This window comes from Giraffa tippelskirchi, chromosome 4 (assembly GCF_054371585.1).
Source record: "Giraffa tippelskirchi isolate mGirTip1 chromosome 4, T2T-mGirTip1v1.2.pri, whole genome shotgun sequence".
Classification (NCBI taxonomy): Eukaryota; Metazoa; Chordata; class Mammalia; order Artiodactyla; family Giraffidae; genus Giraffa; species Giraffa tippelskirchi.
The window spans coordinates 166844513-167088305 of NC_137278.1; the positions used below are offsets into that span (position 1 = coordinate 166844513).

The 243793-nt window shown below is 42.1% G+C and overlaps 3 protein-coding genes across 41 annotated transcripts; 2 read left to right on the forward strand and 1 right to left on the reverse strand.

Annotated features, from left to right (window-relative positions):
• Positions 1-43169: 43169 nt before the first annotated feature.
• CKAP4 (cytoskeleton associated protein 4) lies at positions 43170-51797 on the reverse strand. Its single transcript, XM_081591255.1, has 2 exons — positions 51198-51797; positions 43170-45622 (listed from the first exon to the last, which is right to left on the reverse strand). The coding sequence occupies exons 1-2, from the start codon at positions 51654-51656 to the stop codon at positions 44306-44308; spliced, it is 1776 nt and encodes a 591-aa protein (XP_081447381.1). The 5' UTR covers positions 51657-51797; the 3' UTR covers positions 43170-44305.
• Positions 51798-83854: 32057 nt separating this feature from the next.
• On the forward strand, positions 83855-122570 carry TCP11L2 (t-complex 11 like 2). 4 transcript variants are annotated; one of them, XM_081591260.1, is made up of 11 exons: positions 84218-84342; positions 93144-93333; positions 96207-96342; positions 100814-100934; positions 102416-102636; positions 104774-104910; positions 111542-111729; positions 111955-112136; positions 114770-114942; positions 116050-116125; positions 120197-122570. In XM_081591260.1, the coding sequence occupies exons 2-10, from the start codon at positions 93177-93179 to the stop codon at positions 116100-116102; spliced, it is 1368 nt and encodes a 455-aa protein (XP_081447386.1). In that variant the 5' UTR covers positions 84218-84342; positions 93144-93176; the 3' UTR covers positions 116103-116125; positions 120197-122570. The 4 variants fall into 4 exon arrangements, with proteins under 4 accessions (XP_081447385.1, XP_081447386.1, XP_081447384.1 ...); XM_081591259.1 differs by lacking the exons at positions 84218-84342; positions 116050-116125 and adding an exon at positions 83855-84026; XM_081591258.1 differs by lacking the exon at positions 116050-116125 and having other exon boundaries at positions 84218-84767.
• A 7629-nt stretch (positions 122571-130199) lies between these two features.
• On the forward strand, positions 130200-241803 carry POLR3B (RNA polymerase III subunit B). 36 transcript variants are annotated; one of them, XR_014082320.1, is made up of 30 exons: positions 130200-130346; positions 135416-135538; positions 136772-136804; positions 139008-139064; positions 139149-139213; positions 139349-139381; positions 142704-142779; positions 144520-144620; positions 145855-145946; positions 147630-147747; positions 149222-149330; positions 156741-156863; positions 164627-164746; positions 167013-167147; positions 176919-177080; positions 179847-180047; positions 182157-182319; positions 183562-183715; positions 186787-186861; positions 187417-187515; positions 194276-194403; positions 202526-202735; positions 205333-205491; positions 206113-206230; positions 207744-207886; positions 228597-228700; positions 229257-229423; positions 234182-234295; positions 235667-235836; positions 241057-241803. XR_014082320.1 is itself a non-coding variant. In XM_081591272.1 (30 exons), the coding sequence occupies exons 8-30, from the start codon at positions 144535-144537 to the stop codon at positions 241184-241186; spliced, it is 3084 nt and encodes a 1027-aa protein (XP_081447398.1). In that variant the 5' UTR covers positions 130200-130346; positions 135416-135538; positions 136772-136804; positions 139008-139064; positions 139149-139213; positions 139349-139381; positions 142704-142779; positions 144520-144534; the 3' UTR covers positions 241187-241803. The 36 variants fall into 36 exon arrangements, 27 of the variants coding, with proteins under 27 accessions (XP_081447398.1, XP_081447390.1, XP_081447396.1 ...); XM_081591272.1 differs by having other exon boundaries at positions 235663-235836; XR_014082318.1 differs by lacking the exon at positions 135416-135538.
• Positions 241804-243793: the final 1990 nt, after the last annotated feature.

A 243793-nucleotide genomic window follows, 5' to 3' on the forward strand; every position in this document is an offset into this window, starting at 1 on the left:
AAAGGTCCAGGGCTCAGCCAAAGGCAACAAAAATAGCCAATTTCTTTCAATTACCCCCATTTTCCTTCCCCTAAACTAGATGAGGACTGTCATCTTATTGGCTTGTCAACCTTCAGGAAACTTGACCCTGCTTTTTATTTATTCAATTATCTCCCCAGCCCTAGCCTTCAGCAGAGAAAAACGGGTGGCCCAGGGAACTCACTCCTGCTCTGGGGCTCCTCTACCCTTCCCTGCCCAAGAAGCTTCTCATTTCTCTATTTGGTCACTTTTTATTTCCTGATATCCCTAAAGTCTGTGCTTATACCACCACTCCAGGCATGCAGACTCTGGAATCAGCCTGAAGCATAGCTGTATAAACTATATAGATTGCCTTGAATATTGGAGCTCTCTGAGTCTGTTTCCCAGTCTATAAAATGGGGATAATAAAATGACACAGGACTTTTGTGAGACATACATAAGATTATGTGTATAAAGTAACCAACACATAGTAAGCCCTCACTCATAAATGCTGGTTTTGTCCCCCATGACACCTGGCATGACACACATATCAACCATCCCTTTAGCTCAGGAGACCTTACTAATTAACACTCAGAGTACCCCAAAAGATTCAAGATACTTTAAGATGTAGAGGGCCCGAAGGGAAAATAGTTATAAAAAATAAATAGATGGAATGCATTTGACTCAGTTCTATGAGGTGGATGAACTTTGAGCCTTTACACAGAGTGAAGTATGTCAGAAGGAGAAATACAAATTTCATGTATTAACACATACATACGGAATTTAGAAAAATGATACTGATGAACCTATTTGCAGGGCAGGAATAGAGATACAGGCATAGAGAACAGACTTTGGACACAGAAGGGGAAGGAGAGAGTGGGACGAATTGAGAGCAGAGCATTGACATATGTACACTGCTGCTGCTGCTGCTAAGTCGCTTTAGTCGTGTCCAACTCTGTGCGACCCCATAGACGGCAGCCCACCAGGCTCCTTTCCCCTGGGATTCTCCAGGCAAGAATATTGCCTTGTGTAAAATAGATAGCTGCTGTATGGGTACCTGGAGCTCTGTGATAACCTAGAGGAGTGGGATAAGTTGGGGGTGGGGAGAGGTTCAGGAGGAAGGGGACATATGGGTACTTATGGCTAATTCACAATGATGTATGGCAGAAGCCAAAACAATATTGTAAGGCAATTATCCTCCAATTAAAACTAAGGAAAAATATTCCACAAAGGTGAACAAAAATAAATAAATTCTTCCTAAAAGTTATTAAAAAATAAATGAATAGGAAAGCCACGTCTCTTTTTTCAAAAATCAGAATTGAGAATCCTAAGAAATAGGACTAGAGACAGAGTTGGAGAAGAATTCCACTAAAGGCATTGAGAAGTTCTATAGAAAGAAATCTGCATATCTTGTATTGTCTAACTTATTTGGCTATAGAAACTTTTGTCAAGTAATACCTCTTAATTCCCAAAAAAAACCCCTGCATTCTCTTAGTACACGTTAGGAACTGTTGGTTAACTATCTTAAGAGTATTAATAGCTATCCCTGGTCAAGGTGACTGTTATGTGTTAGGCATTTCAATGACTTTGTCTGGGCTCGCACAGAGCTGAGAGCTATTGTTGTCCATTGGAAGCAATAGTTTCTAAGGAGTTTCCCGACATTACACAGGCTACCATGTAGGAAACATCTGTACCCAAGTCTGCCCAGCTCTGAAGTCTGTGGCTTTCCCTCTATACCATACGCCCTCCCAATTCTACCTGATTTCTACTCCTTTCTTCCCAACCTGAGCTGCAGCTAGTCCTTCTCCTTAAGGTCCAAGGGTCCAATGAATCAGACAAAACTCCACAACCAGGTGATGGAGAGAGTTTGCCTTTGGTAAGCAAGTATGCACAGTGACTCTCTATGACACCACACAGACTTAACCCATCTCAAGTCGCATCTTTCACAGAGCATCTCATTATACCTGCTTCCAGAAATACGTCATTGGAATCTCTATTTGAAGTCACCAGGGAGGTGGAATTCTGATTGTTTTAGCATAGTTAAGTTCTGATCTTTTTCTAATATGTGTCTAAAGTAGAGTCAGGGGCTGAGTTCTTACTCAGCTCCATCTCCAGTCACAGGTATGACCTTGAGCAAATCCTCAGGATGCCTCCTCTCTAGATTTCTGAGGTCCCAGGTGTACAAGGAATAGGGTATACCTGATGACTAATCTTTGGGTCTCCCAACATGCACATGAGATAATCTGGGTTTATGATTTCATAAAGACTTAGGTTCTGAGTCCAGTTGCTTGTGTTGGAATCCTGGTTCTATCACTTACTGTATGACCTTGAGCAAGTTACTTAACCTCTCTGTTCCTCAATTCTCTCCTCTGTTAAATGGGATTAAATCAGAGAACAAAGGCTTTGAAGGGTGATCAGAACAATGCCCAGTCCACTGCAAGTTCTTGATAAGTGTTAGTTTCATTTGCATTAGCCTTATTGCAAAGCATTGCCTAAGAGGTTGTCATTGTTCAGTCACCAAGTCATGTCCGACTCTTTGAGATCCCATGGACTGCAGCGTGCCAGGCTTCCCTGTCCTTCATTATCTCCTAGAGTTTGCTCAAATTCATGTACATTGAGTCGGTAATGCTATCCAACCATTTCATCTTCTGCTAGGGCTACCCTCTTCTTCTTTGGTCTTCAAACTTTCCCAACATCAGGGTCTTTTCAAAGTCCAAAATGCCCTGGTTTCTGGACCAAGCTGACCTCTTACCCACAAAGCTCATTCCCTTCTCCCCTTCTCTTCTCTCTCCTTCCCTCTCCCTCCAACTCTGCCTTCCACTCCCTTCTCAGCCTCCAAGTCTGAATCCTTCAAAGAGGAGTCTCCAACAAGGCTAAATGGAAAGCACCCTGCCTGAGGGTAGAGAGGCTGACCTCTCACAGCTGGATGGTGCTCACAGTGGCCAATAGAGCCGCACAAGGTTGGGGGCAGCAGCGGGGTCAGCAGAGAGACTGGCTGGGCCGCCAGCGTATTTGCTAACACCTGGCACTCTGCCTGTCCCCACGCTCCAGGGCCTCTGCAGCTATTGTGAGGTGGGCTCAGCCACCTGGACCTCACAGAGGCAGTGGATACCCAGAGCTGGCCTCAGAAACCAGCAGGGGGGGTTTACTGTTGCAGCTGGAGCAGGGAGAAGCTGGTGGGGTCTGGGGGAGGGGAGGAGGGGACAAAGATGGGGGTGTGGAAATGGACAACAGTTAAACATGCTAGGATTTTCAATAAGTGCTGACACTTCTTACATGATGATTAAAGGCAGTGCTGGGGAGGGGACAGGTGAGCTCAAACAAGGCTGCACCACTGTGCCACCCACAAGCCCCCATGTCAGCTCTTCCATGCCCCAGCTACCTGAAAGGACCGAGTGAAATGATACATAGAAAACTCTTAGAAGACATGAAATAAACTCATAAGAAATCTTAACTATTATTATCAGCAGTTATTCACTTATGCCTCACAATCCTCTGCTGCTGCTGCTGCTGCTAAGTTGCTTCAGTCGTGTCCGACTCTGTGCAACCCCATAAACGGCAGCCCACCAGGCTCTGCCATCCCTGGGACTCTCCAGGCAAGAATACTGGAGTGGGTTGCCATTTCCTTTCCAGTGCATGAACGGGAAAAGTGAAAGTGAAGTTACTCAGTCGTGTCCGACTCTTAGCGACCCCATGGACTGTAGCCTACCAGGCTCCTCCGTCCATGGGATTTTCCAGGCAAGAGTACTGAGACAGCAATTATTACCATCTCCATTTTTCTAATGGAAAAAGGAAACTTTCCATTTTCACAGAGCTCACATTTGGAGCCTGGGTTCATGTACAGCTTTGCTTCCATTGTCCACACTGTTACAAAGCTACCTTCTGCCTGGGGTGGGGTTCAGACTGCCCCTCTCTGGCACATTCTTCTTTAGCAGAGACAAAAGCTATAAAGTGTGTCATTCAGGCATTATCTGGAATGTGCCAGGCACTGACTACAGGGTATCCCTGATACAATGGGAAGAAAAAGAAGTCATGTCCGCCCTCATCAAGCTTACGGTCAGTGACTGACACGCACAGATCAGACCAGCATGGGTGAGAGAGTATAATTCCTACATGAGGCAAAAACTCCAAAGCTATGCTGTCCAAGATGGTAGCCGCTTGCCCCAAGTGGTGATTTTTATTCAACTTTCAATTAAAATTAAACATAGTCAATAATTCAGTTCTTCAGTCACACTAGCCAAGTGCCCAGCAACCAATGGGATTAGTGTCTACCCTACTGCTCAGCACAAATACAAATCGTTTCCATCATCATAGAAGCTTCTACTGGAAAGCATTGCTCAAGAGGGAAGGAACCAAAACTATGAGTTCTGGAGGTTCAGACACCAAGTGGCTTCCCATAGGAAGAAGCATTTGAACAGAAGCTGAAGGATGAGGAAAAATCCAGGGGTGAAGAAAGCTGGGTAAGGGCAGGAAAGCATGGTAGGCAGGGTAACAACACCCATGGAAAAAGCCTATGATGGGAGGGACCTATGTGACTGGAATGCAAAGAGAAGGAAGGGAGTGGTTAGGAGTGGAGTCTCCAAGGGGCTGACTGGTTGGTTTGCATCCCAACTGTGATTCTTCCTAGCTGTATGCTTTGGATAAGTTACTTGACTTCTCTGTGCCTCACTTCCTCAACCATAATATGAAGACAATAAAAGTATCTCCTTCCCAGGATTTTCTTGAGACTGTCCAGAGTCCAGAACATGTTTAGCCCTATATGTAAGACTGTTTTGATTATTTCTGGCATAAGATGAGGACAGGGAGGCAGGCAGGAGTCAGTCTATGCAGGCCTTTTGGGCCATAGAAAGAATGTTGGTCTATAACCTGAAAGTAATGGGAAGCCTGAAGAATTTTAAACATAGAAGGCAGAGGGTAACTGTGGGCACCAGTAACAGCAGCTATGACTCAACACCAGCCAAGTGTTAGAACATGAGACAGTGAACTCAGTATTGTCAGGCCTTCCAATTTTCAAAAAAAAGTTGGAAATTCAGTAAAGTAGTTAAATATCCTAATTTTTAAAAGTAGACCTCTTATTTCCCAATTTTTAACATTTAGTGTGACAAGCCAACCACCTTCGAGGACTTCTGGTCTACCTCACAATCTGCAAGTCCCCAAACCTCCATAAACCAAAGTCTATAACAAAAGCCAAATCACCTGGTAAGCCAGGTGGTTCCAGGAAAAACCGGTAGATTGCCTAGAATACAAGTGGCACATGAAAAGAGTCACCAAAAGAAATCTGATCCAAATGGCTGCACGACTGCACTGGAGGCCCTCAGACCTGAGCAAAGGGGCCGAGTGATAAAAGCATGCACAAGCTTCACAGCCCTTTTACTTTTATTCGTTCTCCTTTCAGCGGTAAGAAAGAAAATATCTGAAAATCGGTATTCTCGTCACTCAGTTCAGTTCAGTTGCTCAGTCGTGTCGGGCCCTTTGCGACCCATGAATCGCAGCATGCCAGGCCTCCCTGTCCATCACCAACTCCCAGAGTCTACCCAAACTCATGTCCATCGAGTTGGTGATGCCATCCAGCCATCTCATCCTCTGTCGTCCCCTTCTCCTCCCGCCCCCAATCCTTCCCAGCATCAGGGTCTTTTCCAATGAGTCAACTCTTTGCATGAGGTGGCCAAAGTATTGGAGTTTCAGCTTCAACATCAGTCCTTCCAATAAACACCCAGGACTGATCTCCTTTAGGATGGACTGGGTGGATCTCCTTGCAGTCGAAGAGACTCTCAAGAGTCTTCTCCAACACCACAGTTCAAAAGCATCAATTCTTCGGCACTCAGCTTTCTTCACAGTCCAACTCTCACATCCATACATGACTACTGGAAAAGCCATAGCCTTGACTAGATGGACCTTAGTTGGCAAAGTAATGTCTCTGCTTTTTAATATGTTATCTAGATTGGTCATAACTTTTCTTCCAAGGAGTAAGCATCTTTTAATTTCATGGCTGCAATCACCATCTGCAGTGATTTTGGAGCCCAAAAAAATAAAGTCTGACACTGTTTCCCCATCTATTTCCCATGAAGTGATGGGACCAGATGCCATGATCTTAGTTTTCTGAATGTTGAGCTTTAAGACTAGAGAGCTCTTCAAGAAAATTAGAGATACTAAGGAAAGATTTCATGCAAAGATGGGCTTGATAAAGGACAGAAATGGTATGGACCGAAAAGAAACAGAAGATATTAAGAAGAGGTGGCAAGAATACACAGAAGAACTGTACAAAAAACATCTTCACAACCCAGATAATCACAATGGTGTGATCACTCACCTAGAGCCAGACATCCTGGAATGTGAAGTCAAGTGGGCCTTAGGAAGCATCACTATGAACAAAGCTAGTGGAGATGATGGAATTCCAGTTGAGCTATTTCAAATCATGAAAGATGCTGCTGTGAAAGTGCTACAACTTGATATGCCAGCAAATCTGGAAAACTCAGCAGTGGCCACAGGACTGGAAAAGGTCAGTTTTCATTCCAATCCCAAAGAAAGGCAATGCCAAAGAAAGCTCAAACTACCGCACAATTGCACTCACCTCACACGCTAGTAAAGTAATGCTCAAAATTCTCCAAGCCAGGCTTCAGCAATACGTGAACCGTGAACTTCCAGGTGTTCAAGCTGGTTTTAGAAAAAGCAGAGGAATCAGAGATCAAATTGCCAACATCCGCTGGATCATCGAAAAAGCAAGAGAGCTCCAGAAAAACATCTATTTCTGCTTTATTGACTATGCCAAAGCCTTTGACTGTGTGGATCACAATAAACTGTGGAAAATCCTGAAAGAGATGGGAATACCAGACCACCTGACCCGCCTCTTGAGAAACCTGTATGCAGGTCAGGAAGCAACAGTTAGAACTGGACATGGAACAACAGACTGGTTCCAAATAGGAAAAGGAGTACGTCAAGGCTGTATACTGTCACCCTGCTTATTTAACTTATATTCTCGTCACTAATCAATTGTTAAATGAAGTATTCTCAGCCTCTCCCCAGAATCTGTCAGTCCTTTCACCCCAAAAATATAGGGAGCAAGTGTTCATTTGGGAGGTCTATGTTTCATGTCATTTCCTGGTGCAAGGTTATAAAGTGAAACCACTTAATTGGACATGGTATTAGGTGGGAGAGCAAGAGAGGATAATAGAGAAAGACTGGTTTGATGAAGAAAAGTGTTTGAATGAAAGCCTTAGGACTGATCAAGAATCAGATATTTTAGGTTTTCATTCTTTACACCTTAACCTTCATTGACTATTGCTTTTTCATAGAAGTTTTTCTTCCAAAAATATTGAATGTCTAATGCATACTAGAAACTGGGACACAGAGTGTGGCTTCCATGCTCAAGTAACTTACAGTCAACTAGTCAGTGATTACCATTCCTCCAGACTAAGCAAGAGACCCAATTAAGCACTTGCTCTAGATGGTAAAACATTTGTAACAAAGAGAATAAAGAAAACTCTGACTGGCTTCCTGGAGTAGAAAATGGCAACCCACTCCAGTATTCTTGCCTGGAAAATTCCATGGACAGAGGAGCCTGGAGGGCAACAGTTCATGGGATTGCAAAGAGTCGGACATGACTGAGCCACTAAGCACACACACTGACTGGCTTGAGCATTTTAGTAACTGTCCTCCTTCCCCATCTACTCCCCTGATCAGGGAGGAAAGGTGGTCATTGGTCTCCTTAAGGAAGATTTTACAAATATCAGGAAAGTGTAGAAACTGTCTCTTTAGAAAGAGGCTTCTAGCACTTCTTCCAATACTGGACTTCCAAGGGTCAAGCTCAGTTCAGTTCAGTTCAGTTGCTCAGTCATGTCTGACTCTTTGTGACCCCATGGACTGCAGCACACCAGGCCTCCCCTTCCATCACCAACTCCTGGAGTTTACTCAAACTCATGTCCATTGAGTTGGTGATTCCATCCAACCATCTCATCTTCTGTCTTCCTCTTCTCCTCCCGCCTTCAATCTTTCCCAGCGTCAGGGTCAGCTCAGCAAACAGCAATTTAGAAACACTAGATTTGCTCTCTAAGAAAGGAGGGGATTTTATTGGGTGAAGTATTCCAGTTTGAGCTGGCACTGGGAGCTGGAGACTGAAGCTGAGGCTGAGGGCTGCCAGCAGAGGTTCAACCTCCTTTCCATCTTCCCCCATTGCCTTCACCCCTCCTATAAGTAGATGAAGGGAGGGCAGGTTATTGGCAGGCTGAGGGTTCAGCTTTGAAGGCAGAAGATACATGATACAGAGACATAGACAAAATGCTTCCAGATCTTAAGTCAGGGCCATCTAAATTGGACTAGGGCAGAATTATTAACTTACAGTCTGTAGACTGAATTTAGAGCTCCCTGAACTTGGACATAAAAAAAAAAAAAAAAATGTTATCTTAATTTTCACCAACCTGTAACTGAAATGAAAAAGCCCCTTCTCCTAGGAGTATAGGCAACAAACCACAGTGGCATAGTGGTACCCATGACTTTGGCACAAATTATAATCACAGATACTCTCATATCACATTTCATTTGTGACAGAAACTCTGAAAGAGCATGTATGTGCATCATGACACCAAAACCACGGTAAATACTAGACTTGCTTCTGGATCTTATTATCTAATGCATTAAGAAGCAGCACATAGGTTACTATGTCACAAATTCTTTTTTTTTTCCCCAGTGGGTTCCAAGACATTAAAAGATTAATAGCCCCTGGATTATAAGATTCCAGTGTGGTCTTTTAAAGGCAAGTTGCTTACATTTAAAGAGTGTGAATTAAAGAAGGCAAAGGAAAGGGGCAGGGAAAAGGCATTTGGGGCTAGGGAAGAGCATTTGGGAAATCAGTTGCTTTTCAGGCACCATAGCTGTTTGGTGTAGCTCAGTTGGTAAAGAATCTGCCTGCAATGTAGGAGTCCCAGGTTCAATTCCTGGGTTGGGAAGCTCTCCTGGAGAAGGAAACAGCAACCCACTCCAGTATCGTTGCCTGGAGAATCCCATGGACAGAGGAGCCTGGCAGGCTACAGTCCATGGGATCACAACAGTCAGACACGACTTACCAACTAAAGAGAGAGAGAGAGCTGTTTGGTGACGCTGCTCAGGGCCTCTTAGGCTGGGGAGAGCTGACAGGGTTCAGAGGCTGTGTGTGTAGCTGGAAGCCTATTCACCTTGAAACTCCCCATCACAGAGGGCCCCAGATTCAGGCTTCTCCTCCTAGTCGTCTAGTGAGATTATATCCCCATTGAACTTTTCATGGATGTGTTGAAAGTTTCATGAATGTGTTAAAAAAAAATTTTTTTAAACAATTTTCCTAACTCTATTTTGACATATCTTCGTTTTGCTTCAAGGTACTCTTCCCGGCACCCCAGCCACTCCCCTGAATTTCCACCTTGGTGAGTGAGGAGAGATGTCCATAGTCCTCTGCTGATTTCTGAGAAAGTTAACCTGGCCAAGAGGGGGATTTACTGCAAGTGGGGAGAAAGATGAGGTCAGCAAAGTGAATGAGGCCCCAGATCAAAGAGTTAGGATTTGTCCCCTCCATACATATGTACATATATATACATGTATATGCCTGTGGCTAATTCATGTTGATGTATGGCAGAAACCAACACAATATTGTAAAGCAATTATCCACCAGTAAAAAAAATTAAAAATAAAAAAAATAAAGAGTTGGAATTTGGCTCTGAAAATTATGGGGAGGGGGGCATGGTTTAAGTGTTTTCCTCACTGTCATGCAAGTGACAAAGGGAGGATAATGCTCATTTACTGATTTTTCTTCCAACAGATATTCCCTTTCTCCTGGAAATAGTAGCTCAGTTGCCTTTAGGAGAACCACCCTTCTACAACTCTTGGGTCAATAGCATGTGACCCAAACCCAGTCAATCAGAGCACAAAATCCCCCAAGTCATACAGTGATCGATTTAGAAGTAAGTCTGTCACAGTAACTCTGTCTTTCTGACTTCCCAGGAATTGTTTCAAGAATATTCACCCAAGTTGGTCCAATCAGAGTGACTCTTGGGATTTGTGCTGGCACTATTGGTAAAAGAGTGTCATTTTTAGGCTAGACTGGATTAGCCTAGAGAAGGAGGCTAAAACAGCTATCTTGCCTGAGGATAATGCAAAAATGAGAAAGCAGAAAAGTAGCGCCAAGAGATGGAGAGAAATGGTGTCCTAATGATAATACTGCACCTCTGGGTAAAGTTGGGCCAAATTTATCCTGGAGTTTTCAGTTAAATAAACTATTAAACTCTTCTTTTTTTTTTTTTTTTTTAAATCTTCTGCTTGTTGAGTTGGGTTTTCTGAAACTTGCAACCAAAAGAGCCCTAATGGACACAATCAGATGATCTGGTTTTAAAATGGGCATGCCTTCTGTGTGGAGGAGAATGTCTAAGAGGCTCCTGCTTTGGAGGCAGAAAAACCCAGAATGTCAAAGCTAGAGACCATATGAGCCCACTTTCCCTAAATAAGGCTGCCATCACAGACAGACAGCTGCAAGCTTCCGAGGGCCTACAGCAACCAAGATTCACTTCTCACTTACATTGCCTGTTGGTTGCAGGTGGATTGTGGCTCTGTGGCTCCACTCCAGATGTCTTCTGAGTTCCAGGATCCAGGCTGGGGAGCAGCTCCTCTTAGTCTTATGGCAGAGAGTAAGAGAGCAGCAACTGAACCACACCATAGCTCTTAAAACTTCTGTTCAATGAGTGACCCTGTCACGTCTGCCCGCATTCCATCTGCCAAAGCAACTTATGGCCAAGCTAACATCACTGGAAGCACCGAAATCCATGTGGCAATGGGCATCAATGTCTAATTCACTTATGAGAAAAGCAGTGACTGATTAGAACAGTAACAGGACTCACTGTCAAGACTTTGGAGGCAATTTGATTCAAGTACTTCATTTGACAGAGGGAGAAACTGAGTCCTGGATTAAAGCAGCCTGCTCACAGTCCTGTGGGTCACCAATGGCAGAGTGAGAGTGAGAACCCAGGTCTCCTGGCTCCCAGTCCAGGGCTCTTCCCTGCACCCCAGCCACTCCCCTGAAGTTCCACCTCGGTGAGTGAGGAGAGATGTCCTTAGTCCTCTCCCCTACACAGTGTGCTTCTCTGCACTGGTTGCTGGATAATGGTCAGGACAAAAGGAAATTCTCCAGAATCATGATCTGAGCTGGTTTCTCCCAGGCATTAGTGAGAACAGAGAGCAGGTTTGGGGTGATCAAACGTCTAAGAAAGTATAATTCTGCAACGTTTTAAAAAAACAGATTTAGATTTAGAACTGGGAGTTTGGGGCTTCTTCCTCTTATTATGACTTGATTTTTTTTTTTTTTTTTTACCATCTTTTAATCCTAGAGGAGAAGATAAAGTAATGGCTCCTGAATATCTAGAAGGTGTCAAACACTGATAGATTTGACATATGTGTAACTTTATTACATGCGCTTTCCTGGGTAATTAGGAATTTTTAAAAATATTTCTGGAGTGACACGTTGCTCTGTCTTTCCTACCCCCTTTTTGTAGCAGCCCTGAGGATACACAGAATATAAGAGAAGATGGGTCGTCCTGTGGTACTACTCTCTTAGACTTTCGGACAGCCAAATATTCCATATAACATATTTCAAACACTACCTATATAAAGTGACTATAGACACTGAGAATTTTGGAGAAGTCACAGCCTGAAAAACCCATTTACCTTGGTGCCACCAGGAGTGATCTTCCAGATCTGGGCAGAGCATTTGGGTTTGTGTTCAGCCTCCCATTGTCCTAATTCTACTGGACCCAGTGACTTGCATCCTATTACAGAAATGCTTCCAGCAGAGACTGCCTTAGTGGAATCGGGGGGGCCCTGGGTACCCCGGACTGTACATGGAAGCCTGTTAGGAACCTTCCAGTCTCCCTGCCTGGACATCTAAGTTTCTGATCCAAAAAGAAAGGGTGGACTAGGCAAACAATAATGGTTACCAGCTGAGGGAAATGGCTACATTCTATACTCTTCACTGGCCTTCATCATATCTTTGGCGCTTCCTACCATCTCACCTCCAGCTCTGATGTCTCTATTTTAATTTCCCCCAGAGTCACCATCAGTTCTGAGGGTCTCTCTTGACTGAATTTTTTTATCAACTGATACCCTAGCTCATCCAACCCTCAAGATAAGCTTTGTGTGATGAATACTATTATCTCCATTACACAGATGAGGAAGTGAGGCTCAGGAAGAAAACAGATCAATTTTGGCCACAAAGCTGTGGAGCCAGCTTTCAAAAACACGTCTGGCCGACTCCAAAGCCATAGATGCTGATATTCATTCACTGACAGGATAAAGCCCCTACCGTCTCCTAAATCCTGTGTGAAATTGGAAATAAATGATAGATGAGACCCACTCCTCATGGAATGTACTCCAAATTCCCTCAACAGATAGTGTTGATAGTGAGATCCCACTAAGTGCCTGAGCCACAGCAGTCTCTAAGCTACTAGCAAAAGCAGACAAATTCCCCACCAACTAACAGCTGGATTGGCTAAGTGTTACAATGATGATCTGTCAAAGGGTGATAACAGAGAGGGTGGGTGAGAACTACCTTCTCTACCACTTGCCTTGCACTGGGTTTGACAAACCTTGGAATAGGCCTACCCAACCCCACTCTCTCCAATTCTAATCATCCCCTTCCTTAACAGCTCATCAAAATCAGGGACTTGCAAGGACTTAGGGTATACTGAGTTTGGGCCTCTCCTCTGCAGCTATAGAAAACTGTATGGGAGCGGTGCCTTAGGCCAGAATGAATTTCCATCCAAGAAACCAGGCAGTGTACTTGCAGCTCCATCATGGGAGGGTGCGGGAAGAAAGTCTTAGATGGTTCTGAAGAAACACAGAGATGGTTCTGCACTCAATTACTGATGGTAAGTGAAAAATGAAGTCAGCTCCCTGACAGCAAGGCCCAAGAGAAGCAGTGAAATACCACAGAACCCCCATTCTCTGTGGCCCTAAGGACATGGCATCTAAAAATAGACACACAATACCACTGGATATGCTGTGGATTTCACAACTGCTGGCCCAGCAAAAAATGTTTGGCTTGAGCCAAATCAGGATGCAATGAAAACCAGCCAGGAAGGCGAGCCTGACCAAGATCAACATTCACCAGGACAACAGCAGCCCCTCCGTCCATCAGGACTTGACCATGAATTTGAACATGGAGTTACCCACTGTCCTCCATTCTTGTTCGACTCACTCTGCAACTTACAGAAAACTTGCCTTGCATGCCAGGGACTTTCTAAGACATCACATTTCAGGGACACTGGGGTGGAGGTACTGGTGGAAGCTTGCCCTGAGAACTGGAAAATGAGTGAGCAATGTCCATAATTTCAGTGTGAGAAGAAACACAACTACAAGCGTGGGTTGTGGGTGGACGGGATAAGAAAACATTTTAAAGAGAAAATAATGACAAACATATGAGAGAGAGAAAAGGCATGGCCCAGGCTGGAAATGTGTAAGAAAATAAAAGGAAAGCAAGAAAAGATTTGTCATTATACTTATAGGTTTAAAACCAGTTTTAAAGTTGACAGTTCTACTCTGCTGGCAAAACTCTATTTTTATAGTTCATGAGATATTATTTACTGAGTAGGTCACATGTGCCAGAAGCTGCTCTGAACTATTCCCATGTGTTATTTCATTTAATTCTCATACCAACCTTATGGAGCAAATACTAAGAATATTCCCATTTTTCAGATAAAGAAAGTAATTTAGACCCACGAACAGACTTTAGCAATCATCTCGGCCAGTGGGTTCCTAAGCTGCCTGATACATCAGAATTATCTAGGGACCCTGTTCTAGATACCACCAACCTCAACTGGAAAAGGGACAGGAGTGGGTCCAGGAATCTGTGTTTACAGAGCACCCCCAATTGATTCTCATATACAGCCTTGTTTGGAATCCACTTGCCAATCCAACTAACCTCTTCACTTCCCAGATTAGAAAACTGAAGCTCAGAGAGTTCTAGTATCATGCCCAAGGTAATCAGCCTGCTGGCTGCAGAGCCAGGCCTAGAACCCAGGGCTTGCAATATGACACTCCTGCCATCACATCATACATTCCTTGCTGCATCCTAAATGAGGGATCTTTCTCTCCACTGAATCAATAGATATGCATCACATTCACCCATCTCTAGTCCAAACCCTTCAACTCAACTCAGCACAATTACACAAAATTTTGCTGAACACCTGCAGTGAGCTACACACAATCCTTGCTGCTAGGAATTCCCCAGTGAAGAAGACTAACATGCATTCTTGCCCCCCAAGAGCTGAAAATGCAGCCGAAAAGAACCATCTTTCAAAATATAACCAGCTTTCTGAATGAACTGAAATCAGTCAAAAGCAATTCAATTTTCTCATCACTGCCTCCACAAACCTACTCTGTCTTCCTACTCCTTGGAAATCTTGCTGCTAAGTCGCTTCAGTCGTGTCCGACTCTGTGCGACCCCATAGACGGCAGCCCACTAGGCTCCCCCATCCCTGGGATTCTCCAGGCAAGAACACTGGAGTGGGTTGCCGTTGCCTTCTCCAATGCATGAAAGTGAAAAGTGAAAGTGAAGTCGCTCAGTCGTGTCCGACTCTTAGCGACCCCATGGGCTGCAGCCTACCAGGCTCCTCCGACCATGGGATTTTCCAGGCAAGAGTACTGGAGTGGGGTGCCATTCAATTGCTGCTATATTTATTCTGGCCACTCTTAGGTATTAAAGAATAACTTCACGTTTCAGGTAATTTATAAAGTTCCATTTAGTCTAATGGCAAATTTCCAATCTTTCATCCAGTTAAAAATTCTCCCCCAGCCTCATCTTGGGACTGACTCAGGCTGGGAAGATTCAGCAGGGAAAGGGAATGTCTGAGCTCCTTTGCTGGGTTCTTGGGTTTTCCAGGTAGCACAGTGGTAAAAGAATCCACCTGCCAATGCAGGAGATGCAAGAGACGTGGGTTCAGTACCTGGGTGGGAAAGATCCCCTGGGGGAGGAAATGGCAATCTACTCCAGTATTCTTGCCTGGGAAACCCCATGGACAGAGGAGCTGGTGGGCTACAGTTCATGCGATCACAAAGAGTTAGATATGACTGAGTGACTGAGCATGGATGCGTGCATGCCCTTCTCTCCCACCCACTGCTTTGTCGGCCGGAAGGAGGCGTGAGAGAGGTAAGGAAGATGAGAAGATCTTAAGGAGGCAGGGTCATCTGTCTTGGTCAAATGTCCTCATTAATGCATATGTGCAAACACTTGTTCTTCCTCCCACAAGGACTTCCTCTCCAGTGGTGGAACTGGCCTCCTCTAATTCCCTGATATGGGCCGTGCCTTCCCCAGCTGACCTCTCAATCCCTCACTTCTAGTCACCTGGGTTCTCTATTGGAGTCACAAGGGATCTCTTGGATAGAGACCCTCTCAGCATGACTCAAGTCTGGCTCCTCCTTCTCAGGACCATACCCAGGCTCCTATTGCCATTGGGAGGACTGTTTATACCAGCATGGCCCTTGTACTTCTTTCTCATCAAGGTAACTCCAGTCTGACTTTCTCTTCAGACCTCCCAGGCATAGTTGTGTACCAGTCACTAAGTCCCTTCAATGCCAGGGATTTTTCCAAGTGATTCTCCTCATCTGGTGTGGATGAAGGAGAGAGAAACACTCACCCTCCTTTCCCCCACTCTGACTACTCACTCTCCAGTCTTTCCAGATTCATCCCCGCTACCACCTCATTGTTTGTCCTCCACGTGTCCTAACTCATGTGGGTGATGTACTAAGAAACTTTTTTAATAAAAACTGATTTCACAATCCCTTAGCATGTACTACACAGATGGTCTCAACCTTGGGGACTTTGCCAGAACACTAAAAAGTCAAATTTAACATCCTGTTATATGAGAAATTACAGACTCAGGTTGCCAAGGGAACATACAGCAAGGGCATTTGGGACCAGCCCACTTTAGTTTACTGAGATTTTTCCCTCACAGCCCTCAGCTAAGGTACCAAGTCCCTCTTCTTCTAGGCTTCAATAGAGACAGGCTTTCCAGAGAGCAAACAAGCAGGTGTTTGCTACAGCTCAGGATTCACCCTTCTCACTCCATCAAAATAACCACTGCTTTGCATTATACAGTATATATATAGCTCTATACATGTGTGGACTTCTGTCTGTATCTTTAAAATCATAAATTGTAAATACCTATGAAGGTAGTCTAGGACATCTCTAGAATGATGATGGTCATAAGGATGGTGATAATGACCATGTCAGTTAACAATGATGACAATTAGGAGTGAAGAGGCAAAGAGAAATAATTAGCTCCTACTTCCTATCTTTTCTAACTATTAATATACTGTCCAGCCTTCCAGGTCCAACTCAAAAACCTACCATTTCATCAATGCCATTCCAAAGATGTGAAATACCTTATCAAGTACTTGCTTTGTGTTGAAGAGCACATTGCAATAGCCAGCCTCCAAGATAGTCCCCAGTGACCTTCATCTTCTGCTATTCACACCTTTGTGCAGTTTTCATTCACACTGAATAGGACTCACCTATGTTACCAAAAGAATATTGTGGAAATGGTATGTGACTTGAAGCTAGGTCATTTATTTTTTCAACTGCAATTTCTACCTTGATCTCTCTTTGAACATCTCCTCAGGAGAAAGTCAGCTGCCATGTTGAGAGAATGCTCAACCAGCCTTCTGGAGAGGTCCACCTAGTGAGGAACTGAGGCCTCCTGCCAAGAGCCAGCATTGACTTCTCAACCATGTACACAGCCATCTGAGGACTGGATCCTCCAGCTTCAAGTAAGCCTTCAGACAACTGCAGCCCCAGCTGACACTTTGATTTTTAACCTCACGAGGGACCTTTAGCACCCAAGATGAATAACTCCTGAGTTCCTTACTTACAGAAACTGTGTGAGATCATAAATGTTCACTGTTGTTTTAAGCTGATATGTTTTGGGGTAATTTGTGACGTAGCAGTAGATAACTAATATATTATAATGGCTAAAAGCATGGCTCTGTAATTACAGAGCCTGCTTTCAAATCTTATCTCAATCACTGATTGCTGTGTAATCTTGGACAAGTTATTTAATGTCTCTGAATGTCAGTTTCCTCATCTGAAAAATGAGGAAACAAGAATACTTGCTTCAGAGACTCAGAGAATATTCAACAAAATGAAATGAGCCAGTAAGGCACTTAGCACAGGATCTGGCATAAAGAAGGCACCAAATAAATGTTAGTTATTATTGTTAAGCCTTGCAGAAGTTTTCCTGATGTACCACATGAAATGAGCTCTTCTCTGAATTCTAAGAATATTCGCTATTATTCTGTGAAAACAGAAAGGGAATGGAGGACTTCCCTGGTGGTACAGTGGATAAGAATATGCATGCTCATGCAGGGGACATGAGTTCAATCCCTGGTCCAGGAAGATCCCGCATGCCACAGGGCAACTAAGCCCATGCACTGCAACTACTGAAGCCGTTGCTCTAGGGTTTGTGCTCCACAACAACAGAAACCACTCCAAGGAGAAGCCTGCACACTGCAACAAAGAGTAGCCCCCACTCGCCACAACTAGAGAAAACCCACGAGCAGCAATGAAGACCTAGTGAAACCAAAAATAAAATAATTTTTAAAAACTAGAGCAGGAATGGAAATGGAGCTGATACTATGTGACCATGAGTTACTATACAAAGGACTTGACATGTATTATCACATCCAATCTTTGCACAGTCCTAGGAACATGAGGGAGTTGCAGCCAAAGCATATATGTCATGTTCAACCTACTGTGTTGACATGTGTGGCTTACTCAGCAGATTGATGGGACTAGCCTGCCAGAAATCAATTTGCATGAGGGACCAGGGAGCACCCCAGGAAATAAGCCACTTTAGGGATCAAAGATTTTTAACCTGGTGTGACAGGTGAAAGATGACCATAAATTATTTGACACTTCACCCATCAAGAGGCGGATTCTATTTCACTCCCCCTAAATCTGAGCTGGCCTGTGACTGTTTTGACAAATAGAGTACAGTGAAAGTGACACCATGCCAATCTTTGGTCTAACCATTGAAGAGGATGAGAACTTCTTAGGTTCTTGGAGCCTCCTGATCAGAACAGTCAGCAGGCAAATGCCGTGATTCTAGTTCACACCATGTGGAACAGCAGAATAAAAGTGTTGCTTTAAGCCACTAAGTTTTGAGGTAGCTTATCATGCAGCATAAGATAAATCTGAGACATCTGGGGCCACATGTCACAAAGTGCCTAAATAGAAGTCAAGGAGTACAAAAATTTGGAGAAGAAAAAAACATGCATCTTTATTTTTACTAACCTGGAACTGAAATATATTTTTCATTTAGAGCATAAGTAGCTAACCACAGTAACATTAGCTGCATCTAATACTTTAGCTTTGATACTGAAAGAGGATTTATGGGCTTTTTCCAAACCACCCAAATGGGTTGGGGATGTGTGTGCATGTGAATGTATGCATGCACAGACATATGCACACACAGAGATACACACACGCACAGCTTAAGAATAATGGAAGAAAAAAAAAAAAAAAAAAGAATAATGGAAGACAGTGAAAGCATAGCAGAGAGGGTCCAGGGCAACAGGCCAGTGCTATGCGGGGGTGAAGGTTGATTCTGAGCATGAGGTGCTATCCCCACACTGTCTCTGACTCATGCTTGAGCCCGGAAACAAGGGGGCTATGTGGCGCTAGTGGTAAAGAGCCCACATACCAATGCAGGAGACGTAAGAGATGCAGGTTTGATCTCTGCGTTGGGAAGATCCCTTAGAGGAGGGCGTGGCAACCCACTTCAGTATCCTTGCCTGAAGAATCCCATGGACAGAGGAGACTGGCGGGCTACAGTCCACAGGGTTGCAAAGAGTCGGACACAATTGAAGCAACTTAGCATGTACACATGCTAAGGAGCTGTTTACTGACATAACTGCAAGACTGAAAGTCCACAGTGGGGACTTCCCTGGTGGTCCAGTGGTTAAAAATCTGCCTTGCAATGCAGAAACTGAGGGTTCGATCCCTTGTTGGGGAACTAAGTACAGATGCTGCAAATCCTGAGCCCATGTGACACAACTAGAGTCCAAATGCTACAATAGAGGACCCTGCATGCCGCAGCTAAGACCTGAGGCAGCCAAATAAATAAAATTTTTTTTAAAAAAGAGTCCCCAGTGGCATTTAATACAGCAGCGCAAACAGAAACAGACAACCCATCAAGAGCCAGAAAGAAAAAGAGAATGCAGCCAACATCTCCAGTTGGCTGCAAGGAAGCTGTGAACACAGGCTTGTTCTGGGGGCAGTTATTTGGAAATCATGGAGGAGAACTCTAAACTGGTCTGTAGGTTCACAAAATATAAGGGGGAAAGAATAGACAATGATTCTTTGGGACAATTCACTGACACCATTTTTCTCTCGTGGGCTGTATGACACGGGCAAAAGCATTACCCTTTTGCACGGACCCTAAAAATTTCAATCACTTAACAGAAAGCATCCAGGCAGGAAGTGGCAGAATCAGGATTCGAACTCAGGTGTGCCTGGCTCCAGCATGCACGTTATTTCCACAAAATTGGCCCAGCCTCGCCTCCTATGATTCCAAATCTTAGTCTTCTTAGTCACACCCTGAGTTCCCAAACATCTGTGACTTTGCTCACATTGTTCCCTTTGCTGAGGGTTCTTCCTCTGTCCCTCCTACCCTGACTCCTGCCCCTGAAAATCCCCTTTCACATGAAACTTTCTTGATTCATCAGAATTTATTGTTCTCTATATTTCCACAAGTCTTCCCTGGTGGCTCAGTGGTAAAGAATCCACCTGAAAGGCAGAAGATGCTGGTTCAATCCCTGGGTCAGAAAGATCCCCTGGAAAAGGAAATGGCAACTCACTCCAGTATTCTTGCCTGGAGAATCCTATGGACAGAGAAGACTGGCTGGCTACAATCCATGGGGTCTCAAAAGAGTCAAACATGACTTAGTGACTACACCACCACCAACATGTTTCCATAACCCTTCATTCTAGACTGTATCACATTGTGAGATTTGGCCTATTTGTCTCCCTGGTTAGATTAACAATAGAATTATTATTAATAATAATAGGTAACATTTACTGAACACTTATTGGATACTGTTCCAAAGACCTAACATTTAGGTCATTTAATAACAGCAACCCTATAAGATAGGGACTATTATTATTCCTATTTTACAGACATGGAAACTAAAATACTGAGTTGAATCAATGTGCCCAAGGTCAACTAGCTACAAGGAGGCAGGTCTGGGATTTGAACCCCCCAGCTCATGTTCTTAACCACTAGGTTACAAGGTATAGATTGCATCTTATCAATCTCTGCCTTCCTTGTACCCAGCCCAGGATCTGGCCCTCAGTGTACACTGAGTAAATAATCATTAAATGAATGACGAGAAAAATACATCATCTCTATTTGTGCACTGCTGCACCCAGTTCCAGGTCTGGTGCCTGGACAAATGGAAGATGCCATGTGTTGATTTGATTGGCTAAATAATTTCATTTTTAGCTGTGATGCCCTGTGATGGTGGGGTAGGAACACAGAAATGAAATCCACCTCCCAGATAAGAGCTGCCACAGCTTTTGATTCTGAAGCATCTATTCTTTTCTGCGGGCATCACCTCCAGCACCTTCTTCTTTTGTGGCAATGCTGCACAGTTTGCAGAGCCTTAGTTACTTGACCGGGGATTAAATCTGGGCCCTTATGGCTCAGACAGTAAAGAATCTGCCTGCAATTCAGGAGACCCTGGTTTGATCCCTGGATCGGGAAGATTCCCTGGAGAAGAGAATGGCTACCCACTCCAGAATTCTGGCCTAGAGAATTCCATGGACAGAGAAGCCTGGTGGGCTACAGTCCATGGGGTTGCAAAGAGTCGGACACGACTGAGTGACTAACACACATAGAAGTGAAAGCGCCAAGTCCTAACCACTGAACCAACAGAGAATTCAACAATGATTTTTAAAAGCCTTGCTGTTGTTGTTCAGTCGCTCATTCGTGTCTGACTCTTTGTGACCCCATGGACTGCAGCACGCCAGGTTTCCCTGTCCTTCACCAGCTCCCAGAGCTTGCTCAAACTCATGTCCATTGAGTCAGTGATGCCATACAATCATCTCGTCCTCTGTTGTTCTCTTCTCCTCCTGCCTTCAATCTTCCCCAGCATCAGGGTCTTTTCTATTAACAGAAACCAAGCCCCACCAAGTCCTTGGACTTACCCCTTCATACACTGGGGAGTCTTGTGAGCAGCTCCAGGAAGAACTGAGCACATAGTCTGTGAAGTTCACGCTCAAGTTCCTTTCCAAGCCTGACCCAGAGGCCTGGCCTTGAAGCAAGCCAATGTTCATACAGGACAGACCTCGCATTCTCAAGCCACTACTTCAATAAATCAATAATAATAGTGAGTTGAAAGAATAAGCACTCTAGACCAGTATGTATGAACCTGTGGGTCAGCCAGGCAGCTTCGGCACCAAACCTTCTAGGTGTCATGTGTGACAGGGAAGGATGAGGTGTGAATGCAGACAAAAAAGGCGGCCCATTCAGCCCTCTTGGTGTTGCCTTTTCTGGTTTTGCCAGAGGTGCTGCTCTCAGCCAGACCCATGTAACAGCCCACTTCTCCTAAGCTGGTTTTAATCAACCACAGGGGCCCCAGGAACACCTTCTTACCTGCCAGGTGCACTGCTAAAGGGGGCACAGAGAGAGGAAAGAGGAGGCCCAGAGGAAAAAGAATGTTGGGGTGTGCAATTTGGGATTATATTGAAATAAAACAACAGAGACCATAAAGTTAAACGAAATAATAGGCCCAGCCCAGGACTGGCACCAGATGAAATACTAAGCAGGTGTGACTTCCCCTTCCTTCAGCTAATTACAGAGATGAGACATTAGCCCTTGTAGTGCCTGTTCCCAGCACGTGCCTGATACACTGCCAAAGCACATGATTCTCAGTGTAAGGTTCTCAGGTGCTGCATTTAGTGTCCCAGTCAAGGCTGATATTCAGCCAAATGCCCCCATGAGACTGTGCTGATTGTTTATAACAAACATCCGTCCCAAGTGGATCATGCCTTTACTTTCTAATAATGACATATTTTGAATATGACATCTGGCTCCACATATTAATTTATTTAATACACGTGCATGCATGCCTACTGTATGCCAGAAACTGATCACACAGCAGTGAAATCCTGGACCAAAAAAAGAAACTGAAAATGCCCCCTCTCTTTAGGAAGCTTACATTCCAGTGGGAGAGACCAGTACAGTAGCTCAATATGTATACGGTGATAAGTGCCAAGCAGAAGATGGAGGAAAGGCAGCAAGTACAGGAGAACAATTTTTGGACTTTTTTAAAAATATTTATTTATTTAACTACTCCAGGTCTTAATTGTGGCAAGTGGGATCCTTTGTTGTGACGTGTGGTATCTAGCTCCCTGACCAGGGATCAAACCCTAGCCCCCTGCGTTAGGAGAATGGAGTCTTAGCTACTAGACCACCCAGGGGAAGTCCTAAGAACCTGTAGTTTGAAGTCAGACAGACCTGATAGCACATCCTAGCTTCACTGCTTTCTTGAGCATATTTAAAGTCTCCTTCGCCTCAGTCTTCTTTGTTGTAGCATGGAGCTAATAGTTACCCCTACTGCATAGGGCTTTGCAAATGATTTTGTGAAGTTGGGCCTTTTATCATTTACCATAATCGTTGCACAAAGTGACACCCAATATATAATTTTTTAACCAATCCTTCCAATGCCATCTGACCTGTCTCATTGCTTCCTCTTTAAGAAGGCTAAGATCTACACTGCAAGGATCCCCTATCTACCCTCAAAAGTTCACTCTTAAATCCGAATATCGTGGTAAGACCGGAGTCCTAACTGGGATTTGAGTCACATCTCAGTCAATGACAGGTTCTCTGACTCAAAGCAAGTCCCCTCTGTCCTCTGGGTCTCACCACATGACTTAAGGCAACTGCCTTTCTGAGAGGCTTGTGACCGATAGAATAATGGTCCCTCAAAGATCCCCACATCTTGATCCCTGAGGCCTGTGAATGTGCTACCCAGTGTGGCAAAAGGGACTTTACAGAGGTGATTAGTTTCAAGATCTTGAGATGGGGAGTTTACTGGATCATCTCAGTGAGTCCAGTGTAATTACAGGGGTCCTTAAAAGAGTCAGAAATGCTGTGATGAAGCAGGGTGTCAGAGTGATGCTGTGTACATTCGAAGATGCTACATTGTTGGCTTTGAAGACAGATGGCAGGGCCATGAGCTTCTATGAGCTGGAAAAGGAGAGGAAACAGAGGCTCCTCCAGAAGGGACACAGCCCTGCTGATACCTTGATTGCAACCCACGGAAACCAATTTCACACTCCAATTTCCGGCACCGTGAGAGAAGATACCGGTGTCGTTTTCAGGCCCTACGTTTGCCATCATTCGTTAGAGAAGCCATGGGGAAGCAATATAAGGCCCCTCTGTGCATGTTCTCTAAAAGTGTCCCTGCCTGCCTACTTTCCCATCCCTAACTCCCCACCGTTAACATCTAAGATACGTGACCTGCAGGTCAGCAGGTAGTTGAAGCTCTCGCAGAGGGGAGAAGTATAAACACTGGGCTTTATTATCCAGAAGCCAAGGGTCACTGAACCTCCATCAGACCAGAGCCAGATGGCACAGAAACTGAACCAGGAGCTTCAGAATCACCACTACCCAGAGCCCCAGAGCCCCAGAGCCTGGACAGGGTCAAGGAATTTATGATCTTTGCAACAAACACTTATTATGCTTTCCACCCTTACTCAGAACCAAAAGATTTTGCCCTGACCAGATCCATCCTGGCAAAAGACAGGACCGTCCACAGGAATGTAGCAGAGCGTGGCTCTTTTGCCTCCAACATGAAAAGTGCTAAAGGAAAAAAAAAAAAGACAGCCTTCTTTCACCATCGCTGACAGTGTCTCACTCACCCTCTATAATTACCCAGTGTTGTTGGTGGTTTCGTGTGGTTTTCTTTTTTCTCCATAAACAATGTCATTTGCCTTTGCTTTTGAGAATGCTCCTTGGAGAAAGTGCAAAAAAAAAAATTGTTTTTTGGGATCCCTCCTGGTGGTTTAAAACTGCCAGGTGCCAGATCAGATCTTTCTGAGGATAAGTTCCATAAGCATTCTGCCACAGGGAGAGCTCTCGCCTGGCAGTAGGAGCCATGTTTTTGGCAGCCAGGCGGGTCGCCAGGGGCACACCTGCTAAAGGGAGCCTTCCCTGCACTTAGCCAGAGCTGAGGCTGATGGAGAGAAAGGGAGCAGGCAGGGCACGTGGGTGGGACAGAAATGAGAGCTGGGGGCTGGGGCTGGGGGCAACCTGGCCTTGATAGGAAACAGTCTCACAAGGGAGCCCTCGAGTCAGCCAGGCACTTTTTAAAAGAAAATTTTCCTTTTTCAGCTGTGCTGCATCTTCATTGCTTCGTGGACTTTTTCTCTAGTTGTGGTGAGCAGGGTCTACCTTCTAGTTGTGGTGAAGCGAGGGGGTCTACTCTCCAATGGCAGTGTGCAGACTTCTCACTGCAGTGGTTTCTCTTGTTGCTGAGCATGGACTCTAGGGCATGTGTCTTCATTAGGTGGGCTCCCAGGCTCAGTAGTTGTGGCGCATGGACTTAGTTGCCCTGTGCCGTGTAGGGTCTTCCTGGACCAGGGATCTAACTAGTGCATTGCATGGTGGATTCTTAACCACTGGACTACCAGGGAAGCCTCAGCCAGGCACTTTTTAAGACCATGTGCTTAAACACTACAGACCGAGAAATAGTGATGATAAAGAAAGAAGAGAGTCTTGTGTAAGGAGAGAGGGTGTGCTGCTGGAAGTGGGTGGAGAAGGACAAGAAGTGGGGAAGAGAAACCATCAAGGAAGGAAGGGAGAATTGGAGGAAGGGAAGAGAGAAAAACCACGAATACTGGGATACATGCACTATTTTTCAGGTTTGGACCTTAGTCGTGACAGTGGGGAGCAGAAAACATTCTTGAGAAATGTTTAGAAAGATGTATCAGGGAGATCTGGTGACTGGATGAGAGAGTGGGGAAGAGGGTAGGTGTAAGATTCATGCTTCTGACATGAGAAACCAGGGAGCTGAAGAAACATTTACTCTGCTACGGCTCACTGGAGGAGGAGAGAGTTTCAAAGGAGTAGATCGTTTGGGGCACAATGAATTCAGTAAGCTTGAACCTTTCATGGATCTTGGCTGCAATCTCTCCCCTGGGTTGGAGAGATAGATGGTGGCTCACTGGTGCATCTGAAAGGCTAGAGACCCAGTCACTGGAAACATTCAGACAAGAGGGAAGCAAAGTTCATGTGAAAACGGCACATTACAGATGCCAGGAGCACTGTCACCCCTGAATGCTTGCTATCTCAGCCCTGGATGATCAGTTTCTTCAGCAAAAATGTAAATGACCTCTGATGATCTCTGCACCTCAAAGATTTCAAGCTCTGGGCTGAGAGTTTGTGAATAGCTGAGAACTAGAAGAGAGAATAGCTTGTCTCATCTCCCCAAATAGAAAATGGGTTCCAAAGACAGTCTGCTATGAGGTCTTTAAACACCAAGCGTGCCCTTAACCAGAGCTGGCCCAGAACTCAGGAGAGAGTTCAAGGCTGGAGATGAAACCCTGGTGTCCTCAGCCTATGGGGGTGGCATGTTGAGCCCAGGAACAGAGGGCATCACCCAGAAAGAGAGGATAGAGCAAGGAGAGAGGACTGCCTGTGATCAAGCCCTTAGGTCTGATTGAGATGACACATATCCCAAGAGGGAGTGGCCAAGGAAGTGAGAAGAAAACCAGAAGTGTGAGGTAACGTGGATAGCAAGGGAGGGAGCAGGCACTTCTAGTGAACACAGATCAAGGGAGATGAGAACGAGAAGATCTCAGAAACCACAGGTGACTTCCGCAGGAACCGTGTGACCTCCATACAGAAGGGAATTCAGATCGCTGGACTGAGAGAAGGTAAGGAGACAAGCACAGGTGACTCCCAGAAGGTGGCCTGTGGGTGGAGGCAAGAGGTAGGGTAAGCACTAGAGGTTTTCTTTTCTGATCTTTTCTTTCTGAATAGGAGAGAGAGGAACATTGTTCAAGACTTGCCTGGGCAGACCCAGGGAGGAAGAGGCTGACAATAAAAGAGAGGAAGGGGAAGAATAGAGATGGTCTCATTCCAGGTGGCTGGGGTCATTCATTCAGCAGATATCACCAAACACGTGGCTGCACGCTCAGACATGATAGCATGGTCCAGAACACAGCTTCTAGAATGTTCAGCTCTTGATTCTTCCCCTGACTGACTAGCTAAGTGACCTTGGTCAAGTCATGGAAACTCTCTGAGCCTCAATTTCCTTGGCAGTAACATGAGGCTAATAGTTTAACAGACTTCATACACTTGCTGTGAGCAGTGAGTTGAAGCATTGAAACAATAATGACAGCAAACATTTAGTAAGCACTTATTGTATATTAGTATCTAGTTGTTTCAGACAGGTGGGCAAATCCAGTCCCTCTATCCACCTCAAGTAGAGACAGTGATTTTTAAATGCATTTTCTTTTGGGATTTTTTTCCTCTGCATCCACAAGTATCTGCAATGTAGACCTGAATGTATATATTCAACAAATCTTTATCAAGTGCCGACCTATACTGTGTTAAGTACTTTCATTCTCACACATACTCTGTGAGGCAGGTACTATTATAATCACCCCCATTTTACAGGTGAGGAACCAAGGCACTAAGGAGTTAAGGAACTTGCCCTGAGTCACACACCCAGACAGCTGAGCTCCAGAGCCTGTTTTCCTAGCCACTAGGCTATCCTGCCTCCACCAGCTCCAAGAAATGCAAGGGTAATAACAGGAAGTGAAGCAACAGGTCCACAGCCAATGGATGTAGGAACAGGCTCGGAGATGGGAAGCTTGGTAAGAGGCTTCTGAACAAGGCACCCTGCCCAGAGTTTATGCTTTTGCAGCTGGCTTTTTAGTGAGTCTGGCAGAATTAGAGACCAACAGAGATGCCTAACAGGTGGAGCTAGCAGTAAAGAATCCACCTGCCAATGCAGAAGACATAAGAGAGGTGGGTTTGATCCTCTGGAGAAGGAAATGGCAACCCACTCCAGTATTCTTGCCGGGAGAACCCCATGAACAGAGGAGCTTGGTAGGCTACAATCCATAGGATCACAAAGAGTCAGACATGACTGTAGCAACTTAGCATGCACACAGGCTCCTAATGACAAGCTCTCCCTTGGTGCTCTCTTAAGATACAACTTCATTGTCTCTGACTTCTGAGGGCACCAATCAAGTGACTTCAATGGAAAAAGTCCTTGCCCCAAATCATCAGGGTCTCCCAGGCCTCTCATGGGGCTTCTAAATCCTAGCAAGCAAGGCAACTTCATGGAACTGCTGAGCCAGGAAGGGTTTTGCCTGCTGACTTCACTTTTTAACCTCTGCCAAGGGGCACCCTGAGGCCACTGCAGGCTCTGCATCAGCCATTATTTCTGGAAAGAATTTCCATCAAGAAAAAAATAGGCTCTGGCTATTACACAATGCAGAGATGGGCAAACCACCAGTGAGTGTTGTTTGTAACTGTAAATGTTTTTTGGGGGATTAAGCATTGGCACCAACAAGGACAGGAGCAGGCTATGATGCTCTATTCCAGACTCCTTGGGGTGGTTTAACAGGGCTGCCCAACCTGAGCATGTTACCCTAAAAGAGCTGTTTTAAGGCTTTTCCACCTGTTGCATTCAGTGGAGAGGTTTTCATGCATGCTCGGTTGCTTAGTCATGTCCAACTCTTTGGGGTCCCATAGACTGTAGACACCCAGGCTCCACTGCCCATGGAATTTTCCAGGTGAGAATACTGGAGTGAGTTGCTAATTCCTTCTCCAGGGGATCTTCCCAACTGAGGGATCAAACCCTTGTCTTTTGGGTCTCCTGCACTGGCAGATGGATTCTTTACTGGGAAGCCCCACAGAGAGGTTTTGAATCCCCCACAAAAGAAACTTCTCAGCTGTGCACACCACCACCCCATTTTCACCCATCCCCCCTTCCCCTCCCCCATTTCTGGTTTCTTACTTACAGAAGCCAACTCGGGAGTTCTTGACTAGTTCATCCTAATAGAACCACAGAACCTTAAAGCTGAACATTAGGAAAAATGGGGCCAAGCTTATTGTGCAGAACACAGCTACTTCCAAGCAGAGTCTGAACTAGAACCCACAGCTCCAGGAGTTAATCTCCTCTCTGTGCTCTGCACTGCACTGCCTTCTTCTGGCAGTGGAAGGAAATTACCCTTTTGGTCTGCATGTAGTTTTCAAGCCTCTTGCTTCGACACCTCACAGGGCCAACTTTCTCTGCAGAGTGACTCCAGGGATTGGGGTTCTAGGCGGTGTTTCTCTTTACAAATCTCATTCACTTTCTCTAGCACCCCATCTGACCTCCAGGAGCTGGTTCCTCCCTGTGAGGGACAGGAGAAAATCAGACATCTGTGGAAAGGGGTAAGGAAGGTGAAGCTGGAGCTGGGCCTAGTTCTTGGCTAGCAGAGCCCTCGTTCTTGGCAGGAGAAACCATATTGCATGACAAGAGAACCCAAAGATCTTCTCCAACATGAGATTGCAGACCTTAAAAGAGATTTACAAAGAGCCCAAAGTTTCCATTTCTCAGGGTGACACTGTCCATTACTTCATCTCATACACAGCAAGGCTCAAAATCCCAAATACCTTTGAGAGCCAAACAAGGGTCCTAAATGTATGTAGAAGCAGATGTGAGTGAGTGATGGGACTTCCAAGGATCTCAGTACACAGGCCCACCTGGAGATGCTCAGACTCAAAATTCTCAACATGCATTTTGCTCTCCAACTACAAGTCAGTTCATTTCACAAGACTTATATTTTCAGATGACACCACCCTTATGGCATAAAGTGAAGAAGAACTAAAGAGCCTCTTGATGAAAGTGAAAGAGGAGAGTGAAAACGTTGGCTTAAAACTCAACATTCAGAAAACTAAGATCATGGCATCCAGTCGCATCACTTCATGGCAAATAGATGGAGAAAAAGTGAGAGACTTTATTTTGGGGGGCTCCAAAATCACTGCAGATGGTGACTGCAGCCATGAAATTAAAAGACGCTTACCCCTTGGAAGGAAAGTTATGACCAACTTAGCATATTAAAAAGCAGAGACATTACTTTGCCAACAAAGGTCCATCTAGTGAGGGCTATGGTTTTTCCAGTGGTCATGTATGGATGTGAGTGTTGGACTATAAAGAAAGCTGAGCTTTATAGAATTGATGCTTTTGAACTGTGGTGTTGGAGAAGATTCTTGGGAGTCCCTTGGACTGCAAGGAGATCCAACCAGTCCATCCTAAAGGAAATCAGTCCTGAAAGTTCATTGGAAGGACTGATGTTGAAGCTGAAACTCCAATACTTTGGCCACCTGATTCGAAGAGCTGACTCATTTGAAAAGACCCTGATGCTGGACAAGATTGAAGGTGGGAAAAGAAGGGGATGACAGAGGATTAGATGGTTGAATGGCATCACCAACTCAATGGACATGAGTTTGATTAAACTCCGGGAGTTGGTGATGGACAGGGAGGCCTGGCGTGCTACACTCCATGGGGTTGCAAAGAGTCATATAAGACTGAGCAACTGAACTGATATTTTCAACTCCCTGCCTTACAGTCAATTTTGAAGTAGTATTTACGGAGCACCTTATTGTGTGAAGGGCACTGTTCTCAGCATCTGAGATGGAGTGACTCTGTGAAGGGTCACACAACCCTATGAAGTAAATATTCTTAGCATCATGCCATTTATAATGGGAAATGGAGGCACGGAGCCCATCAGTATCTTTATGTCCGATGGATCTGAACTCTGGTAATCTGGCTCCAGAACCCAATTTCTTAACCATCAGTATTATATACACCGTGCAAGTATGTAGAGTTGTATCCTTGGACATTGTTGTTGTTTTTCAGTTGCTAAGTCATGTCCGACTCTTTGCAATCCCCTGGACTGCAACACACCAGGCTCCCCTGTCCTTCACTATATCCAGGTGTTTGCTCAGATTCATATCCATTGAGTCGGTGATGCTATCTAACCATCTCATCCTTTGTTGTCCCCTTATCCTCCTGCCTTCAATCTTGCCCAGCATCAGGGTCTTTTCCCATGAGTCGGCTCTTCGCATCAGGTGGCCAAAGTATTGGGGCTTCTGCTTCAGCATCAGTCCTTCCAATGAATGTTCAAGGTTGATTTCCTTTAGGATTGACTGGTTTGATCTCCTTGCTGTCCAAGGGACTCTCAAGAGTCTTCTCCAGCACCACACTTCGAAAGCATCAATTCTCTGGTGCTCAGCCTTCTTTATGGTCCAACTCTCACAGCTGTACATGACTACTGGAAAAACCATATCTTTGACTTTGTTTGCAAAGTGTTGTTTCTGCTTTTTAATACACTGTCTAGGATTGTCATAGCTTTCCCTCCAAGGAGCAAGTGTCTTTTAATTTCATGGCTGCAGTTTCTGTCTGCAGTGATTTTGGAGCCCAAGAAAAGTATGGGTATGTGAGATGTCAACTGTATCATTTTGGCAAAAAGAATGTGATTTTTAGTACACAGAAAACTGTTGTTAGAGACAGACCAATGTGAGTCTGAATCCTCTCCCCAGCAATTACTGTATGACGTCAAGGCAAATTAATGAAACTTTCTCAACTGCAGTGAATGATCAGCTAGTCAGAGACTGTCATTCTTACTTCCTAGGATAATCACCAGAATTGAGTGAGATAAGAAATGTGTTTTAACTAATGCATGACATAAAACTCAGATACTTATGTTAACGACTAAGCAGTCAGCTCTAGACTGAGCTGCTTTAAGAGTACTGCCCTTCTGAACTAGCTGGATGTGGGAAGGATAGAGCCTTAAGGACTTTCTAAGCTTCTACTAACAAAAGACTCCTGTTAACAAAACCCTTTATTGTTATCTAAGTTTTCAGAGGGAGCTAAGTAGGGGGAGACTATACATATTATAATAACGTTCATGTCACATGTAAATACATTCATGAGTCTTTTAAATAGTGGGTTTTCTTGGTATATTTTAATTGGCAAAACTGGATTTATCTCCCCTTTCTGAAAGAGAATACCTAGAAAAATGAAGAAATTATTTCTGTGATCTCTAATTCAGACACTCGGTCTATTCAGTCGTTCAGTCATGTCCGACCCTTTGTGACCCCATGGACTGCAGCATGCCAGGCCTCCCTGTCCATCACCAACTCCCAGAATTTGCTCAAACTCATGTCCGTCGAGTCGGTGATGCCATCCAACCACCTCATCCTCTGTCCTCCCCTTCTCCTCCTGCCTTCAATCTTTCCCAGCATCAGGGTCTTTTCCTGAGTCAGTTCTTCGCATCAGATGGCCCAAGTATTGGAGTTTCAGCTTCAATGCTGAAGCTGAAGCTGAAATTCATACACTAGATGGCGCTAAATTCTCACTTCAAGTGGCACCTCTCGTTTTTAGCCATCAGCCCCACAGATTTGGGGTTACACCTCCGCTGAAAAAGTTCAAGAGAGTGAGCTACTTTAGATTTGCTCCTGGCGCATCAGGGAGTCCTCTAAAAGTACACAGACCTCAGATGAAGTTACCCAATATGTCAGCCTAGTCTAGCAGCTACCACCAATAGCAAAACTGACAAATCATTAGCTCCACCTTGGTAAGAGAGAAAATATTTGAGCACCTACTGTATGCCAGACACAAATGAGAGCTAGGAATACAGCCTGGGTTAACACTGAAGTCATATCTGCCCTTCAGGGATTTGCCCACTCTCAAGTTCTTTTTCCCTCAGCTCTCCTACTACCCACAAGATGCTCACAAAGAATCATGTAAAATGATAAATAAAGTCAAGGGAAGCTAGAGCTGGAAGAGAACTTGGAGATCATTTTATCACCCTCCTCACTTTACACACAGGAGGGCAAACAGGGGCCCAGAGAGAGAAGATGAGCTATCCGAAGAAAAACAGGCCAGCAGACCAGAACTAATACCAACTTTCTGATCCCTAGGTCTTTTTCCTCCCTGCCTCCAGTCCTTAAAATTTCAGCTGGAGAGAATTCCCTGACAGTCCAGTGGTAAGGACTCCACATTTCCACCACAGGGGATGTGAGTTTGATCCCTGGTGGAGGAACTAAGATTTGGCACAGCCAAAAAAATAAAACTTCAACTGGGAACCTGCCAAGGAGAATAAACCAGGACAATCCAGTGCATGAGAAGTGTAGACTTATGTTCCTCAGTTTCTAAGAGTGACTCTATAGGACAGTAAGCATCTTAACTGGTGGTTCAGTTGTAAAGAATCTGCCTGTCAATGCTGGAATTGTGGGTTTGATCCCTGGTCTGGGAAGATCTCCTGGAGAAGGAAATGGCTACTCATTCCAGTCTTCTTACCTGGGAAATCCTATGGACAGAGAAGCCTGGCGGGCTGCAGTCTGAGCGAGTGAGCTCAGTGACTTCAGTCATGTCTGACTCTTTGCAACCGTAGGGAATGTAGCCTGCCAGGCTCCTCTGTCCATGGGATTCTCCAGGCAAGAATACTGGAGTGGATTGCCATGTCATCCTACAGGGGGTCTTCCTGACCCAAGAATCAAATCCATGTCTCCTGTGGCTTCAGCTTTGCAAGCAGATTTTTTTACCACTGAGCCACTGGGGAAGCCTAGGCTACAGTGCATGGGGTCTCAAAGAGTTGGACACGACAGTGACTAAACAATAACAACAAAAGCACCTTAACACTGGGCAACTACAACCTATTGATAACGGGCATTTCAACACTATCAGGTATTTACACACAGGCAGGCTGAGGTTTCCCCACAGCCCATTGCCCAACAGGTATTGCTCCTGGCTGCTCAGGACCAATACGCTGAGCACCAGCCAAGGGGCCACTCCCCTTCCTACCAGAAGGCGGTTCCTGCTTGCAGGGACTCAGCTTTGCTTATTTCTGGACATTTCAGAAATTTGCTTAGGCCTAGGGTGTAGCCCAAACAAATAGAAGAGAAGAAACTAGGCTCTGTCTCCTTAACAACTAGTTTCTGAACTTGGGGAACAAGTTCCTCTCCCTGAGACTCAGTACAGACAGCCCTCGGTCTATAAAATAAGGGAGATTGGGAATACTCTTCAGCCTGAGCTCTCTAAGGCCTGCCATGTGGCTATTTAGCTTGACTATCATGAAAAGTAATTAATTATCTTTAAATATAGCACCTCATGAAATATATGGAGATAATCATTTGTTTTCCTATTTCATGCTCACATCATTCTGATAGTCAGAAAGGCTATCATCAAAAAGACAATTAACAAGTGGCAAAAATATGGAGAAAAGGGGAGCCCTTCCACTGTGGGTGGGAATATAAAGTGGTGCAGCCTCGATAAAAAATAGCATTGCGGTTCCCCAAAAATAAATAGATAAATAAATAGAGCTACCAGGTGATCCAGCAGCTCCACTTCTTGGTATTTACCCAAGGAAAACAAAAACACTAAGTTGAAAAGATATGTACACACATATGTTTATTGCAGCATTATTTTCTGTGGCCAATATATGGAAGCAACCTGTCTATCAATAGATGAATGGATAAAGAAGATGTGGCATATATATATAATGAAATATTGCTCAATCATAAAAAAGGAATGAAATCGTCCCACTGGAGGCAAGACAAGTGTGGATGGACCTGGAGGCCATTGTGCTGAGTGAAATAAGTCAGACAGAGAAAGACAAATACCCTATGACCTCACTTATTTGTGAAATCTAGAAAGCAAAACAAACAAAATAAAACCGAGTCATAGATGCAGAGAACAAACTGGTGGTTACCAGAGTGACAGGGGATGGAGGGAAGAGATGAAATAGGTTAACGGGCATGAGAGGTACAAACTTCCAATTATTAAATAAATAAGTCATGGGAATGTAATGCACAGCATTGTGTGCGTGTGTGTGTGTGTGGATGCTCAGTTGTGTCTCATTCTTCAAGACCCCATGGACTATAACCCACCAGGCTCCTCTGTCCATGGGATTTTCCAAGCAACAATATTGGAGTGGGTTGCCATTCCCTACTCCAGGGAATCTTCCTGACCCAGGGATTGAACCCGCGTCTCTTGCGTCTCTTGCATTGGCAGGCAAGTTCTTTACCACTAATGCCACCTGGGAAGCCCATATAGCATAAGGAATATAGTCAATAAAATTGTAACAACTTTGGACAGTGACAGATGATTATTAGACTTCTTGTGATAATCATTTCATAATGTATAAAAATATCAAATCACTGTGTTGTAGCACCCAAAACTAATATAGTGTTTTCTGTTAGTTATAATTCAATTTTTTAAAAGTATGAATGTTTCTCTTGGTGTTTCTTCCCCTTTTTTAAAAAATTTTCATTGCAAAACATTTCTGACATGCAAAAAGTTATCAAGAATATTGGGAGACTGAGAGCTTCCTGGGGGGCAAGTGGTTAGCATTCTAGGCTTTCACTGCCGTGGTCTAGATTCAATCCCTAGTCAGGGAACTGAGATCCTGTAAGCCATGTGGCGCAGCCAAAATATGTATATAAGTATGGGGAAATGGAGCTTCTCGGGGGCTCTAGTGGTAAAGAACCCACTTGCCAATGCAGGAGACATAAGATACACAGGTTCGATCCCTAGGTTGGAAAGATCCCCTAGAGGAGGGCATGGCAACCCACTTTAGTATTCTTGCCTGGAGAATCTCATGGACAGAGGAGCCTGGTAGGCTACAGTCCATGCGGTCACAAAGAGTCAGACGCATCTGAGATGACAGCATGCAGGCATGCATGGGAAATATATGTAATGGTAAAAAATTCATTGTAATATCTCAGTGGTAAATGTACGAGTGTTCACTGGACAATTCTTTCCATTTATTGTTTAAATTTTCATAATAAATTGTGAAGAGAAGAAAAAAGATAGTAAGAATAATATAATGAATGCCCAGGTAATCCCCACTTAACCTAAGAAACCAATCTGAATTTGGATAGTCAGTATCCTAGCTACTTTTTGATCCTTGTACTGTAATATACAGTATTATTTTGTGTGCTTTCTTAATTTTATATGCAAGTTCCCATACTGTGTATTTTCTTTTCTTTTTTCCCACTCAGCATTTAGTTAAGAGATCCATTCACATTGATACACAGGTTCTGATTTATTCATTTTTATTATTGTTTTGGAGTACATTGTTCGAACAAGGGATAAAGTAGTCATTGATTAGGTTACCAGACTTTTTAGGTGTTTACAGTCTTTTACTTATTCGCTTGTTTTGCTTATTTAACTTATATGCAGAGTACATCATGAGAAATGCTGGGCTGGATGAAGCACAAGCTGAAGTCAAGATTGCTGGGAAAAATATAAATAACCTCAGATACACAGATGGCACCACCCTTATGCCAGAAAGTGAAGAAGAACTAAAGAGCCTCTTGATGAAAGTGAAAGAGGAGAGTGAAAGTTTGGCTTAAAACTCAACATTCAGAAAACTAAGATCATGGCATCCAGTCCCATCACTTCATGGCAGATAGATGGGGAAACAATGGAAACAGTGAGAGACTTTATTTTCTTGGGCTCCAAAATCACTGCAGATGGTGACTGCAGCCATGAAATTAAAAGACACTTGCTCCTTGGAAGAAAAGCTATGACCAACCTAGACAGCATATTAAAATCAGAGACATTACTTTGCCAACATAGGTCCATATAGTCAAAGCTATGGTTTTTCCAGTAGTCATGTATGGATGTGAGAGTTGGACTATAAAGAAAGCTGAGCACCGAAGAATTGATGCTTTTGAACTGTGGTGTTGGAGAAGACTCTTGAGAGTCCCTTGGACTTCAAGGAGATCCAACCAGTCCATCCTAAAGGAAATCAGTCCTGAATATTCATTGGAAGGATTGATGCTGAAGCTGAAACTCTAATACTTTGGCCACCTGATGCTAAGAACAGATTCACTGGAAAAGACCCTGATGCTGGGCAAGTTTGAAGGCAGGAGGAGAAGGGGATGACAGAGGATGAGATGGTTGGATGGCATCACTGACTTGATGGACATAGGTTTGAGTAAGCTCTGGGAGTTGGTGATGGACAGGGAAGCCTGGTGTGCTGCTGCAGTCCATGGGGTCGCAAAGAGTCAGACACTACTGAGCGACTGAACTGACAGTCTTTCACAGGGTTTCCCTCCCTCATGGCTCAGTGGTAAAGAATCCACCTACCAAAGAAGGAGAAGTAGGTTTGATCCCTGGGTCAGGAAGATCCCCTGGAGAAGGAATTGGCAACCCACTCCAATATTCTTACCAGGGAAACCCCATAGACAGAGGAGCCCGGCATGGTCAATCCATGGCGGTCGCAAAAGTGTCAGTCATGACTTAGTGACTAAACAGCAACAGTCTTTTTAGTCATAAGCAGTACTGTTATGCTCATCATTTGCATGGCTCCATGTCACTTTGTGTCCTTGTGAAAGTTGGCACGTTGTCATTGCTTAGTCACTAACTTGTGTCAAACTCTTTGTGACCCCATGGACTATAACCCACCAGACTCCTCTGCTCATGGGATTCTTCAGTCAAGAGTGGGTTACCATTTCCTTCTCCAAGGGATCATCCTGACCTAGGGATTGAACCCGAGTCTCCTGCACTGCAGGCATATACTTTACCACTGGCCACCAGGGAAGCCAAAAGTTGGCACAATGGTGTACAATTCCATGCAGTAAAGAACGTGGCTTCTGGAGCTTTGGGGCACAGCTGGATCCAGGTTCTCATCCTATGTCATCAGGAACCAGTTACAGCCATCCCTTGGATTTGCTTTCCTCGATGCCAGGTTCATTCTCAGTGATCTCTCCACATAGGATGGCCCCTAGCAGCCGTGGGCTTATATCCAGCCGATGGACAGAGGGCACCCCTTTCTAGAAAGTCCCAGCAGCAATGGGTGAGATTGGGACATGTGTTTGTCAACTACAAATTGACACTTGCCAAGAGCATTTGCCAGCACGACAACAACAAGGGTATTTGCCATCGGCCTCTGCGGAGATTGAACCCTATGCTGCTGCAGCAGCCAAACTTCAACACCCTCTGAGGGGAATTCAGGGTGGAGAGTAAGGCACTCTGTGCTCCAGGGAAACTGGTGGAACAGGTCTTTAGATAGATATTTTCAGGAATTGATTTCATGATCCCAATCCTTTCATCTCTTCATATCTAGAAAATCATCAAATCCCTTCATGGTGACATCAGTTCCTCATGACTAGGAGAAAATTGTTTCTAAAATAGGCACTTGATTGCATTGAGCTCCCTCTTCACCAAAATCTTATATATTGACCTTCCCCCATTGCCTCTTTGGAGCAGTCTCTCAGAGCTATCCATCTGAGGTGCTGTCTCCGGGCTGCAGTCCTCATTTTGCCCCAGATAAAATTTACCTCTCATGTTGTGTAGGGCTTCCCTGGTGGCTCAGATGGTAAAGAATCTGCCTGCAATGCAGGAGACCCTGGGTTGATTCCTGGGTCAGGAAGATCTTTGTGTATCTTTTTAGTGTAGTCTTTGGGGGTCTACACTAGTAGTGTTTCTTTGTGTATGTTTTCAGTCGACATGTTCATCTTGAACAAATCAGACCAGGAGAATAGGATTTCTCACGGGCCAATCCTGGGTCATGTGTTTATCCCGGTCAGTCTCATCAAACTGCAGTGGGCTAAGAATGGGAAGGGGTGATTCTGTGAATAAAAACAGAAGAGCTGTAGCCAAACAAGGGAGGACTGATGCTGGGCAGGCAACAACGGAGGTCCAGGGCCTCATCGGTCCCTCCTGTGTGCAACCCCGTACGTTACTACATGTGATCCTACATACATGTGTGGGAATCTCTCAAGGAAAGGAGACCTCAGCCTTCATCTTGTCTCCCAGAGTGAATACAGTTCTGCCCTGTTCACAGTAAACGGCAGCCTGTGGAATCCAGTCTTGACCAGATGCAGTCTGAATAGGAGGACAGGCAGTCAAAGCCCCTACCTCTGTGCTTTTCACATCCTCCCCTCTGGACCCAGCCCGAGAGGGGAATGGTTTCTACCAACTCTTCACACTTCTTTGTCCTCTCAGAGTTGTGACTAGCAAGATGGAGACTCTAAAACTTGTTGTCCAGTTCAAAAAACCTTATGAACACAAACAGATGCTGTTTATTGAACACCTACTATGCGCCCCCCTTTTTTTTAAAGTATGTGACAGGGGCAAGATTTATCAAATAAGAATGTCTTCAGCCTTCTGTAAATATACTAAGAGCAATTGTATATTTTAATACATTTTGTAATGTGTGAATTATATCTCAGTGAAGTTTTTTTTAAAGGAATACCAGGTCTTATGTGGTATGATTCAATCTATATAAAAGTCAAGAATGAAGTAAAGTAATCTATGGTGATGGTAATCAGAAGAGTGGTTGCCTTGTGAAGTGACATGACTATGGGGCATAGGAAGCTTGTGGGGTACTGAAAACGTCTGTCTCAATCTGGTGGTTAGCACATGGTGTGTCATGTGTAGAAATTCATTCAGCTGTGTACTTCTGATGTGTATGCCTTAAAGCTCACATGTTATACTTCAATAAAAAGTCAACTCAAGAAGTACTGGATGTTAAAAAAACCTTGCATTCCTGGGATAAAGCCCACTTGGTCATGATGTATGATCTTTTTAATATGATGTTGGATTCTGTTTGCTAGAATTTTATTAAGGATTTTTGCATCTATGTTCATCAGTGATATTGGCCTGTAGTTTTCCTTTTTTGTGACATCTTTGTCTGGTTTTGGAATTAGGGTGATGGTGGCCTCATAGAATGAGTTTGGAAGTTTACCATCTTCTGCAATTTTCTGGAAGAGTTTGAGTAGGATAGGTGTTAGCTCTTCTCTAAATTTTTGGTAGAATTCCGCTGTGAAGCCGTCTGGTCCTGGGCTTTTGTTTGCTGGAAGATTTCTGATTACAGTTTCGATTTCCGTGCTTGTGATGGGTCTGTTAAGATCTTCTATTTCTTCCTGGTTCAGTTTTGGAAAGTTATACTTTTCTAAGAATTTGTCCATTTCTTCCAAGTTGTCCATTTTATTGGCATATAGCTGTTGGTAGTAGTCTCTTATGATCCTTTGTATTTCTGTGGAGTCTGTTGTGATCTCTCCATTTTCATTTCTAATTTTGTTGATCCAGGAGGGGGAACACATGTAAACCCATGGCTGATTCATGTCAATGTATGGCAAAAACTATTGCAATGTTGTGAAGTGATTGGCCCCCAACTAAAATAAATAAATTTATAAAAAAAAAAAAAAAAAAGAAGTACTGGGTATTTTTCAGTGAAGAAATCAGTTCTGGAGTAATTCAGAGCACAGGTTTTTTCCTGTTTGTTTTTTCAATTTTTTTTCCATTTTTTAAATTGAGATGAAATTCACATAACAAAGTTAAACATTTTGAAGTGAATCATTCAATGGAGTTTAGTATGACCACAGTGTTGTGTAACAACACCACTATTATGGTATCATTTTCATCACCCCAAAAGAAACCCGATGCCTGCTAAGCGGATGCTCTCCACAACTCCTTCCCCCTCCCTCTGCCCCCACAACCATCAACTTGCCTTCAGTCGCTGTAGATTTATTCTGGATATTTCATATACGTGGAATCATACAATAATGTGACCTGTTGTGTCTGTAAGAGCACAGGTTTTTAACTGGGATATTCTTCTGAAGCCAAAGGGGAGACACTGAAGGATTAAGTGGGGGAAAAGGACACAGGCTGACTTTTGAGAAAGTCTCTTCCTCAAAGCTTTTGAGAAACATCACATCAGTTACCCACTAGAGATTCCCTGAATGGGAACTAGGCTGGGGACAAAGAGGCCAGCTAGGAGCTGTTCATATCCCTCAAGATATGGATTGCAGTTTGTACAGTTAGCTCTGTTTTTTCCACATTTACTGCCTCCCCCTAGCTGGACTGTAAACCTCAAGAAAGCAGGAACCACATGTCTTGTTCCTTGTCATCTCTTTGTTCCACAAAGAGCGGTGCTCTCCAAGTAGTGAGTGAATAGTGAGTGCATGAACCAGATTTCTGTATTAACAAGCAGAGGGTTAGGGGTTGCTGCTGGAATTCAGGGACCATCTGGTGATGGAGTAAAGGCTGGGGGATGTGGGATGGAGTAGCTGTGTCTGGGTTTCCATCCAAGAGGATGTGGAAGGACAGGAAAAGGGAGAGTTGGGAAGACAGGAGGGACTCTTGAGCGTCTAGTTCAAGCAAGGAGGGAGCAGTGGTTACATTGATTCCAGGGAAAAGCAATGACTTTAGTTTTGAACCCTGTGAGATGTTGGGGGGCAGGGGGCGGTGCAGTATGTCCAGATGTTACTGGATATTTAGATCCATAGCTCAGAATCATGCTTTGAAGAAAACATTTTCTTGTTGCTCAGTCGCTCAGTCATGTCTGACTCTTTGTGACCCTATGAACTGCAGCCTGCCAGGCTTCCCTGTCCTTCATGATCTCCCAGACTTTGCTTGAATGTATGTCCATTGAACTGGTGATGCCATCCAACCATCTCATCTTCTAGAAGCCCCTTCTCCTTCTGACCTCAATTGTTCCCAGCATCAGGGTCTTTTCCACAGGCTCTTGTGGAAAACATAGGGTGATTTCTAAATATTTAACCACTGTCAAAGCATGGGTGCCCAGTCATCAGAATTAATGCTGGCCATGAGGCTGAAGCACTGTCCTAGAGGTTCCAGTACATCCATATATTAGCCTGTTAGTTGCCAGACTGTAAGAAGGTTAGTGGTCCCAAAAGATGGCACTCAGGGCTGCAAGTGTTTACCAAGCAGCACAGAAGTATTTCAATCTTTTACCCTCTGGTGTGGCTGCACATGAATGAGTCCTGGAGTTCTTGCTATAGCAAGATGCTGTGTTAACCTAAACCCTCTCCACCCATGGCCCCATGCAACCCTCACAGTCATCCTGTTAGGTATCATCATCACCCTCACCATCATCACCATCCTAAGTGCCATGGGACATGGTAGCGCTTTCCTTACCAGCATGCTGCCAGTCTTGCCTGGGGAATTTCACTGCAATCGATTATCCTGGTGCTGGGTCGTCCACAGTTTTTTTGTTTTTTAGTATTTATTCTTATTTATTTGGCTGCACAGGGTCTTAACTGCGGCATGCAAGATCTTCGATTTTCATTGTGGCATTCAGGATCTTTTTAGTTGTGGCGTGTGGAATCTAGCTCCCTGACCAGGGATCAAACCCGGGCACCCCGCACTGGGAGTATGGAGTCTTAGCCACCAGACCACAGGGAAGTCCCTGAATCACCCAGTTTAATCAAGGCCTTCAGTAACTTGTGCCTATCCTCTGTTCAAAGGGTGGGGCAGCCTCCTGTTTCCTGAGTGTTCCCATTATTCATGGACACATTCCCATTGATTTCCCACAGGCCTCTGCGAATCTATTCTAACCACCCTAGCCCAACTCTCGCAGAACTTGCCACTCTCTCTTCTGTACCCCATTAGACCTGGCTATAGCACCTGTGATTCCTTACGCCATCTACCAGCTTTCAGGACTGTCACTCCCATTCCACTCAGCTATAGGTCCTTGAAAGACAAGGATCCTGTCAGGTGCACCTTGAATTCACTGATATTTGGCAAAATGTTTAGCTATGGGCTCAACAAATGTCCATTGAATGAATAAGTGAGCAGACACATGAGTAAGACTGAATTGTGATTGTTATTTGGGGTAAGATCTCATAAAGCATTCCTTTTATCTTTACCACTTGAATTTATATCTAATTACTTCTCTGACCCTAGTAGATGTTTTCAACTATGAATATTAAATCAGAATATATTAAACTACTCCACAGTCTGAGATTAAGGACTGCAGAAACGAAGGTTAGAAGAGCAAGAATATGCCTGATGCAACCAACCAACCTGAGAAGGAACCAGAATTTAATTTGCTCGGAACGTGGCGGTTTATCCTGCTCAGCAACCTCCCCCAAAGAGAGCAAAATGAGTTGTTAAAACATACATATCAACTCTTTGACTTTAAAATAAAAATACAGATGATAGCTAACACTAATAAAGGGCCCATCTTGATGCACAAACTGCTTTGGGAAAAATAAGAGTCATGAAGCCTTAGGGATGCTGACCCCAGGATGCAGAATGACCAACAGAGAAGTTCAGAGATGAGAGGCCCTTCAGTCAGAGTGGAAGCTTGAAGCTCCATATGCACTCAGGTCTTGGTCTCCCCCGCGCCCTCTCCCCCTTTGGGAGAGAAAAGAGCTCATGCAGCCTCTGAACCAACAGCCAGGAGGTGTTGCACAGGTCAATGCAGCCCTGCCCTTGTGCTGGTGGAAGGTGGAGGACGCTGTCACAGTTAGGAGAAGGGACTGTGTTCAAACCTCAGCCCTGCCCTTTCCTAGCTAATGACTGTACATTATGCTTGTTCACAAGCCTGTTGTTCCTTTATAAAACGGAGAATGATTATGTCTACCTCCAGGGAATATTAGAAGGAATAAACAGAGGCCTATGAAGCACTATGCACCATGCCCAGCAGACAGGTACTCAATTCAATAAACACTATCCTTTGTTATACAGTGGCAGGTATATGGCAACCCAAGAAGTCAACATTCCTAGGTTTGCACAGGGGCCAAAGGTCACCCAGATGAATCAACACACTGGTTCTCAAACCTGGCTGCACATTAGAATCAGCTAGGTAGCCTTTATTGATTTTAACATTTATTTTTCCTTATTTGGCTGCACCAGGTCCTTCTTAGCTGTGGCCTTCAAGCTCTTTTAACTGTGGCATGTGGGATATAGCTCCTTGACCAGGGATCAAACCTGGGTCCCCTGCACTGGGAGTGGAGAATCTTAGCCACTGGACCAGAGGGAAGCCCCTCAGCTAGGAAACCTTTAAAATGCTACTGCCAGCCCTCTGTACCCACTGAACCCAAATCTATGGAGAGAGGTCCCAAGTATTTTTTAAGGCTCTAAGAGTCTAACAGAAAGCCAGGGTTGTAACCCTCTGCTATAGTTAAGCACTGGGGTCAAGCAATAACCTATAAAGAAAACTGCTAATAGTCAAATCAGAACTAGGTGCCCAGGCCTAACAGGAAGGACATCTTGATTGCAGAATTAAAAAAAAAAAAAAAAAGTTTTACAATTGAAAACTACCCATCTTTCTAATTCTGAATACTGCACATTAATACACAGTTAAAAGTTACCAAATTCTCAGAAAACCACCACTCTGGAAAAGTCATAACAAAGCTCAAGTGTTTATTAAGAATTAAAAATACTGTAAATAAGCCATACAGTTCATTTCACAGTAAACTAAACAAATCTTTTTTTTCTTTTTTTCTTTTTTCTTTTTTAAAGGGCAAGACAGCCATTAAAGAACAGTACAGCTCAAAGGGGGAGGGGAAACAGCAAATGGCTACAGAAAATGCACACGTTCCTCACCGATGGATGGGGTCTGCTGACAGCAAACGTCTTCAAGAACATTGTGGTGAAAGAGAGACAGTGGCCTCCATTCCCTGGGGAGGCAGTCTATGCCTTTATAAGCAGCTCTCGTAATACATTTCCTGAAGGAATCCAAGGACTCTCAAGGATTCTAAACCCTTATTCTGAATGCACTATTTGAGGCCTTATCAAGAGGTGACACAGGTCAGCCACAGGGGACTCTGTGGGGGGTTGTGCCTTCACATTCAGAACCGTCTGAATTCTTTGCATAGTTACCACTGAGATCGTGAAATGGTTCAGAAATGGAAAAGACACCTTTCCCCACAGAAGGCGACCATCAAGCAGCTGATGCAACTAAAAATGGAGGGCTTGTCCCTTCTCAATTCAGAGTGGACCTTAATGAGTTGTAACCAGTTTGAAGTGGAAGACAAGAAGTGAGTGACATCTATGAAAACCTTGGCCAGAAGTACTAAAAAAAATAAAAATAAAATAAAACGAATTTTCCTTAAAGACAATTAGAAAGAAAAGTACCTCCTCCCCCAACATTTTGCTTGAAATCTGCCAGCCAGGCAGGATTTTTGAGGTTAATCTGCTTCTGTTAATCCTCAATTGCAGCCACTACGGTTCTTCCCTGACACTAGGAAGAGACATCCCTTCTAGAAGGTGCCTCTGAGGCACAGAAACCGCGCCTTCAGGAACCACCCCCCCTTCAAAAGCAGAAGACTTTTGCGCGACCGGTGGCACATGATAACCATCATAAATAAGTTAACCGGGCACAAAAACATGGAAGGCCCGGGAGGTCCTGGTGGTGCGGGTCATGGAGGGACCTGGCTGTGGGGGGAGAGGTACAGGGGGGCAGGCCATCAACATTTTTTTTTTGGTCATGAAAAACTGCACTGGCCATCCGTGCCCTGCACACGCAATCCATTTAGACTTTCTCGTGAATCTTTTCCACTTTCACAAACAACCTATCCAGGTCATTCCTCAGGTCCTCTAGCAAACCCTTGGCCGACTCTAAGTTGTTCTCGTTGGTCTCGATCTTTACCGAGTACGCGACCAAACTGTCCACAGCAGTCCTGAGCATCTTCAAGTCCGACTCCACCTGGCCCACAGAGGCTCTGAGGTTGTCAAGAGAGGAGAGTCTGTCCAACAGGTCCTGGGGGGGCGCGGCGCTGGCCTCGCGGCCCAGCAGCGTGTGGACCTGCTCTTGCACCTTCTGCAGAGCCTCCACGGCGCCTGGGAGCTCGGCCACGCGGCGCTTCAGCTCGTCCACGTCGCCCGCCAGCGAGAGCTGGGCCTCGCCAAGGCCACGCACTGTGCCTGCCAGGCCGCCCTCAGCATCGGCGCCGGGGCCCAGGCTGGCCACGCGCTCCTGCAGCTCCTCCAGGCGCCGCTCCTGCTCCTCGCTCTGCGTGCGCAGCACCTCTAGGCTCTCTCCCTGGCGCGCCCAGGCTGCCCGCGCCGCCTGCACCCCGTCTTCCACGCTCTGCAGCCGCGAGTCCAAGCCCTGGCTCTCCTTCTGGAGCATTTCAAAGGCCTCGGAGGGTCTGAAGGTCCCGTCCTCTTCTGGCCGGAGGGCTGTGGCCTTGAGCTGGCCAAGCTCCTCCTCGAGTCTCCTGATCTCCTCGGGGAGGCGGGCGGCCGACTCCTCGGCCTGGAGGATCTTCTCCGTGAGCGCCTGAAGGGTGTGATGTTCCGAATCGGCCGCCTCCTTGAACCTCTGCTGCTCCTGTTTGAGGCTCACCAGTTCTTTGACCTCCGTGTAGACATCCGACTCCATGGTCTGGATGGTGCTTCTCAGGGCCTCCATGTCCTTCTCTTTGGACTTCAAAGAGGTTTCTATTTCCTTAACCACTTCCTTCAAGGCTTTCAGATCCTGCTTATATCCCTCAGAGTCTTCCAGAGAGGCGACCTTGGCCTTCACGTCGTTGATTTCCTTCTGGCTCCTCTTCTGGACGTCCGTGAAGATGGCGATGTTGTCATTGATGGACTTGGTGAGCTCCGTCAGCCTTTCCTCCACTGTGTTCTCCAGGGAGGTGAAGTCCCGCTCCCGGGCATCCTTCACTACGTGGATCCCATCAGAGAGGTCTTTGAGGATCTCATTCTGGAGTTTTTGTAGAACTTCACTGATGCGGTTGATCTCGCTCTCCCCCTGCTTCAAGGCTTTCTCTGTGAGATCATGTTTATGTTGGGAGCTTCTCACAAGGGACTCGAAAGTACCAAATGTGGCTTGCAGGGACTGCACCTGTAACCAGAATCCAGATGTTAACCACAGAGAACTCCTGAAGGGTTTTATGCGATTCAGTTATATTTCTTTTGATCTGCCCAGCTTAAAGGTCCCTCCTCCAACAGAACAGCACCTGTAATTCTCCTTTGGGGAACCATCCTTACACACAGCCCATATGGTTTAGGGGACCAACCCAAAGGCTCCACTCCAAGCCCTCTAGGCCTTACCAATCAATGCTTTCCATCCACCCACTTCCCCACCCCCTCCTATAACTACAGTGATTAGGGGATGGGCATGTGGCCTAAGCCAGGCCAGCAAGTCGATTCCAAAACTTCTCTTAAAACTACTGGGAAAAGAAACCTCTTTCTACTGGAACTGCTAGCTATAGGATGAGGGAAGCCTGGAACAGCTCAGATCAGCACATGATCAATGCCTGCCTACAGATCAAGCCAGTACAGAAGGAAGCAGAATTCAGGTAGGGCAAGATCAAGTTTTGAAGATACAAGTTAAATCCCTGGAGACAGCCATACTGAAGGCATCTACTCTGGAACTAGTAAGTTTGAGCTAATAAATTATCTCTCTCCCTCCTTCCATCTTTCTTTAGGGCAGTTTTAGCTGAATTTTTAGCTCTTGCAACGGCAAGGTCCCACGTTTTCAAAGAAACAAAGCTGAGGCACATGGGAGACACTGGGCAGGAAGGCAGGGGAAGGTTCAGGTCTCTGCTTGGTAATTCTAGCTCTTTGGCCCTGAACAAGTCACTGTCCTCAACTGAAAATGTGATCAGTGGCCCAGTGGCCCTTAGCATTTTCTGGCTTGTGAACACATTATGATACTGATTGCCACTATACATTCATTCTAAATAAATTCTACCCTAAACAGGGTCTGACCAGGGAGCAAGTTTAATGTCCTGAGAGGCTGACAGTATGATGATTAATGGCCTGCCAAAACAGTCAGAACTGCTGAGCAGAACTAAGCACAACAAAATGAGAGGAGGAAGGGGTGGTGAACGGATTAAATAAAATAGCAAAAAATTGATGATTATTGAAAGTAAGGTTCACTATACCGATCTCTTCTTTTCTTAATGCTTGAACATTTCCATAATGAAGGGCTTAAAAAAAAATAAAATAGCAAATGTTCTAGAATGGGGCCACCTATGCTCAAATCCTAGCTTGGACACTTCCTAGCTATGTGATCCTGGGCAAGTAATTTAGCATATCTATGCCTTGGTTTCCTCAGTCACAGGGTGGAAACAAAGATAGTGTCTAATTCATTGCCTTGTTTTGTGAGAATAAAGTGAGTTAATATATATAAAGCGCTTAAATTGGGCCTAACACATAGCTGTGCCCAGTCGCTCAGACTCTTTGCGACCCCATGGACTATAGCCCTCAAAGCTCCTCTGTCCTTGGGAATTTCCAGGCAAGAATACTAGAGCAGGTTGCCATTTCCTCCTCCAGTGGATCTTCCTGACCCAGGGATCAAACCCGCATCTGTTGTGTCTCCTGCATTAGCAGGTAGATTCTTTACCACCATGCAACCTGTAAACAGTAACTGGCACCTTCATTATCACTGCATCTTTCTGGAGTAGCTCAGCGGTCTGGAGATTCCTAGCCCACCCCTGGCCCAATGACAAAGGGCAAACACTACAGGACTATGAACAGTACCCTGGGCTCTAGTTCCAGTCCCACCAATAACCAGCTCTGTGAGCACAAGGAAGTCACACTCAAATTCCAAGTCCCAAGTTCTTTATCTATTAACAAATAGGTTTCTAAAGTCCTTTATTGCTTCTACCAGTCTGTGTTTTTAAAGATTAGAATAAGGTTCTCAGGGACTCCAGAATACTAGACAATTTCCCTGCTCAACCAAATATACCCTGAGTCATAAAGGACACCTTGAGAAGGTACCAGAGACAGCTCACCTCTGAAATTAGGTTATTCAATCACAGAATCTGGCTGTTCTAAGCACAGATTTCAGAACACAGGTGTGAACAGGTAGCAGTACCTGAAACATGGTAGGTGTTCATCAGTGTTTTCTGAATGAATCAAAGAATGAGTGAATTTACAAAGCAAGGCCTGATGAAGACCAGGCTGGCCCATTTCCCCCAACCCGTCTGTCACTCCTAAGCTGGACTGGCTCTTTACAGATGGCTAGGAAGGAGACTAGATCAGAAATGACAGATGAAACCAATGAAAAGAGCACAGAAAGTGTCTCCCTATGTTGGTGCTGTTCATCTTCTGAGGTGTTCATCTTCACATGCAAAGACCCCATTATAATCAATATGCAGTGACTGTATCTGTCTCCCCAGCATATGTGGGATGCCCACTAAGTGGTGGACAAGATGCCAGAGTAGAGTGACACTAAGACAGGATCCCTGTCCCAAGGAGCTCACGGTAGGGGCAGGGGTAACAGACTAGTTAGTGGTGGCTGATATTCAACAGGAACTTGATGTAAATAATTATGCAAATTTAAGAGACATCATCTCAATCCACCCTCATAATAATCTCATGGCAGCTCCTATTGATCCCCATTTTACAAAGCATGAGCCTGGGAAGTGGTAGAGATGAGCATCAGAATCCAAGAGTGTCTGAGTTTAGAAACTGCACTCTTGGCCTCCAGTGATACACCCGGGCAGAAAAATGTTCAAAGTGCAGTGAGTGCCTAGAAATGCTGCTCAGCCTCAAGCCATGACTCCTGGCCCAGAGTAAGATGAGAGAACAAAGAAATATGACCAGAGAACTCACTCGCCCACAAACAGCTCTTAGTCTCATTCAACTGACCCCACCGGGCTTAAGCCTAGTCTTAAAATCATTGTATGCCACCCTGGATCCGCCATGGCAACCCAAGCCCTTCAGAGGGCCTAGAGCAGAACCAGGGTTTCTGAAGCCCTGCGCCCATTTGTGCCTGCTGAATCTTCAGGCTAAGAACAGGCCAGCCTCTCAGCCCATTCAGCAGACCTGGGCCGTGCCCCAGAACTGAGAGCATCTGAGAACGAGACCAGGTGGGCACCCAAAAGGGCAGTGGAGTAGCGTGCTTCAAAGTCACACTGCTCTGATTCCAACCCCAGCCCCACCACTGAGGGTCTGCACGTGACCCTGAATGAGTAACACAACTGCTCCAGACTCAGCTGGCCTGTCTGTGAAATGGTGCTCATGTCTCAAAGCGTAACTGGGAACACCTGGCCCACAGTGAAGACTAATTATGAATAATAATAATACAGTAAGAATATGTCTCTGAGAAGAACCAAACCCTCATCCTCAGAGGAATAAGGTGCTCAAACTTAGTTTGTCAGAGGACCATCCATCACTACTCACTCCTCAAGGCAAAGTAAAATCTACTGGCCACCCTGGAGATGCAGAGAGAAGTGGCCACATGCAGTGGAAAATCCTATGTGGCAAATGTTCCAAGTCAATGAAATGAGCATTAATTGAGCACCTACTAGGTACTAAGCAAGGCATGGGAAAGATGGCAAAATGAAAGGTAAGTGGTGAAGCGTGTTCTAGGAGTTCACTGGAGTTTGCATCCTAGCACTGCTACTTGCTGGTTGCGTAACCATGTAGAGTTACTCAGCCTCCTGGTGTTCACTTTCTGTGTCTGTGAAAAGGGGATCATATCGGTACTCACCTGTTGGCACTGTGCAAGTCAGATGACTACACAATAAACATGAGGCAATAAATATGAGCCTGACTACACTACTAAAAAAGAGAGGTCACAATTTCAATGGTTTACAGGTGGATTCTTGAAAAACTGGAAAGAGTCCTCCCCTTACTGTGGAGATGGGAGAACTGAGTACCCAAAAGGAACGAGAATCTGTACAAAGCTGCGATGGAGCAAGAGTGGGAACCAGATGGAAGAATAAGGGAGGGGCAGGGAGGAAGCAGAGAGAATAAACCTCAATTTCTCAAGACCTCCACCATCTGGGCCTCAACTTCAGCCTCCCCTCTCACAGCCTCCTAAATGTTACTCAGCTGCGGGCAGGATGGCCATGTAGCATCTGCCAAACAAGCCTGTGTGTTCCCCATGTCGTCTCTCAACAGTTACCCACCACCATATAGATCCAGACTGGTACCACGCTGGCCACCGGGTCACAGGCCCAGGCAAACTCTACCTTCTCTCTCTTCTGAATTCACACAGCAGTCACCCTCAACCGAAACCTACCTGTGGGCTGCTTCACAAATAGGATTTGTCCGTTGCACCTTCGCACCCTCCACAGGGCCTACCAGGAGCCATACGACTATCAGACTTCACCAAATATTATGATTGATTGGTAAGTGGGTGGATCAAGAGAGGAAACAGAGAGCCTACTGATGATACTTCAGCAGTATGTCTATTTTTTAAGGATGATTTGACATTCCAGATAGGCAAAGCAGCGCTGCCTACTTAATTCCCTTCGAAAAGTCACCTCCCTTGGCCTGTAGCATGGAGCAAAATGACTCACTCCAGTTGCTCCGCCAGTCTTAAGAGGAAATTCCTAGTCCTGCATATTCTACACAGTTGATAGAAACTTGGCAGGGCCGGCAGCATGCTGGGAAAAGGAGGCAGCAGTTCCGGGCTCAGAAGTGGTGGCGGGATTTTTTGTTTCAATCATGCAACCAAGTTTCATTGAGCAATGACATGAGTGGAGGACAAGCAGGGGGAATGAGGCTGAAGGAGCTGCACTTGGTGTAAAAAGAAAAATCAGAAAAGGTAGACCCTAAGCAGCTCTGTGTTGAAAGGTGGGTCCATCCGTACCTGAAACAGGCCCCAGTGGCCTCAACGCTGTCATGCAATCTGCCACTCACCAGTTGCAGTCTTTATCAATTAAGCTCTAAATCTCAATTTTCTGGTCTGGAAAACAGAGTCAAAACTGCCAGTCCTCTCTCCTTCCCTCCTTCCCAAGGTTGCTATGAGGATTAGATAATAAGTGAGTAAGCCCTCTAAACACCATATAAATGTACCTCCGTGGTATTATTCACCAGTGTGACCTAGTATCTTTGGCCGTTCCTCTCCTCTAAGGCTGAAATATGCAATCATACTTCCAAGGCCTCCTTAGGTACACTGGTCCAATAAAGCGCAGGGGGCTTAACGAGATGAAATATTTCATCAGAACTATACCAGTGATTAACATTACTAGCTTCTCTTTCCACGGGCTCCGGGTCTATTAAAATCTGGCTCAGATGTCTCCCACGGGGAGAGCAGAGATGCGGCCTTGCCCGAGGCTTCCAGGGATGCGCTGGTTTCCCTTCCAAGCTCCTCTCCAGACAACTCTGCCCATTCAGCGGTTCCTAATCCAAAAAGAATGAGCTCCCCAGAGCCTCCCGGCTTCCTTACAGGTCGCCGCTAATGTCCTGTGACAGGCCCTTGGCCCACCCTCCCGGGCGGCCGAACATCCTCCAAGCGGTCCATCCCTCGGGGAGATTCCTCAGCGGCCATTAACAAAGAGGGTCTGGGGGCTGCCTCAGAGCCAAGGGGCCGGGGCGAGGGGACCCCGGGCCGCTGGCGGAGGACACCCGGCCTGGGCCGGCGAGGGCCCCGGCAGGAAGGGCACGAGGGGGCCTGGCTCTGGGTGCGGGGGCCGCCGCCGCCGGGAGCACGGAGGTTGGGGGGCCCGGGTACCCACCTTCTGCTCGACGCCCTGCAAGCCCTGACCCAGCTCCTCCCGCTGCCGGGAGAAGTCCTGGTGGCCGCGCCGGACGTGCTGGACCTCCTCCAGGACGTGGTGGACACACCAGCCCGAGAAGGCGGCCGCCGCCACCAGGGCGAGGTAGAAGAGAAAGTTGAGCACCCGGCCGAGCCTGCGCGAGCAGGACGCGGAGGACGAGGCGGCGGCGGCGGCGGCGGCGGCGGAGGAGGAGGACTTGCCGCCGCGGTGGCCGCCCTTGCCGTGCGCCTGGTTCTGCGGATGCTGCGGCGGGTGCTGCTGCTGCGGGTGCGGCGCGGGAGGCGGCGGGTGCTGCTGCGGCGCCGGCGGCGGCTTCTTCGCCACGTCATCCGCGCCGCCCGACGGGTGGGCGCCCTTCTCCGAGGGGCTCGCGGCGCCGTGGCCGCCCTTGGAGCCCCTTTGTTTGGCCGAGGGCATGGCGGGCGCGGCGGCGGCTGAGGCCGCGGGCTGCGAGGCGAGCGAGTGGGGCGCGCGGCCGGGGAAACTTCCTCGGGCTCCCCCGGGGCTGGGCGAGCAGCACGCGGACGCTGTTGGCGTCGGAGCGGTGGAGCGAGAGAGAGCGAGAGCGGGCGGGCGGGCAAGGAAGGAGGCCGGGCGAGGGAGGAAGGAGGAGGGGGCCTGCCTCCGCCGCCGCTGCGGCGCCGACCCCGCCTCCCGGGAAGGGAGGCCAGCAGAGCCGAGCCCGGAGCGCCTGCCACGCACGCTGGGGCCGGCGGGCAGCCCCTCCCCTTGCCGCCACGACCCCAAAGAGGGAGGGCCGAGCGGGGGGCGGCCCCGCGGGGTCTACGGAGGCTGGGATAGGGCGAGGGGACCTAGGGGAAGGCGGCGGCCCAGCCAGGTCTACGGGAGCCGGGGTGGGATGAGGGTGGCTGAGGAAGAGGGGCGGCCCGGCAAAAAGGTCCGGGAGTTGGGGGTTCGGCGGAGGGGAGGGTGGTGGCCGAGCGAGGTCTAGTGGGGCACGGTGGGGGCGGGGGGCGACGATGGTATCCCAGCCGGGTCAATGGAGGTCAGGGCAGACGGCTGTAGGGGGCGAGGTGGGGAGCGGCCAGGCTGGGTCTAAGGAGGCGGGAACCGGCTGCCGAGGTGGCCACAAGGAGGGGGCGAAGGGCTGGATCAAGTGGGACCCGGACTGGCGACTGAGCTGGGGGCCCCGGGGCCCCGGGGCCCCGGGGCCCCAGGAAAGGCGGCCGGGCAGGTCGGAAGTGGAGGAGCCGGGCAAAACCTGGTGCTGAAGACTCAGCGCGAGCCCCGCTCCCTTCTGGACCCTTGCTAAGTGAGGAAATGAAGGGGAGGGCGGGGGCGCCCCAGGATCCCTGCTCCTGGGAGTGGGAGTAAAGAGACCCCCATTCCTTTCCCCGGGGAGCTGGGGAAACCCCCAATGCCCCTCCCCCCCTCCCCAATTCCAGCCTCCACGCCTCCGGGGGTTGGACCTTTTCTCTCTCTTGGGGTTTGAAGGCGAGGCAGAAAGGGCTTTCTGAAAACCGGTTGGCCCCAAAGGCACGTTTAAGAAAAGTTAGCAAAGATTCTCGGGCTGCGTGAAGACTGTTCAAGGGAAGAGTCATGAGCGGCCCGCTTAGCCCAGCCAGTTCGCTGTCGACACTGTTGACTTTTTCTGAAGCCTGTTCAACTCCATTTTTTCTTTACCCACCCCGCCACCCCCGCCCCGCACTTTATCCACCGCCCCTACTAAGGACAGGCTCTGTGCTGCGTGCTGGCAAGCGGCAGCGGCCGCAGTGAGAGGACGGCAGATCAGGGCTCCCACGCCTACTTTGGTGGAAGGAAATAAACTAATGCCAGGTTCTGTGCTCCGCAACTTACATATATGTTCTACCAAACCTCGCTGATATCTTCTAAGATAGGAATTATTTTACCTGCTTGATGGGAGACAAACTGAGCTTGAGCCCCACCCCAACTGATTGTCCCAAGGTCTCCCATAACCGTAATTTGAACCTTGATCTGCTTCTTCCGGAGCCTGTGCGGCTTAATATTGTTGTTTAGTCCCTCAGTCGCAGTCTGACACTTTGCGACCCGGTGGACTGTAGCCCACCAGGCTCCTCTGTCCATGGGGTTTCCCAGACAAGAATACTGGAGTGGATTGCCATTTACTTCTCCAGGGGATCTTAAGCCGTGGAGAAATTAAGCAGTTTTCCACTCTCAATAAGGCCAGTTAATGCTGGGGCAGGTACTGAGCTCCACTTTACAAACTCCTTTCCCCCTAATCTTGGTGTCTGTGTGTGTGTGCCTGTGAGTTAACAACCCTGCTTCTTTTCCCTGGAAACGTCTCTCAATTCTTTCTTTAAGAAAAACACTCCCTATCCTTAAGGCCTAGTTCAAATACCCTCTCTTTGTGAAACCTTCCCTGTAAACCACATGATACCTCTCATGAGACTTACAGACAGAAGACAATTACAAAGCATTGTGTACATTAGTTCAACATAGCAAACCTTTGTTGAGGGTTTGCTATATACCAGATAAATGTCTGCAAAGAACTAGAGTCGCCTCTCTTTGAAGCTAGGGAGCAACCATTGCCTATGTCTCTATGGATCTCACTTTATAAAATACTTTTAAAAATCTCTAGTGAATGAATGAACATATGTGCCTGCCCTCAAAGGACCTGCATTCCATTTGGAGAAATGTGCAGAAACATTTTGAAGGCTAAATTGTGTCATCCAGACTATAAATGGAAAACAAACTTGGAAAGCAAACCATTGGGCTGCACCTGGGGAAGTCTTCTGAGGCAGAAAGTTATTGAACAAAGCCTTGAAGAATGGATTTGCATAGGAGGAGAGCAGGGAGGATATTTCTGTGGCAGAAATGGGGTGAACCCAGGACACCTGTCTGACGTCAAGGGTGTGAGCTGCAATTAGGAAAGAGAGAGATGAGCTGGGTGGGGTGGGTCCAGGTTGCAGAGGTTCACAGAAGTCGGCCAGGCAGGCACAGGAGTTGCTATTAGTGTGGGAGGCCAGAGTAGATTAAAGCATGTTCTGGACTAGAAATACAATCGTTTGCCCCAGACAGAGAGGAATGTCCCCAATCCAACTAAATACTAGGAGCTCTGATAGAAAACTCCCTGCTCAACAAGGCCCATGACTCTGACTTAGGAGGGGAGAAAAGAGATGGCAGAGGAAAGCAGAAGACTAATATCAGAAGATGCTAGAAGAAGCTTGTTTAAAAACTTCAGCAGATTGTGTTTCAGATCTCTAGTGCACAAAAAAGTAACCTTCCTCCTTCAAGCAATCATCCGTGTTAGGGCAGAGGTAGTGATAATTTGCAAAGCGGCTTTGGGGGCCCAGCCCAGCTCTGGCCTAGGAGGCAGGAGCTCTGCCTTTTAGCCTTACTTCTGCCACCAAACTCTACGACCTTGAGAAGTATACTTCTCCTCTTCTCTAGATTTCAAGGTCACCATTTCTGTATCTCTAAAGGCCTTTCTTATTATTTATCTATTTCTTATAGAAAATAGTCATCTGATTTTTTTCAATTGTATTTCTTTTTTTTTTTATTTTTATTTTAATTTATTTTGCTGTGCCAGGTCTTAGTTGCAGCACGAGGGATCTTTAGTTGCTAACACTTAGTCGTAGCATGTGAGGTCTAGTTTCCTGACCAGGGGTTGAATCCCAGGCCCCCTGAACTGGGAGCTCAGAGCCTTAGCTACTGGACCACCAGGGAATTCCCAGTAGTCTGGTTATCATGAGAAATAATTACATTTTTAAATTTTTAAAAGTTGATTCAAAACATAGGCCTGCTTTAAAAATGACAGATTTCTTAACTTTCTGCCTCCACCAAGCCCTGGAAGAATGAAGGGTTGGGAGATGGGATTGTTATTAGTGTGTACCTCTCACCCTTTTCCTTTTGGGAGGTAGTGAAGTGTAATGGTTAAGACATGGGCTCTGGCATAGACGAAATTGAGTTCAAATTCAGCTCCATGACAGATGGGGGAATATGAACTCTCTGAACCTCTGTGTCTTCAGAGGTAATAAAAACTGCTTCATCTGGTTGTTGTGAGGGTTAAAGGAGAGACACTGTATGATCCTGGGCCCATGGCAGGACTCAAGGAATAAAGAGTAGGTAGAGTCACTGAAAGTCTAGCTGCACACAGAACTTCTCTGTCTAGGTTTCAACATTTTTCTTTCATCATTATTTCTTGGAGCTCCCAGCACCTTTTGTGGCTTATAGAACACAGGCTCTGATGGGTTTAACTTGAAAAAGCAGCTGTTTCCCTCTGGATTGTGGTTCCACTGTGGTATTCAGCTACACCCAGAGGAGGAGGTTGGTAAGTAGTCGTGGAAGCACACCTTCTAGGACAGGAAGACTCCAGCGGTTCTTGGGGATTTCCATTCTTTCATCCTGTTTTCTTTGTCAACACAAGAAGCATTTAGAGGAAGTTTCCCATCTCCTCCTGATTTCTTCTCTGAACCTTTTCCAGTTCACTCTCCGTAAAGTATGTTCGATGGTCAGGAATGTAGGTAGAAAAGAGGAGGAGCTAAAGATATCTCTTCCTTTCCCCCAGCTTGTGCAAAGATGCTTCTGAACACCCTGAAGTACAAAGATCTTCAACCACCTAGAGCTCTGTAAGCCTTCAGCCCTTTGGTTTTCTGCATTTCAGTTAGAATGGCTAAATAGAAAGCCCCTATTACTTCAATTGCTTCTTCTCTATTCCAGGTTGACAAGAGGCCAAGGCATGAGGCTCAATGCCCCGCAAACAGGGTGTCTGTTAGTCTCAGTGGTCCCCAGTCCCAGGAGCTCCCCAGCTCCAAAGCCTGAGCTCCATGCAGTAGGGGAATTATTTCTTGGAACTCCTGGCACCATATGAGGCTTCACTTCACTGAGTCCTAGTTTTTATGGAAGAAAACCATAATCCCTACCTCATAGAAGCAACATGAATACTCACTTGATCTTCTCATCCACTCATGGTCTTCCTCATCCCAGCACATGTCAGTAATGTCTGTCCAGTTGCTCAGGAATCATCCTTGACTCCTCGCCTTCTCTCACCCATCCCCCCATACCCAGTGCAATATATTAGCAAATTTTATCTAGCATCTCTGACTTCTTGTGACCTGCACCATTATCCCGTGGATCCAAGTCACCACCCAAACAACATGCACTTGGGTTATTGAAATACCCTCCTACTGGACTCCCTGCTTAAGCACTTGCTCCTTCCCTATGGTATTTTTTTCAATACAAAAGCCAGAGCAGTCCCTCAAAATATAAGTCAGATCCTCACACCTCTTTCCAAAACCCTGCGATGACTTTTCAAGACAGTCGGAGCCAAAGGCAATTTTTACAATGACCTCCAAGGGTCCCTGTGTCCTGGCTCCCTGCTCCCTCTCATCCCTTCTTAATTGCCCCCTTATTACTGCCATCCAGCCACACTGGCCTCCTATTGCTCCTCAATATGCCAAGTATCTTCCTATTTTGTGGGCCTTTGTAATTTTGTCCCCTGTGCCCACCAAACTTCAGCCCCAGTTATCCACAAGGTGGTGGCCTTCCCTTCCTCAATTCAAATGTCACCTCTAGGCCAGTTCTTCCTTGACCATCTGATATAAAAATAACAACTGCCCAACCCGAGACACTGTCTATCCCTCTTTCCCTGGTTTATTTTTCTCTGATATACTATATATATGCTTATTGAATCATCGCTGCCTGTCTCTTCTCATTAGTAAGTGCCATGATTGGGAACTTCATTTAGCTCATTCTCATATCCTCAGTACTCAAAACGATGTCTGACACATAACAGGGGCTAAGTGAATATGATGAATCTCTCCTTATTTAAAATTTATCTATGTAGGGCCTTCTCTTTCATAAGATAACCGCAGTGCCTTATGAAAGGAAAGACAGTGGAGAGGAGGAACCCAATGAGAAATGACCTCCTAGAACTTCAGCATCAAGAGGATGGAGATGATGAAAGTGTTGATGATGATGATGATAACAATGATGGGAATGGGCATGACAAAGAGAGGATGGTTGCTAACACTGGGAGGCTCAGAGGTGCTGCAATATTCTGTTAGCTGACACTTACTGCTCGCTCACCCCAGGCACCGTGCCAGGAGCTTCACATGCTTTACCTCCTTTCATGCTCAGTGAGCCTTTGATGTAGGCACCACAGTACTGATCCAGTTTGCCGAAGAGGGTGAACAGCTCTTATACAAGGTGACAGCTTGAGAATGGTGGGTGTTGTTTGGGCTAAAGACCAGGCAATTAATCCTGAGCTCATACCCTCAACCAGCACATGAATGTGTAGACCAATAAGAAGACAAAACTTAGCAGGATGAGGTAATTGATCCAAGGCTAGTCAGACTTCTGAAGAAATCTAGACTCTTAATAAGCACCATGAATCTCAAACTGGGAAGGGCAAGAGAGGGCTGTATTTCAACCTGACACAGACGATTTACCTGCACAACTGTTCCCTCTTACCATGCTGCTAATGGACCTACTTTTCATCCCTCAGGAGTGTTGTAGGAAAAAAAGAATTCTGAGAACCAGTGCCTTAGCATGACATTACAAAATCCTTCATAATTTGGCCCCTACTTCTCTCTCTCTCTAGTCTCACTTCTTCCTCAAATCTCTTCTTACCCTGTGTTTAGCCAGGCTAAGCTTTCCTAGAGTTGCCCTAATTTGCCATATTCTCTTAGGTACTCAGCTTCCTTTTCCTGCCCCACCCCCAACCTGGATAAGATGTCCCTCCCTGGTGCTGTCCCAGCTCCCAGATGGGTCATAGCACATACTGTGTGTGATGTACTGTAATTGCCTGTTTGCTTACTGTCATTCATGCTGAGGCTTTCAGGGCAGAGACTGTCATCTGTTCCTTTTCTCAGCCCTAGTCCCAGGCAGTTTGCCTGGCTTGTAGGAGGCACTCAGTCCACGATGGGTTGCTCATTGGATGGATATGACAGTCTGTCACTGAAAATGCTAGACCTCTGATTCTCAGCATTCCCCTTTCAGGGTACCTACTCTTAATGGATGGGGGTGTTAGGAAAGAAAGTTTTGCAAGCTTAGAGGTGGAAATGTGGAAATGCAATGTCTTGTAATAGATTAAGATAATTTGCTAATTTAACCAAAAAAGCTGAAGAGATGTGTAGACAAGATGTATTCTTCAGTGAATGGGATGGAGAGGTAGCTGCAAAAACTGTATTCTTCAGAGACCATTTTCATCCTGCCCCTGGCTCAAGAATCTCCCATGTCTCCTTGTTAGAGTCAAACCACAATGACCAAGAGTGTGTTGGGGGATGGGAGTTTGAAAACTATGCCTCCTCACTCACCTAGGATTCTACTCAGCCTACCTCTCCCTGACTTACAGCCACCTGCAAGCTTTCACCCTCTATTCAAGGTCTTCTCTCCAGGCCTTCAGCCTGGAAGTCCCAGCTGCCTCCTTATCTAGCAAAATCTAGTCCCTGACTACCCCATACTCCAATCAGTCCCTCCATCATTTGGGTTGTTCAGAATGAGGAAGAGTGGTGAGGATACAGATTGGGTTTGATGCTATCTGGTAGTGTTCCTCTGGCAAGTTCTTTAACTTCTCTAGTCCTCGTTTACAGAGCAGGACGAATACATCACAGGATTCATGGGAAGTAATAAGTATGAAAAAAGACCATTATAACTAAGTTATACATAGATAGGGCTTCCCTGGTGGCTCAAATGCTAAAGAATTCACCTGCCAATGCAGGAGACACAGGTTCAATCCCTGGGTTGGGAAGATCCCCCATAGAAGGAAATGGCAACCACTCCAGTCTTCTTGCCTGGGAAATCCCATGGACAGAGAAGCCTGGCGGGCTACAATCCATGGGGTCGCAAAAGAGTCAGACACAATTTAGCAACTAAACAACAGAACACATACGTGATTATCATTAATATATTCCAACTAGATAAATCCAGCCTTTCTATAATTCAGAGCCTATCTGTGTATTTTCAGCTAGAAAATAAAAACTAAAATAGCATCCATAAACTGTGACTTATAGTACCAACAACCTAAGGTTGTGGTGAGATTTCAGTGAAATAATATCAGTAAAGCACCCACTATGCCATATTTCAGCAGGATGGAGATTTTATTGTGTAATTAGTGTGATATCTTATCCCCACCAGGCCATGGTCTTCTGGAGCAGTGCTCCCCAACCTTTTTGGCACCAGGGACCAGTTTCGTGGAAGACAGTTTTTTTCACAGACCTGGGGGTGGGGATGGTTTCAGGATGATTCAAGCACATTACATTTATTGTGCACTTTATTATTATTATTACATCAGCTCCACCTCAGATCAGTAGGCATTAGATCCCAGAGGTTGGGGACCTCTGCTTTAGAGGGCCACTCCAGTATTCTTGCCCGCAGAATCCCAAAGACAGAGAAGCCTGGCAGGCTATGGTCCACAGGATCACAAAGAGTCAGACATGACTGAAGTGACTTGGCACACACACACACTTTAGAGGGCAAAAACTGTTGTCTGCCTCATTCACTGCACTATCCTTAATACTTACTGTTGGGTGGATAATTGATACTAAGAAAGCATTTCATTTGATTCGTGCGTTGGGCAGATTTGAGCATCTGACCTAGGCATGGGGGCAAGAGCAGTGAACAAAGCTGCCCAAAGTCCCTGTGCTCATGGAGCTCTTATGCCAGCAGAGAGACCAGGCAATAACACACTAGAAAAGGCCCTGATGCTGGGAAAGATTGAAGGCAGGAGGAGAAGTGAAAGACTGAGGACAAGATGTTTGGATGACATCACTGACTCAATGGACATGAGTTTGAGCAATGTCCAGGAGACGGTGAAGGACAGAGAAGCCTGGCATGCTTCAGTTCATGGGGTGGCAAAGAGTCAGACATAACTGAGCGACTAAACAACAACAAACAGCATGCTGGATAGTGCTAAGGGCAAAGAGCAAAGTGAGGAAAAAGGACCAGGATGGCCCTGGGATTGAGAGGGTGGTGGCAATTTTAGCTTAGGTGGTCAGGGAGACCTCACTGAGAAGGTGACATTGGAGTCAAGATGTGAAGGAGTTGAGGGGATCAGCCATGCAAACGTCTGGAAGAAGCCTTCCAGATAGAGAAAAGAGTGATGTAAAGGCCCTGGGGTGCATCTGAGGAACAGAGAAGAGGCCAGTATAACTGGGGCAAGTGACAATTCATTCAACAAATATTTATGGAGCCCCTACTGTTTATGAATAAATGAACAAATGAACCCAATGCCTGGGGTACAGTCAATTCTTTGCACATGATTATTATCACTGTCATCACCAATCTTATGTTGGGTCTCTCCCACCTCCACCCAGTACCCAACCCAAGACCCAGCACCTAGTAAGAGGTCAGTGAACTGAATCCCACTATGTCCCTAACCATTAACACCTGGTTATCCCTTGAAGTTTAGCTGCATTGGAGACTTGTTTTCTTACAGTTGGCCTTATGCTCTGCTGCTGCTGCTGCTGCTAAGTTGCGTCAGTTGTGTCTGACTCTGTGCGACCCCATAGACGGCAGCCTACCAGCCTCCGCCATCCCTGGGATTCTCCAGGCAAGAACACTGGAGTGGGTTGCCATTTCCTTTTCCAGTGCATGAAAGTGAAAGTGAAGTCGTTCAGTCTTGTCCGACTCGTCACAACCCCATGGACTGCAGCCTGCCAGGCTCTTCTGTCCATGGAATTCTCCAGGCAGGAATACTGAAGTGGGTTGCCATTTTCTTAAGTCAAAGTGCTACCAGAATTGTATGTAAATGCAATATTGTATCACTTGGGTTGAACTCCTCAACCTTTAGAAAGGTAGACAAGGGAGTCTACAGTTGAGAGTCTGTGACTTCTGGTCAGTCTTGAGCCCCTCATTTTCTAGGAACAAACAGCTAGTGTCTGGGCTCAGAGCACAGCATCCTCACTGGCTTTGGGACATCACCTGGAACCCAGCAGCCAGAGCTAGCAACCTGCTGTCTGCAACTCTGAATTAGCCTCTGAAAAGTTTTCTGCTGGGAAGAGGGTAGATCAGAGCAAGGAAACCAGTAGCTTGCCATGAAACTTTCAAACACAATAATCTTCACGGTGATTTGGTAGGCTTGTCCAGTGATATAGAAGAGCTTGAGAATCACCAATGAATGAACAAACTCCTCTGAGTCTCTGCAAGCCAGGAGATTCCAAGTCACTTAGGAAAGAGACCCCTTGGTGAGCTAGGATAATCTTGTACTTTTCTCATAGTGAGGAAGTCAATATTACTATCTAATGTAAGCCCCTCTTGCTTCAATAAGCCTAGGTTCCCTTGTTCTTTCTTCAAGTTAAAAAAATAATACCATCCCTCTCTTGGTCTGTTTCTCCGACATCCAGTGAAGGTGATGCAGGTGAGAACTCTACCCATAGGAAGCTTGCAATTCAGTTACAACATCAATTTTAGTGCATTCATCCCCCTGTAGTTCAAAGCCCCTCCATCAACAGGGACTTCCCAGCCAGCTGTCCTAAAGTGGGCTGTGACCAGGGGGCAGAAGGGCCCATCTTTTGCTGTCCCAGTGTTATCTCGCCTTGTTCCCAAACACACCCACCTTATAGGCAGCTGGGCTCTTTCTCTCTCCTCTCTGGTACCACAAGTTCCTGTCTTCTAGAATGAATGAGCTCTTTCCTCCACTTCACCCAAGAAAATGCTGTTCTTCCAGGAAGAGAGCACTGGCTTTAGAGTAAGAAAGTCAGCCTGATTTTAGAGAAAAGTAAGGTTGGATCTCAGAGTGTTTTAGAAACTGGCCTAAAGTCACACAGCTCATCCCTAAAGAGAGAGTCAAGGTTTGAGCCATGTGTGTCTGATTCCAGACCCCTCTCCTTTCCACCAGTCCCCACGGCCTTTTGGATGAATGACCTCCAAGGAATACTGATTAGTACCCAATCCCAAGGTAAATATTTGGTGTCGATTTGAAATGCAGGAAGGCATGGAAAACTGGTTGTAAATGAGCCCTATGTAGAGGCCAGTTCCAAAGTAGTTGTCAAACAGAAATGATATCAGTAAATATTTGTCAAGTCACCAAATGAATAGCAATGAAATGAAGTTAAAGCAGGTGGATCTTCTGAGAAGGAAGGGCATTTTCCATCCTTGAGAAAGGAGATTCTTTGCACTGTCAACAGATTTGTATGAGGATTTTTTTTTTTTAATAAAATGACTACCCTGTGTTGTTTTCACAACAGCTGTCCTTGGTTTACAGGCTAAGCTGCCCAGGGGCTGGGATTATCTGTGCTGCTGAGTAGAGGTGGCCTCTAGCAGAGCCAGATTTTGTCTTTGCCTGGTTTCCATTTCTCTAAGGAAGAAAGGTTCCTCTCCTAAAAGGTACAGGCTCTTTGAAGGTTTCTGGAATTTCTGGGCTTAAAGGACAACCTGGACCTCTTTCTGTTTCTCATCCTGACACATATTTGCATGTTTTCTCTGGAAATGCCTTACATCAGTTTATCCCGAAGCAGCCCTGTGTGGGCCAAAGATTCATTCAAGAGGAAGAGAGGAGAATTAATGTGTCAGGTGCTGAGCCAGGCATTTTATACTTAATTTCACATTGAATCATCACAACCCTATTAGGTAAATGTTATTAAGTCTGCTTAGGACCGGAAAGTAAGACTCGGTGCAGACCACTGATCTGCCCAGATAAGTCTGTCTGCAAGTGGCAAAAACAGGACTGAAACCTACATCAGCTTGAATCCAAAGTCCACCATATTCTTTCTACTCTTCCACCAGAGGCTTCCTGGGCCTGCAACTGCATTCAACTTGGCATTGACAACTCTCTCAATCTGCTCCCTAGTTATCGAACCAGCTTTATTCTTCACAATTTTCTACATCATCAGTGCCTGTTGCTGTTGTTCAGTCGCTGAGTCATGTCCGACTCTTTGCAACCCCATGGACTGCAGCACACCAGGCTTCCCTGTCCTTCACTATTTCTTGGAGTTTGCTCAAACTCATGTCCATTGAGTCAATGATGCCATCCAACCATTTCATCCTCTGTTGCCCTCTTCTCTTCCTGCCCTCAATCTTTCCCAGGATGGGGGAGTTTTTTTAAAGATAGATGAACCCTGACCTGCTGTGTAAACTGCTAATGGTCAGCACCTTAATCTTGGACTTCTTAGCCTCCAAAACTGTGAAGAATTTCTGTTTATCAGACATCCTCAGATTATGGTATTCTGTTATCGCATCTAGAGTAGACTAATACTATTATTTTTAAAAGTCACTCAGTCGTGTCTGACTCTTTGCGACCCCATGGATATACAGTCCATGGAATTCTCCAAGCCAGAATACTGGTGTGGGTAGCTGTTCCCTTCTCCAAGGGATCTTCCCAACTCAGGGATTGAACCCAGGTCTCCCACATTGCAGGCGGATTCTTTACCAGCTGAGCCACCAGGGAAGCCCAAGTCTTGAGTAGACTAAGGCACTCTTCAAATTCTCCCTCGATTGTCAAGAGAAAACACTTACTACTTGAAGGGAGATTTACTCCAAATGTGCAGACATGTATCAAGATGTGGTTGTGAGGCAGAAGAACTGATTTTCTCCACATGCAGGGCAAAAAAACTACTCATTTCCAACTGCATCAACTTACTCCCCAAGTACAGCGTTGCAACATGCAAGATTCAAGATTTTGATACAAAGAGCTAGATTCAGAAACTCTCAGTATTGCTCACAAATACTTGAGAGTTGGAATATTAAGCATGGCAGTTCAAGGGTTTATGGTAGCAATATGAATGGTCCAATCAAGTTTGTCACTGTAAAGTAAGGGTTAGGATTTTCATGGTTTGCTGTATTGGTTGTATGATGGGGAAAATTTGGGGGTAATGTGTTTTGAATTAACACAGTAGAGAAGAAAGAAGCTGACCTGTTGAAAGTTAGTAAAAATTATTTTTTTAAATGTCTCCATTTCTTCGTTTCTTAAAAAAACAAACATCATCAACAGCAACAAAAACCCCTGCTAGTGGTAGGGCCCAGGCATGAGTACTTCTTCAAATCTCTAATCAATAGGTATGTCCATACCTGGTTAGGTATCACTACAATATATGGACCCTTCATTCCGAACAACCCTCTCCATTAATGCCTTATGTATTCCCCCCTTCCTCAACATTTCCCATATGAGTTCCCTACTGATGCTGGGAAAGATTGGGGGCAGGAGGAGAAGGGGACAACAGAGGATGAGATGGCTGGATGGCATCACTGACTCGATGGACATGAGTTTGGGTAAACTCCAGGAGTTGGTGATGGACAGGGAGGCCTGGCGTGCTGCGATTCAAGGGGTCGCAAAGAGTCAGACACGACTGAGCGACTGAACTGAACTGAACGGAAACTGAGCAATTTCAACTGTCCTTCAATATCCCCTACCTCACCTCTCCATTAATCACAGTTCTGTCACTTTTAGAAATCATTAAAGAATTAGTGCTAAATGTTTGGAAAAAGTGACCAATTTTTATGTTCAGCTCATTCACACACTGTGACAAGTTACAAATGAAATTAGTCATTAAATACAAAAGTTTCAACTTTAGACAAGTAGAAAATCAAGTGAATCATATCTTAAAATTTTGCTGAGGAAATGGAGTTTAAACATGGAAGAAAAAGATTTTATTAAAAGGGGAAAGTGTATCAGATTTAACTACATAAAATATAAAAGTACTATATTAAAGAATAAGAAAAAATATAGGAAAATATTTGTAGAAATACGGCAAGCAAATGTTAGTATATTATTATCTAAAAAGGTCATGCAAATAGAATAAGTGCTCTGAAGACCAGAACACTATCTTGTTTGCTATTATATTTCCTAAGTCTACAGGTCAGTAAATACTTGTTGAATGATGAGATTTAAATAAAAAAAAAGAAACTTAAAACCTCAGGAGATAAGTGAGAAAATGACATGAAAATAATTCTCAAAAGAAGAAATGCAATTATTCAATATGTAGGAGCCTATTGCTAACCTCACTTGTGATATAAGAAATAGAAGTATTTAAAATGCCAATGGGTTATTATTTTGTCTGTAAAATTAGCTGAGTTTTTTGTTTTTTTTAACCATGGCATATAATGCCAAGGCAGGCTCCTTCATGCTGTCATTGATTCACCCACTTCGGAGGCCACTGGGACAGGTTCTGATGGTATTGAAATGGTCACTGTTACAGGAATCATGGTTTATATCTGACCAGCATCCCTGCATCCCCCTTTCTGACACACCCATGATGCTCAGGCAGTGCACTTACCTTCTGAGCCATGAGGGAAGGACACAATGAAAGGCTGCTCAGCGCTTTGCTGGGAATTTCAAACCAGCGCTGGCTGGAAGATAAGCCCTTCCTTTTCTCTGGTTGTGATTCAGTAAAGATGTGACTCTGGAAGCTGCTAGCCGTCAGGTCTGTTGAAACATGCAGAGAGTACGTCTGTATTAGGAAAAACAAAAAGGCTGGTTTGCAGAATGGATCTGATTGGCACTAGATTCCCCAGTTCCCATCATTCCTGAGGTCATTTTCTGTCCCTGCCCTCCCTATGTGTCTATGACATGAGCAACCCTCTTCCTTAGTTTACACCAGTGTGGGCTCCTCTGACTTGCAAGAGCCTATTAAATGGTTAAGAATTTTATGAATGAGTTGTTAAAGAGTTAAAACTTACAAAAAAATTAAAAAAAAAAAAAAAAGAGTTAAAACTTGAAATCAGTCTGGGTAGAAATATTAACTCTACAGCCACAGGGGCATTTTCAGCCCATGCAAATCTGCAAACACTGTGAATCAGGGCTGATTTTTTTTTTCCCCCTAAAGAGCCAGTTGTTAAACATTTACTAGCACACCACTGTCTGTAAGCTACCCGGGCTGGATTTCTCTAGCAATCCAGAGAACTTCCTGCAATGCAGCCAGAGATGCTGAATCCCAACTGAAACTTATTATCCTCCATTTACGGAAGAAATCTCCCCAAGGGGTCCTCAAGGGAGGGAAAACCCCAAGGGGGAGTTTTATTTTTAGCTGGGCTTTAGTCTCTGCACCTCAAAGCAGAACTCTGACACATGAAACTGTTCAGCAAGGTCACAGCCAGACACCTAAAGGGCAGCCCTCTCCCCTGACCTGAATATCCGGTCAGCCCTTTGCGAGGAAGGGCGATTCAATGCCCATCCATCAGTGCTGGATGAGATGGAGCCATGGAGAAAGAGATGGCAAGAAATTTTCGCGTTTGCCTCTGAGCCAAGCAAGGAGGGTCTCAGGCCCTCTTGCCACATGAGAGTTTTGAGAGCAAAGGAAATTCCCAGGCATCCTTTGGGAGTTCATGCTCTGGGTCGCCTGGTCTCTCAGACTGCATTCAACAGATTGGCAGCAAAAAGAGAAACTGTGTCCATTGCCAGACTTCTTTCTGCCTGGTGATTCTGCCCACTGGCACAGATGACCCAGGGAATGCCTGGGCATCTGGTTAATCACTTCCCTCCTTTCCCTCCTGCTTTTGGAAAAGAGACTAGAAAGAGGACTATAAAGGAAGAATCAGGAAATAGGAGCCCCCCTCCAGATACCCTCAGAAGTCTCTTGACAAGTAGGACCATTAAAACCATTTGTACCTTTTACAGCAGGAATTTCATTTTAAGAAATCATTTCTAAAGAAACAATACAAAATAAAGGAAATGGTTTATGCCCAGATTTGTTTAGTAATGAACTATTTCGAATAGGGGAAAAATCTGGAATCCACACAAATATCTAACAATAGGAAAATGATTAGGTGAATTACAATACATCAATTTAAAACTACAATACAGTCATTTAAAATGTTTTGAAGAGATTATAATAAGATGGGAAAAAAATTCTTCAGTTAACTGAATAAAAATTAGGGTTTAAATTTTATATTTAGAATGACCAGCACTACAAAAAGAAAAAAAGGCAAACTAAGTAATAACTGAAAACTGGAACGGTGTACTCTCAAATCTTAACTGTGGTTTTCTCCTTTGGGTAGTGGAACTATTGATGGTTTTCAGTTCTGCTTTCCCATGTATTTTCCAAATTACATTCAATAAACATACTTAAAAATAGATATTATATATGGAGTATCCCTGAATATTTATCTTGTGCCAGGCCCTATGCTAAGTGCTTTCATAGATTAAATTTATTTAAATCTCCCAGCAAGCCTATGAGGTGGGTACTTTTAGTGTCTCCAGTTTACAAACTGAGGCTCAGAGAGCTTAAGTAACTTGCCCAGAGTCACACAGCTGATAGCCAGGATTTAGAGCTTGGCGTGTTTGACTTCAGAACCAAAGCCCACAATGTACCCCACCCTCCCCAATAAGAGAAGAAAATAAATAAATAGATATATTTTATATATATGAAATAAGCTTCTTTTAAGCAGTAGATCCAGGTTTCAAGGCTAATTCCAGGCTTACCTCTCTCGTGAGAATTTCTGTACCTGTCCCATGTCCTTAACTCTGGGACTGACGTCCACGCACTTCTTTGACTCTTACATAGCTACCTGTCTTTTCTTCTTCTCTTACTCTTTCCTTCTTTTCATTATCTCCTTCCTTTTGCATCCTAGATGTCGGCTGCAATCTCTCTGCACTGTAATAAAAAATGAGCCAGATGCTACCAAATTCATGTCCTAAGAGAAGTTTAAATGCCTTACCCAAGATTTCTGCAAATTCCTTGGGAGCCTTCTTTCTTAAGATTACTTTCTTAAGGCTGTTTCTGCCTCCAGCTCCTGACTCCACTGAACTAGTTCATTCAGGAAATGGTCTCACCTTTCTGTCCCTGACCCAGATGGAAACCAGCTCCTTTCTTGGTTACTACAGAAAACCTGCTCTACCAGGTGATCTGAACATGTGTAGACTTTATGAAAGGTATTGGAGAGCTTTCCACAGCTGAACTCAAGCAACTTTAGTAGTAATAGTTAAACATTCCTGTGAAAACAGAACACAACACAACACTCTGCTCACAGGCCCTGGAAAATGTATTATTTACTGGCTGCTTTGCTCTGTGAGTATCTTACTGGATCCTGCCTCCCCCCACCCCTCCCCCCCGCCCCTCCCCTCCCCCTGCCACCTCCGTTTGCTTTCCTGCCCTGCCCTCACCTCACACCCAACCCCAAACCCTTCTCTTCAGTGTGTATAGTACATTCAAGCCCCAACCTCCAAACTCAGCTCCTGACCCTTCCAGGCGCCCAGCTGAACAAAATGACCTTTCATCAAAGTTGAATCGACTCTTCTTACAAGGCAGTTGCATTAGTGGATAGCAAACTCTTTATACTTCTCCCATTACTCTTAACAATGTAAACAGAATTGAGACCATGCTTTGTGCCAGATGCTGGAGATATACAAAACTGGAAAAATGCACAAGCGACAAGCGAGATTAGTCATTAAGTTCCTTAGGACTCACAGCTTACTGAACAAGTAATCCCCGTACTAGGCTTCCCTGGTAGCTCACTGGTAAAGAATCTGCCTGCAATGTAGGAGACGTGAGTTCTATCCCTGGGTTGGGACGATCCCATGGAGAAAGACATGGCAACCCACTCCAGTATTCTTGCCTGGGAAATTTCATGGACAGAGGAGCCTGGCGGGGTACATACAGTGCATGGGATCACAAGAGCTGGATACTACTTAGCAATGAAGCCACTACCACCACCAATCCCCATACCAGGAGGATTATAACAAACATAATAATCCTAATAACAAAGGTGCTAATAACAAAGGTTGAGGCAAAGTGTCCTGGGACTTTAAGGATGGAGCAGCCTGTAGATTGGGGCCCCTTAGAGATTCAAGGGTGAGACCCGCAGGAGTCCTCAGTTCTGAGTTCCTTTCTCTAGTCATGTGTTCAGCTTGTGTTGCTCATATTTCCCTTCTAAAACCTCTTTGACTGTGGCTGCCAAGGTTCTTTCTATTGCATTACACAATGTATAGCATTTATGATGGACATTAACCTCAATAACACCAACTTGACAATCACCCTGACGAGCAGAACATTAGGTCTGCTCTAGCACTGCGCCACCCTGCAGGGCAACGTGAACGTCTGTCTACGAGACTATTTGGTGGGTTGAGCACCAGAGGATATTGAGGGCTCTCCAAGGAAGTCAACATCTGCTAAAATACTCAATAAAGTCCATTTTCAACCTAAGTTTCCTGTTCCTCTGTGTGTGTGTTTTCACCCTTCTTTCAAAACCAAGTGCAAACCAGAGCTCTTTTGTCAGATTCTTTCCAAACTAATGGGGGCGCGGGAGGGCTGATCTCTGCTATCACAAAGGATGTTGCCTGTCTTGACACAGGTTTCAACAGTTCCTTTACAAAATACTGTGACTGTGCTTTATTTAGTCCAAGCTTGAATTTTGAGCATGGAACCACTGGTGGTCAAGACACTCAAACTGCTTGTCATGGAAGTTCTAATATTTGTGGAACAGGTTTAATGCTAGTTATTGTGCTACATATAACATAGTATCAAATTTAATCCCTCCAAATGAGCCTATGAGGTAAAGGATATGTCAGAATTTTAAAAAGAAAAAAGGAAACTGAAGCTCTGAGAATTTGCCCCAAATCACACAGCTGATAAATAGGAGAGCTAGAATTTGAAGCCAGGTTCATTTGAGTCTAAACTCAGGTCAGTTCAGTCACTCAGTCATGTCCAACTCTTTGCGACCCCAAGGACTACAGCACGCCAAGCTTCCCTGACCACCACCAACTCCTGGAGTTTCCTCAAACTCATGTCCATAGAGTCGGTGATGCCATCCAACCATCTCATCCTCTGTCATCCCCTTCTCCTCCTGCCTTCAATCTTGCCCAGCATCAGAGTCTTTTCCAACGAGTCAGTTCTTTGCATCAGATGGCCGAAGTATTGGAGTTTCAGCTTCAGCATCAGTCCTTTCAATGAATATTCAGGACTCATTTCCTTTAGGATTGCCTGGTCTGATCTCCTTGCAGTCCAAGGGACTCTCAAGAATCTTCTCCAACACCACAGTTCTAAACTCGTGGGATCTCTCAAATGCAATAATCTAGTGAAATACAAATACTGGTTTTAACCTAGATGTTCATCAACAGATGAATGGATACAGAAACTGTGGTACATATATACAATGGAATATTACTCAATTATATGACCCTGGTTTGACTCCTGGGTTGGGAAGATCCCCTGGAGAAGGGAGAGGCTACCCACTCCAGTATTATTGGGCTTCCCTTGTGGCTCAGCTGGTAAGAGAATCTGCCTGCAATGACGGAGACCTGGATTCAATCCCTGGGTTGGGAAGATCCCCTGGAGAAGGGAAAGGCTACCCACTCCAGTATTCTGGCCTGGAGAATTCCATGGGGTCACAAAGAGTTGGACATGACTGAGCCACTTTCACTTTCACATATATGTATGTAAAAAAACGCGTTGGAGTCAGTCCTAATGAGATGGATGAACCTAGAGCCTATCATACAAAGTGAAGTAAGTCAGAAAGAGAATACACACTATTGTGTATTAACAAATATATAAATATTGTGTATTAGCACATGCATATGGTATCTAGCGGAGAAGGCAATGGCATCCCACTCCAGTACTCTTGCCTGGAAAATCCCATGGACGGAGGAGCCTGGTAGGCTTCATTCCATGGACTCGCAAAGAGTCAGACATGACTGAGAGACTTCACTTTCAATTTTCACTTAAATATATTGGAGAAGGAAATGGCAATCCACTCCAGTGTTCTTGCCTGGAGAATCCCAGGGATGGAGGAGCCCTGTGGGCTGCCGGCTCTGGGGTCGCACAGAGTCGGACACGACTGAAGCGACTTAGCAGCAGCATGGGATCTAGAAAGATAGTACTGATGAATTGATTTGCAGGGCAGCCATGGAGATGCAGGCATAGAGAACAGACTTGTGGACACAGTAGTGGAAGGAGAGGGTGGGACGAATTGAGAGAGTAACATGGAAACACATACATTACCATATGTAAAATAGATAGCAAGTGGGAATTTGCTGTGTGACACAGGGAGCTCAACCCAGTGTTCTGTGAAAACCTAGAGGGGTGGAATGGGGTGGGAGATGGATGAGGGGTTCAGGAAGGAGGGGACATATCTATACCTGTGACTGATTCATGTTGATGTGTGGCAGAAACCAGCACAATATTGCAAAACAATTAGCCTCCAATTTAAAAAAAAAAGAAAGAAAAAAATATTGGTTTTGAGGTAATTTCCTAGTAATTTGAAATTGGAAACCAAATATTTTATTTAAAGATACAATCAGGATTTGCCTTCACTATCATCATATTCTGCTATTAAGTTTGAAGTTCAGATTTCAGTTATTACTGTACTCTGGATTGAGATCGTTTAGTTTTATTACAAAAGAGATACGTGGTTGTTGTAAAAATTTTTAATGTTATGAAATATAAAGTGAAATAGAAATGTCAATAGCCCACAAAAAAACCGAATGGATACTTCACCAAAGGAGATCTACTGATGGCAAATATGTATATGAAAAATGCACATTGTTAATCATTAAAGAAATGAAAATTTAAACCACCCATTAGAAAAGCTAAAAAGTCCAATCATGCCAGATACTGGTATGAAACAGAGAAACTGGAACATTCATATAGGGCTGTTAGGACATAAAATGAAACAACCACTTTGAAAACCAATTTTGCAGTTTCTAAAGTTAAACATACACCTAACACATGGTCTAGTTATTCCACTCCTAGGTATTTACACAAGAGAAATGAAAGCACATGTAACTACAAAGAGTGGTACATGAATGCTCAGAAGAGCTTTATTTGTAATATCCCCAAACTATTAACACTCCAAATGTCAATCAGATGAATGTATAAGCAAACTGTGGTACATCTATACAACAAAATGCTATCTAGCAATAAAAAGGAATTAATTACTGATACACAACAGTACAGATGAATCTTAAATTAATGTCACTAAATGAAAGAAGCAAGACCAAAAATAAGACAAATTATTTGATTTCATTTATGTAAAATTTTAGAAAATGCAAACCTTTACTGACAAAAAGCAAATCAGTTGTTTCCTGGAGATGGGGCGTAGGGCAGGGAAGGATGGGAAACAGGTATTGGGAAGGGGCGTGTAGAAACTTTTGAGGGTGATGGATATGTTCACTGTTGGGGTTGCAGTGATGGTTTCATAGGGGGTTACACATGTAAAACATTAAATTGCACATTTAAATATGTGCAGCTTATTGCATGCCAATTATACCTCCTAGAACTGTTAGACACACACATATATACACACAAGCATACACATACACACAGTAAGCCCAAAACCTGCTCTTGAACTTACCTCTGATACCAATTTTACGATCATCTTTCTAGACATTTGCACAATCACATTATACGCTACAACTTAGGATCACATTATACACCCAACTTGGTTTTTTCACTTGGACTCTTTTATTGTGGGTACACACAATTCTACGTCATTCCTCTCAATGGCTTACTGGTAATCCAGTGTGTGAATGTTTTGTGATATGTAACGTGTCCTCTATTTGCGGACTTTTAAGAGACTTTCAGTTTTTGCTGGATAATTTTTCAAATCAGTACAGTTCTTTTCTGAGTTATGGGCACCTGACTTAGAAGTTTCCTGTCCATGAAAAGAGCCCCTTGCTGGTGCTTTCTCCTGTTCTTTCTCCACGCACCTAGCCAGCAACCAAGCTGTTCTGGCTTATTTGCTCCACCTGGTGGACAGTGTGGGAAATTGCCAAAGCTTTATTATTTTTCCAGTGTGAGTGGGTCTTATTGACCTGAGTTGGCTATTCTCAAATCCGTTTTGTCCCTGGATGCCAGAGTGATCTTTCTAAACATAAATCTGATCCTCTCACTCTTGGGATGAAAACTCATCACCTAAAATAAACCCAGAACTCCTTACTGGAACACACAAGGTATTAATACTCTGGCCTTTGCCCAGCTCTCTAGCCTCAATTTTGGTAACTCCCATCCTGGCACTTTGTACTCCAGAAATACATGACCAATTATAATTCTCTAAACACAAAGTGCTGCTTCATACATCCACATTTTTGTATCTGTTATTTTCCCTCCCCAGAGTGTCATTCTGCCCTCTCCTTTTCCACATTTGCCTGGTAAACTCCTATTTAGCCTTCACAACCCTACAAGAGTCCCCTCCTCTCTGCAGTGGGATTTGGTTTGCAGTTTACAGTCTTATTCTTTGGGAGGCTACAAGGAAACTATTTCAGCAAATGGAGAGTTTCTTGACTTTTTTCCCAGGGGAGAAATTGTGAAGTCCTCATGAATCTTCTTTTTTCCTCAGCAGTCCATGGGGTCACAAAGAGTTGGACAGGACTGAGTGACTGAACTGAATTGAACTGGGATCCGAAGGAAGATATTTCACCCATTCACTCATTCACTCAGCAAATATTTGTTTCACTGTTTGAGGCACCAACATAGGCACTTAGGATACATAAGTGAATAAAACAATGATCCCTGCCCTCATGGAGCTTCATTCTGACAGAGGAAGAAAAACAGTACTAATACACATGTGTATGCAGGCTAAGTCGCTCAATCATGTCCGACTCTGCGACCCCATGGACTGTAGCCTGCCAGGATCCTCTGTAAATGGGATTCTCCAGGCAATAATACTGGAGTGCGTTGCTGTGCCCTCCTCCAGGGGATCTTCCTGACCCAGGAATCAAACCCTTGTCTCTTACCTCTCCTGCATTGGCAGATGGGTTCTTTACGTTTTGTAGTATGCCAGAAGATGTTAGGGCAAAAAGAAAGTCAAGCAAATCAGAGGGTTCTGTCTATAAAGATATACCTATCAAAATGTACAAGCAAACAGACTATCACTGCTATGAGAGATGATTTCCCTGCTGTTTAAGGCTCTTTGAATTGGATTTCTGCTCCTCGAAGCCAAAAACATCCGAACTAAACCAAGGCACTCACCTTGGTGTGCCTTCCTTAAGAGCAATAGTTGATATCCTAATTCCATCTGTTCCTTTGACAAGGAAAAATTAATTACAAGGAGATGCCACAGTCTCAGGTTCCATTTGGGGATTGTCCTGAGGGCCTTTGACGACGCTATGTTCTTATTCGTGTACCATTCAATTATTTCCACCCCGGGTAATCTTCTCGCTATCAGACATGGAATTAAGAAAACTGCACCTCAAAGGGAACCCCCAGGTCAGGATTCCAACTGCTATTCATTGATATGATCTATGCAGAGGACCAGGCCACCAGCACAGTCCCAGGACAAGCAGCAGCATCTCCAGCCTGAATCACTACCACAACCTTCCAACTCTTGCGCTGCTGGGCTGTTATCCTCACGCAGCCAGGGTGATTCTTATAAAACATCAGTCACATCCTGTCCCTTTTCTCCAATCACTGTTCATCACTTCCAGGCTCCCTGTGAGCTGGCCCTGGGTTACTTCCAACCTCCCATCCTGCTCCACTCCTCCACCACAGTCCAGCCACACTTGCTTCTTTGCTAGTTTTTTAAGTATGCAGATCTGCTTCTACCTCCTTTGCATTTTTTTCTAACATCTCTTTTTTTCTCCATTTTTCTGTACGATTAAAAAAAGTAGATGGGTGAGTCTTAAGGAGAAAACAACTAAATAATGTAGAATGTAGCCATTTGCTCTTTTTTGTTTGTTTGTTTATTTGGCTGTGCTGAGTCTTAGTTGCCATAAGCAGGATCTTTAGTTGGTGCATGAGAACTCTTAGTTGTGGTATGTGGGGTCTAGTTCCCTAAAGTGAAAAAGTGAAAGTGTTAGTCGCTCAGTCATGTCCGACTCTTTGTGACCCCATGCATTGTAGCCCGCCAGGTTCCTCTGTCCATGGAATTCTTCAGGCAAGAATACTGGATTGGGTTGCCATTTCCTACTCCAGCGGATCTTCCTGACCCAGGCATCAAACCCGCTTCTCCTGCACTGCAGGTGGATTCTTTACCATCTGTGTCACCAGGGAAGCCCTTGGTTAGTTCCTTCACCAGGGATCAAACTTGTGTCCCCTGCCTTGGGAGCAAGGAATCTTGGCCACTGGACCACCAGGGAAGTCCCTGCCCTTGCTTTTTAAGCCTGCCCACATTCCAATTTCTCCCCTCTGTGCCTTTTGTCATGCTGTCTTCTTACCCAGAACACTGACTCCCTTCTTGGAGCTAACACACTAACTCCTGGGCTCAGCCTTAGGGCAGTTCATTCATTCAAAAAATATTTATGAGGAGGCGAATAATGCACCAGACACTACACCCAGCACTGGAGAGACAGCCATGAAGAGTGAAGCAGCCCTTAGCTGCATGGGTTCCAGTACGAGGAACAGATTTAATAGGATAGTTAATGAGACAGCCATGGCATCAGTTTCATCTGCATCCCCAAGAAAGTGACTGACAACTACTTCCATGTCCCCAAGAGAGATGTCAGACTCCTTAGATAGGACTTACAAATGAGGGGGTCAAAATAAGTTTTGTGACTGGCGGCTCCTCATCCACTCAGACGTAGAAAGAGTTAAACTTAGAGAGTTCAGGGGAGACACAACATCTGAATAGTCAGGGGAGCCACAGGAGCATACGAGGGTACCTGTGGAAGCATTATGGGAAGGATGAGAATAAGAGGGACAAGAAATTTAAGCTGCTTGCTTAAAATTACATAGCTAGTAGGTAGTAAGGCTGGGATTCCAACCTAGAGTTATTTTAATAAGCCCACTCTCTTTTATGCTAATTTAATTTCCACTAATTTCTCCCACTCCAGATGCCTTGTTGTTGTTTAGTCGCTCAGTCATGTCCGACTCTTTTGCAACCCCGTGGACTGTAGTCCCACCGGCTCCTCTATCCATGGGATTTTCCAGGTAAGAATACTGGAGTGGGTTGCCATTTCCTCCTCCAGGGGATCTTCCCAACCCAGGGATCAAACCTGTGTCTCCTACATTGGCAGGTGGATTCTTTCCCACTGAGGTACCAGCAAGGCCCGCAAATTGGCTACTAACCTGTGGAACGGGTCAACTCTCCCTGGCCTGTCAGGAGGTATCCACCCAATGTGCTTGCTGCGCCCATATTATCTCTGCTCTTTGTTCTTAATTAACTCACTCTTTTCTGAAATACTTTGGGTCTGGAAATTCTTTTCCAACCCGTGTTCGGACTGCCATGACAGATAAGATTTAAGTATAATAAGTCATATAGGTGAGCCTTCTGCTATGTGTGAACCCAAGGCATTCCCCCTTTCCAGCAGAATACATTTGTTCTTCATAAAGAGCTAGTTTGTACCTGCCCCCTTTCCAGCAGAATACATTTGTTCTTCATAAAGAGCTAGTTTGTACCTGAATTAATCTGCTCTTTGAAAACTTTGGTCTACATACACTTGTAAATCATTTTTTAAATTTATACTGTATCACAATAGTCTTCTTTTAAATAGCGAATTCAGCTTGAGCATTAAAATTCTTTTGACCGTGATTATATTTTACTCAGATTTCCAGGACTTGCTGATTATGTACTTAGAGGTATACTTGTATCTACTTAAAACTCTAAAAGTTGAGAGTTGTTTTCTTGGGTGGGAAATTTTTAGGACTTCAAGCCTGGGAGGCAGCATCTCAAGCAGCCCTGAGAAACTGCTCTGAGGAGGCAGGGGATGGAGTCAGTTTATATAAAAGTTTGCAACAAAGCAGGCAGATAGTCTGAACTTTGAAGATTATTGTTAATTAAGAAAACCAGATATCTCAAGTTTAGGAATTTAGTGCTCTCTAAGTATGGGAAGAAGCAAGCATCTGGGCTCGCTGAACTCCTTCCTTTCATATGCATCTCAGCTATCTGGGGCCAGCATCCTTCATTTTCACATCTCCCCTACTCCCACCCCATTGTTCTCCCTTTTGGGGGCCCTCACATTTGGAGGGCTGGAATCACGGATGGCTGTGACATTCTTGTTTACAGACATGGCAGGAGACACTCCATCACATATTTGTAACATGAACAATCTCTATCAGAGAATCAACCAGAAATACTTTGCTGCTCTTCTTCTTGTAGCAGAATTTACATTTTTTTTTTGTTCTTTCTCTGACTGCTTCATATATATACACATGAGAGATACATAGACAGGTTCATATTTTAGGAGAGTTGGCACTATTTCATTCTTTTCTCCATCTGGAAGGCACAGCCAGCCACCCCAGTACCTGGTCCAAGCAACCTTCTAGAATAATGGACTGTGACTATAAATACTTTGGGCACTTAGTTGATACAGTGCTGGTATGCTTGTTGACATGTTGTTATGGAAGTTAGATAATTATGCCAATAGGTAATACCTTGCATGTGACTCTGTGTGTGTGTGTGTGTGTGTGTGTGTGTATGTGTGTAGAGAAGCCATGAAATGAGTTTTGGTTTCTATTGTTGACCAGTTCAGTGAGTCAATGAATATCTTTTTGCTCAGTCATAAACCCTATAATACTTTCCACTAGAACCCCCTGGAACCTGAGTAAAAGCTATTGTACTGACACCTAAATGTTTAGGGCTATCAATTTTTTATCCTTGAAAATAATCCAGTTATTTAAGTTCCATACTACTTTGCTTTATTATCAAAGGGAAGAAACCCTTAAGTGGTTGTTGGTGGGGCAAACATCTTTTAAAGCCAGAATGAACTCCTTGCACTTTGACTGTCTAAGAATTGGGCCCGAAGGGAACAACTTGAGAAATAAATATTATTATTCCACTCCCACAGCATAAATAATTTTGACATACCTTACTGAAGGGCCTTTTGCAAATTTGTTGCTTTCCATAGTTTACATAAAAATCTCCTTTTCTTATCATGACTTTAAAGAATATGAATACAAAGGAGATGGGAAGATTACTGTGCGGTGTTAATAGCCCTCCATCAATAAGGTAGGGCATTCAATGATAAGAGCAGTATCACTGTGAGGCCGTGTGAAATTACATTAATAATGTATGAATGAATACATTTTCATTGCTAAAAAAAAAAAAGGCATTTGTATGCATGTAGAATAAACGAGAAACATCTCCCAACTTGCTTCCTAAACAGTTGAGAGGCTAACTTTTCATCTCATTTCTATGCATTTCATAGATACAAAATACTTACAGGGGCTTTCTACTGACAGGTCTCAATCAAGTATAAATGGTATCACAACCCAGTGACTGTTCTATAATTCATGCTTTTATGTTGAACACTATCTGAAGAGTCATGTTTCTTAATCTTTTCCTTTATGTCTTCTGGGCTTTGTGTGTGTGTTTTTTTTAACTTGTAAAGATTTTTTTTTTTGACATGGACCATTTTTTGATTTGAATTTGTTACAACCAATTTTGAATTTGAATTTGTTACAAACATTGCTTCTGTTTTATGTTTTAGTTTTTAGGCCATGAGGCAAGTGGGAATTTTAGCTCCCCAACCAGGGATTGAACCAGTACTCCCTGCATTAGAAGGTGAAGTCTTAACCACTGGACTGCCAGGGAAGCCCCCTTCTATTTTAGAAGCCCTTTCCCCACTCCATCGGGTGCTTCAATTGATTATTTTTCTATTTTTTATTTAAATATATTTTTAAAATTTTTACAATGTTGTGTTAGTTTCTGCCATGCAACAGGGCTTAAATTTTCATCCATGGTTGAACAGGACTGGGAAGACTTGTAGGAAACAGCTGCCTGCTGGCCTGGAGGTGGAGCAGAAAAACAGGACTGTCTTGGCTGAGCTCTGAGCTCCTTTAACTTCCTTTGGCCCCTCCCACTTCCTGCCCAGAGTCCTCTTCTCTGCTGGCCCTCACAGTCTTTTTTGTTTCCCAGGTAAGTGGAAAGGACTCATGGAGGAGGGTAATGGAGAGTATTAAGGCTGGTTTTCTTTTTAGTATGTTATGTGTTATGGTAGAGGCAATTGGAATGAGAAATAATCTCCAATTTTACACCAACTCAGTTCTGTGGAGTCAGGGGAAAAACTGGTTTTGGTGTTTTGGAAACTTGATCATGAATCAACATTTTGTATGCCTATGGCTGATTCATACTGATGTATGGCAAAAACCATCACAATATTGTAGTTATCTCTAATTAAAATAAATAAATTAATTATTTTAAAAAAAGAATCGATATTTTGATTCACTCTCAAAACCAATCAATGATCTAAATCTGCCTTATATTCATGACCAAAAGAAAAAATAATGACAAAATCTGTCAAAAAGTTGTGGTTAAATTTTGAACATGCAGTGATCAATCATCTAATTCATATATTAGCCAAATTATTTTCCTCCCTTCTACTTTCTATTGCCTTTTTTCCCACTTTACCGATTTTTAGTCCTTCTTAGTACCTTAAGATGGACAAGGGAGAGAAAAAGAGATGGAATTCCATTCAATAAATTTTTCTGTTTACACTGAAGTCATATATTATGTGAGGGGTTAGGTTCTAAAGAGAGACCACAAAGTAAAAATCATGTAAAGTCAAAGTCATCCTTGAAAATTCCTCAAATGGACCATAAGACCTAGGAAACACCTAGTTTTGTTTTGTTGTTTGTCTCCAGAATTGAAACTGACTTATGGAGTTGGTTTGTTTGTTTTTGGCCACGCTTGTGGTTTGTGGGATCTTAGCTCCCTAATCTAGTGTCCAGCCTGGGCCCAGGGAATTCCCTGGAAGTCCAGTGGTTAGGACTCCAGGCTTCCACTGCAGGGGACCTGGGTTTGGTCTCCGGTTAGGGAACTAGGTTCCCGCAAACCACTTGGTGCAACCAGAAAAACCCAAAACAACAACAAAAACAATATGATCTGGCCAGGGAATGAAAGTGTTGAGTCCTAAGCACTGGGCCACCAGGGAATTCCTGGAAACAGATGAATGTTTCCTCACTTGAGCATTAGATAAAATAATTGACTTGTATTTGGGGATGGATTAAAAGGGAAGATAAGTACCTTCAAACACTAGACTTATATTCTATATGGTGAAGTCAGGACCAGTGACACCATTTTCAAGGTCCCACGCAAAATGAAAATGCAGAGCTCCTTGTTCAAAAATGAGTGAGAATTTCAAGTAGGCAGCAGCAGAGCCTTAAATTAAGTATGAGGCTCCTCTAAGCATAGGGTCATGAGCCACTGCATGCCCAAGAAGCTAGCCTTGGATAAGGAGCTTGGACCTGTAATGAGAAATCTGGAAACTGACATCAACTCAGGAAGCGAAGCCTCACAACTCCCATAGAGAGAAGAAGGGGTTAACATCACTGCCGGGGTTCCAACCATGCTTTTGTGCTCCCTACTCCACATCTCACTGATGTCAGGTTGAATTTGCATTACGCTGATGCTGGGAAAGATTGAAGGCAGGAGGAAAAGGGAAGACAGAGGATGAGATGGTTGGATGGCATCACTGACGCAATGGACATGAGTTTGAGTAGGCTCCAGGAGTTGGTGATGGACAGGAAAGCCTGGTGTGCTACAGCCCATGGGGTTGCAAAGAGTTGGACATGACTGAGTGACTGAACTGAACTGAGATCAGCACAAGATGCAACCCCACTATAAACGTTAAGCTGTTAAAAGGTTGCAAATCCACATTAAAATTACATTTTTGGATCTTCTGATTTATTCAAGGATTCACTGTAATTTAAAACTCAGATTTAAGATGTGTCAAAAGAAGTCTTCACATTTTTTTGCCAAGTAAAAATGTTGATCTGCCTTGAGTCATCTGCCAAAGGCAATAGATCAAATTTAATCTATTGTGTAATTTACAGGGAAAGCAAACTGCATTACCATGAGTTCTCGAAGTGCTTCAAAAAAGACAAGTTAAAAAAATTCAGTTCAGTTCAGTTCAGTCGCTCAGTCATGTCCGACTCTTTGTGACCCCAAGAACTGCAGCACGCCAGGCCTCTCTGTCCATCACCAACTCCCGGAGTCTACCCAAACCCATGTCCATCGAGTCGGTGATGCCATCCAACCATCTCATCCTCTGTCGTCCCCTTCTCCTCCTGCCCCCAATCCTACCCAGCATCAGGGTCTTTTCCAATGAGTCAACTCTTCGCATGAGGTGGCCAAAGTATTGGAGTTTCAGCTTCAACATCAGACCTTCCAATGAACACCCAGGATTGATCTCTTTTAGGATGGATTGATTGGATCTCCTTGCAGTCCAAGGTACTCTCAAGAGTCTTCTCCAGCACCACAGTTCAAAAGCATCAATTCTTCGGCGCTCAGCTTTCTTCACCGTCCAACTCTCACATCCATACATGACCACTGGAAAAACCATAGCCCTGACTAGACGGACTTTTATTGGCAAAGTAATGTCTCTGCTTTTAAATATGCTATCTAGGTTGGCCATAACCTTCCTTCCAAGGAGTAAGCGTCTTTTAATTTCATGGCTGCAATCACCATCAGCAGTGATTTTGGAGCCCCCAAAAATAAAGTCTGGCACTGTTTCCACTGTTTCCCCATCTATTTCCCATGAAGTGATGGGACCAGATGCCATGATCTGAGTTTTCTGAACATTGAGCTTTAAGCCAACTTTTTCACTCTCCTCTTTCACCTTCATCAAGAGGCTCTTTAGTTCTTCTTCACTTTCTGCCATAAGGGTGGTGTCATCCGCATATCTGAAGTTACTGATATTTCTCCCGGCAATCTTGATTCCAGCTTGTGTTTCTTCCAGTCCAGTGTTTCTCATGATGTACTCTGCATATAAGTTAAATAAGCAGGGTGACAATCAATATACAGCCTTGATGTACTCCTTTTCCTATTTGGAGCCAGTCTGTTGTTCCATGTCCAGTTCTAACTGTTGCTTCCTGATCTGCATACAGGTTTCTCAAGAGACAGGTCAGATGTGTGATAATATGTCTTCTTCACATAAACAGCTAACTATTTTACTTACTAAAGAGGTTGCCTTTTCATTTTTTTTTTTTTCAGAAGGTCATGAACTAATCCGTGCAAGGAGGATTTTGTTTTATGACTGCCTGAGCTCTTTGGGTAAGAATATGATACAAGGCTCTCTGTTTTTTTAAGGAAGCTGCCTAATATTTTACAGGACTATATTTCTTCAAAGTGCTTTTATATATAAGGCAGTCTAAGGGAAATTGGTCAGGAGGTTTCCTGATCAAGAGGTTAACTGACCAAGAGGTTTCCAGGTAGTAAGTTATTTAATGTTGATGTAATAGAAGATTATTTTTCCAGGAGATTTTTCTCTCTCTGGCATGGGTCTCTGATGTTACTCTACCTCTTATGCCTCAAAGTTCTCACCCCAGCAGATGTTGAAACTTGACTCATCTGTTTTGACAAAAATTGCTTCCTTGTGGCTTTGAGAATCACATATTTGAGCTTTAAAATACATGCCATGCCCAGGATCAGGCAGCTGGTGACACAGGTAGATTGGACAACTCTCCTGACTCATGCTTACCTGCTTCACATTATGTAATATGGCAAAACAATACTTAACAAGCTTCTGCAAAGAAACAAAGAAAGCAAAGCTGCCATGTGTCGTTGTCACAGTGTCCAGAAGTTTGGGGGATATTTTTAGTTAATCTTTCTATTGTGGAGTCTCTAGGGTGGTGATGGCAGTTGTGTGGTGGTGGTTATTTGGCAAGAATTGAAATTAGAGGCTTCTGTCAACCTGACTTCTGATTCCAACAAACAACATAAGCTAGGTTCATAGGAAAGAACCTGGGTGGCAATAGCATTTTCTCTTTAATCTCTTGATTTGTACCAAGTTGTGTATTTTAGGAGAAGGGAGGAGAGAGTGGCATTAACAGACACAAATACAAATTTATTCAGATCACCAGCTAAGGTTGTTCAGAGTGGTTTGCCAAATAGTTTCAGCAACTAGCACTGATTGAGTGCTTATTGTATACAATCCTAAGCACTTTACATGCTTTATCTCATTCCATCTTCACAATAGCCCAGTTAGACAGGTATAATATTTTCCCATTGACCAAGATCTCATAGTAGTAAATGTCAGAGGGAGGGTTTGAACCCAAGATAGGGCCATTTTTAACACTGAATGATTCCATCTAGGTTAACTGACTTTCCATCCTCCTTTAAAATGTTACCTGTTTTTTTTTTCCTACTAATAGAACCAATTTTCCCTCCACCAAACCACACATGATTTCAGCACTAAATGGAGTTACTTGAGCCTATACAAAAGTCACTTACATTCTTGCATGAAACTATCTCTCAAATAACCCCCAATTTACACCTGGCAGAAGATGCACTTTTCCTGTGTGCAGTTGGGGGAAGGGTGTTTCTGTAGACTCTGAAGCACACTCACAACAGAGCAGAACTGTAGGCCTGACCCACAGAGCTCCTCTGGGACTGCTTATTTACATTAACCACTGTCGAAACTTTGAAACTTCTCTCGGAGATAGGTGTTGCCAAGAACCCTAGGGGAAGTTAGATGCTTTATCTTTTGCGGGCATACGAAGTTTACAAGTTTACGAGAGCCTGGGTGGGTGTGACTCCCAGGAGCTAATCGTCCTGTCCAGTCATATCCAAATCTGGACTCCTGTTTCTGTGGAGGTGCAGACACAAACATAGGAGACAATTTGGTTGCTGACGTGCGTGGGAATGCACTTGCCCAGTAGTGGGTTAGATTGTCTCTGTGTAGACCGTGTGATAGTGGGAACTTAATTTGGATCGCCTGGTCTAGATGAGGAGTGTTCGGGTCGTAAAAGTTCCACCTGCGGCCAGGCAGCTTGCTGCACTGCTCATGATGGTGTGGGGCCCCGTAGACCAGTGGGGTCAACCCAGGGCTTCACCGCACTGTCCGCGGGCGGCTCCGCCCCGCCCCCAGAATCCCGGCTCCCGCTCCGCCCCCCAGCGCCCCGACTGGCCCCGCTCCCACAGCCCCAACAGGCCCCGCCTCCAATACCGGGCGCTTGGGAGGCACGGCTGCCCCAGTTCCGTAAACACTCCTCTCCCCGCCCCTAGCAGTACCCGACTGCACCACTCGCAGCCCACGGGGGGGAACTGTTCCCTCTGGCATCCAAAATACCCACAATCCAAGCTCTCCTAGGTCTCTTTCATTCGAAGGTGAGGCAGATGTCTTCTGTGAAGTCAGGTCTGTCAGAACTCTGGCGTCAAAGCTGAAGTGCCCTAGATTTACCTCTCTCCTTCATGCGGTCTTCACCCCCACTCTCCACTTATGTGGTGGCCACGCCGTGGCTGCCTCTCTAGAGTCCCTGCCGGCCCTTTAAATACCGCGTGGGGGGGCCGGGGAGGCTGAGGGTTGTCGGACTCCTGAGTTTCCAAGGTGTTTGTGCGGTCCTGGGCGAGGGAACACTTAAAGACCCCTGACGAGGGCTCCCTCAGTCGTCTTTCTCCTCCGCCTGTCTCCGTGCCGGACCCGGTGCGTACCATCCCCCGGGAAGGGGTCGCGGGCTCTGAGGTGACGGGCCAGGTTGGCAGAGGGGGACGCCTCACCCCAGTAGCCGCCCGAGGGCCTCCCCACTTCACCTCGGAGCTGCGTCCTGGGACCCGCGGCCAGGGGTGGTAGAGCCCGGCTTCTTGCTTCCCCAACCCCCTCCTCATATCCCTTGTTTGACCTCGAACCGCCGTCCCGCGTGGGATTTGTTTTGAAAGGAAACACCCGCGGCGGGTGTTGGGGCTGCCGCGGGCTTCGGGCCCTGGAGGGGCCGGGGTCAGGGTCGTGGCCGCTTGGCCTCTGTTTACCTCCCGCTGGGCCCGTGCCAGCGACGGCGCCGCGAGCGGCTTCCCACCATCTGGGCTCCTGGAGGGGGCACCTTGTCGCCTGCGACCGCTGGCCCGGCTTGGGTGAGTGAACCGAGCTGCGGTCACGGCCGGGAGGGGCTCCGATCGTGTGTTTGGGGTTTGTTGCCGGGGTTTCCTCGGTACTCGCCTCGGCCTCCGCTGTCCCCTCCCCCAAGGGTTTGTTTTGACAGGAAACGTGCTGCTGAAGGGGAGGGGCGCCCAGGGGACGTGGGCGAGAGGTGTGCAGATGCGTTCCCGCGACGGTACCCTCAGTTACCCGGAGGAGGCAGGACATGCGGGTCAAGCCCGGGTTCGAACCCCTGAGGCCCTCCGGGGTGGCTTGTGCTTCCCAAGGCTGCTACTTTGGGTGGTGCCACTCCAGGTCACAGCGGACGAACATGGCTAAGGGTTTTCATTAGTGTTAAGGAAAACTGTTCCCTTAAACCGAGCGATTTCACAGTGATAGAAAGTTTCCTTTCGAAACAAATCTATTTACATGCAAAAATCTCGTCCAGATAAAGAGAAGTGTTTGATAGAGCACAGATGAGGATGGAGATGTGGAAACAGACATGAAGAGAGGTCCTCAAGTGACTAAGTCTTGGGAAACATCATCTTCGATGGTTATCCTGTTACTTTCACGTTGAAGAAGCTAGGCAAGCTGTCTTTGTCCCCAGTGGGCCCCTTGGGCCCCAAGATCCCTGTGGCCCATGGTCTTTAGCCCAGTCAAAAACCTTGCTCTGTCCAACCTGCCAAATTTAATGAGGTTATGGCAGTGGTCCCCACTTTAGGGGGCCCCAGCCTGCCTTTTCCTCTTGCCTCCGGGGATTTCATCTATCATCCTGGCAGCCCCTGGAGGTTGCCTGACTTAAAGTGACCCAGGGCTGAAGATACCCAGTCGTGTATGAAGCAGCTTCAGTGCCCTTTTGTGGAGGGTTGAGGGCCCAGAGGAGGAAACAGGTACTAAAACAGGTCAGCCAGAGGCGGGAGAAGTGTTTTCAAGTGTGCACAGTGCCTAGAAATCCTTTCCCTGATGCTGTAATGTTATGGGTGGCATGAACATCTGCTTTTTTAGACAATAACTGGCTTTGTTGGCCTTTGTCTAGCTCTTTGTTAGCTCTAATTTGACGAAGACCAGTATTCTGTAGTTGAATGGAGCAGGCACCTACCTCTCTGCTCTGTGGTTTTTGCCTTGCTTCATGTGGATAACTCTTTAGCACTGCTATTGTTTAGGAGTGGTTCTAAAGCAGTGCTTTGCAGAAGATGAAGATTTCCCATATCATCTGCAGGGTTTTCTTCAGAGTCCAACCTGACTTCTGTGACTCTCTACCCTTTACTACAGATATGTGAATGCTTGTCCTTGCACCCGACCTTGATCGGGTCTTGAAGGATGATACCGGCTAGATGTTTCTTGAAATTTTCTCTTTTTCATGACTTAACCTTAATTGGATGGGTTTCATTCCTCAGGGCCCTGCTGGATAATCTGAGTAATTCACTTCAAAATGCTTCTGACTCATGCTAGCTGTAAGCAATTAACTCTTTTGATAATATTTGGGTTTTAAAGAGAGATTTTGCAGTTCATAAAGAAAGGCTCCCTGATGGAGGATTTTCAGTCACTCTAGTGCAGTTGGAGAAGGAAATGGCAACCCACTCCAGTATTCTTGCCTGGAGAATCCCAGGGACAAAGGAGCCTGGTGGGCTACCATCCATGGAGTCACAAAGAGTTGGACATGACTGAGTGACTAACACAAACACAGTGCAGTGAGTGAAAATGATTTTGGTCAATGAACTCTTTCAGTGATGCCCTTCGTGGTGTGGCACTTGAGCAGACACCCTGGGGGGAAGGTCAGCTTGTTATCACATGTGCAAGGGTCCATGTGGTGATGGATAGATCAGTTCAGCAGTGTGGGAGTGGAAAGAATGAACAGTTGTCCACATTTTCTATAGGCATCCTAGAGTGGTAAAGAGCATGGGATTTAGGGATCCACTGCCTGGATTAGAGTTGTGCCTGTGCCACTGCTGTGAACCCTTGAGCAAATTATTTAACCTCTCTGAGCCTCAGGTTCTTCCCTCTAAAAAGAGAATAATGATGATTCCTTTGCTAACAAGGTTATAATGAAGATTCAAGAAGATAAAACATTTTAAGCACTTATTATAGGGGCTGAGTCATAGTAAGTACTCAATAACTGTTACCGCCAATTGTTATTTTTAGCTACCAGTTTAGCATTAGGAGGGTGGAAAATTACAATGTGAAAGTTTCTTTAAGCTCTGGGACTGTGAGTCTTTGCTAATTTGAATTATTGGTGCCTTGGAAATGCGTTGAGATAGGCATTGGAAATTGGAGGAAGAAGACATAGCTTCTTCCTGAAAGGAGTTTAAAATGTAGTGGGGAGACAGATTTGCAGACAACAATCTTTCAGTGACCGCATGATGGGAATATAAACAATGTGAGTGAGGCAGAGGAGAAGGGTAACCCAAGTTGTCTTGTGAATAGTGTGACTTAATTTGTTCATCTGTGATGCTCACTGAGCTCTTGCTCTATCGCAGGCAGCATTCTAAGCTCTAAGATGACTAATAAATGGAATGAGTAGGGATATCAAGGAATGTCACTTCGAAGTTGTAACATTTGCTTTCAAGTCTGAATGACAACAAGGCCCCAACCACACAGAGATCAGGGAAAAGAACATCCCACTGGAAGGGAATAGCAGGTGCAAGTGCTCCAAAGAAGGAAGTTTGGCATGTCAGAGTAACCCAGAGAAAGCCATTGTGTTCAGGACATGAAGAATTAGGGGGAGAATAGTAACAGAATAAAGTAGACAAAGGCCAAATCACAGAAGGATTATAAACCATTGCCAAGAGACCTTATAGGAAAAGGGGACCCACCTGGAGAAGAACACTTAAAAGGGATTTCTTTTGCCTTTTCTGAAGGGTTCTGGACAATTTCTTGTTTTACTCATTAGGCACTGTTCAAGAAGGACGTTGGGAAAGTTTGACAGTTTAGAAGAGATTTTATAATAGAGTGCTATCTAAGCTAACATAGCAGTGGGAACAATCAAGATCATAAAACTACAGGAGACTGGACTGTTCTGAATTAGACTTGAACTTTTGGTACAGTACTTCTTCTTTTAACCTTTTACTTTGCAATAATTTCAAATTTACAGAAAAAGTTGCAAGAACAGTACAAAGAACTCCCTGTTGTCTACCTTTTACTCATATTCACCTATTAGCATTTTGTTCCATAGGCTTCATTGTTTTCTTTTTCTCTCATTTGAATCATTGGAGAGAAAGTTGCATATATCATAGGCCTTTATTCCTCAGCGCATAATCACAGCACACTTATCAACTTCAGTAAATTTGACATTATAATACAGACAGATTCAAGTATTGTAACCATGTTGTCAACTGATATAATAATGTTTGTTATAGCATTTTTTAATTTGGTACAGGATACAATCTGGGATCATCTACTGCACTCAGTTGCCAAGTCCCCTTTCATTATCCTCAACCTTTCTTTGTTTTTTGTGACACTGACATGTTTTAAAAATTCATAATTTCTAATAAGAATAAAATAATATTTCATATCTGTCAAGCACTTAGTAGGAGTTTAAATACATAGACTACTTCAATTACAGCAATTCTGTAAGGTAGTTAATACTGCTGTCCCCAATTCATCAAGGGTAAGTTCCCTGTCTCCAGTCTATAAGTATCACAAGTTGAGATAAAGAATCTAGTCCTCCTGGCTCCAGAGCCAATGTCCTTACTGCCTTGGTGACATGTGCGTGGTGACTGGTGGATCTTTGCAGTTCTGAACCATTGCAGGATCATTTGCAGGTAGACCTTGCTGCAGAAAGAAAATAAGAAAGTAAAGTCACTTATCTGGATGCAGCCTGAGGATCACTGGCAAATTAAAAACTGATTTTCCCCCTATATGTGGTGAAACACAGGATGAGCCCCTTCAGGTCTCTGTAACTTGTTCCCTCTTCTCTAAAATGCCAGTGGTCATATGGCTATTCATTCCACAATAAATATTTAAGTGCCTCCTGCCTCCCAGTCACTGACATTGGAAGGAATGATTATACTGCCTCTATTATTATAAAATGTGGAACAGTGCAATGAAAAATGTGATTATTCTCTTTGAATAGTGATACACCGTAGTGCTGGAGGCTTTGCTTTGGTGTTACCTCCTCTCTTCACATTGACTTTACTTTTGGCCATTGAGTAAATCCTCCCGTGTAGGATGAGACATGGTGTTCCCGGAAAGTTGTCTGGTTTGTTTGTGAGTTGCACTGGTGAAGGTTAAGTAGATCTAGTTTGTCGGTATTAGAAGCATTACATTTTTTAAAGAAACAACCTGCTTTTGTTGTCACTATTCTAAGAGAGAATCCAAAATAGCTTTAAAAGCAGTCTAATTACCCTTAATGCTTTTCAGTCAAGAAGCTTTGTCCCCAGATGACCTATATGTACACACAAGACCAAGAAAGGTAAGAGCAAGTGTGAAGGAATTTGCAGAAGACTGTTTGTACCATCAGAGAAGGCAATGGCACCCCACTCCAGTACTCTTGCCTGGAAAATCCCATGGATGGAGGAGCCTGGTAGGCTACAGTCCATGGGGTCGCTAAGAGTCGGACACGACTGAGCGACTTCACTTTCACTTTTCCCTTTCGTACACTGGAGAAGGAAATGGCAACCCACTCCAGTATTCTTGCCTGGAGAATCCCAGGGACAGTGGAGCCTGGTGGGCTGCCGTCTATGGGGTCGCACAGAGTCGGACACGACTGAAGCGACTTAGCAGCAGCAGTTTGTACCATGATGCGCCATTTGCTTTTGATTTTTGTATTTCAAACAAATGCAAGAATTCTGTCCTAGGTCAACTCCAGTCTTTGTTATCTGTAGGGGAACATGCTTTTATCACCACGGAATGAAACTATTCTTCCCTCCAGAGTTTCTAATGCCTAAAATGATGATAATAACAACTACCAAAGCAAATAATACTAACAGCAGCAAACATCTGTATCCTGTTTACTCTGTATCAGACATTGGTCCAATATATACTGCCTGAATGAAATCTCTCACCAACCCTATGAGTTAGGTATTATTAATTTGAGAATGCAGGCCATTTCTTTTGGCTTCAAAGAAAAATTTCTGCTCAGATCCATGAAAACTCAGTTGTAATGTAGAGGCTTCTACCAATTAAACAGGATTTCTGAACAGTTTTTATTACATCCCCTATGCCAGAAACTCTACTTCCAGTGAATTGTTGGAAGAAAGCAAGCTGTGTATGTGCTATGCTCAGTCATTTCAGTTGTGTCCAACTTTTTGCCACCCCATGGACTGTAGCCCGCCAGGCTCCTCTGTTCATGGGATTTTCCAGGCAAGAATACTAGAGTGGGTTGCCATTTCCTCCTATAGGATATCTTCCCGACCCAGGGATTGAACGCTCGGTTCCTCCATCTCCTTCATTGCAGGCAGATTCTTTATCCGCTGAGCCAGCTTGGGAGCCTGGAAGAAAGCATAGTTGCATGTTATTGAGCATTTCTTCCATGAAACATTTGATTTCTCAGAACCTCTAGTGATGTGATGCTTCACAGAACTCTGGGTTTATATAGCATTTTAGCAGTTCCTCATAAAAGGCACCTGAGAGCTGGACCAACCCCCTCAGAAAAATGAGGTGAAGAGAGCAGATGCATTGTGGGTGAAGTCATGCAGCAAATCAACAGCAGAGTCAGGCCTCACACCTGGGACTTCTACCTCCCAACCTGGAGCTTTTCATTTTTTTAAAAATCTGTGCTTAGCTGCCTCGTTAAACACAATTAAGAAACCTATGAGGTGTGCTGTTCAGCTGGAGTATAAAAATGAAATGGACAGTTTTAGCTATTAACCTAGTTCATAAATTCCAATGGATGAAAAGCTTTTATTCACTTTTACCTAGAAAAATAGCCAAAGTGAAGAGAAATGATCTCAGAGCATCATGGCACAGTTGTCACAGTTGAATGAATGAAAGAAATAATAAAGTGGAAGCAGAGCTTAAGGTATTCTAGTTTAAGAGTATGACAGGACTAGGGAATATTGAGTCCAAACCTCATAAGGCAGGTAGAGGTGGTAGGTTCTTTGCTCCAGGCCTTAACCTGTGACAGCAGCGGGTCTGTAAATGTGGAATATCAGTTTGCAAATGTTCTGGTTGCAACTGTACCAGATGGGATTCGAGGATTCTGATTCAGCTGACACCGAATGAATGCTTGTCACACACTTGACACTGATGGTGGACGAGACACAGTTCTTGCCTTAGTGAGGGGAGTCAGAAGTAGCCAGGGGAGGGAAATAAATATGAGAGTCTAAGTGCTATTGGGCAGATACCAGAGATGTGCTGCAGGTAGACAGAGAAGAGTGCCCTTAGCTCTGGCCAGGCGTAGAGGGAGGGCTTCCTGGTTTCCTTTCCTCAAAAACCAGCATTTTCGAGAAATGCCATCCATGAGAAGCAAAACGTTGGCAAAGAGAGAAAGCCAGAGGCAAGGGCAAGCACTCCTTTTGGGACTTGGGGTTTGGTGGAATTGAAAGGGTTAGAGTGGACCATTTTCTTCTTCCTCTAGCCCCATCCACACCCACACCCCCTTCTATCAGATGGGAGTTAAAGCGCAAGACTAGTTTGCCTGGGGTAAAGGAGGTGAGCCCACCACTGAGAATGCCAGGGGTCAGACCTTTTGTAGCCTGTGTCCAAGGTGTTTGGTTTTGGGACTCTGGGAGTAGTGTCTCTGTGGGGAAGCTTCCTGGCAGCTCCAGCATCACCCCACTCCCTCCGCTTCGGTCTGCAGAGGAAGCCTCTGAGTTGGTGATTTTCTGTTTGTGAAAGTGGAGGGCTGAGCAAGGATGCATTTCTACAAGTGGCACGACTGTAGAGGTTGCTTGGGTGAGGCCAGGGGCAAGTGCCCTTGACTTCTCACCTTTAGTAAGTCCCTCTTAGGCCCATCCATTTCTCTGTCATCACCCAGAGGATAAAAAAATAGCCCTGTTTCTCTCAGCAAAGGCTCAATCCCCCAACTTGGTCCCCAGCCTGCCTCTCCTTTCTGGCGCTTCCTGAGCAGTGCCTTGGTGTCCCCTTCCTTGTCCTCCAGCATCTGACACACAGCTTTAGGTAACTGGACTTTAGAGCCATGAGAGGATGGCCTTGCATATTTTGTTCACTGTTACTTTTCCCTGGGCTTGGTGCACAGTAAGCGCTTAATACATTTGAAAGGGACCATTGAAGGAACTTCAGGCACTTCCAGGCATTCTGTGGGTAGTTGTGGTTTCATGTTCTGACTGTCTTAAAAGCTCAGAGAACCTCATTGCTGGTTCAGGTTTAAAGACACTCCGTGAACTCTTACTGTCATTACCATCCATTCAAGATTTGAGGTGCCTTTCTCCTCGGGCCTGGGTTTCCCCTCAGTGGCAGCTAGCACCACACTCATATATCAGGGCTGGCTCCTCCACAGGTGTGGGTGAGGATCCTGAGTTGTGGCCTGAGCATCCAGCGTACCCCAGGTCTCCTTTCCAGGGTGGGCCCAGGCGGTGACTGGGCCCACTACCCTGCCCTTCCCTGGGAAGCAGTCTGATGTCCCAGAAACAGCCCTGGATGTGGAGTCCAGGGACTGGCTTTGTGGCACAGCAAGTCTCCCAGAGCATGTTCTCCCCTAGCCTGTGAACCAGCATCTTTGTGCCTGCTTGTTCATTGGGTGGCTGTGGGTACTTGGTAAATTATCAAGTACAAACCAAAGATCGGGCCTTATGCTTCATAGCATGGCAGTTTGTGACAAAATGGACGAGGAAAACCTATAGACTTGCCAGCCAGAGATCTTACTTAGTAGCTCCTCTTTCCCCAGGAGGCTCACAGACAACTAAAGAGACTGATTTCAAAAATATTTTATGTAAAACAAAGACAGAGGAATAGTAATAGCTAACATGTGAATGCTGTGGTAGGCACTTTAATAAGATGAATCCTGCTTCATCTTCAAGCAACCCCATGAGGTGAGTCTTTCAGCCCAGCTTTACTCCGGAGGGAGGAAGTTGAGTGACTTCTCCAAGGTCACCTGGCAAAAGACAGAACAAGCTTCTAACCTGGAGCCCCACACTCTCTTACCCTCCCATACTTCAGCAGCCTTCACAGGAGAGAACATGTGCCCTGTACATTGTTTTTTGAGGATCTGTTCTTACTGGGAGCTGCTCCATGTTCACACTGAGGATGTCCCGTGGGAGCTCATACCTGTGGCTGTAGAGTCCCTTTCTGAAGGCAGTCTTGCAGGCCTAGTGACAGGCTGGCCTGGGTGCCACAGGAGGAAGGAGGTCATCTGCTGGGGGCCTTTCTGGTGCTGTGACACAGAGGATGTGGCTGTCTATGCTGGAGGAGGCATGGGCACTCCTGGTGGAAGCACCAGGGAAGGTTGACACAGGGTCTGTTTGTCCGTGCAGGTGCTGTCTCTACCCACACTCCCACGACACAAAATGCCCTTCAATGGTGAGAAGCAGTGTGTGGGCGAGGACCAGCCAAGCGATTCCGACTCTTCCCGGTTTTCCGAGAGCATGGCTTCTCTCAGTGACTACGAGTGCTCCAGGCAGAGCTTCACAAGCGACTCCTCCAGCAAATCCAGCTCTCCTGCCTGTAAGCCGACAAGGAGCAGAGCCTGGGGGGTGCTGGGCATGGTTCTAGACACAGATGTTTGTTTTTTCTTTTAATCAATATTTTTTAAAATATTTATTTATCTGGCTGGGCCAGGTCTCAGTTGCAGCCTGCAGGCCCTATTTTTAGTTGCAGCGTGCGAACTCTTGGTTGTGGCATGTGGGATCTAGTTCCCTGACCAAAGATCAAACCTGGGCCCCCTGCATTGGGAGCATGGAGTCTTACCCACTGGACCACCAGGGAAGTCCCTAGATGCATGTTTGAGTGAGAGCAAAGTCCTGACTTCCTCTCCTTTCTAGACATACTGGAATGTCACTGTAAGGGCACCACAGCTCTCTTGTACACACTCTCAGCAATAAACAGCCACTGAATATTAAAAAGCAGAGACATTACTTTGCCAACAAAGGTCCATCTAGTCAAAGCTATGGTTTTTAATGTAGTCATGTATGGATGTGAGACTTGGACCGTAAAGAAAGCTGAGCACTAAAAAATTGATGCTTTTGAACTGTGGTGTTGGAGAAGACTCTTGAGAGTCCCTTGGACTGCAAGGAGATCAAACCAGTCAATCCTAAAGGAAATCAGTCCTGAATATTCATTGGAAGGGCTGATGCTGAAGCTGAAACTCCAGTACTTTGGCCATCTGATGTGAAGAACAGATGCATTGGAAAAACCCTAATGCTGGGCAAGATTGAAGGCAGGAGGAGAAGGGGACGACAGAAGATGAGATGGTTGGATGGCATCACTGACTCGATGGACATGAGTTTGAGTAAGCTCCAGGAGTTGATGATGGACAGGGAAGCCTGGCATGCTTCCCTATGAGTCCATAGGGTCTCAAAGAGTCGGACAAGACTGAGCAACTGAACTGAACTGAAGTTTACAGTCTGTTTTTATTTTCATCACTGTCTCTGATCTTTGGTTTGACTGTAAATCAGGTCTTCCAACCCCACCCTGTCTTCTCTCTCACTTGGTGGAAAACTACTCCTAGAGATCTTTTTTTGAGTCACATTCAAGGAAGAATTCAAATCGGTCCTTTCTCATTTACATGGAAGGAAACTTGCCCCAACTCAAGGGTCAAGCAGGAAGTGAAATAATCTAATGGGTTTCCTGCTGATTTCAAAAACCATTGTGCAAATCACCCCAGAAAAGGGGTGCCCATGAGGAGAATTACTACACTAGGGATGTGAGAGTTAAAAGATGGCCATGGTGAAGGGAGATGTCTTTTTCCTTTTTTGTGTGTGGACGCTAGAGATGTGCAAAGCAGTGTATTTGTCTTTTACTTATTTTTTTTTAGCTTTTTAATTGGTATTTTATATGGAAAATATAACCCTTTAAATTGTCAGTGCAAATGCAGAGAGAAGCAACTAACATTTAATATGATCAAATGCCCCCTTTGGAAAAAGCTTATTCATCTGTATTTAAGTTAGTACATTCTCATTTTTTAAAACATGGAAAAGTAGATAGAAAAGAAAATACTGCCTGTAACATCACCCAAAGATGACAGCTGTGACAGTGCTTTGTCGTATTTTCATTCTTCACAGACATATATGTGCACATGTACTCTTTTTTGCTTACTATTATAACTAAAACATTTACTCATAATAATCTTTTTAAACATTTTTATGACTACTTATTACTTTATCAAGTGAATATACCCTCAGTTTATTTAACTTCTGTTTATCATCAGGCATTTAGTTCATTTCCTTTTTTTTTTTTTTTTGCTTTACAAATAGTGCATTATGAACATCGCGGTGCATAAAGCCTTTCAAGGAATTCCTTTGTATGTAATTAGATTCCTGGACTAAAGGGTACAGACATTTTCAAGGAGAATGCTAATGGAGAAGAGAATTGGCAAAAGAATTTATTAGCAGCCACCCAGCTTTCAGTGCTTTTTCTCATTCTTTGTATATATACGGGGTTGATGTCTCCAGCAGGCATCAAGACATCCTGAAAAAGGATTTTACTAATCGTATACAACCATTCCTTCCTCCTCCTCTTCTTCCTCTTCCATCTCCCTCTTCTCCACCATCTCCTTGTCATCTTCTCATTTCTGAAATTATTTTAGATAGCAAAGAATTGGTGGCAGTCAGCATTATTTAAGACAATGGTTTCTAATTAACAGAAGCTGAGAGTTCCAGGAATGATTTCAAAAAGACATGACTTACTAGAATAATTTTTGAATGATCTTTTTCAAATAACTGAAATAATTCTTTACTCACTATTTCCTACTGAGAAGTAGATGATCAACTTATCAGATTTATTTTACTTATCTACATTTATGGAATTTTTGCCATGTTCCCTACTTAAACTATCTTGTTTAATCACTTCAGGACAGTCCTTCGAGCAGGTTAAGTTATGCTTCAGTGAAGTCAAATGGTAACCACCAATTAGCAAAACTTAGAATTGTGCTATACTGCATATACTTTTAGATATTATAGTTTTAAAAAATCAGTTCATAGTGAGCCAGCTTAAATTAATGTTATGAATTACAGTATAAAAAGTAGTCATCAATTTCCTGTAGAGTACATGTAATAGATGCAGATAGTAGTATGTGGTGAAAAATGAAGCAGTTTAATTTTTAAAAGTAACTTGTAATAGCCTATGTTAATAAAAAATTTCTAAGAAACTTTGACAGTTTATTATCAATATAGTAACTGAAGCTATCAAAGGAATTTTTAAATTTTTGAAGCTGTAAGTATTTAAGCATGGGAATCTACCTGCTTTAGTATACATTCTTCTTACTTGTAAAACCTTGAAGATAATACTCTGGAGTAGCTTAAACCTTGTGTGCATCAGAACGTGTCACTAGTTGGCAACTCCTCTTCCACGGCATTAACTGGTTTTTGTTTTCTTTTCAGCAACAAGCCCTCCCAGGGTTGTGACATTTGACGAAGTGATGGCTGCAGCAAGGAACTTGTCAAACATGACTCTTGCTCATGAGATAGCTGTAAATGAGAACTTTCAACTGAAACAGGATGCCCTCCCTGAGAGCAGGTAACCTGGAGGCATCTGTGGTGCATGAACTGCACTGCAGACTCTGTGTGTGTATATGTGTGTGTCCTGTAAACACAAATATTCACACTGATTCCTGGACAGTCTCCTATAATGTCTACTGGGAGTTAACAGTACAGTAAGCCCCTACATATGAACCTTCAAGTTGCAAACTTTCAAAGATACGATTGTGCCCCTGTATGCCAGCTGTTGGACTGTGCTACTGTACACAGTATTAAAGGTACAATACTGTAAGATTAAAAATGTTTTATTTTTTTGTGTGTGCTTGTTTTATGTGTATTACTTGTGTGAAAAGTATTATAAAACTATTACAATACAGTACTCTATAGCCAATTGTGTGAGTTGGGTACCTAGTCTAACTTTGTCGGTGCTTGCATGCTAAGTCGCTTCAGTCATGTCTGACTCTTTGCAATCCCGTGGACTGTAGCCCACCAGGCTTCTCTGTCCATGGGATTCTCCAGGCAATAACACTGGAGTGGATTGCCATGCGAACAAATTGGACTCACGGACATGTTCTCAGAGTGGAACTCATTCATATATAGGGGACTTACTATATTTAGTTCTCTAACAAGGTCTTTTTTTTGTTTTTAAAACCATTCTTCTAGGGTATATGTCACTCATAGAGTTTTAGAATTCAGTTTATATGTCACTTCCCGAGTGAAGCTTTTCCTGACAGGAATTCCTGAGCCCACTAGACTACATGAAATCACCTTCTAAAGACTCCTGTAGCTCCCTCTCCCTCTGTCTTGTTAAGATGTCTTATAATTTTAGGTTCAATGTCTGTCTTTTCCACTGGACCCAAAGCCCTGTTAATGGAAAAACTATGTCTATATTGTTTGCTCTGTTCTTATTGCCCAGCAGAGTGCCTGACACGTGGTACATGCTCAAGAAATATTTGCAGCCTGACTTATTAAAAACTGATATTCAGATTGTAAAAGACAAATGAATGCAGCTGAGCTGCCAGAGTGATGAGTCTATCTAGAAGCCTCTGGAGGTAGGAATCACGACAGCATAGGTACCCCTGGTTAACGTCATGCCCAAGGGATCTCTAGTTAGAGCCATGTCCTTATACCCCACCTCAGTCTTTCCAGTTTTGGTGGTTCACAAGTCCCCTGGGACAAAGAGAAGAAAAGGCTTGCAGCCATGACTGCAGGTAAATAAGCTTTAGAGGCAAAATTGGCCCATGGATAGCCTCACTGAATCTGAAAGCTCACAGTGCCATTTATAAATCAGGAGGCATTCTCTCCATCAGTGAAGACAACATATAATATTTGATTCCATTCAACAAGTTTTTGTTTTAAAGCAGGAAAAGAGTAAACATAGTAATTTTCCTTTTTAAAAATATGGATCATAGTCCTCCTCCTGGGGATATTATTCATAATAATCATGAATACTTTTTAAGATTACTGGCCAAAGTAGGTGTATCTGTTTGGTTTTCTATGGTGATCGCGTTTCACTACGATCCTTTTTACCAGCTCTGCTGCTCCACCCCCAGGCCAGGTCACCATCGTCTCTGACCTGGACTCTTTCTATCCTAGCTGGTTGCCCAGTCTTCATCCTTAGCTACTGGCAGTCCATCCTCCACATGCACAGGCAGCCACAGTGATCTTTCTACAGGGTAAATCAGATTAAATCATGATTTTGCCTAAAACCCGTCAGTGGTTCTGTCACACTTAGAATAAATATTCCAACTCTATAATATGACTAGCAAGGCCCTCCTTCACCAACTGTGTCTCTTATTCCTTCCCTCCTGCTTGCTTCAGCCACACTGGCTTCCTTGCTGATCCTGGGGCACACCAGCTTGATCCTATCCCGAGGACTTTTTCTGTCTTCCTTCTTTTTTAATGTTTTTCCCATAGGTCTTCACCAGCTGCTTTCTTTTCCCCATTCATGTCTTGGCTCTAAGGTCACTCACTGTCTTAGAGAAGCTTTCTTCTACCACCCCGCCAAATGGACACCCTCTTCATCACTGTGGACCACATTGTCTTCCTCTACCTTCCTCATGGCTCTGAAATTGTTTTACTCACTGTCAATATGTTTTTTGTCTTTCTGTCTCTGCCAACATATAAGCTTTTTGAGAGCAGACTCTTTTTGATACACCCCAGTGCCTGAAACAGGGCCTACCACATATTGAATTTTGAATAAACATTTATTGACTAATAAAGATGAATTTTTAAATTTAAAATGAGTATGTTTTATGAAGTGCAGCAAATTGGGAATATTTGTGCTTTAAATTCATAAGTTGCAAATACAGAGTAAATGAGGGCCCTTTAGGATGGGACAGACCTTGGGGTTTGAATTCTGGCTCTGCTGAGACTGTATCTGAGCCTCACATTCTCCATAATACTCACTTGAATGCATGCTCCTGGGCATGTAAGTGCCTTGCACATGAATACTTTGATACTGTGGAAGATAGGAATTCCCCTTCTCTTCATTTTCTGCCATGGCTAGAAAATGTGAGCAAGAGAAACAACACGCAGAGTTAGGACACGTTACCTTTGCTTAAAAGTGAAATAGCATAGCATTATCTGTTGACTTTTCAGATGATTCTCCACAGTGGCCAAGTTGTTACTATTTTTTTTTTTCATCAAAGCATCAGCCTTTGTTACTTGTGACAAATGAGGAGACAGGCAATTGCTCTCAAAGTGCTGTCTCCTTTACTGTTTAAAAAATGGCTGACTCTCATATTTTACCAAGTATTTTCTTGGGGAGAAATACTTGGTGAAATAAGTCAGGTTTCTGATACTGGGTAGGAATGCTTATAAATGATTTGATTGATCTCATCACTACCCACCCAAAATTAGAAATCTAAGAAATTTGGAAAACTTAAACTCTGACATCCTTCAAGGAGCTATAAAGTTGTTTTAGCTCATTCCTGATTGGTCCATTCAAGCCAAGTACCTGAGGCTTGTAAAGTCAAGAGCAAAAATCCATTCCTGTAATGTTTGCCTTTCTAATTGTTCTGTAATTGCTTGAGAGCATTTCAGACATTGGGAATGTCATTTATGTTGAATAAATCTATTCAGGCAACTAGACTAAGTTTTAACATTTAAAGTGGCTGAGTATAGTATTTGCAGTTATAAAAATAGTTTTAAGTCATGCTTCTCAGAAGGCTAGTTTTTACTTCTAACATTATTGTATATTTTAGCTATTTGAGCTTTAAAAATAAAATTTAAGTGATATGCTTAACTGTCAAATTATCAATTCATTCACTATGCATTCAGTAAACCTTCAGTAAATACCAAGTGCTATGCTAGGTATGGTGGCAGGTACCTAGAAGTGGCCTCTATCTGAGAGAGGTGCATAGCCCTGTGAGGGATAGAAACTTGAAGTAATTACAGTTCAGGGAAATATGTGTTTTTCTAAAAGCAGTTGAAAAATGGTATAGGAGTTCAGTAGGGTTGTGCATTTTAACATGCACCTATTTTGGGGCATTGACATTGACAGGATAAAGCAAGGATGGCCACCTATTCTATTGTGAAGCTTTCCTAGGAAGACTCCTATTTCAGCAGTGTGGTCTGGCCAACTTTAAATGGGACATCTAAACTGGAGCTGGCAGGCATTCAAATGCATGTCTCCTTGGGGCCAATCTGTTCTGTTCCATGCCATGAAACATCCGCTATTAAGGAAAGAACAACTTGGCCACCTCATCCCAAAAACCTAGACCAGGTCTGAAGATCTGTGTAGAAGACTAGCTGCGGAAACTTCCCTGGTGGTCTGGTGGTTGAGATTCTGCTGCCAATTCAGGGGTTGCAGGTTTGATCCCTGGTCTGGGAATTAACATCCCACATGCTGTGCAGTGTGGCCAAAATATTAAAAAAAAAGAAGAAGAAGAGTGGATGGGTGAAATATGGTATCTCCTTAGGACAGAATTTTATTTTATTTATTTTTGGCTGCACCAGGTGTTGCTTTTACATGGGCTTTCTCTAGTTGCAGTGCATGGGCTTTTCATTGCTGTGGCTTCTCTTGTTGTGGAGCACAGGCTCTAGATGCGGGCTTCAGTAGTTGTGGCAAACAAGTTCAGTAGTTGTGGCTCCAGGCTTAGTTGCTTCATGGCATGTGGAATCTTCTCAGACCAGGGATCAAACCTGTGTCTGCTGCATTGACAGGCAGATTCTTATCCACTGTGCCACCAGGGAAGTCCTAGGACAGAATTTTATGAACTTGTGGAAAGCTATAGGAAGGAAGCACTTAAAAAATTTAGGGGAGATACTTAAGACAGAATATTAAATGAAATAAGTATATAATATGGTACAGACCACTACTAAAACAATTGTATTAAGACCATTCATTGAAATATGTCAAATATGTCAAAAGATTAATAATAGAATTATGAGCAGTTTTTATTCTCTGTTTTTTGCATTTCCTAAGATTTTTACAAAGAGCATATTTCTTTTATAATTAGGAAAAATAGTGCTTATGTAAAAAAAAGTGATTCATTTCATTTGCATAGCTTGGCCGGTCGAGTGAGGCACATTGTCCATCAGGCCTTCTGGGACGTCTTGGAATCAGAACTGAATGCAGAGCCTCCTGAGTATGAACATGCCATCAAACTGTTCGAAGAAATCAGAGAGGCAAGTTGATGTTGTCTGTATTCATCAGTAATCCTCTGCCCCTACCCTGCCCCAAAGGCTGTTTTTCTGTTGTTTTTTCTCTCAAGAGTATTAGAGGCTCTTTTTGAAACACTGAGCCAGTTCAATCACTGGAAGAGTTTTTACCTGCACCTCTGAGAGGAGAATGGAGACACAGGGAAAACAGGGCAGTGACAGAGCACAGGCCAGCGCTTAGCTGGTAGGCGGTGGCTGTGGTGCTTCAGAGCACAGAGCCCAGGCTAGATAGGTCTGCTTTAGGGATCTGCTTCTGCTTTCTCTTAAGTCTCAGTCTCCTGAGTGAGTGAAGTGAAAGTCGCTCAGTCATGTCCGACTCTTTGCGACCCCATGAACTATATAACCCATGGAATTTTCTAGGCCAGAATACTAGAGTGGGTAGCCTTTCCCTTCTCCAGGGGATCTTCCCAACCCAGGGATCGAACTCAGGTTTCTTGCATTGCAGGCAGAGTCTTTACCATCTGAGACACAAGGGAAGCCCAAGTCTCCTGAGTAGTTGCAAGAATTAAATCAGATGACAGTTATGGCTAACGTTTCACAAGACACTTGCTTTGTGCTAAGCACTAGAGTATTCATTTATTCCTTACCATAATGCTGTGAGATAGTTATGCCTGTTACTATTTTATATAAAGAAACTGAATTCCCTGACTCATCTAAGGTCACACAGCTTTGAGGGGCAGAAGGTACTTGAACTGAGGCACTCCTGCTCAGAGCTCGTGCTCCCAAACACATGCTGTGTGTACAGTGTCTGCTGTGTCATGAATAGGTTGCTCACATAATATATAATGTGCGTGTATGCATGCTAAGTTGCTTTAGTTGTGTCTGACTCTTTGCAACCTTATGGACTGTAGCCCACCAGGCTCCTCTGTCCATGAGATGATCCGGGCAAGAATACTGTAGTGGGTTGCCATGCCTCCTTCCAGGGATCTTTCCAACCCAGGGATCGAATCCCTCTCTCTTACATCTCCTGCATTGGCAGGCAGGTTCTTTACCACTAGTGCCACCTGGGAAGCCCATAATATATATTTCACATGTAAATATACTGTATTATACTAATGGGGCCCATGGGGGTGTTACTATTTGCCCTTCTTTAAAAGGTTCTTTTGGATCCCTGATCTGCAACTTTTCCTTTCTTTGCATGATTTCTCTGTAAACTTTTTAAAGTTCTTTCAATACTATTGCTTCCTTGCCAGTTATTTTCATTATGATGGTGTTAGTAACTTCCCATAGGAGTAAAGGGGAAGCTTTCATTCAGAAGATCGAGCTTTCTTTTTAGGACAGGACCCTGGCTGGCATGCTTCTCTGATCCATCACCGAGTCAGGGCAAACTTCCATGATATCCAGGGCATTCAAATACTGAGGGCAGGGAGCTTGGTCATCTAGACACTGAAATTTAAAAAATGACAGCCTTTCTTCATGTAATGATGCTGTTCATTCTCCCTGTGCAGATTCTCCTCTCTTTCCTGACTCCTGGTGGCAATCGGCTTCGCAACCAGATTTGTGAAGTTTTGGACACAGACCTCATTAGGCAGCAGGCTGAGCACAGTGCTGTTGACATCCAAGGCCTGGCCAACTACGTCATCAGTACCATGGGAAAGCTGTGCGCCCCAGTGCGAGATGACGACATCCGAGAGTTGAAGGCTACCAGCAACATCGTGGAGGTGCTGAGGTTAGTGCTGGCTGCTTGCATTTTCTTAGAGTATCTTCCAGTGCATTCAGAAGGGAAATGTGGGAATTGAGGGGCACAGAGTAGTAACTGGTCTCCCAAAGGAACCCTTAACCCTAGGGAAAAAACTGACTAAGCAAGGGGCCAGTCAATCATTTATTGTGTGCATGGAACTTTCACATAGAATGAGCAAACAAGGGTGTTAGCTGGCTGTGCTGGGCCCTAGAGATGCAGTGATTAAAGGGGTAGATATGATCTCTGACCCCAGGGAGTTTACAATTTAATGGGGAGACAGCCCTGAACAAGGAATTACAGTTGTGATAAAGCACTGTGGGAGGGGAAGTAGAGAGGATTAATAGAGCCCCCAGCAGAGGCATCTAATCTCATCAAGGATACAGGAAGCCTTGATTAGGTAGGGTATTGGTAGCTGCTTTGACATGTAAACCTTGAATTCTCAGTGATTTAACCACTAAAAGTTTGTTTCTCACTCACGCCACAGTCTGAGTCAGGGATTCTTGGTCAGGCAGCCTTCCAAGCGCCATTCAGGGACCCAGTCTCCTTCTCTCCTTGGCTCCACCCAGGTCTTTGGAGTCCTTTACATTCAGCTGGTGAATGGGGAAGAGATCATGAGGAAGGCATGCTGCTGCTGTTTAGTCGCTCAGTGGTGTCTGACTCTTCTGCAGCCCCATGAACTGTAGCCCACCAGGCTCTTCTGTCCATGGGATTTTCCAGGCAAGATTACTGGATTGGGTAGCCATTCCCTTCTCTAGGTGATCCTCCCAACCCAAGGATTGAACCCACATCTCCTGCATTGGCAGGCAGATTTTTTACCACTGAGCCACCTGAGAAGCCCTGAGGAAGACATGTTAAATGTTTAACCACCTCGGCCCAGAAGTGACATATTCCACTGACTATGCCTAGTCCTGTGGTCCCACGTAGATTGAAGTGGGTCTAGGCAATGTGGTTGCTGTGTGGAATCACATTTCCCAGCCACAGATCTACACTGCAGAAAGGGAAATGGACATTTGGTGGTTGGCTGCAGCTTCCCTAAGGAAGTAATGTATTCAGTAAGATCATAAAGACTCTATCTAGTCTGGCTGTGTAGACAACAACTTCTTTGTGATCCCAGAGAAAAGAGGAGTCTGCAGTACTTTTTGCCATTGAGGCAAATTCTTCTCCTTTTTTTTTTTTTTTGTTGTTGTTGTTGTGTGAATACAGCCACATAGAGAATTAAATTTCATGTAATAATATTGGAAAGGGAAGGGGAGGACACTGTTTGCATATAGCAAGTTCCTTATTTTCTGACTTTGGGAAAGTTGACAATTTCTCAAGTCACACTTTCCCCATCTGTAAAATGGGTTGTAAATATCCTTAAGAGTTGTGCTCAGCTCTGGTAGGTTGAGATTCTTCAGCTGTGGAATCCTTGCTTTGAATGATCTTATTACCCATGTGTGATAATAAAATCTGTGGCGTTCATCTTGCTCATATATTGAGCACCTAGTGGTTGGTACTGTCCCCTGAATTTCTAATATGCTATCTCATTGACTCTTCACAACATCTCTTCAAGGTTGATCTTGTCCCTTTCTTTCACAGGTGAGGAAACTAAGGCTCAGAGAGATTGAGTAACTTGTTCCTGGCCACAGAGCCAGTCAGTTGTAAAGCTGTAATTGAACACAGGGCTGCCCAACTCTGAAATGCAGTGTTTTCCCTAGTGCTTCACTGCCCTGTCCTTTTCTTTTTTTTTTCCTTATTTCGTTAGGAATAGAAACAGGGTATACTATATTCAGACTTCTTAAAATTTCAGGGACTTTCAAATGAAAATTCCTTCCTGAATCTTTTTTTGTCTCATTGTTAAGACTCATTGTTTATACTTCTTAGTGTCTGTCAGTCTATAGCTGAACGTAATGAATCAGTTGGAAGTATATTTGCTAAAGCAAATACTCTTGAGATCTCTGGAAGAATACATTTGGAATGCATGTGTAATGCCTTTTATTAAAAGTGTCCTTGTCAAAGTGATTGGAATTTCAAAACCATTTCAGAGATGTTTATCTTTTCCAGCCTGTAAAATAAATAATAGTTAATGAATTTCAGATGATTTTCTTGATCACCTGTCTAACTATTTTAACTCTGAAATTTTTAGACAAATATTTCATGTCCTAGACCTCATGAAAATGGACATGGTGAATTTTACAATTCGGAGTCTCAGACCACATCTTCAGCGCCAGCTGGTAGATTATGAGAGAACCAAGTTCCAAGAAATTTTAGAAGAAACTCCAAGTAAGTAAAATATCTGTGTATCTATATTGAAATGGGGTGAAATATGGCATTTTGGCTTTTGATATCTTAAATAGTATTACTAAAGACTTTTGGCATTTCTGTTCAACATTTTTTTGACTTCTAAAATTAACATCACTTACAGCTGTTAACTCTGACCCCAGGAACTGTGCTAAGCACTACTCTTTCTGCATTAAAAAAAAAAGAGAAACATTTATCAACCACCTGCTGTGTCTCAGATACATCATGGGTGCTGTAGATATGACACTGAACAAAAAATAAAGTTGCAGCTCCCAAGGAGATGGCCGAGTAGGCATGACAAAAAAGTAAGCATATATGGTCGGATGTGTTATTTAGTGCTATGAATAAAAATAGGATAAAGAAACAGACAGTAATGGGGCAGGAGTGAGGGTAAGAGGTGATTTTTTTAGGTAAGGTGTACTGAGAGGCCTCTCAGAGAAGTAACATTTGAGCAGAGTTTGCAAAGGAATGAGAAAGGGCCATGTGAAGATGTGAGGGAAGAACATTCCAGCCAGAGAGAGCTGCAAGTGCAAAGGCCTTGCAGTAGAAACTTGCTTGTGTTTTGCACAAACACAGGGCAGACAGTGCGGCTGGAGTAGAGTAGGCAGGAAAGAATGGTTACAGTTGAGGCTGAGAAGTAGACAAATGCAGGTCCTATAGAGCCTTGTTAGGAAATGAGAGGAATTTGGATTTCAGTCCAAATGTGATGGGGAGTCTTTGGAGAGCTTCAACAGGGAAGCAGCATTTGCTTTTTATTTTTAAAACATACTCTGGCTCCTGGGTAGAGAATAAATCATATGGGAGCAAGAAGGGAAACAGGGACACCAATTAGGTGATATCACAGATGGCAGATGGTCCAAATGGTAGTGGTAGAAGGTAGTGAGAAGAGATCAGGTTCTGGTTGTAATTTGAAAATGGAGTAACAAGATTTGCTGCAAGTTGGATGAGGGAAAAATGAGAGTTGAGGATGACTCTAAGCAACTCAATGAATAGTGATGCCTGTTAGTGACATGGGAGAGACGCAGGAAAGGAGGGTGGGAGATGGGATGAAGTCAGAGTTCAGTTTTGGACCTCTGAACTTTGAGATCTTGTTTGACATCAATGATGGGATTTAGGAATGAGATTGGAGTTTGGGGGACTAGTGAGCACTGGGAGTGTACATCTAAAGCCATGGAACTGGATAGTAGCTGACACATATAGAATGCTTACCATATTTTAAACACTTTACCTGTTTTAACTGATTTAATCTTTATAAAAACTTTAGGAAATTACTCCCTGTTTATGGATGAGACATAGAGAGGCTCAGTCACTTGCCGCCATAATAAAACTTGAGAGTTGTAGAGCTGGGACTCACCCCAGAAGTCTGACTCCACACTCCTGTCCACTCCATGCTCTCATCCCAGGGTTACCCTGGGTGAAATTACCTAGAGAGTGAGTGTAGGTACTGAGTGGGCCTGACTTGGGACTCTTGCACATCTAGAGCTTAAGAAGAGGAGAAGGATCCAACAACAGAGACTGTGTAAGGGTAGCCAGAGAGGGGAAGAAAGACAGGAGAGGGTGGTGTCCTGCAAAACAAGTGAAGAAAGTGTTCAGTGAAGGAAAACGTGATCGGCTGTGACAAGTGCTAAGTGGTCAAGAAAGATGAAGACCAAGGCTTGACCGTTGTATGAGACCATATGAGGCTCCTTGGTAACTGTGATGGGAGCAGTTTCAGTGGACTAGTGGGCATTAAAACCAGACCAGAAGTGGGGAGAGGAGGAAGTATTACCTTACTGAATCCTCACAATTCCTCAGTGGGGGAGGTACTGTTAGTCCCTTCATTCCATAGGTGAGGAAACTGAGATGCCAAATGTTGGGCAGCTGGCAAGAGGCTAGCTCACAGGTTCCCTTATTAGCAAACCCTTGACAGCAGCCTCTGTTCTTCAGTTGCAACCACAGTCTAAGTCTGGTTTAGGTGATCCCCCCATGCCACCTTACCCCTCATGGACTGAGCTCTTCTGTGAAGATAGTCAATATGATAGCCTTATGTATACAGAGCCAAACACATGCCTCCTTTAAAGGGACTCCAGGGAAGAGGGCAGGGGCCATGGAGGGTGACATGAGGAACAGTCAGTGAAGCTGGGCCCATAGTGCCTTGTACCGTGGAGACTCAGGTGGGCCATGAGCACTGCCTGCCCTGTGGTTAGTGATTCAGGGCTTTGGTTAAGTTCTGAAGGGCAGACTAGGACCATGGGAGGGAAGTAGCCAACAGCCAATTTAAACCTTTCTAGCAGCTGGAGCTGCTCTTTTAACTTCAGAGTGGATTCCGTGTCACTTATAGTAGCCCATGCTAGCTAACATTTTGTTTGCACACTTATCGTATGCCAAGACCTTATTATGTGCCAAACACCTTACATTTATTAGCTTATTCAAGCTTCACAAGTCACCCTATGAGACTGTTATCACCCACTGTTTATAAAGGAAGAAACTGAGGTTAAAGTAAGAGACTGCTAGTGAGTCGAAGAGCCTGGATAACTCAGGTGTGTCTCTGCCCCAAACTGTATGCATTCAACCACTATGCAAAACTGACTCTCTCCAAACAGTATGCCAACTGTCTTGGGGGTATTTGCAGAGGAAGTTCTAGCATTGAGTGGCAGATATGACCAGATGACGTCTAAGGATCCTTCTACAACAAAAATTCTCTTGACTTTAGGGTTACATTGTTTTGGCTTCAAAGGCAGAGAGGGATTGTGGGAAATAGAACCCTACATCGACCCTGGATCTGAAACCTGAACTGTTAATATAACCATGTTCTTAGCAGCATATTCCTGAGACTCACTGGTTGGTTTCATTTGTGTCCCTGTGTGTTCATATACATGTGTACAAATGTCTCCATGTCTTGAGTCAAGATGGGCCTGTAATCTTGAACAAATCTCTTAATGTAGGCTTAAACTACAGTTTTGTTCATCTCAAATGATTTGTTTCTCTCCTTGAAATCCAGACTTAGTCACTTGTATTTCACTTGTACTTTTCACATTGACTTGGATATTTCCAGAGATTTAAGAATAGAATGAATCCAGCTGCACAAATAGGTCATTATTGGCCAGCTCTAAATATGTTCCCAGAGAAGTCAAGAGTCCAGGAAGCAGAGTGTATGTCAGCTGTTAATTATATCCTCAAGTCACGCTGCCAAAAATCGGTCACTGTGCCCTGCTATCAAAATAAGAGTCTTACAGTACTGCACAGAAGTACAAAAGTGTTGGATTTTTGTGTGTACATGATTTTTATAAGATAATTATTTGGAAAATCAATATTTAGAAGTACTCTGGGTTTCCTAGTTGACCCCCCAAAAGATTGTATTTTGCCAACAGAGAGATATTATGTCATCTCCCTATTTAAAATACACCCACGAAAGCCTTATGCAGTGATTGGGTAAGTGTCTTAAATGTCAACAAAATAACCACATTAGATCCAACAACTAAATTATCTGTGGAAAGAATGGCACATAACCCCCAGGCCATAAGTAATTTTTCAGATACTCAGAAAAAAAAGGTTTTATTTATTTAGATCATCTCTTATATCTGATAAAATGTTCTCAGGAACTTCATTTCATGTGATTCAGAAATCCTCATGGGACATAAATATTTTTCCAAAAATATATGAAATTGCATTATGATTGTCTTTGCCTGGCACCCAAGGCATTCGGGAAATATTTATGGAACATTTTAGAGATGAGCAAGCTGATGCTCAGCAGTGACCTGCCCAAAGACAGAGCCACACAGCCGAGAAATAGCAGAGCTGGGGCTGGAAACCAGGTCTCCCCTGGCCAAGCCAGGAGTAAACCAAGCTGCTGTCTTCATTCCTCTCTTTGGATTTTTCAATTTTGTGTTGTATCAGCTGAGTTATATCAGAGGCAACAGAAACTCACTGGCTGGTGTAGCAGAAAAGGAAGTGAATGGAAGGAGAGGGCAGTTCACAACAAAGCTTAAATTACCTGAGTCTGCACAAGGCCAGAAGTCAAGAGGGCATCAGGAATCTGGAGAGGAAGAAACAAGGGGAATTTCCCAGCTGTGTCCTCAGATGGTTAATGTGCACTTCAACACAGGCCATCCTTGAACGCTGTAATCATCATTCGAAGTCCCAGGAAAGAGTCTGATGGATGTATGACTCATCCAGGCCAACCCCTGGGTAGGGAGGTTGCCTGGTCCTGGTCATGGGGCCTCTAATTAACATCTGCAAAAAGCATGGAGTAAAGGAAATGATTTCTCAAAATCAGTACCAACAAAAGGGAAGGTGAGGTGTAGCCAGGCATAAAAGAGTGGACGTCACAGATAAGCAGACTACATTCTTCTAACTGAAAATTGGGGTATTTGGTGTGAATATTTTCCTGAAAACAGGGGCCAGGCTAGCTCTTGGTCTTTACAATTCTGAACAGGCACCATTCAATAAACCAGGAGAATGGTGCAGAATACATGAATGGGAGTCCCTGGCATTGTCCAAACCTTTAGATAGCCCCTATTTTCAATATTCTGGAATTTCAAAAGAGTTGGACATGACTGAGCATCTGCACACACACACACACACACACACACACACACACACACACACACACACACACAGCTGGCCTAATAAGTACAGTAGGAAGTGTTCCCTCCTCTTGCTTTCTGAAAGTTTGCAAAAAACACCTTATGTCTTTTAGTTTGATTTGCATGCACTGTGTATATCAGTAAAAGGGAAAGATATCTTCAGGTGTCAGGGACCAAATCAATTTGCCAATCTGAAGGAGACTATTTGAGTCAGTCCTTAAGCCCATGGTTAACTCCAGAGATAGTGAATTAAAAAGGAAACCTGCCAGGTCTCATGCCAGATATAGAGAGCAGAAGCTTTTTGAGAACCTACTAAGTGACAGGTACCACTGGGAAAATGATTAGTTTCCAAAGCAAGGTACAGTATCTAGTGTATAATTGGTGCTCAGTTGCCTTTGAAGAAATTAATGGAGAGGCTTTTCTTCACATGAAAAACCAAGTACCAATGCCTCCTAGCATTGACCTTGCTCTTGGAGCCACTCAGAGCAGTCGATATTCTTGCTTATGGGAGTGAAATCTCAGCAGCGTGCATGTGTGCTTAATTGTGTCCAACTCTTTGGGACCCCTAGACTGGGGCCCGCAAGGCTCCTCTGTCCATGGGATTATGCCAGCAAGAATACTAGAATGGGTTGCCATTTCCTCCTCCAAGGGCTCTTCTTGACTCAGAGATTGAACCCATGTCTCCTGCACTGGCAGGTGGATTTTCTTTACCACTGAGCCACCTGGGAAGCCCCTGAAATCTTAGCAGATCCCTTAGAGAAAATCCTTGTTTCCCTCTAAACTCTTGCTCTTTCTGCTTTACCAATTGTACTCACGCCTATTTACATATAAGGATCACCTGGAGTGTTTAAACACAGATGCCTGAGCCCATCTCAGGTTGATTAAATCAAAATCTCCAAGAGCCGACACCCCAAATTTTTTTTTTTAAAGTTTCCAAGGTGATTCTACCATCAGCCAGGATTAAGAACCTCTGTGCTACACTGTTGCTTTTGTTTGAGATAAATGGGCTTTTAAATGTGTCAGTTGTAAATGATTACCCTTGTAGTATAAATGCTTATTACTGCCACATTGTAATTATACCGGTGATGGTTTCCACTCTTTCTCTCCGTTGGATCTCTTTTAAAGACTGCAAGTCTTTTACTTCTTTATAAGCAAAACTGGGAAAACCAAGAACATTTGCCAACTGAAGAGAAGTAAAGTTGTGAAATTCTGGGGGTGGTGTTGCTTTAGTATAGCAAATGGAGCTGCTCATAAATTACCCCTGTTTAAGGCCTGGGTCTGATGAAGAATTTCAGGGTGACTATTCTTTATTTCATTCTCTGGGTTTTTTTTTTAATCTGCACCTGTGTTCAGTCTGCATTTTTAAGCAATTGACATCTTATAAATTCTACCAAATGCATACTTTCTATAAGAAATGTGGTCTAAAGAACAATTTATTTCTAGGGGGAAACCTTAGAGCTGGGTCTGAAGTTAAAAAAGTGTTCATACCAGCATGTTGGGAAAGGCATAGCTCTGATCAGACACTCCAAGGGGTCTGGAACCCAAAATGTTTAATCACCACTGCTTTTAATCTAGATAACTTCTCTGCACAAGACTAAAGGTCATGTGTGAGCTGGCCTGTCTGTCCATCTGATGCTATCTGCTGCAACTCTCTCCTCCCTTCCCTACTTCTTTATGGACCAGCAGTATACAGATTTGCCTGTAGCATCCAAATTGCCACACTTTCTCATTTTTCCATCTCTTTGCGTGGTCTGTTCTCCTAGCCTGGAGTGACAGCTCTTTCCTCTATCTTCCTTGTGTCTTGAAATGTCACTTACGGAGTTCTTCCTCTTAGACTCTACCGTAGACAGCTTCTCCTCCCTCCACCCCCACTGTGTCTTCTAGTACTCACTGTCTTCTGCTGTAATTGTGAGCTTACATGACTGTTGGCCCATCTGGACCGGAGGCTCCTTGAGGGTCGTGGCCATCTCACCGTTCATTGTGTGTGGGATGCACAAACGAAGGAGTCTGTCAGCCGTGGGACAAGGGTGTGGCCTTTTCCCTTGCAGGTGCTCTTGATCAAACTACAGAGTGGATAAAAGAATCTGTCCATGAAGAGTTACTTTCTCTTTCCGAGGCTACTTTAACGCCTGGGGCCGAAAACAACTCCAAGCCAAGCCTGAGCCCTACGTTGGTGCTAAATAATAGTTACTTGAAACTGTTACAGTGGGATTATCAGAAAAAAGAATTACCAGAGGTGAGTGATTCCCCCCACCCCCTACTTTGGCTTCCCTCAAGTTTTCAATATTCTAATTCTTAAGTTCAAACAGTGTATCAGCTGGTCTGTCTGTGTTGCATGCGGTTTAATGACCTTAACTGGAATCAGATGAAAAATGGGGGTTTGGATATAACACTGTTGATTTTACACATTCATGGTACTGAGCTTCCCTTTCTATTTTTACATCTTAAATAAATATGCTAGACACTCATGACAGATGGAGCACGTCTTCAGGAACTGACAGAAAAGCTGAATCAACTGAAAATGATTGCCTGCCTGGCCCTTATCACCAACAACATGGTGGGTGCTCTTACAGACGGCCTACCTGAGCTTGCAGTCAGACTAAAAAGGATTTCAGCTGTTCTACTTGAGGGCATGAACAAAGAGTGAGTTCCAGAGTTTTTATCTGCTCTCCCTTGTATTCCAGCTCTGCATGTGTTTCAGAGAACATTAATAACCTTGGAAAATCTGGATGTGGTATTCAGGACCGTGCTTTAGAGAAGCTTAGCTCATGCCTTCTTTTCCTAGAGTTTCTTTTCATATCTCTGAAGGCTTAGATGTCCCTCATCAGCAGGGAGAGGTCTTTTCCATAACAGGTGCCAGGATGAGTGTAGTGTTTCCACTTAGGACGGATATGTGTACAAGCTCACCTTTGACAGTGTTGTGGAAAAAACAAACAATACCTAGAAATTCGTCATGCTCAGTGTCTATCAGAGAGGCTTTCTGATTCAGTTGTTCTGATTCCATCATTTTTCTGCAGTGAAATGTTTACCAGCTTCACAGATCCAGCCTCTGTGAAGTCTACAGAAGTAGTGACGTCTCTGTCCTTCAGAGATGTTTTACAAGTCAGTGAAAGTTTTGTCTTTGCCAAATTCATTTCTCAATATCAAACCATCATTGAATACTAGAATCCCATTTCAATTTTGCATTATTGGGAATCCTGTCCAAGTCAGAAAATTTCTAATCTTGGCCAATGACCAGGTGTTTCCATGGGCCTCCAAGTGTCAGCTCCTCTTGCTGACTGTCCCATCAGGTGTTTTCAGGGACTTTACACCCAGTACATCCAACATCCCATCCTCCTGCTTGTTATTCAGAGAGTGCATGCATGACTTGATAAAAATCCTAGAATCTTAAAAGCCAAACTAGCCCAAGTGGTTCTGGCAATCCAGAGTTCTCATTTTGACCTGAAGCTCAGAGAGAATAGGATTTGCCTTGGGCTGCACACCAAGAAAAGGTCAAGCCAAGGCCCGAGCCCAAGCCTGACTGTCAAGTCCCTGCCCTTTCTACTGATCCTGGCGCTAACCTGCCAGGCTCTTTTCTTTCACATTCCAGGACCCAAGACCTGTAAGGAAAAGAAACCTGCTCTGGTTTTGCAGAAATGTGCTCTTAGCATTTCCCCACACTGGGTAACCTTTATTTTCCAGGAATTCTAATTTATTAAGCCTTTAGTGAGTCCCCAAATACTGCTTAGTGTTAGCTGCTCAGTCATGTCCAACTCTTTGCGACCCCATGGACTATAGCCCACCAGGCTCCTCTATCCGTTGAATTCTCAAGGCAAGATTACTGGAGTAGGTTGCAATTTTCTACTCTGGAAGATCTTCCTAACCAGAGACTGAACCCGCATCTCTGCATTTCTTGTATTGGCAGGCTGATTCTTTACCACTGAGCCACCTGGGAAGCCCTCCAGTACTGCCTAAATATTCATATGAAGCACATAGCAAAATAGTTACTAAAAGGACAGGCTTTTGGGTTAGACAAACCAGGGTTTAAATCCTAGCTGTGCTACTGACTTGTAATGTACCACTGAATAAGACCCTGAGTCACTCTGAGTCTCACTTGTAAGAAGGGATATAAAGATACCTACCTTAGAGTTATGGCAACTTAAGATGACAAGGACCCTGATGCTGGGAAAGATTGAGGGCAGGAGGAGAAGGGGATAACAGAGGATGAGATGGTTGAATGGCATCACCAACTCAATGGACTTGAGTTTGGGTAAACTCCAGGAGTTGGTGATGGATAGGGAGGCCTGGTGGTTCATGGGGTCGCAATGAGCTGGACGCGACTGAGCGACTGAACTGAACTGCAGATGACTCGTGTGTAGTGTTTAGTGCAGATGTCTGGCACATGGTAAGTGCTTGATACATGTTAGCTCTTAATAACTGTTTAGTTGTTAAATCCTCTTCTTTATAGTTGTTCTGCCTATCTGATTGTTTTGTTCTTTTGTCTAATTCCCCTCACCACCACCCCCTTCTCTTATCTTTTAATTCCCATTTTGCACAAAGTTGTCTTAAAGATCCTTTCTGAATAGCAAGATGCAATTTTCAATATCATTCACAATAGTGTGGACACAGCAAATGCTGCTTCCTATTGCACCTTTTTCCTTACCTATTAAATAACCACTAACTACTTTTTACATCTTTCTGGACTGTATATATTTGGGATTATTGATCAGCTACTTGAAAGTAACAGTGGGAAAGAGTCTTTTATCTTTCATCATGATAGGTCAAGAGTTTTAGGTAATTTGTATGGTGTTGGCCTCTGAATACCTTTTGATTCTTGTTTTGGGTTGGTGTTAAAGGTTTCCTGCTCAGGCATGGATAAATGAATTGATTCTATCTTATTTTCTAAGCACATTAAAAACAAAATCTATGACTGAATCCACTCAGGCCAGAGGGTTTATTTTACAAATTAAACAAATATTTTCTATCCCTTTCTGATAGCCCTGCCTGAAAATGGGGTTGCAGATTTATTTTCAGGGACCATATTTTTCTGTCTGTGCTTTTCATATTTCCTACAGAATTGAGTGGTTTTAAGCATTTAAAAGTCTGATGGATATAAAGCTTGGTGGTTGGGAGGAGTTTCCTATTTACTAAGCTCATTCTAATAGAGGTAATTTTTGTCTATATAAGAGAAAATTGGTATACATTTGAAACAAGCTGGTATGTTTTTTAAACAAAACAAACAAAAACCTGCTGAATAAAAGCTGTCCCTGGTGGAATTATTGTTTCATATTTTGTAGGACCTTTAACTTGAAGGAAGTCCTGAATTCTATCGGCATTCAGACTTGTGTTGAGGTTAACAAGACCCTAATGGAGAGAGGTTTACCAACTTTAAATGCCGAGGTTCAAGCTAACCTTGTAGGTCAATTCTCAAGCATCGAAGAGGAGGACAATCCTATCTGGTCTTTAATTGGTGAGTCCTTATATTTTTATTGGTTTCTGCTTCAATGCCAATATGCTTTACCATGCTGGCTTTGGCTAATGTTAAGTATCAGTCAAATTTTAGTCTTAAACAGATTACCTGCTTCTCTTGGTGAATAAATAATGAAAACATGAAGAAAGCATTAATATTTTCAAAGGTTTGGGACTCATTGCTGCTTATGTGTGTAAATGTAGTGGAGTGGGGGGATGTTTCAGGGTCTTCTACCTTACTACCCAGCTTGATAGGGTTTTATGAAGAAAATAACATCATGCTGCCATTATTTAAAATTCCTAGATCAATACAGCAATCCAAACCAGATGGCAGTATGTTCACAGAAAATAGACTCACGCTCTGCTGGAAGCTAACCTGTGTGAGCTGAGGCCCCTTGCTTCATCAGGCTTAGAAAGACTAAAAGTTAAAAGGGCCATAGAACTGAGAGGCATAGTGGGGGGATTTTTTTTTCTCCTCCTTGATTGCTAAGAAAATGAATATCTCAGGATCAAATTGTGTTGATGAGTTGGGGAAATGGAGAATGTATCAGGACTTTTTCTGTTACCTGTGACAGATAATTTAAAACTCTAAAGTGGCTTCCCAGGTGGCTCAGTGGTAAAGAATCTGCCTGCCAAGCAGTAGACCTGGGTTTGATCCCTGGTTCTGGGAGATTCCCTGGAGAAATAAATGGCTATCCACTCCAGTATTCTTGCCTGGGAAATCCCATGGACAGAGGATCCTGACGGGCTACAGTCCATGTGGTCACAAAGAGTCAGACATGACTTAGTGACTAAACAACAACAAAGTGGCTTAAGCAGGAAGGGACTGTATTTGCTCATATCACAGAAAGAGCAGCTGGGGGGATTGGCTGCCAGTACAGCTTAATCAGAGTTCAGATGATGTCTTGGCACTGTTTCCCACTTGTGGCCCCTCAGCGCTGCCTTCCTCTGGGATGGCTGTCTCTAAAATAGTCTCTTCCCAACATAGCAAGATGACTTCCACTCCAGCCTGCATCTTTCCATATTTAAATCAAGCCAAAAAAAAAAAAAAAATCAGTTTCCCTCCCCTCTTAGCTCAAACTATGACCCCAGAATTGAATCTCATTAGCTCCAGTTGGTGGTCACATCCCATTTTTGGCGGCCAGAGTGGAAGAAACTTAACCCCAAGAGTTCGTGGAGCCAAGGTGAGTCAGCTTTACCTGAACACCTGATCTGAAACTAGGGAAGCAATTGTTTCTCCCAAACAGAATCAGGGTACTGTGGCCATAAAAAGGGGATGAAGGTGATGTGGGAGACAAAGCAAGTGTCAGCTGCAGTGGGAGAGGAACAGATGGAGGAAAGAGTGTGGAATTTGAATATCCAAACATTCCAGGAGGAATCTGCAAAGTTTCAAAGCACCTGCACTGACTTCCCTAGGAACACAAACACTGGTTATTGTTTAGCTGAGATTCTTAAAGGGTGTCTTTCAACCTTATCCCTGGGGACATGGGATGCTGGTGATCTAAGCCACTTGGCCACTTAAGAGCTCTGGTGTGCAGCACGTGGGCTTTGAGGGGCGGCAGTGAGGATAGTAACACACACAGCATAACCTCAGCTGCCTGTGGCCAAGCCCTACGCTGCATGACCTTCACTGCTGACAAGCATGTCACAGCCTGTCATCTCCGGCTGTACAGCCAGCACTTGGGCCACAGTGCTTCTCGGAGGAGGAGGAGGGGCAGGCTGTCAGTCATCTCTGCCTCATACCAGGAGACGCTCGCTAGTGCACAGGTCTCCTGAGGAGGATGGGATGCATCTTTGCTCATCGTGATTTCCCCAGACCATGGCGGGGGGTGAGGGTGCAGAGATGACCTTTAATAGATATCTGAGGTGTCAACCACAGATTGGCGCTTGCCATCTACCTCTCTAAGGATTAAATCACGTGCTGCTGCAGCTGCTGACCTCCAACACCCCCTGAAAGGAGTTCAGGATGGAGAATAGAAAAGAGGCACTCCGTGCTCAGGGGAAAACTGGCAGGATAGGTCTTCAGGTAGTTAGATAATCTCTGGAGCTGATTTTATGAGCCCAATTCACATATCTCCTCATATCTGAAAAAACACTAAAATCCTTCATAGTGATGACTGTTTCTCATGACTAGCAGAAGCTTCACGAGGCTAGCAGAAACCTTTCGTAAAAATGTGTTTTGGATTGCATGTATTCCCCCTTCACCAAAATCACATATACACTGTCCCTTTCCCGTGTCTTTGGAGCAGTCTCTCAGAGCTATCTGAGGTACTGTCTCCCAGGCTGCAGTCCCCATATTGCCCCAAATAAAACTCAATTTGCAACTCTCACATTGTGCATTGTTTTTAAAGTCAGCAGTGGAGTGGATGAATGAATGCATGGAGACTTGGAGCAGTCAAGTATCTCTCACCTGAGGCCATATAACCAGTGGGTCTCAGGGTAGGGAGTCTGCCTGTCTGACTCACATTCTCACCTGCTCTCACCTCCAGTCAGAGCTGGAGCCCTGCTGCCCATTGGCAGGCTAGCCAGAGCCTCGGGTGTTCTCTGTGCCCTTGCTTTAGATCAGGGAACTACTGGCAGCACCAGAGAGAGGGGGAAGCTGGGGGCCAGGAGATGCCCCACCCAAGGAGGCCTCTTAAAATCCAGTCAAGCCACTTTTTTCCACCCAGCCCTCCCTATTCCAAGTTTCCTGTTCTTTTGTAAATTGAAAGTATTTTGTAACCTCATTCAAAGTATTGTTGCCTAGCAACTTGCACGACTCACTTGAGCGTCTCTCCCTAGGCTCTGGAAGCCAAGGGCATGTCTTTGGCAGGGGCTGGGTTTGGCTGCTCCTCAATGGACAGACGCTTCCATCACTTTAGTCTTGGCCTAAAAACTGACTCATCCACAGAAGAGACAGAACTACTTGTCAGCATAATAGTTTTGAAAGACCTGCATTCTTTAAACAGTCTCACGGAAAAGTGTCCGGACCATAACTGTGACAAAAATAGACCTGGGCTCATGAGAGTTGAGCAGCCAGCCTAATGGGGAGTTTAGTGGACCATTTGCTCTGAATTCTCTGCCCACAGAGGAGCTAGAATACATTGGACCTTAGAGGGATCCCTGGGACAGAAGAAGGGCTCCAGCTTAGCCCTAGCTTTCCTCCTCTGTTGTTCATGGTACCCACAGTCTGCCTTTTTCTGTTCTCAGTTGATATGCTATTTATTTACAATAAAATCACAACTCCCACTGTGTTCTTAGCCTTTAAAAAAGATATTAGAAAGCAAGTTTTCTTTCAAACCAATTTTTGCACATGTATATGATAAAAATAATCTATGAATTACCTGCTGTGGAAATTGTTTGCATGCTAATAGCCACCTACATTTTTAAAAGTAATTTTCAACTGTTCAAGTGATCCCTCCATGAATAATTTCCTCTTGTTGAAAAATTATGGATAAGGCTCAGGTCTTCTTCAGCCCCCATTCCTCTCTGGGTCCTCATGTTTTCAGTTTGGGGTTTATCTTCATAGACCTTTTTCATTCCATCCTCACTTCACTACAGTCAACATTTATGACATGCCTGCTGCCTGCCAGACCAGGGAAATAAAGGCTAAAAGAGTAGCCCTCACCCTCAGAAAGCCTACTGTCTGAGAAGTGAGAGAGAGAAATTCTCAAGTAACAGTAATAAGGGGTGAGAGTATAACAGATAGTAAGGAGTGCCACAGAAAGGAGGTGACTTTAGTATCAGCGTGGATGCTCTCGACTTTGGCAGAGATGAAGTGAGATGGAAGGGCATTCTAGCAACAGGAAATAGTCTGGGCTAAGATATGGGCATAGGACACTGGGCACTTTGAGTTCTAGGTCAGATCTGGCTGAAAGGTATGATTTGGGGTAGAAGTGTTTGGATATAAGAATTTCAGAATATTACGGTTGTCTGTATTCAATGAGTGTATTTAAATGGCAACCCACTCCAGTATTCTTGCCTGGAAAATCCCATGGACAGAGGAGCCTGGTGCATTACAGTCCCTGGGGTCGCAAAGAGTCAGGCACGACTGAGCAACTTCACTCATTCACTCATTTTCCTTAGTAAATGTTCTTATTTGTGAGATTTCTGTTTCCAGAGCCAGAGAATATCCTTGGAGCAGCCTGGGTTGGAGCAGGTCTGGCTTGTCCAGTGCCATTTGTCCAGTACACCGCAGCTTCCCTTTTTTAAGCATTTGCATGCATTTGTGAAGTCTTCTCAAATGCAGATGCACTGAAGCAGGAAGAGTGGAGAAGGTGGCAGTGTCAGTTGGGATGGTCCTTCCTCAGTGCCTTCAGATTGTTGCCCACATGGGAGGTGATCATATAATGTATTTTCTAACCCAAGACACCGTTGAGAGTCCTCTTTTTAATAAGACCAGGACAACAGGTGTCAACTTCAACTGTCCTGAGAAAACCCAGATGTATGTTCACCTTTGCCATGTGACAGTTTGGGCTCCCAAGTTTCCTAGATCTGTAGATTTTTCAAGAAGAACCAAAAATTTGATTTTCTATGTGAAAGCCCCTCATTTTGAATAGCTTCTGTTTTTTAGAAAAACACTGTCTGGGCTAAACTAGCAGTCCCAGTTTTAGGATATATCACTAAAATTATGGACATTTGAATTTTTATAAAAGATTCTCCACTCCACCCTGAAGGTGCAGTGCATGTTTTATTAGTTAGCTATTACTGCATAACAAATTTCCCTAAGACTCCATCTATCATTGCTCACCAGTCTGTAGGGCAACTAGGCAGTTCATTTGGTCTTGCTGGACTCAATGCATGCATTTATGGTAAGCAGCTGCATGGGTAGTTAGCTCTGCTGGTCTCGCCTGGGCTGTCTCAAGTGTTTGGGATTTGGTTGGCTACTGGTTGGTCTAGGATGGCCTAAGATGGAATAGCTGGGCTTCCCTCGACATGGGCTCTCATCTGGCCCAGTCTTGTTTATATGGTGGTGGTAGGCAGAAAAGGCAGATTCAAACTATGCCTCTTGAGCATGGAATCACACACCATCACTCCGGCCACATTCTGCATGGGCCAAAGCAGGTCAGAAGGCCATCCCTGATCCAAGGCCTGGGCACCCAGACTCTAGCCCTGATGGGAAGAACTGCCAGGCTTCCTTGGAAAGGGCATGAGTATAGGGAGGGGTAAAGAATTGAGGATGTTGTTGCAATCCATCTACCACAATTACTATTCTCATGTTTAAAAAGTACATGCTTTAATAATAGGACAGATAAACATATCTTCTTTTCCCCCAGATAAACGAATTCAGCTATACATGAAAAGCCTGCTTTGTCTGCCAAGCCCTCCAAGATGCATGCCTCCTGTGCCAGGAGGCCTCACTGTCATTCAGCAAGAGCTGGAGTCGCTAGGCTCGCAATACGCAAACATCGTAAATCTCAACAAACAAGTGTACGGACCATTTTATGCAAATATACTCCGAAAGCTGCTGTTTGGTGAGGAAGCCACGGGGAAGGCAGAAGCTTCTTCATCTACTAACTAAAGAGGAAATGACATTGGATAAGAGATTGGAAGCCCAGCACTTAGGTACCCAGTCTGTTTCCACCAGTGGCATTACAGATGGGGCACATTCTCGATCCTGCGTGAGGCACAGTGTTAGCCCGAAGTTGTGTAACCCAGTAATGTCAGCATTACAGAGACATGCACATCACAATGCCCCTACATGTGCACCATTTTTGAGTCCTAAAGAGACTTTTTAATGAACAGAAAGCAATTTGTATTTAATTCTATTACCTATATAATACTTGTAAATGTTTTCTTAAGCATTTATATCTGGCTTATTCATTCAACCCTGAAGGAGTTGTATTTCCTCACCTGTTACTATCAAATCTAATGATTTTTTTAACTTTGGTACAGCTTCTTAAAGGGTTGAAAGTTGTGATCATAACCAAGGGGACTGATGTTCTAAATAAATGATGTGAAGTAAGGAGAATTGTATTTGAAATGTACAATTAAATTTTATTCATGTGTAATAGAAACTTACATAGTAAGTCCTCAAATTCTACAAATATACCTAATCACATTTGGTGATACCTATGGTCAGTATTTGTTTAGAATTTAAATGTATTAAATACATTTTTATGCTACGTACAAATTTTAAATAAAACCTCCCTTGTTGATTTAATGGAAATAGAAACAAACCCCTTCTAAAATCTCATTCTAGAGGGTGGATTCTTCTTGCAACTTATGCTGCTCTCTGAGAGAAACACTTTTTGCACACATCTCTTCTTGAATGTCCTTGCATTTCTCAGGCCATTGGCAAGGTTTATATAAGATTTAAATATTTTTACATAAGGCAGGAGTGGTTTGAATTGGTAACTTGAACTTACTTGTAAGGAGAAGTTGATAAAATGGGACCCCCATTCTCAGTGAAATTCACATCTGAAAAAGAAACATGAACTTTGGATTCTTTTTATTCTTTAAGCATATAACGTGCTAGCAAATGCCTTCTCTGTGGATTTAATTCTTACCCCACCGTGACCAAGAAGCTCTTCTCAGTACCATCATTTGCCATTCTTGTGCATTAAACTTTGCCAAGCCGGCACTGCTTGCCGGGATCCTAGAGAAATCTGCTTGTCTTCGGATTACATGCTTCTGAAGTGTTGAGGGAAGGACTACCAGAAAATGCTTTATTTGCATAAAGCGCATTTTTGATGGTTTGATTTTTCTGAGGACTCTTTGAACCTTAGCGGTCTGGTGGAGAAGAGCAAGTAGGAAGAAACAGATTAATCCTTCTTCCTTACCTCCTCTTCCTCACCATAACCTCTACCATTATGGTGCTACCTGGTGATTTGATGGAGGCCTGGGAAATGATTGTGTGGATAACTTATCTCTGATTTTTACATTTTGGAGGAATCTGCCAAAATTTGAGGAAATGTTGAACATCAGCTTTTTTCTCCCAATGACCAGTACATAAATCGCCATTCTGTCCGTTTGAGCAGCTGCGTAGAAGTGGAATTTACTGAAGAGCACATCATCGGTCTTACCCATTTTTTCCCTCTTCCTGTATGTCCATTCTGCCTGTTTCCTATGCTTAGAAATCATAAGGTGCTGTAGACTTTTGTTTGCATTTTCTCTTAAGTTGAAGTTGTTTTCAACTGTTCACTTTGGGGCCTGGATGGCACAGAGGGTCTGAAAGGTAGTGTGTAGTGTGACTTTTTGTCACTTTCCCAGTGAATTGTATATTTAATTAGAAGACCAGGTGGTATACTTTTTTACTATCAGATTGGAATCCGGCTGGTATTCTTATATACTTGATTATACTGTAGTTGCCAGCAGGAAAACAATGTGCAAACATTTTTTTTAAATGCATTTAAAATGAAGGGCATTCTGCTTTTTTTTTTTTTTAAGTGGCAAAGTAAATCTCAATGTCCCAAGTCTGGATTTAAGCAAGTACATTTATTAGGATTTTTAAATCCTGTCCCTTAGCATGTTGTTTATTTGGTTTTTACTTAAATGTTTACTTCTACTTTTGAGAATTTTCTTAACATGGTCTTGTTTTGTAATGTCAATTTTCCTAAACACCATACACACATTTTCATTCTTCTACTGCTAAAACATGTATTGTGTGCACTAGTTACATTTTAAAACATTAAAAATTATTTCAAGATAGATGGTGTCTCTGTTTTCTAAACCACCTTTGGGTAGCTCGGGGCTGGAATATTGCACAGTCTTTATTGCAGTGGTTCTAGAAGGAATCTTCTACTTAATGTCAAAGCCTCACAGACATCAATCATGTTCATTCATTCATTTAGTCAACAAATAACTATTGAGCATCTACTATGTGTCAAGAAGTATCCTAGGTATTTAATACACAGATGACTAGACGGACACTGTCCTGAGAAGTTTGTAACTTAGTAATAAGGACAAACTCATGAACAATAGCAATAAAGTGTAATTCAGTCTATGCTTTTAAAACAAGTACACATAATACAGAAAGCGAAGAAGAACTAAAGAGCCTCTTGATGAAAATGAAAGAGGAGAGTGAAAAAGTTGGCTTAAAACTCAACATTCAGAAAACTAAGATCATGGCATCCGGTCCCATCACTTCATGGCAAATAGATGGGGAAACGATGGAAACAGTGACAGTCTTTAATTTTGGGGGCTCCAAAATCACTGCAGATGGTGACTGCAGCCATGAAATTAAAAGACGCCTGCTCCTTGGAAGAAAAGTTATGACCAACCTAGACAGCATATTAAAAAGCAGAGACACTACTTTGCCAACAAAGGTCCATCTAGTCAAAGCTATGGTTTTTCCAGTAGTCACGTATGGATGTGAGAATTGGACTACAAAGAAAGCTGAGCGCCGAAGAATTGACGCTTTTGAACTGTGATGTTAGAGAAGACTCTTGAGAGTCCCTTGGACTGCAAAGAGATCCAACCAGTCAATTCTAAGGGAAATCAGTCCTGAACAGTCATTGGAAGGACTGATGCTGAAGCTGCAACTCCAGTACTTGATATGAAGAACTGACTGCTTAGAAAAGACCCTGATGCTGGGAAAGATTGAAGGCAGGAGGAGAAGTGGATAATAGAGGATGAGATGGTTAGATGGCATCACCCACTCGATGGCCATGAGTTTGAGCAAGCTCTGGGAGTTGGTGATGGACAGGGAAGCCTGGCGTGCTGCAGTTCATGGGGTTGCAAAGAGTCGGATATGACTGAGCAACTGAACTGAACTGACGCATAGTATTAAAGGAAAAATCACTGGACTCTTTCATGGATCATCCTTGAGCTAAAACATGAATGATAGGCAGGAACCTGCCAAGAGACCAAGAAAGGGAAAGGCACAGGAGGACAAGTGCATAGAGGGCACAGTCATGTGGAGAAATGGTGAGCCCAGGGAACAGCCTCCAGAAGAGGGGAAGTGATGAGAGGAGAAACAAGCAAGGGAAAAGGCTTCTGCGATGTCATGTTCATATATGTGGGGTTTGTTCTGAAAGAGGTAAAGAATCATGGAATCCTTTGAAAGTTGCCAGCAATTATGTTTTGGAAAGATTGTCCTGGCAAAGCACACTTGCCATTGGTGCTAGAATATTATGTGTTGTGTGCATATGTGTACATGCCATCACACCTGAACACATGGCACAAGCAGTAAAAATGGACTCTAGCTAAGAGGCAGAAAGAGAGTTTATTGGAGAGATTTACATACTTCACAGAATCTATTTCGTTTAGGGAATTAAGCTTGGCAACTGGGTAGGAACCAAGGCAATGCAAGCGCAGGGCCTCAGCCAAGCAGGATTCAGAGATTGATTTCTCAACTGTCCTTGCTGCTTTGCCTCATTTGCTCAAGATTTCAAGTCCCAGATTTCAACATTCAGTGGGACAAATCTGTCAAGGGCGAGGCTCTAATTTGCATGGGATGGAATGAGATAGTAGCTGACACTGACTCCTATGTTCCCGCCAAAGTCACCCAACTAGTTATTTCTTTCAAATAGGAAAAGTGTCCTGAGGAGCAGAAAGAGAAAAACAAACTCACTATCCTTTACGTTTATGAGGTCTTTTGAACTCGAATGGGAGAAATGTGTGAGACCCCTCCCCCCATCCAGTATTGCCTCTAAGAATGACACAGTAAGATGATTCTAGGAAGGGCATAGTCAGTGAAATCAGCCTTTACTGGTGTGCGTCGATGAACTGCTGAACAAATAGCTCTCAAGTCACCGTGGCCTCAGCATAGCCTTATTTCTCAAACTGTAGTTCCAAGTTTAGGGAAGGTTGGTGTATGTATCGAGGACCTTAATCCAGCTACTAAGAGACCCAACTTCCATCCATCTTATAACTCAGCAGTCCTCAAAACCTTTAGCATCTCCTGAGTCACTCAGAAGATAGGGGAAATTAATGGATTGCCCACTTCTATTCACGGTGCGTTGGCCAGAACTCAAAATCATCTGGCTCCAAGTGCAAGCAAGTCAGGAAAATGTGCCCAGGAGAAAAGAGGTGGACATAGGTATTGGGTATTGATAAGCATTAGCAGTTTCTACCTCAGATCCCACCAGTTTCCTTGAATAAGCTCTATGAATCCTCTTTTCTATGAAAATAAGTTTAAAGTCATGTGTCTGCTCTGATCTTTTAGTATTAGCTCCCCAGAGCACCAAGTTGAGAGGATTTTGAAGCCAAATCCAGGATAAGCAGTAAAGAATTCTGTGGCTGATTGGCAAAGTATGCCATGAGTGTGGGGCCTGCCACATTTTGTGCAACATATATTTTTTTACTTGAATCCTCCTTAAAACTAAAATTCAATCTGTTTTACCTCTGGGGATGTTAAGTACTAACAGTTCCCACTCGTTAGTCAGTAAAAGTAGCAGGGGACTGAGAGTCAGGGGACCTGAATTTGAATTCACTTCTTTTTCACAGCTATTATGATCTCAAGTCAGCCTTCTAGTCTTGCCCTGAACATCGATTTCCTACCCTACCTGCCTGCCTCACAGAGCCCTAGTGAGAGTCAAATGAGATGTATTTGAAATTGTCTACAAACTTAAGCATAATGTGGCCAGAATACATTACAAAAGCTAATTTATTAGTCCTAAATCTCTTTCAAGCTTCAAGAGGTTTTAGTATTGTGAGATGTGATGATTGAGTACTTAAGTACATAAGACCAAAAATTGTCAACTCTCATCACAACCATGGTTCATTAAGCCCAATATTGTCATTGGCAGAGAAACTCAAGGGTATGTAGAGACTGCAGTTATTGTCCTTGATGTCGACTTCAAAGGATAGTGACACAACCCAACATGTTCCAATTTCGTTTAGTAAATCAGGTATGACTTTATCCTCCATGATTTAATCTAACCTTTTAGAAAGTACATTTTGTACCAGCAACTTGTGCCCTCTTGTTCTCTACTTTTCAAGTGAAGCTTTATCTTTTCATGTCTAAGCTTGGTATGTTAGCCTTGTTCAGCTTTCAAGGGAACGGGACCTAGGGATTTATCGCAAGGCTTTAAGGAGAAGAAAGGAAACCTGGGAATCTGCTAGCAGTTGCACCTGCAGGCATGACAGAGAAGTTGAACATAATTTTTTTCTTTTAGAATTTAGCAAAATAATTACCACATAGACTAAGCATTTTAAATAAATGGTCTCATATAACTGCACAACCCGCTACAAGGCAGGTTCTATCATTATTTCCATTTGTGCAAAATGAGACACAGAGAGGTTAAGGTCACAGAACTGATAACCAACTTGAACCCAAAGAGTCTAACCCTGGAATATGTTAACTACTCGCTGTATTGGTTGCCTTAGGCCATCCAATCAAAGGTAAGTTTCACTGTTGTAATGCTACCAAATGCTGTTTACTTCTCTGCCTCTGTTTCCTGTTGCCCTTCTCTTTGGGTCTTCATTGAAAACTTCCCAGGAGAGAGAAAATGATTGGGTCTATTTGCCACTAGTCACTATGGATACCCCTCCCCGACTCTCTTGCCTTCGGTACGGGGGTCTCATAAGGAGCTCTGTGCCCCCTCCCTGCCCCCCGCCTTAGGTGGCTGTCTTTAGCTGGTTGCTGGCCCTGTCGGTTTTGACAGGATGATGAGGTAACATGACACAAAGCAAGGCTTTTCAGAGAAAGACCTGTGGGCCTAGCAGGTAACTAGAGGTTTTGGACCATCCAGTCTGGCTCAAAATGCAAAATGTTCTCTGATTACAGTAGAGACTTCTGTCCCGGCTTCTCCTTACCTTGCTGGTTGTGAAACAATAGACTTCCAGGATCTCCTTTGCCCTTGCCTTTTCAGACTGAAGAACCCTTATTCCTTCTCCAACACTGTTCTGGGCTTTCTCTAGTTCTGCTATGAATTTATTCAAATATAGAAATCAGAATCACTTTTTTTTCCCCAGTCCGAATGCACCAAGGTTTTCAAGGAGAGAGGGTCATCTTTTTCTTTTGTTTTCTGGTGTCTTCAAGTTGAAGCCTCTCAAAATAAGTTCTAATTTCTTTAACATGGCATCAATGACAATTTCTGGTGTTACCTATAGAAACGTCCCTTGACAAGCCCTGTGGGAGAACTACATTCAGCCGCCACACGTATTGTTAACATTATGTACTCACACAGCCCCCGTGTCATTTTGCTCAGGCTGTCTTTCTCTGTTTGATGTCTTCTACCCGATCCATTCAGCAGGTGTCACAATAGAGTGGTTTAAAACATGGGCTCTGGGGTCAGGTCAGTGTGGATTTAAATTCCAACTATGCTTGGCAAATTTCTCAAACGTTATGAGCCTTAGTCTCCTCACCTGGCAAAGTGGGGATTATCATACTTCTCCCCCTTGATTATTAAATCAGAGAATGTACAAAAAGTGGTTATTCCAATGCCTGGCAAAGAGTAAACAGTCAACAGAAACACTCCCTAACATTCCAGGGCTCAGCCCTGACACCTCTGCTTTCCCCTTTCCCTTGCTCTTCTTTAACTGATGCTCATGGTTCTCCTCCCCTTGGTCACTTTCCCATCTGGGGATCACAACACTTCATACTTAGGTAATGGGATAGTATTCCAAGATGTCAACCGTTTTTCTGTGATTTCCTTTCCCTAATTGCCCAGCCCTCTATTCAAACCACCAAGTCTTTTTTGTACCAGTATTTCAGGAAAAGGACAGCAGAAAACAGAAATCAGGAGACTGTTTCTGGCTTTTTGAATTAAAAAATCCAGCCCCTTAGGGCAGCAGTCCCCAGACTTTTTGCCACCAGGGACCAGTTTTGTGGAAGACAATTTTTCCATGGACTGGGGCAGGGGATGGTTTCAGGATGTTTCAAGTGCATTACATTTATTGTGCATTTTATTTCTATTGTTATTACATCAGCTATACTTCAGATCATCAGGCATTAGATCCTGGAGGTTGGGAACCCTTGCCTTAGGGGATCAGAAAGACAATGGATTTGACCCCAGGATGCAAATGCCCCTACCTCAGGGACCAGGCAGGTGTAAACAGGGTGGACACACTTAGTGTCAGCCAATTGCTCCCATGTAGGACTCTGGGACCACTGCTACCAGATCCTCCTCAAGAGAAACTTTGAAAAAATCAGAATTTTAAAAAGCATGACATGAAAAATTGAACTTATCACTCAATGCATGTTTTTTTTCCCCCAAATCATTTATTCAACACAACTTTACTTAAGAACAAACAATGAGTTAGAACCTGAAAAGATGAAGACAAACAAGACAGTCCCTGTTCCAGGTGCTCCCTGTCAGAAGGAGAGGTAAACACATAAACAGCTTATGGGATCGAGTGATAAATCTTATGTTACATTACATTACAGAGTGATTCTCAACTGTGATCACTGGGCCAGCAGCATCAGCATCATCACCTGGGAGCCTATTAGAAATGCACATTTGTAGGCCCTACCCCAAACCTACCAAATCAGAAAACTATGCTTATTTTAACAAAAAACAACAACAACAAAAAATTAGACTAACCTGGTGCTAGGGTTGCGTGCGTGCATGCCAAGTAGCTTTAGTTGTCTTCGACTCTTTGCAACCCTATGGACCATAGCCTGCCAGGCTCCTCTGTCCACGGGATTCTCCAGGCAAGAATACTAGAGTGGGTTGCTGTGCCTTCCTTCAGGGATCTCCCTGACCCAGGGATTGAACCTGTGTCTCCTGCATTGGCAGGCTAGTTCTTTACCACTATCGCCACAAGGGTTAGACATTCAGAATGGCAAATGAATATTTGTAAATTTTCATAATTCACTATGGCAAAATATACTAAAATTTACCATTTCAAGTGCACAGTTCAGTGGTCTTATGTACACTCACATTGTTGTGAAACTATGACCATTATCCATTCCAGAATTTTGCATCTTCCTGAACTGAAACTTTGCACATACTAAACAACTGTTGATTCTTTTTTGCCTTTTATCCCCTCCAATGGGATTTTTTTTCCCTGTTGATTCATGTAAGTTCATTTTAAATGAGGGATACCAATCCTTTTTCACCTGCCAACTTGTGTGTCTTGAAACCTATTCATGGAGATTTTTAACCATCTGTTCAGAAAATTTTAAATTTTTCATGGAATCCTAAAACTATGGCTAGAATTTTATGATTCAATCTGTGAATATTTTCCTTTATGATTTCTGTGTTGCCATGCTTAAAGGCAGTCACCATTCAAAGTCATGAATTTGTTCACTTTATATTTCCTTCTAAGGTTGTTAACATTTAAATATTTAATCCATATAGGATTTACATATATATATATATATATATATTTTTTTTTTTCCCCTCTCAAAACAGGTAATCAGCAGCTCCAACATCACTTTTTGGAAAAGAATCTTTCCAATTGATTTAAAATGTCATCTTTTCATACTAAATTTCTGCTGACATTTACTCCTGGATCTTCTGCCTAGTCCTTTCAGAATGTAACACTATCTTTACTGCTGTCCTGTTATGCTCTACTCTCTAGATAAAGTTAATTCTTCCTCATTTTGTGGTCATTTTAATGGTTGTATAGTAGTCCACCACACACGTACCTTGAGTTTTTAAACCAATCCCTTCCTGCTAGGTATTTGGTATATTTCCTACTTTTCCATACTATACGTGTAGTTTGGGGCTAAATTACATGAATCCTATGCTTCCGTGGCTCAAGTCGTGTAAATTCTCCTTTTACCCTCTTCTGTGAAATATTTTTAAAACAATGTTTCTGGCCTCAATTATGCGATAACTGGGGGCTTCCCAAGCAGTCCAGTGTTAAAAAAAAAAAAAAATTCGCCTGTCAGTGCAAGAGAAGCAAGGGACACGGGTCCCACCTCTGGGTCGGGAAGATCCCCTGGGGGAGGAAACGGCAACCTACTCTCTAGTATTCTTGGGGCTCCCCTGGTGGCTCAGACTGGAAAGAATCTGCCTGTAATGCAGGAGACCGGGGTTCCATTCCTGAGTCGGTTAGATCCTCTGGAGCCTAGGAAATCCCATGGACAGAAGAGCCTTGCGGGCTACCGTCCATAGGGTCACAAAGAATCAACACGACTGAGCAACTAACACTTTCTAGTATTCTTGCTAGGATAATCCCATAGCAAAGGAGTCTGGCGGGCTACAGTCCACGGGGTCCTAAAGAGTCGGACTGACTGAGATCGCAGGAACCGACAACCCTGCCTGGCTTTCAGATTACCCAAGCGAGACTTCCGATGGACACCAGAGGGCGCAGTTTCCCGGCTCCGCCTCAGCCACATCCGGGTTCAACCGCAGGTTCCGACCGACAGCAGGCGGAACCTTTCTTCCTCCTATTTAGTTGCGCGGCGGGGCCCCTTTAAGCCAGCACGCACCGCTCTCCACCGGTACAGCGGATGCCTTGACGCAGGGGAGGCGCACGTGAGTATTCTGCTTACTGCTTGCTTCATCGTTGAGTAGCATGGACCTGCTTGCGGAAGAGTTTGGGAACCTGACCCCGGAGCAGCTGGCCGCGCCGATCCCAACTGTAGAGGTGAGTGCAGGGCAAATGGTGAGCGGAAGGGGCCGTGATGCGTCCCCGAGAGGCGTTGCCTCGAAAGTCCTGGCCGTGGAGGGGGGCGGGCCGCGGCTTCCGCGCATGCTCAGGACTCAACGCTGGCTCGGCCCAGCGGGTTCACTCCTTAGCCGGCCGCTGGACCCACGTGCAGTGGTTGAGCTGAGGGAGCTGGCAGGCGCCACGCTGGCCCAGCAGCCCCGCCCACGGCTCCGGGGTTGGACCCATTCTAGTGTACGTGTGTTGTCGGGAGAACTGACTCTCACCCACCTTGGGGGACGTATTGCATCTTTGCTTCCTTATAAAGGATGCTGAGGTCCAGAGAGCTTAGGCTCGCACCGCTGGCTGTGGTGTTAAAACCAAATCGTCTGAATCCCAGGCTAGTAATTTCTCCTTTTCGCCGGGAACTCAAGTTTGGATTGCAAGAGTATTTTAAATGCCCAGAAAATTTACTCTAAATTTTAAATGTTTTCTCGGGGAGTACCCCTGTGGCTTTCATCAGCTTCTCAGAAGTTAAGAATAACTGTCCTACTCTGAGCTGCCTGATGAAGTTCAGCTGTTGATGTAATTTTATTTTCTGGAAAGGTACATATAACTTAAAATTTTAGTTGGCGTCGGTTGGGGACATGGAGAAATAGTCAAGGAAGAGATTCACGTAGCGGGAACAAGACACTTGAAACCTGGAGGCAAGGCCATCTGATATTTTTGAGAAATAAAAATAAATCCAGTAGTATTGGAGTGTGAAAAAGTAGAGGAGAGATTAAAGGTGACAAATAAGTGTCCTGGTTATGAAAGGTTTTGTTAGACATCTGAAGGAGGCCTGGGATGCTATTGACAGGTTTAAGCAGGAGAATGACTAACAAGATCAATGAATCTATTTCTTTATAATCATTCTGCAAATTACATTCTGAGGAATTACAATCAGTCTATTAGATTCAATCTGTGAGTGCCTTTGTACATGCTGATTTTTGTCAGGCACTACTGGGCAATACTGGATTTTTAACTTTTTTTGTTTGTTTATTATATATTAGAGTATAGTTGGTTTGAATTTTTAACTCTTGAACTGCTATTTAAGAGCCAGCATTTACTGAGCACTTGCAATGGCACCCCACTCCAGTACTCTTGCCTGGAAAATCCCATGGATGGAGGAGCCTGGTAGGCTGCAGTCCATGGGGTGGCTAAGAGTCGGACACGACTGAGCGACTTTACTTTCACTTTTCACTTTCATGCACTGGAGAAGGAAATGGCAACCCACTCCAGTATTCTTGCCTGGAGAATCCCAGGGACGGCGGAGCCTGGTGGGCTGCCGTCTATGGAGTCACACAGAGTCGGACACGACTGAAGCGACTTAGCAGCAGTAGCAGTAGCAGTATGTGCCAGGTCTGTTCAAACCTAATGAGCATAATGTTATTTAATCCTCTGAAGCAAGTAATATTTTTGCCCCATTTTGCCAGTGAAGACTTTTAAGACTCAGAGAAGTTAAGTAACTAACCCAGTGTCAGAAGGCCATTAAGTGACCGTTGGGGATTTTGGATTTCAGCAGTCAGACTCCAGAGCTCCCATCCTTAACTGCTGACTGAACTGCTTCTCCAGAGAGCTGCAGGATTTCTGTTTCTTCTCGGAATTTGCACAGCCATGAAGGGACCAGTAACATATTTCCAGTCTTCTGATTTAGAAATAAGAGTTCCTCTTCCTGACCCTCTGCATGCAGTCCACCATCCCATCTTACGGGCCCCAACTACAAAATGTACTCAATTCTGACATTCCTACTGTTCTCCAAGTCAGCCACTGTCATCTCTTACTTCCTTGGCTTCTTACTTGTCCCATTCCCGTCTATTCTCTGCTCTGTCACCAGGGCCATCAGTTTAAACATGCAGATATATTCACATTGCTCCCTTGGTTAAAATTCTTCAGTCTGCCCATTGCTCTCAGGGCAAAAAAAAATCTAGTCTTTACCATATTGTTAAGGCTTTTCTCAATCCGGCCACTGCTTATTTCTCTAGCTTGTTTCTCCCCACCTCCACTCCAACTCTTCAAGCTCTTTCTACTCTCCTCATGTAGTCCGTTTTGGTCTGTCTTTCGTTCTTCTTTGTAGATTTACATCCAGTAAAATGCAGAAGTACTTACTTAGTGTTCATTTACATTAGTTTTTACAGTTATGTGTACCCAATCCTACTGAGTGACTGAACTGAACTGAACTGATACCCAATCCAAGTCTATGCCCCAACCAGTAACGCTGAAGAAGCTGAACTTGAACAGTTCTATGAAGACCAACAAGAACTTCTACAACTAACACCCAAGAAAGATGTCCTTTTCATTATAGGGGACTGGAATGCAAAAGTAGGAAGTCAAGAAACACCGGGAGTAACAGGCAAATTTGGCCTTGGAGTACAGAATGAAGCAGGGCAAAGGCTAATAGAGTTCTGCCAAGAGAACATACTGGTCATAGCAAACACCCTTTTCCAACAACACAAGAGAGGACTCTACACATGGACATCACCAGATGGTCAACACCAAAATCAGATTGATTATATTCTTTGCAGCCAAAGACAGAGAAGCTCTATACAGTCAGCAAAAACAAGACCGAGAGCTGACTGTGGCTCAGATCATGAAGTCCTTATTGCCAAATTCACACTGAAATTGAAGAAAGTGGAGAAAACCACTAGTCCATTCAGGTATGACCTAAATCAAATCCCTTTTGACTATACAGTGGAAGTGAGAAATAGATTTAAGGAACTAGATCTGATAGAGTGTCTGATGAACTATGGATGGAGGTTCATGACGTTGTACAGGAGACAGGAATCAAGACCATCCCTAAGAAAAAGAAATGCAAAAAAGCAAAATGGCTGTCTGAGGAGGCCTTACAAATAGCTGTGAAAAGAAGGGAAGTGAAAAGCAAAGGAGAAAAGGAAAGATATACCCATTGAAATGCAGAGTTCCAAAGAATAGCAAAGAGAGATAAGAGAGCCTTTCTCAGCAATCAATACAAAGAAATAGAGGAAAACAATAGAATGGGAAAGACTAGAGATATCTTCAAGAAAATTAGAGATCCAAGGGAACATTTCATACAAAGATGGGCTCAATAAAGGACAGAAATGGTATGGACCTAACAGAAGCAGAAGATATTAAGAAGAGGTGGCAAGAATACATAGAAGAACTGTACAAAAAAGATCTTTATGACCCAGATAATCACGATGGTGTGCTCACTCACCTAGAGCCAGACATCCTGGAATGTGAAGTCAAGTGGGCCTTAGGAGGCATCACTACGAACAAAGCTAGTGGAGGTGATGGAATTCCAGTTGAGCTATTTCAAATCATGAAAGATGATGCTGTGAAAGTGCTGCACTCAATATGCCAGCAAATATGGAAAACTCAGCAGTGGCTCCAGGACTGGAAAAGGTCAGTTTTCATTTCAATCCCAAAGAAAGGCAATGCCAAAGAATGCTCAAACTACCACACAATTGCACTCATCTCACACACTAGTAATGCTCAAAATTCTCCAAGCCAGGCTTCAGCAATACGTGAACCATGAACTTCCAGATGTTCAAGCTGATTTTAGAAAAGGCAGAGGAACCAGAGATCAAATTGCCAACATCCGCTGGATCATAGAAAAAGCAAGATAGTTCCAGAAAAACATCTACTTCTGCTTTATTGACTATGCCAAAGCTTTTGACTGTGTGGATCACAATAAACTGTGGAAAATTCTGGAAGAGATGGGCATACCAGGCCACCTGACCTGTCTCTTGAGAAACCTGTATGCAAGTCAGGAAGCAACATTAAGAACTGAACATGGAACAACAGACTTGTTCCAAATAGGAAAAGGAGTACATCAAGGCTGTATATTGTCACCCTGCTCATTTAACTTATATGTAGAGTGCATCATGAGAAACACTGGGCTGGAGGAAGCACAGGCTGGAATCAATATTGCCAGGAGAAATAGCAATAACCTCAGATATGCAGATGACACCACCCTTATGGCAGAAAGTGAAGAAGAACTAAAGAGCCTCTTGATGAAAGTGAAAGAGGAGAGTGAAAAAGTTGGCTTAAAACTCAATGTTCAGAAAACTGAGATCATGGCATTCGGTCCCATCACTTCATGGCAAATAGATGGGGAAACAGTGGAAGCAGTGGCTGACTTTATTTTTCTGGGCTCCAAAATCACTGCAGATGGTGATTGCAGCAATGAAATTAAAAGATGCTTACTCCTTGGAAGGAAAGTTATGACTAACCTAGACAGCATATTAAAAAGCAGAGACATTACTTTGCCAACAAAGGCCCGTCTAGTTAAGGCTATGGTTTTTCCAGTGGTCATGTATGGATGTGAGAGCTGGACTATAAAGAAAGCTGAGCACCAAAGAATTGATGCTTTTGAACTGTGGTGTTGGAGAAGACTCTTCAGAGTCCCTTGGACTGCAAGGAGATCAGCCCTGGGTGTTCATTGGAAGGACTAATGTTGAAGCTGAAACTCAAATACTTTGGCCACCTGATGCAAAGAACTGACTCATTGGAAAAGACCCTGATGTTGGGAAAGATTGAGGGCAGGAGGAGAAGGGGATGACAGAGGATGAGATGGTTGGATGGCATCACCGACTCAATGGACATGGGTTTGGGTGGACTCCGGGAGTTGGTGATGGACAGGGAGGCCTGGCGTGCTGCAGTTCATGGGGTCGCAAAGAGTCGGACACGACTGAGCGACTGAACTGAACTGATACCCAAATAACTACCACCCCATACAAGATATAGAACATTTTCATCATTGCAGAAAGTGTCCTTTTCAGGCAGAGCTCTATGCCACCATTTGATTTCTGTCATCATAGATTAGTTTTGCCAGACTCATTTCTTTTGTGTGTGTGTGTGTTGATGTTTGGTAGAAACCAACAAAATTCTGTAAAAGCAATTATCCTTCAATTAAAAAAATTTATTTTAAAAAGATGACTTTTTTTGAGTAGTTTTAGGTTCAGAGCAAAATTGAGAGGAAGGTATAGAGATTTTCTATTTACCTCTGCCCCCACTTACCTTTTCTTAAAAAATGTTTTTCCATTTTCCAGATCGTCTACCTCTCTCTCTGGCCACTCCTCGATCTCCTTTGCTCAGTGTGCTTTCTGCTGCTCTAAGTGTTGGAGTGTTTCTGATCTCACTTCATGGAGCTCCTCTCCACCTACACTCCTTAGGTGATCTCATCTGTTTCATGACTTCCACTGCTGTCCGTCTGCTGACTTTCCCTGATTTAGATCTCCAGGCCACTCTTCCCAAGTTCCGAACTCATTTGTTGTCTATTTGGCATCTCCACCTGCATGTGTAATGGATATCTCAAACTTAACATGCCCTCAGCCAAACTCCTGGTCACCCCTTCACACTAAACCTGGTGCTCCAGCAGCATCCCTCACTCCTCATCTCCAGAAATGGCACCACTAAGGTGTCAGTCTCAATTCCTCTCTCAGATTCCTGCATCTCATCTACCATCAAGTCCTGTTGACTCTTAACTTCACCTCATGTTTTCCTAGCCATCAGTTTCTCACTACCTGTATTGTTATCAGCCCAGAGTATTGCAAGAAACTCCTAAATGATCCCTCTGCTTCTAACCTGTCTTTTCTCACCCCAGCAGCTGAAGTGATCCAGTTAAAATGGATCACATCATCTTGTCACTCTTTTGCTCAAAACCTTCTAGCACTTTTCTGTTGCCCAGTCAAAAAAATTTTACAGTTTCTTACACAGTCTTACATGATCCTTGGGCTCTTACTCAGAAACTGTGTTTTCTTACTTTAGACTCAGTTCTAACCATTTGTCAGATTTCCCATGAACAGATTAGATACCATTCATGAAGAACTGTATTATGGCAGGCTGTTTACAACCTCAGGAAGGTGTGAAGAGCAGGCCTAAGAGCTGAACATGGCAGTTTGCAGCTGTTTAAATAGGTGAACACTGGATGATATCTTTCTTCAGCCTGGGCTCTGACCAGGTGCTAGTTGAGGAAAAATAGGAGGGAGAAAGAACTCACTTTGGGTTGAGAGACCCAGATTCCCCACCAAACTCTCTGAAACTTACTAATACTTTCCCTTTGTCAAACTGGCAAACCCTGCTTACTCAGGAAGAGTCATGAGAATAATATAAAGATGAAAAGTGCTTGGAATCCTGTGTCATCAAAAAGAGATTATATTCTGTTTAAGAAATCTATGGTTTACATATGCTTGTGTGTATGCATATGTTTGTATGCATGTACATGTACAGTACATATATGATTTCCATAAAAAGGTTGCAATGTAAAAATTGTTCTTTTTGTTTCCATTTACTTTCTTTTGCTTACTGTGATAAAGTAAGTCACTTTTGGTACATTAAAATTACCGCATGAAAATATTGTGATTGCTGACACAGAGTTCTGATACTTGAATTGTTCTGATTCACAGGAAAAATGGCGGCTGCTTCCAGCATTTTTAAAGGTAATTAATATCTAATAACAGTTAACTTTTCCAATCAAGAGTCAAGAAATAAGCCTTTTTTAAAATTAAATTTTTATCACCAGCATTTTTTGACTTTGTACAATTGTGCACTTTTCTAAGTTTTAGAAATATGGGAAATTATAAGGCTGTAACCCTGTCTATAAAGTACTAGATAGGGGATTGTAATCTAATTTTAGATGTAGGAAGTAGTTTACATTGTCGCTTGGCATAGGAATAATACAAACCAAAGTGCTACTGGCAGATGATTGATGCCACAGGTGGTCAGAAAGGGCCTCCTAAAGGAGGTGAGACATAAATCACATCCTCAGAGGAGAGGAGGACTTCCCAGTTGGCTCGGTGGCCTGGCAGAGTACAGCCCATGGGGTTGCAAAAGAGTCCAACGTGACTTAGCAACTAAAGAACAACAACGAGAGAAAAGGAATTCCCTAAGCTGAAAGGTGGGATGTGGGGAGCATGGCTTAATGAAAGTCCTCAAGAGGAGGATCCACGGGGTCTGTTGAAAACAGAGTCCAGTCTGCTTGGCTGGAATGGATGAGTGGTTCGGACAAAGGAAGTACAGATTATAAGGTTCCTATTATCATTGAATTTCAGTTTTAAAGAGCTTATGCTAAATAGTAGCAGGTTCTACAATGAGAGACCACTTGACACCCAGTAGGATGGCTATAGTCAAGAAAGAAAGACAATAACAAGTGTTGGTGGGGATGCGGAACAATTGGAACCTTCACACTCTACTGATGGAGATGCAGCCGCTTTGGAAAACAGCCTGGCAGTTCATCAAATGGTTGAACATAGAGTTACTGTATGATCCTGCAATTCTACTCCTAGGTATTTACTCAAGAGGAACAAAAACATATGTCCATGCAAAAACTTATACACACATGTTCATGCAGCATTATTTATAATAGCCAAAAATAGAAACAACTCGAATACCAACTGATGGATGGCTAAATGAAATATGATATATCCATACAATGCAGTGTTTTTGGCAATAGAAAGTGCCAGTACATGCTACAACGTGGATGAATCTTGGAAGCATTATGCTCAGTGAAAGAATAGAGGGTTGAAAAATGAGTCTTTTCCATATTGGTTCTGTATTATTGGCAGAAGGGAGCATGCTGGCAGATGAGGCTGGGAATTGTCAAGGCCAGATTTCTGACCAGTTTTTACGGTCTATGGGCTGCTGAAGAGTATGGAAAGCATGTCTGTGAGACATAGTGGAAGAGCCTCTTCAGCCTGGAAGAGAGGACATAAAAGAGATGTGATAACTAAATGGACTGTGGTAGAGAAGACATTTTCTCCAGAAAAGACAGTTAAGCCCATGGTGGGGAAACTGTGGGATGTTAGACTACAGATCATTATAAGAGTAAATTTTTCCCCCAACAATCGGGACTATTTCAAAATGGGATAGCTGCTTAGTAAGCCAGTGAGATCCCTCAAAAGAGGTGTAATTAAAGCAGAGGCCCTGTGATGCTTTCTGTTGGGTGTATTCTAGAAGTGTTAAACTCATTGTGTTTGAAAATTAGTGTAAAAACTTGAACACGTTACAGTCCTTTTAAATCCTAAGACTTTGGAGTCTGTGTTTAGCATTTCAGGGTTTTTCATAGCAGCACACAGCATTGTCTGTGTAGCTGTACTGACTTTTAAGATGAAAGGCAATCACTGGAGCTGATCTGTTCGTAGGTCCCTGGGACTCACCTTGCCTTCAATTTTAAATGCATTTATTTTTGGTTTCCTTAATAGAGATCCTTATTTTCCCCCCTCATTCTTCTAAAAGTGATATGAAAGACCAGATATGGGGAAATCATAAAATCGCTTACATAGGAGCAAGAAAAAAAGAAAATAGGCATGGTTTGAGGGTTGGAGAGATGATGCTTGACTGCTGTATTTTTTTCTTGGATTTTCTTTCCTGCCTAATTTGTTAGCTCATGGGGAGTCGTTAGGTATATATCTTGAATTCCAAACATCAGGTTGTTTTTCAAGGAGGAAAGTTTGAGGGTGTTATAGTAAGATGGAGGAGAAATGGAATGAGGACATGAAAATAGAAAGTTTTGTCAAGTAAAATTCATGGATTTTTTGTTTTTTTGGTCACTTTGGTTTTGAGGAAAATTTATAGATCAGGTTAAAGCCCACTGTGTAATCTGCTATTTTGTTGCTAACCTGCTTTTATTTTTTATCCATTTAGGTGAAAGGCCTTGTGAAACAGCATATAGATTCATTTAACTATTTCATTAATGTAGAGGTAAGCATCAGATCTTGGGAAAGGATATGATTATGAATGAACTGGAAGCCAGAGTCTTTCCTCATGTTACTCTGTCCGTTGCAGATAAAGAAAATAATGAAAGCCAATGAAAAGGTTACAAGTGATGCTGACCCCATGTGGTACTTAAAGTAAGGAACTGACTATTAGTTTGCTGTTTTGATCATGTTTAACATTTTTGTGTGTGTATCTGACATTTTTTTTATAGTGATTGTAGTTTCTATCAAAATTCTTTTAATATAATTCTCCTTTTTTGTTTTGAATAGGAAGATGATTATCGAATGTTCAATTTTTAATTGGTAAGCTAATGATAACAAGTAGTTATGAGTGAAAAGTTACTGAAACTTAGGTTTAAGCCTTTCTTAAAAATGATTTTAGACTTAAAGAATTATAAAAATAGGACAGGGTTCTCATGTTACCCTTCACCCAATTTATGCTAATGTTAACACCTTATGTAGTCATAGCACAGTTGGCCACACTGGGAAATCAACACTGATACAGTACTGTCAGCTAGTCTTAGTTTTCCCACAAATGTCCTTTATCTGGTCCAGGATTCAGTCCAGGACCTGCATTAGGTCCAGGTGGCATATGTCTCCTTCGTCCTCTCCAACCTGTGGCAGTTCCTCAGGTTCTCTTAGTCTTGGTCTTTCACGTGACCTTGACACGTTTTTGACCTTGACACGTTTTTGACCTTGACACTTTTGAAGAATTCTGGTCAGTTGTTTTGTAGAAGGTCCTCAATTTGGGTGTGTGTGTTGTTTGCTCATGGCTACATTGGTTTATGCCTTTTTGGCCTCAGAAGTGATGCTTTGTGTTGCTCTCACTGCACCATATCAGGTGGTATAGATGTCAATCTGTTTTATTATTGGTGATACTAATTTTGTTCAGTTGGTTAAGGTGGGATCTTCCAGGTTTCTCCACAGTAAAGTTACTATCTTTCCTTTAGTAATTAACCACTATCTTATAGGGTGATCCTTTGAGACTATGCAAGTGTCTTATTTGTCATCCTGTTTTACCCACTACTTTAGCAGGCATTGGTGGTTTTTACCTTTAAAAGTAATTACTTTGGTGTTTAACTAATGGCTAGTCTTGTTTTTCATCATTCCTTCTACATTAATGTTAGCATTCTACTGTGAGAAGAGCTTTTTTCTTTCCCTCAGTTACTCTTTATCTGTTCAGTTCAGTTCAGTCGTTCAGTCGTGTCTGACTCTTTGCAACCCCATGGACTGCAGCATGCCAGGCCTCCCTGTCCATCACCAACTCCTGGAGTTTACTCAAACTCATGTCCATTGAGTCGGTGATGCCATCCAACCATCTCATCCTCTGTCATCCCCTTCTCCTCCCACCTTCAATCTGCCCAGCATCAGGGCCTTTTCAAATGAGTCAGTTCTTCACATCAGGTGGCCAAAGTATTGGAGTTTCAGCTTCAGCATCCAATCAATATTCAGGATTGATTTCCTTTAGAATGGACTGCTTGGATCTCCTTGCAGTCCAAGGGACTCTCAAGAGTCTTCTTCAACACCGCAGTTCAAAAGCATCAATTCTTTGGCGCTGAGCTTTCTTTATAGTCCAATTCTCACATCCATAGGTTTGACTAGACGGACCTTTGTTGGCAAAGTAATGTTTCTGCTTTTTAATAAACTGTCTGGGTTTGTCATAACCTTTCTTCCAAGGAGCAAGTGTCTTTTAATTTCATGGCTGCAGTCACCATCTGCAGTGATTTTGTAGCCCAGAAAAATAAAGTCAGCCACTGCTTCCACTGTTTCCCCATCTATTTGCCATGAAGTGATGGGACCAGTTGCCATGATCTTAGTTTTCTGAACATTGAGTTTTAAGCCAACTTTTTCACTCTCCTCTTTCACTTTCATCAAGAGGCTCTTTAGTTCTTCTTCGCTTCCTGTCATAAGGGTGGTGTCATCTGCGTATCTGAGGTTATTGACATTTCTCCTGGCAAACTTGATTCCAGCTTGTGCTTCATCCAGTCCAGCATTTCTCATGATGTACTCTGCATATAAGTTAAATAAGCAGGGTGACAATATACAGCCTTGACGTACGCCTTTCCTGATTTGGAACCAGTCTGTTGTTCCATGTCCAGTTCTAACTGTTGCTTCTTGACCTGCATACAGATTTCCCAGGAGGCAAGTCAGGTGGTCTGGTATTCCCATCTCTTGAAGAATTTTCCACAGTTTGTTGTGATCCACACAATGAAAGGCTTTGGAATAGTCAATAAAGCAGAAGTAGATGTTTTTCTGGAACTCTGTTGCTTTTTTGATGATCCAGTGGATGTTGGCAATTTGATCTCTGGTTCCTCTGCCTTTTCTAAATCCAGCTTGAATGTCTGGAAGTTCACAGTTCACGTACTGTTGAAGCCTGGCTTGGAGAATTTTGAGCATTACTTTGCTAGCGTGTGAGATGAGTTCAGTTGTGCAGTAGCTTGAGCATTCTTTGGCATTGCCTTTCTTTGAGATTGAAATGAAAACTGACCTTTTCCAGTCCTGGAGCCACTGCTGAGGTTTCCAAATTTGCCGGCATATTGAGTGTAGCACTTTCACAGCGTCATCTAAAAGGATTTGAAATAGCTCAACTGGAATTCCATCACCTCCACTAGCTTTGTTTGTAGTGATGCTTCCTAAGGCCCACTTGACTTCACATTCCAGGAAATCTGGCTCTAGGTGAGTGATCACATCATCGTGATTATCTGGATTGTGAAGATATTTTTTGTATAGTTCTTCTGTGTTTTCTTGCCACTTCTTCTTAATATCTTCTGCTTCTGTTAGGTCCATACCGTTTCTGTCGTTTATCGAGACCATCTTTGCATGAAATGTTCCCTTGGTATCTCTGATTTTCTTGAAGAAATCTCCAGTCTTTCCTATTCTATTGTAATTTTATTTAAATCAATATGAACTCATAGGTAGTTATTTTATTCTATGCATCATAATCTAGTACTATCATTGTTTTATTTCTCAAATAGTCCCAGATTTGGCCACAGGGAGCTTCCATCAAGTTGACCTTTTAACATGCCCCTGTTTCGAGCATTGCTCTACTTTCTGGTGTCATGAGATGTGGTTCATGTAGTATTTTCCCTGTTCCATTTCCCTGTCAATCATTTCTCCAAGCTTCCTTAGTCTCCTTTATTGGAGAGTAGTGTTTTAGGCACCAGGATTTGGGTACTGAAGTCTCAGTAGACAGAGCTATACTTATTATTTATTCAGTCCTAGGATATACAGAAAGTAGTTTCAGAATTGTTAATTCACCACTCTGTGAGAATAAAATTTACTAATATTTGTATGTTGCCTTTCTTACAAGAATGGTAGCAGATTATAGATACTCTTGTGTTTGCTTTTTTCCTTAAGTGACATTTTTAGGGAGGTATAATTTCAGTATTTTTGTAGAGAGATTTACAGTATTTTTTAAAAAAGATAACTTGATGGTACATTTCCTGTCCTTTGTAAATGGTATGTACTGTGACTTTAGGACCTCCAATTGTAATTTTTTAATTTGCCATCCTCTGCAAGATAAGCATTTGTCAAAAGTGTAATCTCTTATTTGGGAGGAAAATAGCTTGATTGTTATATGTTCTTTGAAGAAGTATAATTGGTTTTGGAATAACTTGCCTTTCAGATATCTTAATATCTATGTCGGACTCCCTGATGTTGAAGAAAGCTTCAATGTAACTAGACCAGTGTCCCCTCATGAGGTAATTACCAACCTTAATTTAATTGGATTTGTTTGGCTTAATTGGAAGAGTCAGTGCCCTTAAAATATATTCTTAAAAAATGATTTAAAAATAGGGGAAAAAAATCTTGTCAGAAAAGGGAGAAGACAAAGAGTTCAAAGTAGTTCAAGAAGGCTAAGGCTGCAACTGTCATAAGAATTCCTCCTGATGTTGAAGAAAACGCGTGAGTGTTACTGCAGTTAGAGAAAGAGGATGCAAAGATTTCTTGGAGAAATTTTGACTCTTGGAGAGAGAGGGATCGTGGGAGAACAGGTGGGTGGGCAGTCGTGGGACCCACAGCAAGACTGGCGGTGCAGGTACTGCAGGCTCTGCCATACAACTCTATTCCTGTTGATAGCAGAGAACGTCCGAGGGGGCAGAGGGGATCCCTGAAGTAGTTTTGGGGTCCTGTCCAGCTTCATTCCCATTTGAAGGGATTGTTAAGACCGTGAATGTCTGCCTATCATGGGTGTTACCTTAGTTTTATTAAAAAAGAAAAAGATAATATTTATGTAGTACTCTGTACTAGCACCATTCTAAAATGGTGCATATTCATATTCTTAGGAATTGAAGTTACTCACATCCCATTTTACATATGAGGAGACTGAGATACAGAAAGTTTGTTTAAAACTTAATTGGTAGAGGCAGGATTTGAACATAGGCCAGAGTCCACAGTAACCATCATACCAGCCCACCTTCTGTTGGGCCTGAAGAAAGCTTGATCTAATTAAATAAATGGTGTAAATGATGCTTACTGGTCAATAATAGGGCTTCCCTGGTAGCTCAGATGGTAGAGAATCTGCCTGTAATGCAGGAGACCCGGGTTTCCATCCCTGGGTTAGAAAGATCCCGTGGAGAAGGAAATGGCAACCCACTCCAGTGTTCTTACCTGGAGAATTTTATGGACAGAGGAGCTTGGAAGGCTACAGTCCATGGGATCGTGAAGAATTGGACACAACTGAAGCGACTATTTTAAAACCCTAGGCACAATTAGGCTAGAAAAAAGTTTTTCTCTGTCTTTGGTTTAGTAAAAGCCCAAGAGAGGATTCAGCATCATGAATTATATGACTGAGGTTCAGAGGAATTCTCTTTTTGAGACCACAAGCCATCCGATGACCTTCAATATAATAGAGAAGTCTTTGGAAGATTCTTGTAGGTTTCCTGTGTCTAATCATGGCCCAGGCAAGGGCATCACTTAGTGAGTCACGGCCACGTAAAAGTAAAGCATGCATCGACCATTCCGAAAGTTCTGCAAGTGACTCAGAAACTGTTAGAATGATGTGTTGAGTGATTCGTTGCTCTGACATGCCACTTGCAAAGGAATTTTGTGATATGGTTGTTAACTGTTTTGAGTAAGCCAGCCGCATTGATGACTTTCCAAGGTCCCAGTTTGCAAACAATGATCTAACGGCTTCAAAGATGTGGGATGAGACTGGTGATAACATCAGATCAGGGAGAAGAGACTCAGTCCAAGATTTATTGTGCCATTTCTGGGCTGACAGGGGCAGGGATGCTGTGGCAATGTCTAGATCCATGGTTGACATTGTCCCCTCACAGAGAAGGTAAGGTCATAACTCCCAGTGCCCTTAAGGCAGCACGGGGGCAGCTGGAGGGGCCAGACTCCAACATGGGCCTTACTTCTGCTTGAGACCGGCTCTTCAAGGCTGTTGGGACCCATTCTTTCCTCAGAGGAAGAGCCGTGATTGTCTGATTCTCTTCCAGTGCCGATTGCGAGACATGACGTACTCTGCTCCCATCACAGTGGATATTGAGTACACCCGAGGCAGCCAGAGGATCATCCGTAACGCCTTACCCATTGGCAGGTGAGGCCTGATGCTGCCTGCGTCGCGGCCTTGTGAGGTGACCCCCAAGCGGTACTGACACTTTTCCCCGTTCTCTCACCTGAAATGTGGGGGAAATGGAGCCTACTTCACTGGGTTGCTTTATGGGTCCAGTGAGTCAGTGTATGTAAAACACTTGGAGCAGCATTCATCACGTTGTTGTGTCTCAATTGTGAAGTTAAGGAAACTGCTTCCATTTCCTCCTGTAACTCCAGCTCTTAGGGAAGCACTAGGTAAGATAGTATTTCATTCATCTCTCCTGGGCCGGTCTTCTTGGTATATTTTTGCATATTTTGAGTTTTCTTGGAAGAATGAATGTTCATAGCAGTATTTAGAGGAGAAGTAATTTGCCCAGGACAAGTTTGGAAATGATAGCACCAGCTGGCATTTTTGCTGTCTGCTTTTCCTAATTAGGGAAATGTACCAACTCTCCTGTAGAAATGGACCAGATCCACAGTATTGTGTGTTTAATAATGATGTTAGACTTTAAACACATAATTGCCACTCAAGTGTTGCCCCTTGCCTCAAAAGAACTTAATAAACATGCATTTATTTATTATTAAGCCAAGAGCTCAATAAACATCCATTTGTTCATCAGATATGCACCTGTTACTGTCATGTGCTATGCTTTACTTCTATCAGGTAAATAGAAGATACTTAAGACATTGCTCACTTGGCTACATTCTCCTCATTCTTCACTTAGAAATACAGATATTAAAAAAATATTAATCTTTGTTTTAGCACAACTGTTTATCAGTGTTAAAAGAGAAGAGCTTCTCTCTTTTAAATGGACCATACTTGTGTCCAGTTAAATCTTAGTTCTTTCTCAGAATTGCTTGGTTAGTTCTCAGAGTCTCTGGTTCCTTACACTTTGATTCATAGTGCTGTTTCTACGTGACTAAGGTGCGTCACTTTGTTTTCCACGAATGAAGACTTGCTGCCATTTGTTGACTGTCAACTCAGGCTTGTCTGTAAAGTTGGAGGGAACTGTGGATTTGGGTTTTTGTTATCTGTACCAGAAAAGCAGTGTGCCTGAGGACGTACTTCGTTTCGCTCAGCTGTCTTCTCGCAATACCATCCATCTGCCTTTCCTCAAATGTCCAACAGGAATGCAGACCCCTCAGTGGTGTGTGCACTGGCCAACTTGTGTTCCGTTCAGCCTTTTTGCCAGTGACCATCTGAATATGATATATTCTTTTTGTTTTATTTTAAACAGAATGCCCATAATGCTGCGTAGTTCAAACTGTGTTCTTACAGGAAAAACACCAGCAGAATTTGCTAAACTAAATGAATGTCCTTTAGATCCAGGTAGGTGTGATTTCTTAGATTTCCCCTCCACTTCCTTCTTTTTTTCTTTTGCTTTTGTTTTCCTCTTGCTGTTGATTTCCCATTTTTTCTCAGAAACAAGATCAGCCTTTCTTCTTTTGGTGAAGTAGGATAAAATTTTGTTTGCAAAACATACAGCAGTTTGGTTCCAACTTTATTCTGTTAGTCTGTATTTTTAAAGATATGCTGTTTCCTCTTTTATTTCAGGCTTAAAACTTTTAATACTTCAAGTTTTGGTTTATTGCTATGGTTTATCAGGCTTTTCTTTTGTCTCTTTGCTCGATGGTGTTTTTTGGTATGCTTAAAAATTCAAGAATAATCTCACAAAGTTCCTTGTCTATCTCTGAAAAGACACAAGTAGCTCACTTCCGGCTGTTTTGAATGCCGTATCAGGGCAAAAAATGAGTCTTCTGTTTAAATTTTTTAAAGTTAATTTTAGTACTTATTTCTAGGCAGTTTTTTTTAAGCTTCATGCTTAGCAGTTTACAGAATGTTCTTTTAATTCCTTAATTCGTGTTTCACTTTGATTTAGTTTATAGTTAATCTGGTTCCTTTATAGTTGCATATATTGCTTCCCTGATAGCTTAGTTGGTAAAGAATCTGCCTGCAATGCTGGAGACTCTGGTTCAATTCCTGGGTTGGGAAGATTTGCTGGGGAAGGGATAGGCCACCCACTCCAGTATTCTTGGGCTTCCTTTGTGGCTCAGCTGGTAAAGAACCCGCCTGCAATGTGGGAGACCTGGGTTCGATCCCTGGGTTGGGAAGATCCTCTGGAGAAGGGAAAGGCTACCCACTCCAGTATCTGGCCTGGAGAATTCCATGGACTGTATAGACCATGGAGTCACAAAGAGTCGGACACAACTGAGCAACTGATGTAGAATCCCAAAAGGTTTTGGAAAGAGGATAACACAGAATGTGACTTTACTAGAGCAATAATAGGATGTTTCATAAGTCAAATATATTGCCTTGTTTTTGCTTATATTCTGAAGGTAAAACAAAGTCTTACTTTATCCTATTCTGAATTGTGTGCAAAAAAGTGTAACAATGTTTTATGAGTTTTGTCAAGTATAGAATGTATTTTGAAAACCTGATCTTAATCTGCCATTGTCAATGATTTGTTAGAAACCTTGGAGCGAATTTTAATTTATATTGAAGATTGTCAGTTATTTCTGTGGTTATAAAATTTGAAGACTAATTTATTTGGCTTTTTTTTTATTCACTTCTCATATGTCAGGTCCTGATGATCCATAGACCAATAAGATGCCTTCCTTGTCCTCCAGTAATTTATCTTGTGGCTCGTTTGTTTAAATCATGTGCTGAGACTGTTAACAATTTGTAGAACAATATTGACAGACCCCTTTAAATTAAGGAAATGGCAGCCTACTCCAGTATTCTTGTCTGGAGAATTCCATGGACAGAGGAGCCTTACAGGCTACAGTCCATGGGGTAGCAAAGAGTTGGCCACGACTGAGCTACTATCTCTCAGCACCATAAGGTAATGATATTGAGTCAGCTGAAAAGTTCGTTTGGATTGATAAGATGTTATAGAAAAATACAAATTAACCTTTTGGCCAACCCAATAGAATGACTAGGAGCTCTTTGCCATTGCTCAGTCACGCTGTTGGAAGAATGGCTAGTGATGCTTTTCTTATTTCCCTCTGGCAGGGGGCTACTTCATTGTTAAAGGAGTAGAAAAAGTTATTCTTATCCAAGAGCAACTGTCTAAGAACAGGATCATTGTGGAAGCCGATAGAAAAGGGGCTGTGGGTGCTTCAGTTACCAGGTATGGATGGCAGAGTTGGTGTTCTTATGAAATATTGATCATCCCATTGGTGTCAGATGGCTATCACTGAATACAGAGGTAGCCAGTTATTTCCCTTCTATGACAAGGAGTGTGATATTTAAACTAAACTGTCTAGCATTCAATTGATTGCGTAAGTCTGTATCATAGAGTATTGATTTAAAATTTTCAGTGATGAAAAGTGTGAGACATTATTCAAAAGGCCATTAGTTATTTTATCCAAGTTGAACTTGGCTGCAGTCCATGGGGTCGCAAAGAGTCAGATATGACTGAGTGACTAACGGAATTAAGCATTAAAGGAATTTTTTAAAAAAGTTAAAAAGTTCTGGGAATAAAAAAATATGTGGCATGGTTAAGATGTCAGTATGAAATAGTGTTTCTCTTCTGATGACTTAGAATGAACTGCTCAGCTTAGAGTTTCTGAATTTTTCTTTCTGGTGAAGAGGCAGCTAACAATAGTGCCCATTTGTTGAGCAGTTAGTCGGAGCCAGAGAGTGTATTAGGTGCTTTATATATATTTGTCACCTCTGCCCTCCAAGATAAGTGCTGTTATTTTCAGGTGAGTAACAGGCCTTGCTCACAGGGTGACATTGACCATCAGAGGAAGCCAGTATTTGGATCAAGATGTAATAATTCTGGAACCCACATCTTCCTGTTGTATGCAGCTTTTGAAGCCAGGGCAGTCAGGATTTGAATCCCACAGTTGTTTACTAGCCATGAGGCACTTGGGGGCGAAATTACAATACTTAACTTCTCTAAGCCTTGGTTTCTTTCATACATGATTTAGGGACAACACTGCAAAATAAGTGTTAGTATGCAGGAGATTAGAGCTAATGCTTATAGAGTGAATAACAGTGCACAGTATGTAATAGGTGATCAGTATGTGTTATTATTGTGGTGGATTAAAGCTGGGAAATGTTTTTAAGCCCATTAGGAAAGTTTCAGCTAACTGAGATATCAATAGGAAATTCCTTAGTTTCTTTTGGCTTCACTGTATACCAAAACTGTAGTGTGTTTTATTGGATTATTATTTTAAAAATTCATACTATTCATTCATTTCCTTGTGGTTTTCCCATTGTGGTGTAGGCTCATTTTAAAGTTTTTCTTTTCAAATGTATAAAATTGATCCGAAATATATCCCATATTAGAACAAAGCAGTTCAGGTGGAATCAAAGTGAAGTAGGTTAAAATGAATTGGTGATTGTTGCTTATTCACCCACAGAACTTCTGTCATAATCTCACAGCTAAAGAAACAATTCTAGTGTTCTAAAATGTTCCTGGAAGTGGCAGAGGAGGCTGGAGAGGAGTTGTGTGTCTTTAAAAGGTACCTGTTTGGAAGGACCTTACTGATTGTTGCTGATCACTTGAATCTTAGTGATTGGCAGTTATTGCTCTTGGATGTTACTAGCTTGAAACTAGGTGGGGATGTAGTTTAACCAACTGTGTTTTCTTATAGCTCTACTCATGAGAAAAAAAGCAGAACCAATATGGCTGTGAAACAAGGACGGTTTTATTTGAGACATAATACTTTGTCAGAAGATATACCCATTGTCATCATATTTAAGGTGAGTCTGCAAGTATCGTCTGAAAATTATAAAGAATTCTTTTATAGTTTTATTTTTATATATAGGTTAGAAAAATTGAGCCTGCAAATATCTTCTGAAAATTATAAATAATTTTTTTATGTTTTATTTTCATATATAGGTAGAAAATTGAGCACAAGGAGTTCTAGGAATATAAAGATTTGTGACACAGAGAAATTATCAGGCATATAATATAAATTGAAAGCTAGTGAGGCTGGGGTTCAAGTATTTTTAAAAGCAGTGATCTATTCTTTAAAATGGAAACATGGTAAGGAATTCCAAAGATACAAAAGGATGTATAGTAATGAGTAGGCCTCTCACCCACCTGTACCTAACAACGTAGTTGTCCTACCCAGGAACACTGGTTTCTGGTGCATCCCTCTAGAGCTAGTCTATGCATGTACAACACCTGAGTATGTTGTAGGTTTCTTTTATGTTTTGTTTTGTTTTTCACTTACATTGGAGATGGAAATGGCAACCCACTCCAGTACTCTTGCCTGGAAAATCCCATGGACAGAGGAGCCTGGTAGGCTATAGTCCCATGGGGTCACAAAGAGTTGGACACGAGTGAGCGATTTCACTTTCTTTCACTTACATACACTGCACCCTATTTTGCACTTAGCTTGTTTTCTTTTTTGTAACTTACATCTTGAAGATAGAGTTTTATTAGTTCATATACAGCTACTGTTTTGTTTTTTATAAATGGTTCCATTTATAGGTATACCATAATTTATTTAACCATTGTCTTATCAATGGACACACAGCTCTTGCTATTTCAAAGCTGCTGTAATATTTTATACAGGGCAAGGATATCTGTAGGCTAAGTTTCTAGAAGTGTAGTTTTCTAGGTCAAAGAGGATGATCTGAATCTTTTGTTCTTTTTTATGGACTTCGGGATTCCTGTGAATTTTTTCATAGATAACAAATCTTTAAGCTAAAGCTGATTTTTAAAATCTTTGTGAATTGTTGACTTAGAACCCAAAGACATTTTCCTGTAGAAATAATGTTTAAATGGTATTTACTGTTGAGTCACTCTGCTGCTACTGCTACTGCTGCTGCTGCTAAGTCATGTCAGTCGTGTCCGACTCTGTGCAACCCCATAGACGGCAGCCCACCAGGCTCCCCCATCCCTGGGATTCTCCAGGCAAGAGTACTGGAGTGGGTTGCCATTTCCTTCTCCAGGGCATGAAAGTGAAAAGTGAAAGTGGAGTCGCTCAGTCGTGTCTGACTCAGTGACCCCACGGACTGCAGCACGGCAGGCTTCCCCGTCCGTCACCATCTCCTGGAGCTTGCTCAAACTCATGTCCACTGAGAATTTTTAAATTTACTTCTTATTACCTTTCTTTGAAGTTTATGTTATTTGTAATTATAATTTTTGTAAAAGACAAAGTAATTTTGCCTCTTCTTGTAGGGAATCCCACATTGCCCAACACAATATATCTTGTGTACATAGTGAGGTTTAGTGTTTAAATTTTACCTATGTGAAATTACATCTCCAGCAGAGGGCAGTATGTTACCATTGCATCAGAAGGACTTTTATGGACATTTCAGAGCTTATAAAGATGTGTACTGCTTTCCTTAGACCAGAAATTATAAATTAATTATAATGCAGATACTGTTATGTCACTCATATGGAAAATGGATCATTAGACACATGTATGCGTTAAAACCAAAAAACTTTTAAATACTTTACTTGGGTAGGTGACAAAAGTTTGGTATGACAGTTTTTTCTGTCAAATTTAATATTATGTTGTGAATGTATACATATATTCATAGCTGACTTAAATCCTTTCTAGAATGGGGCTATAAGTTAATAATGTGCATTTTTATGCAGCCAGTAGTTGAGATTTCCAGCTTCTCCCTTTCTAATTGTAAAATAGTCCTTACATTGGATTGAGAAAGTCACTAAAAAGTGTAACAACATTGGATAAAGTTTTTTAAGGCCTTTTTTCCTTGGCTTTTGAAATATACACATTGATTTTATCTTACTTTTTTCACTTAGCAATTAATTTGAATAACTTTCTTCATCTATAAATAAAATCCATCATTATTTTTACCAGGTATTGTATAGAATCCATGTATGTGATATAATCTATTTAAGCAAATTCCTATAGTGGGAAATGTAGGTGTCTTTTTTCCCTAAATTTTCACTCTTATGCACAGCACTGGGGGTCCTTATACATACATGTTTGTGTGTGTTGCTGATTATTTTGTGAGACTTAATTCCTGGGAGTGGGATTATATATTTTTTTAAAAACTTGTACATGTTGTTTAATTTTTCCCCCTAAATGTATTCATTACATTTTAATCAGCAGTACATACTAATTAAAATAAATATTTGAAAATTTTTAGGTCAGATAAATACATTGGTCACACATAGTCAGTTTTTTTGGGTCTCTCACTATAGAGCTGTTTTAATGAACTTGCTTATTAACCACTGTTAAGACCTTCCCATTTGGGAGGCAGCATAGAATGAATATTGGATGTCTTACAATCAGGCAGATCCAGGTTGATTTCCAGTCTCTTCACTTACTAGCCTATGTGGCCTTGGATAGATTTCCCAGTTTTCTTGAGTCTTGGATAACTCATCTATAAAGTGAGCATTTTACCTAAGGGGGGTTCTTTAAAGAACAAATGAGATAATATATTTTTTGCAAAGTAGACTGCGTAGAAAGACAATGCTGTTTCTTTTTAGTGAGTCCTCTTTACACATTTAACGTCAGAAGCTCGGGGAAAATAAAGTAGGCTACCAGAAAAGTCACATCATTTCTCTTTTTGTGTTGTGTGGCCCTAACACAGACCTTGACAGTCATTAGGACTTGATGGTTGTTGATTGTAGCCAACAATTGGCTAAAAGTGACAGAAGCAGCAGGGTTTCCAGACGCCATGCTGAGTCTGAATATGACGGATAAAGCTTTTAAGACCTAGATTAGCCTTATTTGTGGACTTGAATCACAACAAAGGTTCTCCTGCCCATGAATCTTCCCCACTTTTACTTTTTGTACCCCTCAGTATTCAGCAATTGTGCTGTGACGGCATCTGCAGCCTGAAGATTTTTATGGAAAAAGAGGACAGATATCAAGGGGGCTGGGCATTGCATAATTTTGAAATTTTTGGTCTTTAAAGAGAAAAAAAATTATAGAGTTCAAGTGAGTGAATGCAGTTCTTTTGTTATCTGCGTGGACTGCTTTTGGTAATGATAGGTTGACTTCTGTCTAAAGAAAAATCACTGGTTTCTGAATGTTAGATATTTTAAGAACTTACCCTTTTCCCTTCTTCACGTAATATGTTGCAACATATTACCATTAGCTTGCGTATCAGTCTCTTCTGCTCATTAGTATTCTTCTTTCTGTCTCTAAAAATCACACTTTTAGTCACACTGAGTGGATATCCAAGGAGAAGACTTCCTGCCACTTTTTAAAGAGCACATCACCTTATTTTTGTTCTTATTGCTGATCGCCAGACTGGGTGACCTTCCACGGAAACGTATTATTTCTGCTATTTTTTCAGGAGGTTATTGAATAGCCTTCACTTTTGACTTATTCGTTAGGTGAAATGATTTCAGATATCTGGAGTACAAAGAGTTCCATATAAAGCTGGTTTTCAGATGGCTAAATTATGTCTGTAGAGCAAAATGGTTGGGCATTTTGCTGTCGTTTCCATAGCAATATGTCATTTATTTGTAGCTGTGACTTCTGAAGGCTAAATAGTCATAAAGTCACTTCCATCTTTGGAGCTGGAGCACTATTGATGATGACCTGACTGAGTTATCACGCTGTGTTTCAGTGATCTGATATAGGAAGAGTTTAGGGCTTTTAGATCATTCTTTCTGCATATATGGTATCATTTACTGTGTGACATATCTTTGGCATATCTTTGTTTCATAGCTTAAAAATATTTGGAAGGCCTAAGCAGTCTGTTTAGATTCATGTTAGGCCGCTCGAGAGTTTTGTGCAATTACAGACTTGCTCCTTACATCAGCATCAGGACAACTTGAAGTGGCGGCTTCAAGGGAAGACTCTTTCATTATTATTAAACACCAAAAGAGACAATCAAGAACACTGTCTTTTTTGCTTGGAGATTACTGAACTAAAAAGTATTAAGGTGACATATGGTGACCTTCACATGGTTTAGGTGTTGTCTTGCCGAACGAAAGGGGGCTGACCCAGAATGCATCTGCCGTTTCAGCTCTAGGATTCTGTTTGTTTCAGCGAGGCCTTTTCCTGCTGTATCGTTTTGTCTCTTTGGTTTGGCACCTGTTCTACACAGATCTCATCTCCTTCAGTGTTTTGGGTTTTTTTTTTTGGTTTTCTTCAGTGTTCAGGCTTTCCCTGAGAAGTGAGACGCCTTAGTTACAAAGTTTTACATTCAAGATTTTAGAGAAAGAGGACTGCAAACTATTGCCTTAGTGTTGTTTTTGTAAAGATATGTTGGTTCCATTGAAACCCATTATTTTGAGAGATTGACTGGTAAAGATTAACTTATATTCTAACTGGCTTTTCACAGAGAAGTACTGTCATCTGTTATTTCTGAGTGGCTCCTTGGCAGACCACAAAGGATAGATGGTACTAGATATATGCCATCACCATCAGAGTAGATGCAACTCTGTGTTTGGTTAAAGGATAATATAGGGTTGTTCTTTTTTTAAATTAGAGCTGATAATTTTTTAGGATTGCTCTTCTGTAATCCATGAAAGACTAAATGTGGTGTGTTTTTCTGTTTTTGACTGCGCTGTGTCTTCGTGGAGGCACACAGGCTTCTCTAGTTCACGTAGCTTAGTAGCCCCATTGCATGTGGGATCTTAGTTCCCTGACCAGGGATCAAACTCTTGTCCCCTGCATTGAAAGGTGGATTCTTGACCACTGGACCACTAGGGAAGTCCCAGGAAGACTGTGTTTTAATGAATTTGTGTAGTGTTTAGAGTTGCTGTCTAGTGTCCATTTGAATAAACGCATTGTATCAGAGATAAAAAAGACATGAAAACTGACATGAAAATTAACATATATAAAAAAAGATTTGTACCCTGAAAACTTCTTCATTTTGTTCATGAAACAAAAAAATTTTTCAAAGCAAGTTGTACACTTAAAATATCAAGTTGAGTGGATTTAACTCCCAAAGTTGGTTTATTAGGTATCTGTGCTGAGTGACAAATCACCACAGAGCCTCTGTTGGTCAGGGGTTTGGGCCCTGCTAGACTGAGTAGTCCTGGCTCAGGGTCTTTTGTGAGTCGGGGTGTCAGCTAAGGCTTTAGTCATCTGAAGACTGGATTGGAGCTGGAGGTGGCTGACCCTCAGGGTAAGAGACCTGGCTCCTCACTACTGGCCCTTCCATGGGAGCTGGAGTGCCTCCATGACATGGCCACTGGTCCCCGGAGGGGCCAGCAAGAAGCTGCAGTACCTTTGTGACCCAGGCTCCAGAGTCATACGGTGGTTTCTACCTTTTATCTATAGAAGTGAGTCATTAAGTTGAGCCCACACCCAAGTAGAGGTGCATCTTGATGAGGGTGAAAGAGGAGAGTGAAAAAGCTGGCTTAAAACTCAACATTCAAAAAACTAAGATCATGGCATCCAGTCCCATCACTTCATGGCAAATAGATGGGGAAGAAGTGGAAACAGTGACAGATTTTCTTTTCTTGGGCTCCATAATCACTGTGGATGGTGACTGCAGCCACAAAATTAAAAGACATTTGCTCCTTGGAAGAAAAATATGACAAACCTAGACAGCATGTTAAAAAACAGAGACATTACTTTGCTGACAAAGGTCCGTATAGTCCAAGCTATGATTTTTCCAGTAGTCATGTATGGATGTGGGAGTTGGACCATAAAGAAGACTGAGCACCAAAGAATTGATGCTTTCAAATTGTGGTGTTGGAGAAGACACTTGAGAGTCCCTTGGACTGCAAGAAGATCAAACCAGTCAATCCTAAAGGAAGTCAGTCCCGAATATGCATGGAAGGACTGATGCTGAAGCTGAAGCTTCAATACTTTGGCCACCTGATGCAAAGAGCTGACTCATTGGAAAAGACCCTGATGCTGGGAAAGATTGAAGGCAGGAGGAGAAGGGGACGACAGAGGATGAGATGGTTGCATGGCATCACGACTAAAATGACATGAGTTTGAGCAAACTCTGATAGATAGTGAAGGACAAGGAAGCTTGGTGTGCTGCAGTCCATGGGGTCGCAAAGAGTCGGACACCACTGAGCGACTGAACAACAGCAACTGTCTTAGCAAGCTTCGAAACTTTCAGTAAGCTTACATCTGATCCTAAGATATCCAAATTGAATTTGTATGATACAGACTATTAAAATTCAAATGTAGAGTGGTGGAGTGTTGAGCTGGAAGGGACCTGGTTTGCTCTGTCATGACAGAAATGAAGACACTCAGGTGGCGGAGGTGATGTGCACTAGTGGTTGTCAGGCCTGATTACATTCTCTGTCAGCTTTGGAGAGGTGCCCCTTCCACTGTGCCCAGTGTGGTGCTCTCTGTGTTCTGCATCAGACTCAGAGTTTGATTTTCCCTGTCTCGTGTGTGGAGAAGAGCTAAGAACTAGATCGTCAAAGTTTAATAGACGGATACCCCTGGTTCTCTTTTCTCTGCGTAGGTAAAGGAAGAATTTGAATACAAATGTAATTTTCCCCCTAACTTCTTAGAAGTGGATTACTTTTCTGCCAGGATAGGTTTAGTGAGATTATGCTCTAGTTCTTGATGTGGCAGAATGCCAGGCAAATGTGTGAAGGAGTAAGCCTTAGGACGACCATATGGAATCTACAAAGACCTGCATTGCTGGCTGCCACCTTGAAACACTTAAAGATAAATGGGTTTTTTAAACCTAAGGGTATTCCTGGTTTTATAAAAGTCTCATTAAAAACCTACATAAAGTAGAGCTTGCTATCTCTAGAATAGTGAGGCAAAACATCCTCTAGGAAAAATTCTTTGCGCCTAAAGGTGCGTGATTTGACAGTTCTCAGAAAATTTTGTCTTGCGGCAAAACTCTTTGAGGGTTCTGTTTATTTTCAGCCATGCATATTTTCTGATTTACTGCTCTTTGCCTTATTTTTTATTTGTTTTCTTTTTTTTCAGTTTGCCTTTGTAATTGTGACCAGGGTCTCCACTCTACCGCCCCACTTCCTTGGATACTTATAAATTGTAGAAGATAGTACACAGGCAGAAAGTGCTTGAGAATGTTTGTTTTTCCTCTTCCTCATCAAAATTTCTGTTTCAGGTTCTTCTGCAGCTTGGGCTGTGACTGCCAATGCCAGATGGCACCGTTTCTGAGAAAAGAGCTAGCTTTTGCTTAGAAGTAATACCCACAAACAATGCCAAATTAGCATAAGCAAATGTCAGTGAGTTAACACAAAGCCCACACTCTTTCTATCTTTTCTTCCCTTCCTAGGCCATGGGTGTTGAGAGTGACCAGGAAATTGTGCAGATGATCGGAACAGAGGAGCACGTGATGGCTGCGTTTGGGCCCAGTCTGGAAGAGTGCCAGAAAGCTCAGATTTTCACACAGATGCAGGTGTGTCTTTTCACGTTGTCCTTCACTACGAAAGGGAATTAATTGGAGATTTAATGCTGCTTGTGGCTAAAGCATCAGACGCAGTGACTTTTGGGGGTAGAGATTTGGGTGGATGTTGGGGAGATGGGAATAGTGGTCAAGGAGCTTCTTTGGCTCATTATTTGAGGGATTGGAAGAGTCTGCCTAGACAAATTATTGGCTTTGGTGTCCAACTTAGAAGTGGAGGGACCAAGAGGCTTTTGTTCTAATGTAATAAATAGCAAGTACTCTTCTTTTCCGTATTTGCCTGGTGACACAGTTTTTTAAACTACAGCACCTCTTGTGTAGAAAGCTTTTTTTTTTTCACGTCTTTCTCTTTAATATTCCTTTTTATTCCCTGCTTCCAGTTGCTTTCAGCATCCAGTTGTATGTGGTCTCTATCCCTTTTGCTGAATTTTCAATGTTTCCAGCAAGAAAGACCCAGGCTCAGAACCCCTTTGCCACTGCAGAGCCTTCATTGACCTGCCTAAGGCACTCCCAGCTGGAACCTGTGGATTTTAGGACCAGACTCAAAGATGAAGATAGGGAACTGTATATATGCTTTGTTGTTGTTTAGTCACTAAGTCCTGTCTGACTCTGTGACCCCATGGGCTGTACCTCCAGGATCCTCTGTCAGTGGGATTTCCCAGGCAAGAATACTAGAGTGGGTTGCCATTTCCTTCTCCAGGGGATCTTCCTGACCCAGGGATTGAACCCACGTCTCCTTCTTGGCAGGTGAATTCTTTGTGAATGGGCTACCTGGGAAGCCCCTTCGTATATGCTAAACATAATCAAAATAACTAGACTTCCCTTCCCATGTGACAGGTAGCCCTCATAGCCATACTCAGGATTTTTAGTTACATATTTGTAAGGTGCTTTGCTAAGTGTAAATCAGTAGTGACTTTCCTCATAGCCATCCTGGTAGGTAGGATTTCCCTACTATAGAGAAGCACAATGGACAGTTCTTATTTATCCATGTATACATTGTCTATTCTGTTGGGTTGCTTAAATAAGGTATAAATTCCATGCTGCTTAGAGATAGCATTTTCCTTATGTCTGTTAGTATGTGTTCTGAAAAATCAAATGAGTCTTGATATTTTCATAGACTGAACCAAACATTTAGGAAGATTGATTGTTATATGTAAGTACACATAAATTCCAAAGCAGAAAATAGTAAGGATTATTCTTACCACTGCCTTCTTCTTTTTCTGTAGTTAATTAACCCGTCAGGCAGGCAGCATCAGAAGAAGTTGTTTCAATTTCAGTTCAGTTCAGTCACTCAATCGTGTCCGACTCTTTGTGACCCATGGACTGCAGCACTACAGGCCTCCCTTGCCCATCACCGATTCCCGGAGTTTACTGAAACTCATGTCCATTGAGTTGGTGATGCCATCCAATCATTTCATCCTCTGTCATCCCGTTCTCCTCCCGCCTTCAATCTTTCCCCGCATCAGGGTCTTCTCAGATGAGTCAGTTCTTCACATCAGATGGCCAAAGTATTGGAATTTCAGCTTCAGCATCAGTCCTTCCAATGAATAATCAGGACTGATTTCCTTTAGGATGGACTGGTTGGATCTCCTTGCTATCCAAGGGATTCTCAAGAGTCTTCTCCAACACCACAGTTCAAAAGCATCAGTTCTTCGGTGCTCAGCTTTCTTTATAGTCCAACTCTCACATCCATACATGACGACTGGAAAAACCATAGCTTTGACTAGACGGACCTTGGTTGGCAATATCTCTGCTTTTTAATAAGCTGTCTAGGTTTGTCATGACTTTTCTTCCAAGGAGCAAGTGTCTTTTAATTTCATGGCTGCAGTCACCATCAGCAGTGATTTTGGAGCCCCCCAAAATAAAGTCTGTCATTGTTTCCATTGCTTCCCTATCTATTTGCCATGAAGTGATGGGACCAGATGCCATAATCTTAGTTTTCTGAATGTTAAATTTTAAGCCAACTTTTTAATCTCCTCTTTCACTTTCATCAAGAGGCTCTTTAGTTCTTCTTCACTTTCTGCCATAAGGGTGGTGTCATCTGCTTATCTGAGGTTATTGATATTTCTCCTGGCCGTCTTAATTACAGCTTGTGTTTCATCCAGCCCAGCGTTTCTCATGAGGTACTCTGCATATAAGTTAAATAAGCAGGGTGACAATGTACAGCCTTGATGTACTCTTTTTCCTATTTGGAACCAGTCTGTTGTTCCATGTCCAGTTCTAACTGTTGCTTCTTGACCTGCATACATATTTCTCAGGAGGCAGGTCAGGTGGTCAAGTATTCCCATCTCTTGAAGAATTTTCCACAGTTTATTATGATCCACGCAGTCAGAGGCTTTGGAATAGTCAATAGAGCAGAAGTAGATATTTTTCTGGAACTCTCTTGCTTTTTGGATGATCCAACAGATGTCGGCAATTTGATCTCTGGTTCCTCTGCCTTTTCTAAATACAGCTTGGACATCTGGAAGTTCACGGTTCACGTACTGTTGAATTGTGGCTTGGAGAACTTGGAGCATTACTTTGCTCCAAGACAAGTGCAATTGTGCAGTAGTTTGAGCATTCTTGGGCATTGCCTTTCTTTGGGATTGAAATGAAAACTGACCTTTTCCAGTCCTGGAGCCACTGCTGAGTTTTCCAAATTTGCTTGCATTTCAAGTGCAGCACTTTCACAGCATCATCTTTTAGGATTTGAAGTAGCTCTACTGGAATTCCATCACCTCCACTAGCTTTGTTCGTAGTGATGCTTCCTAAGGCCCACTTGACTTCATATTCCAGGATGTCTGGCTCTAGGTGAGTGAGCACACCATCGTGATTATCTGGGTCATGAAGATCTTTTCTGTAGAGTTCTTCTGTGTATTCTTGCCACCTCTTCTTATATCTTCTGCTTCTGTTAGGTCCATACGATTTCTGTCCTTTATTGTGCCCATCTTTGTATGAAAAGTTCCCTTGGTATCTCTAATTTTCTTGAAGAGATCTCTAGTCTTTCCCATTCTATTGTTTTCCTCTCTTTCTTTATATTGATCACTGAGGAAGGCTTTCTTATCTCTCCTTGCTATTCTGGGAACTCTGCATTCAAATGGGTATATCTTTCCTTTTCTCCTTTGCCTTTCACTTCTCTTTTCATAGCTGTTTGTAAGGCCTCCTCAGACAACCATTTTGCCTTTTTGCATTTCTTTTTCATGGGGATGGTCTTGATCCCTGTCTCCTGTACAATGTCACGAACCTCCTCCCATAGTTCTTCAGGCATTCTGTCTATCAGATCTAATCCCTTGAATCTATTTGTCACTTCCACTGTATAGTCAAAAGGGATTTGATTTAGGTCATACCTGAATGGTCTGGTGGTTTTCCCTACTCTGTTCAATTTAAGTCTGAATTTGGCAATAAAGATTTCATGGTCTGAGCCACAGTCAGCTCCCAGTCTTGTTTTTGCTGACTGTATAGAGCTTCTCCATCTTTGGCTGCAAAGAATATAATCAGTCTGATTTCCGTGTTGACCATCTGGTGATGTCCATGTGTCGAGTGTTCTCTTGTGTTGTTGGAAGAGGGTGTTTGCTATGACCAGTGCATTCTCTTGGCAGAACTCTGTTCGACTTTGCCCTGTTCTATTTTTGGTCTTCACTGAAAATGAACTATTTGGTGACCGTGCGTCTTCATTATAAACTGAAATTACATTGTAATTACGTGAAGAGAAAATGTTAAATACTTAGGAATTGGCTACATTTGGGGAGATACACTCTATGTTTTAAAGCTGTGTAATGCCTGGAAGAACAATTTACCTTAATGATAGCCCAGTGGATTCAGTGAGATCCAGTATTCATATTATTGCAAACATCATCATTGCTGGTCAGATAATTCTATCATTGTAAAGCTGTTTGAGCAGGAGTTAAACAGTGCGTTGGAAGATCATTCATTTATTTCTCTTAAATAGGTACTGACAGAAAATATTGGCTAACTAAAAGTTACTAAAGTGAACTGGAGAAGTTCTTTTAAAAGATGAGAATATGTGATTAGTTAAGAAAGACAAACGTATCTCACATGAGACAAACAGGAAGTAGAAGTTTGAGATGGCTTGTTCTCTGTGTGCTGGATTAAAGCAAATATTAATTATTTGCAACTGATAAAAGGTTACAGAGGCACAGGTAGTCCAAAATGGTTGATGACTTGAACATATGAGTTAAGTAAGTGTTAGTTGCTCAGTCGTGCCTGACTGTTTGAGACCCCATGGACTGCAGCCCACCAGGCTCCTCTGTCCACAAGAGTTTCCAGGCAAGGATACTGGAGTGGGTTGCCATTTCCTTTTCCAGAACATATGAGTTAGGGCAACACAAATATTTTGTTATTCTAGATAAAAATGTTTTATCTTACATAATAGAACTTTTGACGTGGCACTTCAGTAGATTGTTTAAAATATATGTTTTGTTTTGTTTTTGATGCATCCCCTTTTTAAGTGACTCCTCCATTTATTCTGCTCATAAAGCCCTTTCGCTGCTGCATTTGTCACAGATGTTTCACATTATCATAGCCAGGGGCTCTGAAAAATGGAGAAGAAATTAGTTACTACCTTTTTGGAAGGAGAGGATACACCAGGGGTGGCGTCTTGACCTGTTTATAGAGCAACTGGGCTCTTACCGCCGCCCTGACACTGTGCAGCCCTGGCAACTTTATCAGCTCTTCTCGGGAAGAGTGACTTTTTGCTGCATCAGAAGGTGCCCCTGTGTTTCTGTTTCTTCCTCAAGGAAGTGAAGACGCTTTAGCCTCTTTCCCAAGGGGATTGAAAGACCAAAATTTAATAAAGACAGCTCAGTTTAGGGAAAACTGAAGTGCCTGTCTATTCCTGGTTCCCACCACCTGCTGACTTGCTTCAATCAGTTACTTAGTTCCTACTTCTTGCTTTGTTACTGCTGCTTGTGTTTTAAAGGTCTTAGTTTGTCTTACCCTCTGATGGCCTTGTTTTTGTTTTTAAACTGGGGAAGGTTCTAGATTTGATCTCTGGTCTTAACAGACATGTTCCGTTCAGTTTCAGGGACTATTTTAGTCAGGAATCAAAAGAAAAAAAGATGACACAATGTCTAGTAAGAGGGGCATACAGATAAGTAGACAGAATATAGTGTGATCTGAACACAAATGGAAGTACTCAGTTCTTTATATGTAAGGAATTAAACAGCAGAGAGAAAGAAGTGGGGTTAGGAAAGGCTTCAAAGAGGAAGTGGTACCTGATCTAGGTTTTGAAGCATGGAAAAGAAATTTTCCCAGGCAGGAAACTGGCAGCAGGAATTCCAGGATGAAGAATCAGGGATCCCAGTCCTTTCTTATGACTAAATGGAAACCAGTGTTTTGGTATTTTTTTTAATGCATTTATTCCTCTTACAAAATAATAAGAACCACATGATCTTTTCAAACTTTTTTTAGTGGAAAAATTTCAAAATATAAAAAGTATACAGAATAGTATTATGAATCCCCATGTGCCTGTCACCCAGCTTCAACATGAAAACCACTTTGCCAAGGACTTCCCTGGTGGTCCAGTGGCTAAGATTCCATGCTCCCAATGCAGGAGACCTGGGTTTAATCCCTGTTCAGGAAACTTGATCCTGCATGTCACAACAAAGATGGAAGATTCCGTGTGCTGTAACTAAGATCTGGTAGAGCTAAATAAATAAATATTAAAAACAGAAAAGCTTTGCTATTCTTGTTTCATCTAAAGCTCTATCTCTGCCTCACCTATTACTTGGTTAAGTTTTTAAAATTTATTTTTATTTGGGGGGAAAATTGCTTTACAGTGTTGTGTTGGTTCCTGCCGGGCAGCAACACAAATCGGTCATATGATTAGTTTTTAACATTTCACTTTTTAGATAAAGTGTAGATACACTGATAATATACAAGTCTTAATTGTATGCTTTTTATAAGATACAGAATATTTCCATGACCCCTGAGAATTCCCTCATGCCTCTTCTAATCAGTTTTCACCTTCATTCTCTTTTTTCCCCACTTTTCTTATTTTTTTTCACCATAGATTAGTTTTGCCTATTCTAGAACTTTATATAAGGAATTATGCATTATATACTTCTTGTTTTGTCAGCTTCTTTTGTTGAACGTATTGACTTAGATTCATCCAAGTTTTTCCTCATTATGTCATGTATCCATGTTCTTCATTCCTTTTAATTGTTGAGTAGTGTTCCATTGTATGAATATACCACAGTTTGTTATCTTCTCCTGTTGATGGACATTTGGTTTGTTTCACTCTTTGGCTGTTATGAATAAAACTGCCATAAACATTCCTGTCCAAGTCTCTGCCTAGACAGTTTGGCATTTCTCGTGGATAAATACCTAAGAATAGAATTGCTGGATCAAAATGCAGTTGTGTGGAATATTACTCAGCCATTAAAAAGAATGAAATAATGCCATTTGCAGCAACATGGATGGACCTAGAGATTGTCATACCAACTGAAGTAAGTCAGACAGAGAAGGAGAAATAGCGTATGGCATCCCTATATGTGAAGTCTAAAAAGGAATGAATGATACAAGTGAACTTACTTACAAAACAGACTCACAGACTTAGAGAACAAACTTACAGTTGCCGATGGGAAGAACGATCGGGGAAGAGATAGTTAGGGAGTTTGGGATTGACATGTACACCCTGCTATATTTAAAATGAATAACCAGCAAGGCCCTACTATACAGTAAGGTATGTGGAACTCTGCTACTGTGGCAGTCTGTTTGGGAGGGGAGTTTGAGGGACAGTGGCTACATATATATGTATGGCTGAGTCCATTCACTCTTCACCTGAAACTATCACAACATGTTAATTGGCTAAACCCCAACCCAAAATAAAAAATTTAAAAAAAATCAGTTGTGTGGATAACTTTTATAAAGTCAGAACTGCCAGATGTGACGGTACCATTTTGCAGTCCCCTCAGCCGTGCCTGAGAGCTCTGGATGCTTCACGTCCTCACCAACATTCAGTGTTGTTAGTCGTTGTAACTTTAGCTGTTCTAGTTCGTTTTGGTGGTATTTCATTGTTATTTTAATCATGCATTTTCCAGATGACTAATGACATTGACTACTTTTTGTGTGCTTACTGACTTCCTTTATAGTTGAAATCATGTAAATCTTCTGACTGTTTTAATACTGTTTCAGCTATTCTAGGTCTTCTGCTTTTCCATAGAAATTTTGAAATCCAACCAATTTGTGTTTTTTAACAAACCCGTCAGGAGTATAATTAGCAATAAAAATATATCTTTTGGTCAATTTGAAGAGAATTTTAACAGTAAGCCATCTTTAACTATATTAAATGTTCTAGTCAATGAAAATGGCATAACACTCAATTTATTTAGGTTTTGTCTTCTCTCAGCAGTGCTTTGTAGATTTCAGGGTAGAAGCCATATATGGTGTGATTCCTTTTTGAGGAGAGAAAATACTGCCCCTCCCCCCCAAAAAATACTCACCCAAAGTGTTAACTGTTGACAGGATTCTCTTTGGGTGGAGAATTGATGGCCAAAATACTTATCTCCTTTGTATTTTCTAAACTTCCTACAATTGTCCTGTATCAGTTTTATAGTAAAAAAACAAATTGTAAAAAGGGAACTATTTTGTCATTGGTTTATGAAAATTTTTTTTTTTTTTTTAAACTAGGACCAATTCAGTTTTCTTTATAAAGGTCCTTGTCATTTTTGCTTATAGTGTTGTGTATGGGTAGCTACTTAATAAATTCTCTCTAATGTCATTCAAACATTATTGTAATATATTCTGTTTTTTAATAGGCATTAAAATATATAGGGAACAAAGTCAGAAGGCAAAGGATGTGGGGAGGTGGCCCAAAGAAAACCAAAATAGAAGAAGCAAGAGAGCTCCTGGCTTCTACCATTCTGACCCACGTACCAGTGAGTAAACCTTTTGCAACTGTGAATACTGATCATTGTGGGATCCTTTGTGGGAACTTCTGTTTGAGTACAAGTTTACATTAATTGAAGTCTAGTTCCATGAGAAAAGAGAACCCTAAAGAGGACTCTGATGGACTGCCCTGGAAATAATCTTCCATTATCAACAGTTTATTTGTACTTAGAGAGTGTTAGCTGTATTATGTCATCATCTGATCATGTTTATTGTCTTGATTCTTGTTTCATTCCAAAATTTTAGTTTTTTCTTTGATATTCAAATATATATTAGCACTGCTGCTAAATTTCATCTCTGAAGGTCAGAGATGGTATCTTAGATATTTTTAAATAAATTAAAAACAAGCTTATAGTGCCTTGCCCATTTGTGTGACTTTTTGAAAAATTGTGGTAAAATATACAAAAAATAAAATTTACTCTTTTTATGTGTATGTTTCTGTGGGGTTATGTACATTCTCACTGTTATGTTACCTTCACTACCATAGATACTTATTAAAATATTAGATGGGCTTATCTTCTAGACCTTGAGCTCACATTGTCGAGTCTCCTTCACTTAGAATGCAGATGCTCAGGTCCAGAAAAGCTGGATGATTTTTCTTGTCATCCAGCTGGTTAGTGATCAGAGAGAGAGAGCTAGAATCCCATCTTCTGACCCTTGAACCAGTGCTTAATATTTATTTTTATTAACTTATTATTAAACAGAGATCAGCCATATTGGCAAGAGTCATTCTTCCCCTACCCTCATTTAATACATATGTACTCTTTCTAAGTTATAAAATTGTTAGTCAGACTTATCTTGTTAACCAAATAGTCTGGTTTATGTTGACTTTTAGCATGTGTATTATTCACAAGTGATCTAATTTAAGAATTGCACACTCTACCTTCAGGGGCTGATTATAAATAATGAAAAGTTGAGGGAACAGTAGAAGTGAACAGTGACCACCTAAATACATGAAGATACAGTTTTCTTATTTTGAAACACCTTGTTAGCCAAATAATGTGGGTCTGTGATTTTGCCCTTTTGCTGCCATTTGTGTGTGCCCTTGATCTGATTCAGAGAGTTAGGAAAGTAAAACAAATTTTATAATATGAATTTTTTATAAACAAGCCTATGAAATATTCCTTAGAATTGACAGAAACTTAGACTACTCTCAGTATTCATTGTTTGGGATGTAGAGAAAGAATTTACCTACTTATCTAAGATTTTTGTCTCTCCAAATAAACCACTGCAATGATTTAGCCAGTTTTGATTTAACTTACTGACTGGGCCAGATTCATTTATGTAGATTTCAGTTGTACAAGAGAATATTGAATAGAACATTTGCAGCAATTTACTTATCAGTCTGTTCATTTATTCCATAGATACTTGTTGAGTCCTGACAGTGTTTTAGTACCATTCCCACTATTTTTCACTGCATAGCAAATATTTCCAAAACTTAGTAGCTTGAGATAACTTGCTCTCTCTCAGGATTCTCAGGTCTGAAGGGGCTCAGTGACAGGGAGGGAGGTTCTTTCGTTTTTTTAAAAAAAGTATTTATTTATTTAGCTGCATCAGGTCTTAGTTGTGGCACATGGCCCTAGAGCACACGGGCCTAGTCGTTGCAGCTCACAGGCTTAATTGCATCACGTCATATGGGATCTTAGTTCCCCAACCAGAGATCAAACCTGTGTCCCCTGCATTAGAAGGAGGATTCTTAACCACTGGACCACCAGGGAAGTCCCAGGAAGGAGGTTCTTGACATGAGTCTTATGAAGTTGCAGACAGATAGCAGCTGAGGGTGGAGTCATCCAAAGGCTTGACTGGGCTGAACATCAAAGATGTGTCATCAGTCACATCTCTGACTCCTCATTGCCTTTCCAAGTGGCCCTTTTCTCCCCAGCAGAGTATCCTAGACTTCTCATTTGGTGCTTCAGGACTCTTGAAAGAAGTGGAAACTGCTAGTTTACAGGCCAACCCAAAGATGGTGATGAACTCCACCTCTTCATGAAGGAATGGCGTGAAACATATAGGGAGGGAAGGAGTTAATGGTGGCCCTCTTTGAAGAAAAACTGCCACAAGTATTGAGTACAAAGATGGAAAGTCATCGTCTCAGCTTTTAGAATGTTTATAGACGGGTTGAATTTTTTGAGTAAGGAAAATCATAGCAATTCATTTTTTTCTTATTTAAATGTTATAGCATTGGTTATTTTCTTGAGGCACCTTAAATTTTAGTGTGTAGAATCTTAAAAATTTTCTCTAATTTCTGAATTACAGGTTAAAGAATTCAATTTCCGAGCCAAATGTATCTATACTGCAGTGATGGTGCGAAGAGTAATTCTGGCCCAAGGAGATAATAAAGTTGATGACAGAGATTATTATGGTAACAAGAGGTTGGAGTTGGCAGGACAGGTGATTTGACTATTTTATGTCAAATCTTATTTTCCTCAATAAAAATTAATTTACTATTCATTTTAGATAGGAAGAAACAGTTGAATGGAATATAGGTTTGTATATTTGGAATATAAACATTCATACGTGACTTACTACCTCTTTGATGTAAGAATTTCTTGAACTGTGAAAACTCTTAGTTCTTTAAATAAGTTAGCAGTGTTACCTATATTATATCTTTCTTGAGATGTTTATTTACTCTCATTGTGTTTAATATAGAAAGTGATGTATGATATTAAGTAGTATCATTTATTCAGTTAACAGATGTCTATTAACCTTCTATCATGTGCCAGGCATAGTTATAGAAACTGGATATAGAGGAAAAATAAGACAGACAAAGGTCCCTTTTCTGTCTTTGGCTTAAAAGAAGTGCCTTGATGTGGTGGTCTCTGTTAATGTCCTACTTAGAGTTCACTAAATTTTTCAGTCTATAAATTTGTCTAAATTTGAGACATTTTTAGAACCTGTTTCTTCAAATATCTTTTTTATATTATTTTCTCTTTTCCTTCTAACTCAAATTATCTTGTTTGACCCTTTGATACTGAGGCTGTGTTAATTTTTTTTTCCCCCAGTTTAGCTTTCTTCTTCAGGTTGGATAATTTCTATTGATCTATTTTCAAGTTCCCTAATTTTTCTTATGTTGTCTCTAACATGCTTATTACACTGATCCAGTTAATTTTTTAGTTTAGATGTTGTGTTTTCAGTTCTAGAAATTTCATTCTGGTACTTTTAGCTTCTGTTCCTCTCCTGAGATTTCTTATTTGTTTATTCATCATAACCACGTTTTCATTTACATCCTCGAACCTTAACAGCCGTTTTAGAATCCTGGTCTCATTCCAATGACTCAGTCATTTTAGGATCAATCTCTTGATTAAATCAATCGCTTGATTAAATATCTCTTTGAAAAAGTGATATATATTTTAAGCTGAGCCCTCAGACATTCCAACTGAGACTTGAGAATCCAGTCTCACACAACCTCTGGAACTGCATTCTGTTAAGATACCCGCACGAGCAACATACGTTTTCAGGCAATGCCCTTATTGGAGAAACTGGAAGAGGACCAGTGTTTCTGGAGTGTGGGGTGTGGGGGTGGTGACAGAGGACATTGGAGAACTAGCATCATACGCCATGGGAAGGGGTTTGGATTTAACTGCTCCTGCAGTAGAGAATCACAAGAGAGTTATAATCAGGGAAGTGACACCATCAATTTCAGTTTAAAAGATCTTATTTGGAGATGAACCTGCCAAGAAAGTCTGGTTAGGAGACTGTGGCAATATTCCAGATGAGTGATGGTGGCTGGGATCATAATAGCAGATATTAATTACCACATCTAAAATGTAAAAAACTGGAATTATAATTGTATCAGTTTTTTCTGAGAAAAAATTAATGCCTGGAATACTTGGGAAGTTGTTTAGTCAATGGCTAAGGCTAACAGGTGGGTTCTTGGCCACCTTCAGGTTGACCACAGTTCAGGGGATTGATTGTGTGCATCCCTACCACCAACAATCCCAGTTTTTTACAGATCTTTTTAATTGGAAAAGAAATCTGGATGTCCAACTAGTCCTTTAAAAAAAAAAAAGTTGGTTGTTTGGAGGACTAAGGAATGGAGTTGAGAGGGAAGAGGAAAAGACTATCCTGTTGCTTAAAAAATTAGAATTAAAAAGAGGGTTCCCATGTGCAAGAAAACATTGCTTTATAAACAGTGTAAGAACATAAAAGGCATTGTGTTGGCAAAAATGTATAAAAACAATAGCTGCTAATTTCATACCCCATGGGATGAAGGAGTATGAATGTGCTTCAGCTTTAGATAACAGCTGTATCCACTGGCCAGGCGGGTTCACAGAGCCTTCCCTCAGTCTCACTGCCACCAGAGGGCTGGCCGGCTGGCCGCCAATGGAGGTGTTAGGAAAACCTACCGGTTTCAGGCTTAATCTTTGCACCTACCTTTTCTCTTTCGGTAATGTGTTCATTATTTGCCGAGCATTACTCTATTCTTTGTCTGCAGATTTTTTTGTTTCTAATGCAGCTTGCTTTGTATGGGTGAGATATGGAACAGCACCAAAATCCGGCACCCTGGAAAGCCAGGGATTTCCACCGGGTGACAAAAGAATGCCGTCTTGACTTCAGAGATTGCCTAATCCCAGCTGTTCTGATAATGTAATTAAGGCTGCCTAATGTCTTTAATTTTGCAACCAGTTTGTGTGAAAAGGAGAATTTGGCACTCTGAAGGCTTAAACACTAAATAGCAATCTCAAGATGCCTAATTAGAATTCTCTGACATTAAGCTAATTGGTGAAACTGTATTTCAGCAGCTTAACTTCTTTATTAATTTTTTTTTTTAGCATTTTCATTGAAAATCAATTGATGAGCTGTCAGCATTTTTTCTTAAATATAATTTGCTCTTTAGTGCTCCTGTCTTAGGCAGGCTGAAAGGCCTCATGCCAACAGTGAGAAGTATTGAATATTATGATATCACCAACATTCCATCCCTTTTCATCATTTTACTCTTGACCTAAATAATGTGGCTTATTGTGGGAATAGGCCTTGTAGCTTCTTACTGCTCTGTGAACTGCAGAACGTTATTTCTCTTATGAAGAAATTTGGAGGGTGGAGAAATTTATTAATGAGGCCGTAGTTTTGTTGAGTGTGCTCTTACTCTTGCTTAGTCCTGGAGCATTTCCTTGTACTTGAATCAGGGGGCTACAACAAATTCATCTGGGATCCCCAAAAAAACTTTGTTGCAATTTGAGACACAAAAGTCTTAAGTGTAAGGGACTAATTAAAACAGAGCTGAGCTTTTGCAGTTCAACGTTAAGGGCATTTGCTTCTGTTCAGGATACTTATTCAAGTCCCTTTGCCCATTTCCACAGGAAGTTGCTGAAATGGGCTTGTCCGTCCCTCTCTTCCCCTGCACCTGCTTCTATTCCCATATTCTTTTTCATGAAGGAAACTGCTGGGTCTGAGTGGAAGGAAAGATGAAGCTCTCAGAGGAGGAAGTTTTCTTTTTAGAACACTTCTGACATGGTACATCAAGGACCCTCGCTTTCCCATCTGCAAAGTTAATTTTGTAGAAAAGTGGAAGGGTGTGTCTATCCTAAGGGAGAAAAGTGTAAAATGACGTTCTACCTAGGAAATGCTTTCTTCAACAGTGGCTGGAAGAGAAGACTCGTTGGCTTTCATGGCTTCTAAATTATGAATCAAAAAACTACCTGTGGGTTGTATACATTCAAGAATACAGTGTGGAATTTGGAAAATCTTTGGCTTATAAGATTTCCCTGAACTTCAGAATTCCTGAATTATATAAGGAGTGCATATATAATATCCTCTGATACTACATTACTATTGTGCTAGGTAGCTTAGATTACATACATATCCAACTGTTTTCTTCCTCTATAAAGGAATAAAAAACAAATGTAATTGATTTTTCAGGGGAATTTAATTAGTTGTAATTTTATATTTGATTATTGAAGAAGTATGCCTATTATTTTTTGGTCATAAGCCACTTACTTAGTTTTGTGAACTGTCTATAAGTGGTATTCTGGTCTTGTCTTTTGCTCCATTGTATGGTATCTATTGCAAAACTTAAGACAACCACCACCGTCTTAAGTGGCTTAAGACAGCCACCATTTTGTTATATCTCATGATTTTGTGGGTCAGGAATTCAGGCAAGATCCAGCTATGTAACTGTTCTGTATCACATGGAGCTCAATTGGTAGTGTTCTGCTGGAGGTGGTGGGATGCCTGGAAGGCTGGACTCAGCTCCGTCTTGACCATGCCAGCACTGTGCCATCAGAGTGGCTCAGGACTCAAGTGAGTTACCCATGCACAGGAGAATCGGTGTGACCTTAATAATGAATTCGTCTTAAAAGTCGCATCTTCACTAACTTTACTGAAAAAAAGCAGTCACAGCCCTTGCCTGAATTGGGGTAGTAGGAGACATAGTAAGCAGAGATTTGGGCAAAGTTTATTTACACAATCTTGGGGTTTTCTCCCAAGATTAAGTGGGTAGTGGATTTGAGGGTGTGAATTTTATTTGTGGTTATCTCCTTTCTGTGACTTTCCCCTCACTTTCCAGCTACTGTGGTGGCTGGTATCTACTCCCTCTGATCCTTCAATCCGGTAAAACTGTGGGTCTTTCTCTGAGTTTTAGCTTCTAATGTCACCTGGACCATTTTTGCTAATGTGTTCTACCCTCAGTTGAAAAGCCTTCAAAATGGAAATGCACTTTTGATAAGTATCGAGTTTCTTCCAGTTTCTGTCTGCATTTACTCTGCAGTGCTGTCAAATAGTTTTAATATTTTATCCAGAGTTTATAGTTTTTATCAGCAAATGAGTCTGATAGGAGCTACTCCCGTCAGTTCTGAAACAGAACCATTCTAGTCTATTTTTATGACTTCCCGTTCCCCATCCCATTGATTTGTTTTCCATGATTAACATGGTTTAATGTCATTTATTTTCTAATTTTTAACATAAAGAGTAAATGTAAAAATGTCACATATATGTAAGTTATGAAGGTGACAAATTAAATCAGCACCTCAAATCCACTACCAGTTTAAGTAATTCTTAATAATTGACCACTAATTGCCATTTCATTTACTTATATATTTCTTCCTTACTCTGTCCTTCTCTTTCTCCTACTATACTGAATTTATGTACTTATTGTTTTCTTTTTTATTGTATCATTTATTTAAAAATTTTAAAATACTTTATTACAGTATAAGTTTTGCTTTTTTTATTGAAGTATAGTTTATTTAGTGTTGTGTTAAAGATGTACACCAAAGTGATTTAGTTATATATATGTGTGCGTGTGTGTGTGTGTGTATACTATATTTATATTCCTTTTCAGATTATTTTCCATTTTAGGTTATTACAAGATACCAAATATAATTCCCTGTGCTATACAGCAGGTCCTTGTTGTTTATCTGTTTTATATATTGAGTATGTATCTATTAATCCTAACTCCTAATTTATCCTCTCCCCACCCTTCCCTTTTTGGTAACCATAAGTTTGTTTTCTGCATCTGTGACTGTATTTGTTTTGTAAATAGGTTCATTTGTACCATTATTTTAGATTCCACATGTGTCATACTGAGTGAAGTAAGTCAGGCAGAGAAAAACAACTATCGTATGATATCACTTATATGTAGAATATTTTAATTTCATTCTTTTACATGTAGCTGTCCTGTTTTCCCAGCACAACTTATTGAAAAGACTGTTTTTTCTCCATTATGTGTTCTTAAATATGTTTGGCTGCACTGCATAACATGTGGGATCTTAGTTCCCCTACCAGGGATCAGACCCACAACCCTTGCACCGGAAGTCTGGAATCATAACCACTGGACTGCTAGGGAAGTTCCCCTATTGTGTATTCTTGCTTCCTTTGTCATAAATTAATTGTCCATAACTGTGTGGGTTTATTTCTGGGCTTTCTGTTTTTTATGCTAGTGCCATACTGTTTTGATTATTGTAGCTTTGTAGTATAGTCTGAATTCAGGGAGTCTGATCCCTTCAGCTCTGTTCTTCTTTCTCAACATTGTTTTTTATTAAAACAGTTCTATAGTTTCTCTTTTTAAATGTGGTGATTTAGTCGCTAAGTTGTGTCTGACTGTTGCAACCCCATGAACTGTAGCCTGCCAGGTTCCTCTGTCCATGGGATTCTCCAGGCAAGAATACTGGAGTAGGTTGCCATTTCCTTCTCATTGGGATCTTCCCGACCCAGGAATTGAACCCGGGTCTCTTCCGTTGCAGGCAGATTCTTTACTGACTGAGCTACAAGGGAAGCCCCATATTTTTTAAATGAAAATTTCTTTAAAATTTTTATTTTTTATTTTTGGCTGCACTGGGTCTCTGTTGCTGCACACAGTCTTTCTCTGGTTGTGGTGAGTAGGGCTACTCTCTAGTTGCAGTGCATGGCCTTCTCACCATGGTAGTTTCTCTTGTTGTGGAGCATGGAGTCTAGATGTGCGGGCTTAGTTGCTCCTCAGCATGTGGGATCTTCTGGACCAGGGATGGAACCCATGCCCCCTGCATTCTCAGGTGAATTCTTAATCGCTGGACCACCAGGGAAGTTCCCTTAGGGTTGTTTTGGCTATTTGGGGTCTTGTTTCCATACAAGTTTTAAAATTACTGGCTCTAGGTCTCTGAAAATTGCCATTGGTAATTGGATAGGGATTACATTGAATCTATAGTTTGCCTTGGGTAGTGTGGTCGTTTTAACAGTAATTATTCTTCCAGTCTAAGAGCTCAGTATTATTTTTGTATGTTTGAGTTTTATAAGAATAGATTTATATCATATACATTCTTTTGCAACATTTTTCTTAACATTGTTTTAAAGATTCGTCTATATTGTTTCATGTCACTGTATTTCACCTTCACATTCAATGTGTAAAGGTATGATACATATGATAAATATCCCTTTATCCATCCTGCTTATCAAGGCCATTGTATGACTTTTCTTTTTTAAAAAAATTAACCTTCTTAGTCATATCTTCTTGTGCCCATATGAAAGAGTTTCTGCAAATAGGATTGTCCAGTCATGGGATAAAGTGAAATCTTCAGCTTGACTGGAGAGTGTCAAACTAATTTCCCAGGTATTTCTACATTGCATTGTATGTAAGACCTGATGGTCTCTATCCTGTGACTTGGTGTGAAAATTGAAAAATTTATGTCTTGTCTAGTGGGTGCAGAGTGCTATCTCCTTGTGGGCTTAATTTGCATTTCCTTCATTGAGTCTCTTTATGTTTCATATACTTATTGATCATTTCTACTTTTTTCTTAATTATCTTTTGGGTTGTTTGTATTTTCCTTATTAATTTTAACATTTTTTGGATGTACTTTGGATCCAATTTTTTATGAGTTAAATGTGTTGCTGGTATCTTTTTCCAGTCTGAGTTTTTTTTTTTTTTTTTTTTTTTACTATTATGGGATCTTTTAATTATAGAAGTTTGTAATTTTAATTGTATTCAATTTTGTCAGTCCTTTCTTCTTTTCAGTTGTACTTCTTATACTTTAAACTTATGCCTTTGTTATTTGTTCTTTAGTCTATCTGGAATGGATTTTTGTGTGTAGAGTGAAGTAAGGAAAGGAGTTTCATTTGTTTTTGAAATGAATAACTGATTTTCCTAGCATCATTTATTTGTAGTCTTTCATTTCCTTACAGATCTAAAATGTTGTCTTTACCATATAACAAATTTTAATATATGTGTTGTTTATCTCTGGACTTTTTGTTCTGTTCATTGTTCAGTTTATCTATACATTAATCAGTTCACTTGCCTTCTTTTTCAGGACTGTCTGTCTGCTCTAGAGTCAGCTTTTCCACATTAATTTTAGAGTTAGCCTCCATTTTCATTAAAAACCTGGGGATTTTGATTAGAGTTGCATTGGAATTATAAATCAATTTGGGGAAAACTAGTAATCTTAAAATAGTCTTCTCATCCGTGAATATTTTCTTCATTTATTTAGGTTTTCTTTAATGTCTTTCAATAAAGATTTGTAATTTTCTCCATGAAAGCCTTGCACCTCTTTTGTTAGACTTACTCCTTAGTATGTTAGGGGTTTATTTTGGTATGTATTTGTAATATTAATAAGAAATATTATTAAGTAAATATTAATAAGAAAAACCTCAAACCTATATAAAAATTAGCTTCCATGTTTTAATCACACAACTTTGGCTATCATCAATAGAAGTTAATTTGGTTTTATCTATGTCCTTTTCAACTCTTTTCCTATTCCCCCATTCCACAAATTCAGTTGTTTAAACAAATCCAAACCATCAAATCATTTCAGTATTTCATATAATCAAATCACATTCTGTAAATACTTAAAAATGTGTCTCTAAAAGATACAGCTTTAAAAAATTATAACATCATTTTCACACATAAAATTTTTAAAGAGTAACTGCTTAATGTCATATCACTCATCAAATTTGAATATTATGTATTCAGATTTCCCTGATTTCTTTATATTGTTGTTTCAAGTAGGATTATTCAAATAGAATCCAAACATGTTTCACATATTACATTCAACTGATGTCTCTTAAATTCCTTTTGATTAATATGTATTCTGTGTGTGTCTGTCTGTCTTTGAAAAAACTGGACCTTTTTTGGTTTTGCTTCTACCCCTCTCTCAGTGTGAGTTACTTTTGCCTGGGATCCTTGGCAGAAGAGTTTCCTGCCTTTTCTCCAGTGGCTTAAGGGTTTCTTCTCATGTAAGAGGAAGTCCAGGGAAGTAGGTAGAGTTTTGTTGCTTGTTGCAACAAAGGGGTCGTTCTCAGGTCTTCTTTCTCCTTCCAGTCTTTCTTGAGCACTCGTGGAATGAACTTCTAAGTGTGGATCCTCTCATGTCTGGAGCTCTGAAGAATTCTAAGCTTTCATGATAGGTCACATTTGGCATTTTAGCAGTCCTTAAAATTTTAGCTGATTTCTTCTTTTATGGCACACTTCTGCTCTGTCACGTGTCCCATCTCTCCTTGGAGAGGCTTGACACCTTGGCAATTTAGTTCCCCTGGTTGTCTTACAACTTACCTCTTTGTTAGAGTCAAGAAATTTTATGATTTTGTAGATGATTCATCTTTTTAAAAAAAGATTATCAGGTTGGGAAGGATGTTGTCTTGTGGCTTTCTACATTCTAGGTGGAAGCAGAACTTGCAAAATCTTTCTTAAGCTTTCCCCTTCCCCTCCAAGGTGTAATCTCCAACCTGATTTTTATGGCGTTTGTGTCTTTCCTTTTCATTTTGCCTGCTAGTTATCCTTCCTAAACAATATAGCTGATATATTGTGCTGGGTTTTGAACCCTATATAGAGTCACATCATATATATTCTTTTGGGTCTGGCTTCTTTCACTCAATGTTATATTTTTAAGATTTAGCTGTGATTTTGTGGCCAGTTATTTTTTTGTCCATTTTCAATGCTCTGTAGTATTCTGTTATTTGAATATACTACAGTTTGTCTAACTAAATAATATTTGTATGGTGTCCAGTTTTTAACTGACACAAATAGTGCTGCTTTGAACATCTTGTATATGTACCATGATGCACATAAAGACATTTCTGTAGGGTAGTGATTCTCAAAGGTACCCTTCCCCCACCAGCAACAGTGGGGTTCCAAGGAACTTGTTAGAAATGAAAATTCTTGGGCTCTACTGTAGACTTATAGAATCAGATACCAGAGGGGTATGGCCAGCAATTTGTGTTTTAATAATCCCTCAATGTGATTACATGCAGGTTAAAGTTTGAGAACCGTGGCTTTAGAGGATGTACTTATGAGAGAAACTTTGGGGCCTAGAGATGGGCAGATAACTACAAACTGATTGTTAGTGGTTATACCAGTTCATGTTTTTACCAGTGATGCAGGAAGGTTCAAATGGCACCATCCTTGGTGCTGTCAGAATTTTAACATTAATTCTTCTCCCCTGATCTTTTGTGGGTTTTAATAGTCTTTATTTGTAAAGTTAAAAATTAGGTCAGTGGAATCTTAGTCTGGGAGTGGCTGGTCTAAATGTCTTTGAATGCAGGGATTATGTCATCATCTTTGCTCGTATTGTCAACACTAAGCATAGTGATAAGTACATATATAAGTACATGTTTATCATGTTGAATTTTTAAAGTGTGTTTTTCCCAGTTTTAAGCAGTTTTTCCATCAGTTTTTTTAAACAAAGTTTAATAAAGACCTAAAATTTAGTAAATAAGCTAGTGATGCATTTTGAAAGTTCACCATATACTTTTTTTTTTCTTTAGCTTTTATCTCTTCTTTTTGAAGATTTGTTCAAAAAATTTAATTCTGAAATGAAGAAGATTGCAGATCAGGTGATTCCTAAACAAAGAGCAGCCCAGTTTGACGTTGTGAAACACATGCGTCAGGACCAGATTACCAATGGCATGGTGAATGCCATTTCAACCGTAAGTCTTTGATCCCTTGGGCAGAGTTTTGTAACTTATTTGTACATCTGTTCAGTGAGAAATTTAAAGTATTTTGAGAATCTAGGTGGGAAAAAAATATATATATATATATTTATTTGAGGATGTTACAAGTCACAAATTTTCCTCTTTGAAATAGTCTGCAGTTGAAATCAGTAGAAATTTTGCTGCTATATGACTATTGCCAAATTATAGTTCCTGTTAAAATTTACTGAGGCAATAAGGAAATAGATACACTCTTCCATAAAGGAAAAAATCTTTTAGTTTAACCATTAATAACCATTCTTTCAATGGATACTTTCCCCCATTTTTTTCTGTAATAAAGCTGACATATTGCAAGTAGGTTTACTAATGACAACTTTTGTCCGAAACAGTGTAAAATGTTTCATTGCATTGTAGGTTCATAGTCCTCAAAGGGCTCTCAGCTGTTCTCATGTGAGCATGAATTCAGGCCTCAGCAGCTGCTGTGTATTCAGGGCCTCTGGCTGTTCATCAGGGGTTATCAGATAAGTTTTTGCTCCCTTTCTTAAAGCGTAACATCTATAGGTCTATCTGATGAAGTCTGGTTCACGTTTTGTATGCCAGACATAAAATTAGTTTTATGGATAGGATTTGTCCCCAACAAAAGAAGAGTATATCAGCAGCTGACTTGCCGCCCTGTCTGACTTGAGAAATGTGCAGCAGGTCTGTGTGAGCAGCCCCCACCATGACGGCTCCATCCAGCCTGGAGGGGCCCGGCCTCCGTGCCTCTCTGGGCCCGTCACACTCGTGGGGCCCAAACTTGTCTGGAAGTAGATTTCTGGATATTTAGAAAGAAGCCTCCAAAGAGCACTTGAACACATGACACTTCTGTTAGAGTGACTTTTCTTTGCTTTCTGATGCTTTATTTTCAGGTCAGAACAGCTGTTTGGGGTAGTTGTATTGCCCCCAAATGACACCTTAGTAACTCTGGGAGCAGACTTTCCTAATAAGCTTATTAGGAAAATCAGTAGTGGGCCTTGTGGGTGAACACCAATCTGTAGGCAACTGGAAAAAGATGGGTTCAGCTGTTGAGACTTCACCTTCCAGTGCAGGGGGTGTGGGTTCAATTCCTGGTCAGAGACCTAAGATCCCACATGTCTATTGGCCAAAAAACCAAAAATATAGAACAGAAGCAATATTGTAACAAATTCAATGAAGACCTTAAAGGTGTTCCACATAAAAAAATCTTAAAAATTGTGAGTGTTGCCATATGCAGAATATTTTCAACAAATAAATTTTCTCAGAGGAGCAGTTTTAGACCCTTTGTCTGTTTCTCCTCTCTCCCTTTTTTAGAAAAAGAATATTGGAACAAATTATCTTGCTGAATGTCTTGACTTCATCCCCATCTACTTCTTATTTGCCAGCAGCTGCTTAGTTCTGTGCTGAATGTTTATTTATCTTCCTTTCTTTTTGGTCATAAGTCAGTTTACTAGATTCATTCTCATTCAAAGCATAAAAGGAGTTAACTGAATAAGCAATATGAGGAGGAGTTAACTTGTGAGATAAACGTGTTTGCTCTGTTTCTCTGCTTTGTAATGCATTGTTTCTTCCTAGGTTTTAGCTTTTTTCCACTCTATCAAAACTCAAGTTTTTGAAGTGATAGATCTTCACTGTAATAGTGACTAAACTTTAATTTGTGAGGAGCTCCTCTGAAGTCACATATTTAAATTCAAACAGATGAGTTTTTCTACCGTGAAGGATTTTAATCTGGGATCTGGGAATCCTCCCCTGAAATTGAATTAAAAATTTGTATTTGTGGTCCTGTGTGCATTTTTCTCAAGAGAACAGTCATAGCTTTCATCAGATTATCAAAAGGATAATGAAGAACCACTATTTAGCAGGTGTAATTTTCTTCCCTTTTGAATCAGAAATATTGAATCAATCATTTTTTGACATTTTATTTTCTACTTTGTTTTTTCTTTGCATACTATTTTCTGTTAATTCATGTTACCATGAGTTGAAAATTTGATTCCTAACCTTAATCTTTAAATTATCCTTGAGAATATTTAAGGTGTATAATTAATGCTTCTATAAAATAATATATTTAATGTATTTCAGTACTTCTGATGCATTTGAAGTAAAGTAAATTTAAGGCTTAAGATTTATTTCATATAAATCTATTTTAAGATTGACATGATAACCAAAGAAGGTATATTTATTAATGTAAATATGTGCATTTTTTAGCCTTGATTAAGAAGACTATACTTATTCATTTTCCCTGATAACTGCTATTACAGACTTTTTTTCTATTGCTATATTTTTCTCTCATTAAAACTAATTTTGGAAGGCATCCAGATAATGACACATTCCAACGTGAAATTATCTCTTTGAGCTTCAGGCTCATTTTACCTTAAATATGTGTAGAAATTGGTAGTATTCTACTAGTTAGCTTATTGCTTCCAGTGAAAATCTCTGGTTGAACTGGCTTGTTCAGAATGTAATTAGTTCTTTAGAAAATACCTGCTGTGATGTGATAATGTCAATCCATTGAAGCATTCTGAGGTGGTTGCTAGATACAGGTAATATTCATTAAATTCCTAGAAAACCCCAGTGAGTAACTTGGCTAGATTTTAATGTTTTAGATTGTGATGTTTTGATTTCTGAATATATATCATGACTCTAATTTCACAAATAAGCAGTTCCTGTGCAGAGCCTCTCAGCATGACTGCAGGGTGTCAGGCAGCAAGAGTGGTCCGGGGTAGTCTCATGTCTCTCCTCTCTCTTCAGGGCAATTGGTCTCTAAAGAGATTTAAAATGGATCGCCAGGGTGTGACTCAGGTGCTGTCTCGCTTGTCATATATATCCGCACTGGGCATGATGACGAGAATCTCTTCCCAGTTCGAAAAAACAAGAAAAGTGAGTGGTCCTCGATCCCTCCAGCCATCCCAGTGGGGCATGCTGTGCCCTTCAGACACTCCTGAAGGAGAGGTAAGGTCCCTGAGGGTCTCCGCTGTGTCAGAGGTAATGGCTGTTCTGCTCCTGCCCCGTTCCTCCAGGCTGTGTCTTCTCTGGGGTCAGCCATTTATCTGCCAAAGAAGTGTTGATGCAGCCTGTGAGAACATCAGTGTCATTCCCAAACAGTACCTCCAGAAGCCTTGGCTTTACTATTAATAGCTCAGCTAAAGAGGGGATTCCCTGGTGGCCCAGAGGTAAAGAATCTGCCTCCGATACGGGAGACCTGGGTTCATTCCTTGGGTTGGTAAGGTGTCCTGGAGAAGGGTATGGCCACCCACTGTAGTATCCTTGCCTGGAGAATTCCATGGACAGAGAAGCCTGGCAAGGTACAGTCCAGGGGTTGCAAAAGACTCGTACACGACTAACACTTTTCTTTCTTTTCTCACCTAAAGAGACATATGGGCCAAATCTTCTTGCTTGTTTTATTTTATCCCAAGAGTCAAACCACTCAATGAATAGGGGATAAGAATAGGAAGGAAAATTGGGAGACTCATCACCTTTACTCACAAGGAGCTCTTTTTAAACAACTCCTTATTTTCCTTGACTCTTCTTAGAGGACATCAAAGTCACAATTGCAGCCTACCAGGAGCATACAGTCCAAGACTTGAAGTGAATTCCTGCTCACTTATGTAGGAAATGTAAGCAGTTACCTTAACACTAAACCAAGGAGTTTAAATTGGTTTACATCAAGACACCAACTACTTCCTGTGTCATAGTTCTTTCTCCTTTGTTATCTATCATTAGTTTCACTTGATCTTATTCCTTCTAACTTGTAAACTTCTGGTGGAAGGAACCATGTTAGGTTCACCATTGTATCCCAGTCTCCTTAGTCCAGAGCCTCATTCCGAGTAGAGGTCCCATAAATGTATGCTGAATGAATAAATTAGTTAATTATGACAAGTAAAAGATGTATGTTCCGAAGTGTAGGAATTTGTTATGACTTGGGAGAGGTAAAACATAGAAGTCCATACAGGGTTATAATTTTTAGAAATTATCATTTTTCTCCTAATTTATTTTAAACCATATGGAAATTCATGCAAAAATTGCGCCGCTTGTCAAATTTGTCTAGTTTATACATCTTGAGCTTTGGAATGCCAAGTTTCCCAGAGCTTGCTTCAGCTAATCTCAATAAAGAAACTGTTTTGTGTATCACTACCGAAGATGGCTTTTAAGAATTAAAGATGTAATCTTTACATATCACATGTGTCTCAAGCGGCTTTTTTCTTTTTAATTTGTTGTATGAAGTCCTTGTTTATGTTTGCTTTAAATTTTTTTCTTTGGTTGTATAGAAGTTTAAAAGAACTTTTTTTCATTTCCTTTTTACTTTGGAATAATTGTAGACATACAGAAAAATTCCAAAAATAGTGCTGAGAGTTTCCATGATCGTTCACCTAGATTCCCTAAATGTGATGTCTTATGTAACTATAGTACATAATTATATTTATCAACCTCATGAAATTAGCATTGGTAACAGTATTGTAATCTCTAGACCTTCTTCAGATTTTGCCACTTGTCCTACCATGTTTTTTTCTGATCCCAGGATTGCACTTTCAGTTATCAAGTTTCCTTAGTCTCTTAATCTGGAGCAGTTTGTTCAGTCTTTATTTTTTAAGACCAAGAAGTTTATAGAGTACTGGCCAGTTATTTTGCAGACTGTCTCTTGTTTCAGGCCAGAAGTTTTATGTTCATGTATTCACAATTATCAGTGGTTTCCTTTACTCTTTTTATACAACGTCATCTTAATGACTATGATATAGTATTGTTGGGAAATAACAATTCAGGTAAATCAGTTTCTTTGGGGAGGAGACATTTATAATACCATCGTCATTTCCATTTCAAATAGTACTGAGCATTTCTGTGGCTCAATCTATGTTTATATCCTTGCTTGTGACTTTAGTATCAGTTCCTCTGAAATAAAGGGTAGGTGCATCCTTCAGGCTTTGTATGAACCTCCGAAGTGTCCCCTGTGAGGCTGCACTATTCTGCCTTGTTGCCAGCAGAGTGGTGAGCTATATTCAGACACAGACTGTATTTTGTGTTGTTCATGTTCATTCTTAGACATGACTGTCTTTTGTTTTTTAGGCATGTGGTTTGGTTAAAAACTTGGCCCTTATGACACACATCACGACTGACATGGAAGATGGACCCATTGTCAAATTAGCCAGTAACTTGGGAGTAGAAGATGTGAACTTACTGTGTGGGGAAGAGCTCTCTTACCCAAATGTGTTTCTCGTCTTCCTCAATGGTGAGTCTGTTGGGGAGGCATGTTTATCCTAAACGATCTGTGGGGGAAGGGGAAGGAATTGACTATGTATTTAAAGCACAAATATACTTTGAATTCTGCAAATTCTCTGCCACTGAGCTCTACTCCCTGAATATACCTTAGTTCTGGACCCAGGTTGACCTTAACTGAAAGGTAGAAAAAATGGTAACAACACTTATTCTGTTGACTGGGTCACCCAGGTTCTGAGATGATTTGGCTGTTGGAGCTAAAGGTAAAGGTGCAGAGACTCTGTGGCAGCTGCCAGTGTATCCACAGCGGAACGAGGTTCAACACGATATCCTTAAGGTCAGGTTAAATATATGAGGCGTTCTGCAGAAGTAATCAGGTCAGCCCTTAGAGTGAGATGACATGTCTTCAGCCAATGAGTGAATGAGTGTCAGCAGGCTCTGCAGGAGGGTCCCTTTCCTTCTGCTCCAGCTCCATGTGCTGCTCTCTCACACCCCTCCCCAGCCCCTCAGGGTCCTCCAGAGACGGTGCAGCAGGTGTGGCTTGGTGGCCTGGGTGTCTGTCCCCTCCCTGGGGTGCTACACGTGCTCGCCCTCATCTCAGCCCCCACATCTCCCCCTCCTTCCCGCTCTGGGAAGGCTTCACCATCTACTGTGAAGGCTGGTAGGAAGGAAACCAGGCCGTTCACTGCCTGGTCAGTGAATTCTGGCAGCTCACACTGAATGTGACCTTATCCTGCACATTCACCTAGTACCTCCCTGAATCCTCCCACTCACCCCGGGAGCCCAAGTCTGTCTGCTTCATCTCTCAGATAATGACAACAACAGTAGGAGCTTCATGATAGCAATTACTCAGTGCTGTGTCCAGTTCTCAGTGCTTTACAGGAGATCAGCTCATTTAATCCTCACATCAACACAGTAGAAGTGATTGAGCCAGGGTTCAACTCCAGGGCTCTGGAGCCCAAGTTCATGGCCCTGCACAGTGCTGACAGATAAGGAGACAGACTGACTTCACCAGTGATATGCAGTCAGCATGTGGTAGGGCCAACTCTGGATTTGAGTCCCCTGGTCTGCCCTTGACCCCTCAACCCCTCCACTCTGTTGCTCCCTCCAGCCTTTCGGACTGGCTGCAGGCCTAGTAACAGTATTTCCAAATGACTGCTCACTGCTGGTTATTGTTTTTATTGAGTAGATATTTTAAATCCATTAGATGTATTTTTTATTTCAATCTTGAACATTCTTACTTCTTTCTGCTTAGGTAACATCCTGGGTGTCATTCGAGATCACAAGAAGCTGGTGAATACATTTCGACTGATGCGAAGAGCAGGCTATATCAATGAATTTGTTTCCATCTCAACAAATCTGACAGATCGCTGTGTCTATATTTCCTCTGATGGAGGAAGGCTGTGCAGGTAGGTGTGGCTGGAAATAGTTAAGATCTCCTTATTTACTTTTGAAAGAAATGGACTTGTTTTTATTTTAGAAGTTGCTTTAACCTCTTTCATTGTTAAGATAAATTTAATTCAGTTAGCAAACACCTCATGAATATGCATTTTGGCCACTGGGGATTCAGAGATTAATGGGAATCAGTCTCTGCCCTCAGAGAACTCAGTCTACTGGGAAAGGCAGAAATAATTAGTAATAACAACCAACTGTGCAAGTAGTAAGTGCTAGCCATTGTGTATTATCTTAATAGATGCTCTGTCTGTAAGGCTTTAACCACATTCAACTCTATGAGGTTGTATTATTATTTTCATTTAACAAATGAGGTACTGGGATTTGGTGAGACTAGGTAAATTACCCAAAGCCAGGTAGGGGTGGAGTCTGTCTTTTACTGGAAAGTTCTTAGAATTCATTTGACTCCAATAATCCTGATTTTACCCACTCTTCTGGTGCTCTGATCTGAGCTTTGAAGGATGCATACAGACTTCCCTGGAGGTCCAGTGGCTAAAACTCTGAGCTCCCAATGCAGGAGGCCTGGATTCAATCCCTAGTCAGGGACTAGATCCTGCATGCTGCAACTAGGACCCAGTGCAGCCAAATAAATAAATAAACTAAAATTAAACATTAAAAAAAAACCAAAATAAAAGCCAAAATCCTTTGGGGAAACAAAGCGGGGGTTGAGTACTGTTGCTTTAAAGGATAAAGGAGGAAAGGAAAAAGGCTAAGGAATGGCAAGAAATAAAACGTGGAAGCACAAAGAGATGACACCACATCAGACCCTTAGAAGAGCAGGTGCCTTGTATTTGCTCAGCAGATGTTTAGGGCCTGTTTTGTTCGGCTGTGTCAGAGATGGGGACACAGAGACCAATATGACATGGTGTCTGGTGCTTTGGGGGTCTGCAGGGACCTCAGCTGAGGATGTCACCTTGTTTCCTGGGCCTTCACTCAGTTCACCAGAGTCTCTCCTTGGGGACCTCAGATGGTGTGAGGGCACGAGTCAGTGAGCTCGCAGTGGTTGGGGAGGTGGCAGGAGCTGGGAAGTCTGACAGATGGGAACGTGGACTGCCTTTGCCTATCCCTGTCCAGCATCCCTTTCTCCTTCTGGTCGCTCTCCTTGTTTTCCTTTGAGGATTGCCCTTCCCCACTGGCAGTCTTTTTGGGTTGGTCAGTCAGGTGCTCTTTCTTGCTCAGCCAAAGGTCAGGCATATGACTCAAGCCAGGCCAGTCAGACTCTCTTCAGAGAGCTTGAATCCCAAGGAGAATAACTGAGAGCAAGACATGGTCAGAACAGATTCATCCTGGCAGCAGTGCATGCAAGAGACTGCCCACTCCCCCTCCCTTTCTGGATCTTTGGGACTGTTCTAGCTCCTTTTCTTTCTGACACTGAGCCTTGCACCTTTTTCTTTCATTCTTATTTTTCTAGTAAGTTTTGAGCCTTTTAGTAAATTCCTTAAAATTTTCTTCTTCTACTTAGTTTTTAGTAAATTCCGTCTTTGCTTAAATTAGCCAGCGTTGGTTCCTATTCTCTGCAATCAAAAAGCCCTAATTGAAGCTTATACCCATGTTTGAATCCTAATGTTCCACTTACTGACTCATGTGACTCTTGAGTTTATTACTTAAGTCTCTGGGCCTTGATTTTTCTCATCAGTAAAAATGTAAATAACAAAGCCTTCCTAGGAGTGATACAAGGTGTGGTAAGTGCCTTGTAGGGTGCTAGGCAAACACGGGGTACGTACTTATAGCCACTAACATGGTCCAGTTAAGGGTGGGGAAAACACTGACATTTTCTCGATTACTCTTTTTTAAGATGTTTCACTACACCCAATATAACATGGCATAGCCTAAAAAGAAAACTAATTCTTTTTTTAGAAGTGACTTTATAATGACCCAACATAGATCTGGCAGGAAGAATTAGTAGAATTTATGGAATAAAGTGAAAGGTAACTGAGGTGGCCAAGTGCAGTCCCTTCCCTCGCCTACCCCTGCTCCATCACCACTTCTCAGTCTCTTGTCCTGAGCTAAACTGCAGCCCCACCTGGGGAAGGGCAGGATTCCTGCTTCCCCGGTGAGAGGAGCAGCCAGGACTTCAAGGTAGCGTCGAGTCATTTTCAGCACCTTGTTTCCCCGTTTTGTAGTCGTGTGGCTCCCCTCTTAACTGTCTCCAGGTGCGCGTTAGTCCCAAAGGTCGCATGGACCCGAGGGTGGGGCGCACGAGTGCACGCCGGCCACTCGCTCCTCTCTGCAAGAACCGCTTGTCCAAATAGCAACAGCCCTTGATGTTCCCAGTCACGCGCCGTCCTTTGTGTTGGTGTTTCCTCACGGAGGCGAAACCCTCAGAGGCAGGTCCCCACTGACAGTTACAGGTTAATCTATCAGAACGTGTGGATCGAGGCTCTCTGCCTTACTTAAACATCACTAAAAATCACAGAGTGAGAAAGCTTTATTCTCTGTCAGCTCATACGCACTCTTTGGTTGTATGTATCTTTAAGAACCCTGCTAGTGTCGTTCAGTGAGGTTTATCCTGAAGCAAAAGCACTCTAGACAGCTGACGGTCATCAGACCTTCACTAAAAACACCAGTTTTTCTCAGTGACTGTTCTCTGACTGCTGACTTCTCCATATTCCCAGTATGAAATCAGAAGACATTTTTGGTATGATGGATGCATTTCCAAAAACATATTTAAGGTATTAAATATTAATTATTATAAATATTAAATATATAAGGTATAAAACATTTAAGGTATTAAAGTTTTTTTTTTTCTAAACTTTATCAAGTATTATTTCACATTGCTTTCTCATTCAGAACCAAATATTTCCAAAGATACTTGGACGAAGTAACTGTGTGTGTAAACATGTGCTTGTGCATGGGCTGGTGTATGTGAAAGAGAAAATAGGCCCCTGTGCTCTCATATTTGTAAAAAATACCTGGTGTCCTCAAACAATCCAGAAACATGTCTGTAGCTTCCCTCACTTCACTATAGTGAATTTATTGGTTTTATTCTTCTGTTGAACTATTGTAAAGCTGTTTTTTTCTCTTCCAGACCCTATATAATTGTAAAGAAACAGAAGCCTGCAGTCACAAATAAGCATATGGAAGAGCTGGCTCAGGGGTACAGGTAAGTAGCGAAAAGCAAAACTCCTCAGTCTCCTTAAGACTCATTTATATGATCTAAACGGAAGTAATGGTGTTTGAGCTGAGCTTTTACAAAAAGCATATTTTCATTCTTAGTCTCTTAATTCCTCTCTACCAAATATAACAACCCGTTAAAAACCTTTTCTCTATGGGAGCTTGCTTGGACATGGTAGAAATGTTTATCATTTTAGATAATGCAGGTTGTAGAATGTTGGTGTAAATCAGCACAGATGAAGTAGTGGGAGAAAGTTATGTTGATGTAGATACTGGGTCTCTCATCATATAGGACTTTTTAAATCATAGAAGGTATTTTTAGAAGCAGGACCAGATTAACAACAATCACAGATTTTTCTAATATTTTGGTGATTTGTGATAACTGTGGTCTCAGAATAACATGTTTCAAGTATCCCAATGTATTGATACTTTTTGGGAGAGAAGGATGCTTTGAGGCTAAATGAAAGCCATATCTTCCATTATTGCGTATAAAATATGGCAGTAAAATGCTTTTTAAGTGTCCATTTCACGAATATTTTCTCAGAAATTTTGAAGATTTCTTACATGAGAGTCTGGTTGAATACTTAGATGTGAATGAAGAAAATGACTGTAACATCGCACTCTATGAACATACAATTAATAAGTAAGTAGGATCCATAACAGCCATAATTAAAACCTGTTCTGATGTTAGACACGGCCTCCTTTTTTCATTTCATCTTCAGTTCTGTTGTGTGTGCTTAGTAGGAACTGTTAGGAGTGTTCTGTTTTATAATGAAGCATAATCCATTGCTTATCCCAAGAGTATCACAGAACTGCTAACACATAATCTTTCGATTTAATTATTCTTCCTTTTCATTTTACACGTAGTGTATTTCTTTAAAGGAATTGCTTCTCTGACTTCTATTACTGACAAAAATTGAACTAATGAATCAGGCTATGTAATGGTGTGTTTCTCTCTCAGGGTTGATTTTGTCATTGGATATCTGAATTCCTGTTGTCAGTGCAGAAATTCCCTATGTTGTTTTGCTGTAAAGATATCTCTGAACTTATGTGCAATATTGACATGAAATGTTAATGTGTTCACAGTGTTTCTTCTAGAACAATGATATTTTTAGAAATATCTGTGTTCCATTTGAAATACATCACATTTATATCACTTGCTGTATGATGCTTGTGGCTAAGGTACCACTTTGGGCTTTCTTGATAGCTCAGTCGGTAAAGAATCTGCCTTCAATACAGAAGACCAGGATTTGATCCCTGGGTCAGAAAGATCCCCTGGAGAAGGAAATGGCAATCCACTCCAGTATTCTTGCCTGAGACAATCCCATGGACAGAGGAGTCTGACAGGCTGCAGTCCATGGGATTGCAAGAGTCGGACGTGACTTAGAAACTAAACCACCAAGGTACCAGTTACCTAAAATGAGAATTTTTGCAGTTATATTGTTAAATGGTTAACACTGCCACCTGATAACCATTTATGTCTTCAATCAGGAAAGCACTTTTCTGTTTTCTGCTGCCAGATGGAATGTACCATTTTATTTTAGTCTTACTGTAATTTAGTAAATAATGCTTTTCAGTCAGTTTTTCATTCTTAAATGTATGACTCTCTCAAAGTACAATTTTTATACCCTTCATTTCAAGATTGACTGAGTGTAAAGGAGAACTGTTATATGGTGGAGGTGGTTTAGTCACTAAGCCATGTCGACTCTTGCGATCCCACAGACTATATCCCACCAGGCTCCTCTGTCCATGAGATTTTCCAGGCAAGAATACTGGAGTGGGTTGCCATTCCCTTTTCCAGGGGATCTTCCTAACCCAGGGATCAAACCCATGTCTCCTACATGGGCAGGCAGGTTCTTTACCCCTGAGCCGCCAGAGAAGCCTCCATCATAGTTACTCAAGCCCAAAACCTCAGTTTCAGCTTTGCCTCCTCTTCTGCCCTGCACCCACATCTAATCACTTAACACGCCATGTGGGCTTTCCAAGTATACTCAGAATTTGAGCTCTCCTTCACATACCACCCTGTGGCAGGCCACTGCCATTCCTGCAACAGTCTGGACCGTTGCAAAAGGCTTCTGACTAGGTTTGCACCTGTTCTTACATAGCCTATTCCTCAAGGATCAGAATGCTCTCCTCACCGCTCTCCTCAACCCCCTCCCCTACCCCCAGCCCCACCACCACCTCCCAGTGGCTTCCCTTCTCCCTCGGCAGTCCTTTCGGAGGCCTCCATGTTCCTACATGGAACCTGTGCCACTGTGTCATCTCCTCCCTCACTCTGCTTTGACCACACTGCCCTCATCTTCATGTTCCTGCCCCAAGCCCTCTGCCTGGAATGCTCTCACCTACCTCACATTCTCCAGGTCTTCACTCAGGCACCACCTTCTCAGCGAGTTTTCCTGACCACCCTATTTAAAGTAGAAACCCTTTCTCTGTCCACCCCTGTTCACTACTTTATTTTTCTAGTGCTTAACTCTTAAAATCTGTAAAATGCACATTTTATTGATGCATCTGTGTGTTGTCTATCTCCCTCCAGTAGAAGCTTCATGAAGGCAGGGATTTTGTCTGTTTTGTTTACTGCTACAAGTTCAGCTCAGTTCAGTCGCTCAGTCATGTCCGACTCTTTGCGACCCCATGGACTGCAGCGCACCAGGCCTCCCTGTCCATCACCAACTCCCAGAGTCTACTCAAACTCATGTCCATTGAGTCGGTGATACCATCCAATCATCTCATCATCTGTCATCCCTTTCTCCTCCCACCTTCAGTCTTTCCTAGCATCAGGGTCTTTTCAAATGAGTCAGCTCTTCGCATCAGGTGGACAAAGTATTAGAGTTTCAGCTTCAGCATCAGTCCTTCAAATGAATATTCAGGACTGATTTCCTTTAGGATGGACTGGTTGGATCTCCTTGCAGTCCAAGGGACTCTCAAGAGTCTTCTCCAACACCACAGTTCAAAAGCATCAATTCTTCGGCACTCAGCTTTCTTTATAGTCCGACTCTCACATCGATACATGACTACTGGAAAAACCATAGCTTTGACCAGACAGACCTTTGTTGGCAAAGTAATGTCTCTGCTTTTTAATATGCTGTCTAGATTGGTCATAACTTTTCTTCCAAGGAGCAAGCGTCTTTTAATTTCATGGCTGCAGTCACCATTGGCAGTGATTTTGGAGCCCCCAAAAATAAAGTCTGTCACTGTTTCCACTGTTTTCCCATCTGTTTGCCATGAAGTGATGGGACCAGATGCCATGATCTTAGTTTTCTGAATGTTGAGTTTTAGGCCAACTTTTTCACTCTCCTCTTTCACTTTCATCAAGAGGCTCTTTAGTTCTTCTTAGCTTTCTGCCATAAGTGTGGTATCATCTACATATCTGATGTTGATATTTCTCCTGGCAATCTTGATTCCAGCTTGTGCTTCATCCAGCCCAGCATTTCTCATGATATACTCTGCATATAAGTTAAATAAGCAAGGTGACAATATACAGCCTTGACATACTCCTTTCCCAATTTGGAACCAGTGTGTTGTTCCATGTCCAGTTCTAACTGTTGCTTCTTGACTTGCATAAATGTTTCTCAGGAGGCAGGTAGGTCAGGTGGTCTGGTATTCCCATCTCTTGAAGAATTTTCCACAGCCTGTTGTGATCCATATAGTCAAAGGTTTTGACATAGTCAATAAAGCAGAAGTAGATGTTTTTCTGAAACTCTTGCTTTTTTGATGATCCAACGGATGTTGGCAATTTGATCTCTGGTTCCTCTGCCTTTTCTAAATCCAGCTTGAACATCTGGAAGTTCATGGTTCACGTACTGTTGAAGCCTGGCTTGGAGAATTTTGAGCATTACTTTGCTAGCATGTGAGATGAGTGCAATTGTGTGGTAGTTTCATCATTCTTTGGGATTGGAATGAAAACTGACCTTTTCCAGTCCTGTGGCCACTGCTGAGTTTTCCAAATTTGCTGGCATATTGAGTGCAGCACTTTCACAGCATCATCTTTCAGGATTTGAAGTATAGCTCAACTGGAATTCCACCACCTTCCCTAGCTTTGTTCCTAGTGATGCTTCCTAAGGCCCACTTGACTTTGCATTCCAGGATGTCTGGCTCCAGGTGAGTGATTACACCATCGTGATTACCTGGGTCGTGAAGATCTTTTTTGTACAGTTCTTCTGTGTATTCTTACCACCTCTTTTTAATATCGTCTGCTTCTGTTAGGTCCATACGATTTCTGTCCTTTATTGTGCCCATCTTTGCATGAAAAGTTCCCTTGGTATCTCTAATTTTCTTGAAGAGATCTCTAGTCTTTCCCATTCTGTTGTTTTCCTTTATTTCTTTGCATTAATCGCTGAGGAAGATTTTCTTATCTCTCCTTGCTATTCTTTGGAACTCTGCATTCAAATGGGTATATCTTTTCTTTTCTCCTTTGCCTTTGGCTTCTCTTCTTTTCATAGTTGTTTGTAAGGCCTCCTCAGACAACCATTTTGCCTTTTTGCGTTTCTTTTTCTTGGGGATTGTCTTGATCACTGCCTCCTGTACAATGTCACAAACCTCCCTCTGCAAAGGAAAATGATTATCAGTATCACCCAATCACCGAGTTATCCCATACATCAAATTAATTTTACTTTAAAAATAATAAAGAATGTGGTAGTAATTCATACTTAGGATATTTATTAAAATGTAGAAATGCATAAAGTAATTCCCCATCCCACCAAACTCCACCCTCCAGAAGTAGCCAGTGCTAATGGTTTAATATGTACTCTTCTAGAATTTTTTTAGATAAATGCAGACATACATGCATGGTTACAATTATTTTCAGCATCTTGATTTTTTTAACTCAATGTTATTAACATTATCATCCTGGATATTTTTCCACATGAATGTATGTGTGTATATTTATACATATAAATACTTTATTTTAATTACTTTTGATTATGTTGTCTGTACATAAGTACCTTATTTAATTTGTTCCACTATTGATGACCTTTTAGGCTATTTCTAATTTTTTCACTATTGCAAGCAAAAGGTCAGTTATTCTTAATTTGAGCTCAATTTAAGGCCCTTATACACAGTGAACAGGAAGTTTCCTATTTCCTGTTTAGGATAGAAGCTTAGAGTGGTTATAATTTTGAATAATATTGAATGATAAGATGTTGCACAAAAACCCAAGTAACTTTTTGGCCAATCCTATAAAATACCTTTCTGTTTTATAAAATTCAAATCCAGACTTTCATAAATTTTGGACTTTCATATAATCTTATATATGTTCTTGTCATGAAAAAGGAGGAAACTTAGATCTTTACCTTTTTCATTTTCAGCTTATCCCAATTTTTACATAAGAAAAAATAAAGCTTTTTGGATTGGTCAAATTGGCCATCATATTAAATATAAACAGAACAGTACCTTTTAACAAACTGTTTCATTCTTGGTTATAAAATGTTTCTATAAGCTGTTTTTCTATCAAAAAAACAGAAAGAAAACAAAGCCTAGAGCCATTTTCCTTTCTGCTAACAAAGACCTAAAGTGTCTGAGAGGATTGGGGTTCTGCAAGGTCATGAGGTCAGAACTGTATTCTTCAAAACCAAAAACTGCATGGAAAGCATGCTCTCTAACCAAACAAGGGACAAAATTCAGTACACATTTTTTGAAAAATAAATAGATGACTTAATGGATAAGTGGCAGATCTTTGCCGTGTACATTGCAACTAATTCTCCATGATGTGTTGGGTTATCTTGGAAATCGCTTCTCTTCAGAAGTACTGTAAACTATTGAAATTACAATTAAGATTGTGCTTCAGAAACACTCAAGGAAGGGATAGAGGGTCATTGGAGATCACAGGTCCTGGATGTGAGATGTCATCAAGACCTAAAAACAGTCTGGCTGCCCTTTGCCATTGAGGTATCTCAGTTGCCTTATCATTTAACCAAAACTGAGTTTTATGCAAAATTATATTGTGAAAGTCATCAAGATTCTAACATCTACTAGGCAAAGTTCTTACTTTGTGGCCAGTATCTAGAACTGAGCTGTCTAGTAAAAATATAATGCAAGTCACCGTATAACTTTTAAGTTTTCTCGTAGCCACATTAAAGAAGTAAAAAAGAAACAGATGAAATTAATTTTAATAATTTTACTTAACCCAGTGTATCTAAAAGATTATCATATCAACATGTAATCATTATAAAAATATTGAGATATTTTACATTTTTTTCCTACTAAGTCTTAATCTGGTGTGTAGTTACACCATATCTCAATTTGGATGCTAAATTTTCATTGGAAACACTTAATCTGATTTTATAACATTTACAATTGAAAAGATAGATTGATACATTTAAGTGATTACAAGCATAACTAAACGATTTAAAATAACTGATTAAAAATTCAGCATCTCAGCCACACTATTCTAATTTTTCAAGTGCTCAACAGCCACGTTTGGCTAGTGGTTACAGTATTGATCCCCTGGTGGCTCAGACAGTAAAGAATCTGCCAGCAGTGCAGGAGACCCAGGTTCAATCCCTGAGTCAGGAAGATCCCCTGAAGAAGGGCATGGCAGCCTACTCCAGTACTCTTGCCTAGAGAATTCAATTCCATGGGCAGAGGAGCCTGGTGGGGGTACAGTCCACAAAGACTTGTAGACGACTGAGCAGCCAGCACTTTAACTTTCACTTCAGGTCTTAGAAACTGTTCTTAAAGGGGATGTATTCCTCTAAGATGATAATACAACTTTTTCTTTGATAAGTTAGAAAAGTGGGAGAAAGCAAGCTACTCATCCACGTAGATATATTTTTTTAGTTTTTAAAAAAACTTATTTTTTGAGGTATGTGTGTCAGTCACTCAGTCGTGTCTGACTCTTTGTGACGCCCTGGACTGTAGCCCACAGGCTCCTCTGTCCATGGAATTCTCCAGGCAAGAATGCCAGAAGGGGTTGCCATTTCCTTCTCCAACTGAAGTATAATTGATGTACAATGTTGTGCCATGTAGATATTTTTGATTCTGTATTTCTATGTGCTTAATATAGTAATTTCTTAAAAAGTGTTAGTTATTGTTATTATTAGTTAGTATGTAATGTTTTATTTTTTATATAGGCATTCTATATTGACTCCCTTCTCCTGTATTGCTTCATATAATTAAGTTGCACGTTTTAGTTTCACTGAAAAAAATAATTTGCTTTATTATATTTTATTTCCATATGGATTTTTTCCTATCAGCTTTACTAGCATAAAATTTTATTATGAGGTTTTATTATTATATAAATTTATTATATATGTTTTATATATAGATTTTTATATATATTTATGTAAATTTAAATTTTATTGTCTCGATCCCTGTGGGGCCTAGATAGTAATATTTTTTATACTCTTAAAGAGATATTTATTTTGTACTTGGTGCCTAAGATATCTGATTCTTAATTAACTTGATAGAGATACCACCCACTTGGAGATTGAACCTTTCACTCTTCTCGGAGTCTGTGCTGGCCTGATCCCATACCCTCATCACAACCAGTCCCCGAGAAACACATATCAGTGTGCCATGGGGAAACAAGCCATGGGTAAGAATTCCTTCTTGAACTTGGTTCTAAATACTTGGATGAATACTTACGTCTTTATTCGTGTTTCACTAGTATTGCATGTTTGGCTGAGTCAGATATTACTGACATACCTGAGTGTTACCAAACCCAGGAGGTGGTAGAATTCTGCAGTGCTTGCAAGTTCCCCTGTCATGTCTAAAGCCTAAACAAAAATGGAGAAAACCTCTCTGAACTTGTTCCCTTGGCCAAACAAAAGGGTACATAATAACTGTCACAGAATTACAAGGTAGTAAATAGAAAAGCCCTATATAAATGTAAGTTATTAACCAGGAGAGCTGGAAGAAAGAGCAGTGAAAACTGGAGGTAGAAGGAGGAGAGTGGAAGGCAATAGGGATAAAGAGCTACGGTATTGATTAGAATGTACTCAGTTATTGTCTGGATGACAGTCACTGAGCCTGTTATATCCACACAGTTGCTCCTGTAGCTCCTGAAACATTTCGTATGTGTCACACAGTTTCCTGAATTTGTGTTTCTTTCTTTCTGGTTTTCTTTCGTTTCATTCATTCATTGATTATTTATCATCCATAACATTTATTGAGCATCAACAATAAACCAGGCAGGAGTACTGGAACCTGAAAATACAGAGATGACAGAGTCCTGCCCTCAATGAGTTCACAGTCTAGTAGGAGAGAACAATAAATACACCAGGAATTGGATATAGTCTGATAAACACTGTGGTAGACTGATAGCTAGAGTCTAAGGGAGTAGGAGCAGGAAGAACACCTAAGGTTAGAGAGTGCACTGTTTCTGGAGACTAGAACTGAACTGAGTCTTGAGGACTCTTGAGTATTTCTCACAGGTATGAGAATGTAAGCAAGCAGTGGGTGGGGAAGTCTTGGTATATACTTTGATACAGCTGTTCTGTATCGTGTTTGCTATATAGTATGGGCAGAGAGGCATGCTGGAGAGATGCCATATGTGTAGGAGTTTGAATTTTTGTCTTGAGGATACAGAGGATACTGGCAAAAGAAAAAGAAAAAAAAGTTTTGCTTATAAGCTTTTTTTTTTGAAATATTTTTTAAAACTCATTTAAATCCTAATAAGTTTAATAAATTTTCTTTTCATCTGTGTCTATGACATCAATATGACTTGTCATCTGTGATTTAAAGTATGCTACAAGGAGGTTCATAAAGAAACCGTAAAAGGTTTTTGCGTTGCCTTTGGGTAACAACTGGAATGCAGTTAGCCTCTCAGTTACTGATAATTAGCTTGACAATTAAGGAATTCTGTTTCTCCTATGGATAAAGAGTATGCATGTCTTTTCGAGTTTTTATATTGCCCTTTGGTTGGCCACAAAGAAATAAGAAGCGTGTTGTCCTGCTACCATTTACCTGAATGATGTAATGCCTGGACAGTTGAGAATAATTCCCAGTGGGAAAATCTAAACAGTGGCTCATCAATTTAGCGTTTCCCATTCATCCTCCAAAGCAGTGTAGGCTGAGTTCCCGCTTGTGCTTCTGACTTGCTAACAAGTTGAAATATACAGTACTGAATCCTGTGTATCCTGAAAGGGCTATCACTTCTATTGGGTTTACCAAACCATTTTGTTTCATGATGTGAATCCCAGCTGAAACAATACACCTTTTGTGTAGAACCTTCAGCAGAATTAACGGAAGACTAATCACTTCATCGCGAATGCCACTCTTTAGTGTGTTTGAAGATTGAAACAGAAAGGGCTGTATTTCTCACCACTTGGCAAATCTTTTTGTTTTTGTAAATAAGTGACTCGAATGAAAGAAATAATATTTTTATTTTTGTAACTTCTCTTCCTACCAAAAAAGAAAAAAAAAACAAGCCTTTATTTTGTAGCCCTGAGTACCTAAAACGTTTGGCCAGTTACCACACACAGTTAAGCAGGATCAGTGTGTACAGAAAGCCAATTCAGTGTCTGTAGAGTTCTTTTGTAGTTTTCTGTGTGAAGGTTTTTTTTCTCGTTTTGTTTTGAGTGTCATTTGCAATTCATTGTCTGTGTTTTCTGAGGTTGGTGTATTCAGCTGCTCTGACCCTGGGTCCTGCACATTTAGCTCCTTGGATACAATCCTCTGACGTGACTGCTGACGCTAGGAAGACAAAAGCCGCTGAATATCTTAAGTAATAATTAAAAAAAAAAAGTCTTTGTTACTGTTTGTCATTATAAAACACCTGACTGGAAAGAAAAGCCATGAGATAAACGTAATATTTAAAGTTGGCACATGAGAAGGCCACCTTGTTCTATGGGCACTGAAATCGCTGCAGAAGTACTGGAGCGAGGTCTGTAGGAAAACTTGCAAAAAGAGAGAGGGCAGCAGAGGGAGACCAGAGCAGAGATCAAGATCTGAAGCAAACCCGGCTCTTCGAGTTGGACTTCTTGGAGTCATTTTAATTCCATGCTGTCTTGATTGCTAGTAACTAAATCATACTATCCCATTTTAGGTATCAGCCATTGCTTAAGACTGTATGCAACTCAGAGATTCTATGTGGATTTTCTTTTCCTTTTTTTTTTTTTTTGGATGAAAAATTATACAGTCGCTTTTTGTGATTCCTCCCAGTGTCTGTGTGGATTTTGTAACAAAATATTTTAGTTGCTCTTCATCTATTAGTCCATGTGGAAAGTGAAAGACAGATCCCAGAAATAATTCGCTAAATACTCTAACCAACCTGGAAGTTGACTATATGCCATTTACCACCAACCCCTCCCATTCAACAGTGAGAAAATAAAAGTCATTTTCTGTCACTACGAAGGAGACCAAGACAGCACAGACCACAGAGATTTGAGAGCCTTACCTTGTATATAAGACAGGGCTGACTTGACTGCAGCCTAAAACACCAGCAGAGGGTGTTTCTTAAATCTAAGGCTCTTTAAATTATTCGTGAAGTTCAGGGCTCCACACCGCGTGTTACTGAGCTACTGGGAGACCTCCCTGCCATGCCTGTGGCTCTCTTGTGACGTGGTTCAGAGTGTGAAGTCAGGTCGGTGTGTGTGGAGGTGGCAGGGTCTTCAGGTCACCCAGTGCTGCGAGTGAAGGCTGTCTGAGGGGGCCACGTTGTCTGCCCCCCCCCGGCACCCGACGCCAAGTTCACATGAGTCACGCTTTCATATCCTGCCCATTTTATTAGTTGGCACGCCTCTAGTGGAACCCTTTCTCCCGTTTAAAAGGACCTTTTGGTCACTGTCAGTTCAATTAATGAATATGCATCACATCCCTCCTCCAGCCCCCACTGCTTCTCACCGCCCCTTCCTCCTTCAGCTCCAAACTGCTCGGACTTTTAAAGCTGGGCGTTAACGCAGCTTCTGTTTTGGTTTTTGTTTTTGACTGAGTCTGTTCCTAAGTGGGTGGTTCCTTCTCTTGTATCCCCCACTTTACAGTAGGGTACTAGAAATAGGCTGGAGGATTTCAAAGTACTAGAAACACATAATATACACATAAAAACTCATAAAATGTGGCTTCATTCTACATCTCTTCTCGTTTTCTGTTGAATTTTTTTTTTAAGACGATTTTTTTTAATCCATTTGGGGATACAAAGTGAAAAGATGTCTTGACCAAATTATCCATGGTAATTCTCTTTTAGAATTCTGTTGGTTAAAAAAAGACATATTCATCGTAGCTATTGTAGGTGTAAGCTTGTGTGACAGTTCCTGAGATTAGAATGTTTATAATGAGGTACAGTTCCATATGTAGGGGTAGAGTTGGAGGTAGAATGGGCAGTCTTACAGGATGATAAGTATGTATTTTTACTGCTGATATTGTTAATATTAGTGATAATGAATGTTGCCACTCATTGAATATCCAACTGATTTATGTACATTTCTTCATTTAACATAATAATAATAATCCTGTCAAATATAATACATACCTCTTTGTTTCTGACAAGGAAACAGAATTCCAGATTGGCTGAGTAACTCTTAAGAGATTACTTTATGTCTTCTATACAGTGATCTTTGTAAAACTTACTAAAATTTTTCTCAACTGAAACTAACTTCTTTCCTCACTTTTCTGGTTCACCATGGATCATGATGAAGGTAGACTGTAAATTATAAACTCCCTTGAGGACAGGGACTACGTCTGCTATTTATCACTGTATCTCTGGGGCCTAGCCAGGTGCCAGCTTAATAGGTACTTAATAAATGTCTCAACAACGAGTGAATCTCTGAGCACATTAAAATTGTTAAGAAATCAGATGCAGATTTTTAAAACAATCTTTGAAATGAAGAACTACATTGGAGGACTTTACAGCCCGGTACTTAGACTTACCATAAAGCCATAGTAAGGAAGACAGCGTGATATTGACATAAGGGTAGGCATGTAGATCAGTGGAACAGAATCCAGAAACAGAGCCACACTTTTATGAGCAATTGATTTTCGATGACTATATCAGGGCAATTCAGAGGAAAGGAAAATCTTTTCAACAAAATAAAATGTCTGAGTAGATAGAAAAAAATGAATGTCAGCTCCTACCTCATACCATACAAAAAGTTAATACAAAATGAATCACACCCCTAAATGTAAGAGCTGAAACTGTAAAACTTATAGAGGGAAACTTAAGCAAAAATCTTTGTGACCTCAAATGATGTAAGAGATCTTAGAACACAAAAAGGACAAACTATAAAAAATGAAAATTTTAGCAAATTGGACTTTCTCAAGTTATACTTCTTCTCTTTGAAGGATGCTGTTAAGAATATGAAAGACAGGGACTTCCTTGGTGGTCCTGTGGTTAAGACTTAGTGCTTCCACTGCAGGGAGCATGGGTTCAATCCTTGGTTGGGAATGAAGATCCTGCATGCTGCTAGGTGTGACCAAAAAATATATATGTATGAAAGACAGCATTAAGCCACAGAATGGAAGGAAGTATTTGCAGTATATCTAATAGAGGATTTGTGTCCAGAATACATACAAAGAATTCTTGGATAATAAGACAACTCAGTTAGAAGATGGGGGCCAGGGGAAAACTCAAGACATTTCACAAAGAGTAATAGGAATAACCAATACACTCATGAAAATATGTTCAACGTTATTAGTCATCAGGTAAATGTAAATTTCTGTAAGATATGACTGCACACTCATTAGAACGACTCAGATGAAAAAGATTTGACATTTGTGGAGCAGCCAAAATGCTCACACATTGCTGGTGAAAATGTAAAACAGTAAAATCACTTTGGAAAACGCTAAAATTATTCTACAGAGTTAACTGTACTCTGAGCAAACAACACAGAAACTCCACTCCTGTGTATTTTTCCAAGAGAAATGAGTAACAAAGACTTGTGCATCAATGTTCATAGCAACTTTATTCACAGTAGCCCAAAACTGGAAACATCTCAAATATCCATCAGCAGGTGAATGGATAGACAAAATGTATATTCTTATGATGGAATAGTACTCAGCAATAAAAAAGAATGAATTCTGTTACACACAGCCATATGGATGCATCTCAGAATCATGCTAAATGAAAGAAGCAACTCAAAAGTACACTTACTATATGATTCCATTTATATATGAAATTCTAGAAAATGCAAACTGAAACTGTACTGATAAACAGATACTTGGTTGCCTGAGGCCAGGGACAGGATCATCTGTAAGTATTGGAAATGTTCTGGATCTTAATTGTGGTAGTGGTTTCACAGATTCGTATCTGTCAGAACTCATCAACTTGTACACTTTAAATGGATGAAATTTATTGTAATTCCATAATATATACAATTAAATAAAAAGAGGTTGGGTGAAGGAAGATGGAAAAATTAGTTAAATATATACAACTTTATTTTTCTCAATATACCTTTTCTAAGTTGTGTTCATCCTTACTTTTTTTCCTTTTGTCTTAAAAAATGTCTTCACTGTTTTAACCTACATATACATACCATGTTATTGCCAATTTGTGACTCCTTGAGAAAGTTTTGATCAAGAAAATAAGACTTTGTAAGAAAGATTATGTCCTGGGTAGTGAGCAAATAAATTCATTGGAGACTGTTTTTACAGCAAAATGGGCCAGTAGAAGGAGAATTCAGCTTATAGATATTCTATTAGTTATTATATACATGCAGTGCCCTTCTCAAGGGAGCTGAAAATACTAATAGACCTGTCCTAGTTTGAGCATATGCTTTACCCTGGGCTAATGTTATAATTTCTACATGACATTTTCTCCAAAAAGCTTACTTATTGATAAAAACAGCTAATCAGTCATTCATAGTTTGTATAAAAATTATGGGGTGTGATGGCATGTGATAATTTTATAACATAGAAGTCATAGTTTATAATCATGTTTTAACCTACACACTCATCGCCAGTGCTGCTAGAGATGTGTATACATGTATTGGCCTACAAGTTCTTTCAAAAGTCTTTAAGAAACATTTTCTGATGAGATCATAAGCCCCAAACTTTTGCTAAACTGTTTAGCTGTTCGTCCATTCCATAGTGGGTTGCGATGCCCAAGAATTATGCTCTGGGCCGAGTAGCACAATTTTATAGCAGGATGCCATCTCTGTCACCATTGTTTAGAAGTGCAGCTGGCTCTGCTTCTCTGCTGCATGGTAACACTCGGCTCAGATCTCAGAGGCCACGTTTGGCAGCCTGGTGGGACTCTGCCTGAACCCTTGTCTCTGGCAGGTAAAGTATACAGTTGAAGCTGAAATCTCAACATAAATTTGAATTGATTTCATGTAAAAGGATGAACTTACTGTCATGAACTTTACTGTAGTCTGAGCAGCAGCAATTTTATTTCTAAGGCCATATGTGATCTATTATCAGGTATCCTGCCCAGTCTATTAGTTGGCACTAAAATAACAGTAACTAGCAATTTTTAGTGTGAACTTGAGAAAAAGTTCATGCAGTTCAGTTTAGCTATTGGTTTTCAGCTGAATCTTGATAAATTTTCTAGAGATTTAAGCACAAATATGTACCTTCATGGAAAGTATAGCGAAATTCTTCTATTTCATTTACTTGACGTTTGTTGAGCGTTGGTGATAAGCCTAGCAATGTACTAGGCACTTGTTTCTTTAGTGTTCTACAGATTTCATTAAAGCCTCACCATCAAGGATACTGTATCATTTTTGCTGCCTGAATAGATTGTTTTCATCTCTAAACTGAAATCACCATTGATTTAATGACACGAATAAGAGAAAAAGGAAAAGGAAACAAATAATTGAGTTTTATATCTGCTCATATTAAAGCTTAACTCCATTAAATGACATGTCAGCACCTTGGACTTGTGTGGGTATTGCAGATGTGCCACTCCAGGGAAAAGAAGAGATACTTGGGAGAGTTAAAGAGGTCCAGAAACCTGCACTCAAGCTCAACAGTAGGGCAAACGTGGGTTTCCCGGTTTTAAGGTCTCTGAGTAGGAGCAATTGTGTGTTCACAAGCCCGGGAGACTGAAAGCCTTTTTGTTGGATCAATCTTTGAGCTTTAATGCACCCAGTGGGGAAAAAGGAGAAGGGTAGGTAACATTCTAGCTTCACTTTCAGTTGACAGTGATATTCTCCCAAAGTCCAATCAGGTGGAAAGGCTGATTGCTAAGGAGAGAAAAGCCCATCTCTGACTGGACAGGGCCCTGGATTCCCTAGGGGAAGGGACCCTGCTTTTCCCCATTTTATCTCCAGCGCTGGGCCCCAAGTAGGTGTTTATTAACTGCTTAATAAGTGAATAGTTATTTTTTTCCTCCTTTTTTTTTTTTCATGTTGAGCATTTGGAATTGTTGGTTTCTTTATTTGTCCTATTGTCCAAGCTTTCTGCCTGTCAGCACTGTGGGGTATTTTCTAATTGCAGCTGTAAATATGCCTGGAACATAGTAGAACCAAATGCAGAATTGTTGACTGATGTGTGACTAACCAGCGGAGACAAAAGCTCTCTAAGTGGGATCAGTTTTATAAATCCAAAAGTTGAAATTATTCCGATTAGTATACCTTGAGTGTGATTTTTCTTCTTTGTAGGATTTTTGACATAACTGAGAAAAATTGTTTTTGAAAGTCATTAATCACTATGAGGCATTGCTCTTTAAATATTTGAAGATTTTCTTCATTTTAATTATTAAAGTGAATGTTTCTATATTCATTGCTGCCTAATTATTTGATGTAATAGAATGTTGCATTTTGTTTTCTCCAATATCAATGAAGGTACCATTGGATACAACCAGAGGAATAGAATTGATACTCTCATGTATCTCCTAGCATATCCACAAAAACCCATGGTTAAAACAAAGACTATTGAGTTGATAGAATTTGAGAAACTGCCAGCCGGACAGAATGCGACAGTTGCTGTGATGAGTTATAGTGGCTATGATATCGAAGATGCTCTTGTTTTAAACAAGGCTTCCTTGGACAGAGGTAAGTGAATTTTCAAAGCACAAGCACCAAAGATACCTTTGTGCAGATTCAGATACAAGCGTGATCAATGTGAAAGTCCCTTGACTTCAGAATGTTAATGTCAGTTTCAAGTGATTTGATTTTTATAATATACAACCAGGAAGTGGTTATGTATGGTGTTGACATTTTTTAAATGAATGTTCTATAGAGGTATTAATAATTGTTACTAAGGAACCTTTTTTTTTCTTTGTTATTTATTGGTGACTTAAGACAGTTCAACAGAAAACAAAAATTGAAATGTAAGAATTTGATTATTTCCTAGCAGGAATTACAATAAATGAAATACTGGTCTTTTTTTTTAAACATCAAGTTGTATATTTAATTACAAGCTTGTTGAAAGGGCAATAGCAATAGTTGTATGTAAAAGACTATTTTTTTTAATTGTATATCTCAACTCCATAATGCTGTACCTTTTTGTTAGCAAAATGATAAAAGTATACATGCACAAACCCTGATTCATCATTTTACCTTTTTCTTTCCCAGTTTCTTGACGGCTTACTTTTGCAGGTCCCCACTTGGGGGCTCGTTAGCCATCACCTGGTCTGTGGTGTGACTTCTGTCTTCATCATCCATTTCTCTCCTTTCTCCTGGCAGACCCGCCCTGCCTTCCCCTTCACTCTTCACAGTTGCTAGGCAGCCATAATAGTACTCCTGGACATGTGTCTTTGGCGTTAATGTTGGCTGCACTTAATTTATGCCTCTTTTTTTCCTCCAAATGACAACAGCCATGCTTTAAAGCTAGATGTTTTCCTTTCTGATTAACTGGTAACGTTTATGTGGAAATCTGGACTTTGTGATATCTGTCAGAAACTCCGCGACACAATTTAATGATCTGAGTTTACTGTCCTCTTGCTTTTAAGCTCCCACCTGTAAATAAAATGTCCATTTATACTTAGAAGAAAACGGTTCTGATTCCATGCAGTTCAGATTCACACTGCACTCCCAGCATGTTGCACTTAATGGCTATTGTACGAAATTTCAAGATCATGTAAGGTTTTCAAAGCAGCTTGCTCTCTGAGGCGAGTTTATTATGGCCATACACAGTTTACCAGGAGCCATAACAACGAAGACTGTTACCGAAGACACACAGATGTCTTCATCTACTGTCCAGTTGTAGAAATGTGTTGTTTCATCACATGGTCACCTTCATATTTAAAAAATGGCATTAGAGCACTGAGATTTTATTTAGAAATCCACTCTTCCCCAATTAATTTCCTGAACTCAAATTCTTAGATTTCTTGAAAGAGTTCTGCTTTGGGTGGAGAATCATAAGCAAAGGATTTTACAGCCATGCATTTATTTCTTCAGTAATAGCTGGCATTTAATCTGGAGACATTTTCCTATTTAAGTGAACTCTGACATAGCTCAGTATATCCTAGGGAGATCAGAGGGAGAATCCAGTTTAAAATAACAGCTTGGCCAAAGGGGGAAGAAGAAAGAAATTCAGCCATAGCATCTTAGAAAATGGTACTTAGTGTGGAACAACTGGCAGCTCTTTTGATCAACTGATAAATCCTTCTGTGGGTTTCAGTGGTTGAGTTTGCTCCATCTAAAGGCTTTTTCTGTTCATTTTGCTTACATTTCTTAATGTTTAAGTTGTTAATTGGTCCCAGCACTTTTCCCTCCTCCACTAGATAAATGTAATATGAAAATGTAATCAGAGTAATCTCTAATCTTCAAGGCAAAGGTGAACTGTCTCTCCCATTAATATTATTTGATTGCTTCTTTTTATTCTCTCTTTTCTCTGGAGAAAAATTAGTGTTTTTGTTTGCTTGTTTGAGACTTCCTCTAAATGCTAAAATCAGCAAAAAACCTTTCCAGAGAAGAGTAGCAAAAGTTTTGCAACAAAATGATGTGTGAGAAGAATGAGGGCAAATCAGTGAACTTGCTCTGTGTCAACTCAGTCGCCATGTTGCTGAGTGACCTTGGCCACTTAATTTTTCTGCCCCTCACTCTTGGCACCTGTAAGACAGAGGGATTAAGCCAGGTGATCTCTAAGGCCCTTTGCAATTTTCACATGCTATGGCTCTGTGCTCTTAAAAAATCACAGTGATATTCTTAGGTTTTTCTCACCTTCCTCCAACCTGACAGGGTATATTCTGTGCTGGAAAATGATTGTAGAGATTCTGGTGTTTATATGTGTATATGGTAGAGATCTTGAGCCAGTTCTTCAAGTCATCAGATTGTTATTTGGTTTGGCTACTCTCATGATCTAAATGTAGAGCAAATTTGGGGTGTGTTTCTGTGGGCTTCCCAGGTGGCTCAGATGGTAAAGAATCCGCCTGCAACACAGGAGACCTGGGTTTGATCCCTGGGTCAGGAAGATCCCCTGGAGAAGGGAATGGCAACCCACTCCAGTATTCTTGCCTGGTGAGTTCCATGGACAGAGGAGCCTGGTGGGCTACAGTTGATGGGATCACAGAGTTGGACACGACTGAGTGACAAACACTTGGGCGGGGAAGGGAGGTAGAGTGGGGTGGCTTGTTGAATAACACAAATCTGTGACTTCATAGTTTCATATTGCTGGTGGTTCTGAACCCACTTTGGTTTCATTTTAGGTTTTGGACGTTGCCTTGTATATAAAAATGCTAAATGTACTTTGAAACGATATACCAATCAGACTTTTGATAAAGTGATGGGGCCCATGTTGGATGCTGCTACAAGGAAACCAATCTGGCGACATGAGATTTTAGATGCGGATGGTATTTGTTCTCCAGGTAAAAGCCTTAAAATCATTTTTTTAATGTATATGCTTTTAAATTATGGAAAGTGTTCAACAATATGTCTGAATGTTTGGTATACAGGGCAGAAAAAAAATAACAACCTATAAAACCGTATCAACCTGGGAGCTGTGGCAGGGAAAACAAGTGCAGTGACAGCAGTGTAGTAGCTGGTCTCTGTGCTGACCACAAAAAGGTGCAAAGCAAAGGTGAGGACAGCAGGAAAATCAAAGAAATACTTACATTTTCTCATTGTCCAAGTTAAGTTGACAGGGACTCATTACTAGCTGAAATAACTGTGACTTGGCCCAAACCTATTCTAACACCCTAGGAGATATTTTAAAGTGGATGGATTTTCTCTCATTCATGTGGTCCCCTAAAGCAGCTTCCTAATTTTATACATGCTGTGATCTTAATCTATGTGGTGTTTTCAGACGGGCTTGCAGAATTTCAAACAAGCCCTGTTGAACTCTGATTCTGACCATGTGGACTCTTTTTGTTACCTCCATGTCTGAATTTCATGCACCAGGTCTAATCACGAGGCTTTATGCCCCAATAACCTTTGCCCTCCACACGGATGATAGTGACTTGTCTGACGCTCTTCTCTCTCTCTCTCAGGTGAGAAAGTAGAAAACAAGCAAGTGCTTGTAAACAAGTCCATGCCCACAGTAACTCAGATTCCCCTGGAAGGAAGTAACGTGCCCCAGCAGCCGCAGTACAAAGACGTGCCCATCACGTATGTCCTGGTCATGCCTTGGAAATATTACATTGAAAGATTTTTAAAAAGAAGGGATGGAGGAAATTAGAAGTTAGCTCCTTTGGCTGGTGACTCCCATAGAGACGTCTGCCCAGTGTCAGCTCCATACCCGCTCTTGGACAACGGGGCCCCCAAACCCAGACCCAAACCATCATCCTCCCCTCACCTACCCCAGCCTCAGACATGCTTCCTCTGGGTCCCTTTCTCGGTGAGTAGTACCGCCATCCCGCCAGTCACCTACAGCATACACCTGACTCCTTTCCGTGACCTGCTGCACACCTTAATTCAGTCAGTGCTGTCAGTTCTGTCTCCTCAGAAGTTCTCTCACCTCCCAGTGATAGGTGTGGCTATCTGAGCTTGGCCCGCCTCTCCTGCTGGACTCTTCGTTCCTGGTAACTGCTCATCTGCCTCCAGTCGTGCGCCTCCCCACACTTCTCAGGCTCTCTCTGTTACTGCCAGAGTGATTTATTTTTTCCCCTCAATTACTCATCTGCTACTCTCTTGAGTAAATAGAATAAAACTTGAGTAGATTGAGTAAAACTCCCAGTGACAATGTCGCCTGCAGGATAAAGGCCAAACGAAATGATAATATAATAAATACATGGCCGTCCATGACTCTTGGCACATGTCTCTAGCCTCACCCTTTGGCACAACAGCCCCCATATTTCTAGTAAATTGTCTCTTACTCTCCGAACATTCCATGTGACTTCTGTGCATTTACTCAAGTTGCTCCCTCTGCCTGGAATTTCCTTCTCTCTGGTCAGGTCTCTCTCCTAGGGTCTCCTCCTCCAGGAAGCAGTCCTTGATAGCTTACCCCTCCCTGCTACCACTGTCACCACCACCAACCCCTGGCAGGACTGACTGTGACCTCCTAGGGCCTTTCCCATTACCCCTCTCCCCATACCAGAAAACTTTCTCTCTTCCTTCATTGGTTGTGAGTTTCTTTGGGGCAGGAACTATGTCTTCTTAATCTATATGTCCAGAGCCTGTAAGGATCTGACACAAGTAGACTCTGAATAATGTTTGTTGAATGAAAGACAGATGATGTGAAGTATGTGAAAAAGTTCCCAATGGAAAAGCTGAGTAGATTAAAGTAATATTTAAAAATTTGGAGTTGAGTAACAGGCTTCAGCTTAAATCCCAGGTCTGCTTTGTATGAGTCGTGTGTCCTGGACAAGTTCTTAACTTTCCTAAGTTTTCCTAAGTTCTTATTTCCTATAAAGGAATAACAGCATGTGAATACTATATATGATAATGATTAAATTGTATTGTGCCTGCCTTGTAATAAATGTTTAACCACTTTAAACTAGGACTGTCCAAGGGAAATTGTCACATTTTAATTTATTCTTGAAAGAGGAAAGTCATTTTTCAGAATCTGAAATGGGAATGTCAGAATATTCTGTGATAGGTATTACATGAAATATGCCTGGAAGAATAGGTTCACCAAGGGCGGCTTGGAAACTCTGCTATAGTGACTTTCTCTTAATATTAGCTACAAAGGGGCAACAGACTCATATATTGAAAAAGTGATGATATCTTCAAATGCCGAAGATGCTTTTCTGATCAAAATGCTGCTGAGACAGACAAGGCGTCCAGAGATTGGAGACAAATTCAGCAGTCGTCATGGGCAAAAAGGTAAGTTGTATCATTTCTCAGCTTTCTTATAAAACTGTAGTATTTATTAACCACATTGTATAAGAACAACTTTATAATTCTCCCTGTTAGAAAAATTCAGTATGTTAGAAAAAGTATTACCATGTTATCAAAAGTATTCTTGTTTTATTTCCCAGATTAACCTATTTATATTTTAATGGCATCTAACAGTATACCATAGTGTTGCTTCTCTATACTATGTATTTCATTCTGCAACTGCTCAGCTCAAAATTATAAATACATTCTAGATGACATACCTACTAAAGTACAAGTGGCTGTTCAGAAATAAATAGTAGTACCTGTTTTTTACGAAAGGTGTGTATTTAAAATGCTGTATGTTCTATTGTCATAGTATCAGGATGTCAGCACCAAAAGGTACCTCAGAGTCATCTGCCCCTTTTTAACACAAGAGGAAGTTCAGACCCTGCTCAGTAAGCAGCCGGTCACAGGTACCTAGCTCGTTGCTGAGCTGGTGTTAGAACCCTGGTCTTCCCCGCCTCCAGTGTAGTGCTTTGTCTACCTCATAGTGACCCTTCTCCTAGATGCTCCTTCTCCATCACATCCCATTGGCAAGCCTGTTTCTGTTGATGGTCATTGCTTGGTTTTCATTCATTGTTGGTTTTGTTTTGTTTTTATCTTCAAGGAACATGTGGTACTGTGTCACTACTGATTAACTTATCAGTAGAGTCTCTTTTAGTCAACATATACCTAGAGTTTAAGTTTGTCCTAGGGGTTGGATTTTAGCTCCGTCTGCCATGTGCTAGTATTCAGAACAGCAGCAGCTAACACTTGGGTAGCACTCAGTGTGCCTGGCACATGGCTCATTTGTTTCTTCCACAGTCCCGGGAGGTAGATACTGTTACAGTCTGCACTTTATAGGTGAGGAAGTCAAGGCACAAAGAGGTTAGTAGGTTGCCCACGTCCCCAGTTGGTGGCAGAGCTGGTTTTTAAGCCCTAGCAGCCTAGCTCCAGAGTCCATGCTCTGTAACTAACCTGTTTGCTATCCTGACTGTTAAGCAGTTAGGATTGTGCCTGACACATAGTAAGGGCTCAAGAAGTGAAAGCTGTGATCATATTAATACTGGTCATTATTCATTCACTCTTCAACTTTGAGTCTCACTTGTGCTTATAAATTACTGGTGTGGTATCTTCCGTTTTTGTTGTTTGTTTTTTTCCCTCTCTCCTGAACCCCCCTCCCATCTCCTACCCCATCCCATCTTCTTGTTTTTAATTGACTAGTTTGAGGATAATTATGCATTAAATTCTTGATGATTCTGACTATTGCTTTGCCAGGCAAGTATATCAAATATTATAGTGTGTTTGGTCAAATGAATCTAGCCTTAGTTGTCATTCCATCAGTGGAACTGTTTCAGACTAAGGTACTATATCATCGGAAGCATTTTTTAGTTCAGTTAACAGACATAAGATTATTTCAGCCTATCAATATTTTATGAAACAGAATTGATTCCATCTGTAACTGTGAGTTTGATACCTCTACTTCATACAGTTCTCCTAAGATGCTAAGTCTTAACTTTTGAGTTTAAAACCTATCTTGAGGTTCTATTATTTTCTACTGCTTACCAGTGAAAGTCAGATTCTCTATATTGAGATAGTTTCTCCTTCTATGTTGATCTTGACACTTTCTGAGATATACTCCCAAGTCTTTCTGGGGTAACCATAGCCTCGTTAACAGCGTCTGTTTTACTTGACCTGTTTCCTGGACAAGAGCAAAGCTTGATACTCCTTTTATAAAATGTTGGCACTAGAAGTTTTACAAGCGTGCACACCGTAAGAGGACATCTCTATTCTGAATCAGTTTGCACACTTGAAGCCCAGATCCTTGTGCGTTTTTCCATCAGAGTTATTGTGTAAAGAGTTGAAGGCTAGTGTACATCTCAGTAATTATCCACTGTTGTCGCATTCCACTAAGCTTGAGGACAGGGACCGTGTCCTTAGATTCTCATAAGAGCTTTTCTCAGAGTAGATACTTAGTAGGTAATTGATAATGATTGAATATATGAATGAATTGAAGGTAGGGGGGAATATGAAAAGGAACAGATTCCCCACTCTTGATGAATTGATTTTTACCCAGACTTTAATCTGTACATTATATATGAGTGTGTGTATGTTACAGTAGAAACAAAGCAGTACTTTTGAAAATGAAAACCATGCTCGATCAGTAAGTTCCTGTGAATACAGACCTCGAGGTAAAATGTCACCAAGTCTGTGCTCTCACATTTTTTCAAACTATTAATAAAATACAGATAGCGTTCATTGACAGAAGTAGTTTCCAACTTGCAGTGATCTGAAATGTAGCAGATTTTAGAGATCTCTTCAGTCTTAGGGAGCTTTGACTAGAATATCTCTATATGAAACTGAAAGACGTCCTCCTGGGTCTAGATGACCTTTCATTTGTAGTGAGGAGTTTATCTTGCTAGTTTTCTTTTTCCAGATGGCTTTTAATCCAAGGGTAAAACCTTCTGATTAGCCTAGATTCCCTTGATATTCTCTTCTCTTACAGCTTGATTAGATTTATTGAAAAGATTGGGGGGGAACAGCAAACAAACAAAAAATAGATAATGTAAGCTTTATCAGAGTATAGGGACCATTAACATAATTTTTATTCCTTTTAAGTATAATTTTTATTAAATAATAAATGCACATGGCTTAAAAAGGTTAAATAGTACCAAAAAAGGGTGCCTTATACTAAAAACAGTAATTTTCCTTTCCTTTCCTTTCTTCTTATTCTGCTTCCTGAAGCAGTTTCGCCTCATTTTCATCTTAGTATTTCTGAATAATATTCTTAAGCAGCTCTGTATTCATTCATCCGTTTGCAGATGGATTCACCAGCAGACGTTGCCTGCTGATCTTGCCTTGTGATAGGTAGGAGGACTTATACTTGGCTACCTCTGTTTCCTATTCCTAACTTCCTTTCCCTGCGTAGATTTATCATAATTTTAAGTTACTTAATTATTTAGATTGCATTATCTGGTGCCATAAATATTATTCGCTCCCAAACCAAGTGATTGTTGAGTACATTTCCTTGGTTATATAACTTTATTTTTTCAAAAGTTAATCGGTATCTCATTTAAGAATTTTGCTTAATTTTCTTTATTTTTATTACCATTCTTCTGTACCATCAACAGCCTCTCAACACAGTTTTCCACATGATCGGTAGTCTATTAGAACCGTTTTTTCCCCACATGGTTTCTCTTATAGTGTTCCCACTCTTCCTCCTGCAAGCCATGGTGGTTCTTCTCTGAGCCAGACCTTCCCAGGGAAGTGTAAAGAATTGTAATAGGTAAACTGAGAGGTTAATCCTTGGAATCCTCAGGAGTACAGGGCAGAGCCTGGGGAAGCCAAGGCCATTACAGCTCATCTTGCGTGTACTAGACGTGTTTTTTTAGAAAGGTTGGGAAGCACTCTGTATTAGTTTGCTTGGACTGCTAAAATAAAATGCCACAGACTTAGGTGACCTAAACAAGAGAAGTTATTGTCTCTCAGTTCTAGAGGCCAGAAATTCAACATCAGTAATATCAATTTTAGGGAGGACCCAGCCCATCCACTGCACTCTAAGCCTGCTGAATGGTGATCATTTATGACAGCCTTCTTTGAGCCCTTGTTTCTTGGCTCTCCCCTGTCACTTCTCTCTCTACCCAACCCCCCACCCCTGTAGTGGGATAGTCCCTCTGTTAAATTGCTGAGAAAGTGTGCATGTAAGGTACATTTTTCAAGTTCGTGTATGTCTGAACATGTTCTAGCCTCATACTTGAAATATGTTTTGGTTGAATAAACAATTCTAGATTTAAAAATTGTTCTCCCTAAGGATTTTGATCCCATCGCTACATTATTGTCCAAATTCCATCTTACTTACATGAATTGCAACATCATTCTTCAGATCTTTGTCTTTGAGCTCTGTTTCTCTCTTTTCCTCCTTCCAGTCTTCCCTCTTTCCCCTGGGGAAAAAAAAAAAAGCTTCCCTTGGAAGCTTCTCCTGTTTTCTTTTCTTGAATTCTGAAATCCCATAGACTCTTTTTTCATTCCTTGTCCTTGAACATCAGACACCCTCTTATTCTGGAAGTTCAAGTTCCTTCAATTCTTGGACATTTTCATATATTTGTTGTTGGTAATTTCCTTTTCATCATTTTCCCCATGCCCTTTCTAGTTTTCCTGTTAGTTAGATTTCTTCCAGACTGATACTCTAGCTTTGTTATCTTTCTACCCCTGCTCTCCATTCTTTTCTCTTTATTTTTCTTTCTATGAGATTGGATCAGTTTTATTTTCAAGATCCTTTTTAACCTACTTATATTTTTGATTTCAATTATAATTTTAAATTTGTACTCTTCCATTTTATAACAACGGGTATGTATTTATATATTTTAAATTTTCTTTTAGTTTTTAGCTTTACTTTTTTGGTTTTGTTTGTTTTTTTCTGTTTCTAATGTAATCTCTGTTTCTTGAGAGCTTTCTTTCCCTCGTGTGTGTTTTACAATCTGGTTGTTGTTGTTAAAAGCTTACCTTTAATGTGCAGTGCCTCCTTGAACCCTAAAGAATAGTTGGCAGGTCTGTGTCCCAGGGATAGAACCTGTTGACTGGTGGAAGTCATTGTAGGGTGATCAAGCAGTGAACTGTATTTCTTGCGAGTGCCATTCAGTTCAATTTCAGGTTGCAGCTAGAAATGAGGGTAGGTACAGTGCTTAAGGCTTATCTGTCAGCTGATCTTCTGGAAGCCAAACGGGGGCAGCAGGCTGTGGGCCCGGTTCAGTGCACAGACTTTCACTTCATTCTTCTGTATCCTCACCCCACCCTCGGCTGTGTCATCACCCCATGCTAGGTCATGGGTCATTCTGGTTCGGTTTCTTGGGTAAGTTTTTGGGGGTAGAAGGTAGTTCCTTGTCTGTATAGTGTAGAAAATAAAAACTCAGGTTCTGATGATTTCTTATACAGACGTATATTTCTACAAATACTTAGTTATGTATCTCCTGAGTGTCTGGTGCTATTCTAAGTCCTGCTGATATGCAGTGAACAAGATACCAGCCCATATGGGGCTTACATTCCTATGGGCAAGAGAGATAATGCTAAGTGCTGAAATGAAAAAAACTAAGAGATAGGGGAGCAAAACAGGAAGCAGGTCGGGAGGTGGGGGAGGGGGAGGGAGTGATTGTTCGTGACATTTTAAGTAAATGGTTGAGGAGCAGCACCTTACTAAGAATATGACTGAGTCAAGTCCTGAGAGAAGGAAGGGAGCAAACTCTCTCTGGAGCTCAAGTGATGGAGGGAAAAGGGAGGTCTGAGGCTGCAGTCAGCCTGGTGTGCTGGAGGCCCAGCCAGGAGCCAGTGCAGCTGGAGCAGAGGCAGTCAGAGGTGAGGCCTCACTGGTCACTCTGTGAACTTCAGCTTTACCCTGAGGGAGAGAGACGCCACTGGAGGGGTCTGAGCAAACAAGAAATACAATGGGACTTATTTTGGCCCCCATGAAAACAGACTGTATGGGGCAAGTGAGGGAGCCTTGATTCCATTTCAAAGGCAGTTGTAACAGCCCAGGTGAGAGTTGGTGGTGAGTGGGGGAAGTGCTGGGCTCACTGGTGGCTCAGACAGTAAAGAATCTGCCTGCGATGTGGGAGACCCAGGTTCGAGCCCTGGGTCAGGAAGATCCCCTGGAGGAGGAAATGGCAACCCACTCCAGTATTCTTGCCTGGAGAATTCCATGGACAGAGGAGCCTGGCAGGTACAGTCCATGGGATTGCAAAGAATGAGACACATTTTAAATACAGAGCCCACTGGGATTGCTGATGGACAGGGAACCTGTGAGTCAGTATTACTGCCCTCAGCCCCACCCATCGCCCTGTTTTCACAGCACTTTTTGTCTGTTTCCTGAGCCTTCCTGGGAGCGGTGGAGAGGTCTGAGTCAGTTCCCTTCCTTGTGCCTCCGTGCAGGTTCAGTTCAGGTCAGTCATGCAGTCATGTCCAACTCTTTGCAACCCCATGGACTACACTATGCCAGGCCTCTCCATCACCAACTCCCAGAATTTGCTCAAACTCATGTCCATCAAGTCGGTGATGCTATCCAACCATCTGATCCTTTGTCATCCCCTTCTCCTCCTGCTTTCAATCTTTCTCAGCATCAGGGTCTTTTCCAGTGAGTCAGTTCTTCACATCAGGTGGCCAAAGTATTGGAGTTTCAGCTTCATCATCAAGTCCTTCCAGTGAATATTCAGGACTGATTACCTTTAGGATTGACTGGTTGGATCTCCTTGCAGTCCAAGGGACTCTCAAGAGTCTTCTCCAACACCACAGTTCAAAAGCATCAATTCGTCAGTGCTTACCTTTCTTTAAGGTCCAACTCTCACATCTATACATGACTACTGGAAAAAACCAAAGCTTTGACTAGACGGACCTTTGTTGGCAAAGTAATGAGTCTGCTTTTTAATATGCTGTCTAGGTTGGTCATAACTTTTCTTCCAGGGAGCAAGCGTCTTTTAATTTCATGGCTGCAGTCACCATCAGCAGTGATTTTGGAGCCCCAGAAAATAAAGTCTCTCATTGTTTCCCCATCTATTTGTTATAAAATGATGGGACCAGATGCCATGATCTTAGTTTCTGTAGTGTTGAGTTTTAAGCCAGCTATTTCACTCTCCTCTTTCACTTTCATCAAGAGGCTCTTCAGTTCCTCTTCACTTACTGCCGTAAGGGTGGTGTCATCTGCATATCTGAGGTTATTGATATTTCTCCCTGCAGTCTTGATTCCAGCTTACGCTTCATCCAGCCCAGCATTTCACATGATGTACTTTGCATAGAAGTTAAATAAGCAATGTGACAGTATACAGCCTTGATATACTCCTTTCCCAGTTTGGAACCAGTCCCTTGTTCCATGTCCGGTTCTAATTGTTGCTTCTTGACCTGCATATAGATTTCTCAGGAGGTAGGTCAGATGGTCTGGTATTCCCATCTCTTGAAGAATTTTCCACAGATTATTGTGATCTGCACAGTCAAAGGCTTTGGCATAGTCAATAAAGCAGTAGTAAATGTTTTTTTGAACCCTCTTGCTTTTTCTATGATCCAACGGATGTTGGCAATTTGATTTCTGGTTTCTCTGCCTTTTCTAAACCCAGCTTAAACATCTGGAAGTTCACAGTTCATGTACTGTTGAAGCCTGGCTTGGAGAATTTTGAGCATTACTTTGCTAGCGTGTGATATGAGTGCAATTGTGTGGTAGCTTGAGCATTCTTTGGCATTGTTTTTCTTTGGGATTGGAATGAAAACCTTTTCCAGGTGTAATTTTCTCCTTCTCTTAAGCCATTTACTGTTCTTTCCTCTGTTCATCAGCTTTCAAAATTGTATAGCTCTCTCTTGCCCATTCTTTTTCCTTATAGGCTTATACCTTAATTTTGTCGACTCCCTTGTTAGTGAGGTTTAGAGAAGGAGTAGAGATAGACATGTTTCTTCTTCCCTGTTTCCTGGAAATCCACATATCTATTATTCGAGAATGTTCAACACAAGAATGCTAAGTGTGTGAGTTTTTTTCACTGCAGCGTATAGAACTGAAATTAAAGTTATTTTATTAAAAAGTGAGAAGAGTTTTTAGAACACCTTTTATCTGCTAACCAGAGCCTTGCCTCCATGATGCCTTGTTTTTATTGGCTGTTGTAAGCATTTCTAAGATTGAAAACTAACTTTAAAAAGGTTTAAAGTTCATGTAATCAGAATTATGACATAAATGGTAATGATTATCAGAAAAGTATTAATCACAGTTTGGCAACTCTTATCTGAGAATACCTTATCTTTTTCCTGGATCATTATTATAACTAAAGTCTGCCATTTTTATCCTTTCTGTGAATGTCACCCTTCTGAAACCAGAGACATGACAATGGCATAAACCTATTTTTTTCAAGTTTTTTTCATTTATAGTAAAATCGTAAAGATTCAAAAACAGTCATGGTTTTGTTAAACCACCTGTATATATTGTTAAACATCAAAACACTTTGTGGGCTAACTTAAGTATATTTTAGATTTATTGAGGATAGAAAAAGTGCCCTACTACTTTATTTAACTACCCCCACCCAGCACCCAGCACAGCACTTTACATATTATACAGTATCCATTCAGTGTGTCTATGGAATAGTTTATTAAATAAAATATCACAAACATACAGATATAACAAGCCAAAATCTTCCCTCCCCAAATTAATATAACTTATTTGTCCCAGTAAATATCCCATAAAAATGTCCCATTTTTATCCAGACTGGTACCAGGGTTTTCATCACCCTGGACTCATAGCTCCCCAGCCCTAACTGACCACAGAAGCTCGCCAAAGCTTTTCAACCAAAATAGCTAAATGCACACACCCACCCAGAGATGCACTCTGAGCTTCAATAAAAATCTGCCTTGACAGCCCAGAGAAATCTATTTGGTCATATTTAAATCTCTTCTGTGGGCTCAAAATCATGTTGGCTCTTTGGGAGGTAGCAAGGAAACTTAGCCCTTGGCTAGTGTCCCTGAGTAGTTGGCAAGAAGATGAATACAATGAATTGCATACAGTTCATGCTAAACTAAATGGTGGAGACCATTCGTGATAGAGAAGTTGTGAGTTTGTCGTAGATAGGGATAAAACTCAGCATTTGAAAACACTTTTAAGAAGTCTAATCCAAATCCATCTTCCCTGGTATAAGAATTTCTTTTAGATTATTTTTCACAGATGCTGTTCCTCTTTCCCTGTGACCTGTGAAGGGAGCCACTTGCAGATTTCTGAGGCTACGGTTCTCTTATATGGAACCTGAATGCACTTTCCTGTAATGTACACCCAGTACCCCTGCCCTGCCTGTGGGCTTACTGAATGCACACTTTCCCCTTTTCTTCGAAGTTACCTCTGTTCAGCATTTAAAGAAAGCCTTCAGGTTCAGAAAAAGTATAGCAAAGAGATAAAGGTCCTGAGCACCAAGTGACCAGTTTTATCCCTTTGAAATGGAGACTGTTTCCTAGGCTTTGTTACTGGGATTAAACAGAAGGATGTGTGTAAAGCAGGCAGTGCCTGGTCCATGGCCACAGTCAGTAAAGATGACCGCTGGAAGGTCTGCTGTCGCAGGCTGGGCAGAAAAGGTAGACAGGCTACGTGGGGTTTGGACTTGGAGGGCTGTGATGCAGATTTTGTTTTTCCTGTGAAAGAAAAAATGGAGAGCAGCAGTAAAGAATGAAAACCTGTTGACCTACAGGAATAGAGCCAAGAAGAAGCAGGATGCCGTAGTGACTGGTTTTAAGCCTGATAAAGGATGGCACCGATCACAAAGCAACTTTGTGCCTCATTGAACTTGATATGATGGAGGATCATCTCAATTGCTTATATTATTAATTGATCTATTTCTCAAGCTCTCACTATGTACCAGGCCCTGTTCTCAATATTAGAAATAACAGCGGTAAATACTGACAGAGTCTCTGCTTTCCTGGGATTTATGTTTTCTTGGGGAAGAAAACAGAAAAAAAGTAGACAAAAATACAAACAGAATAATTTAAGGTAGTGATCAGTGTGACATAGGAAGACTGGTTTTCAGGAAGTGGGGGCTGCCCTGTGGATGATAGTTAAGATCAGCCTCTTGGAGAAAGTGACCCTTGAACTGAGACCTGGAGGATGAAAAGAAGTCAGGGAAGCAAGGGTCTGGGAGAGTTAAGTTCACCAGCCCTGAGGCATGAGTGAGCTTAGTACAATCAGAGAACACACACAAGGCCAGTCTGGCCAGACATGTGCCTGAGCAGGAACACGGTTTGAGATAGTGAGAGAAAAAGGATGGGGCACAGCGTACAGGGTCATGTGGCCAAAAGAAAGGAATTTGGACTTCATTCTAAATATACTGGGAACCAGCAGGCCTGTTGGGTAGCGACTGTAAGCAAAGGAGTGACAAGATCGAATTACTGTTTTAAGAAATCACCCTGGGTTCTCCATGGAGAGTAGACTGGAGGTGAGCAGGGAGAGAAGGCCAGAGGTGGTAGCAGTGGTCCAGGCAGGAGGGGACGGTGACTTGGACAAGGGCAGTAGTGGTGGAGAACAGGAGAGAAGTGATGCATTTTGGTTGTGCTCTGGAATTAGAGCCAGCAGGACTTGTTGATGGCTGAGATGCTGGAGAAGGAAAAGACAGGAACTGAAGGTGAGGTCTGTGGCCTGAGCAGCTGGCAAGGTGGTCTATCAAGAAGGGGAGGACCGAGAAGGAACAGTTTTTTGGAGTTAGGCCGGGGCAGGAGTTGAGTTTGGTTCTCAGGTCTGAGATGCCCATTAGACTCCCAAGTGAAAAGGTTGAGTAGGCACTTGGATGGAGTCTGGTGCTCCAGGGGCAGGTTGGTACTAGAGATAAAATTTGGGAGTCACCTGCATGCAAACTTGTAGTGTCTTACCTTTTGTGATTAATAGTTTATGAGCATTTTCATCTATATTCCGTCCTTTAACCTTTACAGTTCTAGTTGGTAGTATTGTTCCTACTATACAGATCAGGAAATTGAGGGTCAGAGTTGTGAATGGCTTGCCTCCTACAGCTTAGTGCCGGCAGAGTCAGTTGAGATCCAGATTTCTGATTCCAAGTGCGTTGCCCATTCTGTGTTGGTAAGGTGTCCTCTCTTGATATCCTATTACCACTCTGTCCCCAAGGTTGCCATGTGGGTGTGTGCTCAGTCTTTTACCTACTGAGCTACGAGGGAAGCCTCAGCTTCCCAGGTGGCACAGTGGTAAAGAATCCGCCTACAATGCAGGAGGTATGAGTTCGATCCCCGGGATAGGAAGATCCCCTGGAGAAGGAAATGGCAACCCACTCCAGTATTCTGGCCTGGGAAATCCCACAGAGAGAAGAGCCTGGTTGGCTACAGTCTGTGGGGTCGCAGAGTCTGACACAACTGAGCGACTAAACCACCACCACCACCACACCTGGGAAGCCAAGGTTGCTATATTCCCTGGAATTTTCCCTTGAAAAAGACGCAGCCTTTTCCTGAGACAGAATTCTAATTTTTCTTAATATTATATTTAATATTACCTATTTAAATATTAATTCTAGTATTTCCTTGAGGAGATGCAAAATTCCCTTTCTTCCTGGATAATCAGCTTTACATAGCACTTCTCTGCCACCAGTCCAAAGGAAATACTATCCTCACATACCTCATTCCCGAAATGCCTGACAATCCCCCATATTAAGATATACTTCTGACACAGAGCTGTGATACCAGGTATTCCTGTCTTTCTAAAATCAACCCATTGGCCCAATAGCCTGACCAAAAGACAGTGTTTGGTTAAAATTTCCAAATCTGTCAAGAGTTAGCATATGTAGAAGACAAAGAAGATTTTTGATTTGCTTTGTCCACTCTCTTTGTCCCTCCACTTTGTTCACTCTCCTGGTGTGTCTGGCTCAATGTGGTGGTTAAAGCCAGAAAAGGAGGGCCCTTGAGGGTGGTGACCTGGACAGGGCTGGAGGGAGCTGACTTGAATATTCACGTGCAGTGGGCACAGCTGGTGGCATCTTTGTGGAGCCTTGCAAGCCACGCAGCCCTCAGCGTGGGGCTCGGAGAGGAGCTGGACGAGGCCTGAGAGAATAAACTGTGAATGAAATGGAGAATAGTCCACAGCTTCCATTATGCTATTGCAGCTGTCATGAAATGAGCCGACCAAAATTTCATAGTGTTGTGAGCTTTCAGGGCATTTATTATATGTGTCATGTGGTGTCTCCTACAATGATTTCTTTCTGTATTGGTCTAGATGCACACCAGCGTAAGAGCACTATTAGTTGAACTTAGCTTTTACTCTTGAAATGTAGAATTTTTTTGGAAGGTTTTTTTTTTGTAGCATCTCCTGCAAGCTAACACACATGTGTTCTCTATGAGAAAATGTAAAGATTGTTTTGATGTAGGTCATCTTTATGCCTGTCTCTCACTCCCTCCATTTAGAGCATTAAATTTGTTAGTCTTGGTGTTTAAAAAGCAATGTGGCCCTGCAGATGGCCTGATTTTTGTCTTTTGGTAAAAGTTTACCTTGACAAAGTTGTTATTAGGAATTAGGAAGTCTTTTTTGTATACACACACTGTGTAGATGGCATTTCTGTACCTAATGCCTCTGTAAATATCCTCTCTAGCAGTTAAAGGAGACTTGAACATTTAGTTTCACAGAACACGAGGGTCTGTCCTGCTCCAGCCTGATCACTTCAAAGGTGGTGGGATAATTAGTAGCTAAATGAAACACAGCTAAAGTAGCTCAACAGTGGTAGTTACAAGCTCTGTGTTAAAAGCTCAAGAAGAAGGTCGAAGAGGCCACAGTAAGTGGGTGAACTGGGACAGAAAAATCAATTCTGACTAGCTGGGTTCAACATCAGTGCTCTGTGATAAGCAAAGCTTGAATGCAATTGATTGGACAGAGAAGGCCCGCTGGAGAAGTGAAAGTGTTTGATCAGTAGCTGTTAAAAATGTGGTAGACCCAGTCAGCAGCATCACTTCCTGTGACCTGCACAATAGAGGAGGACCAAGCAGAGAGAGCCAAGCGTGGAGGAGAGAGAAAGGATTCCATAAGGAAGAGGGAATTAACGTGAAGCAACCAGGATTCACTCACAGCACTCTTTTTGTTTATTTTTTAAACTTTTTACTTTATATTGGACTATAGCTGATTAACAATGCTGTGATAGTGTCAGGTGGACAGCAAAGGGACTCAGCCATACATATACATGTATCTATTCTCCCCCTAAATTGCACAACACACTTTTTAGATAAGGGAATTCCAATAGAGTTTTCCAATGAGAAATTCAAAGACTTTTAATGAAGTACATCATCCTCTGGGTCTTTGTGAGGTTCATTGTGTGTCTCATCAGTAAATGCATAGTGAATGAGCTCCCCCTCAAAGGAACTGGCCCTTGGTCAGAGATCTCTAGAACAATTCATCCTTTTTGTAATATGCAAACTATTGGGGAAGGTGAGATGAGTTAGTAATAACCTGTACAGCAAAGTTATGAATTTGTTGTATGTTTGTTTATGAAGGAAGGAAAGCTTACTTTAATTTTAAATTCTGGTGGTGATGGGAAAATATTAGAACCCCAAAGTCTTGACCTCCTTTCCCAAGTGTTCTCGACATCCGAGTACTTCATAGTGAAGCTGTGGCCTGTATAATAGATGCATAATGATGCTCCACAGGGGAAGTAGAGCAGACATGGGTCTGGAGTGTTCTTCGTGTTTTCTCTTCACATTCTTCCTTGATCAAATTTATAGATAAGAGTTAAAGACAGGAAGGGGCTTCCTGGTGGTTCAGATGGTAAAGGATCCGCCTGCAATGTGGGAGACCTGAGTTCAATCCCTGGGTTGGGAAGATCCCCTGGAGGAGGGCATGGCAACCCGCTCCGGTATTCTTGCCTGGAGAATCCCCATGGACAAGGGAGCCTGGCAGGCTACAGTCCAGGGGGTCGCAATGAGTCGGACATGACTGAGCAACTAAGCACAGCACACGAAGATAGGAAGGGGCATTCACATAGAGTGCTGCTTGGAGTCATGTTTGGAACTAGAGTTTTTATTAAAGTCAAAATAATGTGTATAACCCTCTTGAACTTTGGCATAAGTTCTATATGAACAAGATTGATCAAGGGCAAACACTTGTATCTTGAGCCTTGCTTTCTATGATGGTCAGTGCATTTATTAGAAGGGTGAGCAGATTTCCTGCTCAGTTGGGTTTTTGTTTGCTTGCTTTATTGTTTAATCCTTTAACAAAAATTACCTGTCAGCCTAAGGAATTCCCAAGTTAAATTTCCTTTCAGTCCTCAGGAAACCAAATTATTATATTTCCAGATTTCCTCTGACTTTTGCTGCCATTCACAATGAGGGAGGAAAAAGTGGACTCCTTTGATGTAGGGGGGGAAAAGCAATATATCACTTCTCTCAGAGAACATTTCTCAGTCTCTCATGTGAAAAAGGATTAGCACCTCCAACAAAGGTCCTGGAGATCACAGAATCGGCAGCAACACCAAACAGTATTCCAAAGGAGAGGAAAAACTGTATTTGAGCAAGAGTGTTTGTCCTGGCAAACAGAAGCTTTTTAATAACTGCAAATCTGCGATAATGGCATACCCTCCTCAGCATCGCCCCTAAATCCTCAAACAGCCAATTTAAGTGGAGTGAAGTCAACCTTTGTTTTAAAATAGAAATACAGTCTTATCAAAATGCAGGTTTTTTTCACAGGCTGGTTCAGCTTATCTATCTTTGGTTCATAGGGATTACATATTTATGGATAACATTGTTTGGAAGATTCATCTTTGACCCTCTCTTGTTCAACAAAAGTTCCATGATAAAGTCACTTGCCTCCATTTTGCATTAATAAAAATTATTCAGCAACCTGCTAAATTAATTTGTTAGATTTTAACTGAATGTCTATTAGAAGAAAAGAAAGTCTCCCCTGATTTCCCAACACATTAAAGAATCCATATACAGTAAGCATGAAGAAGCAGTGTAAGAAAATGTTAAATTTGCGTGTGGCAAAAAAGCCAAGAGAAAAAGTTTGTTAAATAAGGCTAGGCAAAAGCTTTGGTTTTTCCAGACCTTCACTTGTTATTTCATTTTTCTATCTTATGTTTTCTAAAATTGAGAGAATGAAAAGGCTTTGACTTAGAGTAATAATAATAATACCTTGTACTCATGTAACACTTGAAACCATCTAAAATCCTCTCTGCTAGTCTGAAGCTTCAAAGTCTGGATGTCTTTGGCTCCCTACTTTGCTTGATCCTTTTGAATGAAAGACTCCAATGGGAGGGGAGAAGGGGGCTGATGGAGTTAACAGCGTGAGCCCCAAGATAAGGTATACGACACCAGACAGTCCTTCAGAGTTTCCTTCTAAAAAGAAATCCTGACGACTCTTTAACCTTTGAAATCAAGGTGATTTTTGTCCACACAGACACCTCAGGAAGATTTTATTTAATTTGCTTTTTGAAGAACAAATTTTGGTCTTTGGTAGCTAGCCAGTAACCCTCTGACCTTTCAGTAAATATCCAAGTAAAGCTTTGAAATTAGGGTTTTTAGTGTTTTATGGCCCAGAATAAAAATCTCCAATTCTGTTTCCAAATAGTGTAGCCTCAACACATTTTATTAAGCTCTCGACACATTCAGCCATGTGTATTTTGTAAAGTTCCTATGGTTATTGTTTTACAATAGCTGCTTCCAGAAGCATTGTAAGGGTTTCAATTAATCAGCCCTTTGTGTGCTTCAGACTATGCAAATTTATCACATCAAACCATTCAACTGCTCATGGGAAAGCCGTGTAAAAACTGTATTGTCTTCTAGCGCCTCCTCTCATTGAGAGTGATGTTTTAATAAGAAAGCTAATCAAGTTTTCTTATGCATTATTTATCTGTTAACATGTAAGGAAGAGCCGAATTAAAATTATGTCAACCGGGATATGGCAAGTGATGTGATAGATCTGGAAGCGATTCAACAACAGAACAAAGCTAATATGATTCAACAGTTTTTTTTTTCTCCTCCCCTCCCCCTCAGGATTATTTAAGGTGGTGGTGTGGAGAATAAAAGAAGGTTAATTCAATAACTGGAAAGGGGGAAAGGAAGAAAGGAGTAACCACCTGTGTTAGCCTTCCCATTTCGACTTAGAGATTTACATTTCTGAATATGTAAAGGCTTATCGAGATGAGTTTGTTCAAAGTAGAAACACTTCTTATTGAACACGAACAGTTCGAACTTGAAAGCATTCCTGCTGCTTCTTCGGCCCCATTTAGCACCATATTCATCAGCAGTAAGCTACTCTGCCCTGGAAATCCGCAGCCCAGGTCCTGTGAAGTCCTAAGTTATTACGAGACACCGTCCTGATCGCGTGAAATGATCTACACGGCCCAGTGGAGGGAGCTGCCTTTCAGCCTCTTAAGCCACAGTTAGTGCCACTGCATCTGCCCCTTCCATCCATTCATTAAGTTGGTCTCCTTTGCCTTGCTAGTTTGCTTCCTGCTGAGAGTAATTAGGTTTCTTATATAATAATAATTCCTTGTGTTTAGCTGCTGCCTTTCTCTGAGGACCTGAAAGTACCTCTCAGACATTAGCTCATCTGTTTTTGTAATACAATTTCATCCTGAGATAGATGCTAATTATTCCCATTCCAAAGACCAAACAACTAAGGCTCCCTGGAACATGGTACTTTACCCCCCAGGTAACAATATCGGTTGACTAGCACAAAGACAAAGTAAGATTTCCTGCTTCCTTGATGCCCCACCCTACGCAGGTCTCAGCATCCAAGGGGTGATGAGCCTTTTATAGATGGCACTCCCCCTGCCCCCATGTCTGAACCTCATTAATACCAGGCTTTGCAGTGGTCACACCTTCCCCGAACACCAAGCCTCTTCCTGCACTGTGACCAATAGAGAAGCATGGCAGCATCATTTCACCTTCACTTAGTGCTCAGAGTATGAAACTGTGCAGAATAAATAGCCTTGTCTAACCAGTACCCACAGAGAGTAAAAGTTGGCAGTGTAGACTCGGATCGGTGTTATTTCAGCAGGATCGGCTATGCATCACTTAGAGCATTAGAATGTGGTGAGCTGAACTGGTCCAGGTGTTTTCGTGGTCAGCATTCAGTTGGGCTACTGTGCTTGGGGCACCTCTGAAGTGGACACAAGTCCTTGAACCTCTTCATATCCCCACCTCTATCACAGCACTTGTCACACAGCCTGTTAATTGAGGGAAATGATTCTCTCTTTTTTCTCAGAAAAGAAAGAGTAAAAATATGTAGCAACCTGAAAGTGGTCAATTTAATCCAAAAGTAGTTATACATAGAAGGTAGACTTGCTGCATAAAATTTTTAAAAATTAAGAAGTAAAGCAGAATGTTATCTTAAGGGGAGACGTGGCTGTCAACAAAAGAGAAAAACCCTTTGCTAGTTGGTTCTCGGCAAGTTAAAGTCACACCAAAAATAGCTCTCAAGTTAAAGATGTTATTACAGTTTTTGTCTTTAGCCAGCTGTTATTTGCTTTTCTGTCTCTGTATGGTAATATAATGCTTTAGTTTTTTTCCATATCTTTTTCCTCACTTTCTTACCTTTTCTTTTTTTCCCCCTGTTTGGATTGAAATGGATCCATTACATAAGACTAGTTTTGTTTTGTTTTTTAAATCCACAAATGACTTTTGAACAACTGAGTTGCTGTTTACAATTAGAAATACTTTCAAAGAGTGATTTGTCAGATTAACTGGAATTTTGCTGGGTAAACCTATTCTTAAAATGATTTATGTGTTGATGTGCAAGGCGCAGAAATAGAAATAACAAATTGGTGTAAGAGCCTCCACTGTCTGGACTGCGACACAGAGAGCCATGGCAGGTCCCCAGACTTGCCTCTGGCTTGGCGGTCAGACTTGTAGCTTCTTGAGACTCCCAAGTTCTTCGCCTTTACAATTTGATATTAAGATGGATGGTGACGGAATAATATTTTACTGACTGGGTATCTGTAGACTCTTTCTGCTCTAACTTTCTGTGTTCCAGTTTCTCTCTCTCGTCTGTTTCCATCTGTTAAAAGTTCTGTAGTGTCATCTGTGGTCTAATTCCCACTTGGCCCCTATGAGTGTGTTAAGTGTTCCAGACCTGTTCAACTAGTGTATTTGTATTTCACTGCCAGGCAGTCGTGCTATAGACAATGGGGTTGAGACACCAGCATGAGCCAGGGGATGAAATTTTATTTTAAAATCTGAAATGCTGCGTAAGCATTTAAGGTATGAATCAGTAATTGTTTCACAACAGCTTCCATTAGATATGGTTTATTTGTAGCCCATCCTCTTTTCAAGGATCCAGGGGAGTGTTAACACACTGAAGCGTACTGCATATCATTTACATTTTTAAACTAGCATTAAAGGAGAGTAACTTTAAAGAGTTCTAAATATCAGAGGAGATTTTTATGCCTCTGTTCCTGGAGAAGCCAAAGTTTTAATTTTTCATTTGAAAAATAAGAGGGGAAAAAAAAAACCTTCCTGCTTTGATTAAAGATTTGAATAATTCTGAAACAGAAATACCTTTAAAAAAAAAAGGAAAAGTCTGGTTGTAAGGTTGAGAACTCTCCCCCACTGCCTAATGAATTCAGTAAAATACAAAGTTTTAAAAATCATCTGTCTCATTTGAGATTCGAGATCATCAAATTCTGTCTAAATATTTTGTTTTAACTCCTAAGCTCATTATGGTTTCTTTGTGTTAACTTGTATTAAAATCTGTCAGCTATGACTGGTCTCATAAGCACAGTCAGCGGACCAGAATAAGTTAATTATTTACTTGTGTCACTAGTGCTCTTCATCTAATGAAATGCACAGCTGTGTTGGATCTGCAGTTGGATGTGTAGCGCGCATTGTTCCGCAAGTCAGCAGAGGGTAGAAGCCGCAATGATGGAGAGCCCTCAGTTCTTTCTGCTGTTCTGGCTTTCTGTGTCGATTTCATGGATCTTTTATCATTCACTTTCACACAAAACAAACAACACAGGCCTGTCTGCTATGGGAACCATCTTGGCATATAAAAGGGTTTTCAGAGCCTAAAGTAATTTTACATTAGCGAAGATTTAATTTTTGGCTTACAGGTGCCCTTGATTCAGATGTGGCCCCAGCAGTTCCTATTACGGAATGAAAAAAAAATCTGTAAGTGACTTACATAACCAATACTTTTTAAAATTGCAATGTCAGAAAAGGGCTGGTAAGAAAATAACTTCCCAAGAAAGGAAGCTCTCTACCAAATATTAATCAGATCTCAAGGAGAGTTGTTGGAGATTCAGATTTCAGGGGAGGGAGCACTGCTTTCATTTTAATCACAAAATGAAGTTAAATTTGCTTGATGAAACGTGTCCACTAAGGCTGGGAATACAGAATGCAAATCATGTCTTTCTTTACCCTCCCCCAATCTGAGAGTGTCCAGCTTCCGCCAAGGGTTCCTGCACCTCCTGCTCCTCACTCCCACCTTCTCCTACTGGGTGAACAGGCAGCTTCCCCTAGAGCCGACGCCGGCATCCCCCTGTGAACTGCTGCGGAAGGGAGTGCTGAAGCTTTTCTTCGGTTTTGTTTTTAAGGGATGTTGCTGAGCCCTTCACCTCCTCACCAGCCAAAGTGACATTCTCACCCAAACACATCCTGGGACTGGCCTCTGCAGGAATTGCTGTTTTTAACATTTTGTTCACTGCTAAACAATGTTGTTGTCGGTTGCACCTAGATTTACAATTTGATCTCTTTCAGAGTAGATTTCCCAGTAGCCCCAGTGTTTTGTCAGATAATTTCAGTGTAGACAAGATGGATTTTTGGAGAGAAGAAAAGAGAGTCACAGACTCTGCTTGATTTAAATTCTAACATGTTGTAGCTGAATTTGCAGTCAAGTGAACTGTTTCTATGCTTGATGTAGGAAAGCATATGTTCTTTATGATAAACAGTACAGTTTCAAAAAGCCAAGTAAAGTACCTACATGCTCTAGAATTCAGCTTCATAAACCTAATTACCATTATTGTTGGCAATGACTGGAAATCTGAGTATTGATAACTGATGTCAAATAGATAAATGATGCTCTTTTTCTTTAGACTTCAGGTCTTGGTGTTTATAACACGTCACAAAAAAAATCTCTTTTGAAATAGCTTGAGTAATTATGTAGAAACCGAGGAAAGAAACGTTTCTTTGAGAACAGTTTCTTTTTAATAAATGCAGATGGTTGATAGCTTCATGTACAAAGGAAAATAACTTTCATATTTTGAAATATTAAAGCGTTTTTTCTTGCTCCAATGCCATTGTACACTAGTTTTCTAATTCTGAATTTTGTAGATTGTGGTTAGCGATCTAAATTGTACTCTTGTATTCCTCCTATCAACAAAGAAGTCAGAGGAATTTAAAATTATTTAAGTGGTAAGATTTTGTAGGTTAGATTTTTAACTCTACAGGTTAGAATAATATTTAGGGAGTAATAAAGTACAACCAATTTAAGAGACTATCAGTAGAGTGCAGAGAGTTGGTGGGGTTTTGTTTTATTTTCATGCTTAGAATTTCATGTCTAACTCGAGCCTTTTCTTCCAAGAATAATTTGGCGTTCAATTTTCTTGTTCAACTTCACGACTTCAATCTGAGGTCCCTTTTCTGATGGGCTGTCAACTATAGGAATTACAGTTCCTTAGGATAGCTTAGGGGAAGCCAGGGGAGCCGGGGCAGAAAGCGGCCCCCCAAGCCAAGGGCTCAGCAGCCAGTGGGTAGACCTGTCAGCACATCGGCCACGCACAATTACTCCTTGTCCCAGGTTTTGAAACCACAATTTAAACACACCCCTCGCTCAGTCAGCCCTCTGTGTTTGGTGGTCAGAGAACTCGCATTCCTGGGACCTGGGTACGGCGGATAGCACATCACGAGCTGGGTGACGCAGGGCAAGGCTGCTGCTGACCTGCAGCTTCAGGGCTCTTGACGGGGCCAGGACTGCTCTCTGCTCTCCATGGCTGGAGAGGCTGGGCTGGCAGCCGAGGGCATGCTGTGTGTTGTGCCAGCAGGCCAGTCCGCAGGCTGTGGGGCCTTCCCGTGAGGACAGTTGTTTCGAACCGTTTGTCTAACAAAGCGGTTGGAAATTGCTTTTGTGAACTCCTGAGAGAGACCACAGAGAAGGTTTGAGAGCAGCAGAGACAGAGATGGCAATGAGGAGATCCCGGTTCAGTTCTGTACTCTTCCTTCCTGCTGACTGGCTGTACACGGCCCGAAATCTTCTCTCCCCCAGGTGTCTGCGGCTTGATCGTCCCTCAGGAAGACATGCCATTCTGTGACTCTGGCATCTGTCCGGACATCATCATGAACCCCCATGGCTTCCCATCTCGAATGACGGTCAGTCCGTTTTTCAGAGATGCTGCTTTTAAGGAAGAGGGCAAGGCAGCTAGAGGAGACGGGACCCCAAAACCGATTTTCAGAAAGGGCCCTTTGAGCAAAAATAGGTTCCTGACCAGGTGGGCTGATCTACTGAGGGGAGGCGGAGCGGTCTGGGCTGTTCTTCAATGGCAGTCTTCTGAGTGATGAAGTTACCCCCTAGCAAAAGACTCCGTCTTATCAAACCTAATGCATCTCCCTCTCCGTGGTTGTCCCGTTTGTCAGCCTGGCCCCAGTACTGACCAGCCTTGGGACTTCAAAGTCACTTAACCCCTTGTTCTTCAGGTTCCTCCTGTGCAAACAGAGGGAGATAATAGTATGTATCCCATTGGGGTTTTGGAGGCATAAACTTAGGTCACAGTAAGAGAGGGTAAATATTTGCTGCTCTTAATTTGTCTCTCTTATTAAGAGTGATAGTTTCATAATCTTTAGGGGGAAGTAAGGCCAGAGCTAAATAAACCAACAGAATTCCTGCACCACAGGAAGGTGCTCACTTAAATCTGTTCACATCACGCAGGTGGGGAAGCTAATCGAGCTGTTGGCAGGCAAGGCCGGCGTGTTAGATGGCAAATTCCACTACGGCACCGCGTTTGGAGGCAGTAAAGTGAAGGATGTGTGTGAGGACCTCGTCCGCCACGGTTATAACTACTTAGGGAAAGACTTCGTTACATCTGGCATCACAGGGTAAGTGTGTGTTTAGACATCTTAAAGGAAAAGAAGGATTTTATTAAAGTAAAAGTCTGATAAGACATAAGAGCCCTTAAAATATACACTGGACATTTTTAAGAAATCTGAAACAAGAAAATCCAGGTTGGTGGTGGATGTGGCAGCTAAGCTCTGGGTCATGACTTTGCAACATGTGTGTCTCACATCAGCACTCTGTATACTGTTCCTGATGTTGTATGTGAATTATATCTCAGTTAAACTGGGGAAGGGGAGAAAAGAAAAGTCTGAATTTAGAAAACTAGGGCTTCCCGGTGGCTCAGTGGTAAAGAATTCGCCTGCCAATGAAAGAGACACAGATTTGATCCCTGATCAGGGAAGATCCCACATGCCTTGGAGCAACTAAGCCCGCGTGCCACAACTGTTGAGCCTGTGCTCTAGGTCCCGGAAGCTGCAGCTGCTGAGCCCACACGCCACAATAACTGAAGCCTGTGCACCTAGAGCCTGTGCTCCGCAACAAGAGAAGCCTGCCCACTGCAGGAAAGAGTAGCTCCCCCTGCTTGCTGCAACTAGAGAAAAGCCTGCTCAGCCTGCACAGATCCAGCACGGCCAAAAATATAAACAAATAAATAAAATTATTTTTTTTTAATTAGAAAACTGATAAATTCAGGAATGCTGTTTTGCTGAGGAGGTTCTCATTTTAAAAGTAGAAAAGATCTTATTTACTGAAGTAGGATTACTACACACATTTTAAAGAACACATCAGTTGTGTATAATACAAAATTCTCTTAACTGTTGGCCTTTCTGTGTACTTCTATGATGAATTGCAGATATTTTGTGCTCTGACAGATAGCCTGAGGCCTGACGTTTGCACATTCATTCACCAACAGCGTGTTAAACACCTAAGTATGTAACAGTGAACAGAATAGACATGGTCCCTGACCTGTGCGTCTGACCATTGAGATTTGTTACTAGACATTAAAAGATATAGATTACTTTCTCAAATGATCTACCCAGACTGTAATAATGTGAATTTCTTTAGGTGTATCATGGTTGAGATATTATAGAAAATCACATTACAGGAGAAGAGTGGTAGTCCATTTCAAAAATGATTCAGTGAAATAGCTAAGGTACATTTCAAAAGAAAAGTTGTCATTGCTCAACTGTTCATTTTACTCTTTGCTCCTCACCCAGAAATAATGCAGTAGTTGACCAGAAGGTGTGCAGAACTAGTGACTCAATTTGGTGGACCTTCTGAACATAATTTTACTGGAAGATTTGAATGGATTGTGCTCTGCTTCCTGTGAACAAAACTGTAGACTATGTCCACACCACCTTCTCCAGTGACCCCAGCCAAGCCATTCATCTCAGTGGCAAAGTTTGAGAAACACTGTTTTAGCTTTGTTAGTTGAAAAGTTCCACAAGGACTTACAAACATATTCACCCACCAGCTTTCATCCCTTGTCACATTTCTGAGCATAGTTAGGAGGAAAAATTGCATATGGCTTTATTCAGTTAATGATAGAATGGCATTAGGTGACCGAGTTCTAGAAATTCTACCATGGAGAGCCATACAATGGAGAAATAGAATCATTTATTATTAAAAGCTGGAAAGAAAGGAGGTCAGTCTGACCCCCTGTACTACTAAGAAAACTGAGATAGAGAGGTCGTGCAATTACTTCATGACAGGCCTAGGATAAGAATAGTGTCTCCTGATACCCTGTCCATTGTGCCTTTCACTCTACTGTGTCTTCCAAGAATCTGGCTGTACTTAAGCCAGCAGAATGGCTTGATAGATGCAAAAGTCTGTGCTAGTGATGCTGAAAGCGCTGTAAGATGTGTACCATGCAAGCAAGGGCAGGTGCTTTTGTGTCCTCTCCGCCGTGTCTGATGCTTTCTTTGCTCCTTCCACTCTTGCATCATGCTGTGGCCCAAAATTTACTTAGTAGGGAAAGCCCTGGATTTGAATCACTGTACCACTCACTAGCTCTTAGTGAGCCCTCTGTGCCTATTTCTTCATCTTAAACATAGGGAAGGCAGTCTCTCCCTCCCTGGACTGTGTTATGGGTTAAGTCATGAGTTACATGGCACATACTAGATGCTTCCTTTCTTTTGAGGAAGAAGTTCTGGGGCAGTTAACAATGCTTTTAAAGGCATCATTCTGGCTGCTCTTGCTCCAAACGGAAGAAAAGAGCTTTCTGCTGTCAAAGCATTTAAATATTCACTCTCTTTTGAAACTCTTAGTACACCTTTTCTAAAGGCTCATGAGTCAGCTATGTGACAGATGTTGACCAAGTACCAGTTGTGTGCCAGGCAGTCATTAGTTCAGGGACCACAGTGACAAGGAGATGAAGTGCTTATCCTGCAGAGTTTACTTCTCCTGGGGAAAAGAGGCAAGAATCAGAGAACTAACAAATGTATATTTTAATACCAAACAGTGACAAATACTCTGAAGAAAATGTAACCTAGGTGAGAGCTGAGACAGTGCGCTGGCCCTGTGATGCTGGGGTGCGAGGAGGAACCCATCAGGGTGCATCTCTCTGAAGAGGTGGCATATTTGACAGAGCCACGTGAATACCTGGTGGAAGAGTGTTTCAGGCAGAGGGGACAGTGAGTGCAAAGGCCCTGAAGCAGACAGGCCTGCTACATTTGAGGAGCAGTGAAGAAGCCAGTGTTGCTGAAGTCGAGTTGCGTGGTGAGGAAAGGAAATAGAACATGAGTCAGGTGGGCAGGAACCAGCTAGTGTTAGCCCTTGTGGCTGTGATACACAGTTTGGGTGATACAGATTCTGAATGTAATGGGAAGCCGCTGGGAATTTAGAGCAGAAGAATGACCTGCTGTGAGCTCTGTTTTAGAAGGAATCACTCTGGCTTACTGTGTAAAGAAGAGATTGTTGAGAGATAAGAGTAGAAGCAGAGAGAGAGATCAAAGGATTGTCTGCAGTGATCCAGGCAAGAAAAGGAGGGTGACTTGACAAGGGTGGTAACCGTGAAAGCGGGTTTGTCCTGTATACCCTCTATCACAACCTGTTTACATTTTTTTCACTATTCTTTTTAATTGAATGAAAGACTCTCTTAATTTTACAGTGCTTTATGATTTTCAAGAGTTTCACACGATTTCATATAGTCCCATAATAACCCTTTTTCTCCCTACCTCTTTATTGCCCCTCTCTCTTCCCTCTCCCCACTAGTAACCAGTAGTTTGTTCTTTATATCTATGAGTCTGATTCTTTTTTGTTTTATTTACTAATTTGCTATAATTTTTAGATTCCACATATAAGTGATATCTATGGTATTAGACTTTCTCTGGCTTTTTCACTTAGCGTAAGGCCCTGCAAGTTCACCTGTGTTGCTGCAAATGGAAAAATGTCATTCTTTATGCCTGAGTAGCATTCCACTGTATAGATATACCACATCTTCTTTATCCACTCATCTGTTGATGGATACTTAGATTGCTTCCATACCTTGGTGATTGTAAATAATTTAAAAATTTTGTATGGAAACACAAAAGACCCCAAAGAGCCAAAACAATCTTGAGAAAGAAGAGTAGAGTTGGAGGAATCACTCTCCCTAACTTCAGACTGTACTACAAAGCTATAGTAATCAGAACAGTATAGTACTGGCATAAAAACAAACAGATCAATGGAACAGGATAGAAATCCCAGAAATAAGCCCACACACTATGGTTAATTAATCTGTGACAAAGGAGGCCAGAATATACGGTGGAGAAAAGACAGTCTTTTCAGTAAGTGGTGCTGGGAAAACTGGACAGCTACATGTAAAAGAATGAAATTAGAACAAACTCTAACACCATACACAAAAACAAACTTAAAATGGATGAAAGACTTAAATGCAGGACTAGATACTATAAAACTTCAAGAGAAAAACATAGGCAGAATACTCTTTGATATAAATTGCAGCAGTATTTTTTTTAATCCATCTCCTAAAGCAAAGGATGCAAAAGCAAAAATAAGCAAATGGGACCTAATTAAACTGAAAAGCTTTTGCACAGCAAAAGAAACATCAATAAAACAAAAAGATAATCTAATGAATGGGAAAAGATATTTGGAAATGATAAGACTGATAAGTGGACGGGGATACTATCCAATACATAAAAACAGCTTATATGGCTCAACATTAAAAAAACAAAAACCTAATTAAAAACTGGATAGAAGAACTGAATAGACATTCTCCAAAGAAGACATGCAGATGGCCAACAGGCACATGGAAAGATATTCAGCATTGCTAGTTATCAGGGAAATGCAGATCAAAACCACAATGAGATACCACCTCACACCTGTCAGAATGGCTGTCATCAAAAAGAACAAAAATAACAAATGTTGGAGAGGATGTGGAGAAAAGGGAGCCCTTGTACACTGTTGGTGGGAATGTAAATTGGTGCAGCCACTGTAAAAAACAGTATGGAGATTTCTGAAAAAGCAAAAAATAAAAACCTATCGTATAACTCAGGAATTCCATTCCTGGTTGTATATCCAAAAAAAAACAAAAACACTAATTTGAAAAGATGCATGCACGCAGTGGTCATAAATTTTTATTTCTTAATTGAACAGTATATCTTTTATTGTATCTGTGGTACTTTTATATTTTCAGTTCTAACATTTTGTTCACTGCAGTCTAAAAGTCACTCTCTTGCCCATTCATTCAGTCATAAACTCATTCAAAAACAGATTAAGACCTGCCAGTGATGAGTCCTAAAAAAGGCTGTCTCTTGTTAGCCCAAATTTAGTTCCTTAACCTAAAACTCTGACCTTTCTTGCAGTGAGCCCTTGGAAGCATACATCTATTTTGGCCCTGTGTACTATCAGAAACTGAAACACATGGTGCTTGATAAGATGCATGCCCGGGCCCGGGGACCTCGAGCTGTCCTTACCAGGTAAGAGAAAAGCATTTATAATGTAGTCAAGTCTACATTGTATTTCTCGGATGTAGCAGTAGGCAGATGTCAAAATTTAGGGTGTTAGATATCAACAAAAATCACGTGTCTGATTAATGTGAGAAAATAGCCACCAATTGAAAATCAATTCATAGGTAAGCAAACCCGTGGAAGGTCTTGCCAACAGTCTCCTAACAAAGTTGTTTATCCTGTACCAGTTGGGGCTTGGGTCCCTAACCTTTTAAAGTACTCTCAAGCCCAGCAGATACGTAAACCACAGGGAGTCCATTTAGGGGGCCAGTAGGGGGCCAGTTCTCATACAAGAAGGAATGGCCTGAGTGGGACACACAGAACCTTCCCAGTCTCTGGGGAACCTCCCATCTGACTCAGGAACTCCATCCTTCCAGGGGACTCCTGATCTATTCCAAATTTTATAGAAAACTCTCTCTGCTTCTTTCCATGTTTAATTTATATCTTAACAGTAAAGCTCCTCTCTGGAGCCCTGGCAATAACTGTTGGGGACCCAGGTTTCTTCCATAGTGTGTTCTGCTTAGTTTTTCTATTTTTAAATAACAGAGAACTGAGACATCTTTGAAAATACTCAAAAGACTTTCTTCCCTGATTTGAGAACTATACTGTGCTGATAATGATGATAGTGATGGTGACAGTAATGCTAGCACTGCTGTTTTATGTGATTACATGTTAATTTATTGTTATGTCACAGAAGATTGTATAATTATTATTTCCATCTAATAATAATATTAGCAGCCAGTCGGGTTACGTCTCTTCTCATTGACGGCTCTTTGGGATGGATTTCTTACATGCATTTTTACATGAGACTGAGAGGCTGAGCAGCATGCTTTTGGTCACTGTCTACAAGCAGTTTGACAAATAACATAGAATATCACTTACATGTGAAATCTAGAAAAATGGTACAGATGGGCTTATTTACAAAGCAGAAACAGAGTCATAGATGTAGAGAACAAATTTATGGATACCAAGGAAGGAGAGAGTGGGATGAATGGGAGATTGGATTGACATATGTACACTACTATGTGTAAAATAGATAACCAATGAGAACCTACTGTATCGCACAACGATCTCTATTCAGTGATCTGTGGTGACCTAACTTGGAAGGAAATCCGAAAAAGAGTGGATATATGTGTATATATAGCTGATTCACTTTGCTGTACGGCAGAAACCAACACAACATTGTAAAGCAACTATACACCAATAGGAAATTAATTTTAAAAAATAGAAGCAGTTTGAATCCAGGTGAACCCTGCTCTGAAGCCTTGGGCTTTTAGCCAGCATCTGATGCTGCCTCTTTGTTTAGTACAAACAGATTTGTCTAACTTGTTCCAAAGGCAGCCCACTGAAGGTCGATCTCGCGATGGTGGTTTGCGTCTTGGAGAAATGGAACGTGACTGTTTAATCGGTTATGGAGCCAGTATGCTTTTACTAGAGAGACTAATGATTTCAAGTGACGCCTTTGAGGTTGATGTCTGTGGGCAGTGTGGACTTCTGGGGTACTCCGGCTGGTAAGTGGATACCACATGTCTCTCACACCACATCCCTCGCCTCTTAAATCACAGCTCAGTGTTTCACCCTGCATCATTCCCTCATATTCTCCAGCCTTCCCCATGCAGGCATTCCAGAATTCGGGATTCTGTATGTACGTGCTTCGTTTGTCTGCCTAATGTTCTGCTCTCTACGACCACTAGAGTTTAAACTCCCAAGGAGACTTTGTCTTCTTTTTAATGTTATCTCAAGTACCTTTTATAACACTACTCATCTGTAAATACTGCAGATTCAGAATTATAGCATATTTTAACGAGTATCCTTCAATAGAAGACCGTGTCAAATGCCCTTGTTTAACCTCAAACCCAAAGAACCAGATATGTTGCCCCAGCTCTTATAGCAAATTGGTGACAGAGCGGGGACCTTGTCGGTACCCTCTCTGCTTTACACTTGGCCTGTGAATTCCCCGAAGTCAGAGACCACGTCTGTCTCAGTTTTTCACTCAGGAAACATTGAGTAAGGATCAGCCACATGCCAGACACTGTTCTAGGCCCCAGAGTTATAGTGGTGAATGAGACAGATGAATGGCTGCTCACAGGGAGCTTGTCTTCTAGCTCGTTCTAACTCCGCTCTGTCTTGTTTACCTCTGCTTCTCCAGCCTAAGACCTTTGTGATGCTAAATAAAATATAATTGCTTAGGATTATCCATAGGTAAATTGCATAATTCATAAAGTTTGTAGTTTCTGTGTGAGTCCAGTACACGGGCCAGTTAAAAGATGATACTCCGTATTTTTTGTTTGTGCTCATTTTCCTCCTTGTACTGGTTCTACTCGACCACTGACGAGCAGCTGCTCTCCTTAGGCTAGTCGTGATCCAGAGCCCTGAAGTACTCCGGCAGGCAGGAGGGCCAGCAGTTCCCTGGTGTTTACTCACACTTCTGCCAGAGGTGAGGTCTAACAAGGTATAAGGCAGATGCTGTGGAACAGGAAATAGCCTCAACTCCCTCACTCACCCTCCCAGAGCCCCTTTCCCCACTGAGTCCCCCTTCAGAGCCTCCTTCCAGAGAGAGCCCCAACTTTTTACCATGTGTTGCTGCCAGTTTCTTGGTGAATGAAAGCAAATCAAGAGTTGGAGTGAGTGAACTTCTTTGAACACAGTGTATATACCTTGCTAGTTACACGACAAAACCCTTTAGCCAATTATTTTATGATTTTTTTTTTTTTGGTGTAAAATAGTTGAGGAGTCGTCTGTTTCTTCTTGTCTGCGAAGAAATCATTTGATATTAAAAAACCAACACAAGAGGTGGCTCTTTGCGCTTTGTTCCTTTCATATGATGGCAGAGAGGAGGTGACAGTACTCTAAGCATAAGCCTGGGTGTTGCTTTTATCAGTGAAATGGGAGGGGGTGTTTCCATTCTGAGATGTCTATTTATCTTTTGAAATGCATATTGAGTTTGCTTTTTATTGTTCTGGCTGTGTAACACACCAACAAAATGTGTAATAGCGAGATGCCTGGAACTAGTTTCACTATGCTTAAGTCTTCTAATTTGGTGCAAGGATTTTTTTTTTTTTTTTTTAAGCTTAAACTACAAACATGTATTTCTCACATATATGGAGGCAGGGAAATTCAAGATCAAGGTTTCAGCAGATGTGCTGTCTGGAGAAGGCCTACCTCCTGGTTCGTAGACAGCCATCCTCTGGCACAAGGATCTCAAAATAATTTATTTTGAAAAGATGGTGCAGAGGAATCATTTTATTAAGAACAGGGATCATGAGACTTCAGAGAGTTTCCTCTTCTTCTCCATCCTCCCCACATTCCCTCCTGTGCCTCCCACCCAAAGAAGAAAGAGTATGTGTATGACAGGGAAGAGAGAGCAAAAAAGAACGGAAGCAGTAGATGAGCTTCATTCACATACTTTGAAAACCTTCCCCTGTCTTCTGCTAAATACTCGGGGAAACTCATGTAAGCTGTGATTGATCTCCTCGTTCTTCTGTTAAATTCTCATCTCCTTTCCTGCTTCGATTCTGTCTCATTTAGAGATCATTTCATGGCAGTGCCTGATTTTGAAGCTCATGTGTTCAATGTGTATTGTATTTGAAATCCCTTGAAAGAGGACTAACTCAGGTTATACAGTTTAAGGGTCTTTACTGTAATTAAACAGACCTGGATATGCCGTAGGTCTGATTTTGACTGGCCTGCTTATACCCTTGTTGCCCACAGAAAAAAATAAAATCCTCATCCACTCTGGGAGTCTGGCACCCTCCTCACGCTGCTTCCTAGCAGAGGGGCCTAATGATGCTGTCATTTTCCCGTCCTTACCTGATCAGGCGCGCTGGGTTGTGTGGGAGGGAGCACAGGGCATTTGTTGGAGGAAGTCGCTCTTTAATGAACAGCACAATGGAGGCTGAGTAATTAGAGCAGTTCAGAACCTTGAAACTGGCCTTTTGTAAGTGATTTGCACATTAGTAAGGCATTGCTATGGGGATGTTTACAGCAAGACTGTTGTTCTGCAGAAGACATGGAGGGCGTAAGTCACAAAAGAGAGGAAAACTGCCGAGAAAAGAAAATCCCTATTCAGATAATTAGCTCGAAGAGGATATCTTACTGGACAGTCATTCCTCATGTGAAGCCACAGCCTCCTCCTTCCGCTGCCTTCACCTTAAAAAATCAGTATCTTTTCTTGTTGTTTGGGTCAAGTCTCTTCCTTTGGAACTCTTTCAGAAATAGGGTAAAACATTATATATTGTTATTTATGTGTATTTTATCTGTATATATGTGCATGTTTTATCTGTATATATTTATGCATGTATATATGTGCATTGGAACATCTTAAATGATGAGAAATATTTAATAATAGAGAAGATTAGTGGACTTTCTGGATTATGAATCAGCACATATGGAAACTTTAAACAGATGAGCTTGGGTTGAAGTCGCAGGGTAATGTACTGGATTGAAGTCACAGGATAATGTACTGGTCAGGAGAATCAGCAAGACATTCCCCCAGTTAAATCCATTTCTCCAGTTTAATTAAAGCATGAACGTGATTCCTGAATAAATTAGATCAACCCAGGCACACTTAAAAACATAATTCATAAACTGTAATGCATTAATGAGGTCTTTAGGTAATCTTTTAGGAAAAAGTCACCCATAATGTTCCTATTATTAGTGCTGATGGAATCAGATCTCCACAGTGCTTGTTAAGGTCTCTGCAGGTCCCCTAGTGGGGACCCAGGCATGGGTCCATCGTGGCTTTTCCTTTTTCCGTCCACTTCTCCTTGGAAAGTTCAGATCTGCATAGGCACCCACCATTTTGTTCAGATTCTCAGCCTTAATGCTTTGCTTTTCTAAAGTTAATAAAGCTTTATTTTACTGATGACAAAAATGACTGCTGAATATTTTTATAATATTCAGTTATAAAATATATATATATATGGAAAAAATACAAATTGTCACGTTTGTGACAGTACAAATTCCTGCCACCCACAGATGACCACTGTTAACATTTTAGTGACCCTTTGGGGACATTTCTGTTTACCAGTGGTTCTGTGGTTTAGTTGCTAAGTCGTGTCTGACTCATGGACTGTAGCCCACCAGGCTTCTCTGTCCATGGGATTCTCTAGGCAAGAATACTGGAGTGGGTTGCCATTTCCTTCTCCAAATAGTTCTGTACCCTTTTTTATTTTAAATCATGAACCCCTTTGAGATTTTGATAATAGCATAAAAATAAAATTATATACACCAGAAAATCTGGTTATGGATGATTTTGGAAGCTTCATACATTTACTGAAACCTGTCTGAGAACCCCCCATGTAATCACGCCGTTGAGTAAATTGCTTTTCACTCCGCATTGTGTCCTGGACACCTTTACATTTCACTAATCTGGGTTTCTGGCTGCACAGGGTTCTTCTGCATAAATGTCCTGTAATCACAGAACCAGTAATTTATTGGACATGTGAGTTCTAGCTTTATGTCGTTATAACCAGTTTGACCATGAACATTCTTGTGCCACTTTTGTGGTTACTCAGTGAAATGACATTTACCTCCACATGTTTAACACACGTTGTCTTACTGCTCTGGTCTGCCGATCACTAAGGAATCTCCCTCCAGCCCCCCGTCAGCACTGACTCTTCTAAGCCATGGTTGCTGTCCCTCCTACATTCATTTTGCACCCTGTTACCTGGGAGGATCCAGTTTTCTACCTGTTAAGTTTCAGGATATGTACTGGAAATCTATTGTCCCAGGGACCCCAGACCCTTGAGGTATAGGGTGAGGTCCTATTTTGGTCTGAAACCTAAGAGAATAATTCACTTTCTCCCCTGGGATCCTTCTTCCGTTGTAGCCATTGATTAGGATCTAGGTTCAGTTCACTGGCTTTTCCTGAAGGAAGAGAAAAGAAAACTAATTGAAAGAGCAGGCACATTGGCTCAGAGCGGGTGCTGTTGTGAGGATAGAATGGGAATACATGAACACACACAGGAATCAGTGCATTGTAAGCACAGTGGCCTCCAGGACTAAGGGAAATATCTATGCTTGAAGAGCACTGGAAAATAAGTAGCATTTGACTGGACACCACGTTCCTATATGAAAGTCTTCTCTTGCCCATCACACTTCAAGCATTTCAGTGACAGAAAGCAAATTGAGCATCTTGTCTAGAATTGTATAGAGCAGTAGTAGCTTTTCAACTGCAGGGATAGGGACTAAATTGTTTTGAAATTCTTTCAACAACAAAGACTAAATCTGAGTAACTTTCAGATGGTTCAGATTTCTGGGCCTCATTCAAAACAAGTATATAGGCAGATATTTTGCATTTTAAAGAAAAAGGTCTAAAAGTGTGGGTGCACCTGATTAAAAGTACGTGCTTTTAAAACTGGGGGAGTGGTATTTGGCTTGTTTTTTTCTTTCCCTGCCTTGGATGCTTCTTTTTATTCCGGGGGTGCATACATACATATTTGGAGAAGGAAATGGCAACCCACTCCAGTATACTTGCCCAGAGAATTTCATGGATAGAGGAGCCTGGCGGGCTACAGTCCACGGGGTTGCAGAGAGTCGGACACCACTGAGTGACTCACACTTTCACTTCCATACATACATATTTGATAGTGTGAATGAACACTGAGGACTAGGAAACAAGCGAATTCAGTAGGATGGTCACGGATTGGTGCAGAGCGCATCTTCCCTTCCTTCGCGCTGCCTCCGCCCCTGAGTTGCTGTCCCTCTAACGCAGCTGACTTGGGTTTCAGGTGCCACTTTTGCAAGTCGTCCTGCCACGTGTCCTCCCTGCGAATCCCGTATGCCTGCAAGCTGCTCTTCCAGGAACTGCAGTCCATGAACATCATCCCCAGACTGAAACTGTCCAAATACAACGAGTAAGGATGGACCAGATGGTTATTTAAAGAGAACGGTCGATACGTCCAATACAGTGGAAAGCGGAAGAGATGAGGACCACCTCTACTCTGGGGAATTCAAACATCCTTTGAATTGTTCTCTCTCTCAAAAAAACACTAACCACATAATTGATGGAGAGGCTTTTTATACATTGGGAGACTTGGCTGAACAACCTCCATCAACGAGCCTCATGCCACGGGAGAGGTGCCAACGATATGGACTCTAGTGAAGTCTCTTGTCCATATATCAAATGTGATTCACAAGTAGATGTGAACTAAAAGATAAACTTTTATTTATGTCCTGGTATCTTGAAATTTACTCATTAGAAAAACCTTCCTCCTTAAGAAAATAATGTTTAGGGTTAAATAAAGCTCAAGATTCTCAGGAAACAGGAAGAATCCGTTTGAGTTGGTTGAGGCTGTTTTGTCCGGGAGGCTCTTCTGAACTGTGTCTGTAGGGAAGACAACAGCAAGAAGCTGAGAGGATAAACGGGGTCTTTCTTATCTGGTGCAGTGAGGGGATAAGTTTTCCCAACAATTGAATCTTGTCTTTATACACCCAACTTTTTAATTCTATTAATAAATGTCTTCCTACCCTCTTAAGTTTACCGAGGATGTCACCTTTTCTTAAGGACTAACTGCTACTCTTCTGAACCGCCATGATCATATGCAGTAACATTTGTTGAGTATCTGAAAATAATTCCATGGATGCTTTGTTAAGTTTTCCATCCTTTCCATTCCTGCCAGGATGTTTAGCTGTTCATTTGGTTTTTAATCGGACGGCACTCTTCATCCATTCATTCTATAACCGGTTGTTCTTAATTGCTCTGCCCTGAAGCCAGATAAATATTTGTGTTAGGGATTGTTTGTAAGTCAGAAAAGCTTTGAGTAATGGTCTAAGGCCGGGTCCCCAGCATGTCACATTCAGCCTGTGCCACAGACTATTAATAGGTGTTCTAGAATCAAGGTCCAGTGTCAAATAAGGTTGAGAAACAGGGTGTATCCACATTAAACTACCACGGACTTGTTCAGAGGCTTTACCAAGCTACTGTGTGCTGAGACTCTCTGGAAGAGGGAGCCAGGCTAGTCACTGACATGGGAAGCCAACCTCAACAGTCTCACTCAGGTCCTGGAGATTTCTCAGGATGAACTGCAGGGGAGCAGACCTTCTCCAGCCATCTCCACGTGTCTCGGTTCCCTTCAAGGACTGGGTAGGATTTACAAAGACAGAGGGGTTTGAATGCCCAGACCTCTTGCTTCCACCGGTGGTTCCTTCTTTGTGTCTGGCTTTGTTGTTCTCAAAAGAGTGTTGGTGCCTGAAGATAACTTTACTAGATTGAATGTGTATGTCCTGCATTTCGTGAGCCATTTAAGGAGCTTTGTACGGTAACTTTGACTATTTCCTGTTACATGACAACTCCACTATCAACTCTGCTAAAGATGCCGTAGCCCTGCCCCATGAGGCACGCCATGACAGTGACCCCTGGGAGGAGCTGCCAGGATGCAGGGTGCTGGCGTGGGGGCTCCATCACATCCTCAGTGTGAGACCCTGTACTGAGGATAGAAGGGGCAGGACATGACTGCTGCCCCAAGGGGCTCAGAGCCCAGTTGGGGAGACCAGATGCCACTAGTTCATGGGACACTGCCCTTCAACCAGTGCTGAGGGTTAGCTGTGCTCTGAAGTTTCTGAAACAGCCCAAGAAGCTGAAGCTGCAAGTGGCTGACTCACCTAGCCCCCCACCATTGATGGGGCACAGTAGGGGCCTGGAGTCCAGAGTTCCTGATTTGGAGGGCTCACTTTGGGTTTCATCCATGATTCTTATTTTTTCTTTTTTTTTAATTTTTTTTTATTGTGGTGAAATTCACATAAAACGTGCTATTTTAACCAATAACTGTACAGTTCAGCGGCACTAAGTACATTCACATTCAGTCACTAAACGTGACAGTTTTGTTTTTTTTTTAGTTCAGGTGCCACTGAGTATTTGAATTCTTAAACTTCTTTTTTCAAAAACAATTCAGTCAGTTCTGAAGGGAGTTGGCTAGGAAGTTCCCAATTCTCCAAGTTAACAAAGATCTAGAAAGTGTGGGTTCCAAACTGAGATCTCCTTAGAGCAAAAAATTGTGTCAGTTTGGTAATTTCAAAAGCCAGCAGATTGACTGAATAATATTTTGATGAAAAGAACCCAGAATTAATATCGATATTAGCTACACTACAGCTTTATTTGTAAGTTCCTTATTTTAAAAAACGACCAGTTAGATTTCCATTTCCAGGAATGATAGAATAACCTTTTGCAGGCCACCCTCAAAGTGCCTTTTTCCCTCCAGGCTTTGCCAGGCTAGAATTGGCTCAAGGATGAAAGGCTAAATAGCCAGGCCAAAGCCACTGCAAGACAGCACCCCTTTCCCGAGCTTTGGTGAGTCCAAGGGCTGGGGAGACAAAACTGTGGGCTCGGTGTGGCCAAGAAGACAGGCCTAGAAAGGCCAAGATCCCAAATAGAAAGCAAGCTCCCTGAGGCGAACCCAGCTTCCCCACCACATTTCCCCTCGTAGTAGTCTGCTCTGGATGCTGCAGTCGGATGCCACAGACTGGGCG

What these genes read in the sequence shown, in the direction of transcription:
- CKAP4 (XM_081591255.1), bottom strand. Translation starts at nt 51,656, where the DNA reads ATGCCCTCGGCCAAACAAAGGGGCTCCAAGGGCGGCCACGGCGCCGCG. An exon ending in TGCAGGGCGTCGAGCAGAAG is followed by an intron (nt 45,623 to 51,197) that starts GTGGGTACCCGG and finishes TTCTGGTTACAG; the next exon opens with GTGCAGTCCCTGCAAGCCAC.
- TCP11L2 (XM_081591259.1), top strand. Translation starts at nt 93,177, where the DNA reads ATGCCCTTCAATGGTGAGAAGCAGTGTGTGGGCGAGGACCAGCCAAGC. An exon ending in GATGCCCTCCCTGAGAGCAG is followed by an intron (nt 96,343 to 100,813) that starts GTAACCTGGAGG and finishes TCATTTGCATAG; the next exon opens with CTTGGCCGGTCGAGTGAGGC. An exon ending in AACATCGTGGAGGTGCTGAG is followed by an intron (nt 102,637 to 104,773) that starts GTTAGTGCTGGC and finishes TGAAATTTTTAG; the next exon opens with ACAAATATTTCATGTCCTAG.
- POLR3B (XM_081591261.1), top strand. Translation starts at nt 130,275, where the DNA reads ATGGACCTGCTTGCGGAAGAGTTTGGGAACCTGACCCCGGAGCAGCTG. An exon ending in GACCCCATGTGGTACTTAAA is followed by an intron (nt 139,214 to 142,703) that starts GTAAGGAACTGA and finishes CTTGCCTTTCAG; the next exon opens with ATATCTTAATATCTATGTCG. An exon ending in GCTTCCCATCTCGAATGACG is followed by an intron (nt 228,701 to 229,256) that starts GTCAGTCCGTTT and finishes CACATCACGCAG; the next exon opens with GTGGGGAAGCTAATCGAGCT.